This window comes from Nycticebus coucang, chromosome X (assembly GCF_027406575.1).
Source record: "Nycticebus coucang isolate mNycCou1 chromosome X, mNycCou1.pri, whole genome shotgun sequence".
NCBI classification, from domain to species: domain Eukaryota; kingdom Metazoa; phylum Chordata; class Mammalia; order Primates; family Lorisidae; genus Nycticebus; species Nycticebus coucang.
Genome location: NC_069804.1, coordinates 2,011,619 through 2,299,976, shown reverse-complemented (window position 1 = coordinate 2,299,976; position 288,358 = coordinate 2,011,619). Strand labels below are relative to the sequence as shown.

Below are 288,358 nucleotides of genomic sequence, written 5' to 3'. Positions count from 1 at the left end.
TTCCTTCCTTTCTCTCTCTCTCTCTCTCTCTCTCTCTCTCTCTCTTTCTCCCCCCCCTCCTCTATCCCTCCCTTTCCTCTCTGTCCCCCTCTCTGTCCCCTCTCTCTCTCCCTCTCCCTCCCCCTCCTTCCTTCTTTCCTTTCTTTTTCTTTCTTTATTTGGTAAATCGAGTCTTTGAGGAATTGCATCAGATCGTACAGAGCTCCTGATCTATCACAAGTTTCTGCACCTGCTTTTGAAACAAGGGTCTTACAGTCCCCTGTTGCTAATAGTTTTGTTTCTAAAGAATTGCCTGATCTTGAAATGTTCTTTCTTTGCCAGCTACCATCATGTGTTAGCACAGGTAAGGGTGTGGACACGCTCAGCTAAATTTCAAATTCTGGCCCATGCTAGCTAATCAGATGTGCTTACTTAATGCAATAACGCCCTCATACACAACTGTCTTGGATGCTGCAGAAAAAAAAAAAGAATCAGTACAAAGGGACGGAATGGAAGGGAAGAAACCTTTGGCCACACAGGACACTGTTTCTTGAGTTACGCAAGTCTTATCAGTGGCCACGATTCTGCCTTCTCTGTCCTCAAATTGGGTGGTCTGGGAGTGGCGTGCAGGTGCCTGAGGTTACCTAAACTGTTTAGACTCAGTGCCCAGCTATTATCTCTAAGAGAGGAAGAGGATTCTTACATTGGTACTGGCATGCATCTATTTTCTTTTTTTTTTTTTTTCGATAGAACAATGATTACATGCAAACTTGCCTGGTGATGTTGCCCTTGGACGAGATAAAGGTCTGTAAGTACATTGGTACCAAGTCCTCCTGTAATAAACTATTGCATTTCTTTGCTAATGTTGCATCTGTGTATGAAATAGGGTGTTTCTCCTCCTCGGAGATGAAAGATTAGATCGTAACTAAGGCTCTGCTTATCACAGATGTGTCCCTTAAACTCTCGGAATTCACTTTCCTCACGGGTGAGATCATCATGGCTGGTGTTTTATCTGTACATGATGTTGTTGTAAAGATAACCATGCCCTCTCGGAATCGGTGCTATCGTCCTTACTCTTCAGAACTCATCAAATGGGGAGGGCTTCCTTCTCTGTCTCAGTGACACGGTGTCAGCTCTGCCCACACTCCCAAGAGCTAAAAGGACCATTTATCACATCACCGATAACTGATAGCCCACGTGATAACCAGGCCCCCCTGCCTTTCAGACGTGGACCAGGGTGCTTGGCAAAACAAAGCAAACCAAATAAGCACTAACTTTTCTCTGCTTCTCCTCATATAAATGTTGCCCAACGATAAAAAACATTCATAAACTCTTTAACACTGTTCATTTTACAAAGAGAACCCTGCTATGGGAGGTTTCTTTTTTCTTTTCTTATTTTATTTATTTGTTTATTTATTTATTTATTTATTTATTTATTTATTTATTTATTTTTAAGACAGAGTCTTTAAAAAAAAAAAGCCCAGCATCACCCTGGGTGAAGTGCTGTGGTGTCACAGCTCACAGCAACCTCAAACTCCTGGGCTCAAGTGATCCTCCTGCCTCAGCCTCACAAGAAGCTGTGACTACAAGTGATCTCACATACACCCAGCTACTTTCTCTATTTTTAGTAGAGATGGGGTCTTGCTCTTGCTCAGGCTGGTCTCAAACTCCCAAAGTCAAGCAATCCACCTGCTTCAGCCTCCCAGAGTGCTGGGATTACAGGTACAAGCCACTGTGCCCAACAGGTGTTTTTCTTTTTAATAATAATACTAATAAATAAGTCCAAAACTCCACCAAATGATGGAGCTTTTTTTTTTTAACCACAAAGCAAAAGTCTACTTGTTCCCCAAGTATTTATCAAATGCCAGCTGAGTATCTCACTTTCGGAGCAGACTTTGGAATCTTAAAGCAAGAATCAGAACCACTTCTAACTCCCCAGAGTCTTAAAACTCAGAATGGGAGCGATAGATAGGGAAATAAAGTCTTGCCAATAAAAAGGCCAAGTGCATCCAGCATTGAAATAAACACAGGTTACAAAATGCAAAAATTCTACCCAGGATGGTTGAGAAGAATTGTAGAAAAGGTAATTCTGAAGGCAAGTTCTTAGTTTTAAAAAAAAGTATTTAAGGCTTCGTACTTGTGGCTCAAACGTATAAGGCACCAGCCACATACACCTCAGCTGGCGGGTTGGAATCCAATCCGGGCCTGCCAAACAACAATGATGAATCCAACCAAAAAATAGCCGGATGTTATGGCAGGCGCCTGTGGTCCCAGCTCCTTGGGAGGCTGAGACAAGAGAATCGCTTAAGACCAGGAGTTGGAGGTTGCTGTGAGCTGTGATGCCACAGCACTCTACCCAGGGAGACAGCTTGAGGCTGTGTTTCAAAAAAAAAAAAGGCATTTAATCCCATTACTGGGCATCTACCCAGAAGGAAAAAAGAAAGGACACTTGCACTAGACTGTTTATTGCAGCTCAATTTACAATTGCCCAAATGTGGAAACAGCCTAAATGCCACCAACCCAGGAATGGATTAACAAGCTGTGGTATATGTATACCATGGAATACTATTCAGCCATTAAAAAGGATGGAGACTTTACATCCTTCGTATTAACCTGGATGGAAGTGGAAGACATTGTTCTTAGTAAAGCATCACAAGACTGGAGAAGCACGAATCCTATGTATTCAACTTTGATATAAGAACAATTAATGACCTAGTACGTGGTGGGGGATAGGGGAAGAGAAGAGCAGAGAGAGGGAAGGAGGGAGGACCGTGGGGTCTCCGTGTGTGACACAACTTTGGGGGCAAGACACAGGAATAAGAGGGACCTATGCTAACAAATGCAATCTGTGTAACCTGGTTTCTTGTACCGTAAAAAGTAAATAAATAAAATAAATGCAAAAATAAATAAAGGCAGGTGGGGAAGTGTGATGGAACAGGGCTGGTGTGTCCTCAGGAGGAGAGTTCAGAAAGACATAACCTGCATTCCTACCATGAAGGCGAGCTGCCCTGTGATTGTTGCCCAAGGTTAACATGCCGTGTCTTGTATTATGACTCCAATATCATGGAGGCAAGCTCAGGTTTGTAAAGACAATGTCCCAGTGCTGCTGACACAGAAATTGTTGGGCAATGGCTGAGAAGCATTGCCCTTCAGATGAGGGAGACCGGAGGTCAGCACAGGACAGGTAAAAAACATAAATAAATAAAGTACATTCTGTCTTTCTGCTCTCTGGAAATTCTGTGTTTCTAGAACGTGGAAGGACCCTCGGAGGTGTGATTGAAGAATCCATCTGCTTCAAAGGGCAACGTTGCTGAAGACTGGGTTCTGTAGTACATAGCCTGGAATTCTGCTCATGTGGGGTGATCAGATTTAGCCAGTGAAAAAGCGCAGGTTGCCCCCTGAGCAAATTGTCACTAAACGGGGAATCATTTTGTAGTTCATCTCGGAGCCTGCGTTGTTTGCCCGAAATTCAAATCCAGCTGGGCGTTCTGGGATATGAAATATGAGTTAGATTTGTGTCATCACTTCTCGGAATTTGCTGGCAGTTAAAAATTAAGGGCTGTGTCTAGGAAATGCCAGATCTTACTGGGGGGGAGGAAACAAGGGTGGATGATTAACACTATCAAAGAGGCGTGTGACCAAACTGGGTTTTTTAAAACTTGGCAAAGTAGCAAGAGAGTGCCATTTCTTTTTTAAATAGGAGTATAAGGGTGTGTTGTGTGTGTGTGAGCCTCTGTGTCTGTGTGTGACTGTGACAATCTCCCCGTATGTACAAGTGTGTACAGATGTCTGTGTCAGTGTGTGCGTATATTTCTGTGTGTGTGTATATCTCCATGTCTCTGTGTGTACATATATCTCTGTGTATCTGCGTGTGTGCATTTATCTCTGTATATCTGTGTCTGTGAATACATCTCTTTGTGTCTGTGTGTGTGCATATATCTCTGTATGTCTGTGTGTGTACATATATCTCCCATGTGTCTGTCTCTGTGTGTGCATATATCTCTGTGTGTCTGTGTGTGTGCATATATCTCTGTGTGTCTGTGTGTGTGCATATATCTCCCGTGTGTCTGTCTCTGTGTGTGCATATATCTCTGTGTGTCTGTGTGTGCATATATCTCTGTGTGTCTGTGTGCGTGCATATATCTCTGTGTGTCTGCATGTGTGCATACATCTCTGTGTGTCTGTGTGTGCATATATCTCTGTGTGTCTGTGTGTGCATATATCTCTGTGTGTCTCTGTGTGTGCACATATCTCTGTGTGTGCATGTATCTCCATGTGTCTCTGTGTGTGTGCATATATCTCTGTGTCTGTGGGTGTGCACATATCTCTGTGTGTCTGTGTGTGTGCATACATCTCTGTATGTCTGTGTGTGCATATATCTCTGTGTGTCTGTGTGTGCATATATCTCTGTATATCTGCATGTGTGCATACATCTCTGTGTGTCTGGATGTGTGCATATATCTCTGTGTGTCTGTGTGTGCATATATCTCTGCATATCTGCATGTGTGCATACATCTCTGTGTGTCTGGGTGTGTGCATATATCTCTGTGTGTCTGTGTGTGCATATATCTCTGTGTGTCTGTGTGTGCATATATCTCTGTATATCTGCGTGTGTGCATACATCTCTGTGTCTCTGGGTGTGTGCATATATCTCTGTGTGTCTGTGTGTGTGCATATATCTCTGCATGTCTGTGTGTGTGCATATATCTCTGCGTGTCTGTGTGTGCATATATCTCTGCGTGTCTGTGTGTGTGCATATATCTCTGTATATCCGTGTGTGTGCATACATCTCTGCGTGTCTGCGTATGTGCATGTATCTCTGCGTGTTTGTGTGTGTGCATATATCTCTGCGTGTCTGTGTGTGTGCATATATCTCTGCGTGTCTGTGTGTGTGCCTATATCTCTGTATATCTGTGTGTGTGCATACATCTCTGCGTGTCTGCGTATGTGCATGTATCTCTGCGTGTTTGTGTGTGTGCATATATCTCTGTGTGTCTGTGTGTGCATATATCTCTGCGTGTTTTTGTGTGTGCATATATCTCTGCGTGTCTCTGTGTGTGCATATATCTCTGTATGTCTGTGTGTGTGCATATATCTCTGTATATCTGCATGTGTGCATACATCTCTGTGTGTCTGGGTGTGTGCATATATCTCTGTGTGTCTGTGTGTGTGCATATATCTCTGCATGTCTGTGTGTGTGCATATATCTCTGTGTGTCTGTGTGTGCATATATCTCTGCGTGTCTGTGTGTGTGCATATATCTCTGTGTGTCTGTGTGTGTGCATACATCTCTGCGTGTCTGTGTGTGTGCATATATCTCTGTGTGTCTGTGTGTGTGCATATATCTCTGCGTGTCTGTGTGTGTGCATATATCTCTGTATATCCGTGTGTGTGCATACATCTCTGCGTGTCTGCGTATGTGCATGTATCTCTGCGTGTTTGTGTGTGTGCATATATCTCTGTATATCTGCGTGTGTGCATACATCTCTGTATATCTGCGTGTGTGCATACATCTCTGCGTGTCTGTGTGTGCATATATCTCTGCATGTCTGTGTGTGTGCATATGTCTCTGCGTGTCTGAGTGTGTGCATATATCTCTGCATGTCTCTGTGTGTGCATATGTCTCTGCATGTCTGCGTGTGTGCATATATCTCTGCGTGTCTGTGTGTGCATATATCTCTGTGTGTCTGTGTGTGCATATATCTCTGTATATCTGCGTGTGTGCATACATCTCTGTGTGTCTGGGTGTGTGCATATATCTCTGTGTGTCTGTGTGTGCATATATCTCTGTATATCTGCGTGTGTGCATACATCTCTGTGTGTCTGGGTGTGTGCATATATCTCTGTGTGTCTGTGTGTGTGCATATATCTCTGCATGTCTGTGTGTGTGCATATAACTCTGCGTGTCTGTGTGTGCATATATCTCTGCGTGTCTGTGTGTGTGCATATATCTCTGTATATCCGTGTGTGTGCATACATCTCTGCGTGTCTGCGTATGTGCATGTATCTCTGCGTGTTTGTGTGTGTGCATATATCTCTGCGTGTCTGTGTGTGTGCATATATCTCTGCGTGTCTGTGTGTGTGCCTATATCTCTGTATATCTGTGTGTGTGCATACATCTCTGCGTGTCTGCGTATGTGCATGTATCTCTGCGTGTTTGTGTGTGTGCATATATCTCTGTGTGTCTGTGTGTGCATATATCTCTGCGTGTTTTTGTGTGTGCATATATCTCTGCGTGTCTCTGTGTGTGCATATATCTCTGTATGTCTGTGTGTGTGCATATATCTCTGTATATCTGCATGTGTGCATACATCTCTGTGTGTCTGGGTGTGTGCATATATCTCTGTGTGTCTGTGTGTGTGCATATATCTCTGCATGTCTGTGTGTGTGCATATATCTCTGTGTGTCTGTGTGTGCATATATCTCTGCGTGTCTGTGTGTGTGCATATATCTCTGTGTGTCTGTGTGTGTGCATACATCTCTGCGTGTCTGTGTGTGTGCATATATCTCTGTGTGTCTGTGTGTGTGCATATATCTCTGCGTGTCTGTGTGTGTGCATATATCTCTGTATATCCGTGTGTGTGCATACATCTCTGCGTGTCTGCGTATGTGCATGTATCTCTGCGTGTTTGTGTGTGTGCATATATCTCTGTATATCTGCGTGTGTGCATACATCTCTGTATATCTGCGTGTGTGCATACATCTCTGCGTGTCTGTGTGTGCATATATCTCTGCATGTCTGTGTGTGTGCATATGTCTCTGCGTGTCTGAGTGTGTGCATATATCTCTGCATGTCTCTGTGTGTGCATATGTCTCTGCGTGTCTGCGTGTGTGCATATATCTCTGCGTGTCTGTGTGTGCATATATTTCTGCGTGTTTTTGTGTGTGCATATATCTCTGCGTGTCTGTGTGTGTGCATATATCTCTGCGTGTCTGTATGTACATATATCTCTGCATGTCTGTGTGTGCATATGTCTCTGCATGTCTGTGTGTGTGCATATATGTCTGCGTGTCTATGTGTGTGCATATATCTCTGTATGTCTGCGTGTGTTCATCTATCTCCTGTATGTCTGTGTCTGTGTGTGTGCATATATCTCCGTGTGTCTGTGTGTGTGCATCTATCTCCCGTGTGTCTGTGTATGTGTGTGCATATATCTCTGCATGTGTCTGGAGACCCTCCAGTGAATACCCAGCATTCTAATAAGGAGGAAAGCACTAGGGGCATTTCTTCCAATAAATCAGCAAGCCTGTGTCACTGCAGTGTGGAGCTTCTGGTATTAAATGGGTTTGGGGAGACCTGCCCGATGACTGTCATATATAAGGAAGGAAAGGAAGTAGCCACATTATCATTTAACAAAGAAATGTCAGCAGCCTCAAAAAACAGCCAGACACGGAAGTTTATAGAGCAACTGCTAACACTAACCTAAGGACTTATTGCTCTAACCTCGGGTCTCAGATCCAGAGGGTGTGTTGAGATGTCAGAGCCAACCCGCGGACATGAAGCAGAGGCAGCAGTGAGTCCCATATGCAAGGGACAAATGGAGACAGAGCAGGGATGAAGCATCCTCTGAAGCTCTAGAATATCACAACAAAACAGAACACCAATCATTCAGACAGCAACACCTGAATGCAGTGGTCAGTCTTGGGGTGGCTCCATCCTCCCATAGCTCATGCACCACTGGGAAAAGGGGGGAACCTCTGTATTCCCAGGGATGTGAGTGAGGTCAGGGCATGGCTCCTTGGGGAAACCACAGACCCCCAGAGCACAGGAAAACCACAGCTGAGCAGAGCATTGCACAGCTCCCACGTTCAGAGGACACAATCCCTGCTTGATACCTTGTGGGAAGAAGCACCCCAATCAAGTTGAACAAATTCAAAAGAAATCTACGTCTTTCTCTTTTCCCTATGACACAAATCCATACAATCTTGTAGGAAAAAAGAATCCCACCCAAACTCTCAGTAGCTGGCAAATCATGGCTGGACATTTAGAAAGATGCAATGGTCCAAAACATACAGCTCCTTCTGAAAATTGAGATTTCTAGGTGCAGTGGCTCACACCTGTAATCCTAGCACTATGAGACGATGACATGGGAAGATCCCTTGAGTTCAGGAGTTTGAGACCAGCCTGAGAAAGAGTGAAACCCCATTTCTACTAAAAATAGAAAAACCTAGCCAGGTGTGGTGGGCAGGCACCTGTAGTCCCAGCTACTCAGGAGGCTGCGGCAAGAGGATGGCTTGAACCCAGGAGTTTGAGGTTGCTGTGAGTTATGATGCCATGGCGCTCTACCCAGGGTGACAGAGTGAGACTCCGTCTCAAAAATAATCAAATAAAAATTTAGATGATGACATGAGAGAGAATTTCTCCATGAAACAGAGGCACTTTGTCAGAAACAGTTAACATGCCCTGTCAGTAAAGCTAAATGGTATATTGCTGGTTGCAAAAGGAGATAGATGGTGGGAAAGTAGGAATGACGCTCTTTTGTGGAAAATAATAACCAAATTGAAAACTGCAGTCAAGGAGATAAATATTACCATAAATAAACTCTTTGGCCTCATAGATTTTTCTCCCTACTGGAGGGTAATTCAAGGAAACAACAGGGACAAATCTCTAGCAAGGATCAACCCAATAGTTGAGGAAGATTGGTCTAGCGCCTCCTGGTGGCAGATGGCATTGGTGGGGAAAGACTGTAGTTGACTAGTCCATTTGGATCAGAGAGTTTATAGGAATGGCTGTAAACAGGAATAATAATAAGAGAAGTGATGGGTTTGTGGCCAGTAGAGATTGGCTAGCTGCTCTCTTTCTACACAAACATGGGTAATATTTAGGACAGCATGAAAGAATGGTCTAGGACAACTCTGAACAGAACAAATAAGATTCAAACTTCAAAAATTGCAGCAAAAAGTTGCACCCGTTTTTAGGTTGTAAAAGAATCCCTCCTTGAACAAACTGAAGTCAGTACTGTCTTCTTGAGTGGGTCTTAACAACAGTTCACATTCACCTAGCTTTAGGGGTAAAAAGTCCTGCTAACTTAGTTTACCAAGAATCCCCTACCACTGATTTCACCCCTTCAACACTTGATGACACCAAGTTCTTGACCTGTCTTTATCAAAAAACCCTGTTAAGGCAGGTTAGCAAGAACGCCCTAACCATGTTGTGTTAGAAATCTCTCAATAACCCATCCCCATTCTGCTCAGGGTTGACTATATATCTGCTGATTATCTTTGTAGTACTTGGAATTGAACTCAGTTCTTTCCCAAGTTCTCTCTTTCTCCTACTTCTGAAACCTTAATAAAATCTGCCTTGCCATTTTAACAAGTATTCACTGCAACAGTTTTCTCTTAGGATAAAACATGTTTGCATTGGACGTGGGGAGGGAGGCTGGTGTGGGTGGGTGTTGATGTATCTGGCGGAAAGGTGGAGTGCGGTGTACGAAGCCAACTCAGTTCTAATCCAGAGCACTAGTGAACCTGTGCCTTTGTTGTCCAACGTGAGCGTGCCAAGAGAAATGAAACCCAAGGAACCCACGGTCTTTTGATTTCACCTCCTATCAGGAGAAATCATGAAATTGAAGCATTTGTATATGTTGGCCTGGCACAGTGGCTCACAGCTGTAATTCCAGCACTCTGGGAGGCCAAGGTGGGTGGATTGCTTGAGCTCAGTAGTTCCGGACCAGCCTGAGCAAGAGAGCAATCTCATCTCTACTAAAAATAGAAAAATTACCTGGGTGTTGTGGCAGGTGCCTGTAGTCCCAGCTGCTAGGGAGGAGGAGGCAAGATCACTTGAGCCCAGGAGTTTGAGGTTGCTGTGAGCTGTGACACCATGGCACCCTACCAAAGGTGACAGAGTAAGACTGTCTCAAAAAAAAAATTTTTTTTTAAAAAGAAAACAAAAATTAAAAACACAAAGGCTTCACACGGTACTGTTAAGCCATGTTCACCTTGTCCACAAATTCTATTCTCCAAGAACATAAGTTGAAATTCACAAAAGTATTTCAAATACAACCTATGGGTGCTGGATTCCACCCAAAACTTTCCTCTATAAACGCATGCAATTGTGTGAAATCGTGTAAGATGGTAAAAGCTTTTGGGGGAATGAAGACAGAATTCTCCGTGCAAACATCCCGTCCACCTGCAGAAAGCCCCAAGCTCTCAGACCACAAACTCCAAAGGTGATTGCGATCCGCGTGAGAGCATGTTTCTGTATCACAGGTGTGGGGAGGCACACCTTACCCCAGGGGACTACAACATCTCAAATTGTGCTTTTTTCCACCAAGCATTTCATCATTCAGATAGGATAAAGTGAAAAAAAATGAGGAAAACTTGTACCACCCCTCCTTTGGTTGTGAAATGTTGTTTTCTTTCCTGTGCAAAATAAAGTTGGGTTATTCTGTGGTATTGCTAGGCTATTACCCACATAGAAAATGAAATGCTTCACAAAACTCTTTCATTTAATGCTGGACATTGCCATCTAAAAAATCTAAATCAAGCACATGTAGTATTTTGTTATATATATGTATATATATATAAAACATATAGTACATATATGTTTTTGTTTGTTTTTTGAGACAGAGTCTCACTCAATCACCCTGGGTAGAGTAATGTGGTACCATAACTCACAGCAACCTCATGGGCTCAAGCGATCCTCCCGTCTCAGCCTCCCTAGTAGCTGGGGCTATAGGCACCTGCCATGATGCCCAGCTAGTTTTTGTATTTTTAGTAGAGACAGGATCTCAATCCTGCTCAGCCTGCTCTTGAACCCCTAATCTCAGGTGATCTACCTGCCTTTTCGTCCCGGAGTGCTGGGATTACATACAGATGTGAGCCCTCACACCCAGCCCATCATAGCATTATTTTTAACTTAAAATAACAATTTTGAGGACATTTCTCAAGATTTTGGCTAACACCAAGCATTAGTATTGTTCTTACTGCTTTAACATCTGATACATCCTCTACCCAAGGGCAATTCATTAAATGTATTTTGGGATCAGACAGAGGGAAAAGAAGCCTCCTCCACCCATCTATCCATCAACCTGGTATTGCAGTAGCTATAATAAACATAAACCAAAGTAGTAATAATAATTAAACACAGGGATTGCTGGAATCCAGACTGCCCCTGAATAGTAGGACACCATAGTGACTGCCTAGGAGTTCCCCACCTTAGTCCTTGGAACACATCAATATCGTCTGTTACATCGCAAAGGGGAACTCACAAATATTCACAAAGATTCTGAAGTCAATCACAAAGGAAAGGTTTCTCCTTTTTTTCACTCCTTTTTTTTCTTTTTATTTGTTATTTTTTTTTACCTCTTTCGTGTTTACATGGATGGAGCTGGAACATATTCTTCTTAGCAAAGTATCTCAAGAATGGAAGAAAAAGTGTCCAATGTACTCAGCCCTACTATGAAACCAAGTTGTACCTTTCATATAAGCTATAACCCAATTATAGCCCAAGAATATGGGGAGAAGAGAGAGGGAGGGGATGGGAGGGGGGAGGCTGGGTAGAGGGAGGGCAATTGGTGGGACCACACCACACTTACAAGGGTACATGTGAAACTTACTAAACATAGAATATAAATGTCTTAACACAGTAACTACGAAAATGCCATGAAGGCTATGTTAACTTGTTTGATGAAAAATATTTCAAATTGTATACAAAACCAGCACATTGTACCCCATGATCACATTAATGTACACAGCTATGATTTCATAAAAAAAAAAGAGAGAGAAAAAAATTAAAATTTCAAATTAATAAGAGGGTCCACATGTTTAGGGTTTCCCTATGTAAATGTGCAGTTCCCGCATCTCTCTGGAGTCCAACATCCCCTGAGCTGTCTCCAGCTTATGCAGAGCCTGCTGCTGTGGGAGGCTGGATTGCAAAAAGGAAGCCAGGACACCTGCTCAGCACTGGCTGAAGTGTGGGCACCCTTCGTACCCATTTCTACGGGCTCTTTTGGCCTCAAAGACTACTGTTTTATTCCTGTTGTTTTCATTGTGAAACTCTATTTCTCAATGTTTTTGACTGTTGCTAAGAAGTCGGGCGGGGGAGGTTTCCTAACTCCACCTGCCCTGACCTAGCTCATTCTTTTCAAGTGTACGGTGTTGTTCTCCACCCCACAAGAATGCATTGCGATATACCCTTATCTCGTTATAGATGTCCTTTGCCCAATTTCATATAGAAGTTTCGATGGTGCGTGATGCAATGTGCTCTAAATATCAAGGGTATTTCTTTGATCATAATGTTTAAGAAGATTCTTTGAAGGGTGGCACCTGTGGTTCAAAGGGGTAGGGAGCCGGCCCCATATGCCGGAGGTCCAAACCCAGCCCTGGCCAAAAACTGCAAAAAAAAAGAATAAGAAGATTCTTTGAAATATAAAAGTGGACATGGAAAAAAAAACAGAGGTGTGACAATTTTTTTTAATGATTTTTAATTTTTTTTTTTTGAAGGCAGAATCTCATTCCTTCACCCTGAGTAGAGTGCCGTGGCATTCTTATTACTCACAGCAACCTTAAACTCCTAGGCTCAAGTGATCCTTCTGCCTCAGCCTGCCAAGTAGCTGGGACCACGGACACCTGCCATGATGCCTCCTTAATTTTTCTATTTATAGTAGAGACGAGGGCTCCCTCTTACTCAGGCTGGTCTCCAAATCCTGAGGTCAAGCAATGCTCCCACCTCAGCCTCTCAGAGTTCTGGGATTATAGGTACGAGTCACTGTGCCCAGGCAATGGTTTTTTATTTCTAAAATGCTTTTTAAAAATCTATTAGCAAGACCAGCCTGAGCAAGAACAAGACCTCACATCTACTAAAAAATAAATAGAAAAAATCAAGTGTGGTGGGGGGTGCCACGTAGTCCTTGCTACTCAGAATGCTGAAGGAATATCACTTGAACCCAAGAGTTTGAGATTGCAGTGAGCTATGACACCACAGAACTATACCCAGGGCAACAGAGTGAGACTCTGCTTGAAAGAAAAAAAAAAAAATCTATTAGCATAACCCTATAATGTTTGTAGATACTTTAGATTCAAGACTTAATATATGTTGTTTTGACAGTTATCAGGCAAATATATATCTCCACCATGCCATAAGTTATTACTTTTATCAAGTATTTTCATTTTAATGAGAGGAAGCCTATTTTTTTAATCTATTGGAGTCCTGGGAGATGAATATTTTATATATATATATATGTTCTTTTTCTTTTGTTCTTTCAGTTTTTGGCTAGGGCTGGGTTTGAACCCACCACCTCCAGCATATGGGGCCAGAACCCTACTCCTTTGAGGCACAGGCGCCACCCTATATATATATATTTTTTATTAAAAAAACCATTGTGCTAAAATGTGCATGACATGAAATTTACCATCATAATCATTTTTAAGACTACAGTTCATTATTAAGTAAATTCACGTTGTTGTGAACCATCGCCACCAGCCATCTCCAAAGCATATTTATTTGGCAAAATTGAAACTCTGTCCCCAAGAAATGCAAATTCCCCATCCCCCTTCTCGCTGGCCCCTGGCAACTACCATTATACGTTCTGTTTCTATGAGTTTGACTGCACAAAATAACTACTATTATAATGTTCTGCATGGATTTTCACACATCTTGATTTTCCTGTTTTTATTACACTGCTATATTTCATCACCGTTTAGTATAAACATTCCATTTCTTCAGCCCTTATAATTTTATATGCAGTTATAACAAACCCTAAGACTGCTTCACATCCAGCATGTATGTCTCTGAACAATACAAGAATCCTGTAAGTGTTTAATTTTTGTATTCTCCATCTTAAGTGTTACTATTCTGTTCCATATTAGTTTAAATTCTCCTGAAATTAGTCGTTTAAAAATTAAAAAAAAAAAAGTCTCTAAGGCCAATGTTGGTTTGCACTTATTCAGCATTTAACACTTTCTCTGTACACCATTTTTGTTTAATTTTTTATTAGTTTTTAATTAAAATCACAACTGTATACATTTATGGGGTACAATATGATGATTCAACATACAACGTGAAATGTTTAAATCAAACCGATTAACATCACCATCACCTCACTTATTTTCTCTGTTAAGACATTTAAAATTTACTCTTAGTTATTTTGAAACAGACCCTTACATTGTGCCCATCAGGCGAGATCCCACAAAATGCCTTCCCTCCTCCCACCCATCTCCCTCTCCCTTGCTAGACTATGTTTGTGTTTAATCACTCATATGAGTAAGTGTTTATATATTGGTTTCATAATAGTATTGAGTACATTGAATACTTTTTCTCCCATTCTTGAGATACTTTCCTAAGAATTCATCTTACTTTTGAGAGTCCCTTCTCTTCTCTTTATAGAAATTTGTTCAGTTAATAGTTATTGTAGTAATTCCTGCTTGTAAACTCTCTGTAATACTTCCCTGGGTTTTTAAATATGACACCATCATTGTTGAATAACGTTTTTGTCTGTAACTCTGCTCTTGTCTCAACAGTTTGAAGAGAGGATTCTATTATCATCTTGTGATTTCCACTGTGGATGTTAGTGTTTTCTTTTCATTTAATGCTTATTATTTTGTGTGCAACATGGTCTCTCCTTCTGATGGATTCAAAGGTCTTTTTTTTTGTCTCTTTGTCTTTGTCTTTGCAGCAACAATGCCACAAACCATGGATTCATTTTGTTTATCCTGCTTAGAATTGCTTTCTATGTGCACATGCAATTAAGTAGTTGCTTTAGCCATTTTTATTTATTTTTCTTTAAATATGGACTCTCCTCCTTTCTTCCTATTCTATCCTTCAATAACCAGGACTAATTGCATGGTGTTAATAATAACACCATAACAACATTATTGTTAATAATATGCATTAAGTGTTTATTTTATACAAGGCAATTTCACATCAATTACTGCATGTAATTCTTACAACCACTCTAGGAAGGAGACACTAGTTTATGCAAGAAAGAAACAAATTACCAAAGTGTCTCCCTACTCATGTGATATGAAGCAGAGACCTGTACCCAGGTATTTTGTCTCAGAGTCAGCTGTTTCTTAAGGACAGAAAGAGGAAAAAAATAAAACAAGAAAATGGGAGATGAAGGTGTGAAACTGATAGTGACGTGATCTAACATTTAATGTGCACCATCTGCTTCATGCTGAGATGAAATTCTTGATTGTGATTTACTATGGAAATAACATGTTTGGGTCTAGGATATGAAGCAGAGGCTCCTAGCCTAACAATGTCCACACCACAACACTGCACCTATTACTTGTACAAATCATCTTCTAAGAACCAAAGATCCACAAAAACACGCAAAGTTCATCTCATTCTGTTGTTTCCATTGAGCAAAGACACAATTATGTTAAAAAAAGACATGACAAACTTTTTTTGTATGTTTATATATATACAGAATAGATAGTTCAGAAATTCCTTCAGTTCATTGTTATTGTAATAATGCATCGTGGCCAACCTTCCCTGATACTTTTCTGTGTTTTTAAATATTTCCCCAACATTATTGCATAAGTTAAGTGTATAGCTGTGGTTTTTCACTCACCCATTTAAAGAGAAAAAAAGAAAATTTAATTTCATGGAACCCCTGGAAGGAAGAACGGATGTCAGAGAATACAACCATGGTGGAACCATTTTTTTTTTAATGCCAATTGTGACAAATGAGTCAGGAGAGCATGGATCCTGCGACCATGACCACAGTCAGTTTCTGCTGAGTAAAGAATAGTCCCATTGCTCAGGGAGCAGTGGGTACAATGTCAAGCTCCTTGTCACACCCACAGAAGGGGAAGGTCCCACAGCACGGCTGCAACCACGGTTTCCAAATGATGCTGAAAGCAGACAGCTGTTGAGGCACAGGTGTAAGTGTCTTACGATGCTCCTTTATCGCTGCCTCAATTTTCTTGATCACCGAATCAAATAACACCTCGTTGTCAGGGCTCAGTGGCAGGACTTCTGAAGGGTCCCGGGAAATGTCAAAGAGGAGAGGTGGGTCATGGTAGGTGACATCCCCAGAACATGTGCACATCCCGTGTCTATAGCATGCACCACTTCCTTCTGGGGAGAATTTGGGAGTCACATAATGAGCCTTCCACACGGTTGCACCTGCAAAACAGAGCACCACGGGGATATCGCCTTTGTGATGGTTTTAGGACTCTTCCCATTAAAAAACAAATACAACCTCCATAGCTGACCCCTCCCTACACTGACCATCTCCGTACATTGACCTAATTTTCATAGACCAGACATGCACCACAGTACCTATCAGTACAGTAGGCCTAGGCCCTTATGTTGACCACCTCCATATGGAGACCAGTTTGCTATAGTCCCTTGGCTGGTCAACTCACAAAGATTCTCCTGTATTTCTCAACTGATTTTCCAAATTGATCAATAATATTCCTCTACACATGATTATGTAGCAAAAGCAGTATCTCCTCGGCTATAAGAACAACACACGGTTTAGTCACAAACATAAAACACAAATTTAATTTTTTTTTCTTTTTTTTTGTGGAGACAGAGTCTTATTTTGTTGCCTTTGGTAGAGTGCCATGATTTCACAGCTCACAGCAACCTCCAGCTCCTGGGCTTGGGCCATTCTCCCGCCTCAGCCTCCCGAGTAGCTGGGACTACAGGCGCCCGCCACAACGCCCGGCTATTTTTTTGTTGCAGTTTGGCCGGGGCCAGGTTTGAACCACCACCCTTGGTATATGGGGCCGGCGCCCTACTCACTGAGCCACAGGTACTGCCCAACACAAATTTTAATTTTATCATGAGAAGATGTTGAAATAATAGTGACTAGACAAGTGGAAATCGGGTCATTGTACCTCAACCTCATTGGGCACAAGGAAAGGGAGTAATTACGGAGGGCTAAATATCGCCCTCAGACTTGAATTTGCCAAAGATCATTTGGCAAGATTAATTATTGTCTATTTTTCCCTCCTTCCCTCTCCCTTTCTTTTTTTCTCTATTCCTTTCTTCTTCTATTACCTCCCTTCCTTCTTTCTTTTTATCCTTCCTTTCATCCCCCTTTCCTCCTTCCACCTTTCCTTTCTTTTTTTCTTTTCTCTTTCCTTCCCTCCTCCCTTCCTCCTTTCCTTCATACCTTTCTTACTTCCTACCTTCCTTTCTTTCCTTCTTTCTTTCCCTTCTTTCCTTTCTTTCCCTTCCTTCCTTCCTCCTTTCCTTCCTACCTTTCTTCCTCCTTTCCTTCCTACTTCCTTTCCCTCCTTATTTCCCTTCCTTCCTTTTCCTTCCTTCCTTCCTTCCTTCCTCCTTTCCTTCCTACTTCTTTTCCTTCCTTATTTCCCTTCCTTCCTTCCTTTTTTCTTCCTTCCTTCCTTCCTCCTTTCCTTCCTACCTTTCTTCCTCCTTTCCTTCCTACTTCCTTTCCCTCCTTATTTCCCTTCCTTCCTTTTCCTTCCTTCCTTCCTCCTTTCCTTCCTACTTCTTTTCCTTCCTTATTTCCCTTCCTTCCTTCCTTTTTTTCTTCCTTCCTTCCTTCCTCCTTTCTTTCCTACCTTTCTTCCTCCTTTCCTTCCTACTTCCTTTCCCTCCTTATTTCCCTTCCTTCCTTTTCCTTCCTTCCTTCCTTCCTCCTTTCCTTCCTACTTCTTTTCCTTCCTTATTTCCCTTCCTTCCTTCCTTCCTCCTTTCCTTCCTACTTCTTTTCCTTCCTTATTTCCCTTCCTTCCTTCCTTCCTCCTTTCCTTCCTACTTTCTTCCTCCTTTCCTTCCTACTTCCTTGCCCTCCTTATTTCCCTTCCTTCCTTTTCCTTCCTTCCTTCCTCCTTTCCTTCCTACTTTCTTCCTCCTTTCCTTCCTACTTCCTTGCCCTCCTTATTTCCCTTCCTTCCTTTTCCTTCCTTCCTTCCTCCTTTCCTTCCTACTTCTTTTCCTTCCTTATTTCCCTTCCTTCTTTCCTTTTTTTTCCTTCCTTCCTTCCTTCCTTCCTCCCGTTTCTCTTGCATGCACACACATGCGCAGACACATACACTAAATATGGTTTCTGTGTCTTAGATGTTTTGACATCTTGAAAGACCTTGAAGACTTTCTTGGAAGAAACTTCTTTCTTGGGGCTAATTCCTAAAGGTACTAAGCAACCCGCTTTGAGTGTGTCTGTCACACCTAATCCAATCATGTCCTTTATTAATTCTCATGCATCAAGCAGTATTTCCTCTGCTGTAAATCAGCCCAGGGGCAGGTGCCAGACAGGCAGGGACAGTCCCTACATCCCCAAACATGTAGCAATTATTCAAAATACCCAATCCTGAGATGTTCACTTCACCTGCCTCACTTTTCCCTTGGAAACCCCAAGGAAGGCTATATGTGGCCCGGGTTCTCTGCTTACTGATAAAAACCTAGAAGATGTAACTGCTGGCAAGATGCAGCCTCTTCTCTTGGGAAATCTAAGTCACAAATATATTTCAGTGATATTTACTTGTCTGTGTCGACACACAGTTACTTTCATAAATTAAAATCCTGTGGGTATAGGGCAGGGTGGTGTCTCACGCCTATAATCCCAGCACTCTAGGATCCCTTGAAGTCCGGAGTTGGAGACCAGCCTGAGACAGAGTGAGACCCCCAACTCTAAAACTAACTGGGCATAGTGGCGGGCACCTGTCGTCCCAGCTGCTGGGGAGGCTGAGGCAAGAGAATCACTTGAGCCTAAGTGTTTGAGGTTATTAACCTAAGTCTTCTTTTTAATAAAATTGTGTATTTGTAATTTTTAAAAATGTTTACAAGAGGCTCGGTGCCTGTGACTTAAGTGGCTAAGGCACCAGCCACATACACCTGAGCTGGCGGGTTCAAATCCAGCCTGGGGCTCGCCAAACAACAATGACGGCTGCAACCAAAAAACAGCCGGGTGTTGTGGTGGGTTCCTGTAGTCCCACTTGGGAGGTGGAGGCAGGAGAATTGCTTGAGCCCAGGAGTTGGAGGTTGCTGTGAGCTGTGACCACATGGCACTCTACCCAGGGTGACAGCTTGAGGCTCTGTCTCAAAAAAAAAAGAAAAAGTTTATAAGAATGTACCTGGTACTTTACTTGTGTAATTTTTGCAATTTTCAAAATGTAATCCTTGTAGGCTGAGCCCGTGACTATGTCCATTTTATGCTTTCGTGGGTCCCAGTCTTCAAACTTACAGTCTTTCTGGTGCCACCGGACGGTGTGCAGGTGGACGCCACAGTAGTGGAAGAGGAACTCATGGTCTGAGTGGGACATCCTCCCTTCCAGCAGAGGCATCAGATTCCGGCCGTCAATCACCCTACAGACAGACAGGTGGGGAGACAGGTAGATACATGTTTTAAAACAATTAGGAGGAGGGAAGGTAAGAGGACAAAAACAAAACTTAAAACTTGTTACCTATTTTCACTCTTTTTATGACCAAAAAAAAAAAAGAAGAAGAAAGAAAGAAAAAAGGAAAAGAAATGAAATGGGTTCACTTTCCAAGACCACGTAAGAAGTGATGCCCTGGACATGTTATTCTCATGCTTTGCAAGGTGGAATGAATTATGGAATGGTTTAGAAAGATTGAGCTCTTGGCTTGACGTCCATAGCACAGTGGTTACAGCACCAGCCACATACAACAAGGCTGCGGGTTCGAATCCGGCCCAAACCAGGTAAACAACTGCAACAAAACAAATAGCCAGGCATTGTGGCAGGCGCTACTTGGGAGGCTGAGGCAAGAGAATCACTTAAGCTCAAGAGTTTGAGGTTGCTGTGACACCACTGCACTCTACCAGGGTGACATAGTGAGAGTCCGTCTCGAAAGAAAGAAAGAAAGAAAGAAGAAAGAAAGAAAGAAAGAAAGAAAGAAAGAAAGAAAGAAAGAAAGAAAGAAAGAAAGAAAGAAAGAAAGAAAGAAAGAAAGAAAGAAAGAAAGAAAGATTGAGCTCCTAACATTCTTTTGCTTTAAATAAAATATCAGAGCCAGTAAATCAATATCACCCCTCCTTCCCCCCACCACACACATAAGATTAAACCAATAAAACAAAGCATGTGATTACTTTGTTTACTTGAAAGCTCATCTAAGAGTGCGAAAAGGGAATGATAGATTTATTCATCACACACAAATAAAATCATGCATACATGCTTTTATTTGCCAATTCACTTAACACATATCTAGAGCCGTGATTTGCAACCTGTGTGCCATGAGAGGATCTTAGGTTTGCCACGAAAAATTTTAAAAATCATTAGCTAAATTATTTTTTGAAGGAAGTTCAAAGCACAGCAAGTGCACATGGAAGTTTAACTATAGGTTCGAGTGTCCCGTGAAATTAAAAAAAACAAGTTGAAAACGTGCACCAAGGGGAGAAATGCATCTCACGCTCTGGGTTAAATATTGATGAGTGTTAGGAGCTGTCCCCAAAAGTCACCATACATTGTAACTAAAGGTACCTTTTTTTTTTTTTAAGAGTCTCATTATATCGCCCTGAGTAGAGTGCCGTGGTGTCACAGTTCACAGCAACCTCAAACGCTTGAGCTTAAGCGATTCTCTTGCCTTGGCCTCCCAAGTATCTGGGATGACAGGCACCCGCCACAACGCCCGACCATTTTTGGTTGTAGTTGTCATTGTCGTTTGGCAGGTCCCGGGCTGTATCTGAACCTGCCAACTCCAGTGTTATGTGGCTGGCACCCTAGCCGCTGAGCTACAGGCACCAAGCCATAAAGGTACCTTTCTTTCCAAAAGATTCACTGAAAAATTGTACAAATAGGTGAGCAACACATAGAGAATATTCTGTGAAATTTTTGTAATGAATATTTGGTAAAGAAAGGTCCTTTTAGCTATAATATCTCCTTTTCCCTTCTATGTGGCAACTTGAGGGGCAAGTTTTGGGACAGTCTGAATGTCAGACACACACACAGTGTGTCCACGTGCATCCAAATAGCTCTCTTTATTTTAGGGTTAAGCACCATATACAGACCTGTCCTGGGGCAATATCCCTCCTCCGATATAAGACAGCGTGGGGAAAATGTCCATCAGGCTTGTGGGCTCGTCAATCACCCTCCCAGCCTCCAGGACACTCGGCCAGCGGAATATTCCTGGCACCCGGATGCCTCCGTCCCAGCCTCCCATTCCTTTTCCACCTAGAACACAACATCACAGCCAACCATGAGTTAAACCCAACCATATCTGTCCAGTTGGAGGTCACCATATTCCATCACACATCAATGCACACTTTTTTGCCCAAATTTTTGAGGGAAAAATAAAGATGTGCATTATACATGCACGGTAATTATTCTGTATCTATATAAATGATTCAATTCTTTCATTTATGCTTAGGCATTAAAAGTGTCAGTTTAGGCTCAGCGCCTGTAGCACAGTGGTTATGGCGCCAGCCACATACACCAATGTTGGCAGGTTCGAATCCAGCCCAGGCCAGCAAAAGCAACAATGACAACTGCAGCAACAACAAAATAGCCGGGCGTTGTGGCGGACACCTATAGTCCCAGCTACTTGGGAGGCTGAGGCAAGAGAATCACATAAGCCCAAGAGTTGCAGATTGCTGTGAGCTGTGACACCACAGCACTCTACCCAGGGCGACAGAGTGGGATTCTGTCTCCAAAAAAAAAAAAAAAAAAAGTGAAGTTTAGAAAGAAGTCATGATATTTGTATTCAAAATGATATCCTGGAATATATTAATCAGTTCTTTTGTGTGTGTGTGTGGGGGGGGTGCGTTTACTTTTTTTTTTTTGCTAGGGCTGGGTTTGAACCTGCCACCTCCAGCATGTGGAGCTGGCACCTACTCCTTTGAGCCACAGGTGCCACCCTGCTTTTACTTTTTAATTTCAGATGAATATAAGGTTACAAATGATTAGGTGACATTGTTTGCATTGGTTAAGTAAAGTCCCTGTTGTAGTTGTGTTGAAACCCAAGAGATGTGCCGTACACCCTTACACTGTGCCCATTAGGTGGGAGCTCACCCATTCTCCTCCCTATTCCCGCCTCCTTCCCCTCCATTATCCTTCCTCCAACTTTAATTTGAAATTTTCTCTTGTATTGCACGTGTGAGAGTTTGTCTACTGGCTTCATGTTGGTTTGTATTTCACTGGATACTTGCTTTTTCATTTTTGTGATACTTTACTAAGGAGAATGTTCTCCAACTCCCTCCAGGTTAATACAAAAGATGCAAAGGCCCCATCTTTTTATGGCTGTATAGTATTCCATTGTGTACACATACCACAGCTTGTTAATCCACTTCTGGGCTGATGGGCACTTAGGTTGTTGCCCTGTCTTGTCGATGGTAAATTGAGCTGCTATAAACAATCTGGTGCAAATGTCCTTTTGATAAAATGATTTCTTTTCTCCCAGTTAGACACCTAGTAGCGGGATTGTGGCATCAAATGGGAGGTCTTTTAGTTCTTTGAGGATTCTCTGTACTTTTTTTCTGAAGACACTGTATCAGTTTGCAGTCCCACCAACAGTGTAAAAATGTTCCCTTCTCTCCACATCCACGCCAGCATCTGCCGCTTTGAGACTTTGTGATGTGGGCTGTTCTCACCAAGGCTAGATGATATCTCAAGGTGGTTTTGATTTGCATTTCTCTGATGATTAGGGATGATGAGCAGTTTTTCACATGCAATCATCTGTTCCCTTGACCTTGCAAGTAAAGCATTTTTGGCCAAAAAAGCCATGTATTTTCCTTTAAACACTCTAGGTAGGAGCTAGCAATCTAACTTTTTTTTTTTTTGCAGTTTTTGTCCAGAGCTGGGTTTGAACCAGCTACCTCTAGCATATGGGGCCGGCGCCCTACTCCTTTGAGCCATAGGTGCTGCCCTCTAACCAATATTTTTGAAAGCACATTTAGTGGGAATAAAATGGAGCCTGTCAGGCCGGGGCAGACATCACACAGCTGCTGTGGTTGGTTTAGGGCCAGTCTGACCTTCACGACCGTCTCCCATTCTCGCTGTTTTGCAAATTTAGCTCCCACCCTGAAGATGCGTATCTTGAGTAGTTTAAGTGGATTCATCGAGGAAATCAACTTTTAAATGAAAATGTTGTTAATTATTTATAAATCATGAGTTCTGCCAATTATTATCTATGATAAAGGTTAACATAGTATTCACTTAAACTTAAATATATAAAGCTGTAATGTTAGAAATAAAATATCAAAACAGGCTCGGCACCTGTAGCTCAAGCAGCTAAGGCGCCAGCCACATACACCAGAGCTGGTGGGTTCGAATCCAGCCCTGGCCCGCCAAACAACAATGACAACTACAACCAAAAAATAACTGGGTATTGTGGCAGGTGCCTATAGTCCCAGCTACTTGAGAGGCTGAGGCAAGAAAATTGCTTGAGCCCAGGAATTTAAGGTTGCTGTGAGCTGTGATACCACAGCACTCTACCCAGGGTGACAGCTTGAGGCTCTGTCTCAAAAAAAAAAAAAATCAGTCTTAGAGAGGCTACTGTCACTGTTCCCCCAAACCCCGGCCTTCTGACAAATAAAATTTGGTGAGCCTACCCCCATCTCTACACTCTGAGTGACAGTGACAGATGGTAAGACCCTCTTCATCCAGTAACATTTTAACCAAATTCCTTTATAATACAGAAATAAGTACTTGATATAAACAAGTATAAATTTGAATTAAAGAAATTAAAACAAAAGTTTTTTTTTTTCAATCATTTTACCATAAGGACATTTGCACTAGACTGTTTATCGCAGCTCAATTTACAATCGCTAAACAACCTAAATGGAAATTTAGACTGTGGAAACAACCTAAATGCCCACCAATCTAGGAATAGATTAAGAAGCTGTGCTATATGTATACCATGGAATACTATACGGCCACAAAAAGGATGGTGAGTTCCCATCTTTTATGTTAATTTGGATGGAGTTGAAATACATTCTTCTTAGTAAAGCATCACAAGAACGGAGAAGCAAGAATCCATGTACTCGATTCTGATATGAGGACAATTGATACTAGTCCATGGTGCGGATGGGGGAGTGGGGGAGGGGATAGTGCGAAGGGGGACACACCTCTTGGGGGCAGGACCCTATTTTTTTTTTGAGACAGAGTCTCACTAGTTGCCCTCAGTGGACTGCCATGGCATCACAGCTCACAGCAACCTCCAACTCTTGGGCTCAGGTGATTCTCTTACCTCAGCCTCCTGAGCAGCTGGGACTATAGGCGCCCACCACAATAGCAGGCTATTTTTAGAGACAAGATCTCACTCTGGCTCAGGCTGGTCTCAAACGCATGAGCTCAGGCAATCCACCCACCTTGGCCTCCCAAGTGCTAGGATTACAGGTGTGAGCCACCATGCCCGGCCTGGGGGCAGGACACTATTAATAAAGGGACTTTATCCGGGGCAGTGCCTGTGGCTCAAAGGGGTAGGGTGCTGGTCCCATATGCAGGAGGTGGCTGGTCCAAACCCAGTCCTGGCCAAAAGAAAAAAAAAAAAAAAGTGGGGGGCACTTTATCCAGCAAACAGAAGCAGTATAACCTGGTTAATTGTACCCTCAAAGATTACCCAACAATTACAAAAGTATTTTTTTTCCCTGTATGTTTGGACAAAATAAAAAATAGGTATGCAAATTATACACAGGAACATGCTATACACAGAAAAATAGGGTAACTCTGAATGTAATCTTTTCCTGTGCTGGCTACATCTGTGCCAAGGTGCTGTGTACGACATTATTCCTAACTCCTACAAGTTAAAACTCTAGTTTGCAACTTGTAGAAGTAGAGCTATAATGGCGTCACAGCTCCCTGTAACCTCAGACTTGGGCTGTGGGCAAACCGCTGCCTAAGCTTCCAGAAGCCACGGGGATTACAGGCGCTACGTGTGTGCCAGGGTGCAGGAAAAGGTTACATTCAGAGTTACCATATTTGTCTGTGTACAGCATGCTCCTGTGTATAATTTGCACACATATTTTTTTTCCCAAACATTCAGGAAAAAGAACTTTTTTATTGTTGGGTAATCACTGAAGGTACAATGAACCAGGTTCTATGGCTTGTGTTTGCTGGGTGAAGTCCCTTTCAGCAGAGGTGTGATATACGTAAAGTAAGTCCTGCTATAAGATTATATCTATTATGTACGAATAAATGTCACAGACTTTCGATCCTGGGACGCTGGGGAAGTGGGAATGTATTCAGTTCTTGTTTAGATTTGGCTTGAAAAGACCAGAAAAGACTTGTTTGAGGTCCAAAGCCAGAGTGAAAAGAAAGACAGATTTTGTGTGGGCTATCGTGATTTCCCATAGAAAGCCAGGAAGAAGACAGAGTGAACGGCAAAAAATGGTCTAGACGGAAAAAAAAAAAAAAATGCTGAGAATCTCATCTCAGACAAAGGTTCCCTGGGACATTGCTGGTCGCAGTGGCTTACACCTGTAATCCCAGCACTGTGGGAGGCTGAGGAGGGAGAATTGCTTGAGCACAGGAGTCCAAAACTTGCCTGAGTGAGAATGAGACCCTGACTCCTAAAAAAAAAAAAAAATGGAAAAACCCAGCAGGGCACCTGAAATCCCAATGGCTTCTGGAAGCTGAGGCAGCCGTTTGCCCACAGCCCAAGTCTGAGGTTGCAGTGAGCTGTGATGCCATTGCCCTCTGCTAGGGCATAGGGTGGGACTCTGTCTCAACAAAACCAAAAGAAAAAAATCAGGAGGGTAATTGGTGGGACCACACCTACGGTGCATCTTACAAGGGCACATGTGAGACTTACTAAATGTAGAATATAAATGTCTTAACACAATAACTAAAAAAAATGCCATGAAGGCTATGTTAACCAGTGTGATGAAAATATTTCAAATTGTATATAAAACCAGCACATGGTATCCCTTGATTGCATTAATGTACACAGCTATGATTTAAAAAAAAAAAAATATATATATATATAAAGAAAAGGATGCTGTATTTTATCAAATGCTTTTTCTGTGTCTATTGAGAGGATCATATGTTTTTTCTTTCCACTTTTGTTGATATGGTGAATAACGTTTATGGACTTGTATATGTTAAACCAGCCTTGGGATGAAACCCATGTGGTCATGTTGTATGACTTTTTTGATGATCAGTTGTAATCTATTGGCTAGGAATCTGTCGAGAATTTTTGCATCTATATTCATTAGTATAATTGGACTGAAGTTCTCAAAAAAAAAAAAAAATCCACCTGTGTTTGCATTTCCGTGCCTGAAATTGAAGCATTGGTTGCAGAAGCAAAACATGTCCCTGGGCCAGATGACATAGGCACAATCACACAGACTCTTTAAGAAAAACTGTGACCCTATCCTGCGTGGAAACATGTCTTCCTACGTGAAATGTTGGCTGGATGCTGTTTTCTATGTGCATTTCTCTGACAGGCAGCATGAATTGCAAAGAAAACACAAGACAGTGTCTCTCTTGCTAAAAAAAAAAAAAAAGGATACATATATTTTTTTCATATATATATGAAATTAGCTATGGAAATATTTACCGGTCTAAGCAATGTCCCAGTCAACCTAGGTCCTCAGCACTGTTCTTTTTTTTTTTTTTTTCTTTTTTGTAGAGACAGAGTCTCTTTTTTGTAGAGACAGAGTCTCACTTTATGGCCCTTGGTAGAGTGCCGTGGCCTCACACAGCTCACAGCAACCTCCAACTCCTGGGCTTAGGCGATTCTCTTGCCTCAGCCTCCCGAGCAGCTGGGACTACAGGCGCCCGCCACAAGGCCCGGCTATTTTTTGGTTGCAGTTTGGCCGGGGCCGGGTTTGAACCCACCACCCTCGGTATATGGGGCCGGCGCCTTACCGATTGAGCCACAGGCAAATTCCCTGAACCAAATGTATGTTGCTTTTGTTTTTAATCTTGACACGCAACGCAACTCCAGAAAGCAACCCTGAAGTTTTCTTTGTCTTACTTAATAAATTGTGTCTTTGCAAGCCATAAGGAGAACAAACAAATCTGAGGTCTAAATTCAACCTTCCAACATAGCCACGGCCTCTGGGAGGTACCTCGTGAAGCTGGGAATCTATCCTGAAAGGTGAGACTCACCCGTGACAATCTTGACAATCCCTTTGCAGGGTTGTGAGCACAGTTAAAAAAGGCGGTGCCCGTAGCTCAGCAGCTAGAGCTAAGCTAGAACCCAGCTTAGACATGCTGAACAACAATGATAACTACAACCAAAAAATAGCCGGGCATTGTGGCGGGCACCTGTAGTCCCAGCTACTCGGGAGACTGAGGCAAGAGAATCGCTTAAGCCCAAGAGTTTGAGGTTGCTGTGAGCTGTGACGCTACAGCACTCTACGGAGGGTGACATAGTGAGACTCTGTCTCAGAAAAAAAAAAAGGGGGGGGCGGTGGCCTGCACACAGACACACAAACCCACCCAAGCAATTATAATAATAATTATTACAATATGATGCAATACTCACATTCATTATAATGATCAGTTTTAATAATCACACCTCCTTTGATGGAATGACTACAGGGACTCAACTCTGTTCTCTGCTTTTTCTACTGGGCTTTTGAACAGCTCCGTCTTTGCTAATTAACCAAGGTACGTCTACATTAAGTTTGTATGACAAGACCAAGGAGGGGAAGCCCACCTTCTGTCAATTCATAATATATAATCCAGTGTGTAATTCTACTTGTATAAATATATGTGTTCACTTACATTCTTCTATATATATTCATAGGATTATAAATAACATATATCTACTATATGTTGTAAATAGTAAAATAGCATTACATAAATTATCATACATTATTATACATTATAAATATGTAGTGAACATGCGTAGAACTTTGTATATCACATTACGTATAATGAATACGAGTATATACATACCATGTAAGTTGGCTAGGAATTTGTTGAGAATTCAAATATATTCATATATATATATATCCCTCTGTGTGTCCATAGCAACACATGTATAATACACATATCCTATTTTTTTTAATAAAATATATAAAAACTGCAGACATCCTGGTTTGTATAACAATGAAATCTTTGAAACCCTTTCAAGAATTTTTTTTTTTTGACTTGGAAAATGAGGAAAAAGGACAGGAATGGTAAACGCCAAAATTATTTTTTTTGAATATTCTTTCAGTTTGCACAGAAGTGCCCAAGAGAAGTTTCCATAAAGTCGTTGCATCTTCGGCAAGGATTACATCACAGGGAGTCAGAAAAATCAGCTTATCCGAAGAAGCGTCTTACTTTCGTGTAATAGGGGTTCTCAACCTGCGGGGTCCCCGCTGTTACATTTGTAACAATGAGGCAATTAGGAAGGTTGAGAACCACTGGCAATTTACTCTTCCCCTGATCAGTGTAACTCTGTTTGAAACATTGGGATAATGAGATGGATTTTATTAAACTGGGAACCTGAATCGAGGCATTTAAGGGAGTATTATTTTACAGGAGATGTTCTCATCTGGAAATGTCCTCGCACTCCCAGGGGACATGGGCAATGTCTGGAGACTCTGTTGGTTGTTACTGCTTTGAGGGTTCTGTTGGCGCTGTGGGGGGACAGGAGCATGGGAGGAGGCACATGACGGCCCACTCAGAATCCTCCAGCCCCAAACATAACATATACTGAGGCTGGAAAACTCTGCTGCAGGCAATCACCCAGACCCTACACATTTGCTCTCTCAAGATTGTCATGGCTTCAGATGTTTTCATTTTAAGCTCTTGGATACTGCTCTGAAATTTGCAGCCTTGTTATTTTTTTTTTTTCACCTGGTCTACTAAGAGCTAACATAAAAATAACTCATATCAAAGTATCCAGGTGGCCTATGGCAAATGAACTCAGGTAAATGCAAAGCTAAGGGAGCAACTGGTTTTAAATCAACAGGTGTTAGTTCTCTGCGGGAATATCACCTTTGTAGACTCCATTCCAGCCGCCCACCTGGGCGACACCATTCTGGGACTCCAGCCAGGCCCCGTTGTCCGAGGTGAAGTACACCAAGGTGCGGTTGGCGGCGTGGTTCTGGTCCAGGGCGTCGAGGATCTTACCTGGGGATGGTCAGAGACGGAAGATTTACCTGTCCGTGTGAGTCACTGTGACATTACTGGGTACCTGCTATTATACCCTCTTTACACAAAGCACCATGTTCTGATGCTGCTTTACCACAGATTACATACTACTCTGCAATTTGCAACTATGACAAGAGATTGTCATCTACATGGGTCATTATCAAAGTTTTGAGATACACAAAAATTAAAAGAATGTAAACTCTGCAGGGACGGAAACAAATAAAGCCTTCCCAGCAGTATCGATAAATGAGCAAGTTGAAACTTGCATGGGAGACTTAGAAAGGACACTGTAAATTGTACTTCTTGAAAGTGAAAAAATGGATAGCCGGGTGTTGTGGCAGGCACCTGTAGTCCCAGCTACTTGGGAGGCTGAGGCAAGAGGATCGCTTAAGCCCAAGAGTTTGAGATTGCTGTGAGCTGTGACGCCACGGTACTCTACCCAGGGCGACAGCTTGAGGCTCTGTCTCAAAAAAAAAAAAGCAACTTTTTTTTTGCCACATGCTTAAAGGTTTTATTGTTTGCTGCCACAAAGATAGGATAATAGTATTTCTAGTATTCTAACTCCATACATGGATTAAAACTCCTTTTTGATAACTGCATTATAGTCCACAGGATGGATGCATCACAATTTATTCAATCTGTTAACTCTTGTTGCACATTTGAATTGTTTCCAATTCAACCCCACAAATAAAGCTACTATATATATTTTTTTAATTATTATTATATTTTTATTTTGTGGGGATGGAGTCTCACTCTATCACCCCGGGTAGAGTGCAGGGACATCAGCCTAGCTCACAGCAGCCTCAAACTCCTGGCCTCAAGTGATCCTCCTGCCTCAGCCTCCCGAGCAGCTGGGACTATAGGTGCCTGCCATGCAACTTTTAATAAGATTCAGTGAAACATGTACTTAACGGGAGTCTGTTGTGACATGAAAGAGGCTGGACATTTTTTGAGGCAATTGACACAGTTCTTGTTGTTGCTAATGCATCAGATTTTAAAGCTGTGTAGCTGAGTACTCACCCACCATCCAATCCATTTCTTCCACATTGTCTCCGTACAATCCATATTTACTGTGCCCGACAAACTTCTCTCTGGTAATCAGTGGAGTGTGGACATGCAGCAAAGAAAACAAGAGAAGGAAGGGCTCCCGTTTGTACCTGAGAGATAGAAAGTCCACAGCATTACATTTTCCTATGATTCTGCATTGCTTGAAAGATCTCATAATAGCTGAGGACAATTGTCCACGTATTTTAGATCACAACACCACTCCTGTGAGTCTTCAGGCTCCCAAAAAGCTTTATGTTGAAATGACGTGGGAGAAATTATTGCAGAACATTTGTGTTCCCCATAAAATATTTAGTGCAGTTTGTTTTATATGCTCTTGCAAGTGGCTCAGCACCTGACATAAGGCAGCAGGTTCATAAATCTTGTAATCTTTGCTGAAGAGATAAGCTTGCTGTTTAAACACACACACACATGCAGAGGGTGCCAAAAAAAAAAAAAAGTGTACATATTTTAAAAAAGGAAATTGACTTCTGTAATTACAAGAGATACAGGATAGAATATGCAAGGTAACAAATAGTATCAGTTTATACTGAGTATTACAGTGTTAACATAAGCTGGGTGCAGGGGCTCACATCAGCAATCCCAGCACTGGAGGCTGAGGCAGGTGGATTGCTTGAGCTCAAGAGTTTGAGACCAGCCTGAGTAAAATGAGACCCCTGTCTCCACTAAAAGGAGAAAAACTAGGTGGGCATTGTGGCAGGTGCCTGTAGTCCCAGCAGTTTGGGAGGCTGAGGCAAGAGAATTGCTTGAGTCCAGAAGTTTGAGGTTGCTGTGAGCTGTGATGCCACAGCACTCTACTCAGGTTAAAAACAAGCAATTTTAACATACTTTTTTCTTTTCTAAAAGTATATACACGTTTTAAGAACTGTTATCTGCGTATTACTTTTCAAAGTTGAATTGAAGGCACCGTTCCCGGTCACGTGTCCCTACTATGTACATCAATCATACCTGCAATTTATTCACTTTTGGGGAGGGATTGATTTTATCTCCAACAAAATTTCTTAAAATGTGTATACATACTTTGACATCCCTGATGTGTGTATGTGTATATATATGTGTGTATATATACACATTCACACACCTACATATATATATAAATGTATACAATATTCATGTGAATTGACTATTACAACCTTAACAATTTTTTCCTTTCTTAAAATATGTGTACTTTTTTCTTTTTTTATTTTTTTGGCCCACCGCCTGTAGCTCAGCGGCTAAGGCACCAGTCACATACACCGGAGCAGTAAGTTGAAATCCAGCCTGGGCCTGCCAAACAATAATGACAACTACAACCAAAAAATAGCCAAGTGTTGTGGCAGGCACCTGTGGTCCCAGCTACTTGGGAGGCTGAAGCAAGAGAATTGCTTAAGCCCAAGAGCTTGAGATTGCTCTGAGCTGTGATGCCACAGCACTCTACCCAGGGTGACATAGTGAGACTCTGTCTCAAAAAAAAAAAAAAGTATATTTTTTTTGTGGTACCCTCTGCTTGCGTGTGTGTATTTTTCAAGTGTTTTTTGGGGTACAGGTTTGGAGTAGTCATATCCTAAGGACAGACCCAGATACCCTGCCCTAAGGTTTAAATGCTCCTGTTTGTCCATCCTCCCTGTGTTCCTCAGAGCTCCAATATTTAACTGAACATATGATCACAGAATATACTTTCCAGAATCTCTTATATCTAGGTGTGTCTGTATGAATAGCTACCAACCATGGCAGCATGGGAACACTTAAGTAAAAATACAGCATGCAAAGGGTTCTTCTTCATTCCTCCCCCCCCCACGATGCTTCCTGGAATATAGGCATGATGGCTGGAGCTTTGGCATCCACATTGCGCCATGAGGCTGCTTGTGCCGTTTGGCAGAGAGCTGGCTGGAAGCAGCTGAGGTGTTAATCACCTCACAGTATCTATAGTCTGCCCACCCCAAGAGAGAAATAAAGTCCTCTCATTTACATCTTGCTTTTTGAGTTCTGTACTTGAATGTCAAGTACAGATTAGCTATTCCAAATCTAATCTCTGTTACAAGCACCATTAAAGGAGAAAGAAGAAGGCCAAGATGGGTTGTGTTTTCTTAAAGACAGTCCAAACAAACTTGAGCTGGGAGAGGAGGGGCAGGTCACTGGCTGTACCACCTTTCAATCTGGTGTGTTAGAGAAAATGGTCAATGTGGCAGGCACAGAGGCATGTCATTAAATGTCCTTACACTGCCTACTATTAGTGGATTTATAATACATCATTTTCTATCCACTCCCCCTTAACTCCACTAAGGGAGAAGAAATAGCCGTGTCACTAAGAATCACATCAACGAAAGAGGGACTTTACCTAACAAATGCCATCAGTGTAACCTGGTTTCTTGCACCCTCAATGAATCCCCAACAATAAAAAAAAAAATCACATTGACAACTTTAATGAGTCTCTAATTTGTCCTCTGGAAGTAAGCTGGTATTACACGGATGCCTCACTTGAACAAAACACATAAAATTTAAATACAGAGTCAGTTTCCAACAGCTCCCGGACAGATGTCTTCCTTAAGCTGTGTCTCAATGAAAATCCATCCCAAAAGAGTCAATCCATTTAGATACCAATCCATGCTGCCCCAGTGAAAGTATTCCAGTTTTCCTTTGGTTTGGTTTTTAAGGGGGAAGTAAGAAAGTTACGTTTCCTTGCCTTTTCAGTATTTAAATGTTGCAGGGAAGTTAACGGTTTCATTCTGTGTAAGGATAGATTAAAGTATGTCACCATTTTTTTTTTTTGAAAGGCCCCTATTTTCAAGATGTAATCACCTGCTATGGAATGAAAATAAAATGCTTATGGGAGAGATTGGGTCTCAGCGCCCATAGCACAGTGGTTATGATGCCGACCACATACACGGAGGGTGGTGGGTTCGAACCTGGCCAGGGCCAGCTAAACAAGGACAACTGCAAGAAAAAAAAAAAAAATAGCCCAGCCTTGTGGCGGGCACCTGTATGTAGTCCTAGCTACTGGGGAGACTGAGGTAAGAAAATTGCTTAAGCCCAAAAGTTTGAGGTTGCTGTGAGCTGTGATGCCATATTACTCTACTCAGGGCAATAATGGGAGACTCTGCCTCAAAATAAAAAAAAAAAGAGAGAGAGAGAGAGACATCAAGCAAGTCAGGGGACTGGATACCTTTCCATAAAAGCGAGGGCTTCCTTCAGCATGAGGGAAGACACCCTTTCCTCTCTCATCGGCTGCTGAACAATTTCATGGTTTCTCATGAGGATGCAATTCCAACGCCGAACAAACCCGTAACTGGAGTACCAGGACGTGAAAAACAGAAAGACGATTAGAGCAAAGATGAAGATGACCTTCCAGGGAACCGAGAACCAGCGGGCGTATCTGGGGACAATGAGCAGCAGAGGGACCAGGCCCAGGACCGCCGTGGATATCCACAGTTTGACCCGGAGTGAGCGGTGCAGCTCCGGCTTCCTGGCAGCCTGGCAGTCGCTCAGAAGCCCGAAAGGCATCCCGTAGAAATAGTCGAAGCCGTGGTTGAGTGGGTGGTGGCAGTGGTCATCCCGAAAGCCACAATTCAAACCCAGATGCCATTTTCCTGGAAGTAAAATGCAATAATAAAATTGTACCGTTGCACCGTCAAACACCCTTCCATCTGCTTCTAGAATGTGGATTTCCCTTTGTGACAGTCATGTAGAAACTTTTGTTTCCTATTATTGTGCTATCCCTAATTCCTTCCAAATAGGCCCTAAGAAGGTTGCTAGGCTTTCTAGCAATTACTGTTTCCCTGCGATCTGCATCTGTCAGATGAAAACCATGCAACAACAACATCTTTGTTTCTTATTTTATTTATTTATTTTTTTGAGATAAAGTCTCACTTTGTCACCCTGGGTAGAGTGCCATGGCATCACAGCTCACAGCAACCTCAAGCTCTTGGGCTCAAGCAATTATTTAGCCTGAGCCTCCCAAGGAGCTGGGACTTCAGGCACCCATCACAGCACCTGGCTATTTTTTTGATGAGGTTGTTTGGCAGGCCCGGGCCAGGTTCAAACCCACCAGTCCTGCTGTATGTGGCTGGCGCTCTAGCCGCTGAGCTATAGGAACTGAGCCAACATCTTTCTTTCTTTTATTTTATTAATATTTATTATTATTATTATTATTTTTTTTTTTTTAGAGACAGAGTCTCTTGTCACCCTGGGTAGAGTGCTGTGGCGTCACCTCAAACTCTTGGGCACAAGCCATTCTCTTGCCTCAGCCTCCCAAGTAGCTGGGACTACAGGTGCCCACAACGTGCGGCTACTTTTAGAGACAGGGTCTCCTCCTTGCTCACGCTGGTCTTAAACTCCTGAGCTGAAACAATCCACCTGCCTTGGCCTCCCAGAGGGCTGGGGTTACAGGTGTGAGCCACTTTGCCCAGCCCAACAAGAACCTCTTTGCTTCCTACAGGAAGAGCATAAAGTTGGATTCAGATGAAATGGTTTGCTTGGTACCAAAGCATCTGACCAATGATTAGAAATTTTCCAGGTATCTGGAGCTAGCTGGGAAGCCTCAATGAACACCTGGGATGTCTGTGGGCCACACCACCACTGACCACAGTTCACTTTGCACACTTGTATTCACGCCTCGTGGTGGCATCTGATTCTCTTAGTCCATCCCATGGAAAAGTAATTTTTGTAGATGAAACTTTTGTCTAACAGCCCCCAAGTTAGGGATAAGGGAACTGGGCAAAGAATTGCATCGTGAACAAAACAGATTCCCGCCAGGCAAGCGATTCCTGAACACATTCTCTGACTGGGTCAGGTCTTTTTACTCAGTAGTATGCCCTCAGGGTAGAATTAATTCCATCTGCTATCTAGATTCATTCAGGACTATGACATTTCATCACTGACTAATAGGGGAGTCAGATTTGAATCCAGTACTGTCTGTCCTCTGATGACACGAGAAGGTTGCTAGTCCAGAGCACTCTCCATCCCAGGGTGAAAACATTCCCTGGTTGCAGCATTCTTATTTATTTCTTCTTAAACTGAAGACATCTCAGAACTGTGCCCTCCGATTCCCACTAAGAACCGTCACGTCCCCAAAATGATTGGCTTGCATCCTCTTTTCTTAGGCGAATATCTCCTGGGACCAGAATTGTACAGAACAAACTTACTTGGCTGTACATTGTTGTGCAAACTCACACCCCTCCAGGTGGCACATCATGTAATTTAGGGTAGTAATGGTCTCCACATAGCAACTATGATTGCCTTACATCCTCAATTTTAAGAGTATTACATTAAGGATGTGCAAAGAATTACATGTACTTATTACATTAAGGATGTGCAAAGAATTACATGTACTTATTACATTAAGGATGTGCAAAGAATTACATGTACTTATTACATTAAGGATACATTAACGGTATCACAAAAGTAGTACTTCCCCTGTACGATATTCCATTTTCACGGCAACCTTGGATAGGCCCATTTGCTTTCCAAAAACTGTGCCCTTAACGCTGAACATCCTCAAAAATAGTGTGACAAGGTCCTTCTGCATGGGTCTTATCTCAAAGACAAGTCAACGGGCGTGTACACAGCCAACTTCCCTGGAGACATTTAGTAGCAAGGAAAGGAAACATTCATGGCCACGTTTCCACATGAGAATTCCCTGTGCTGTACCTATGAGTCCTGTGCGGTACCCCCGATGCTGAAGTACTTTAGCAAAAGTTGTTTCATTGACGGGAAGCCCCCCTGAACCACCAAGCCAGGCGAAGTCACGGTTCAAGTTGTATGGTGATGCTGTCCCTAAAAGAAAACACAGTGGATGAATGCCACATTCCCTTCTCTCAAAAAAAAAAAAAAGTGTCACTATGTCACCTTCTGTAGAGTGCTGTAGCGTCACAGCTCACAGCAATCTCCAACTCTTGGGCTTACATGGTTCTCTTGCCTCAGCCTCCCAAGTAGCTGGGACTACAGGTGCCCACCACAATGCCTAGCTATTTTCTGGTTGCAGTTGACATTGTTGTTTAGCAGGCCTGGGCCAGGCTCAAACCCACCAGCCTTGGTATACATTGCTGGTGCCTTGCTCACTGAGCTACAGTGCCACCCACAATCCCTCTTTTAATAAAGCTTCATCTGGGCTCAGTGCCTGTAGCACAGTGTTACGGTGCCAGCCACATACACGGAGGCTGGCGGGTTCGAACCTGGCCTGGGCCAGCTAAACAACAATGACAACTGCAACAACAACAAAATAGCCGGGTGTGGTGGCAGGTGCCTATAGTCCCAGCTACTTGGGAGGTTGAGGCAAGAGAATCGCTTGAGACCAAGAGTTTGAGGTTGCTGTGAGCTATGACGCCACAGGACTCTACCCACAGTGACATAGTGAGACTATCTCAAAAAAAAAAAAAAAAAGCAATGGATACATATATCCCCTGGCATACTTGCACCAAAAATGAATTTGTTGAAAATCTGACATTCAAATCCAACTGGGGATACTACTCTGGATGATATACGGTATTTGAGGACTTTGGTTCTAAATTTCTGCCCCATCTTCCTGTGTGGAGCAGCCTCGTATCTTTAGGTTTCTTCCCCTGAAGTTTGGGTCATATCTTTAACTGTCCACCAGACCTCTGTAGACCTGGGGACCTCAGTCTCAGCCTGTCAAACGCAGGCTCCAATCTCCTGCTTCAAACTGGTCTCAGCAAAAGATGACATCATTCCCAACCCAGAAGTACAAGAGTTTCTTTTTTTTTTTTTAAAGAGTTTCTTTGGAATTCTTCTCACCCATCTTCCCATGTCATGCCCTTTCCTATGCGAAGCCTGCACACTCTGCCTCTGTGCACGTTTCTGATGATGCTCTTTGCAAAGGCCTGGCTGCAGAACACGTCTTCTGCTAGAATGTCACTTCGTGAGCTCATCACCTTCAAAGAAACCTTTTAACCTGTGTGTGAAACCATTTTGGACACCCCATTCTCCTTACCTAATGTCCACGTCTGAATTATCTTTATGTGTCATTTCTACAGTTGAATGACCCTTCCTCCTGGCTCCCTAGATTTCAAGGAAAATCTCTGGCAAGATGTTTCTGGGATGGTTTAGAGCTGGGGTCCCCTATCCGGGAGCCATGAACTAGAACGAGCCCGGGGCTTGTTAGAAACTGGGCCAACTCACACTTTTTTTTTTTTTTTTTGAGATTTTTAGATTTTTTTATACAATTTTGGAGCACATATTAATAACAAAAGTATCATACAAATAGAACTCAAAGTAGGTTAAACACTATTTCTTATTAGGCAATATTTCTCATATAATTTATCATGTAAAATAAGCCTACTTTGTTTAATACCTTTCTTTTATATATGCTTTGAAAATTCTGGATTGCTCTGGGAACATCTCAAAGTCAGTTCAAGGTTAAAAAAACTTAATTTTAGGCCAGGTCCAGTGACTCATGCCTGTAATCCCAGCACTCAGAGAGGCCAAGGCAGGAGGATAGCTTAAGCTCAGGAATTTGAGACTAGCCTGAACAAGGGCAAGAACCACCCCCCTACACACATTAAAAAATCGAAAAACTAGTCAATGTTGTGGTGGGCACCTGTAGTCCCAGCTACTTGAGAGGCTGAGGCAGGAGGATTACTTGAGCCCAGGAATTTGAGATTTCTGTGAGCTAGGCTAACACCATGGCACTCTGCCCAGGGTGACAGAGTAAGACTCTGTTTTACAAAAAAAGAAAAAAAAAACAAAAAGACTTAATTTTGAAAGTTGATATTTGATTTTGGGAAGTTTGTAAAACTAAAGTTTTAAAGGTCTAAAAGAGGATCATCAATTACTGTAGAAATAATAGTCATTCATTTAACCAAGTGATAATTAAAAGACTTCAAAAGAAATTACATATTTGTGGGGAAAAAAACTTCACTCTGCCAACTCACACTTTATGGGGGCAAGACATGATTGCAAGAGGGACTTTACCTAACAAATGCAATCAGTGTAACCTGGCTTATTGTACCCTCAATGAATCCCCAACCATAAAAAAAAAAAAAGAAAGAAACTGGGCCAAGAGCAGAGGCGAGTGGTGGGTGAGGGAATAAAGGTTCATCTGTATTTACAGCTGCCCCCCCTCCCTTGTACCAATGAAACATAGCACAGAAAAGTAAACGATGCCTTTGAAACATCTGTAACCTAAAAATGTGTTCCCGCATGTTAATTTGAAATTAAAAAAAAAAGCACTTTGAAATAACTTTGTGATTTTCTCTTTACCAAATCTGAAAAGCGTATCTGAAATGTTTGTGAGAAGTGGTTACATCTTTTAAGTATAAAGTATATGTGTGCATATTTTAAAATGTGTGTATAGCATTTCACGTTTGATCCGCCCACTCTGTGCAAAACTCAAAAAGTAAAGGGCAGAAAGAATTAAAAATCTCAGCGGGGCACAGTGGCTCGCACCTACAGTCACAGCGTTCGGGGAGGCTGAAGAGGGAGCATCTCTTGAGCTCAGAAGTTTAAGAGCAGCCTAAGCAAGAGTGAGACCCCATCTCTACGAAAATAGAAAGATTAGGTGGGCACGGGACTTGCACCTGTGATTTGTGTCAAATAATTTAAAACTATATATATGGCAACAACTTGATTTGGAATCTCTCCTACAATCCTTCGACTTTGTTTTTTTTTTTTTTCAAAATCATTCTACTTCATCTGAATACACCTGATATTAAAATTGGAAAAAATGTATTATTAGGAAGGGAAATTACAAACATATTTCACTTACAATTGAGGATGCGATACCCTCAACAACATATTAACAAGTTGAATTAAAGATGAGTGTTCAAGTAATGTACTTTGGTCAAAATTAAATCTAATGTATGTGAGAATGAGTCGCTATTTTCTTTCCTTTTTTCTTTTTTTTCTCTTTTCCTTTCCCTTACCTCCTATCTCCTTCTATCTCTGTCTACTCTCCCCAGGTCATCAATCCTTCAACTTAAAAAATAAAATTGCTTAAATAAATTTTATTCTGCCCTCATCAGTACTTTTCATTTCTTGAAGTTATAAGTATAATTGGGGGGTGGGTGTGCAGAGCCATATCTTTGCCAGCCCTTCACACATGGTACTAAATATATTATTTAGAGATTGCTTATATGGCACCCAAACCATTTTGAAGAAAATTGAAAACCTTGAAGTATGATAAAAGTCCTGTGGGAAGGAAATACACAGATAATAACAAGTCAATCTCCATGGGATGAGAATTTACAATGTTTACTCCTAATTTTCATATAATTCAAATTAACCTCATCAGTCCATTCCCCAGAGTGCATCAGATGCGAAGCTGCCACTTAGATGGAAGAAAACCCACAGAGAAAAAATTTTTTTTCACTGAAAAATAAACTGTGATGGGTTTGGTGTCCATAGCACAGTGGTTATGGCAGCAGCCACATACACCAAGGGTGGCAGGTTTGAACCTCGCCCCAGCCAACTAAACAACTGCAACCAAAAAATACCCGGGCATTGTGGTGGGCACCTGCAGTCCCAGATACTTGGGAGGCTGAGGCAAGACAATCACTTAAGCCCAAGAGTTTGAAGTTGCTGTGAGCTGTGACGCCACAGCACTCTACCCAGGGCAACATAGTGAGACTTTGTCTCAAAAAGAAAATTTGACAAACTGTGATGGTTACTAAAATGGTAAGAAGCAGATACTAGAATTAAATAAGACACAGTTGGCAGGGGTGGTTTCACATGGAGACTAATAACCTAGTCGCTTTAACAGGTTCTAAGAGCACCGCTTCATTTTAGCTGGGTATAAAACTTGTCCAGAAAGTCGAGTCCAAATTGATGTTCATCATATTGATTCTAAGCTAAGCAACCAAGGACAATTTTAAAATGTGATCATTATACTTAATTCGGGGAGTCTAAATGTTGAAATTACATGTGTGGAGGGGTGGAGGATAGAGGAATGTGCCAAACTTTCACTTTCCTGGTCATGTATTCTTTCCAGCTTTGCACTCTAGTTTTCTAGTCTCATCCTCGGAAACAGATTAGATGCACTTATTTTTATTTATTTATTATTATTATTATTTTTTTTTTTTGCAGTTTTTGGCTGGGGCTGGGTTTGAACCCACCACCCTGGCATATGGGGCCGGTGCCCTACTCCTTTGAGCCACAGGCGCTGCCCTGCACTTTTTAATTTTTTTTTTTTTTTTTGAGACAAAGTCTCATTATGTCGCCTTTGGTAGAGTGGTGTAGTGTCATAGCTCACAGCTCACAGCAACCTCAAACTCTTGGGCTTAAGCAATTCTCTTGCTTCACCCTCCCAAGTAGCTGGGACTACAAGCGTCTGTCACAATGCCCGGCTATGTTTTTGGTTTTCTGGTTGTAGTTGTCATTGTTCTTTTAGCTGGCCTGGACTGGGTTCAAACCAGTGTATGTGGCCGGCGCTGTAACCACTGTGCTATGGGCGCCGAGCCTGGATGCATTTAACTTAAAAGTATTTGCTGTGTGGTCTCTGCTCCCGTTATGATTTCAGGAGCATCTTGAAGGCTCTTACCCCAAGTACCTCCATGTGGTGTGTCCATGACAGGTGGCAAATTGCTCCCAAGAGGCACAAACCTTGTCACTGTGTGTGGGTAGATGACAGGGATGACAGCGGACGCTGACAGGCGCATCTGTTTTGGACACCCAGTTGCAGTGGCATAACCCCCTTTCAATCTACTATATCCATAATCCCTCAAGGTAACTTTTCAGAATTCTTAAAAGGAGTTGCAAACACAAATCATTAGAAAGCATTCTGCTGAAACAAAACTGTTGCTGCTTTTCTTTCGAGTCACCTGATCTGATGGGATACCGGCCGGTCAGGAAGGCGGCCCGGCTCGGAGTACACATCGACGCGGCTGCCAGGTGCTGAGACAACCTCACCCCTTCATTCGCCAGACGGTCGATGTTGGGCGTGCTGTGGAGTGGAGGAGAGTTCAGCTTGTGAGGTTTTTAACTCCCAACAAAATGATAAAGATTCAAAGCCATTCTACTCTGGGGTGAGAGGAGTCTGTGTCTGCTGTATAAAACTCACCCTCCTAAAACCTCTATCTGTCCACCTGCTTAGACAGCACAATGGTTAGAAGCAAAGAAAACATTGGGTGTAAAATAATACATCTTCAGCCATGATCACCACCAAAAAATACAAGTCCCTGGGAAGAACTAAGGTATCAACGGGTCTGAGTGAATATGGAGTTTGGGGAAAAGACAACTGATGCTTACCATAGTCATTAAATTATTTTAACTGACGGGTTAGCTTACATTAGGTGAAATAGTAATGTATGGCTCCTAGTAAAGTTGCTCCTTTGTATTAAAAACTATGATATTTTGCAGTTTATTTCCCATTTTGTTTGTCTAATAGTTTAAGGTATGCAGAAACAAACTCAGAGAATTCTATAGGAAAATCAAAACACATGTCCTGCTGTCCCATAAGCTAAGCAACACCCAATCGTGATCAGAACAAGGAACAGCATTTTTCTCACGATCCCACAGAAAAATGATGATGGAGGGCCCTGGTGTGCCCTCAAACCCAGATCCATCTGAGGCTGTGGTGGGTACCCCTGTATTTTGAGTGAGTAGAAATAGTATCTCTTCGAGACTGACAATGTGTGATCACGAACGAGGCTCCTTCCTAACTTGTTACTTCCACAGGTTAGGAAAATGCCTCCCTGAAATCCGTCTTCGCTCGTGGAGACCTAAAATGCCTTCAAGAAGAACAATACCAGCTGTGGGCAGTGGCTCATACCTGTAATGCCAGCACTCTGGGAGGCTGAGGCAGGTGGATTGCTAGAGCTCAGGAGTTCAAGACCAGCGTGAGCAGGAGGAAGACCTCATCTCTACTAAAAATAGAAAAACTAGCTGGGCATCATGGCAGGTACCTGTAGTCCCAGTTAGTCGGGAGGCTGAAGCAGGAGGATAGCTGGAGCCCAAAAGTTTGAGGTTGCTGTGAGCTATAATGATGCCAGGGCTCTCTACCCAGGGTAATAGAATGAGACTCTGTCTTTAAAAAAGTGAAAAACGAGCAAATACACAGAGACAGAAAGTTAATCAGTGGTTCCCAGGACACTGGGGAAAATGGAAAATGGTAAGATAATCTGCTTTTGTGGGGATAAAAATTCTCAGAAATTAGACAGAGACGATCGTTTTGAAACATTTAGACTATACTTAATGCTACGGGATTGTTTACTTTAAAATGGTTAATCAGGCCGGGGCACAGAGGTTTGCCCTGTAATCCCAGCACTCTGGGAGGACGAGGTGGTTGGATTGTTTGAGCTCAGGAGTTTGAGACCAGCCTGAGCAAGAGTGAGACCCTGTCTCTTCCAAAAATATCAAAATTAGCCAGGCATTGTGGCAGGTGCCTGTAGTCCCAGCTACTCAGGAGGCTGAGGCAGGAGGATCGCTTGAGCCCAAGAGTCTGAGGTTGCTGTGAGCTTTGATTCCATGGCACTCTACCAGGGTAACAGAATGAGACTCTGTCTCAAAAATAAACCAATAATAAATAAATAAATAAAATGGTGAAGTGAATGAATTTCATGTGATGTGAATTTTGCCCCAACAATAAAAACATCAGATGGGAAGGCGGGGACTGCCCTGCTAGGTGATGGTCTCTCTGCATTTTACAGTTTTCCTCAATGAGCTAGGATGTTTCCTTTGATAACTAATGGGAGACAACGGGCTCCTGTCCACAAAACATTCTCTACCCCAGATGGCAAAGGAAGGCTGGCTGCGGCATCAGGGACCCCACACACAGGTGGGGCAGAGCCAGTCCCCACCTCACTGTATTGTTCCCGTAGCAGCACAAGTCCCCCACGCCCAGGTCATCTGCCATCAGCAGGACGATATTGGGTCTGGAGTTTCTCGTCATGAACATCCCATTGACACTGCCAACCAAGCAGCACAGGGACACCCATAGCCAGCGGGTCCTAAAAGTATTTTGGGAAAAGAAAACAAAACATTAGAAACTATCAATTACCATTTGCATTTTTGGCAATGTAAAAAAAAAAAAACGTAATATTCCTTATCAATTCTCAATACACAACATATCTGTCTGGGCTTGCTCAGAAACAAGAATTATTATTATTATTATTATTATTTTGAGACAGACTCTCACTACGTTGCCCTCAGTAGAAAGCCATGGTGTCACAGATCACAGAAACCTCAAACTCTTGGGCTTAAACGATTCTCTTGCCTCCGCCTCCCAAGTAGCTGGACTACAGGCGCCTGCCACAACTATTTTCTTGTTGCAGTTGTCATTGTTGTTTAGCTGGCCTGGGCTGGGTTTGAACCCATCAGCCCGGGTATATGTGGTCGGCACCTTAACCACTCAGCTATGGGCACCGAACCAGAATTCCTATTTTTTAAAGTAATGTTTGCCATGAATATGGTGTCATATTTCACCCATTAATTTTGCAAGCATGATGACATTTAATTCCTATAACATCTTTGCAAACTGTTTTTCCTGATCTCAGACGCTTAAAAATGATAACAGTGGTTTATGTTGAAAATAAGACTTAAATATTTGATTGTAAGGCATTAAAAATGTAAACAAAATTAAGGATCAAAAGCTCAGAGCTGGTCAGCCTTGATTTTTTTTTTTTAATGCTTAGTTGTACTTTTTAAGATATTTTATAATCTTATACATTTGCTTTAAGCCACACAGAAGGGAAAATAATGATGAATATCCCAGTAACTTCTTGGATCGGAGCCTACAACAAATTAGAGGGAAAAAGCATTGTGGTATAGAGAAAGTGAACACATAAAAAATGATTCCCCCTTCCCTTCATCAAGATATTCTGAAATCCTAGAAGGAAGTGTGGGAAAAACTCTTGAAGATGTCAGCCTGGGGAAAGATTTTATGAAGAAGACTTTTGTGGCAATTGCAACAACAACAAAAATTAACAAATGGGACTTAAACTGAAAAGTTTCTGTACAGCTAAGGACGCAACAATCAAAGCAAATAGACAGGTTTCGGAATGGGAAAAGATATTTGCATGTTACAAATCTGACAAAGGCTTGATAACTAGGCTCTACAGAGAACTCAAATTAATCAATGAAAAAGACCCAACCACCCCATATATCACTGGGCAAGAGAACCTCCTTAAAGAAGACAGATGAATGGTTAACAAACATATGAAAAAATGCTCCTTGTCTCTAATTATCAGAGAAATGCAAATCAAAACCACCCTGAAATGTCACCTAACCTCAGCAAGAATGGCCCACATGACAAAGTCCCAAAGCTGCAGATGCTGGCGTGGATGTGGAGAGAAGGGAACACTTTTACACTGCTGGTGGGACTGCAAACTAATACAACCTTTTTGTAAGGAAGCATGGAGAAACCTCAAAGAACTCAGATTAGACCTCCCATTGGATCCTGCAATCCCATTACTGGGCATCTACCCAGGAGAAAAAAATAATTTTATCATAAGGACATTTTCACGTGACTGTTTATTGCAGCTCAATTTACAATCGCCAAGATGTAGAAACAGCCTAAATGCCACCAACCCAGGAATGGATTACCAGGCTGTGGTATGTGTACACCATGGAATACTATTCAGCTATTAAAAAAGATGGAGACTTTACATCTTTTGTATTAGCCTAGATGGAGGTGGAACACGTTATTCTTAGTAAAGTGTCACAAGAATGGAGACCAAGAATCCAATGTACTCAATTCTAGTATGAAGGGAGGAGATGGACTACTACATACCCACATAGGAGAAAAACTCATTTCAAGTCAACTTGGGGGGAGGGGGAACAGGGGAGAGGAGAAAGGGAGAAGGGAGGGGAGATTTGGGGTGCTCCCACTGAATGGGCACAACGTAGGGGTGTCTGACATGCCTGTGGGGTGCAGGACATAACTGCAAGATAGACTCTACCTAACAGATTCAAATATTGTGATTTGGCTGTTTGTAGTCTCACATTAAACTGAAATTTAAAGAAAGGGAGGGAAGGAAGGAAGGAAGGAAGGAAGGAAGGAAGGAAGGAAGGAAGGAAGGAAGGAAGGAAGGAAGGAAGGAAGGAAGGAAGGAAGGAAGGAAGGAAGGAAAAAGGAAAGAAAGGAAGAAAGAAATTACACCCACATAAGAAATAAATCAGGTGCAGGAAATTCAACTGCTCCCCCCCCAAAAAAAAACTAGAAATATTTTAACAACTATAAAAGAAAATTGAATATTTTAAAAATTCTACTACATTTCAAAATACAAAATTTCTATATTTTATTGCCAAATTCTATAGTATGCTAAAAATCCTCAATAGGCATCAAAGATCAATATAAACCGAGGACCCCAAATTCCATTGACTCACTTCCAAGCCCTGTGGATTGCATTCCAAATACTACATCTTTGACCCATTTGCATCCAGGCTTCTTTTCTGTAGCCCAAGATACTCTTTGCATATGTCACTTGGATATCTCAAAGGCTTCTTAATTCACCCATTTTTCCCACCTGCCCCAAACAGAGGGACCCAGTTAATGCACAAAAACAGAACTCCCTGAAGAAGTCAGTGGACTCCTCTTGCTCTGGGGATTAACAGCCTAACTCCACCATGATCATCACTACCCCTGAGAAAAAGTAGAGTCAGACAGCCACCATCCAAATCTGTCGCAGAAAGAGAAAACTCTGGTGCTATCCAAGGGCAGGGGTCCAAATTCGGACCTTCCATCGCAGCACTGCAGAAGCCCCAAGCTAGGAATTTGCATAAAACAAGTTAACACCCTTGTGTCCTGTAAGAGTAGGGTGAAATCAGGAGAGAGTCTATGTCAGGGGGATATTTCCACACCATACTTGTGTCAAGAAGAAAATTAACTTGGCTGGCCTCAGAGTGTGCTCTTAAGAAAGGCCAGCTTGGCTCGGCACCTGTAGCTCAGCAGCTAGGGCTCCAGCCACATACACCTGAGCTGGCAGGTTTGAATCCAGACCGGGCCTGCCAAACAACAAGGACAGCTACAACCAAAAAATAGCCAGGCATTGTGGTGGGCACCTGTAGTCCCAGCTACTTGGGAGGCTGAGGCAAGAGAATCACTTAAGCTCAAGAGTTTGAGGTTGCTGTGAGCCATGACACTACGGCACTCTACCCAAGGGAGACATAGTGAGACTCTGTCTCAGAAAAAAAAAAAAGAAAGAAAGAAAAGAAAAGAAAGGCCAGCTTGCAAGGCTAGATGCTAGCTGGAAGTGGGGAACTGGAAATTTGGCAGGGATCTTGCTGTATTCTCTAACTGTACGGAGGGCCTCTTTGTACCTAACGTGTTTATATAGTGTGGTTGAGTGTGAACACCGGCCTTCCTCCTGGGAGTCTGGGGCTTTGGTGAGCGCCAGGAAGCAGGTGTTTATGTGACTTGCTTCTAATACACAGCCCAGGTGCCGAATGTCTATAGAGCTGGCCTGGTAGACAGCATTCCTCACATGTTGTCAGAACTTGCTGCTGGGGAAAATCTTGGTAAGTGTAGCCTGTGTGACTCCGGGGAAAGGACTCTGCTTGGTCTCCCCCTAACTACCTGCCTTTCCCCTTTGAAGATTTTTCTTTTCATTATGTGGTTGTAAAAACTCATGGCTATGAGTACAACTCTATGCATAGTCCTTGTGAATCCTCCTACAGAACCAGTGAATCTGGGGGTGGTCTCGGCGGGGAACCCAGACACAACATCCCATAAAAAAATAACACTTGCATAAAATGAGTTCACAAATAGGCTGGGTGTGCTGGCTCACACCTGTAATCCCCACACTCTGGGAGCCTGAGGCAAGTGGGTCGTTTGAACTCAGGAGTTTGAGACCAGCCTGGGCAACAGTGAAACCCCATCTCTAATGAAAATAGAAAAACTAGGCTTGGCGCCCGTAGCACAGCAGTTACAGTGCCGGACACATACACTGATGTTGGCAGGTTCAAATCCAGCCCAGGACTGCTAAACAACAACTGCAACAGAAAATGGCCAGGCATTGTGGCAGGCGCCTGCAGTCCCAGCCACTTGGGAGGCTGAGGCAAGAGAATTGCTTAAGCCCAAGAGTTTGAGGTTGCTGTGAGCTGCGATGCCTCGGCACTGTACCCAGGGTGACATCTTGAGACTCTGTCTAAAAAAAAAAAAAAAAACAGAAAAACTAGTTGGGCACTATGGCCCGTGTCTATAGTCCCAGTTACTTGGGTGGCTGAGGCAGGAGGATTGCTTGAGCCCAGGAGTTAGAGGTTGCTACGTGCTATGATGCCATGGCACAAAAATAAACAAATAAGTTCACAAAGAAAAAAATTAAGAGGAAAACATAGTTCTAGGAGGAGATAAGTAGATAATTGGGAGATGGATAAATAGATAATAGAAGTTGAAAGAGAAATGGATAGACAGATAAGGATAAATTAGATAGATAAATGAACGCCTTAGACCCGCGGCCACTGTTTTCAGAGTGCTGAGACTAAAGTCCCATAAATGTGGGATGCTGTAGCCTTCCACGGCATTACTAAACGGCGAGAAGGGATTACAGGCACCTTGGGTTAGGCACAAAACCCACAGAATCCTCAGGAAAGAAGTACCAAGGAATATTTTAAATGCAAAGCAGAGTTCCCCCGGAAAGTACGGGTAGACATAAGAAAACATGTTGGAAAAAAAAAAACAAAGATAAAACATGTTGACTAAATATATATTGAGAGAAGATAATACTGTGACAATCATTTTGGAAAATCAGTAAGCAATCATTATATCAGATAATAGAAGGGGCAGAGGAATGTTGTGTTGAAACATTCTCAGTCTTTGCTTTGTTTGAGGGAAGAGTACAGATAATAATCAACTGTCATATTTTGATAAGTTAATAATCATGTTCAGTGATTAAAGGATACTTGAAGGAGGAGGGTAAGGAAGGAAAAAGACCAAAATACGCCTTGTAAATCAGAGGAAGGAAAAAAAAAAAAGACAGAATGACGAAAGAGAATCTTAAAATTATTAAACAGCATGTAACGAACAGCAGAAATAGGACTAAGCATGATAATGTTTATAACATAGTTATATGTTTCATATATGTAGTTATAACTATTTATACCAAAAGTAACGAGACGCTCTTTACTAATTCTTTTGTATAATACATTCATCGTGTGTTTTTCCTAAAGGGTGCACCTAAAACCCAAGAACCAATAAAATTTGAGAATACAAAATATAAAAACCCACCCCAGGCAAAATCGTCATCAGAAGACACTTATAGCAATAATCACAACAGCCACAAGAAAAATTCAAGCAAAATCATGCATATGAAATACCAGAGCTATTCCGGCTTGATTGAAACACCAATACAGAAAGATGATGTGAAAAATCACAAAACTGTGTGGATTTAATTATGGTTCCAAAATATAGGAAGCAAAACTTGAATAAAACAGTTGATCATGTACGATCACGGAAGACGTTCTTAACGTGCGTTTCTCAGTAGGTAATACAAAGCCAAAATCAGCCAGGATCAAGAAAAGTTTGAAGAAGGAACCCTTCTCTGCAGAAATAGAAACTGGAAAACACTCACACATTTGCCTACTCACCAGTCATACGACAGCTGGTTCATGTCCACTTGTTTCTGTCACCTAGGGAAGGGAAGAATAAACTCAGAACACCCTCAAAGCAAACCTTTTCCTCAAGGTAGACAATGAATCCTCCCAAGGGCACTATTTTGCATTGCTCCAGTAAATTCTTTATACCTGATTGCAAACCAAGTATTTGTTGTGAACCAGTTTACACCTAATTGCAAAAAAAAAAAAAAAAAAGAAAAAGAAAAAAGCGAATTTGCTCAGAAAAGAATAAGACAAAATTGTGGGCACAGTCTACCCAGCTTGGGGTAATTCTAAGGACAGTGTTACAACAAAGTTATGCAGCTTCAGCAATGGGGACCCTTCATTCTGTAGTCTGTAAAATAAGTAAGTCATCTAGGTATGAGACCCACTTTCCTGTGACACATCTCAAAACTAAGGGGCAGAGCAAACCATTTGTATCATCTTGCCGTAAAATGCACAGCCATGGCTCAGCACCCGTAGCTCACTGGTGACACCGGTGGCCACATACACCCAGGCTGGCAGGTTTGAACACGGCCCGGGCCTAGTAAACAACAGTGACCACTGCAACAAGTAGCCAGGTGTTGTAGCAGGTGCCTATAGTCCCACCTACTTGGGAGGCTGAGGCAAGAGAATCGATTAAGCCCAAGAGTATGAGGTTACTGTGAGCTGTGACGCCACAGCACTCTACCGAGGGTGGCATAGTGAGACTCTGTCTCAAAAAAAATAATAATAATAATATAATAAAATGCACAATCATAAGTTGGGTGGATGTACTATAGTCAGGGTGGAGAAACTCATTACTCAGAGGAGGACATGTCTGGCAGCTGTAATTACGATCTTTTTATATGAGTATCCAAAGAGGGGCACAATTTCATGTTCTCTTACCTGAGAACCTCAAATTACCCCAGGTCAGTGAGGGTTCACAGCCTGGGAGCTCCCCCGTGAGACAAAGAATAAATATATTAAAGTTTAATAGCCCCCGAGTGTAGTTTATAGAGCTTTATAAATCTGCCGGCATTTCCACACACCTGTTCCTATTGCAGCCCAAATAGCTCAGCCTGCTTGTCTCAGAGAGTTAACAAGGACCCTTCCAGTTCCAAGAAGCAGGAATTGGAGATTGGTAAGTTGAAAACACTTGCACAAGCCTGGTAAGTCGAAAGGTGGGACTCAGAATGAAGTTTCTACCTCCCAGCTTTGTGTATCTGCGTGTGTGCGCGCACATAAACCGATTCCCAAGGCTGTTGTCTGACCTTCACCCGTCCAGCAAGACTCTCCAATGTGGTAACTCTATCATGCATGATACTGTGGGGCTTTTGTGAAGTCTGTATCCTAACCTTTGAGAACAGTCCCTTTTCTCTGCCCCACAACTTCCAACCAACACTTCTGTGTTAGATGTGACCACAATGTGACCTTCTTTTTTTGGGGGGGGGGACAGAGCCTCACTATGTTGCCCTGGGTAGAGTGCCATGCCATCACAGCTCACAGCAACCTCAAACTCTTGGGCTTAAGCCATTCTCTTGCCTCAGCCTCCCAAGTAGCTGGGACTACAGGCTCCCTCCACAATGCCTGGCTATTTCTGTTGTTGTTGTATTTGTCATTGTTATTTAACTGGCCTGGGTCGAGTTCAAACCCATCGCCCTCGGTGTATGTGGCTGGAGCTGTAACCACTGTGCTCCAGGCGCTGAGCTCACAATGTGATCTTGTAGAAACAAAATATCCTGTTTTGTCTCTAACTTTACTGCCTAATACATTGGCATAGAATTCTAGACTATTCACCACCAAGAACAAAGTTTCCCAAGGGGCAGGTGAGAGAGAGCAGAAACACCAGTGAGATGGCAATGTTGCTTTTTAAAAATTCACCCTGCACAGCCATTTTCACCTTCCTTGAATAAGCATCTCTCTAATAGAAAAATGGCTGGAACCACTGTGGATGGTCTTAATCCCCCGTGCCATGTTCTCCCTAACTAGCAAGGAACTAAAGCTCTTTATTTTAATAAAGGAAACAAACATCATCTTTAAGAGATAAAGGAAATTTTGTTGCCTCAAAACACAATTTTGATCTATTCCAGGTTTTAATGTTTTTATCTTTGGAGAAAAACTTCCAAGGGACACCAAAAGTCACTAGTCATGGAGGCCTCCACGAAGTTGAAGATACCGGATCCTTCCCAACAGAGAAAGACCAAGTTAGAGGGTATCAGGGAAGAAAAGATACGTGAGAAGGACATTTAGACTAACAGGCAGAGGGTGCCAAGCACTTTCGAGATGTCATCAACTTGGGTGAGACTTTTTTTTTTTTGAGACAGTCTCATTCTGTTGCCCTCTGCAGAGTGCCGTGGCATCACAGCTCACAGCAACCTCCAACTCTTGGGCTTAAGCGATTCTCTTGCCTCAGCCTCCCAAGTAGCTGGGACTACAGGCTCCCCCCACAACGTCCAGCTATTTTTTGGTAGTAGTCGTTGTTTGGCAGGCCTGGGCTGGATTAAAACCCTCCAGCTCCGGTGTATGTGGCTGACGCCCTAGCTGCTGATCTACAGGCACCAAGCCTTGGGTGAGACTCTTAAAGGGAAGAAAACTACAAGAAAACACCGTTGTAATAAGAACAGGGAAGAGAAGAAAGCAGATGGTAAAACCAAGTTCTGTAGTTCAAGTTCCAAATGGCAGACTTGGTCTCGGGCAGCACTAAGTCATAGAATTAGTGCAAAATGCAGCAAGTTTGTCACAACAACAGCTGCTTTAAGAGCTGGAATGAAAACCCTGGATGGCAATGGCAGTATCGTGATGAAATTCAGACAGGAGTTCCTAGCAGCAGGCAATGTCCACTCCAGAAGCTTCCAAGTATAAAGCCTAGTGGGCCCAGGCTAAGACAGAAAGGTGTCAGGCCTAGACTATAATGGAAAAATACCAGCTAACTCCTGGCAAGTTTCCGGACTGCAAGCTTTCATAAAAATTGAAATAAAGTCTAGTTTACTCCCAATATAGATAGGAAAGTACTAATTAATTTCTTGCTTGGCTAACTGGGAAATAAACCATAGGAGGTACCAACTGTTCCCGGACTGACTTTTAAACAATACCAGGTTGGGGAAATCACTGAAACTAACAGGTCTAGGGGGGAAATATTAAAACAAAGATGTATTAAATATTAAATTTAAATTAAATATTAAGACGAAAGTATGACTAACTAACCGTAAAATTCTGCTTCTGTACAAGGCTGGCTTGCTACCCTATCTGGATGTATCTGGACAGCCTGCGTGCCAACCAGGATGCAGACCAAGCCTGAAAAATCTGACCCCCATGGGCGGTACTTGTGGCTCAGTGAGTAGGTGGCTGGCCCCATACACCAAGTGTGGCAGGTTCAAACCCAGCCCCGGCCAAACTGCAACAAAAAAAATAGCCGGGCGTTGTGGTAGACACCTGTGGTTTCAGCTACTTGGGAGGCTCAGCCAAAAGAATGACTTAAGTCCTAGAGCTGGAGGTTGCTGTGAGCGATGACACTACAGCACTCTACAGAGGGCAACATAGTGAGACTCTGTCTCTTAAAAAAAAAAACAAAAAAAAAACCAACCAACCCCTTAAGCACTTGGAGCTGCTCTCAGAAACCTCATGCTGGGACACTGAGGCAGTCGCCAGCTGGCTCTTCAATTAAAAGACTCTTCTTTGAATTTAACTTGTTTGGCAGTGTGGTCTTTGTGGAACTCCTGGGTACAACACAAGGATGACCAGCACCTTCAAAAAGGGGACACAGACAGGCACAGAGGGAGGACCCCATGAGGACACAGAGAGAAGACGGTGTCTGCACGCCAAGGGGAGAGGCCTCAGGAGGGGCCAGCCTGAGACCCCTTGACCTTGGACTTCCAGCCTCCACACCTCCGAGAAAATATACTTCTGCCCAAAAGTTTATGCTGCCCAGTTAGCGATTCTTTGTTATGACAGCGTGAACAGACTTACACAACAAAAGAAGCAAAAAAAAGAATACACAAGGCAAGAGAAGGTGAACATTGGCTGGGCAGGGTGGCTCGCACCTGGTATCCCAGCCCTCTGAGAGGGCCCGAGGTGGGTGGATGGCTTGAGCTCAGGAGTCTGAGACCAGCCTGAACAAGAGCAAGACCCTGCCTCTCCTAAAAATAGAAAACCTACCCAGGTGTTGTGGCAGGTACCTGTAGTCCCAGCTATTTGGGATGTTAGGCAGGAGGATCCCTTGAGCCCAAGAACTTGAGGTTGTTGTGAGCTATGATGCTACGGCCTCTACCCAGGGTGACAGAATGACACCCTCTCTTCAAAATAAAAATTAAAAAACAGATAAACATAAAATAAGACAAGCACCAGCCTTAAAATAGGGAAATATAAGACATGAGGCTTAAAAAAAAACAAACAGCTGAAGATCTGGCTGAATTGAGCAACAGACATCAACCAAAAATATATTGTTGATGTGGAAAATGAAGCTGAGGAGTTGTTACAAGATGTCCCCAGTTAGAAAGTCTCAAGTAGAATCCTTTTGCGTATCTTGTAGGTAACATTAGAGAGAGGTGTCAGGCAGTACTAGGTCAAGAAATACTAGCCACAGATTTTTTTTTTTTTTATAGAAACAGAGTCTCACTTTATCACCCTTGGTAGAGTGCTGTGGCATCACAGCTCACAGCAACTTCCAACTCCTGGGCTTAGCTGATTCTCTTGCCTCAGCCTCCCGAGTAGCTGGGACTATAGGCACCTGCCACAACACCTGGCTATTTTTTTGTTGCAGTTTGGCCAGGGCCAGGTTTGAACTCACCACCCTTGGTATGTGACTCTGGCGCCCTACCCACTGGGCCACAGGCGCCACCCTAGCCATAGACTTTTAAGAACAGAATTCAGAACCAAGCCCATAGCATAAAAAAGACAATGAATCAGAACAATTTTTAAGAAGACATCTCTGCTTAGACAGTGCTGAAGTTTCAGGATGTAAAGAAAACCCAAATGATTACACAACTTAGAACACCAATTGAATGACAATTGGGTCACTGTGAATTTCTCTTACTGACATAGGACAGTGGCCGTATCCCATGTGACTTTTAACTGCTCAGTCTCTTTACTCTAAAACTATAATTTAGGGTGGCGCCCATAGTTCAATGGGTAGGGCACCAGCCACGTGCACCAAGGCTGGAGGGTTCAAATCCAGCCCGGGCCAGCTAAACAACAATGACAACGGCAACAAAAAAACAGCAGGGCGTTGTGATGGGCACCTGTAGTCCCAGCTACTCGGGAGGCTGAGGCAAGAGAATTGCTTAAGCCCAAGAGTTTGAGGTTGCTGTGAGCTGTGACGCCACAGCACACTACCGAGAGCAACATAGTGAGACTCTATCTCAAAATAAAATAAATAAATAAATAAATAAAGCTATAATTTGATCCCCTAAATATATATTTATATCCTATCACCCAGAGCATATGAACTGAACCCAATTTGGCAATAGGGTCTCTGCAGATGTAATTGGTGAGGCATCTCAAGATGAGACCATTCTGGAGTAGGGGGTCCCTAACCCCAGTGACAGGTGTTCTCCTGAGAGACAGCAGAGGAGAGACAGACACAGAGGAGAAGCCATGTGGAGACAGAGGCAGAGACTGGAGTGATGTGGCCACAAGCCCAGGGATGCCTGGAGCCCCCAGGAGCTGGGAGAGGCTGGAAGGAGCCTCCCTGGGGCCTGTGGAGGGAGCAGCCCTGAGACTCCTGCAGCTCAGACCCCTGGGCTCCAGGGCTGGGGGAGGGTGAACTCCTGTTGTTTTAAGCATCTCCCAGTATGTGACTTTTTGTTCAGGCAGCCACAATAAAGTAATACAAATAATTAAAATCCTTTCCATATGCTAAGACAGACCATCAACAAAGCAATAAAGGGAGATTTGGAGGGAACAAAAAATATCTATAACATTTTCTATAAGTAAATTAGAAAAGAGACAAAATATATATGTACACATACATACACATATATACACACACACACACAAATGACCAGGGAACACCTCAAAATGTTCTTAACTCTCTCAGCAACCAGAAAAAAATAAATTTCAAGGATAGAAAGGACAAAATTGGCTCACCATCAAAAGACCAAAAATGTTTAAGTGTGATAGAAAGTAGCTTGAAGGATTCAGAAAGAGTCACCTTCACACTGCTGCTAAACATAATTTTCCTTCTAATTGCTACTAAATATCGAAAGATCTTTTTTAAATGTTCATGCGCTTTGGGGAAACATTGGTCCTCAGCCTGGAATAAGGATGCAGAATGCAACATTGTTTTTAAACTCAGTGAAATGGAAACTATGCAGTCTCCCAAGGGGATACATTAACATATATTGATATGTATTAATGTTAACATATTAACATCTATTCTTACTATGGGAGTCCAAGCATCAGATCAGGGGAAAGATAGCTATATGTCTATTAATCTTGATAGATTTCCAAAATGCATAGTAAATTAAAATGTTGTAAACAAGGCTGGGTGCAGAGGCCCACACCTGTAAACCCGGTACTTTGGGAGGCTGAGGTGGGAGGATCACCTGAGGCCAGGAGTTCCAGACCAGACTGGGCAATAGTGTGAGACCCCATTTCTACAAAAAGTAAATATATATATATATATATATATATGTAGGTATGTGTGTATATGTGTATATATGTATTTATATACACATACACACACATGCCCAGATAAAATATACATATATATGTATTATATGTATTTATAATATATATATTTAAATATATATGTATATATGCGTGTGTGCATGTATAGTAGCAGCAGAGCTTTACATAAATTCCCAAATGTTCCTTCCAAGTGCCTGATATTTGGCTCGGCACCTGTGACTCAAGCGGCTAAGGCGCCAGCCACATACACCTGAGCTGGCAGGTTCAAGTCCAGCCTGGGGCCGGCCAAACAACAATGACGGCTGTAACCAAAAATAGCCGGGCGTTGTGGCGGGCGCCTGTCATCCCAGCTACTTGGGAGGTGGAGGCAGGAGAATTGCTTGAGCCCAGGAGTTGGAGGTTGCTGTGAGCTGTGATGTCACGGCACTCTACCTGGGGTGACAGCTTGAGGCTCTGTCTCAAAAAGTAAATAAATAAAAGTGCCTGATATTCGGGGCGGTGCCTGTGGCTCAGTGAGTAGGGTGCCAGCCCCATATGCCGAGGGTGGCGGGTTCAAGCCCAGCCCCGGCCAAACTGCAACAAAAAAATAGCCGGGCGTTGTGGCGGGCACCTGTAGTCCCAGCTGCTCGGGAGGCTGAGGCAAGAGAATCGCTTAAGCCCAGGAGTTGGAGGTTGCTGTGAGCCGTGTGATGCCATGGCACTCTACCCGAGGGCAGTAAAGTGAGACTCTGTCTCTACAAAAAAAAAAAAAAAAGTGCCTGATATTCAATAATTCTTGGAATGTTATAAATATAAGACAATGGGGAATACTCGGTAGTATAAAACATTTAAATACATCTCTTTTATACATACACATACATATGTATATATGTATAACTCAGGCATGGTAAAACATACCTGTAGTCCCAGTTACTCAGGAGGCTGAGGCAGGAAGATGGCCTAAGTCCAGGATGGAGTAAGGTCTGATGACACCTGTACTCCAGCCGGGATAACAGAGAAAAACTATACCCACAAAAACACTTTTTAAATATGTATCTTTCTGAAAATATATACAATACGATGGGTTTTATTTAATACACAGATGCACAGATATCAAGATTCATGTGTATGCTCCCCAAAATGTATACCTATGATATATTCATTTAAAAATAAAGCTTTAAAATCGATGACTGGACATGGTGAGGAAGATGCCCTTGCTAATTTCCTGGGTTGCTTTGATGGTAAATCTCTGTAATTCTGTCAAGCATTTCCCAACCACAGGTGAAACCAAAACAATAATTACTTTTACAGAACCTTTCATCCAGGGAAATAGCAATGCTACCCCGCCGTTCCCTACGAGATCTTCACACTTCTGAGAGAGGGTGTGGGATGATGGTAACATTCGCGACACGCCTGCAGGGGTGCCGAACAGGATGTCGCACAAGGTCAGCTAATAAATTTAAAGGCAGTCTATCCATTAATTAAAATATGCTGTTATGCACACACTAAAATAATCTACCCACTGAAACTGTTCACGCACCTGCTTGCAATGCTCAGATGAAAACCACCCTCTTTTCTTGGTTGACCTACACATCCCAAAATGCGGCTGTGCTCTGGAAAACCCACAGTGAATTCCCACTAAGCACACAGCTGTAAACCCTTCCTGGTCACAGCGGAGTTGAGAGAAGCTGCCTCAGACGTAACGACCACCCCCAGAAGAAGATTAGCTGAGCTTAGCATCTGCTGCCGTCAGACGACAATTTGTCACTCTCTACATTTAATCCCTTCCTTCTTTTTTTTTAATGCCTAAAAAGTCTCCGGACAAAACCCTGGAAAGGCTGTCCTTATAGACACATAAAGCGAACAAGAGTCTTAAGGGTCTGTAAAGAAGGAAAACTCCACCGTGTCAGAGGCACCTTGTGATGTTTGGTAAAATGCCTGAGGCCAGGATTTTTCCATCTCAGCCCTGTCAACATTTGGCGTGGGATCATTACCTCTGCACCCTGCCACCCCGCACCCCCTGATGCTAGTACCAATCATTTCCCCACCAATGTAGCAACAAAAATGTCCCCAGACTTTTTGCCAAGTGTCCCCAAGGGGACAAAAAATTATCCCTGTTCCATAGTGAAATCTTCTGAATAGTGGTAAACCATCTTCCTGGATAATACTAAATGTCATATATGTAAAATAAAAATTTTATTTAATTGTGTATGTTAATGATTCATGATTCTGACCTTCTCATTCAAAGAGTTATTGATTTACAGTATAAGCTGCAGGCCAGCCACGGTGGCTCACCCCTGTGATCCCAGCACCCTGAGAGGCTGAGGCAGGTGGATTGCTTGAGCTAAGGAGTTGGAAACCTGGCTGAGTAAGAGCAAGATTCCGTCTCTACTAAAAACAGAAAAATTAGCCAGGTGTCGTGGCATGTGCCTGTAGTCCCAGCTATTCGGGAGGCTGGGGCAGGAAGATTGCTTGAGCCCAAGAATTTGAGGTTGCTGTGAGCTGTGATGCCACAGCACTCTACCCCATGGTGACAAAGGGAGACTCTGTCTCAAGACAAAACAACAACAACAAACTAAAATATAAGCTGTGTGATTGTGTGATGCTATTCTCCTTTTAAAAAATTTAAATATTGGCTCGGCACCCATAGCACAGTGGTTACGGCACCAGCCACATACACTGAGGCTGGAGGGTTCCAACCCAGCTGGCACCAGCTAAACAACAATGACAACTGCAAAAAATAAAAATAGCCGGGCGTTGTGGCAGGCACCTGTAGTCCCAGCTACTTGGAAGGGTGAGGCAGGAGAATCGCTTAAGCCCAAGAGTTTGAGGTTGCTGTGAGCTGTGATAGCATAGCACTCTACCGAGGGTGACATAGTGAGACTCTATGTCAAAAAATAAATAAATAAGAATTTTAGTAAGTAAAATGTAGAAGTTCCTTACCTGCTTTATGTTACAAAACCGCTACTGGAAGACATTTAGTAAATTAAGCTGCTAATGTCTTATTTGGTTCTTTAATTTAATTTAACTAAATTAAAAAGTGAAAGCTCTCAAAAGACCTTTACATAACTTCCCGAATGTTCCTTCAAAGTGACTGATATTCAACAATTCTTGAAACGTTATTATAAATATAAGACAATGGGGAATACTCAGTAGTATAAAACATTTAAATACATCTTTTAAAAAAAGAAATACTTTTTCTCCTTTCTAACCACTGGATTTTACATTGGGTGAGATACTTACAGAGCCCTTATTTCATTTGTACTAAGAAAGACACTACCAATAAAAACAAAATGAAATAAAATAAAAATAAATTAAGATAGAATAAATTAGCATGAAGTAAATCTCACGTAAGAAAGTCTGGTCTCTAAAGTGGCAAAATTGTTACGTCACACTACATAAGTCAATTTTGGATCTTTTGTATGAAAGAGGAGGAAATATTGTTTATTCATTACAGTAGGCCCAGTTGCAAACCCCCCTTCAGAAATTACAAGGGATATCCTCTCAAGAAAAAAGAAATAGGACACTCTCAGTGAACAAACTCCTGTCTAGAGCCTTTATAATTCCACCGCCAGACAACCCACCTCTGTGGTCTTTGATACACCTGCTGAGTTCTCTTTCTGAGATTCCCATACATGGTCTTAAAACAGGAGTGACACGGATTGCTACCGTGAAATTCCCTACAGAAAACAAGGATACCCCAGTGCTCACTCACAAAGGAATTGAAAACCAACTCTGGGGAAGCCACAATCCAGCAGGCGACACGGGACCCAGAATAAACCTCAGATGCAGTGAAAACATCCCCCCAAACTAGAGATTATAGGATCCCATTTATATATAAAATCCAAAACCAAATCCCCTTCCATTTAAGCACAGCCGCCTTCAATGATCCCAACCTTTTACATGTTTTACTTACTCACACCCCGTCGATTCCCTGACTCCGACATTTGCAGAGGCTGGTCCTGAAATTCTAAGTTCCTGCCCAAGTGCTTCAAGCTGTAGTCAGTACTGTAATTAAACATTTATTAAGGACGGAGGCTGGACACCAACTTGTCTATCAATTATTTTTTTATAATTAAACCTAAACTCACATGACAGTTGTTACATTGTCATTTAGAAAAAGAAAACTAAATAACTAAGAAATTACTGGTGAGATTCAAAGGTGGGTAGAGGGAAAAGAATTATATATATATATAAAATCAGGTGCATTTCAGCATTTTAAAGGCAACAGCAGACGCATCATAGCTTCCATCTTCCGGTCTAAATTCATCTTTTTTTTTTTTTTTCCTTGTATTTGACAGGTTTTTATTTTGTTTTCCTTTTAGGAGAATATTTTTACTGTGTATAGATTCTGGATTGACAATTTATTCTTTTTTTTTAACATATGCATGTGTTTACTAGGTTTCCATTTTTTCTGCCTTCACAAAATTAAAAAGGCTTAAAATTTAATAACAATAACAATGTTTAAGATAAGGACTAGAAACAAAAACCTTGTAAAGAATGAACAAACATAAATACATTCAGAAAAGGAATCAGACAATTGCTTCATGGAAATATTAAGCAATAATAATAATGCAAAGAAAGTAACATTCACATTGTCAAATAAGAGTATGTCTATTATAGCATGCTTTGACTCTGAGATTCAGTATGGAGTCATCAGTTAACTTCTTATTTTTTTTTTTAAGTATCAAAAAATGGACAACTAATATCTGTAAGTAAAAGTAAAAGATAATTTTGAAAAACATATCATGCCAAATCTTATAGACAACAGAAAAAGAAGAAATACTTCAAAATCATTGTACTTGATCTGGGTATACCTGCTATAAAAATTGGAGAAAATATATAATTATAAAGGGGAAATTACAAACATATGTCACTTAACAAATGAGGATGCAATATCCTAAACAACATATTAACAAGTTGAATTAAAAATTAATGTTTAAGTAATATACTTTGGTCAAAATTAAATCCAATTTACGTGAGAATTAGTCACTATTTTCTTTTCTTGCTTTTTTTCTTTTTTTCTTCATAGCATGAATCCTAGGTATTCAATTTTGATATGAAGACAATTAATGACATGGTGGGACATGAGGGGAGGGGAAAGCAGACAGAGAGGGAGGGAAGGGCTGAAGGAAAGGAAAAGAAGAAAAAAATAAAAAATAAAAAAAATAAATTCATCGTTTAAGCACTGCATGGTAAAATTTTTCTGGAGAGGGTGGATGCCATGAGCTGCTTTTATGGGTAGAAACATTCGGACGTGTTTCATGCAGGATTGAGTTAGAAATTCCTCAAGAAATGTTTTTCTTACAGAACCTTTTCCTCACTCGATCTCAGCAGTTATTAGTCTTTAGCTGTGTGATACTTGAGGGGATGAGAGAAGAACGGGTTTAGGTAAGAGTATGGGGGGAATGCAGACATAAGAATTCTAGAGAAAAATAATTCCAATGAAAGTTACGCACAAGGAGCCTTTTAGAAGGACCTGGCCATACTCACATAAGCTCATATATATATTTTCTGTAAATAACTTCCAGACTGTGCTGACGGAACAATAAACAGTTGCTAGGAAATGGTGGCTTGGAAGGACATGGGGCTGGGAAGGGTGGATGAACAGAAATGAGTTAACAGGTATGATGAAAGATGGATGTCCTAGACCCCTGATTTCCCCACTATGAAATCTACCCATTAATACAATATCTGTACCCCATAAATTTGCATTAAAAAACGAATTTTAGGCCAGGCATGCTGGCTCACACCTGTATCCCCAGCACTCTGCAAGGCTGAAGCAGGTGGATTGCTTGAGCTCATGAGTTCAACGCCAGCATGAGCAAAAGTGAGACCCTGTCTCTAAAAATAGCTGGGCGTTGTGGCAGGTGCCTGTAGTCCCAGCTATGTGGGAGGCCGAGGCCAGAGAATTGCTTGAGCCCAGAAGTTTGAGGTTGCTGAGAGCTATGACACCAGGGCACTCTACCTGAGGCGACAGAGTGAGACTTTCTCTCTTAAAAAGCACTCTGGGAGGCCAAGGTGGGTGGAGTCATTGAGCTCAGGAGTTCGGGACCAGCCTGAGCAAGAGCGAGACCTGGTCTCTACTAAAAATAGAAAAACTGGCTCAGTGTCTGTAGCTCAGCGTCTAGGGCACCAGCCACATACACTAGAGCTGGTGGGTTTGAATCCAGCCCAGGCTTGCCAAACAACAATGACAACTACAACCAAAAAATAGCCGGGCATTGTGGTGGGTGCCTGCAGTCCCAGCTACTTGGGAGGCTGAGGCAAGAGAATCGCTTAAGCTCAAGAGTTGGAGGTTGCCGTGAGCTGTGATGCCATGACACTCTACCCAGGGTGACATAGTGAGACTCTGTCTCAAAAATAAATAAATAGAAAAACTAGCTAGGCATTGTGGTGGGCGCCCATTGTCCCAGCTACTGGGGAGGCTGGAGGCAAGAAGATTGCTCATGCCCAAGAGTTTGAGGTTGCTATGAGGTATGACCCAGACTGACGGAGTGAGACTCTACCTCAAAAAAAAAAAAAAGAAAAGAAAAGAATTTTAGTGAAAAGTGCATATCAGCTGGGCATGGGTGGCTCACACCTGTAATCCCAGCACTTTAGGAGGCGGAGGAAGGAGGGTTGCTGGAGCTCAAGAGTTCAGCACCAGCCTGGACAACATAGTGAAATCCAATCTCTACAAAATAATAAATTAAAAGTAAAAAAGTAAAAAAAAAAAAAAAAAAAAAGCTACATCAGTGAGTATTCTAGTATAGTTAATGGGCTGGTTTCAGCTTTAGAAAAAGCCAGAAATACTTTTCGTTCAAGACCATAGAGTCAGGATGGGTTAAAACTTGGTTAGAATAGTTTCACTGGACATAGATGTTAACATGAATTTTTCTGCAGTTAAGAATGAAAGGCGGGTGTGTGTGTGTGAGAGAGAGACTAAAGGCAGAAAATAAATGCTTTTCTATCCTGGAATGAACTCACTGCAAACAGATCTTTTTCCTTGGTGAGTGTGTTCGGAAAGAAACTGCATGGTTGTCTAGCGAAGTTTGTGCCAGAGGCATAGATGCAAATACAGATTTTAGGAGCAACAATTCCCTGAAAAAAAACAAGGGGGAAAAAAACCCACAGAGAAAAAGGACAGTTTCCCTCTTAGCCATGATTAAATCTTGAGACAGCAAGGCTGGGAGCCCAGTCCTAGAATGAGTCCTGTGGTCCACTTATGGATCCAGAAAAAAAGGCTCATTTCTTGGACCAGTGGTTCCGGTGGTAGCCTCCCCCCTGCTCCGAGGCGGGGAATAGGGTCCAAAGTACAGCTGATCCTGGCAGGAATCCAGGGAAGGTTACCCAGACCCTTGTAATCTTGGAGTCAGAATCGGTTAGAAACGAAACACACAGAATCTGCTTTAAGCACAGCAGAAAAATGTGTTTCTTGTGATTCTGTATAATTTATCAGCTACAAAGCAAAACCACCCACCCTTGGGTATTCCTAAGTGTCCAGCCCACCTTATTCTAAGTTCCTCAGGTGTGGCCCTGAGGGTAAGAGACTCTCATCCCATCTGGCCCATGAGGAAACCGAGGCATAGAGAGGCTAAGCAACTTACCCAAAACCAAAATTGGGTGCAACAGGCAGGCACTCGGTCCAGACTTTGCTGTTATTACTCGACCCCGTGGTTGCTGCAAACCAGGACCCCCACCACCCCCAAGCTGACAATAAATACCACCAGAAAGGATGTCCCAGCAATGATACAGAACGACATTACCATTGATCATTCAGAGGTTCAGACTGGATCATAAGTTCAGTGCAAAGATCCATCAGCTAAAAAGAAGAACAGACGGCTCGGCGCCCGTAGTAAAGTGGTCACGGCACCAGCCACATACACCCAGGCTGGCAGGTTCGAACACCCAACCTGGGCCTGCTAAACAACAATGACAACTGCAACAAAAAATAGCTGGGTGTTGTGGTGGGCACCTGTCATCCCAGCTACTTGGGAGGCTGAGGCAAGAGAATCGCTTAAGCCCAAGAGTTGGAGGTTGCTGTGAGCTGTGACGCCATAGCACTCTACCGAGGGTGATAAAGTGAGACTCTGTCTCAAAAAAAAAAAAAGAAGATGGGCGGTGCCTGTGGCTCAGTGAGTAGGGCACCGGCCCCATATACCAAGGGTGGCAGGTTTGAACCAGGACCCAAACTGCAACAAAAAAATAGCCGGGCGATGTGACCGGTGCCTGTAGTCCCAGCTACTTGGGAGGCTGAGGCGAGAGAATCACCTAAGCCCAGGAGTTGGAGGTTGCTGTGAGCTGTGATGCTACGGCACTCCACTGAGGGCAATAGAGTGAGACTCTGTCTCTACGAAAAAAAAGAAAAAAATGAAGAACGGAACACAGGGGGTGGGGGGGGGAAGAACAGAACACCGGGGGAGGATTACAGCCTAAGAGGAGAAAGGGGGGTTGCTGATTCATGCACTCATTTGACGGGTCCAGCAGTCACCTGCAGAAAGGGAAGCTGTTATGGGTGTCCAGGGAAACCAAGACAGGTGTATAGCATATTCTGTTTCTTGTCAAATATTCAGCTGCAGTCTTGCCATCAATGCCAGACCCTGTCACACCCTCGGATGTCATTACATGACTCCAAGCATGCGCTGTCACTCATCCCTGATGGCCCAACCTGCTTCCCAACGCTCATCTAACAGGATATGACCCAGGGAGAAGGTTTTCATAAGATGTCTTCTGTGGAGTCATCCAGGAACAATGGGAAACATGACCCCACCAGGTCTCTAAATCTTCAAACACCTGAGCTCCTAAAATACTTTATATGGTGCTGGGCATGGTGGCTCATGCCTGTCATCCCAGCACGTTGGGAGGCTGAGGCAGGAGTTTTATACCACCCTGGGCAACATACCAAGACCCCCATCACTAAAACAAATAAATAATAGGGAGGCGCCTGTGGCTCAACGGAGTAGGGTGTCAGCCCCATATGCCGGAGGTGGTGGGTTCAAACCCAGCCCCGGACAAAAACTGCAAAAAAAATAATAATAATAAATAAATTAAATAAATAATAATACTCCCCCTGAACATCATCTCTTTACACCAGTGACTCTCGCCCTGTTGACATGACAGTGCCACCTGCTGGGTTTTTAAAACATGCCGCCATTGCCACACTTGAATCTACCAAAAATCTACTCAGAACTGGTACACATGTTCAGTGAACTCACAGGACACAGAAGCCACGTACGAAAATCAGTAGCATTTCTCTGTAGCCAAAGCGAACCATCTAAATTAGCAATAAATTAGCTAAGTTAATAAAATAAGAGATAGAGAAATGCCATGAGATTTTAAAGGGCTTTACTGCCCGAAGTTTTCTGCCTGTTGAAGGAAAAATGAAATCAACAGGTATCACCTGTGATATCCAAAATTGGAAAATCCACAAAAACAGAAAGTAGAAAAGTGTTTGGCAGAGTTTGGGGAGCAAAATTGGAGAATGATTGATTTGTGCGTCCTGTATAAGGACACTTTATAAGCTCTTTAGAAGGGCCCCATCCTCAGGGCCTCCTATCTGGCTAAAGTCCTACTTCCTAAAACCAGTAGGTTGGGGTTTGCATTTTTTTTTTTTTTTTTGAGATAGAGCCTCAAGCTGTAGCCCTGGGTAGAGTGCTGTGGCATCAGAGCTCACAGAAACCTCTAATTCCTGGGCTTAAGCGATTCTCTTGCCTCAGCCTCCCAAGTAGCTGGGACTTCAGGTGTCCGCCACAACACCTGGCTATTTTGTGGTTGCCCTTGTCATTTGGCAGGCCTGGGCTGAATTTGAACCTGCCAGCTCTGATGTATGTGGCTGGCTCCTTAGCCACTTGAGCTACAGGCTCCGAACCAGGGGATTACATTTTTAACATATGAAAGGGAGAGGGGGTGCCTGTACTCAGTGGGTAGGGCGCCAGCCACATACACTGAGGCTGGAGGGTTCGAACCCAGCCCAGGCAACTACAACCAAAAAAATAAACAAACAAATAGCCAGGTGCTGTGGTGGGCACCTGTAGTCCCAGCTACTTGGGAGGCTGAGGCAAGAGAATCGCTTGAGCCCAAGCGTTGGAGGTTGCTGTGAGCTGTAGCACTCTACCCAGGGAGACAGCTTGAGACTCTGTCTCAGAAAAAAAAGGGGGGAAACATTTTCACGTCAAAGGACACTATCAAAAGAGTGATAACCCAACCCACAGCATAGAAAATGCAGGCAGTCCCCAGGTTACAAACAAGGTAAGTTCTGCAGGTTTGTTCTTAAATTGAATGGAGATGTACGTTGTAACAGGTGCATTTAGCTATTACCTATAAAAGCCTCCCTCCTCCATTGGTGAGAGTCCCACACCAACTGGATGTTGGTAACTTGAGGACTCCCTGCTACTGGCGAAGCCCTAGGTGTTAACATTTCTGAAATTGAGATGCAGCTCAGCCAGGGGGCAGCAGAACCTTTCTGTGCACAAACTTTCTGCTAACATCTCCCAATGAGATTAAAAACTTGGTCACCACAGAAGATCACTGTCGCCTGATCAAATATTCACCATCATTGTTATTTCAGCCTTTCCAATTTTTTTCTTTCTTTTTAAAATTTTTTTGCAGTTTTTGGCTGGGGCTGGGGTATGAACCTGTCACCTCCAGCATATGGGACCGGCACCCTACTCTTTTGAGCCACAGGCACTGCCCTTTCCAATTTCTTTTTTCTTCCAGAAAAGCGAGTTGAAATTCCACTGTGGAGTTATTTGACACCCCATTTCAATCTTCCTTCTTTCCTGGCTTCCCCAGCTCGGGAAGTTTGATAAGTAAAGCAAAGCTCAATTAGCTGCTTTCCTGCCTGCAAATACTCATTAATGGGTAAAGTCTTTGCAGGGGACAACTGGTGAGCTTGTAAATAGCTCTTGTCCCATAGGCACAAGGCTCTATACCTACCAAGTATCAGGACAGCCACTGTTCTTTCGGCATTCGCCATTCTTTGCAGACGCCGCTACCTTTAGAATAGTGACAAGGCATCTGTTTTTTTGTTTGTTTGTTGAGACAGGGCCTCAAGATGTTGCCCTGGAAACAAAAAACAAAGATGTCACCCTGGGTAGAGTGCTGTGCCATCACAGCTCACAGCAACCTCCAACTCCTGGGCTCAAGCAATTCTCCTGCCTCTGCCTCCCAAGTAGCTGGGACTACAGGTGCCTGCCACAACGCCCGGCTATCTTTTGGTTGCAGCTTTCATTGTTGTTTGGCGGGGCCGGGCTGGATTAGAACCCGCCAACTCAGATGTATGTGGCTGGCGCCTTAGCCGCTTGAGCCACGGGCGCCGAGCCCACAAGGCATCTGTTTTATCCATCTAACGTGGGTAAAGTCTGTCCTTCTACAAGACGCATGCACTGCTCAACTCCTGCATGCACTGCTCTGGTTTTGAATCATAAAATTTGTGGGAATTGGTTATACGATCCTAGAAAGCTCATATAATAGCTCACAAATCTCAGCTCACGAATGTCTTTGCTTTGCCAAACTGTACAGTTAGGGCTGGTCTCATCTATTGGGTTAGCCCAAAAGGAATTGAAGTCCTACCAACCCAGAAACAAGACATTGCGTGCAGATGGAATCTTTGCACATACTGAATTTAAGATGAGGTCCTTAAGAAGGTTTAATTCAACCTAACTAAATAAAAAGGAGGCATTTGGACACAAGAGACCCACCATACACAGGAGGAACACCGGGAGAACATCAAAGCAGAGATTGAGGTGATATATGTACAAGCCCAGGAAAGCAAAGGAATGTGAACAACCCCAGGAAGCTAGCAGGCAGGCCTAGAAAACAACAGAAAGATGGTGGGGCTAAAAAAAAATGTGCTTGAAGAAATAACCATGGGGAGCTCCCCAAATTTAGTGAAAGATATAAACTTTCAGGAAGCAAAGTAAATCAGAATATAAAGACTGAATGAAAAAAAAATTCCACTTAAATGTTCATCACAGATAAATGCCCCAAAACTAAGCACATAAAAAAAAGATCTTTGGAGGAGGGGAGGCGCCTGTGACTCAAAGGAGTAGGGTGCTGGCCCCATATGCCGGAGGTGGTGGGTTCAAACCCAGCTCCGGTCAAAAACTGCAAAAAAAAAAAAATCTTTGGAGCAGAGAGACAGAAATGGCCTGTAAAGGAAAAATGAATTGCAAGAATAATAGATTTCTTATCAGAAACGATAGAGGCCATAAAAGAAGTGGTACAGTATTTGCCAGGTGCTGATAGAAAAGAACTGTCAACCCAGTATCCAGTAAAAATATCTTTCAGTGATAAAGAAGAAAGAATTACACAAAAGAAACGAGAAAAATCTGTCACTAATGGCTGCAAGGCCAGAGGAAGTTCTGAAAGGACATGATAAAAGAGGGACTCAATTTACAATCGCCAAAATGTGGAAACAGCCTAAATGCCCACCAACCCAGGAATGGATTAACAAGCTGTGGTATATGTATACCATGGAATACTATTCAGCCATTAAAAAAAAATGGAGACTTTACATCCTTCATATTAACCTGGATGGACGTGGAAGACATTATTCTTAGTAAAGCATCACAAGAATGGAGAAGCATGAATCCTATGTACTCAATTTTGATATGAGGACAATTAATGACAATTAAGGTTATGGGGGAGGGAAAGCAGAAAGAGGGAAGGAGGGAGGAGAGTGGGGCCTTGGTGTGTGTCACACTTTATGGGGGCAAGACATGATTGCAAGAGGGACTTTACCTAACAATTGCAATCAGTGTAACCTGGCTTATTGTACCCTCAATGAATCCCCAACAATAAAAAAAAAAAAAGAGGGACTCTAGTAAGATTAGAAAGAAAAAAAGAGCAATGGAAAGGCTAAAAACGTGGGCAAATCTAAGAGGCTTTTCTTGTGATCTTGATTTTTCTAAGCTATGTTTGTTGCCGAAGCGAAAATTATAAACACGGATGTGTACCGAAATGTATGCAGAAAAAAATAATTGAGGCTGGGTGCGGTGAGCACACCTGTAATCCTGCACTCTGGGAGGCAGAGGCAGGAGAATCGCTTAAGCTCAGGAGTTCGAGATCAGCCTGAGCAAGAGCGAAACCCAGTCTCTACTAGAAATAGAAAAACTAGCTGGGTGTTGTGGGTCCTGTAGTCCCAGTTACTTAGGAGGCTGAGGCAGGTGGGTCACTGGAGCCCAAGGGTTTGAGGTTGCTGTCAGCAGGCTGACATAATAGCCCTCTATCCAGGGTGACAGAGTGTCACTCTGTCTCGAGAACAACTGAAAAACGAATCTGAAGGAAAAAAAGGTAATGATAGCAGGTATCATACCACCTGCAAACTCTCTCACTGGGTCATGAGTCAGTCTTGAAATATTTCTCCACTGCTAATTCATCATCACTCACCTACGTTAAGAAGAAAAGATAATTAATTGAGTGAAAAAAAGCCCAGCCAGGTGTGGGGGCCAGGCCCCTTCCTTTCTCTACCGTAGAACTTGATAGGGGGAAAAATACCTTGGTGTAAAATAATGACTATTCTCTCGGGTCTCAATGAGGAGCCTCCTGGGAAAGCAGGTGGTTTGAATCTACATTTGTCATCTTCCGGCGTCTGCTTCAAAAACAAAGAAGGCTCTTCAGAGAAAAGCTACATCAGAATTTAACACTGTTAAACATTCACAAGCATGATTGGCTATGATCAACTAGGAAGATTAAATAATAATCAGAGTAAATAGTGCCTTACGCCCAACCCTAAATCCTCTGGTTCCGATAATCTGGGAAGGAGGATTGGAACCTGTAATCTGAAAAACCGCCTTGAGTCATTCTGGTGCACAGCCCAGCTTTACAAAACTTGAACTACCATTTTATACTCACAAGGGTACAGGTCACCTTTTTTTAAATGCATAAAACACCCATTAATGAACGTCCAAGGAGCAGGAATTCTCTCACAATAAGAGGTTTACTTTCTGGTTTCTGACGAACACTCCTTGGAGAACTTATCCTTCTCCCAACTTCCCACATTGACAAAGATGTGATAAAGATGGCCAAGAATCAAGATGAGATTTATTTATTTTATATATATATATATGTTTTGAGACAGAGTCTCATGTCACCTTCGGTAGAGTGCCGTGGCGTCACAGGTCACAGCAACCTCAAACTCTTGGGCTGAAGCGATCCTCTGGCCTCAGCCTCCCAAGTAGCTGGGACTACAGGCGCCCACCCCAAAGCCTGGCTATTTTTTTGTTTAATTGCTCTGTGGTTTTATTTCTGCCTTCTTTTTTTTTTTGCAGTTTTTGGCCAGGGCTGGGTTTGAACCCACCACCTCCGATATATGGGGCTGGCACCTTAAGCCCGGCTATTTTTTATCGCAGTTGTCATTGTTGTTTAGCTGGCCCGGGCTAGGTTCAAAACCAACACCCTCAGTGTAAGTGGCTGGCACTGCAGCCAGCCACTGCACTACAGGCGCCGAGCCTCAAGATGAGATTTAAAAGCACACACAGAGAAGAAAACAATTTACCCATTTCTTTCTCCGCGGATCCGTCCTATTCTTCGTGCATTCCAGCTGGCTTAAATCCCAGGGTTTGACCTCAACGGCATTTAAGCATCCGTTTTATCCTGATAGGGGCTTTATTGCATTGATCATATCAAAGCTGAAATGACTTTAAGTTCTGTCTTCTGTGCAAATGGTAAGAACATTTTAAGTTAAGTCTGAAAATTGTCAGGTATCAGCAGTCCAAATAAGACGGAACAAGCGGCCAGCTGGAGAGAGAGAATTTGTGCCCACAAGGAGGGGGGTGTCCCTTTGCCGTCCCTACCCAGTGAGACGTTAAACCCTAATCTGGGATAAATCGAACAGAAATGGAAAATTAGAAGGAATAAGCGGGAGAAAGAAGAGGTGGGGGAAAGTAGGGAGAAATGAGAGAGGAAAGGAAGAGCAGAGAGAAGAGAAGAAAAGCCGTTCTCACCGGAAGGCCTCTGGAAGCTTAATGTTTTTAGTTTGCGGGGCAGGCAGTTAAAATAAACAAAAAAAAGACACAAAGATAGCTAAGGTGTAATATGAAAAGAAAGAAAGGTTTGGGGACAGAGCCTTGTCCCCCTTCTTTTTCTTTACTTTTCTTTTCTTTCTTTTTTTTTTTTTTGGTGCTTTCTTAGCAGGAAGGCATCACCCCAGGCACATGGAGGGGCGTGCTGCTTCTGTAACCAGCCAAAAGATGGGAGAACGTTTGGAAAACCCAAAGAAAGACCACATGTTGCAGACGGCTAGAACACCCGGGTTCTGCAGTCTCCAAGAGAACAGCCTGCGGCAACAGCATGATTCCCTCAGCCCATATTGGTGGACTATCCTTGTATCTTTTCAAAGGATGGCTTTGCTTTGGAGATAAACCCTGAAATATCCCTGTGTAGACCCAGAGCTCAAAGGCATGGTGTTGATTAGTGGCTGACTGAGTTGATATGTTAATAGAACTTGCTTTTCAAGGCCCTGCTTGGTGGCTCCTGCCTGGAATCCCAGCACTACTAGGAGGCTGAGGCAGGTGCATTGGTTGAGCTCAGGAGTTCCAGACCAGCCTGAGCAGAAGCGAGACCCCCATCTCTAATAAAAATAGAAAAACTAATGGGGCGTTGTGGCGGGCGCCTGTAGTCCCAGCTACTAGGGAGGCTGAGGCAGGTAGATTGGTTGAGCTAACAACCCGTGGGCCACATGAGGCAGTGTGATTGTATTTGTTCCCATTTTGTTTTTTTACTTCAAAATAAGATATGTGCAGTGTACATAGGAATTTGTTCATAGTTTTTTGTTTATTTTTTAAGTATAGTCCAGCCCTCCAATGGTCTGAGGGACAGTGAACTGGCCCCCCATTTAAAAAGTTTGAGGATCTCTGGAAGCCTTAGGAGTTCCAGACCAGCCTGAGCAGAAGCGAGACTCCCATCTCTACTAAAAATAGAAAAACTAACTGGGTATTGTGTCAGGCGCCTATAGTCCCAGCTACTAGGGAGGCTGAGGTAGGAGGACCACTTGAGCCCGGGAGTTTCAGCTTGCTATGAGCTATGCTGACCCCACAGCACTCTAACCCAGGTAAGAGAGCAAGCCTCTGCCTCTGAAAAAGAAAAAAAAAAATTGTACTACTGCAATTTATAAGAGGATTATTTGTCAGACAAGAGTCCCCTGTCAGAACTCTGGAGAGTGTTAAGTGCATAAGTGGTTTTAAAGATGTATTTGGTTTTTAATTATTCAAGGCCTACGAGTGGGCAGAAAAGTCCTTATTTGAGAAAAGTGTTTGAAATGCATCAGTTTCCATCTAACGTTGCTTGGAATGTGTGTCCTGCCTCAATATGGAAAAACAAAAAGGTATACTACCTGGCAAATACATAAGAAAATAAATTTTACCACCCTGTCCAAAAGGCTCTGACATACCCAGTGATACAGGCCTACGATGACCCAGCTACACACACGTATGAGTTAGTTGCAGAGGTCATCTGAGTTACGTTCTTTTTTAATGTTTAAGGCAAATCCAAAAAGGGGAGAGGTGAACCCACACAATTTAAGGGCTGAGGAGTGATTCTTCAAGAGGAATGATCAGGAAAGCAGGTTCCCGTTCCCACTTTGGAAAAAAGCCGTCCCCATCTGGATTTGATCCAAGACCAAGAGGTTACAAACTCACAGATGAAAAGATGTTTGCTGTGTCTGGGCAGGACTTGTTTGGACTCCTGCTGGGGGTGGGAGGGACATTCTACAAATAAGAACAGAAGGTCTTCTGTCCTCTACAGAGATCTGCAAGCTGACAGCCCCGGCTTTGGGAGTAGTCTGGTCCTTCCCTGGGACAACCTAACTTGGTTTCTGTGAAATTCCTGTTTCTGCTTTTGGTGTGTACACGCCACACATGTGTGGACCAGTCGGCTGGATGATACTGCTGCAGGAGCCAGCGAGCGTGTCCAACACGGCCAGGACGAGAGGCTCCCTCTGAGGACCCAGCGTGCCACCAAATCCAGCTGGGCTCTGGCAATTCAGGTAACTAACGGGCCTCCCTGAGGGCCCGCGCGAGCAGCTTGCCCCAAAAGGCACGTCTTCCCGGGCAAACTGCCTCGTCATCCTTTCAAATCGTTCGCTGGAAGTGTTTTGCACTTTAAAAACAAAACACATAATAGCGAAAATACAAAATATGTATTTTATGTGGGAGATTTCTGAACATAATGCATAAGAAAAAACAAGGAGACAAAATAGTGTAACAAGCAGGAAAGGCAGAAACATAACAGATTCTTATCTTAGGGGCCCTGAAGCTTGTGTTTTGGACATTGGAGGGTTATGGGAGATGGGAAAACTGAATTGGAATTGGGAGGAGGGAAGGCGCAGAGATCAAACAAGCAGCTAACAGTTTATGGCAGAGGTGGGGAGCCCAGCGCACTGGCTGCCCAGGGCTGAGGTCCGAGCAGGAAAGGAAGCCTGTGATTCTGTCGCACAGGAGGCCATCAAAGGCCACATCATGGGTCACACTTGGACGGTTTTCTTTTTTCTGCGTCTTTTCTTTCTTTGTTTTTTTCCTGTGTCTTTCTTACGGGATTTGTTATCAGGTAGCAAGCAGGCAGCTCGCAGCAAAGTACACGGTGTTCTAAGGATTAAAGTGCAGAATTCCTAGGAGAAGAGAAAAAAAGAGGATCGTTTTGTGCAGTTGAACAAAGCATCTTACTGAGGAGCTTGGCCACAGCATGGACACATAATTGTATATGTCCTACGCCTTTCCAACCAGGATGAATAAGCCTATATTTAGAGCTCAAATCTAAACCAGCCAGAAAAAACAAACACAGTCAAGCCCACAATACATTTTCTTCTGGGAAAATTAAAGGAGAGAGAGAGAATATGCCTATTTAATTTTTTTTTTTTTTTGAGACAGGGTCTCACTATGTTGCCCTGGGTAGAGTGTTGTCATGTCACAGCTCACAGCAACCTCAAACTCTTGAGCTCAAGCGATTCTCTTGCCTCAGTCTCCCAAGTAGCTGGACTACAGGCACTCACCACAATGCCCGGCTATTTTTTGTTGCAGTTGTCATTGTTGGTTAGCTGGCCCAGGACAGGTTCAAACCTGCCAACTTTGGTGTACGTGGCTGGCACCGTAACCACTGTGCTATAGGCACTGAGCCCCTAATTAATTTTTATAAAGGAAAGTATATATGCATAATTTTTGTACTTACCACTGTAGGAACAAGGAATATAGATGCACTTTTTTTTTTTTGAGACAGAATCTCACTTTGTTGCCCTCGGTAGAGTGCTGTGGCATCACAGCTCACGGCAACCTCCAGCTCTTGGGCTTAGGCGATTCTCTTACCTCAGCCTCCCAAGTAGCTGGGACTACAGGTGCCTGCCACAATGCCGGGCTATTTTTTGTGTAGTTTGGCCGGGGCCGGGTTTGAACTCACCATCATTAGTAAATGGGGCCAGTGCCGTACTCACAGAGCCACATGCACTGCCCTAGATGCATGTTTTTATAATGAAAACATAGACCATTTTATTAAATTGCACAGGAACTTTATGGACACGCTATCTATAGTATATATTTACAAATTGTACATAATACATTTATATTATATATTCCATATGAAATGCGTAATACAGAGGGTACTGAAAAATGTGTACGCATTTTAAGAAAGGAAAAAATGGTGTTAAATTATAATACCCAGCTCACGATTGTCTTCAGAAATTACTGGAGCTACAAGTAGAAGACATAATATCGATGATAACAAAAGTTATTGGAATATATAGAGTATTACTCTTTTTTTATATTGTTAAATCATAGCTGTGTACATTAGTGCAATCGCCTGTACCCATTCTAAGATGCACCATAGATGTGGTCCCACCCATTATCCTCCCTCCACTAAAACCACCTCCCTCCCTTCCCCTCCCTTGGCCCTTTCCCCATAGTCTTGTGCTATAGTTGGGTTATACCCTTCATGTGAAAGCTATAAATTAGCTTCATAGTAGGGCTGAGTACTTTAGATACTTTTTCTTCCATTCCTGAGATACTTTGCTAAGAAGAATATGTTCCAGCTCCATCCATGTAAACATGAAAGAGGTAAAGTCTCCACCTTTCTTTAAGGCTGCATAATATTCCATGGGATACATGTACCACAATTTGCTAGTCCATTCGTGGGTCAATGGGCACTTGGGCTTCTTCCATGACTTAGCAATTATGAATTGGGCTGCAATAAACATTCTAGTACAGATGTCTTTGGTATATTGTGACTTTTGGACTTCTGGGTATAAACCTAGTAAGGGAATTATAGGATCGAATGGCAGGTCTATTTTTAGGTCTCTAAATGTTCTCCAAACATCCTTCCAGAAGGAACTTATTAGCGGGCATTCCCACCAGCAGTGTAGAAGTGTGCCCTTTCCTCCACAACCACGCCAACATTTCTGGTTTTGGGATTTTGTTATGTGGGCTACTCTTACTGGGGTTAGATGATATCTCAGAGTAGTTTTGATTTGCATTTCTCTGATGATTAAGGATGATGAGCTTTTTTTCCATGTGTTTGTAGATCTTGCGTCGGTCTTCTTTAGAGAAGTTCCTCTTCAAGTCCCTTGCCCACCCTGAGATGGGGTCACGTGTTCTTTTCTTGTTCATACGTTTGAGTTCTCTGTGGATTCTGGTTATTAGACCTTTATCGGAGGTATAACCTGCAAATATTTTCTCCCATTCTGAGGGCTGTCTGCTTGCTTTACTCACTATGTTCTTGGCTGTGCAGAAGCTTTTTAGTTTGATCAGGTCCCAGTAGTGTATTTTTGATACTGCTTCAATTGCCTGGGGAGTCCTCCTCATAAAATATTCGCCCAGGCCGATTCCTTCAAGAGTTTTCCCTGTACTTTCTTCAAGTATTTTTATAGTTTCATGTCTTAAGTTTAAATCTTTAATCCAGTGAGAGTCTATCTTAGTTAATGGTGAAAGGTGTGGGTCCAGTTTCAATCTTCTACAGGTTGCCAGCCAGTTCACCCAGCACCATTTGTTAAATAGGGAATCTTTTCCCCACTGAAGGTTTTTAATTGGCTTGTCAAAGATCAGATAACGGTAAGTAGCTGGATCCATCTCTTGGTTCTCTATTCTGTTCCAGACATCTACTTCTCTGCTTTTGTGCCACTACCATGCTGTTTGTTTTTTTTTTTGTAGAGACAGAGTCTCACCTTATCACCCTCGGTAGAGTGCCGTGGCATCACACAGCTCACAGCAACCTCCAAATTCCTGGGCTTAGGCGATTCTCTTGACTCAGCCTCCCAAGTAGCTGGGACTACAGGCGCTCGCCACAATGCCCGACTATTTTTTTTGTTGCAGTTTGGCCGAGGCTGGGTTTGAACCCGCCACCCTCGGCATATGGGGCCGGCGCCCCACCCGCTGAGCCACAGGCACCGCCCCAGTACCATGCTGTTTTGATCACTATGGATTTATAGTACAGTCTCAGGTCTGGTAGCGTGATTCCTCCTGTTTGTTTTTATTGCTCAGTAATGCTTTGGCTATTTGAGATTTTTTTCTAATTCCATATAAAACGAAGTATTATTTTTTCAAGATCTTTAAAGTATGACAATGGAGCTTCAATAGGAATTTCATTAAAATTATATGTTGCTTTGGGCAGTATGGACATTTTAACAATGTTGATTCTTCCCAGCCATGAGCATGGCTGTTTTTCCATCTGTTAACATCTTTGGCTATTTCTTTTCTTAGAGTTTCATAGTTCTCTTTGTAGAGATCTTTCATGTCCTTTGTTAGGTATACTCCCAAATATTTCATCTTCTTTGGCACTACTGTGAAAGGAATAGAGTCCTTGACTGTTTGTTCAGCTTGGTTATTGTTGGTATATATAAAGGCTACAGATTTATGGGTGTTGATTTTGTAGCCTGAGACATTGCTGTATTCCTTGATCACTTCTAAAAGTTTTGTAGTAGAATCCCTAGTGTTTTCCAGATATACGATCATATCATCTGCGAAGAGTGAAAGTTTGATCTCTTCTGACCCTATGTGGATACCCTTGATTGCCTTTTCTTCCCTAATTGCAATGGCTAAAACTTCCATTACAATGTTAAAGAGCAATGGAGACAATGGGCAACCTTGCCTGGTTCCTGATCTAAGTGGAAATGATTTCAATTTAACTCCATTCAATACGATATTGGCTGTGGGTTTGCTGTAGATGGCCTCTATTAGTTTAAGAAATGTCCCTTCTATACCAATTCTCTTAAGTGCTCTGATCATGAAGGGATGCTGGATATTATCAAAAGCTTTTTCTGCATCAATTGAGAGAATCATATGGTCTTTATTTTTAAGTTTGTTTATGTGCTGAATTACATTTATAGATTTACGTATATTGAACCAGCCTTGAGACCCTGGGATAAATCCGACTTGGTCATGGTGTATAATTTTTTTGATGTGTTGTTGGATTCTGTTTGTTAGGATCTTATTGAGTATTTTAGCATCTATATTCATTAGTGATATTGGTCTATAATTTTCTTTTCTTGTTGGGTCTTTCCCTGGTTTGGGGATCAAGGTGATGTTTGCTTTGTACAATATGTTGGGTAATATTCCTTCTTTTTCTATATTTTGGAAGAGGTTTAGTAGTATAGGTACTAGTTCTTCTTTAAATGTTTGGTAGAATTCTGACGTAAAGCCATCTGGTCCTGGCCTTTTCTTTTTAGGGAGATTTTGTATAGTTGATGTTATTTCAGAACTTGATATAGGCCTTCAACATTTCCACTTCATTCTGGCTAAGTCTTGGTAGGTGGCGTGCTTCCAGGTATTGGTCGATTTCTTTCAGATTTTCATATTTGTGAGAGTAGAGTTTCTTGTAGTATTCGTTAAGGATTTTTTGAATTTCTGAGGGGTCTGTTGTTATTTCATCGTTACCATTTCTGATTGATGAAATTAGAGATTTTACTCTTTTTTTTCCTGGTTAGGTTGGCCAAAGGTTTATCTATTTTATTGATCTTTTCAAAAAACCAGCTTTTGGATTTATTGATCTGTTGTATAATTCTTTTGTTTTCAATTTCATTTAATTCTGCTCTGATTTTGGTTATTTCTTTTCTTCTGCTGCGTTTGGGGTTGAAGTGTTCTTCCTTCTCCAGTTGCTTGAGATGTCCCATTAAGTTATTGACTTCCTCTCTTTCCGTTTTCTTGAGGAAGGCTTGCAGTGCTATAAATTTCCCTCTTAGGACTGCCTTTGCAGTATCCCAGAGGTTCTGGTAATTCGTGTCTTGGGTGTTGTTTTGTTCCAAAAATATGGTGATTTCCTTCTTAATCTCATCTATAACCCATGTATCCTTCAACATAAGGTTGTTTAGCTTCCATGTTTTTGTATGGGTATGTGGGTTCCTGTTGTTATTGAGTTCAACTTTTATTCCATGATGGTCTGAGAAGATGCAAGGAATAGTGTCTATTTTTTTAAATTTGCTGAGGTTAGATTTGTGGCCTAGGATGTGGTTGATTTTGAACTATGTTCCATGTGCTGATGAGAAGAATGTGTATTCAGTTTTTTGGGGATGAAATGTTCTGTAGATGTCTGTTAAGTCCAGATTTTGAATGGTTGAGTTTAAATCTAAAATTTCTTTGCTTAGCTTCTTTTTGGAGGATCTATCCAGGACTGCTAAAGGGGTGTTAAAATCTCCAACTACTATGGAAGTGGAGGAAATCGAGTTGCTCATGTCTGTTAGAGTTTCTCTTATAAATTGAGGTGCATTGTGGTTGGGTGCATAAATATTAATAATTGAGATCTCATCATATTGAGTATTACCTTTAACAAATATGAAGTGTCCATCCTTATCCTCAATTATTTTGGTTGGTTTAAAGCCTATTGCATCTGCGAACAGGATTGCAACGCCTGCTTTTTTCTGCTTTCCATTTGCCTGGAGTACAGATGACCATCCCTTCACCTTGAGTCTATATCTGTCCTTTAATGTAAGATGAGATTCTTGGATGCAGCAGATATCTGGCTTGAGTTTTTGTATCCAGTTCGCCAACCTATGCCACTTTAGAGGACAATTTAAACCATTCACATTAATTGAGAGCATTGATAAGCCTTTCGAGAGACCGGTGGACATTTTTAATCCTTTTGCAACTGTGGAAGTTGGAATTTGATCAAAAATTTTGGGGGTGGGTTTACTTTTGTGGTGGAGAATTACGCTGGTCTTTATGGAGCATAGGTCTAAGAATGTCCTGGAGAGCTGGTTTAGTTGTGGCAAATTTCTTCAACATGTGAATGTCGTTGAAGTATTTAATTTCTCCGCCATAAATGAAGCTCTGTTTAGCTGGGTATAGGATCCTGGGTAGAAAGTTATTTTGTTTTAGGAGATTAAAAGTCGATGACTATCCTCTTCTAGCTTGAAAGGTTTCAGCAGAGAGATCTGCAGTTATTCTGATATTCTTCCCCTTGTAGGTAGTGGTTTTCTTTCGTGTGGCTGCTTTCAGAATTTTCTCCTTCATCTTAACTTTAGTGAAACTGATTATGATGTGTCTGGGGGATGTCTTACTTGGGTTGAGTCATGCTGGAGTTCTGAAACTGTCTGCTATCTGAATTTTGGAATGTCTTGGCATGTCTGGAAAGTTCTCCTTCATAATCTCATGGAGAAGAGACTCTGTGCCTTGTGAAGCCACTTTGTCACTTTCGGGGATCCCTATAAAACGAATATTAGTTTTCTTCAAATTATCCGAGAGCTCTCTGAGAGAGTGGTCTGTGTTTGCTCTCCATTTCTCTTCCTCTCTGAGAGTTTGGGAGTGTTTGAAAGCTTTGTCTTCAATGTCAGAAATCCTTTCTTCCGCTTGCTCCATTCTGTTACTGAGGGATTCTACTGTGTTTCTCAGATCTTTGAGGGCTGCAACTTCTTATCTCAATGTGTCAAAATCTTTGGTCATTTGGTCTTTGAATCCATTGAATTCTTGAGATAACTTTTGGAATTCTAATTCGATCTTATTTGCTATCCAGATCCTGAATTCAATTTCTGACATCTCAGCTATTTGTTTGTTCATGGGATCTTGTGCTGTTTCTGCCCCATTGATCCTTGGGGGAGTTGATCTACTCTGATTATTCATATTGCCAGAGTTTTTCTGTTGATTTCGCCTCATGATTGTTTTTCACCATTGCCTCTGGCTGTCCTCAGAGTTGGGGAGGTGTCTCTCCAAGATTAGACCCCAGCGGGATCACTCTATTGTTGCTGGATCTTTGTAGGGAGTGACCCTGTGTAGTTCCTCTTGGGCTGCTCTAGCTAGGGAGTTCTGGTTGTGGAAGCAGCTCCAGTTTGTGACACACCCGGATCCAGCAACAGGGCTGGGGGTGGTGCGCACAGTTCTGGGAGTGCCAGGCGCCCAGTGATTTTGGCACAGAGAGCCCAAGGCTCCAGCAGTCTGGCCAGGAGAAGAGCTCTGCGCAGAGGCAGGGAGGGCTCCAAAGGGCACACAGCTACCAGAGTCCCTGTTCAGATGAACGGACTAGTGTGGAAGCTGGGAGGACACAGGAGGGAGGACGTAGGGTTGCGTGGTTCCCACAGTTCCTGGTCAGGGAATGTGGCGGCCCGGTGGTTGCGGGTCACCGGTCGGGGGTCACTGCACAGCTCTTATGGAGGTCTGGGCAGTGCCAAGCCCAGGAGTTTGGGGTTGCTATGAGCTGTGACGTCACGGCACTCTACCCAGGGCAATAGCCCAAGGCTCCAGTGTGCCAGAACCGTCTCACTCTGCCCCTAAGGATTAAGGCTGTAAGGCAGCTCAGTCCCGCCTTTAGGCTGCTCAGTTAGTAGGTTACTTTGACCCACCCGATCCCTGCTCTGAGACCCTGAGGGCGGAGCTTGCCGGGGCAGTTCTTTCACAATGGCTTCCTGCGCCCAGCTCAGTGGCTCAGTCTGGGGCCCCAGACAATGCCCAGAGTTCTCCACACTCCTGCTCAAGCTCTCCCCAAGGCAGTTCAACTGAGTGCCAAGTCCAAGAACACTGAAACAGTTCATGGGTAAGGCCTTTCCGGTTTGCAGTCTCACTGCTGCTTGTACTTACGGTTGCCGGCGTGATTAGGTCGATCGAACACATGCAACCACTTGCCAGTTTTCCACTGTTTTTGTCCTCCTCTTGGGGTCCAGAAGTCCCTTGCTGGCTCCCTGTATCCTCAAAGGGATGATTATAGGCAGATCCCACCGGCCAGAGATGCCTGGAGTCTTGTCTCCCCAGACTCGCTGTTCCCAGTTGCAGGGAAGCTGTTACTCGGCCGCCATCTTGAGTATTACTCTTTTAATACGTTTTTTTCTTCTTAACATGTGTATACTATTTTTGGCTCCCTCTCTATATAGTATTATATGAATATATGCATGAAAACATTCCTAGAGGTGGCCGACGAGGTGGTGATTTAAGATTTGTTGCCAAAAAATCACACAGTGGCACCAACTGCAGGTGGATGCACGTCAGTGAACATGGAAAGAAATCATTTCTAACTCCTCCCACCCGGTGCTCTCTGGGACTCGCGCCCTGAACCCTGTCAATGTGTTAGCACAAGCCAGGGAGGGGACGTGCCTGATGTCTCACTCATGAGTGAGAGTGTGGTGTCATCCCACAGGAACAGGATGTGCGGCTAGGACAGAGTGCCTGGCAGTTGGTTTTTCACTGACCCAGGGTTGTGGCTGCTTTACCAACTTCGTGAGGAGTGATCGATCGGGCTGAGCTCAACTCAACGGCCGTCTTTTTGTAAGTCAAGAGAGGTGATGAAACCTGGGCCATTTGGCAGGGTTCTGATCCACAGGGTAGTACATTTCCAACCACATTCGTTCCTGGTGTTTATAAATTGTTGACTGCCTCCTTCATCTTTTCTGATTGAGGTTTTTTTTTCTTTCTTTCTTTCTGTTTTGGGGACAGAGTCTCATTTTGTCACCCTGGGTAGAGTGTCATGGTATCATCACAGCTCCCAGCAACTTTAAATTCCTGGCTTCAAGCAATCCTCCTGCTTCAGCCTCCTGAGTAGCTGGGACTACAGGCACCTGCCACAACACCCACCAATTTTTTTTTTGTTTTTAGTAGAGACGTCTTCTCACTCTTGCTCAGGCTGGTCTCGAAGTTCTGAGCTCAAGCAATCCACAGGTCTTGGCCTCTCAGAGTTCTGGGATTACAGATTTGGACCACCGCACCCCACCTGTTTTTTTTTTTTTAATCAACATTGCCTGGTTATAATTTTTCACAGCACACAGCCTCCAGTGGGTAACGCCGATAGCCACTTAAAAACTTAAGGAGATTTGAAAGTCACAAAGGCTCATACCTCAGCACTCTGGGAGGCTGAGGCCAGAGGATCAGTTGAGCTCAAGATTTTGAGACCAGCCTGAGCAAAAGCGAGACCTCAGCCCTACCAAAAAAAAAAAAAAAAAAAAAAAAAAAAACAGACAAATTAGCCAGGCATGGTGGTGGGCACCTGTAGTCCCAGCTACCCAGGAGGCTGAGGCAGGGGGATCACTTGAGCCCAGGAGTTTGAGGTTGCTGTGAGCTGTGATGCCAGGGCACTCTAGCCTGGGCAACCTTTAGGAAACTGTTCACTTGATTTGGTGCACACAGTTGTGGCACTGAGCTCCTGCAGGCTGGAATGTCCTGTCCGGTGAATCTGTGCTATCCCTGTAATCTCCAATCTGCTCCCGCCCAAGGAAAAGCACACCTGAAGTCAATCATTCCTAGCCCAAAGCCCTGTGCAAATGCCCCCTGCGTTCAAATTTGCTTCCTTTGGGAAGGAATTCTCTTGCCTTCGATTTGGGGGTTCAGGAGGAAATCCCAGGCAGAGGGGCGTGCTGTGAATGTTCTCCCACAGGGCAGGCTGGATTCTTACTCTGGGCCAGGCTCGGATGAGCAAACAGCTTGCAGCTTTTTCTCTATCCATGACTAATGGCCCGGTTTGTTTGCACAAAGTAGAAAAGTAACCAAGAGTTTGCATCCTAGGGATTAAGTTCTTTTCTGCACAAGGGCGGATGCCTTCTCCTCCAGGAAAGAACCCACTCTCTGCAGCCCCTCAGTCTCATGCTTTCCAAAACTGAGCTCATTCGCTGCCTTTATTTCCATCTCTTTTTTGGTAAAAGAAATTTATAACTCATTGTGGGGCCAAAGGGGAGAGAGGAATTGGAAAAAGGGCACTTTTCCCTGAATCTCCACACCCAGAAGTGAATTGCTGCTGGGCTGGTTTGCTGTAAACAGCATTCCCATATTTTGTTTTGAGGTTTCTCCCCTACATACGTTTGTACAGTATTTTTCTTTCATTCATTATTTTCTGGTCCTCAGTTGTGTCGTCAAACATCAGGGAACAAAATTAAATCAGGTATTAAAATTCTCAGTGCAATTTTCTCTCCAGTACAATTTTAAATCGGTCTCTCTCTCTCTGCCTGTGACGCTGTTAGAATGACACTGACCTCTTCCCTCTGTTCTGTAAACAGCAGACCACAGGTGACGCCTGTTTATTTCATTTTTTTTTCATCAGACAGAAAATTGCTGGTGGTAAAGCAATTTTAAGATCTTGTGATATTTCCCCATCTCTTATTTTATTTGTTCATTTATTTATTTTTTATTATTAGTTTTTTGGGGGGGCCGAGAGCAGGTTTGAACCCGCCACCTCTGGTATATGGGGCCAGCGCCCTACTCCTTAGAGCCACAGGTGCCGCCCTTTATTTATTTATTTTTATTTTATTTTATTTTGTTTTGAGACATAGAGTCTCACCATGTCGCCCTCTGTAGAGTGCGGTGACATCACAGCTCACAGCAACCTGAGATTCTTGGGCTTAAGCAATTCTTTTGCCTCAGCCTCCCAAGTAGCTGGGACTACAGGCACCCGCCACATTGCCCAACTATTTTTTTTGCTGCAGTTGTCATTATCGTTTAGCTGGCCCAGGTCAGGTTCAAACCTGCCAGCCTCGGTGTAAATGGTAGACGCTGTAACCACTGTGCTACAGATGCCAAGCCCCCACCTCTTACTTTATTAACTTAGCTGATTTGTTCCTAATTAGATCTTTCTCTGTCACCCTGGAGAAACGCTACTGATTTCTATACATGGCTTCTGTGTCCTGCGACTTTACTAAATGTCTTTATCAGTTCTAAATTGCTTTATGGTGGATTCTTTAGATTGTCCCTAAATACAAGCCCGTGTCATCTGCAAACAAAGATGATTTGACTTGTTCCTTTGCAATTTGGATGCCCTGTGTCTGGTACCCTCCAGCTGTGACTTCCAGGCCTGTGTTGAATGATGCTGGTGAAAAGTGAACGTCTTGTGTTGTTTCCAGAATTGAGGAAATAGGCTGTTTTTGTACCATTCCTTGTGTTTATATACATATTTGATTGAGTTTCGCTATGTTCTAGAGATGAGATGACAGATTAACATTGGAGTCTCAGGAAGAGATGAAAGATTAACTTGGAGACATTTCAAGGCTCTGATCCCACAAGGTGGGTCATGCATGGGACAGGCTGTCATGCGTGTTTCTCCCTTTCGGTGACCCCAGGAGGGACCTGGTCAGATGCCATTTTAAGAATGGTTGAGCTTGCAGGGAGGAGGGGATTTGCCAGGTCTGCAGGGCTGTGAGGCCCCCAGGGTATGAGCAGGAACAGAACCAAAGGGCTTCGAACTCCTCCTTGTCTTTTTGGACCCTGAGCTTGTGTTGCTGCCCACTGGCTTAATCAGAGACCATGGAGGTGAGCACTGTAGACGAAATGAATGATTTATTAAGGGATGGCTGGTGCTGGCTCGGGCACAGCAGCCATCAGACGTCTTTATTCCCTTTCTTATATACCCAAACTCATCAGATAAAAATAATCCAAGAACAAGGAAGACCAAAGGTAAAGATGCCTTATCAGCGTTAACACAGCAGAGAACGTACACACCTTTCTAAACCAAGAATATCCTGTTTGGAGATAAACAACATTGGAGATGAACCACAAAAGGCTCAGTTGTCTGTTCTGTTTGCCCACTTCCCTAGATGTGTAAATAGAGGTAGGGCCTCAAGTGCAACGGTCCACTGCCCCAGGCAAATGATCTGTCTCCAGCTACCAGTTGGGGAGGGCCTCCAGCATTTTCTTTCCTTTAAGGCATGACTGCAGCCCAAGTACTGGAAATGTTCCTTCTCAGAGCCTCATGGCCTCAAGGAGCACAAATGAAACTCATTCACCTTACAAAGGTGCAGGGCACTGTGGCCCTTCAGCTTGGGTGGGACTTTGCTGGTCTGAGCCTTCAGGGGGCAAAACCAGTTTCCAGGGAAAGACAATGGGCTTCAATTAAAAAAAAAAAAAAGCCAGTTGTATGTGCAAAGTTCTAAGGGAGGGGAGAGGAGGCACATGGGCTGTGTGATAGTGTGTTTATGTGGATGTGAAGACCAGAAGAAAATGGAGCAAACTGTGAGAAGATTCAGCCACAGGGGCAGAAATCTGGGGCCTTTTCTCTGGCTCTGGACTCCAACTGATCTTCAAGACAAATGCTTGTAGTGACCCAGAGTAAATATTATGCCCAAAGTTGCTGGAAGTTTCCAATGAGCATATATAGAGGTAATACATTTACAATTTCTTTTTTCTTTCTTTCTTTTTCTTTTTTTTTTTTTTTTTGAGACAGAGTCTCACTCTGTCACCTGGGTAGAATGACTTGGAATCATCATGGCTCACAGCAACTTCAAACTCCTGGCTTCAAACCATCTTCTTGCTTCAGCCTCCCGAGGAGCTGAGATTACAGACAGCTGCCACCACGCCCAGCCAGTCTTCCTATTTTTAGTAGAGGTGGGGTCACACTCTTGCTCAGGCTGGTCTCAAACTCCTGAGCTCAAGGGATTCACCTGCCTCAGCCTCCCAGAGTGCTGGGATTACAGGTGTCGGCCACCAAGCCCAGCTCCCTCTTCCCTCACTCAGGTGTGTTTTTACACAGGAATCTTTTTTTTTTGAGACAGTCTCACATTGCCCTCGGTAGAATGCTATGGAGTCACTGCTCACAGCAACCTCAAGGCTCACAGCAAACTCTTGGGCTTAAGTTGTCTTGCTTCAGCCTCCCTAGTAGCTGGGTCTATAGGTGCCCACCCCAATGCCCAGCTATTTTTTTTTGCAGTTGTCATTGTTGCTTAGCTGGCCCAGGCCGGGTTCAAACCTGCCAGCCTCGGTATATGTGGCTGGAGCCGTAACCACTTTGCTACAGGCACTGGGCCTATGCAGGAATCTTTAAAAACAAAACACTTTCAGTGGGCATTTGCGCAAATACCTTTGCAGGGGAGGGTTGAGATAAGCAGACACAATCTGTGCAGACAGGGAGGGAGACAGAACCTGGGGACAGAGGGACGGGACACCGGCACCATCTGTTGTCCTCACAAACTTGTCTCCAGAGACCCCACATTAGGGCATCTCTGGCCAGCAACACAAGACTTCTCTGGGTCACTCAGATGCCACTACTGGCATTATCCCTCTAAATCCTTCCCCAATTTATCCCTTGGTGCTAAAACACACCCACGCACAGTGTCCTGTAAGCTTGAGCACCTACGGTGTGTATGAACTCAGGGAACCAACTGCCTCATTAGCTCCACTGCTTCGGGGCCCACCCCCAGGTCAGGGAGGCCGTTGTCTTGTCACAACTCACTGGGGCAACATAACTTTCTGAGCACGCTGCACACACCACAGATGTGGCCCAAAGTTAGAAGCACCCAAGGCATCCTGAATTCCAGAAGTGAACAACCCACAGTGTATCCAGACTGTTTGGTGCCAAGCAGAATGAACTCTCAAACACATAAAACCACCCAGGAAACTTAAGTGCATGCTATGAAGTGAAGGAGCTTGAATCTGAAAACTGGTTTTCAGCTGCAGACTGTGATTCCAAGGCTAAGACATTCTGGAACAGGCCAAACTAAGAAAACTATGGAAAGATGAGTCGTTGGCAGGAGCTAAAAAGAGGGAGGGGCGGACGGGTGGGGCACAGATGAGTTTCAGGGCAGTGAACTTGTTCTGCAGGGTACGGACCGGGTCCTTATGCACCTGTACAAACCCTCAGAGTGCACGGCACCAAGACTGAACCCTCCCATGAGCTCTGGGCCATACAGAAAGCAAACAAGAATAAGACTGAAAAAGCCACCAAGCATTCCACTTACCCTGCCTAGAAACAGCCTTCCAGAATAAAAACCTGTGCAGAAAAACTCAGGGCTTCACTCCCCACTAAAATCCTTTCTGACATGTACAGACAGAGCTGGTGCTACATGGCACTTGGCTCTATACCCTCCCCAATTTAAACCAACTTTTGTTTTGTTTTAAGACAGAATCTCACTATGCTGCCCTGGGTTGAGTGCCGTGGCATCACAACTCACAGCAATCTCAAACTCTTGGTCTTAAGTGATTCTCTTGCCTCAGCCTCCCAAGTAGCTGGGACTACAGGTGCCTACCGCAGCTCCTGATTATTTTGTTGTTGTTGCAATTGTTATTGTTGTTTCAGGAAGCCCAGGGCCGGGTTCGAACCCGCCAGCCTTGGTGTATGTGGCCAGCACTGTACCCACTGAGCTACGGGTGCTGCCTAATTTAGACCAACTTAGAACATCCCTGCTACAAATGCTGTTGACCATTTACTGACAATCAAGTAAATTTGGCACATGGGGTCTCATTCTGCCCATGCCTGGCCTTGTCCCAAGCATCTGGTGAGCTACAAAACTACGTATTACTGAAAACAGTAAAGGCTAGGCTCGGCACCTGTGGCTCAAGCGGCTAAGGCACCAGCCACATACACCTGAGCTGGCGTATTTGAATCCAGCCCCGGTCCGCCAAACAACAATAACGGCTGCAACCAAAAAATAGCCAGGTGTTGTGGCAGGCACCTGTAGTCCCAGCTGCTTGGGAAGCTGAGGCAGGAAAATAGCTTGAGCCTAGGAGTTTGACATTGCTGTGAGTGTGATGCCACGGCACTCTACCCAGGGCGACGGCTTGAGGCTCTGTTTCAAAAAATAAAAGAAGAAAACAGTAAAGGCTAATCGTTTACAGAACACCTACGGCTGTTTCCATGTAATAAAGCAGAGTGGAGTTGTAACAGAAACCATCCAGGTACTAAAGCCTGAAATATTTCTTGCATGGCTTTTTACAGAAATGTTTCACAGTCTTGGCCTGGCGTGCAACGTTTTTAATGCCTGTTCTCTCTAGAAGAGCATTCCTTTCTGAGACTTTATTCATTGTTTGAAGGTGTTTTGAGATCCTTATCATGAGAAAGAATCCAAGTTCCCCTTTCTGCTTATGAATTTACTCTTTTGGCTATAATTACTGCAATTTCTATTGCCTATCATGGACGTCTTTTTTTTTTTTTTTTTTTGAGACAGAGTCTCACTTTATCGCCTTCGGTAGAGTGCCGTGGCCTCACACAGCTCACAGCAACCTCCAGCTCCTGGGCTTAGGCGATTCTCTTGCTTCAGCCCCCCGAGTAGCTGGGACTACAGGTGCCCACCACAGTGCCCAGATATTTTTTTGTTGCAGTTGGCTGGGGCTGGGTTTGAACCCGCCACCCTCGGTATACGGGGCCGGTGCCCTGCCCACTGAGCCACAGGTGCTGTGGCCTGTCTTTTTTTTTTTCAGATTAATAGGAGGGTACACACAATTAGGGTACAATGTTTGCATTTGTTAGGCTCTGCTATAGTTCTGTCCTTCCCCCATCCCCTCCCTTCTTCTCCACCCTTATTCCCCTTCCCCCCCATCTTGAATTGAGATGTTCTCTTGTATGGGAGTGTCTTAAGTCACCTACTGCCTTATTATTAGTATTGAGTACATGGGATACTTGCTTTTCTATTCTTGTGATACTTTACTAAGAAGAATATATTTCAACTCCACCCAGGTTAATGCAAACGATGTAAAGTCTCCATCTTTTATGGCTGAATAGTATTCCACAGTGTGCATACACCACAGTTTGTTAATCCATTCCTGGGTTGATGGGCATTTGGGTTATTTTCACATTTTGCCAATTATAAATAGAGCTGCAATAAACAATCTAGTGCAAATGTCCTTATAATAAAATGATTTTTTGTTCTTCTGGGTGGATGCCTACTAATGGGATTGCAGGATTGCAGGAAGGTCTACATTTAGCTCTTTGAGGATTCTCCCTACTTCTCTTCATAGAGGCTGTATTAGTTTGCAGTCCCCCCAGCAGTGTAAAAGTGTTCCCTTCTCTCCACATCCACGCCAGCATCTGCAGCTTTGAGACTTTGTGATGTGGGCCATTCTCACTGGGGTTAGGTGATATCTCAGGGTGGTTTTGATTTGCATTTCTCTGATGATTACGGACATTTTTTTTTTTTATTCTAAGTAATTGAAGTTTTATTATAGAACTGTGTTTTACACCCATTTCTTCCAAATGGTTGTGAAAAGGGACATATTTTTCACCAACAATTTGTGAACGTTTCTTATTTTTTAAGTCCATTTTGACATGACAAGTTTTCCTTTAGTTTTTCATTCATGCTGGTTTGGCTTAAATGGAAGTTTAACTCCTCACAGTGTGAGTGGACAAAAATTGCTGGACATGTCATAACTTTGGTGCACCCAATTTTGAGGAGAAGTTTATATTTAGTCCTGTGGGGCCTCGGCTCAGATGAACTGCAGGGAATTCTGTGGAGGCCTGGGCTCCGTTTGGGGCTGGGGCAGTGGTTCTGAACTGCAGTCACATCTTTGTTTCTTGCAGGACGTAAGAAGCAAAGAGAAAAGATGTTGCATCTGGACCATTCTTGGTAAGAGAAGGTTACATGTCCTTGTTAATATTCTGTTTCCTGCTGCTTCCTTGGTTCTCAGCTTTCTTGATAAGTGCTGGTAACAGAGCGGCCTTGCTCAGTTAGTAATTGGTCACACATGTGGAGGACAGGGAGTGGGACTTGTGATTAATAGAAGTGCACATTCCCCTACCCTGTGGTTGTTCTGGACAGCCAAGATGAAATCTATTTTACTGGCTCGGCGCCTGTGGCTCAAGCGGCTAAGGCATCAGCCACGTACGTCAGAGCTGGTGGGTTCGAATCCAGCCCAGGCCTGCCAAACAACAATGACGGCTGCAACCAAAAAATAGTCGGGCGTTGTGGCAGGTGCCTGTAATCCCAGCTAGAGGAGGCAGAGGCAGGAGAATTGCTTGAGCCCAGGAGTTGGAGGTTGCTGTGAGCTGTGATGCCACAGCAGTCTACCCAGGGCAACAGGTTGAGGCTCTGTCTCAAAAAAAAAAAAAAAAGAAAGAAATCTATTTTACTCTTCACAAACGAGATGGCCGTTAAGCACTGCCATGGGCCAGATGCCTTGTTTTCAGAGCAGCCCATCTTGCACACCTTCTCGGGAACTCACATCATATCTTTTTCTTTTTTTTCTTTTTGAGACAGTGTCTCAATATGTCGCCCTTGGTAGAGTGCCGTAGCGTCACAGCTCACAGCAACCTCAAACTCCTGGGCTAAAGCAATTCTCTTGCCTCCCCAGTAGCTGGGACTATATGTACCCACCACAATGCCCGGCTATTTTTTGGTTGTAGTTGTCATTGTTGTTTGGCAGGCCTGGGCTGGATTCAAAACCACCAGCTCTGGTGTACGTGACTGGCACCATAGCCGCTGAGCTACAGGCGCCGAGCTGACTCACCTCACCTCATATCTTTATCACTCTGGGCCTTAGAACATCCTGCCTCTTAAGTGCGCATCCTACAATGGCATCGACCAAAAAAACACAGCATAGAAACGACTAATGCCTCGTGGAAGGCAACCCACTTCTCATCAGATACCAGTGAGCTAAAAAAACTCCATCTTTGTGATTTTGTACATTCAAACCAGAATGCACAGAGACCCTTCAAGGAGACAGAATTATTATTCCAACATGTCTTAATGCTGTAATTGGGTAAATGAGGTGAAAGCTATGTTGATAGCTTTGTGTAGGATGTAAGCACTCCAATTTGTACAAATAACCAACACATCGAATCCCATAATAGCATAAATGTATTTATGGTCTATGTACAAATGACTTAATAAAAAAAAAAGGAAGAATTATTATACCAGCCTGTCATGCTCTGACTTTGCCTTGATTGTGTGTGAGGTCTGACAATTAAGTTTGCCTTCAAGAGGCTCCCCTTCGGAAGCTGTGCACCAAAGCAATTTTGGAACTTGTTTTCTGGAATGGCCACCAGGGCTGTCATCCTCGTGCAAGGTCTGAGAGTTATGTTTGTGAACTTATCCTAGAGAAAGGGCTTTGAACGGCAGAGCTTCCCACGGGGAGTTCTTTGAAGGTGACCATAGTTATATTCAGCAAGGAGGCGTGTAGCACTTTTTCTAGAATGAGTTTGCAAACTTAATTGTCTAAACTATGTCTCTCTGCTCTTTTGGGTGGCCTGATCCTGCTTAAAAAGGCACCACCAGGCTTGGCGCCCAATGTATAGTGGTTACAGTGCCAGCCACATACACTGAGGGTGGCAGGTTCAAACCCGGCCTGGGCCAACTAAACAACTGCTGTTATATCCATTGCCATCCATGTCCGAAAAACTCGGACCCCACTTCAGGGATAAATCAGATGGTGATTTATTATACCTGTGCAGGTTGCTGCTGCCCAAAAGGGCAGGCAGCCCCAAAGTGCAGTGCAGGCTGATTTTTATACCATTTTTGTGCTGTGTGGCAGGCAAGCAAGTGAGCCCAGAAGCGGAACACGGCAGTTACATCGTGGTGGTTGGTACGGGGACAGCTTGGGAAACTTAGCTTGGTAGCTTGAGAAATTCTGCTTGAGTAAGTTTTCACTATTGTTTTACCTGTGGCTAGGAGTTTTTGGGAACTCAGGGGACTTCCTTATTCTATTCTGAAACCTGTTCCCAGATTTTGCCAGCAGGTAGGGTTTGAGATGTGCAGGGACTCAGGCTGAGACAGGGGCCTCATTGGTCTTTTTGCTGGGTACTACACTGCAACAAAAAAATAGCCAGGCATTGTGGCTGAACCTCTCAGCTGAAGCTCCACAGCTGACCACCTCCCTGCCTTGATCACCTCCTGAGGTTGACCTTATGTTCACAGACCAGACATGCACCCCATGTACGTATCAGTATGGCAGGCCTGGTTCCTTATGTTGATCACCTCCATGGGTGGACCAGTTCATAACAGACCGTTGGGTGGTTACCTTACAGAGGGTCTACTGTATATCAAATGCTTACACTCAAAACTATTCCAAAACGTGCAGCTCAGCGCCTGTGGCTTAAGTGGCTAACGCATCAGCCACATACACCTGAGCTGGCGTGTTCAAATCCAGCCTGGCCCACCAAAAAACAATGACAGCTGCAACCAAAAAATAACCGGGCATTGCGGCAGGTGTCTGTAGTCCCAGCTACTTGGGAGGCAGAGGCAAGAGACTCACTTGAGCCCAGGAGTTGGAGGTTGCTGTGAGCTGTGATGCCACAGCACTCTACCCAGGGTGACAGCTTGAGGCTCTGTTTCAAAAAAAAAAAAAAACTATTCCGAAATGTGAAAATAACATCATAACCTCCTAAATTAGCAATGCCCACCTCCCACCTGCAGAAAGGGTCCGGATAGAATGAAAAGGAGCCCTGGGTGATCTCTGGATGCTTCTATTTCAGGCGCTGGCCGACTGCGACCCTGGGGCTGCTGCTGGGTTTCATGTCTTCCATCTGCAGCAACGTTTCTGGCTCCCGGCCAAACATGCTTCTACTGATGGCCGACGACCTTGGCATTGGAGATGTCGGCTGCTACGGCAACCACACCATCAGGCGAGGAATGCAGGATTCCCTATCTGGTGCCTAGACTGCAGAAACGAGAAAAAAAGAAGCCACTAACCCTTGGGGGCAGTCCAGTCTTTAAAAGTTCTGCACATGTTAATTCTTCAAACATCCCCTAAGTCTTACAGGCCGTCCCCGGGTTACAAACAAGGCGGGTTCTTTAGTTTTGTCCTTCAGAAGAATTTAGGTTTGTTTTTCTTTTTTTTTTTTGGAGACAGAGTCTCACTCTGTCATTCTGGGTAGAGTGCTGTGGCGTCATCGTAACTCACAGCAACCTCACACTCTTGGGCTCAAGGGATCCTCCTGCCTCAGCGTCCTGAGTGACTGAAACTAGATGTGCCTGCCACAACCCTTAGCTGGTTTTTCTATTTTTACTGGAGACAGGGTTTTTCTCTTTCTCAGGCCGCTATCCAACTCCTAAGTGTAAGTCAAATTTGCACATAAGTTGGAACAGGTACATTTACCTATTACCCATAATCATCTCCAATTGTAACTTCGAGTCCTACATCACTAGGATGTTTGTAACTTGGGGACAGGCTGTAATTTTTTCTCATGCCAGCGCTCACCCCAGCTCAAATGCATCCTGCATGTCATTACTCATTTGTTTTATTTTATTTTATTTTGATTTTTTGTTCTTGAGGCACAGTCTCCTCCTGTCACCCTGGGTAGAGTGAGGTGGCATCACAGCTCACAGCAACTTGAAACTCCTGGGCTCAAGTGATCCTCCTGCCTCAGCTTCCCGAGTAGCTGGGACTACAGGCGCCTACCACAACGTCTGGTGGTTTTACTATTTGTAGTAGACATGGGGTCTTGCTCTTGCTCAGGCTGGTCTTAAACTCCTGAGCTCAAGCAATCCACCTGCCTCAGCCTCCCAGAGTGCTGGGATTACAGGCATGAGCGGATGTGTCCGGCCCTCATTTCTTTTTCTTTTTTTTTTTTGAGACAGAGCTTCAAGCTGCTGCCCTGCGTAGAGTGCCATGGTGTCCCAGCTCACAGCAACCTCCAACTCTTGCAACTGGTGATTTTACCGCCAGGTGCACAGGCACCGACTCCCCTCATTTCATTTTTTTTGCAGTTTTTGGCTGGGGCTAGGCTTGAACCTGCCACAGGTGCTGCCCGCCCCTCATTTCATTTTTAAATATAATTTATATCTACGTGGAATGTGATAGACAATGTGTAAAAAAATCTCTGCCGGCTCGGTGCCTATGGCTCAAGCTGCTAAGGCACCAGCCACATACACCTGAGCTGGTGGGTTCGAATCCAGCCCTGGACCTGCCAAACAACAATGACGGCTGCAACCAAAAAATAGCTGGGCATTGTGGCGGGCACCTGTGGTCCCAGCTACTTGGGAGGTGGAGGCAGGAGAATCACTTGAGCCCAGGAGTTGGAGGTTGCTGTGAGCTGTGATGCCACAGTACCCTACCCAGGACAACAGCTTAAGGCTCTGCCTCAAAAAAAATAAATAAATAAGTCCCTGCTGTTGTCTGTAAGCCAAAGACCAATACTGAGCGAGCCTACTAGTATGCAAGATTCCATCACTCCTGTGCTGAGAATATTGCTTCCAACAGACAGGTGCACACCGTCCCACCCTTAAATATGACAAGGGCATCTGCATGGGCTGAGTCATCCTACCCATCTCAATCCCACTGTCGGGCAGAGCCTATAACGTGTTGGTGTCGAGGACGTCAAACCTTGCCACCATTCAGAGCATGAACCTCAAATGAGCAGAGACCCCAGCCTCTCCGTTTTGGGTTCCCTATGATATCTCTCTCTCTCAGAACCGCCAGTGCTTTAGAGAGACTTAGTCACCAGGTTAGATTTAATTGACCTGATGTTTCTGAGGGTTGAGAAGACATATGGGCTTTTTTTGTTTCCTTTTTTTTTTTTGCAGTTTTTGGCCCGGGCCGGGTTTGAACCCACCACCTCCAGCATATGGGGCCAGGGCCCCTTTGAGCCACAGGTGCCACCCCCTTTTTTGTTTCTTTTCGTTTTGTTTTTTGGGACAGAGTCTCACTTTGTCAACCTGGGTAGAATGAGGTGGCCTCACAGCTCACAATAACCTCAAACTCTTGGGCTCAGGCGATCCTCCTGCCTCGGTTTTTCATTTTTAGTAGAGACAGGGTAGCACTCTTACTGGTCTCAAACTCGTGAGCTCAAGAGATCCCCCGGCCTCATCCTCCCAGAGTGCTGGAATTACAGGTGTGAGCCACCGTGCCTGCTCATGGCATGTGGTTTTACCGCCATCACCTGTGAGCCATTCCACATCACATTTCAATGTCTTGATGCCTTAAACCAGCAGTGATGCCCAGCTTGGCTGGCACGAGTGATGGGTTTCATGTAAGATAATTTTTCCATGGACTGGGCTTTGGGGAGACTGTTTGGGGATGATCTAAGCTCATTGCCTTTATCATGCCTTTATTTGTATTATTCCAACATCGTATTGTATAGTGAAATAACTTATTGTAGTCTCTGTGCAGCCAAAGCTCTCTGCTAATGATCGTTTGTATTTGAAGCTGCTCCCCAGTGCTGGAATCACAACCTCAGCTCCACCACACATAGTCAGGCCTTAGATTCTCATAAGAAGCACAACCCAGACCCCTCACATCCAGCGTTTATAGTACTGTTTGAGCACCTGTGAGAATCGGATGCCCCTGCTGATCTGACAGGTGGTGATGTGAGAAGCACAGTTGAAGGCTCACTTGCCCTCCACTCACCTCCTGCTGCCCGCCTCCCTACAAACCACAGATCGGTACCCGTCCGTGGCGTGGGGTTTGGAGACCACGGCATTAAATGATGATCCTCAGGCTTTCTATTAAGTAGCCTGCAGCTCCCTAAGCTTATGTAAAACCTGCTTCCTTGTTAAGGAATCAAACTGTTGACTGTTCCCTCCTCAGGACTCCCAACATCGACCGGCTTGCAGAGGACGGAGTGATGTTAACACAGCACATTGCTGCGGCTTCCGTGTGTACCCCAAGCAGGGCTGCCTTCCTCACGGGCCGATACCCTGTTCGATCAGGTTGGTCTAGCTTGGAAAGTAACCTCAGGAGCAGGACAGGAATGTGTGGTTCCTTGAACTTGTTGTGCAGATGTGAACACTGGGTCATCTGGAACAGTGGGCGGAGAATATTCTAACCCTGCACGCCCTTACCATCAGATCGGAATCATTAAAAAGTCAGACAGGTACCCAGGTGACCTGGGTAGATATTCACCCCTTTGCCTCCCATCGTGGGGATAACTACACAAAGCAGGGATGGGCCAACTTTCTTCTTTTTTTTTTTTTGCAGTTTTTTTTTGGCCAGGGCTGGGTTTGTACCCACCACCTCCGGCATATGGGGCCAGCGCCCTACTCCTTTGAGCCACAGGCGCTGCCCTGGATGGGCCAGCTTTTTCCGTAAAGGGCAAGAGAGTACATTTTTTCAGTTTGGCAGTTCAGTAGTTTGCTTGCCACTGGTCATCTCTGTTCCAGCTTCGGTATACACAGTATGTGCAGAAATGGATGTAGCCATGTTCCAATAAAGCTTTATTTATCAGCACAAGGCTTTACATTTTATATAATTTCTCATGTTAAGAAATATAGTTCTTGAGGAGGTGTGGTGGCTCCTGCCTGTGATCCCAGCACTCTAGGAGGCCGAGGAGGAAGGATGCCTTCAGGTCAGGAGTTTGAGACCAGCTTGAGCAAGAGCGAGACTCCTTCTCTATTAAATATAGAAAAATTAGCTGTGCATGGAGGTGCATGACTGTAACCCCAGCTATTTGGGAGGCTGAGGCAGGAGGATCGCTTGAGCTCAGGAGTTTGAGGTTGCTGTGAGCTATGATGATGCCATGGCACTCAAGCCTGGGCAACCGAGTGAGACACTGGCTCAAAAAAAAAATAGAGAGAGAAAGAAGGAAAAGAAAGGAAGGAAAAAAGGAAGAAAGGAAGGAAGGGAGGGAGGGAAGGAGAGAGGAAGGAAGATGGAAGGAAGGAAGGAAGGAAGATACTTTAATATACTTTTTTTCTTAATTTTTTCCCTAACCATTTAAAAATGCACATAACCATTCCTCAGTGCTTTGGTGTGTGAAAACAGACAGAAGCTGGGACTTGGCTCAGGCCTGTAGTTTGCCAACTGCTAACATAAAAGATAGTAAGGGACATGTCAGAAAATAATTTGACTATGCTGGGTGGTGCCTTTGGTTCAAGGAGTAGGGTGCCGGCCCCATATACCAGAGGTGGCAGGTTCAAACCCAGCCCCAGGCCAAAAACTGCAAAAAAAAAAAAAATCTTGACTGTGCTTATGCAAAAGTTTAAGTGACCAATGTGTGTAGGAGTCTCTGCAAGTTGTCCAGTATCTACCCACCCTGTAGGAAGGGAATTTCTTTTGTTCTGGGTGGAAGGGCAGAGACCTCCAAGGTGGGGCTGAAGAATGACACCCTTAAGCAGAATATTTCTCTTGTTCTAACACAAGGTTTCCAAAGGCACCCTGCTTGTGCCTGAGGCATCTTGTAGGTTTATTGGCAGAAAGGGCTGCCATTTTTTGCTCAAAATTCTTTATCTCCTTGGGAGTTGGGTAGGCAGTGGAACAAACCTTGGGAATTTTTGTGACAGCCTTAGCATTTTTCTGGTCTTTGGCTCTTAGGCTGAGGGATATGAGTCAGGGGGAGATTCAGACTCTGTCTTAGTCAGATGCAGAACTAATAGGATCTGTCCATGTATCCATCCATCCATCCATCCATCTCATATATCTATCTATGTATCTATCTATCTATCCATCTATCCATCCATCCATCTCTTCTATCTATCTATCTATCTATCTGTCTGTCTGTCTGTCTGTCTGTCTATCTATCTATCCATCCATCCATCCATCCATCCATCCATCCATCCATCTCTTCTATCTATCCATCCATCCATCCACCCACCCACCCACCCATCCATCCATCTCATCTATCTATCCATCCATCCATCCATCCACCCACTCATCCATCCATCCATCTCTTCTATCTATCCATCTATCCATCCATCCACCCCCCCACCCATCCATCCATCTCTTCTATCTATCTATCCATCCATCTATCCATCTATTCACCTATCTATCCATCCACTTATCTATCTATCTTTGTTTCTTTCTTTCTATCTATCCATCCATCCATCTCATCTATCTGTCTATCTATCTATCTATCCATCCACTTATCTACCTATCTTTGTTTCTTTCTTTCTATCTATCCATCCATCCATCTCATCTGTCTATCTATCTATCTATCTATCCATCTATCTATCTATCTATCTATCATCCATCTCATCTATGTATGTATGTATCTATCTATCCATCCATCTACCTATCTATCCATCCACTTATCTATCTATCTTTGTTTCTTTCTTTCTATCTATCCATCCATCCATCTCATCTATCTATCCATCCATCCATCTCATCTATCTATCTATGTATCTATGTATCCATCCATCCATCCATTCATCCATCATTTTTCTATCTGTCCATTCATCCACCCATATACCCATCCATCTATTATTAATTGTCTATCATGTATCTATCACCTGTCTGTCAATAATCTATTCATCTGTATCTATCCATTTGTCATCTATTACCTACCATCTACCTATAATGTATCTATCACCTGTCTATCCATCCATCCATCTATCCATCAATCTATCCATCAATCAATCCATCTATCTAACCATCCACCCATCTATCAGTCCATCCATTCATCCATCCACCCATCCATCTACCTACCTATCTATCAATTATCAATTATCTGTCATCTATCTATCATGTATGTATCACCTGTCAATAATCTATTTATATGTGTTTATTAGATCTGTCATCTATTACCTACCATTACCTAGATATAATGTATGTATCATCTATCTATCATTAATCTATCCATATTTATCCATCGGTCTATCTATTCTATCATCTATCCATCCATTTTATCTATTATCTATCATCTATCATCTATCTGTCATGTAGCTATCAACTAATTTACCAATGATGCTTCTATCCATGTATCTATCACCTATCCATCTATTCTATCATTTGTCACTTATTATCCATCTCTCTGTATCCATCCGTCCATCTATCTATGCATATGTCTATCATCTAGTATTTATCATGGGTCTATCACCTATCTCCCAACAATCTATTCACATCTATCTATCCATCTATCCATTTATCATTTCATCTATTATCTACCTCTCATGTGCTATCACCTGTGTATCATGGATCTATTTATTCATATTTTTCTTGCCGTTCATCTATTCTATCTACCCATCCATCTATTTTATCTATCCATATATCATCTATTATATATTGTTTAGCTGTTGTGGAGCTACCTCCGAATGTATTGATAATACCTGTATCCGTCTCTACCTACCCATCCACTGATCTATCCATCCATTTTATCTATCCATCTATCATCTATCTGTCATGAAGCTACCACCTAATTTACTAATGATACATCTCTCCATATATATCTATTATCTATCCTTCTATCACCTATCCATCTATCTATCAATAATCCATCTATACATATCTGTATATCCATCTATCATCTATCATGTACCCATAACCTATCTATCTATCAGTAATTCATCTATCCGTATCAATCTATCCATCTATCATCTGGTATCATCCATCTGTCACAAAGCCACCACCTAATTTACTGATGCTACATCTACCCATATCCATATATCTACCTACCTACGTATCTATCTCAAGAGACTTAGTTTAAGGAATTGGATTACGCAATCCAATTTGGATTTGGGGAGTCCAAAACCACAGGGCAAGGCTTCAGGCTGGAAATTCAGGCACAAGTTGAAGCTACATCTTGAGGCAGAATCCCTTCCGTCTCTGGGAACCTCACTTTTGGCTGTTAAGGTCTTCAACTTTATCAGATGAAGTCTACCCACATGAACAAGAGTCATCTCCTTTTGTTAAGGTTATCTCAATATAGATGTGAACTCCCACATCTACAAAAGACCTTCAGAGCAACACCCAGATGTGTGTTTGAATAACCAGAGATTATACCCCAGCTGAGTGGATCCTACACATTTTATTTTTTGAGACAGAGCCTCAAGCTGTCGCCCTGGGTAGAGTGTGGTGGCATCACAGCTCACAGCAACCTCAAAGCCTTGGGCTTAAGTGATTCTCTTGCCTCAGCCTCCCAAGTAGCTGGGACTACATTCGCCTGCCGCAATGCCTGGCTATTTTTGTTGTTGTTGTTGCATTTGTCATTGTTTTTTTAGCTGGCCCAGGCCAGGGTCAAACCCACCAGCCTCAGGTTATGTGGCTAGTGCCCTACCTATTGAGCTACAGGCACCACACCCTACACACTTTCATATACCTGGGTCCCCAGCATCCCTTCCCATGCCCCAACAAAGAAAGAATCCCGGCCAATTTAAGCTGGAACATCACAACTGTCTTTGATACAGCTAAGAGCTGTTTAGTTCCCCAACAGTCTGTATTGAATTACAATGCATTCTCGACATTTTGGAAATCCTCAGACAGAATTCTCCAAGTTCCCAAATGATAGTCAGTGAGAACCACATTCACTCTGCAAACCAGACTAATGATTTCTAAGCAGCCTCAGCTCAGTGTGTCCACACAGCCTCAAAGCACACAGCTTCTTCCAAATCCATGCTACTTAACCCCGGCTGCGCAGTAGAATCTCTGCGGAACTTCACAAAAACACTAATGCCACCAATACACCCTTGGGCAGGCTGATCTAGCTGGCCTACGGTGCAACCTGGTGTATTAATCATGGTTTTTATTTTTTATATTTGATGCTTTGATATCTTGGCACCTGCCTGACCCTGGAGAGAATGCACCTTGTAAGACTGCCCAGTTCCTGGAGATGGTTAATGACTCACTCACAGGTGCACCTTTCATAGTCAAACCAGCCGATCCAGAGCCCACACCCCAACCACCTCCTGGGTGAGCTTCTCATGCTTGGGGCCACTATCCTCCTGCCCTAATCACCCCAGGGCCAGGTAGCAATGTACTAGGAAGCACCGTACAGCCCAGAGCCCCTCCCAATTTTTTTTTTTTTTTTTTTTTTTGCCCTTGGCAGAGTGCTGTGGCATCACAGCTCACAACAACCTCAAACCCTTGGGCTTAAAGCAACTCTCTTGCCTCAGCCTCCCAGATAGCTGGGACTATAGGCACTGGCCACAACAACCAGCTATTTTTTGTTGCAGTTGTCATTGTTGTTTAGCTGGCCCGGGCTGGGTTCAAACCTGTCAACTTCAGTGTATGTGGCTGGTGCCATAACCGCTGTGCTATGGGTACCGAGTCCCCTCCTCCCCCCCACCCCCCCGCCAACAAATTATTAAAAACTAACCAATCTTGACCTTGCCAACTTGGGTGTGCCTTTTTCTTCCCACAATAAAGATTAAACAAAGGACTTTCCCCATTCTTTTCCCTCATCCCCTCTACCCCATGAAAAACCCTTGTGCTTTTCTGTATGACCCCCATGCTGTGGCTTGCAGGCTTCTCCTTTGGGGAACTGGGAATAACAAACTGTGTCCTCAACAGCAACCTTGTTAGCACGATAGAATCTATCAAACCCTAAACCCAAGTTCCATCCACCCTAGAGCAACAAAAACTATAATCTCCAAGGCCATGATTTTCAATTGGTGTGCCCTGAGAGGACCTCAATCGTGCCACGAAAATTTCAAAGATCATTAATTAAATGATTTTTGAAAGAAGTTGAAAGCACACTAAAGTATATTCTATTTTTCTTTTTTTTTTTTTGGCTGGGGCCATATTTGTACCCACCACCTCCGGTATATGGGGCCGGCGCCCTACTCCTTTGAGCCACAGGTGCCGCCCATATACTCTTTTTTTTTTAAACGGAGTGTCACTATGTCACCCTCGGTGGAGTGCTGTGCTGTCACAGCTCACAGCTACCTCCAACTCTTGGGTTTAAGCGATGCTCTTGCCTCAGCCTCCCAAGTAGCTGGGACGATAGGCACCCACCAAAATGCCCAACTATTTTTTGGTTGTAGTTGTCATTGTCATTGTTATTTGGCAGGCCTGGGCTGGAATCAAACCCTCTAGCTCTGGTGTATGTGACTGGCGCCCTGGCCACTGAGCTACAAGCCCTGAGCCTCTTTTTTTTTTTTTTTTTTTTTTTTTCAGTTTCTGGCTGGGGCTGGGTTTAAACCTGCCACCTCTGACATATAGCCCCACTCCTTTGAGCCACAGGCGCTGCCCCTTCTTTTTTCTTTTTGATCAACATAATTTAAGTTTGCCGTGGAATTTAACCACAAATTCAAGTGCGACATGAGATAAAAAAATTGATTGAAAAACACTGCTCATAGGTGATGACCAAGCATTGGCATATTTTGAAGTTTCTGCTTGCTTTCAATATTCAGAGAAGTTTGAGAATCGCAGGATTCTATCAAGACCATGATAAAATCAAAAAATCATTTTTAATCCTCATCTCTTTTTCATTCAATTATTTCCTTTATAACCTGCACGTAAATGCCAGAGGTGGCGGGTTCAAACCCAGTCCCAGCCAAAAACTGCAAAAAAATAAAATAAAATAACCTGCATGTAACGTGACAATCCAACTTCTCATTAACTTTTTCACTGAATTGATCATGTCTTTTGCTGTCGAAAATGCACCCTGTGAGATAAACATATGTACATTTTTAATTTTATTTAAATAATAGAGCATTTCACCAGGCATTTTGTTGATTAATAACAAACAAAAAACAAATGTATAACAGTGATATATATTTTTTAATGTTTGCTGAAAGGTATGGTTTCGAGCGATGGTTCCCGAGTTCTTCAGTGGACAGCAGTGTCTGGAGGCCTTCCGACAAATGAGTCAACTTTTGCAAAAATATTGCAAGACAAAGGCTATGCCACAGGACTAATAGGTATGCACATTTTTCAAGTGTTAAATGCATTACTTTTATTTGAAAAGTGCATTCAGGTAAAATGTTTGGAAATGAAATCCGCGGTGTATTGTGGAATTTTCCAGAACACAGAAAGCTACCTGCAGACAGAAATGGTGTTACTTTCCAGTTGTTGGAAAGTACAAATTAGATACTCAAGAAATAGGATATTTGATATTTTGTACAATGTGCTTGATGCACCATGATTAAAAAAAAAAATAAGAAATTGGACGGTGCCCGTAGCTCCGTGGATAAGGCGCCAGCCACATACACCTAGGCTGACGGGTTGGAACCCAGCCCGGGCCTGCTAAACAACAATGACAACTGCCACAACAAAAAAATACCTGGGTGGCTCAGCGCCTTAGCCGCCAGCTATATACACCAGAGCTGGCAGGTTCGGATCCAGCCCGGGCCTGGCAAACAACAATGACAACTACCACCAAAAAATAGCTGGGCGTTGTGGCAGGTGCCTGTAGTCTCAGCTACTTGGGAGGCTGAGGCAAAAGAATCACATAAGCCCAAGAGTTTGAGGTTGCTGTGAGCTGTGATTCCAAGGCACTCTACCCAGGGCAACAGCTTGGGACTCTGTCTCAAAAAAAAAAAAATTATATATACTGTTCTATCTGACAGTTCCATAATCCATAATCGTATCAGATTTTCAATTTGGTCCATATGGAAACATTTTAACAAGGCTTACCATCTCTCTTTCTCTGTCTCCATGAACAACATGCTTTTTTTACCATACGTTGACAAACCATGTCACGAATTGAAGGAAAAATAAAATTAAGGACAACAGGCCCGATGTGCCGGCTTTTGTCTGTAATCCCAGCACTCTGAGAGGCCGAGGGAGGAGGACTCCTCAAGTTCAGGAGTTCAAGACCAGCCTCAGAATAGACGAGACCTCATCTCTACTAAAAATAGAAAAAAATAGCTGGGTGTTGCAGGGGGCACCTGTAGTCTCAGCTCCTGGGGAGGCTGAGGTGGGAGGATTGCTCTAGCCCAAGAATTTGAGGTTGCTGTAGCTGGGACACCACAGTACTCTGCCCTGGGGGACAGAGTGAGATGTTGTCTCAAAAACAAACAAATGAAAACAAAAAAGAAAAAAATTAAGGACAATAATTTCTTGAGAGGGAACCTAGTCACGTTATCATGATCATGTTATAGTAATATTTTTTATTTATGGCACTATTTATTGGTAACCAATAACATAACCGGCTGATACGCTACATAGAAAATCCAATACATTTTATTTATTTATTTTTTGAGACAGGGTCTCACTCTGTCACCCTAGCTAGAGTATGATGGCGCCAGTCTAGCTCACAGCAACCTAAAACTCCTGGGGTCAGGGTGTCCTCCTGCCTCAGGCTTCCAAGGAGCTGAAACTACAGGTGTCTGCCATGACTCCTGATTACTTTTTTGTATTTTTTAGTAGAGGCAGGGTCTCACTCTTGCTCAGACTGGTCTCCAACTCCTGAGCTCAGGTGATCTACCTGCCTTGGTCTCCCAGAGTGCCAGTGGCATGAGCCACCACACCAGGACTATTTTTTATTTTTATTTTTTTAGAGACAGAGTCTCACTTTATTGCCCTCGGTAGAGTGCTGTGGTGTCACAGCTCACAGCAACCTCCGACTCCTGAGCTTAGGCAATTCTCTTGCCTCAGCCTCTCGAGTAGCTGGGACTACAGGCCGGCCTATTTTATTTATTTTATTTACAGTTCACAGCAACCTCAAACTCTTGGGCTTAAGCGATTCTCTTGCCTCAACCTCCCAAGTAGCTGTGTGTGTGTGTGTGGTTTTTGGCCGGGGCTGGGTTTGAACCTTCCACCTCTGGCATATGGGTCCGGTGCCCTACCCCTTTGAGCCACAGGTGCTGCCCTATTTATTTTATTTTTTACTTTATTTTTTTGAGACAGAGTCTCACTTTGTAACCCTCATTAGGGGGCAATGGCTTCACAGTTCACAGCAACCTCAAACTCTTGGGCTTAAGTGATTCTCTTGCCTCAACCTCCCAAGTAGCTGGGATGACAGGAGTCTGCCACAATGCCTGGCCTATTTTATTTATTTTATTTTGTATTTTATTTTTTTTTTTTTTGAGACAGAGTCTCACTTTGTAACCCTCACTAGAGTGCTATGGCGTCACAGCTCACAGCAACCTCAAACTCTTGGGCTTAAGCGATTCTTTTGCCTCAACCTCCCAAGTAGCTGGGATGATAGGTGCCTGCCACAACACCCGGCTATTTTTAGAGATGAGGTCTCGCTCTGGTTTAGGCTGGTCTCGAACCTGTGAGCTCAGGCCATCCACCCACCTTGGCCTCCCAAGTGCTGGAATTACAGGTGTGAGCCACCACACCTGACCGATTTTATTTTTTTAACAGACTTTTCTCGTGGGATCATTTTTGGGAAATTGCATGAGGTTTTCTGGATGACAGCCAGCATCAGGGTGACAGGTGTCTCTTTGTGAACACCCTGTTAGTGATGTCATGAAAGTTAAATTGTTCCTTTGAAGTTGAGAGCTGTGTTCTGTGAGACCTGCCACCCTCCCCAGCTGTGGCTACTGTCAGGGTGGTTTAGCAAAGCAAGGACCAATTCCAAAGCCCAGAAGTGTTCTGCCCACACTGATGGAGAGATACAGCCAGTTTGTGCCTTCAATATTGTTCGGCCACAGACTGTTACCAAGTCAGGTAGAGTAGACTAAACTAGAGTCCTCAAAGATACCAGATCTGAAACTCTGAAACCAACAAATATTCCCTTGTATGGAATAAGACTCTCTGTCGTTGTGAGTAAGTTAACAAGTTTCATTTCACAGTATTCCGGTAGACTGAAGGCGTAAAAATAAGTGTGCTTTTAAGAGGGAGGTGGGGGGCGGCACCTGTGGCTCAGTGGGTAGGCACCGGCCCCATATAATGAGGGTGGCAGGTTCAAACCCTGCCCTGGCCAATCTGCAACAAAAAAATAGCCTGGCATTTGGCAGGCGCCTATAGTCCCATCTACCTGGGAGGCTGACAATCACCTAAGCCCTAGAGCTGGAGGTTGCTGTGAGCTGTGACTCCACGGCACCCTACCAAGGGTGACAATGTCTCTAAAAATAAATAAATAAATAAAGAGGGAGGTGGGAGAAGGCAGTGTGACCAAGTACACAGGCGTGATGCAGCCACAAGCCCAGGGATGCCTAGAACTCCCAGGAGCTGGGAGACGGAGGAAGGACCCACCTTGGGGCCTCCAGGAGGAACTGGACACAATAGTAATTGGTTGAATGGTGATCCCAAAATATGTGTCCATTTCCTATCACCCAGAACCTATGAATTAAAGGTAATTGGGCAATAGGGTCTCTGCAGATGCAATTAGTGAGGCATCTCAAGATGAGACCATCCTGGATTAGGGAGGGCCCTAACCCCAGTGACAGGTGTCCTCCTAAGAGACAGCAGAGGAGAAGCCACATGGAGACGGAGGCAGAGACTGGAGTGATGTGGCCACAAGCCCAGGGACGCCTGGAGCCCCCAGGAGCTGGGAGGGGCAGGAAGGAGCCTCCCCTGAGGCCTGTGGAGGGAACTGGATACTATAAGTGAATGAGTTGAATGGGGACCCCAAAATATATGTCCATAAGCTTTCATCCATTACCTATAAATAGAATGTAACTGGCAATAGGGTCTCTGCAGATGTAGTGAGGTATCTTGAGATGAGACCACCCTGGATTAGGGAGGGGTCTAAATCTGATGTGAGTGTCCTCCTAAGACACAGCAGAGGAGAAACAGACACAGAGGAGAAGCCAGGTGGAGATGGAGGCAGAGACTGGAGTGATGTGGCCACAAGCCCAGGGATGCCTGGAGCTCCCAGGAGCTGGGAGAGGCAGGAAGAGCCTCCCCTGGGGCCTGTGGAGCGAGCGGCCCTGAGACACCTGCAGCTCAGACTCCTTGGCTCCAGGCTGGGGGAGGGAATCTCTACTGCAGTAAGTGACCACATTTATAATTTGTTGCATAGGAACAAATAGGAAATTAATAGAGCAGGTAACGCTGCCCACTTAGAGTCCTCACTGCTGTGAAATAGCGAGTCCAGGTTGGTGGAAATGACAGCGCAGGCCACCCACGCGTCTCCGCGTCCCCACCTGACCCCCAGCGTCCAGCAGAGCACCCAGAACGCGTCCAGCAGTGGAAATCCACTTATGGAGAGATGGCCGGGCGGTTGTCCCCACCACGTACGTTCTTGCCCCTCAGGGAAGTGGCACCTGGGTCTCAACTGCGAATCCTCCCGCGATCACTGCCACCACCCGCTCAACCATGGGTTCGCGCACTTCCACGGGATGCCTTTCTCCATGATGGGTGACTGCGTGCTCTGGGAGGTGTCGGAGAAGCGCAGGATCCTGGAGCGCAAACTGCAGCTCTGGGCGCAAATCGCCACCTTGGCCGCGCTCACGCTTGCGGCCGGGAAGCTCACGCGCCTGGCGCCCCTGCCCTGGATGCTGGTCATCTGGTCAGCCGCGGCAGCCGCCTTGCTGTCCAGCGCCTCGCATTTCCTGGGCACGCTGATTGTGCACGCAGACTGCTTCCTCATGAAGGACCACGCCGTCACCGAGCAGCCCATGAGATTTAGCAACACCACACCTCTTCTCCTGCAGGACGCCTGGTCCTTTCTCAGAAGGTGAGCTCGGGCTGGGCAGCCTCGCCCTAGCGCTCAGCTTTGGGATTCAAAAGCATCACGACTATTTTCAAATCTAATGCACATTTGAAAACAGGAATGGCCATGACCCAGAAAACACTTATTTTGTTTTCACTTTTGGTAAAATGGGGCGTCCGGGGCGGTCAGTTGAGGCCTATGACTTCTGTCCATTAAAACATTGTTACATAGTGTGGGGCTCTGGCTCACACCTGTAACCCCAGCACTCTGGGAGGCCGAGGCAGGAGGATACCTTGAGCTCAGGATTTGAGGCCAGCCTGAGCAAGAGTGAGCCTCTGTCTCTACTAAAAATAGAAAAATCAGCCAGGTGTGGTGGCAGATGCCTGTAGTCCCAGCTCCTCTGGAGGCTGAGGCAAAAGGATGCCTGGAGCTCAGGACTTGGAGACCGGCCTGAGGAAGAGTGAGACCCCATCTGTACTAAAACAGAAAAACTAGCGGAGGGTGGTGGCAGGTGCCTGGACTCCCGGCAACTTGGGAGGCTGAGGCAGGAGGATCATTTGAGGCCAAGAGTTTGAGATTGCGGTGAGCTATGACATCACGTCACTCTACCCAGTGAAACTCTGTCTCAAAAAATAAATAAATGGCAAAATAAATGAATAAATAAATGCATACTTAAGTAAATAAATACAAATGAACCCTTGTGACAGGCTAGGCGCTCCTAGCTCAGTGAGTAGGGCACTAGCCACATACACCGAAGCTGGCCGGTTCCAGCCTGCCCTGGGCCTGCTCTACAACAATGACAACTGCAACCAAAAAATAGCCAGGCGTTGTGGCAGGCGCCTGTAGACCCAGCTACTTGGGAGGCTGAGGCAAGAGAATCACTTGAGCCCAAGAGTTTGAGTTTGCTGTGAGCTGTGATGCCATTGCACTCTACCCAGGGCAACATAGTGAGACTCTGTCCCGAAAAAAAAAATGATACTAATAAATAAGTGAATGAACCTTCTTACAGGTCAGTTGGAATTTGCCACTCCTGTTCTCAGGCCAACCCCACTCCATCAACAGCCTCTGATCACCAAGGGACGAGGTCGATTAGCCTAACAAACGAAACCATTTTAAGAGAGGGCTTGACCCATAAATTATGCTTTTAAGCTCTGTCACTGGAACTAAGATGTCCTGGCATGGACTTCAACCTACAGGTGCATTTTAGCGGGAAGGAAGGTTTCTCTGTCAGCCCAGGAGGTACCTGGTGAAAAGCTTCACTAAGGAGTGTGTGTTCCATGTCCCCTGATGGTGTCGCACTTAAGAGAGTGACAGAATCAAACTCCAGCCCGCCCTGTGGCAGTGAAGTTGAAATTATGTTCCATGACGTTCTTTGAGAATTCCTGATAGGACTGCCTGATGAAGGTAAAGGATAGCATTCACAACTAGCCTGAAAATTGAAACTAATAAGTACCATGTGTGCTAGTAAAGGCTAAGATATTCACCTTTATTTTATTTTTTACTTTTTTCTCATCTGTCACCCTGTGTAGAGTGTCATGAGATCATCACAGCTCACAGCAACCTCAAACTCCTGGGTTCAACTCATCCTCCTGCCTTAGCCTCCTGAGTAGCTGAGACTACAGGTGCCTGCCACCACTCCTGGCTAGTTTTTCTATTTTTAGTAGAGATGGGGTCTTATCTTGCTCAGCCTTGTCTTGAACTCCTGAGTTCAAGCAGTCCACCTGCCTCTGCCTCCCAGAGTGCTGGGATTACAGGAGTGAGCCACCATGACTGGCTTGATCTTCATGTTTAATTTTATACTTTAAGGTTGTAACTTAGACCATATAAATCAGGCCGACAGAAGGGAAAAACAAGGCATTGCCTAAAACTGAAAAAATCAACTAACATTAGTAACCTAACATGCCCCATTTCTTCTTTTTTTTGTTTTTTTTTTTTTGAGAGAGTCTTACTACTTTGCCCTCAGTAGAGTGCCATGGCATCACAGCTCACAGCAACCTCAAACTCTTGGGCTCAATTGATTCTCTTGCCTCAGCCTCTCATGTAGCTGAGACTACAGGCGCCCACCACAATGGCCAGCTAATATGCCCCATTCTTAGAGTACGTTTCTTCATAAAAATTGCATGTCTTAAACCTCATTCCTTGATCATAATTATAAAGAAAACTAAAAGCATGACATCACTTATTTTATAAGCTAAGGTTTCAGGTAAAAACACATACATACTTAGATAAGTGAACAAGGTAAATTCTCACATCAGACAATAGCTGGGTGTTCTTCTAATTTGCCATTGTCATAAGTGTACACAGAAAATTGCACGAAATCAATGTGGACTTTTAAATAGATTCCCAAAGGGAAAAGTCATCATGTTAGAAATAGTTAAACACAAGCTTTGCGCAATGGCAGTATCGTAGCCAATGAGGTTTATCCGAGCTGCAATTATTGCTAATAGAAATAATTAAACACACGAACAATTTCCTGTTGCGTGACGATTGTGTCCACTTTCTCTCGGTGAACATAGTAGTCGTCAGGAGACAAGTGAGACCTGTATTAGTGTCTACAAGACCCAAAGGTGTCCACGTCCTCATCCCATGTGGTAGACAGAATAATGTCCCCAAAGATGTCCACGTCCTAATCCCATGTGGTAGATGGAATAATGTACCCAGAGATGTCCACGTCCTAATCCCATGTGGTGGACAGAAAGATGTCCACATCCTAATTCCCATGTGGTAGACAGAATAATGTCCCCAACATGTCCACGTTCTAATCCCATGTGGTAGACAGAATAATGTCCCCAACATGTCCACGTCCTAATCCCATGTGGTAGACATAAAAATGTCCACATCCTAATTTCCATGTGGTAGACAGAATAATTTCCCCAACATGTCCACGTTCTAATCCCATATGGGAGACAGAATAATGTCCCCAAAGACGTCCACGTCCTAATCGCCATATAATAGACAGTCTCTGTTTTTCCAAACAAGGTAACCTTCATTACTTTGCATTTATTTTCAGAAATAAGCACAGACCTTTCCTGCTCCTTGTCTCGTTTTTACATGTGCACACTCCTCTGATCACTACTGAGGATTTCCTTGGAAAAAGTCTCCATGGGCTGTACGGGGATAACGTGGAGGAGATGGACTGGATGGTGGGTAAGTGTCTTTCCAGTGTGAAAAGGTGACAGGGCCCATCCAGCAAGAAAGGCAGGAAGGGAAGTAAAGAATGAGGAGAGGAGACCAACAGAGGCAAGACGGAGGGTGCACAGTGAGTGTTACAATCAGATCTCGATTTAACGGTTCAAAATATGGCAATGTACCTCTTCAGGCCATTCATGGAGGACGGATTCCACACACGTGCATCATAGGCAAGGTGATTTTGCCAAGAATGTCCAGATCCCTGTGTGGTTGATAGAATAACATCCCCAAAGATGTCCACGTCCTTATCCCATGTGGGAGACAGAATAATGTCCCCAAAGATGTCCACGTCCTAATCCCATGTGGGAGACAGAATAATGTCCCCAAAGATGTCCACGTCCTCATCCCATGTGGTAGACAGAATAATGTCCCCAGAGATGTCCACGTCCTCATCCCATGTGGTAGACAGAATAATGTCCCCAGAGATGTCCACATCCTAATCCCATGTGGGAGACAGAATAATGTCCCCAAAGATGTCCACGTCCTCATCCCATGTGGTAGACAGAATAATGTCCCCAAAGATGTCCACGTCCTCATCCCATGTGGTTGACAGAATAATGTCCCCAGAGATGTCCACATCCTAATCCCATGTGGTAGACAGAATAATGTCCCCAGAGATGTCCACGTCCTAATCCCATGTGGTAGACAGAATAATGTCCCCAGAGATGTCCACGTCCTAATCCCATGTGGGAGACAGAATAATGTCCCCAGAGATGTCCACGTCCTCATCCCATGTGGGAGACAGAATAATGTCCCCAGAGATGTCCACGTCCTCATCCCATGTGGGAGACAGAATAATGTCCCCAGAGATGTCCACGTCCTCATCCCATGTGGGAGACAGAATAATGTCCCCAGAGATGTCCACGTCCTCATCCCATGTGGTAGACAGAATAATGTCCCCAGAGATGTCCACATCCTAATCGGATGTGGAAGAGAGAATGATATCCTCCAAAATGTCATAATCCCATGTGGTAGACAGAATATTTTTATTTCTACCAACAGCCAAAATTGTTTCTTACACATAAAAAACTAAGACCCAGTGAAAAAATTAAACTGCAAATACAGTGATGTAGTTGGGTTATCAGTAAAAGTCATCCAAGAAAAGATATAAGGGTGGCCAGAGAACGTTCATGAGACTCAGCCCTCATTATTAGTCACACTGGGAGAAAGCTTTGTCTGGTGTTATAGATAAAAACTATATAATCCTACTTAACTATTTTTTTTAAAATCCCTTGGGCTCTGTGAGTTACATCATTGATGAGAATCCTTTTTTTCCTTTTTTTTTGAGACAGAGTCTTACTGTGTTAGCCTCGGTAGACTGCTGTGGCATCACAGCTCACAGCAACCTCCAACTCTTGGGCTCAAGTGATTCTCTTGCCTCAGCCTCCCAAGTAGCTGGGACTACAGGCGCCCCCCACAATGCCCGGCTATTTTTCAGTTATCATTCTTACTGTTGTTCATCAGGCCCAGGCTGGGCTCAAACCCACCAGCCTGGGTGTACGTGGTTAATGCCCTACTCACTGAGCTATGGTTGCCGAGCCAACAAGAGTGTAGTTCTGGTTTGCCTCATTTTTTTTTTTTTTTTTTGAGACACAGTCTCACTTTGTCACTCTCTGCAGAGTGTCCTGGAGTCACAGCTCATAGCAACCTCAAATTCCTGGGTTCAAGTGGTCCTCCTGCCTCAGCCTCCCAAGTAGCTGGGACTACAGGCACCTACCAACACGTCCACCTAGTTTTTCTATTTTTAATAGAGATGGGGTCTCCCTCTTGCTCAGGCTGGTCTCAAACTTCTGAGCTCAGGGGATCCACCTGCTTCCGCCTCCCAGAGTGCTGGGGTTACAGGTGGTTACAGGTGGTTTGCCCCATTTTTTTTTTTTTTAATTTTTAGTTTTTTTAAGACTCAGAGTTGTTCCTCGCCATGGAAATCTTTAGTAAAAGGTGAAATATGTAACGATCTGAAGAGAAACCAGAGTATTGCTTTGCCCCATTTTTAAGTTCTGTTATTTTATCCAGTGTAGCATATACACTTGTAGCTTGCCTAAAACTCTGACAGGAGAACAAGACATAGAGAAAAACATACATCAATCCCCAGTTACGGTCTCTGAGAATAACAGAATTATACCTCAACTGAGTCCCATTTTGTGTTCAAAATGAAGGACTCATGCTTGTGGGTAGGATGGAACTGCTCGAGCAGAAGCAGAACACCCGGGTTTAAGACATTATCCTGTTTTGACCACCTCCAACACACATGTTCTCTGCAGGACAGATCCTTGACATGTTGGACAAGGAAGGTTTGACCAACAATACCCTTGTTTATTTTACATCGGACAATGGGGGATCTCTGGAGTCCCAACATGGAAATAACCAGTATGGCGGATGGAACGGGGTCTACAAGGGTAAGGCTCAGACTGTCCTAGATGTGTGTCTGAGGGATTCAACTCTTCCCTGCAATTCCGGCCAGTGCCTTGGGAAGGGGGCCGTCCCGTCCAGGACAATAAATATGGCTGCCCCAAAACTTTGGTTTTTCCAGCCAAGGCAAAAATTGCCATTTGTCATGCTGAGCCTTGAAATGTTTTTTTTTTTTTCTTTTATACAACTAAGTGTTTTTTAGTAGACTCCAGCATCACTATTTAGTTTGATAACACTTCTATCAGCACGGAAAGAAGTTCTGTTATCACTGCGGTTACTCCCATTTCACTGTGCCCAACTATTTCATGCAAATAGTATCAGATGGTTCGTGGACTCTTGCTGAGTCACTTGTCCCCTCCGCTTGCACCTCCATGAGGCTTCTCGTCCGAGTCTGTCATTTGAATCCAGCCGTCCTAATCAACACCCAGGTCAATAAAAGAATATAAAATCTCACCTCTGGGAGCGGGAACTATGTGACCTAATTTGCTTAAAACAAAAAGACAGAGAGACACAGAGAAACTTAAAACCAGCAAAAGTAAGCATATTGTTCTGGTTGTTAATGTTTTTTGTTTGTTTGTTTCTGTTTAAACTCAGGTGGAAAAGGCATGGGCGGCTGGGAAGGTGGGATCCGAGTGCCGGGGATTGTTCGCTGGCCTGGGGTGCTGCAGGCCGGCCGGGTCATTGATGAGCCCACAAGCCTGATGGACATTTTCCCGACCCTGGTGCAGCTGGGAGCCGGCCAGGTGCCCCAGGACAGGTGCGGAAACAAGCAATTACACTCTGGTTCCACACAACAACATTTAAGGGAAATGATACTGTCATTTTTGCATTTTCACAAAGCATCCAAGAGATCTGAGTCTGGGAAAACACTCCCGGTTCTATTATTCCGTGCTGGGATCAAATGTTGCTTTTGTTTTATACACAAAATGCCTGATCCCCTCTTCCTAATTCTTAAGTGGAGCATATTTTATTATGAGAGCATATATCATTATTATAAATATTAATAAAAATTATTGTTATTAATAATAAAGTATTTATTATAAATAAAATAATAATTATATAATTAATTTATATTATATTAATAATATGATGATTATATTATTATCTATATTTTAAAGTAAACATTTATATTTATTGATGTATACAAATATTAAATATTATATTATTAGCATTATATTTATTTAAATATAAATATTTGATTTATATTATATTTATTAATATTTAAAAATCTAATAATGCATTGCAAGAAGTTATTTTTCAGCCAGTGTGGCAGGGACTTTTTTAGGATTCCAATTTTCCTTGTTGTAAAAGATATAAAAAATAAACCCAGACCCGGCCAAACTGCAATCAAAAAATAGCCGCGCGTTGTGGCGGGCGCCTGTAGTCCCAGCTACTCCGGAGGCTGAGGCAAGAGAATCGCTTAAGCCCAGGAGTTGGAGGTTGCTGTGAGCTGTGTGACGCCACGGCACTCTACCCGAGGGTGGTACAGTGAGACTCTGTCTCTACAAAAAAAAAAAATAATAATAATAATTTGGGAGGAAATGGAAAGAAAATGGATTTTTTTTCATAATCCTAATAGCCTAGAGAGGAGCACATATTTAAATTGTAATATACTGTATATGTATACAACATATATCTGCATAGATAAAAAATTTAAAGGCTTCAAACTTTTGTTTACTTTCTTCTACCCCTTATAGGTGGCCATTAGCCTTGCTTAGAAAAAAAACACTATTGCCATTTTAGGGCCTATTATAATTATCTCCTTAGGAAAAATTTCTAGATGTTGAATCTGGGGGTCAATCATATGACCATTTATAGGTAAATATCTTAATATATCTTAATTGAGAATGGAGAAGCAGGCTCCGCGCCTGTGGCTCAAGCGGCTAAGGCGCCAGCCACATATACCGGAGCTGGGCCCACCAACCAACAATGACAGCTGCAACCAAAAAATAGCCGGGTGTTGTGGTGGGTGCCTGTCATCCCAGCTACTTGGGAGACGGAGGCAGGAGAGTTGCTTGAGCCCAGGAGTTGGAGGTTGCTGTGAGCTGTGATGCCACGGCACTCTACCCAGGCCGACAGCTTGAGGCTCTATCTCAAAAAAAAGAATGGAGAAGCAAAAACCCAATGTATTCAATTCTAATATGAAGCCAGTAGCTGATCTAATACATACCTTCATAAGAGAAAAACTCAAATCAATTCAAGTGGGAGGCCGGAGAATGAGGGAGTGGGGAGAGGGGAGGAGAGAGGGGCATGGGGGTCACCGTGTCTGGCACACGTCTTGGGGACAGGACACAATTATAACAGGACTTTACCTAACAAATGCAATCACTGTAACCTAATTCAATGAACCTGAAACAATTAAAATATATATATTTTTTGGCTTGGCACCCGTAGCTCAGTGAGTAGGGCGCCAGCCACATACTCCAAGGCTGGTGGGTTCGAACTCAGCCCAGGCCTGCCAAACAACAATGACAACTGCAACCAAAAAAATAGCCAGGCATTCTAGCTGGTGCCTGTAGTCCCGGCTACTTTGGGAGGCTGAGACTAGCTTAAGCCCAAGAGTTTGAGGTTGCTGTGAGCTGTGACGCTGCAGCACTCTACTGAGGGCAACATAATGAGACTTTGTCTCAAAAAAAAAAAATACATACATATATATTTTTTATTAGATTGTACCATGTGAATTGCTACCAGCCATGAGTGATACTGTCCATATTAAAACAATAGACCTAAAATTATATAAAATTATTTATATATATAAGTCTAATTTATATATACTTAGATACAGACATATGTTGTATAATTTACATACATAACCACATGTATGTATATACATGTGTGTTACAATTTTTATTGCTAAAAATTTTATTGTTAAAATTGTTAAATTTTATTGTTAAAAATTTTATAACTCAGTCTACATTTCTCTGGTTTCTCTCTCTCTCTCTCTCTTTTTTTTTTTTTTTACTGTGAATTATATGTCCTTTGTTGGACTTTTTTTCCTAATAGGCTCTTCATATTTTTCTTTTTAATCTATACCATTTCCTGTGTCTTAAAGCTTTAATCAATTACATGTTGCCAGTCTATATCAGTAGAAGATAAAATAAATTTAGCTATATATTATTGGTTGCTTTTATTAATATATATATACACACACATGCACGAATATATCCAGATGTATGTGTGCACCTATGTTTATATCCACACTTTGTTTTTTATTTCATTTTTTTCTTTTTTCATGGTAACGTTGACCAAGTCAAAATCTACGTGGAGTTCTGAATTTTCCACCTGGGCTGAGAACATTAATTCAGTTAGAAAAAAATAAACCTTCAGTTTACTGCTATTCTAAGTTCATGGCATCCATAAAAAAAATCTACCATCAGTATTTAGGACTAACTTTTGGTTGCAAGATCCCACAAAGTCTTGAAAACAATTAAGAGAAATTAAATAAGGTCAAGATGATTCTCCCTTTCAAGAGAGTTCAACACCTTCAACCGTGAGGAAGATGAATGATCTAATTCCATAGTAACATACTTTTTAGCATCTGTTTGCTCTTTAATATATAGACAGCCAGGGATGGAGAAGTTAAAAAGAGATGCAAATACAGTATTTCCCATCCCGTAGCAACTGACCATGTAACTGGAACATAAAAGGCACAGTTATCCCTGCAAATCAAAACAGGTGGGTTCAACCTTTGGGCTAAGACGGGTGCAGAAAATAGAACAGGAATGTGAAGAAGATATATCCGGGCTTTGTAAAATGAGCAGTATTTAGAAAGGAGAAAGGGCGGGCCAAATATAACAGGAAATGCCAGTCCAGAGAACTCTCCAGAAAAGGGACCAGCAGACGTGCGAACCTTTGTTAGAGAATACAGCGTTTTCTGTAATGACTTAAACCTAATACTGTGTAAAAACAGAAGGGCATTTCAACACACGATTGGCTTGTGTTTACATCCCCGATAAAGCTGAGTACACACTAACTTGTGCCAGACAAGCTGGTCTGCAGTTATCTTTTAGGCAAAGGTGGTATTTGTCCGTGACTAAGGTGGACGGCGGCTGTGTGCTCCCCAGAAACTTGCTCACGTTCAGGCCATTCATCGGGACCTCGTCCGTGCCAGACTTTCCTTCCACTCCTGTGATGCACGGAGTTCAGTACCTTGCACATGGGCTGCTGAATGCTGTAGGGACAAACTGTCCCCAAGTCCTGGCAACATCTCTGAGTCCCTTATGATCTTTCCTGCAGAGTGATTGATGGCCAGGACCTGCTGCCCCTGCTCCTGGGGACAGCCCCACGCTCCAACCACGAGTTCCTTCTGCATTACTGTGAGACATTTCTGCACGCAGTCCGCTGGCACGATTGGGACCGTGAGTAGGGGGCCCCTTCTCCTAACATCCTTCAGAAAGAGCTCCTCGGTGGAGTCAAAGCAGGTGCCCCAGGAGAGCCTGGGGGGCAGGGGGGATTGTAGTCACATGCTGGCTTCTGTGTTTATGTCTGTCAGCATCCTCCCAGCTTTCCTTTTTCACATTAACTTTTTTTTTTTTTTGAGACCGAGTCTCACTATGTCGCCCTGGGTAGAGTGTCATGGCCTCATAGCTCACAGCAACCTTAAATTCTTGGGCTTCAGTGAGTCTCTTCTCTCAGCCTACCAAGTAGCTGGGACTACAGGCACCTGCCACAACACCTGGCTATTTTCTTGTTTTACTTGTCATTGTTGTTTTTAGCAGGCCCAGGCTGGGTTCGAAGCCGCCAGCCCGGGGTATGTGGCTGCGCCCTAACCACTAAGCTATGGACACCGAGCCTCACACTAGCTTTGTATTATTTTGTTTTGGAAGGTATTTCAACCAATGTAATACATTGTTTACATCTTTTTAAAAAATACTTAATGCTTTTATGGGGTATAATGTGCTAATTTTATATACAATTTGGAATGCTTACATCTGGAGGGAGGGTAAATGGTGGGACCACACCTATGGTGCATATTGCAAAGGTACATGTCAAATCTATTAAGTGTAGAGTATAAATGTCCTTACACAATAATTAAGTAGTGAGGTGAAGGCTGTGTTAACACTAACTTTTTAAAGTTGTGGTAGTGAATGTTTCCCCCATCTCAGCATTCATTCTGAGGCCACCTGTCCACCCATGGTTTAAGAGCCATTGATGGAAGTTATTCCTTTCTCTCTTTTCCCCAAGATGTAAAGTCCAACTTTTATCTTCACACACACACAAGCACGCATATGTAAGTGTCAGAGAATTTCTAAACTATTGTATTCATCTAGATGTGCTCCCAAATATTTCAACCACCTTAGTTCATGACACAATTTCACCCTCAGTGCAACAATCACAACTTTGAAACACAAGCAGCACATGGTCAGTGGATGTTTTTTGCATCTCCAAGTTTCCTAGGCTCTCTCAGCCCCCCAAGTCCTTTCAAAAGAGCTATGAAATCGTATGCAACTTTTACAAAGAAAAAAAAATAGGCTGGGCATGGCAGTGGCTCACACCTATAATCCCAGCATCCTGGGAGGCCACGGCAGGTGGATTGCTTGAGCTCAGGAATTTGAGACCAGCCTGAGCAAGAGCAAGACCCCATCTGTACTCAAAATAGAAAAACTAGCCGGGTGTGATGGCAGGTGCCTGTAGTCCCAGTTACTCGGGAGGCTGAGGCACAGAGGATTGCTCAAGGCCCATAATTTGAGATTGCTGTGAGGGATGATGCCACAGTGCTCTACCCAGGGCGACAGTGAGACTCTGTCTCAAAAAATAAAAAAAATGAAGAAAGAAATAAAGACCCCACAGAGATATTAATTAATCATGCCTGCACTGGATACAGAACTTAACTTTGATACTTAACGTGTCTTTACAACATTGTATCTTCCCAAACTGAAACATGCCACATCCCTTTGCCTGCTTGTTTATTTATTTATTTATTTTTTATTATTTTTTTTTTTTTGCAGTTTTTGGCCAGGGCCGGAGCTAGGTTTGAACCTGCCACCACCTGTATATGGGGCCGGCGCCCTACTCCTTTGAGCCACAGGCGCCGCCCTTTGCTTGTTTATTCTTCTTTAAAAGGTCTTCATTTCACCCAGCACCTATGCCCTGGCCAAGTAATTTCATTGCATTTGAAACACCTTCCTATACTAATAGGTTTGCTCACCACCCTTTGGCACAGGTTTTCTGTTAATTACCTATCATTTTAAAAATCAGGCTTTTGCATTAACTTAGCAATGAAATTAATTCTATAGAAAACAGATGCTGTCTGTGTGTTCATGTAAGAAACTCTCACCTATATTGAGTTTTGCTTACTTTTCTTCTATTATATTTCTCTTATGACTCTGCCTCATCGCCCTCTCTCCTTGCATTTGCTTTGTGGACCAATTATTCTTTATTCTTATAGTTTTTAGGAAGCGCTGTACCCTCCTTAGGGTGACTGAAGCTCATAGACTGTCCAAAGCATCATCTCACCCTGTTCCTGGGTGTCTGAATGGGCATCTTTCTGGAATCTACCTTATTTCGGGGGAATTAAACATTTCTTTCTTTTTCTTTTTGCCTTGGGTAGAGTGCTGTGGCATCACAGCTCACAGAAACCTCAAAATCTTGGGCTTAAGCCGTTCTCTTTCCTCAGCCTCTCACGTAGCTGGGACTACAGGTGCCACCCACAACACCCAGCTATGGTTTTTTTTTTTTTTTTTTTTTTTTGCAGTTTTTGGCCGGGGCTGGATTTGAACCCGCCACCTCCGGCATATGGGGCCGGCGCCCTACTCCTTTGAGCCACAGGCACCACCCCCCAGCTATGTTTTTGTTGTTGTTGCAGTTGTCATTGTTGTTTAGCTGGCCCGGGCTGGGCTCAAACCTGCCTGCCTCGGTGTATGTCGCTGGTGCCGTAATCACTGTGCAATGGGTGCTGAACCTAAACATTTCTTGGAAAAAAAAAAAAAATGCCTTTCTTTTCCTTTCTATCCTTGTGACTATTATGAAATGATTTTTTTTTTTTTTTTTTGAGACAGGTCTCACTATGTCATCCTTGGTAGAGTGCTATGGTGTTAAGTGATTCACTCTTGGGCTTAAGTGATTCTCTTGCCTCAGCCTCCCAAGTAGCTGGGATTACAGGCGCCTGCCACAACGCCTGGGTATTTTTTTGTTACACTTGTCATTGTTTTTCAGCTGGCCTGGGCTGGGTTGAACCCGCCAGCCTCAGTGCACATGGGTGGCACCATAACCCCTGTGCTGCAAGTGCCAAGTCAATCAGATCATTTTTTTTTAATTATATATATATATTTTTTTAAGAAACAGTCTCACTTTGTCGCCCTTGGTAGAGTGCTGTGGCATCACCACCTACAGTGACCTCCAACTCTTGGGCTTAGGTGATTCTCTTGCCTCAGCCTCCCAAGTAGCTGGGACTACAGGTACCCACCACAAGATCCAGCTATTTTTTTGTTGCAGTTTGGCTGGGGCTGGTTTCGAAACCGCCACCCTCGGTATATGTGGCTGGTGCCCTACTCACTGAGCCACAGGTGCTGCCCCCATCAGATGATTTTAATGGTTGCATTTTTTTTTATTTTAGATTACGCGGTATATACATGTATATATATTTTTTTCCATTTTAAAGTTCTTTATAAACCTTTCATTCAGCGGCCTGGTCTAATCTGTAACTGGGGTCTTTTACACTGTTACTGCCTCATTACTGATCTCTTTTCTCTTGGTCATCGTGTTGCAGGAAAACCTGGAATTAAAACAGACACTTACACCAACAATATAGAGGAAGGAGCCTTTAAATGGCAGTGAGAACTCAGGTGCCTCGAGGTGTGAAAAGCTGAGTTTTGGGGAACAGTTTTATTCTAAACTCTTTCATATCTTTTTCTTTTTTTCTTCAGTTCAATGTCAGCTACATAGTTTTGGCTACAGATAGTACAAACCAGGGTGTTGTTATTAGTTACGGAGTCTTTTACTTTTCAAGGTTATTTCAGTTCAGTGTAAAGTTTGTTCTTTGAAGGAAGAGTTCTCCGGCAGCTACTTTCTCACGATCACTAAGAAGTGGACGATTTGTTTCTCCTTCCCCAATCAGATGAATATTTCAGTTTTTCCTTCCAGGTAGAAAGATAGGTGGGCAGTATATACCTACTGCCTGTAGGTCAGCAATGGTGCCCCGGCCTGCCTTCCCAGGTCCACTTGGCCTCTGCTGAGAGGCTCCTGAAGATGATTTGTCTTGCAAGCGTCAAAACAACTTCGAGTGTCTCCCCAAGACATGAGTTATCTTTTCAAAATAGGGCCTTCCTTATCTCTAAAACACCCACTCTGATAACTGCCATCCTACCAGTCCCAAGCTGCAACTGCCCTGTGCTCAGATGTGGCTAACCCGGTTCCTGCCTCAGGACCTTTGCACAAGCTGTTTCTACCATCTGAAATTCTCCTGGTGGCCTGGGTCTCCCTGTACCTGGCTCACTGTTAGTGTTAACATCCTACATCTAACATCTGCTGCACACACAGGTTTCTGCACCCAAACCCGCCCCTGACCTGCACCCAGACTCCACCCACACAAACCACCATGGCTGCCTCTCTACTACCCAGATCCATCCCATTTGCTCCTGAGCACGTAGCCCCCGCTGCAACGTTCTTATTTTTACGTCTTGTTTTAGCAGACACCCCCTGGGCTGCACCCCCTCACTAAGGCATTGTCTGTCATCGTCTCACTGGGTTTCACAATGTGTTTTCTGAATGATGATAGCAATCTCTCACAAGGGGTGCCCCTCGGTGGCATCTAACATTCAGGAGATATATATTTTTTTATTTTTTTTTACAAGTTGCAAATGATTTTATAGCTCTTTTGAAAGGATTTTAGGGCCAAGAAGGCCTCCAAAATTTAGAGATGCAAAAAGTATTCATTAAGTGTGTAGCTGGTTAAGCTACAAAGTTATAATTGTTATAATGAGGAGGAAATGGTGTCGGTAAGCTAAGGTGCTTAGAACATTCTTTCCTTCTATCCTTCTCCATTCTCTTCCTTCCCTTCTTTTCTTCCTTCCTTTCACCCCCCCTCTCTTCCTCTTTCCATCCTTCCTCTCTTTTTTCCTTTTCTGCTTCCTTCCCTCCTCCCTTCCTCCTTTCCTTTTTTCCTTTTCTCCTTCCTTCCCTCCTCCCTTCCTCCTTTCCTTTTCTCCTTCCTTCCCTCCTCCCTTCCTCCTTTCCTTTTTTCCTTTTCTCCTTCCTTCCCTCCTCCCTTCCTCCTTTCCTTTTTCCCTTTTCTCCTTCCTTCCCTCCTCCCTTCCTCCTTTCCTTTTTCCCTTTTCTCCTTCCTTCCCTCCTCCCTTCCTCCTTTCCTTTTTCCCTTTTCTCCTTCCTTCCCTCCTCCCTTCCTCCTTTCCTTTTTCCCTTTTCTCCTTCCTTCCCTCCTCCCTTCCTCCTTTCCTTTTTTCCTTTTCTCCTTCCTTCCCTCCTCCCTTCCTCCTTTCCTTTTTCCCTTTTCTCCTTCCTTCCCTCCTCCCTTCCTCCTTTCCTTTTTCCCTTTTCTCCTTCCTTCCCTCCTCCCTTCCTCCTTTCCTTTTTCCCTTTTCTCCTTCCTTCCCTCCTCCCTTCCTCCTTTCCTTTTTCCCTTTTCTCCTTCCTTCCCTCCTCCCTTCCTCCTTTCCTTTTTCCCTTTTCTCCTTCCTTCCCTCCTCCCTTCCTCCTTTCCTTTTTCCCTTTTCTCCTTCCTTCCCTCCTCCCTTCCTCCTTTCCTTTTTCCCTTTTCTCCTTCCTTCCCTCCTCCCTTCCTCCTTTCCTTTTTCCCTTTTCTCCTTCCTTCCCTCCTCCCTTCCTCCTTTCCTTTTTCCCTTTTCTCCTTCCTTCCCTCCTCCCTTCCTCCTTTCCTTTTTCCCTTTTCTCCTTCCTTCCCTCCTCCCTTCCTCCTTTCCTTTTTCCCTTTTCTCCTTCCTTCCCTCCTCCCTTCCTCCTTTCCTTTTTCCCTTTTCTCCTTCCTTCCCTCCTCCCTTCCTCCTTTCCTTTTTCCCTTTTCTCCTTCCTTCCCTCCTCCCTTCCTCCTTTCCTTTTTCCCTTTTCTCCTTCCTTCCCTCCTCCCTTCCTCCTTTCCTTTTTCCCTTTTCTCCTTCCTTCCCTCCTCCCTTCCTCCTTTCCTTTTTCCCTTTTCTCCTTCCTTCCCTCCTCCCTTCCTCCTTTCCTTTTTTCCTTTTCTCCTTCCTTCCCTCCTCCCTTCCTCCTTTCCTTTTTCCCTTTTCTCCTTCCTTCCCTCCTCCCTTCCTCCTTTCCTTTTTCCCTTTTCTCCTTCCTTCCCTCCTCCCTTCCTCCTTTCCTTTTTCCCTTTTCTCCTTCCTTCCCTCCTCCCTTCCTCCTTTCCTTTTTCCCTTTTCTCCTTCCTTCCCTCCTCCCTTCCTCCTTTCCTTTTTCCCTTTTCTCCTTCCTTCCCTCCTCCCTTCCTCCTTTCCTTTTTCCCTTTTCTCCTTCCTTCCCTCCTCCCTTCCTCCTTTCCTTTTTCCCTTTTCTCCTTCCTTCCCTCCTCCCTTCCTCCTTTCCTTTTTCCCTTTTCTCCTTCCTTCCCTCCTCCCTTCCTCCTTTCCTTTTTTCCTTTTCTCCTTCCTTCCCTCCTCCCTTCCTCCTTTCCTTTTTTCCTTTTCTCCTTCCTTCCCTCCTCCCTTCCTCCTTTCCTTTTTCCCTTTTCTCCTTCCTTCCCTCCTCCCTTCCTCCTTTCCTTTTTCCCTTTTCTCCTTCCTTCCCTCCTCCCTTCCTCCTTTCCTTTTTCCCTTTTCTCCTTCCTTCCCTCCTCCCTTCCTCCTTTCCTTTTTCCCTTTTCTCCTTCCTTCCCTCCTCCCTTCCTCCTTTCCTTTTTTCCTTTTCTCCTTCCTTCCCTCCTCCCTTCCTCCTTTCCTTTTTTCCTTTTCTCCTTCCTTCCCTCCTCCCTTCCTCCTTTCCTTTTTCCCTTTTCTCCTTCCTTCCCTCCTCCCTTCCTCCTTTCCTTTTTCCCTTTTCTCCTTCCTTCCCTCCTCCCTTCCTCCTTTCCTTTTTCCCTTTTCTCCTTCCTTCCCTCCTCCCTTCCTCCTTTCCTTTTTCCCTTTTCTCCTTCCTTCCCTCCTCCCTTCCTCCTTTCCTTTTTCCCTTTTCTCCTTCCTTCCCTCCTCCCTTCCTCCTTTCCTTTTTCCCTTTTCTCCTTCCTTCCCTCCTCCCTTCCTCCTTTCCTTTTTCCCTTTTCTCCTTCCTTCCCTCCTCCCTTCCTCCTTTCCTTTTTCCCTTTTCTCCTTCCTTCCCTCCTCCCTTCCTCCTTTCCTTTTTTCCTTTTCTCCTTCCTTCCCTCCTCCCTTCCTCCTTTCCTTTTTTCCCTCCTGCCCTCCCTTCTTTCCTTTCCTTCTTGGTACCTCCCCAGCTACAGAGGAAAACGTCGGGAAAATCTCACTGAGAACATGTAACCACAGGCCATTTTAACCCCCCCGAGAATTCAGTTATGAAACTGCCCTCCACCCCGTCTCTGATCCGAGCCCTTCACTGTTCTAAAGCCACTTAGCAAGATATAATTCACAGACCAGAAAATCGACCCTTTTCAACAGCGCCATTCGGCCGCGTTTGGCACATTCACAATCTTGTGCAACCCCTCGACCTGTGTCTACTTCCAGAACATTCCCACCCGCCCCAAAAGATGAGGTCTTCCCCATCAGTAGTCACTGCCCATCCCCGTCCCCTGACAAACACTTGTCCACTTTCCATCATTATGCATTAAGGACCCCAGATAGTCCATAAATGGGATCCTAACAGGTGCGCCCCTTTGAACTATTTTTCTTCCACTATTTTTCTTTTCTTTCTTTTTTTTTTTTGACACAGAGCCTCAAGCTGTCGCCCCTGGCTAGAGTGCTGTGGCGTCACAGCTCACTGCAACCTCCAACTCCTGGGCTTAAGCGATTCTCTTGGCTCGGCCTCCCAAGGAGCTGGGACTATAGGCACTTGTAGTTGTCATTGTTGTTTGGCAGGCTCAGGCTGGATTTGAACTCACCAGCTCTGGTACATGTGGCTGGCGCCTTAGCCACTTGAGCTACAGGGGCCGAGCCTTCTTCCACTATTTTTCAATGTTTGTCCACATATTGGAGTCTCTTTCCTGAATGCTATCCTGTTGTGTGGCCGGATGGCATTCTGTTCATCCGTTCATCCCTCCACCAGTACGTGGGTTTTTCTCCCTTCTAGCTGCTGTGACAGTCCAGACTGAACCCTGTTTCTCCATGTCCACTCTGTGGGATTCCTGTCCTTCCTCCAGGGGGAAGAGTTTGGAAAGTCCACTACCTGACCCCGAAGTTCCAGCCCGAGGGAGCCGGTGCCTGTTATGGGAGAGGGGTCTGCCCCTGCTTCGGGGACAAAGTAACTCAGCACAACCCACCTTTACTCTTTGATCTCTCGAGAGACCCCTCCGAGACCCACGTCCTCACGCCGGCCACAGAGCCCTTGTTCCACCAGGTGGTGGACACTGTCCGGCAGGCTGTGGAGGTGCACCAGCGGACCCTGCGCCCTGTCTCCCTGCAGCTGGACGTGCCGCAGAACACCTGGAAACCCTGGCTCCAGCCCTGCTGTGGGCCCTTCCCATTCTGCAGATGCCCATGATGAGCAACTGTGACCAAAACTTGGGTGCCCGAGTTGCAGATTCCTTCACCCACATGGAAACAAACCTTCACTGTGAAATTAAGGCATCTATGCATTTGCATAAAGCTAAAAAAACTCATCCCATTAAAAGAGAAAGAATCAAGGAAAAGTAGCAATGGCCAATAAATAATAAAATGCACCATGGTGTGGTCGCTTGACCTATCCGACAGGGAAATTAGGAGCAAAGTCCTTCCTGTTTTCACTACATTCTGTCAAAGCCAGCCTCACCTATAGGAGACCACTCTGCAGCCCCCAGAACAGCACAAGTCCCAAAAGAAGGTTTGCAGAAAAACAGGAATCTAAGCCCCAAAGTTAAAAAACTGGTGCTGATAATTCAAGGCCGTGGTTCCAATTTATATTCTTAATACCAGCAGGGAAAGATTGTCTCCTGGCTGGAACTGTTTTCAAGCAATTATCCTGGGTCAGCAAATGCCACAGGTGATTTGAAGAAACTGAATTTGGGAGCTGTGTTAGAGAGTAGAGTTCTCTTCCTCTCGGGGCTGGGAGGTCACTGTGTGTTAATCTCCAGACCAGCTGAACTGCTATGACAAAAATGCCATAAACTGGGTGTAAAGAAAACACATTCATTGCTCACACTTCTGGAGGCTGGAAGTTCAAGATCCCGGCGTGGCATATGCTGTGAGTGGTGGAGATTCACTTCCTGTTGATAGATGGTGCCTTCCTCACACGGTGGGGGTGAGAGAGCTCTCTGGGGCTCCTTTTATAAGGGCACTGAGGCTTATAAACCAAAGACATTTATTGCTCACAGCTCTGGAGGCTGAAGATCCCGGCGTGGCAGATGCTGTGAGTGATGGAGACTCACCTCCTGGTTCATACCCTGTTTCCCCAAAAATAAGACATCCTCCGAAAATAAGACCTACTTACAGGAAAGATAAGACGTCCCCTGAAAATAAGACCTAGCGCGTCTTTGGGAGCACACCTTAAAATAAGACACTGTCTTATTTTCAGGGAAACAGGGTAGATGGAATGCCTTCTCCCTGTGTCCTCACATGGGGGGAGGGAGCTCCGTGGGGGTCCCTTTATAAGGACACTGATCCCATCCATGAGGCTCCACCCTCAGGACTACATCACCTCCCAAAGTCCCCACCTCCTAACCTCAAGGATTACGTCATCTACACACAAGTTGGGGATGGGGAATACAGATACTAAGTCTATATGTAGAAAGCAGGCAGAGCTCTCACAGCCTGGGGAACACGCAGAGAATGAACCCTCAACTGCTTCTCCTCTGTTCCTAAAACAGCCATTTTCCTTTCTTCCTGGTCCCTCTGCCTGAAGTCACATAGCCCTCTCTCCCTTCTTCCTCTTTGTCATATGCTAACAAAGTTAAATAGTAATCACTAAGTCACATAGTTCTTCCTTTGTTTTGTCAACTATGCTATTTCCCCATATTGTCTATGCTACTTCCCCCTGGACAACCCTGTACAGAGTCTATAAAATAAAGCTGATTTTGTGCTTTGGGGCTGGCTGCAGCCATCAGCTCAGTCAGTTCTCCGGGTCCCATCCTTTGTTCCTGTGTCTTCTCTTGAGCTGGATTTTCTTCATTCCCCACCAATTCCACTCTGGTTCTCCTCTTTGCTGCACTGTTTTGCGACAGCTATGCAACATTAAAAATAGCCACCCCCCGCCAGGGGCAGTGCCTGTGGCTCAAAGGAGTAGGGCGCTGGCCCCATATGCAGGAGGTGGCAGGTTCAAACCCAGCCCTGTCCAAAAACTGAAAAAAAAAAAAAAAAAAAAAAAAAATAGAGACCCCAGATCAAGAGCCCTTGAAATTCCAGAGAATATGGCCAATGCCACATTAAGGATTGAATGCCAGAGTTAGAACTGGAACTGAATCTTTTTTTGGAACAGTGATAGTTCTCAGTTCCTTTTGGACTATTATTACAGAATACCACATTCAAGGTGGGTTATAATACAGGGTAGACATAAAGTTCATGTGCAACTTACTATATTAAAGTATTTAGAAATTGCACAGAAATTTTATGTCCACTCTGTATAACAATGTATTTATTGCTCACAGTTCTGGAGGTCCAAGACCCCGGCATGGCAGAGTCTGTCTGGTGAGCACTCAGCTCCTGGTTCATAGATGGGGCTTCAATGCATGAATTTGGGGGGTCAGATACTTTCAGGCCATAGAAGCCTGCCTGGTTTACTGGCTTAGCAATAGGCCTGTGAAGAACAGGACAGGAGCAGGAGACAGAACAGAGGCTGGACAGGGTTTCTTCACCCCCTACCCAATCACTCTTGCTCCATTTTCCGCACACACGTGTCTAGTCCCCGCCTGTATGAGTCTGTTCAAGCACCATAAAAAAATACAACAGACCAAGTGGCTAAAATAACAGAAATACATATTCTTTCACCTTGTGGAGACTGGAAGTTCTAGATCAAGGTGTCTCAGGCTGGTGCCTCTTGAGCCCTCGCTCTGTGGCACGTGGATTCCGTCTTCCCCATGTCTGTGTCCTGAAATCCTTTTCTTATAAGGACACCAGTCCTATTGGAACACCAGCCCTCCCTACAGACCTCACTTTATCTTAATCGCCTTGTTAAAGACACATCTTCAAATCCAGCCACATTCTTAGGTCCTGGGGCTTAGGGCTTCCACATAGGAATTTGGAGACAGACACAGTTCATTCTGCTTTGGGACAAGGAGTAACAGGTCTTTCTGTCTCCAGATTCAAGCAACGCCTCACCCTGTCAAACACATTTCCCCCAAATTATCTGATCCACTGTAAACTCCTACAAACGGCGGCATTCATTGGGAAAGGGCACTAAGAAAGGGGCTTGGCAGTGGGGGGTAGGGGGACAGAGAGAAGAAAACCTGGTCAGTTGAGCCAGAAAGTCCAGAGGGTCCGTAGAATGTGGGTATGAAGTAATGTAGGTAAGCACTGATCAACAGAAAAAGACAATGACCAATAGAAAAAGGCGATATTGCTTGGAGATGCAGAGGCCAGTGAAGATTCTTGTCCCAGTTTCAAACAGATAATATTTACTCTGCTGGGTTTCCATCTGTCCTCCTCCATGACAGGACCCACTTCCAACTCTCTTTGTAGGTGCTCTAAATTTTCTCTTTCTTCTTCTTTTTTTTTTGCAGTTTTTTTGGCCAGGGCTGGGTTTGAACCCACCACCTCTGGCATAGGGGGCCAGAGCTCTACCCTTTTGAGCCACAGGCGCCACCCTCTCTTTCTTCTTAAAATAAAATATTACCCTGAAATTTGTGCAGGTTTCTTTTGGTTTTTATCCATCCTGCTGTTGATGCTCCAGTTTTATTTTTAGTCTCCACTTACTTTTGTCTTCCATGACCTCCAAGCCTCCGTTGAACTTTCCACCTCAGCTGAGTCATCAGCCCAGGTCAACTGGGTTCAGGGAAATGGGAGCCCCAAACTCCAGTGTTCACAGAGACCAACCAAAGGCAAATGCGTGTTCAGCCAATTGTCCTCTGGCGTAAAGAAAGAAGTGAAAGTCAGCCAACCCTTAGGGCTGCAGTGTCTCCCTAAAAGCCATGATTTCGGGGATAGGTCCTGCCAGCCGTGTGAGATGTCCCCTGCTCTCAGAGCCACCCCTGAGTTCTTCGCCATCCACTTAGGCAAGGTCGCCTCCCTCTCCGTGCCCGGCCATCACCCTTACCCCACGGAGGCTCCATGCCCTTAAAGTCTAGTGAGTCCTCAAAATTATGCCTCCCCCAATCAGTACCTCCAAGGCCAGCAGCTCCCACTGTCCCCAGCACCCCTTAAAATTCCTAAACATTCAAGACATTCCCTGATGAGGGCTGACTGTGTTTGGGTAATTCCCCCAAACATGGCTCCCCTCCAGCCTCAGGGATCTTCCTCCCTGCAACGCAGGATTGCTGCAAAGGATGGAATCCCCTCCCCACCTTCCCTGAATCTCCATGCTCACCTCATTCTAGACTCGCTCACTTGTTCCAGACCTCAGCTGGCCTGCTCCATCTGTGTGGTGCTGGCTTCACAGGGAATGGAAGGAGGAAAACCCTTCTGGATGACAGTCCCTCTGAAAGAAGCAGGGCAAAGCCCTAAACAAACCAGTCTCAGCCCCATAAATGTGCCTGTTACTACACCAGGAGGGTCCGGCCACCTGTCACTGTTGGCCAACATGCAGAAACGGGGACAGGTCCACTAAACTCTGCCAGAAGGCCGGTGATTCTGGGCAACTCAAATTAGCCTCTCCAAGACTGTTCCGGTCTTCCATTTCCAAAATCACAGTTTTAGACATAATGCTTCACAGTAAAGACCACAATAACCCTTATTTTTTTTATTGTTGGGCATTCATTGAGGGTATAAAGAACCAGTTTGCACTACTTGCATTTGCCAGGCCAAGTTCCTCTTATAAATGTGTTCCTACCCCAAAAGGTGTTCCAAACACTGTTAACTCCCCGCCAGGGCTCCCTCATTCTCCCACCTCCTGATGCAGCAAAAGAAACCCACACAAATTTCAGGGTAACAGAGAGATTTTATTTAAAAACTTTTTTTTTTTTTTGAGACACAGCCTCAAGCTGTCACCCTGGGTAGAGTGCTGTGCCATCACAGCTCACAGCAACTTCCAACTCCTGGGCTCAAGCGATTCTCCTGCCTCTGCCTCCCAAGTAGCTGGGACTACAGGCACCCGCCACAATGCCCAGCTATTTTTTGTTTGCTGCCGTCATTGTTGTTTGGCAGGCCAGGGCTGGATTCGAACCCGCCAGCTCAGGTGTATGTGGCTGGCGCCTTAGCTGGTTGAGCCCCAGGTGCCAGAGAGATTTTATTTTAAGAAGAACAACGAGAACATTCTCCCTGGGGTGGGAGAATGTGGAGCCTCGGAGAGAGGGAGGGAGATTGTCACAACTCGGTGACAATTTATTACATTTCCAATTCAAGTTAATTACTAAACTATTCAAGATAGGCATCTTTTAGGTGGAAGCTAAATTTACAAAACGGTAAGAATGGGAGACAGGGGATGAAAGTCTGCCAGGACCTAAACCAACCAGACCAGCTGTGTTATGTAGGCCCAGCCTGGCAGATTCTATCTTTTTTTCACTCTCTGTAGTCTCACGTTGAGGGAAAAGAAGCTGTACTCTGTAAAATAATTTAAGGGGGTTTATTCTGAGCCAAATGTAAGGACCACGGCCCGGAGCCACACTCGGAAGCCTTGAGCCAAGTACACTCGAGGTGCTGGGGCTATAGTTCTGTTTTATACATTTTAGGGAGACAGATTACAGGTGAGTCATAACTCAATATGGGAAAGGCATATATTGGTTCAGCCCCCAAAGGTGAGACATTTGGAAGCTGGGAGCTTACAGGTTGTAGGTGAGTTTAAAGATCAGTTGGCTAAAAGAGTGAGGCTCTGTCTAACAGACCAGAAGTCAGTGAACAGGAATGCTTAAGATGAGTCAGTGAACAGGAATGCTTAAGATAAAGGGTTTGTGAATTAGAGACAAAGTACTGGACAGACTCAAGTGGTTTGCTGTGTATATTGGGGACCTGCAGGTGCGTCTTGAAGAGCCTCAGGCCTGTTATTGGGTCACATAAGACGTCTCTAAGGAGGGAGGGGGGACGATGAGGCAAGTCCAGTCTCCTTTCCGTTGCTAGTGACTCAGTTTTAGGGGATCCCTGGGTCAAGAGGTGGGAGGGGTTCCTGGCTCTGGCTCTATAGTTTCCAAAAAGTACCCCATCCTTACCTACCTCGGCGTGCTGTTTCTGGAGCTTCTAACTCTAGTGAATTGGGGCGGGGGTGTGCTTTTGGCATTGTTTTTAATACACGCCAAAGTATCTGGGACAGCCCACCCCACCCACCAGGTCTTTGGAAAACTTTGATTCCATCCGGTGAAGATTACACAGCTGAATTGCAAAGGATAAAAGGGAATGCCTGCTGTACAGAGAATATATAATTAAGCGTCCTGGCCGCGCCATCTATCCTGGCTCATACTTACCTCCCCGTCCCCCAGACTTAATCCGCACGCAGAACCCACATTGCAAAAGCCGAGCCTCTTGAAATCGAAATTGCATCTTGAGCGCTTAATTGTTCTGGGCAAAGGCCAAGGCCATTCCCAAGAGGAAGAGAAGGCACTTGCGTCCAGTTAACTTCTTGGAGAGGGCGGGGCGGGACTGCCCCACCGCTCCCCTGCGCCCAGCCTGACTGGGATCAATCAGCAGGTCCTCAGCTCTCAGCCCTGGCGTCTCCAGGTGCCCAAAGGGAAAACTAGTTTGTAAACTCGGTTGCGCAGAGCCAGGAGAATAAGCGGATTTGGGAGGCGGGGCTCACACCTGGGATCCCGCGTCTCCGCCTCCGTACCCTGCAGCCAAGTGCGCAGTGCTCGGGGCAAGGTCCGGAGCTCCCGGCCTGCGCTCGCCATGCCATCGACCGCGCGGAGGGGAGCGCGCCGGCCCCGGGGACGCGCCGCGTCCGCCGCCAGGTGCGCGGGACCCCCGGACGCGGCCCGCACTTGGGGTTGGGGTCGGGGGCGCGCGGTGGAGGGTCGGTGGGGGACCCGAAAGCACCGGGAGGGGAGTCCGGGGCGAGAGTGCGCGTCCGGCAAGGCGCGGCTGTGCCGGGGCTTGGATTCACCAACCCTACTGGAAGGTGCGTTCCCTGCCCTCTACCCACGCCGGAGAGAGGGGCAAAAAAAAAAAAAAGAAAGGAAGCAGGGAAGTGACGTGAGGGGTCAAAGAAGCCTGAAGGCCCGAAGCGGAAACTGAGCCCTCTGGGTCCGGGTAGAGCGCAGCCAGGGCCCGCCCCACGACGCGCACTGGGGCACGCCCAGTCCCGCCCCGGGGTCCGTACTCCGGCCCAGCTGGCTGTGACACGCCCATTCCCTAAGACCTGCCCCCTTTTGTCGGAGTCACCTTGCCGGAAGCGCGGCCCCTATGTCCCTCCGCCCCGCCCTGCGCACGAGGCCCCTCCCGAGGACAGCCGTGGCTCCGCTCCCTGGGCCTCAAGGCACGCCCCTGTCCAGCCCTTCGGGCCACCTCCCTGCCCCTGCGCTTGGAACTCGCTTAAACACTTGGAGATGAGCCCTTTGGTCGCCTCCTCCCTGGAGCGCGGCGCTAACCGCCCACCCGGCCTCTCTAAGACGCGCCCTGTTGCCCCTCCCCGCCCGGAATCGGCCGTGTCCCCTAAGCCCTCGGAGAGGCCCCAGCTGCGGTTGCCAGGCTCTTCCTGGTGCCCCGGGAGCTCTGCCTGATGCCGCCGGGCTATCGAGGGCTGTGGCACTGGGGCGCAATTCCGGAATCTGCCGGCTGGTGGCGGAGACCTGCCGGGGGCCTGGATCCCTCCCGGGCTTGGGGCGGGAAGAGCCCGGGACTGCCCAGGCCGCGCGAATCCCTTTTACGCGTGGACGCCGGAGCGCTCTTGCCTCCTCCCGGGTGACAAGCTCCTTTTTCAGCCCACCTTCCAGATTCTTGCAGAAATAGTTTTGTCAGAAGGTCTGAGCAGCCGCTCACGGTATTCAATCCCGTGTTTATCCTTTTAAAATGTAAGCTGCCCCTCTGCTCCAACTCTCCGAGGGCTGCGTGGATATTTGGCTGTAGGTGGGTTTTGGCCAGCCTTGGGGGGTGGGGGAGGTGGCTGGCCACAGGGCAGAGGACCACACCGAGCTCTGACCACAAAGGCTTAGCATCTTAGCCTGCCCGATTCTGAAATTTGAAGTAACAGTAACACGAAACAGCCTGGATTAATTTAGTGCCAGAAACCAGTTTCTCCCAGACCATGCCTTGCAAAACAAACACAAGCCTTAGCGCGTTCAGGTTTGCTAGTGTGTGCTTTATCGTGCAAGAGCAGCTGGTTCCAGAGATGCCTTAAAAGAGATGCAGTCACTAATTACCTGTTTTTTTCTGTTTTTGTTTTTCTGAGACAGGGTCTAACTGTATTGGTCAGGCTGGAGGGCAGTGAGCTTTATTACAACTCACTACACAGCCTGGCACCCCGAGGCTCAAGTGAACATCCTGCGTAGCTGAGACTGCAGGCGCGGGTCAAGAGGCCCACCTAAATTATTTGTTTTTTTTTAGGAATGGGGTCTTGCTATGTTGTCCAGGCTGGTGTGGAACTCCTGGCCTCAAGAGATCTTCCCACTTCTGCTACATAAACAGTTTGAATTGGCCTATTTGTCATAGCTCAAGCCTGTAGCACTCTGGGAGGCTGAAGCAGATGGATTGCTTGAGCTCAGGAGTTCCAGACCTTAATGAGCAACAGTGAGACCCCATCTCCACTAAAGAAAAATAATAATAATAGTAGTAGAAAAACTAGGCTAGCATCATGGAGGAAAAGGCAAGAGGATTGCTTGAGCCCAGGAGTTTGAGGTTGCTGTGAGTTAGGCTGGCACCACAGCACTCTACCCCGGGTGACAGAGTGAGACTCTGTTTGTTTTTTTTTTTTATGTTTATTCATATTCACATTTTTTGCTGCTACTGCAATGGATCTTACAATTATGTGATAGGTAAAAACAAAACAAACCATGATTGGTTTTTGTATATTTCTTTTTTAACCTGCCACCTCACAGAACTCTGACTTCTCTTATTCCATTGTGTTTCCATTTCAACTTCGGCATTTTGCAATGATTTTTTTGAGACTCTGTTTTTTTGTTTGTTTGTTTTTGTTTGGAGACAGTCTCACTGTGTTGCGCTCAGTAGAGTGCTGTAGCATCACAGCTCACAGCAACCTCAGACTCTTGGGCATAAGCGGTTCTCTTGCCTCAGCCTCCCAAGTAGCTGAGACTACACGCGCCCGCCACAATGCCCAGCTATTTTGTGTTGCCGTTGTCATTGTTGTTTAGCTGGCCCGGGCCGGATCTGAACCCGCCAACCTCAGTGTATGTGGCTGGCACTGTAACCACTGAGCTACCGGCACCAAGCCCAGACTCTGTTTCAAAAAAGAAGAGGAGGAAGCAAAAGCTGGCAATTTAAGAGTAAATCCTGCACCACACCTAGCCACATTTTAAGGTAATAGCAAGCAAGCTGGTTTGGGTCAAAAGACAAAATCACAACCAATTTAAGAACTGAATTGGGCGACGGCCCCATATACCTGAGGTGGCGGGTTCAAACCCAGCCCTGGCCAAAAACTGCGGGGGAAAAAAAAAAAAGAAGAAGGAAGAACTGAATTGGCTTTAATTTGTAATTCCAGAATCCATCAATTCCTGCTGCTGTTAAGTGAGAACATTCCGGGGAGCTGAGGAGAGTTTAGGCTTTGTAGGCAGGAAAGGACTAAAGAAAGCAGAGATGAATATTTTTAGAAGCAGGTTTCTTCCAAAGTCTCTCTTCTTACAGACGTAAAGCAGAAAGGATTCTCATACACCAGTTCATGCAAACCAGGCTCATTCTGATGTGTCGCTGTCAATCTCCTAGTTTTTGGGAAACTGGCCCCTTTCAGAGTTTGGCTTCATGACACAAATTTACCCCAGTGACTCCTGCTGGCTCTGGGTCTGGTGTGCTGGGCCTTGCTGCAGGGGCTCAGGCCAAAGCAATAACCTCTCAAAAATTTCATTCCACATCTTACTTTAGTTGTGCCTTTGTATCTGTGCAAGGTAGCTGGAAATGCCTTATTTTTATTTATTTATTTATTTATTTTGAGACAGAGTCTTAACTCTGTTCCCCTGGGTAGAGTGCTGTGGCATCACAGCTCACAGCAACCTCAACCTCCTGGGCGCAAGCGATTTTCCTGCCTCAGCCTCCCTAGTAGCCGTGACTACGGGCACCTGCCACAATGCCCAGCTATTTTTAGAGGGTCGCTCTTGCTCAGGCTGGTCTTGAAGTCCTGAGCTCGGGCAATCCACCCACCTTGGCTTCTGAGAGTGCTGGGATTATACGCATGAGCCACTGCACCCAGCCCGGAAATGCCTGTTTTCCGTCCTCAATCATCCACATTCATTGCTCCCTTTTGTTCTTCTGTCCAGGGGTTCCGTACTGGTTCTGCACCTTGTGTGTTTGCTTCTTGGGACTTGTGACCTTCCGGGGGGAGAGGCTGCAGTGGAAAATGCCTTTAAACCAAATATCCTGCTGATAATGGCAGATGATCTGGGCATCGGGGACCTTGGTTGCTATGGGAACAATACTCTGAGGTACAGTGTCCTGTGGCTGTGGGTGACAGTGTGTGGTGTGCATGTATGTGACTGAAGGATGCACTTCAAGTCTGCCTGTAGAAATTAGGAAATTCATTAGTGCCTCAAGACTGGACATCAAAAATATTCTGTTCTAACAGGAAAAGAGGGAATTAGACCTTGTAGATAATGTGGAACTGTGGACAGTAGGGGGGGTTGGGGTATATAGTTTCTGACAGCTGCCCTAATAGGTTACCATAAATAATGGAAGTTAAAACAACGGGAATTTATTATTTCTTAATCCTGGAGCTCAGACATTTGAAATGCATGTGTCTCAGGGCCACTCTCTCCACAGGCCCCAGCAGAGGCCCCTTCCCGCCTCTCCCAGCTCCTGGGGGCTCCAGGCGTCCCTGGGCTTGTGGCCACATCACTCCAGTCTCTGCCTCCATCTCCACGTGGCTTCTCCTCTGTGTCTGTGTCTCCTCTGCTGTCTCTCTCAGGAGGACACCTGTCACCGGGTTGAGAGTTCACCTTCATCTAGGATGATGTCATGGCAGAATGCTTAATAACATCTGCAATGATTCTGTTTTCAAACCAGGGTCCCGCTGGCAGGTTCCAGAAGTTTGCACCTGCACAGACATGTTTGGGGAGCACCAATTAGCCCACCACATCAGGCGCATGCAGATACAGAGCAGTTAATCCTCCTTCTCAGCTCAGCAGACAAGCACTTCACCAGACAGAGGGTTCAGCATATTCACATCATCTTCTCAAATTCTGTTACTCGTCCTACTTTATTTCTGTCTATTTATTTGAGAAAAGTCTCACTCTGTCCCCTGAGTATAGAGTGCTCTGGCATCAGCCTATGTTACAGCAACCCAAAATTCCTGGACGCAAGTGATCCTCCTGCCTCAGCCTCCCAAGTTACTGGGACTATAGGCACCTGCTACCATGCCTGGCTAGTTTTTCTATTTTTAGCAGAGACTGGGTCTTGTTCTTCCTCAGCGTGGTCTCAAACTCCTGAGCTCAAGGGATCCTCCTGCCTCCGCCTCCCAGAGTGCTGGAATTACAGGCATGAGCCTCTGTGCCTGGCCTATTCTTCCTATTTTATTTTATTTTATTTTACTTTATTTTATTTTATTTTATTTAAATGCAGTCTCACTTTGTCACCCTCTGTAGAGTGATGTGACATCATAGCTTCCAGCAACCTCCAACTCTTGGGCTCCAGTGATTCTCTTGTCTCAGCCTCCCAAGTAACTGTGACAACAGGCACCCACCAGAATGCCTGGCTAGTTTTAGAGACAGGGTCTTGCTTTTGTTCAGGCTAGTCTCAAACCTGCCAGCTCAGGGCAGTCGACCCACTTCAATCTCCCAGAGTGCTAGGATTACAGGCATGAGCCACCAAGCTCAGTCCTACTTTTCCTATTTTAATTGAAAATAACTATGATTCTGCCAGCCAGCGTCACTAAACAAAAGAGTGTATCAGTGAGTGAGAGGCACTTAAGAGCAATATTTTATGAATGTTGTCACAAATCAACTTGATGAGGACAAATAAAAAGAAATGATAAAAATGGACTCAGAGGCACACAATTTAAAGTGACATATAGTTTAAAGAAGTCACATTTTTCCTGTTTTGAGAGATCCTTTCTCAAGTTGAGGAAACCCATTCTACAGGAGAAGATTCCTAAACAGAGGTGGAAACCTGTGATACTTCTTTTTGTCTTGTTCCCGAATTGTAGATTATCATGATGACGTCATTTAAAGATAAATATTTGAATAGGTAGATATAGGGATGTATTGGAGTGGAGAGGTACCAAAAATGTATATACATTTAAAGCAGTCTCGTTGGAAGTAAATCTGATCATTCCCCCAAAGTATATGAATTGCAGGCAAAAAGGCTGTTCATGGCATGTCTGGGTACACTTGACTAGTAACAGTAATTTCAATTCAACTTTGAAAAGTAATACATAGGTAACAGCTCTTAAAGTGTGTAAACCTATATTTGACACCCTCTGTACATAGATAGTTGATTGGATGGATGGATGAATACATAGATGGAGGAAAGGATAGAATGTAGATAATAGATATATGGATGGGTGGATTCCTAGAACACAGGTAATAGATATTCACAGATGCTTGAATGGATGGATGGATACCTAGAACATAGACAGTAGATAAATAGAGCGGCGCCTGTAGCTCAAGGAGCAGGGCGCCGGTCCCATATGCCGGAGGTGGCAGGTTCAAACCCAGCCATTGCAATGGGAGTCGAAAGTAACATAGGCTGCCTCAATAATCTTAATGGACATAGAACCATGTTTTGAAAAATCTTCTCTGCTCTTGCCCAGGAAAGCAGAAGTGGGACGTCACAGCTTCAGCCATGGTTTCCAGGGAAGCCAGGGTGACTAGCAAGTAGACAGTGGCTGAGAGAGTGCAGATAACAGCTTTGGAAACAAAAGTGTGAGCAGCCCTCTCTAGGTCATTAGATATGATAAAAAACAGTCTCAGGGGAAAGGGTGTTGCCCTCGTTGGTTGGGGCCGTAGTGGGCACAAACTGGAGGAAGGAATGAGAACTGTTGGGAAGTAGGTGGTTCACACAGAGTCCTGGTGTCTGAGACGCTTGTCCTCAAACCTCCAGAACGCCTTGGTAAGGGAACTATTTTAAGTCACAGAAATTTGGCGTTCACCCCAGCTTTTTCTTTTATTATTAAATCATAGCTGTGTACGCTAGCTGCATAACCTGAGGCAAATGCATAAACCTTCCCCTTTTACTTGTCTCCTTGTAAGTTTGGGGACAACGTCACTTGCTAAGAAGTCGCTGGGATGAAATAGAACTCAAGGTGTTCAGAAAGACATCCTTTAGCTTTCCACATTGATAGCAACATGAGGATAAAGCGTTTACACAAACTTAAAACAAGTGTCTTTTGAAAGTTTCATCCTGTCCCCTTCTGGGATACTGAATTTGCTTGGGGGATATCCAACAATACATTTTTTTTTTTATGTTATTGGTTTTCTCTCCAAGCAACATTTGCCATCTTTCACACATACACACGGAGAGAGACAGATTAGAATTCAAAATATATTATTTGGTGGTGCCTGTAGCTCAGTGGGTAGGGTGCCCACTGCATACACCGAGGCTGGTAGGTTCGAACCCAGCCCGACCCAGCTAAAACAATAATGACAACTGCAACAACAACAGCAACAAAAAATATCCAGGCATTGTGGCAGGCTCCTGAAGTTCTAGCTACTTGGGAGGCTGAGGCAAGAGAATTGCTTGAGCCCAAGAGTTTGAGATTGCTGTGAACTGTGACACCACAGCACTCTACCTAGAGCTTGAGGCTCTATCTCAAAATATATATATATATATATATATATATGTATATATAATACATTTGTCAACATTTGCAGAAACATTTATATATAATACATTCGTCAACATTTGCAGAAACATTTACATTACAAAGAAAGATTTGTGTTGGAATGCTTTCAAATGATGTTGTGGGGGAGGGGGTAGCATTTATACCCCTCAAGTTATCAGGGCACCTAAACCCAAACTAGGACTTAGGGACACCTGCTAGCTCAATGTAGGCAGTCAACATATCTACCTACCAAGGCTTTGTGATTTATCTTAGTTCTCTAATGACAAAACCCATGAGGAAGAACCTTCTGGGAATCCCGGCATCTTCACTCCAACAGACTTGAGTACGGGATGTTAGGAAGTGGTGTCTGCGTGAATGCCTCCACCAGCTGTATGTCTGTACATCTCCAGAAAGCCTCAGGTCATTTCTGCATCCTGGTCTTTGTAACCTTGGGGCTCCACCCTTTGGTGTTCTCCCAACGGGTCTTTTTCTATGTTCACAGACCACCCTCAGCTCTTTGCAGTACACTTCACCAACACTCATGACTCAGCAAGGAAGCTCACCCCTCACTACCCCACCAGGATACCATTGGCCACAGAGCCATTTGTCCTGGGGCCTCCTGCTCTCTACAGATGGTACTGTCTCCCCCATTTTCACTCTGCTGTTTAATCCGTCCCAGGAAGAGTTTGGTGGTGTGAGCAAGAAAGGGCGCATTCTTCAATTCCATTGGGAAAACCATCTCCCAAGTTTATGAACCAGAACACCTGACTTCACAAAAGGGCAGCAAAGTGTCAACAGATGCAATTTAAGGAAGCAATCAGGCTGTTTCACCAGAACTTCATGAGTAACAAAAGCAGACAGAATGGGGATTCAGAGCCAGATGGTGTACAACTCTCAGCTCAGCAAACAGAAGTATCTGTCTGGAGGGCTGTTCCTGGCCACCAAGACCCACAGGATGAGGCAATGAATGTAGCTTGTAGATGGGCACACAGTAGTTTTGGCAGCAGCTGAGACCCCAAAACAAGGGCAAGAGGCAAGTAGCATGCAAGGTAGTTCCTGTCCCTGGGGAGTGAGCAGTAGTACATGACCACTGTGGTCACCATGACATACTGCACAAGCAGCTCGGGGCCAGAAGGGCATTTGGTTTGGTGACACCAGCATTTCAGTATGTCATTCTCTCAAGAAGGGCAGCTCCTCCTATCTCACTCTGAAGTATGATTTCTCAGACTCAGCACTGCTGCATTCAGGCTGGACAGCTTTTTGTCATGGGGGGACTCCCCTCTGCACCATAGGGAGTTCTATCCACCAGATACACCCACCACTAACCAACTCATGACAACTAAAAATTTCTCCCAATGTCTCCTGGCGTGGAGGTGAGGGGAAGAGCCATCCACAACTGACAACCATTGTCATGGATGGATAGATGATAGGTAGGTAGACATGGTAGATGGAAGATTGGTAGGTAGATAGATGATCAATCATGGATAGATGATGGATGGATGGATGGATGGATGGATGGATGGATAGATAGATGGATGATATAGATAGATGGATAGATAATAGAGTGAATGGATAGATAGATGATGGATGTAGACAGAAGGATGGGTAGATAGATGATATAGATGGATGATAGATGGATAGATATGATGGATAAGTATGGTAAAAAGATATACAGATGATGGATGGATGGATGGATTTGACTGATAAATATGATAAGTAGTTAAATTAGATAAATATTAGAATTCAAAATAGTCTTCAACATTTGCAGGAACATTTACGTTACAAAGAAAGGTTTGTGCTGGAATTTATCTAGTTAAATTAGGTAAATATTAGAATTCAAAATACAGTCTTCAACATTTGCAGGAACATTTACGTTACAAAGAAAGGTTTGTGCTGGAATTTAATCTGGTAGATGATTCTGATAGAATCTGAATAGATTTAATCTGATAGATTATCAGATTATAGTCTGATACATGGATGGGTAGATAGATATGATAAATGATTGATAGATGAATAGATGATCAATGGTGGATAGAAAAATGATGAATGGATAGATAACTAGATAGATGATAGATGATTCATAGATCGGATAGATAGATGTATATAGATGGGTGGGTAGATAGATGATACAGATGGATGGAAGATGACAAATGTGATTGATAGATAAATGATAAGTAGAATGGATATATAGATATGTCTGAGGGGACAGATTTTGATAAATAAGATGGGTGGATAAAGATTAAATCAATAGATACAGAACTGATGCATGGATAGACACTTGGCATTGAGATCAAAGATGAATAGATAGATTTAGATAGATGAAAGACATAGTTTCGCATATACTAACCCAGGGATGCTCAGCCTCATCACATTTGGGACTGGATGACTCTGTATAATGGGGTGTCCTGTGCACTCTCCACCCACCGGATGCACTGTGGGGTACTGAATAGCATCCCTGGGCTCCACCCACCAGATGCCGGCAGCACCCACTTGCACACACAGCTATGATACCAGTAAAGTCTCCAGACCTTGCTAAGTGTCTCCTGGAGACCCAAGTTGTCCCCAGCAAAGCACCACTGTGAAAAATAACAAAATAATTTTCTAAAAGCATGTTCAAAATTAGAATGTGTTGCCACACTTCCCATTAACCGGACACCAGGCAGCCTCTTTCTGGGGGTGTACTAAGGAGGATTTCCTTGTAGCTTAGGGAATTGAGTCAACTGACTTTGGGGTTCCTTCCTGTGATGAGAATTCTGACTCTGTTTTTTTATGTCTGACTGCTGGAAGGCTTTAGGGCTCACTCATTCCTTCCTTCCCTTTTGGGTTCTATATCTAGATTAGATGATAAAAAGCCCAGGCGCACCATCCTTTGGTGCCGATGGCAGACTCAGACCACAAAAGCCCTTGACCTTGGACAGGAATGCTCAACCTGGTCTCACACCTTCAACATAGTAAAGAACAACAACAAAAACACCTCTCTCTCTTATGCCATTTCAGACCCGCTTGGGAGGACTCTCCTATTCTCTACAGACAGAAGAGATAGAGAAATAAATAGATTTATATGAGCCATAAACCCTGTCATGCACTTTTCGTATGTGTGCGTGACATCATACATCTCGACACCTAAGCCAAACTCTGGGTAGGAGCCTATCTGTCTCTTGAAGTAATTCTAAAGGGCCATAAAGTCCCTATAGTAAGACAGATGCAATTTGTTTTGATGCCTTTTAATTCAGGGATCTACTTAAACTGAATGGATACCCTTTCTGACAATGGAATTTTGTCTGGTTTGCTCAGGACCCCAAACATCGACCGCCTCGCAGAGGAAGGTGTGAGGCTCACTCAGCACTTGGCAGCTGCCCCTCTCTGCACACCCAGTCGAGCTGCCTTCCTCACAGGGAGACATGCCTTCAGATCAGGTTGGTGTCAAAGGGACATCAGAGAAAAGGACACATCTGTGTCTACTCACTCTATTGTCTCTGATAATTTGCTCCCGATGGTTGAGATATAGGGGGAAATGGTAAGAGGGAAATCTGAATTTTCATCATCTTCCTTGTGTTTATGTAAAGAACATTGCATTGTATACATACACATAAAAGTTGTGATTATTTGGATTCACATCTGTGAGACTTGGACTCTCCAGTGGTAAGTGGTTATGTTTGGCATTTTGTTTTTCTGTTTAAATATTTGAGTGGATATTTGAGGTGAAGTCCTAAGTTCAGACAGGCTCTGGGTGGGTGTGACAGGTGGAGAAATGGCCCCCAAAGATGTCCACCTCCTAATGACAGGAGTCTGTGACTATCGGATCTTTGCAACTTTGCATATATAACTATGGGATCTTTGCAACTTTGCACATATGACTAAGATGTGGATCTTGAGATGGAGAGAAAGATTGTCCTGGGTTATATGGGTAGGTCAGATGTCAGCACAGGCCCCCTTATAAGGGTGATGAGGATCAGAATCTGAGAAGGTCCCCGTGAACACAGAAATGGGACCTTTAACCATGAAAGGAACCATGAACCAAGAATATAGGGAATCTCTAAAGATAATGCACCCTACTAGCACATTGATAACTACTACAACTGTAATAGAAAATGAGTCTGTATCATTCATGGGTATCTGTTACTGCAACAACTGAAGAACTATTACAGTGGGCCATTTCAAAGCTTTGTTGTGAGGAAACACATCTTGTATTGCACAGTACAAAGTAAGTTCCCTAAAAATGACAGGGAACAGTGACAGATTGCTCAAGAGATAACCTAAAACTTGCAGAGTTATACCAGCATATGCCCCCTCTAGCGTGGCTGGATTGAGAAAGAAAGACAGGGTTAGGGTTAGAGTTTTAGGGTTAGGGTTTATGGGTAGGGGGTAGGGGGTTAGAGTTAGGGTTTAGGGGTAGGGGGTTAGGGTTGGGTTGGGGTTAGGGTTAGGCATTGGGGTTGAGGCTAGGGGTTAGGGTTTAGGGTTTAGTGTTGGGGTTTGGGTTAGGAGTTGGGGTTGGGGTTAAGGGTTGTGGTTAGGGGTTGGGGTTAGGGTTAGGGTTTAGGTGGAAATGTTGAGAAAGGAAGGGTTTAGGGGTTAGGGTTGGGTTGGGGTTAGGGTTAGGCATTGTGGTTGAGGTTAGGGGTTAGGGTTGGAGTTAGGGTTAGGATTAGGGATTAGGGGTTAGGGTTTATGGTTTAGTTTTGGGGTTGGGGTTAGGGTTATGGTTAGGGTTTAGGTGGAAGTGTTGAGAATGGAAGGGTTTAGGTGGAAAGATGAGAAAGAGAGATGATACCAAATGTTGACAAGGAGGGCGAGTGGGACACCCCAGACACTGTCAGTGGAGGGCTTAGCATTTTGGAAATGTGTCAGCTTAAAGTGAAGGCATGAATATCTCATGACCCAGCAGCTCCTGGATATGTGGACACCTACGCATTTTCTCCCAAAGACATCGATATGACATTCACAGTAGCGTTGTTTGTAAGTCTCAAAGGTGGAACCAGTTCATCAACAAGAGAATGGGTTAAGTAATAGACTGTGTATATTCACGCATTGAATTCTATTGTATATGTCTGCTGAAGTCACCGTAACAAAGTTCCACAGACCAGAGAGCTTAAACCACAGACATTTCTTCTTTCATGTCCTGGACGCTGGACGTCTGAGATGAGGGTGTCTCAGGGCTGGTCCCTCCTGAGGCCTCTCTCCTTGGCGTGTAGACGCCATCTTCTCCCTGTGTCCTGACGTGGTCGTCCCTCTGTGTGTGTCTGTGCCCTCATTTCCTCTTCTTAGAAGGACACCAGTCCTGGTGGATTAGACCCCACCCGAGTGACCTCATTTTTCCTTCATTACCTCTTTAAAGGCTCTGTCTCCCAATACAGTCACATCCTGAGGTCCAGGGATTAGTTCTTCACCCTCTAGATGGCATTAGTAACCACCCATTCTTCCTAGTTGTGACAACCCAAAACATCACCATGTATTGCCTTGTGCCCTTTGAGATGGGAAGGCAGAATCACCCTTCCTTCAGAACCACTGCCATGGTAGGAGATAGATACATGATAGATAGATAGATAGATAGATAGATAGATAGATAGATAACAGATATACACATAGATACATAGATATAGATGATAGATATATGCATAGATACATAGGTATAGATAGATGAGATAGATACATAGACATTGATAGATGATTGATAGATAGAAACACAGGTATAGACAGATGATAGGTAGGTAGGTAAAGTCTCTTGTGTGCTGGCCCAGGGTTTCTTAAGCTGAGCACATTTGGGCCTTTAGGACTTTCTGTTGTGGGGCATCCTGTGTACTGTAGGATCTTGAGCAGTGTCCCTTGGCTCCACCCACCTGATGTCCCCCCAGACAGTTGTGACACACAGACATGTCCCCACACAATGTTGGGCATCTTCTGGAGAGTAAGTTGTCTCCATTTGAGAAACATTAAGATAGATAGATAGATAGATAGATAGATAGATAGATAGATAGATAGATAGATAGATAGATAGATAGATAGATAGATAGATAGATAGGATGGATAGATAGATAGATAGATAGATAGATAGATAGATAGATAGATAGATAGATAGATAGATAGATAGATAGATAGAGATAGACAGATAGATAGATAGGATGGATAGATAGAATGAATATAGAAAAGGAAGGAGGGAAGGAAGTAAGGAAAGGAAAGGAAAAGAAAGGGAAGGGAAGGGAAGGAAGGAAGGGAAGAAAGGAAGGAAGGAAGGAAGGAAGGAAGGAAGGAACGAACGAAGGAAAGAGTAAAGATAGAATAGATGGATGGATGGATAGATAGATAAATAGATGAGATATAACGATAGATGAAAGACAGATTGGTAGGATAGATAGATGGACTAAATGGATAGATGGACAGACAGGTAGATCAATAGATGGAATAGAAGGTTTGACAGATACTAGATAGATAGAAAGATAGATTGAATAATAGATGGATAGACAGATGAATGAACTAGATGGACTAGATTAGTGATTTTCAACCAGTGCCTTGAAAGGATCTTAGGTATGCCACAAAAATTTTCAAAGATAATTAATTAAATTATTTTTGAAGGACACTTTAAGCACCATAAGTACATTCATTTTCTTAATCTTTTTTTTTTAAGCAACATAATTTAAGTGTGTTGCAAAAGTTTAACTATAGGTTCAAGTATGCTGTGAGATAAAAGTTGAAAACCACTGGGTTAGATGGATGGATAGATAGGTTAGATGGGTGGATGGATAGGAAGACAGATGATAAAAAATAGCGTTTCTCAAGGTAAGGCAAAGTGTCCCCACTTTGGCCCTGTGGACATTTGGGGCTGGATGGTGGGGTCGGTCATCTCTGTGGTGGGGCCATCCTACCAGATGCCAGAGGCATCTGTGTGTCCTAACAACCAAAAATGTTGTTATGGCCTCTACCTACCAGATGCCAGAGGCATCCGCGTGTCATAACAACCAAAAGTGTCTCCACACAGTGCCCAGTGTCTCCTGGCAGGCAGAACCATCATGGTTGGGAATCACTGTCTTGCAAAGAGAAAGTAATTCTTCCTCTTTTCTCTGTCCACAGGCATGGAGGCCACCAATGGCTACCGGGCCCTTCAGTGGAATGCAGGCTCCGGTGGGCTCCCAGAGAACGAAACCACTTTTGCCAGAGTCCTACAGCAGCATGGCTACGCAACTGGCCTCATAGGTGAGGTGACGCACGACAGATGTATCTTCGGGCAGGTGGGAAGACCAGTGATCCAAAAGGATTTGCTTTCCTGCATAGGAAAAAAATCATCTGTGTGTTCTCTGAGACTGAAGTTAATGCCTGATTACTCTTGAATTGTCCCTAGTTTTGGAGTTTTTTTCATTAATGAGTTTCTTAAAACTTCAAAATCCTTCCTTCTCGGGATATATCGACCTTCTCCTTAACCCCTTGTATCAGCAAGTTCTTCAGAGATTATCTTTCTCTAAATGGTCACTCACCATCTCAGAACCCCTACAGCTAATAAATGCCACCGTCCCTTATAAGGCAAGCCCAGTCAGGGTCAGAGCCCACCTCTTTATAAGAGAAGGCATATGAGGGTTGCCGAGACCACTCTTAGGTTCAGCAGTTTACTAGGATAATTCAGCATATAAATTGTATCATGGCTGATATGTGACAGTGAAAAGATCAAAACTCAAATCAGCAGGAGGCACCTGTGACTCTGTGAGTAGGGCACCGGCCCCATATACCGAGGGTGGCGGGTTCAAACCCGGCCCTGGTCAAACTGCAACAACAACAACAACAACAAAAAACCCCTCAAATGAGCTATGTGAAGAATTTTGTGGGGCAATATCCAAGGGAGAAACCCAAGCACAAGTTTCCAAGAATCCTCTCCCAGTGCAGTCACACAGGATGTACTGAATTTCTCCAGAAATGAGTTTGGACAATACGTGTGAGAGAAGTTTCCAGGAAACTATGTACCAGAGAAGTTTCCAGGAAACTGGGTCCCCAGGGTTCCCATCTGGGCTTGGTCATGCAGGCACCTGCTGCGTGCCACCTACCAAAATTCTAGACTTCCAGAAGCGAAGCATAAACCACCCTGTTTTTGCATATGGTTTGGGCACAGAGGGGCCCACTTACCATTGGGGAAGATGTCCTCATTCTCAAGCACCACCCAAATAACAACCCTGCACGCTGGTCTTTGCAAGGAGATGCATCTCAGGCCCATGGTGTTAGGTCTGTTCTGCATACCCCAAGCCACTGTCCCATTCCAACGGGACTATAGCACCCACAAGGCCAAGGCTGTGGTTGGCCATTGGGGAACAACCATTATTCCTCCATTTCAAATTCCTGCTACTTCAGAAAGTGGGCTGATAGCCCATCTTCAAGGGCTTTGTCAAGGTCATCCTTCATGCCTACACACTTCCATGCTCGCTACGTTTTTTGTTTTGTGTCCAGATTTTAGTCCTTTGATATTTTGCTTATGATATTAATCCATCTTCTTACTGGAATCTGTGTACAGTTATTCCTATGTCATATCTTTCTTTAAATGGACAAAACACAACGTAACTTATTCATACAAAGCTTGATGTGCATTTGGGTTACTTCCAATTTAGATTATTTCAAATGGTGAACCTGAGAAAATGTAATCTATGGAAGTTATTGCTTATATGTGTCCACACTGGATATAAAACCAGAAGTAAGGCTTGGCGCCTGTAGCTCAAGCGGCTGAGGCGCCAGCCACATAACGCCAGAGTTGGCGGGTTCGAATCCAGCCAGGGCCTGCCAAACAACAATGACAACTACAACCAAGAAATAGCTGGGCACTGGGGCGGGTGCCTGTAGTTCCAGCTACTTGGGAGGCTGAGGCAAGAGAATCACCTAAGCCCAAGAGTTGAAGAGTTTGAGGTTGCTGTGGGCTGTGATGCCATGACACTCTACTCAGGGTGACAGCTTGAGGCTCTGTCTCAAAAATAAATACATAAATAAATAATAAAAAATAAAACCAGAAGTACAACTGTGGGACCACTTTGGTCAGGCATGTGTGCAAACCTGACTGTGTCAATATGGTTTGCCTCAATGGGTAGGTTTAATCACGCTCCCAACAGACACATTAAGAATATTGGTTTACTAGTACAGTTTGTGATGAATGAATGTTAAATGTCCTGTGCTTTTCTTTTAGCTGAATCTATCGTGATCATCACATTCTCCTTTAATACGTTCAGTTACACCAGTTGATTTTCCAATGTCAAAACAATGTTGTATCCCAGGAGAAAAAACAGTTTGCTCATGGAATATCTATCTATCTATCCATCTATCCTATCTATCTATCTATCTATCTATCTATCTATCTATCTATCTATCCATCCATATCTATCTATGTATCCATCCATCCATTCATCCATCCATCCATCCTATCCATCTATCTATCTATCCATCCATCCTATCCATCTATCTATCTGTCTATCTATCTATCTATCCATCCATCCTATCTATCAATCTATCTATCTATCTATCTATCTATCTATCTATCTATCTATCTATCCATCCATCCACCCATCTCATCTATCTATCTATCTATCTATCTATCTATCTATCTATCTATCTATCCGATCCATCTATCTATCCGTCCATCCATCCATCCGTCTATCTATCCATCCATCCTATCTATCTATCCATCCATCCATCCATCCATCCATCCATCCATCCATCCTAGCTATCTGTCTGTCTGTCTATCTGTCTATCTATCCATCCATCTCATCTATCTATCTATCCATCCTATCTATTTGTCTATTTGTCTATCTAGCTATGTATCCATCCATCCTATCTATCTATCCATCCATCTATCTATGTATCTATCTATCTATCTATCTATCTATCTATCTATCTATCTATCTATCTATCTATCCATCCATCCATCCATCCATCCATCCATCTCATCTATCTATCCATCCACCATCCTATCTATCTATCTATCTATCTATCTATCCATCCCTCCATCCTATCTATCTATCCATCCATCTATCTATCTATCTATCCATCCATCCTATCCATCTATCTACCTACCTACCTACCTATCATCTTTCTCTTGCCTATCATTTACCTATCATCTATCTATATCATACATCAATTACCTATCTATCATCTATCTATGTTTTATCATCTATCATCTATCACCCATCTATGTATCTATCATCTATTATCATCTATTTATCAATCAATCATCTATCATCTATTATTTATCTATCTATCTATCCATCTATCCACCTTATTTTCTATCTCTATGTGTATCTTTAATCCTGAGGCAGAGAGTAAGCTTCCTTAGGCACTTGAATGGACTAGAACCTTCCATGAGCCCTTCACCTCCATTGTTTGGACCAACACCCCTGCCTTCTGTGTATCTTCTTCTTCTGTGGGTAGGTTTGTTGGGGTCCCTTTGTGGTGGCCACTTATCAGGGCCCGGACCGGCCAGGTCTCCGGCCCCCTGCTTATCTAGATTCTGGATGCTGACAGCTATGCTGTTATCTCACTCAGGAACCATTGCTCTGCGGTGCCTGAAGGCTGTTTACTTTAGCAGAAGGGAGAGAGAGTCTTTGAGGGTGAAGCAGTCTTAGTAAGAAGAATACATCTCAGCAGTCTCTCATAGAGATCTTAACAGTCCTTAACAGAGCTCGGTAATCTTCAGCAGAGAGACACCATGCTGGCCTTCTGCAGGCAGAAGCAACAAAGTCAGAATGAGCGGGTCTGTGATAGAACGTACCTACGCTCCCAACTGACTGCTCCTGCAGCCTAATATAGAGCTGATCGCGTGCCTCTCAACATCACAGGTGTAGAGACTGCCAATTCACCAATGCTGTCATCTCACGAGCTCTCATGCTTCATAGGAGAGCCAAATCCCTCCCCATGCCCCTTTCACCAAGGTGTTCCATTATTGAGCTATACAGGTGTTACTTATAACTCTCACTCCTCCTAGCCATGGGCTATACAGGCTGCTTTCTTGTTTTTTTAAACTGAACCTAAGTGGAGTTATTTTGTGTTTCCCAACACGGCAGGTGTCTGCGTCAATCTCTTGTGAGAGTCTTCCTCTTGAGTGGACTCACTCAACCTGGTTTGGGGAAAGATTGTTCTTCCCATGCTAGAGAGTAGAAATCTTTCTGGAGGTATGATCCTTCTCTAGGATTCTGTTCTCCGCCATCCCCACTCCTTCTATATATACTTTTCCCCCCTTTAAATGAAAAAGTGGAAAGGTAGGGAGATGTCCGGGTTTGGGAAGATGACAAATTCCTGTAGATTCTGAGGACAGTTTTTGAACGGGGAGAGGAAGCAACTTTACGGCAGTCAAGGGAAGGCCAGTAGCACATAGGAGTCTTTCCCCATTTTGTACCTGAATTTGCCTTGGCAGCAAGTTCTGGGGCATATGAAGCAGCCAGAGTCCCTCTTGACAGCCCAATTCTTGTATATTCTCCTGAATTTTGAGATGCAGGCTCCCCCATGCTGCTTCTGTAGAATAGTATTGGAAAAAGCCAGGCATTGTGGCAGGTGCCTGTAGTCCCAGCTGCTTGGGAGGCTGAGGCAAGAGAATCACTTAAGCCCAAGAGTTGGAGGTTGCTGTGAGCTGAGACGCCACAGCACTCTACCCAAGGTGACATAGGGAGACTCTGTCTCAAAAAAATAAAAAGATTATTGGAAAAGTTATTGAATTTGAAAACAAATCCATAAGGATATTTTGATTACTACTTGGTGGAGAAAGCCAGTTAACAGCTACCTAGTTGTAACCAGAGTCCCATTACCAAGGGGGTGCCTTTTCAGTAAAATAAAAAAATATATATTTACACGTATATATACATTGCACACTCCAGAAGGTGCCAAAAATATGTAAGAAAGAAAGAAACTGTACTAAACTGTACTTTCATTTTAAGAAAGAAAAAACTGTACTAAAATTGTGATATTCGATATATACCAAACATTCGTTATCTTATATATTTTATTTTGTATCTCTTGTAATTGTAGAAATCAAACATTGACTTGAGCATTACAATTTTTTTTGTTGTTGTTGAGATAGAGTCTCACTTTGTCACCCTCTGTAGAGTGCTATGGCGTCATAGCTCACAGCCACCTAAAACACTTGGGCTTAAGAGATTCACTTATCTCAGCCTCCCAGGTAGCTGAGACTACAGGCTTCTGTCACAATGCCCGGCTATTTTTAGAGATGGGATCTCACTGTGGCTCAGGCTGGTCTTGAACTCATCAGCTCCGGAAATCCACCTGCCTTGGCCTTCCAAAGTTCTAGGATTACAGGCGTGAGCCACTGCACGCACAGCCCTGGGCATTCGATTTTTTTGTTTGTTTGTTTTGAGACAGAGTATCTCTTTGTCACCCCTGGTAGAGTGCCCTGGTATCATAGTTTACAGCAACCTCAAACTCCTGGGCTTAAGCAATTCTCTTGGCTCAGCTTCCCAAGTAGCTGGGACTACCGGCTCCTGCCACAACACCCAGCTATTTTTAGAGACAAGGTCTCGCTCTGGCTCAGGCTGGTCTTGAACCTGTAAGCTCAGGCAATCCACCCATCTTGGCCTCCCAAGTGCTGGGATTACAGGTGTGAGCCATTGTGCCTGGCCTAGAATTTTAATGCAATTTTTTTCTATCTTGAAATGTGTGTACATTTTTTGGCACCCTCTGTATGTGTGTGTGTATGTCTGTGAATGTGTATGTAGGTAAGTAGCATTCTGTACGGTATTTAATAGCAGTTTAGCAGCGGAGCCATCTAGGGTGGCAAACTCATAAAACAAATGTTCCAGGAAGCCTCCAATCTTTGATCACTTGACCACAGCCATGGTGTGCCTGAAGTGGAAGGTGTGCATTGCTGGGTGTGGTGGCTTGTAAACCCAGCACTCTGGAAGGCCAAGGTGGGAGGATTTCTTGACCTCAGGAGTTCAAGACCAGCCTGAGGAAGAGCGAGACCCCCGTCTCTAGTAAAAATAGGAAATCTATCTGGACATTGTGGTAGCAGGTGGCTGTAGTCTCAGCTACTCGGGAAGCTGAGGCAGGAGGATCACTTGAGCCCAGGAGTTTGAGGTTGCTGTAAAGTAGGCTGATGAGATGTGAGACTGTCTCAAAAGGAAAAAAAAGAAAGAAAATAATACATCCCATCACCTTTTCTCTTTTGAATTATTGCTGCTTGGTGTTTGACTTTTCATTTCGACACCCAAATGATTCTGAGGTTACCTGTGTAAGACAGAGCATGTTCTGTTTTGTTTAGCCATTTTAGTTTATTTATTTATTTTAATTTTTTTTTGAGACAGAGTCTCTAGCTGTCACCCTGGGTAGAGTGCCATAACATCACAGCTCACAGCAACCTTAAACTCTTGGGCTTAGGCAATTCTCTTGCCTCAGCCCCCCGAGTAGCTGGGACTACAGGTGCCTGCCACAACGCCTGGCTATTTTTTTTTTTTTTTTTTGATTGCAGTTGTCATTGTTGTTTGGCAGGCTGGGGCTGGATTCGAACCCTCCAGCTCTGGTGTATGGGGCTGGCATCCAAGCCGCTGAGCTACAGGCACTGAGCCCATTCTACTTTTATTTTAGGCAAATGGCACCAGGGTGTGAATTGTGCATCCCGCAGCGATCACTGCCACCACCCGCTGAACCATGGCTTTGACTATTTCTACGGCATGCCCTTTACACTTACAAACGACTGTGACCCTGCCAGGCCTCCTGAAGTGGATAAAGCGTTGAGGGCGAGGCTGGAGCGTTACACCCAGATCATGGCCTTGGGGATTCTGACCTTGGCTGCGGTCAGGGCCTGCAGGCTGATCTTGGTGTCTTGGAGAGCGGTGGCAGGGATAAGTGGAGTCACGCTCGTGTTTTTCGTCTTCTGGTATGCCAGTTTTGGGTTTGTGCAGCGCTGGAATTGCATCCTCATGAGAAATCACGATGTCACAGCACAACCCATGACTCTGGAGACCACAACCAGTCTTATGCTAAAGGAAGCTGTTTCCTTCATTGAAAGGTAACACCACAAACACATTCTAAAGAGGACAGGACTCCACACAGCCTCTGAGGCTTTTTGTAATCTTTGGAACCCCAGACATTGAGTTGAGGAAAAGATGTATTTGCCAAAATCCAACCTGTTCATGGGGCTGCGTTTCCCAAACGAGAGTCTCCACAGTTTTTGTCATATCTGTGTTTAAATTGCCCTCAAGTAGACAGCGTGGTGTCCTGTACATTTCTTTATTTGAGGCCATTGTAATTACTTATTCTGTGTGTTTGCACGAATTTATGGAGTGCGGGTACAATTTTGTGACATTCATAACATGGGCAGTGATGTAGGTATTTAGGGGTGTCTGTCACCCCAGTCCAATACATTTTTGCTCAGTGCAACCGCTCTGCTACCAGGGAATGTTTCTTTTTAAGAAGTTTATTTTAAGTGCGATCTTTCTGGGTGTTGCACGACGGAAGACTTAGGTTATATTATTTCTAGACAGCCGTCTTCCTTTCCCTCCCTCCCTCTCTCCCTTCTTTTCTTCCTTCTTTTTCCCTTGTCCTTCCTTCCTTCCCTTCTTTCATTTTCTTCCTTCCTTTCTTTTCTTAATTTCCTTTCTTTCCTTCTTTCCGTCCCTCTTTCCTTTTCCCCTTCCTCTCTCCCTCCCTCCTTCTTTCCTTCCTTTCTTCTTCCTACTTTTTTTTTCTTTTTTTGAGACAGAGTCTCACTCTGTCCAGCTGAGTAAAGTTCCATCGTGTCATCATAGCTCACAGCAACCTCAAACTCCTGGGCTCAAGCAATCCTCCTGCCTCAGCCTCCCAAGTAGCTGGGAGTATAGGCACCTGCCATGATGCCCAGCTAGTTTTTCTATTTTTAGTAGAGATGAGGTCTCACTTTGCTCAGGCTGGTCTCAAACTCCTGGCCTGAAGCAGTCCAGAGCTTCTACCTCAACCTCCCAGAGTTCTGGGCTTACAGGTGCGAGCCACGGTTGTGCCTTTAAACCACTGTTTCTCATCCTTCCTTCTTTTTTTTTGCAGTTTTTGGCCAGGGCCGGGTTTGAACCCGCCACCTCCAGTATATGGGGCCAGCGCTCTGCTCCTTGAGCCACAGGTGCCGCCCCCTCATCCTTCCTTCTGTCCCCACCGGCCTTCCCAGTCAGTCTGTGTTTTTATTTTCTACTTCCTACATCGATCCCCACAAGATCAAACACACACCATGTTCTGTTCCTCCCGTCCTCGGCTGATGGAACTTAGGTTGATGCCACCCCCTTCGAGGCCGTTGTCAACAGGGCGGCAGCAAACACACAAACGCCGGTCTCCTTTGATGTGCTGTATGTCCTGTGGCTGACAAAGGAGGTTTTCTTCTTGCAGGCATAAGCACGGGCCGTTCCTCCTGTTCGTTTCCTTCCTTCACGTCCACATTCCCCTCGTCACCACCAAAGCCTTCCTTGGGAGAAGCACGCATGGCTTGTACGGGGACAACGTGGAGGAGATGGACTGGCTCGTAGGTAAGTCAGGGTGGCCTGGCTCTTACGGAACTCAGGATAGACTGGTTCTTAGATAAGTGTGGCGGGGCCTCACCTCACCTTGGACACAGATTTCAATAAAGAATAAGGGAAAAGAAACAGAATGGGGAGGAAAAAAAAAAAAAAAAAACCACTGTTGTGGTTCATTTTTCACCTTTGGTATATTTCCAAGGATATAGTCTAATGTTGCATAAAGTTCGCCTCCTACAACAAATCCTTGTTAGAAGTTCCAGAGAGCAAGAGCATAATGTTAACTTCCAGTACTTTAGAGGGCAACGCTTTGCAACCTTCCTTCTATGGTGCTCGAGAGACGCTGCAGAGGAACAATGAGGTTATATAGTTTCTTTATTTTTCATTTTGTAGAGACAGTGTCTTACTCTGTCACTGTGAGTAGACAGCCGTGGCGTCATAACTCCTAGTAACCTCAAACTCCTTGGCTCCATTGATCTTCCTGCCACAGCCTCCCGAGTAGCAGGTACTCACCACAATGCCTGGCTAATTTTTCTATTTTTAATAGAGTCTATTTATTTATTTATTTATTTATTTTTGAGACAGAGTCTCACTCTGTCGCTCTCTGTAGAGTGCTGTAGCATCACAGCTCACAGCAACCTCCAGCTCTTGGGCTTAAGCGATTCTCTTATCTCAGCCTCCCAAGTAACTGGTACCACAGGCGCCCGCCACAACGCCCAGCTACTTTTTTTTGTTGCAGTTTGGCCAGGGCCGGGTTCGAACCTGTTACCCTCCATATATGGGACTGGCACCCTACCCACTGAGCCACAGGCACCGCCCAGGAGAGTCTATTTTTAATAGAGTTCTGTTTTTAATAGACCCTGTCTCACTCTTGCTCAAGCTGGTCTTGAACTCCTGAGCTCAAGCGATGCACCTGCCTCAGCCTCCCAGAGTGCTGGGATTATAGGTAGGAGCCACCCCACCCAGCTCCCAGCTGATTTTTCTGACTTTTCATAGACATGAGGTCTTGCTATGTTGCCCAGGCTAGTCTGTAATTCCCAGTCTCAAGCCATGTATCCAGATGGGCCTCCCAAAGTACTGGAATGACAGGTGTGAGCCACACAGGTGTCTGGCACCAAGCCAGATTGTAGATTCATAAAATAGCATACAAGTGGAAATTCTTAGAGAATCCTCAGATAACTACAGGGATACAGCCAGCCAAATAAAGAAAATGACCCCCAAATAGGAACATTTGGGGTTCACACTCTCTTTTTTGTTTTGTTTTTATTCAGACTCTCACTATGTCACTCTCACAGCTCACAGCACCACCTCAAACTCTTGGGCTCAAGCAATTCTTTCCTCAGCCTCCTGAGTAGCTGGGATTAAAGGCACCTGCCACAACGCCCAGCTATTTGTTTGTTTGTTTGTTTTAGTAGGCCTGGGCTGGGTTCGAACCCACCAGCCCCAGTGCATGTGGCCGGCTGCAAGCTGGGGTTCACACTCTTAAACACCCCATATTTGCAGAGTGACAAGTACTCAAATGGTTTAAGATCTTTGTTTTTTCAGAGCTTTAAATGATCATGGGTCTCCAGGGATCACCTGTCCACAGACAGGTCTGTAGTGATGGTTCATCGACCTTCAATTTGTCAAAACCCATGGGGACTGCTCACAGTGCTGGTATAGAGAGGGATGTCTCAGCACTGTGCCTCACCACTGCCCCTTCTTGTGTTCTAGTCACGGCTTTGTCACACACACACACACACCATATTTAAAAGCATAGCCATTGGCAACCTATTGACTTTTTGTGTTTATTCTGGTTTGATTTACTTTATTTTTCTGTATTGGTGGTCTCTTGCTAACCAGCCCCGTCATCTTAATGCTTTGATGTAACACTCAGAACTGAGTGCTGGTCCCTTTTGATCCGTTTTTAACAAAAGTGACTTATACAGAAAAGGGGCCATGGGTTGGAGTCTCAGAAGCTGCCTCTTGAACACTGTCCTGAAACTTCTGATTTTCTTGTAAAGGGGAGATTCTTCATGCCGTGGACGAAAACGGTCTGAAGAACATGACTGTCGTGTATTTTACGTCTGACCACGGGGGGTATTTGGAAGCAAGAGATGAACGTGGCACCCAGCTAGGGGGATGGAACGGAGTGCACAAAGGTGAGACCAGCGGATTTCGGGGATATACACAGGTCGCTGGGACACAGACACCTGTTTGCTCCCTGTGGTCTGGGCTTCCTCTCAGAGAGGAAGAGAGAAAGAGATGAGAGAGAGAAGAAAGAATAGGGAGAGGAGAAAGAAAATAAAGAGAGAGAGAGAAGGAAAGAAGGGAGGAAGGAAGAAGGGAGGAAGGAAGGAAGGAAGGAAGGAAAGAAGGAAGGAAGGAAGGAAGGAAGGAAGGAGAAAAGAAAGAAAACAGAGAGATGGGAGAGAAGAGAGGGGGAGGGAGACACTCACAGTTGAAGCGCTCACAAAGACCCACCTATATCCAGGCCAGATTCTGCAAACATTGCAGTGGGCATGGCTGGCAAACCCCAGCTGTGCTGTGCAGATGCGTACTTCGAGTGTCTGTGTGAGAGCCTGTACCTACAAACACCTGTACAGCCACGAGCACATGTGGAGAGGATGGTTTTCTGCAGATGCCTAACAAACTCTTTCTCTTACAGGAGGCAAAGGCATGGGCGGCTGGGAAGGTGGGATCCGAGTCCCAGGGATATTCCGCTGGCCCGGGGTGCTCCCAGCCAGCCAGATCATCAATGAGCCCACGAGCCTGATGGACGTTTTCCCCACTGTGGTGCAGCTGGGCGGCGGACAGGTGCCCCGGGACAGGTGGTATCAATAAGGCTGCCTATTCTCTGCTTTCTGAAAACTCTTTTTTCATTCTTTCGTACTTCCAGGAGGATGTGACTACACCCAGTGAAATTTAAGATGAATTAAAATATTGGTCCACACCACTCCTTTTTCATTATAGGTAAAATTTTGCAAGTCACGTTGGACTTGTGTTGATTACGAGGGATGGTCAGCGGGACCTGGACTCATCCTTTGTTATTGGTATATATTGAGGGTTACAGTTTTAATGCAGTTGTTTTTTTCTTTCTTAAAATGTGTGCATTTTTTTGACACCCTCTGTCCATCTGTGTGTACATATATGTGTGTGTATATATATATAAAGGGATTGACTCACAGGGTTATGAGAGCTGATAAACGCAAAACACTTACAGCAGGCCAGCAGACTGGGACCTTAGGCATCATTTCTACTTGGCCCTCTTGAGGCAGAATTCCATGTCCTCTGGGAAACCTCACTCTTTGCACTTAATGTCATCGACTGATTAGAAGCGGCCCACCCACTTCACAGCAGGCCATCTTCTTTCTTTAAAGTCAACTGATTGTGGCTGTCCTTCCCCTCAACAAAACACCTCCTCAGAAACTTCTAGACCACTTCTAGACAAAACAAATGGGCATCGTTTTGTAGCCAAATTGGCCCAGGAGATGTCACCTTCACAATTAGGGTATAATTAAAAATAAAACAACAGGCTGACAGTACCTGACCATTTGAAGGACCGTGGCTGGATTTGTACATGGGATTCAGACTAAACCCTTTTAATGCTTTTCTTCTTTGTTCTTTATTGTTTCAGGTTAATGAAGGGTACAAGAATTAGTTTACAGTGTTTGCATTTGTTAGGTAAAGTCTGCCTTATCACTGTGTTCTTTATTTTCTAAAGAAGGTTGTTTGTGAGAAGGGGGGCTCCCCACCAATGGGCCCATCACCGGCTTCTCTTGGTCATCTCCCTTCCACAGGTGACCATGGGTCTGTGAATTCTGTTATGATTAAAAAGAAAGAACAGTCTGGCAGCGCCCGCAGCTCAGTGGGTAGAGTGCTGGCCACATACACCAAGGCTGGCGGGTTCGTATCCAGCCTGGGCCTGCTAAACAACAATGACAACTGCAACAACAACAAAAAAAAATAGCCGGGCATTGTGCTGGGCACCTGTAGTCCCAGCTACTTGGGAGGCTGAGGCAAGAGAATGGCTTAAGCCCAAGAGTTTGAAGTTGTTGTGAGCCGTGATGCCACGGTGCTCTAACCACAGCGACAGCTTGAGACTCTGTCTCAAAAAAAAATTAAAAAAGAACAGTCGACCAAGGAGGGTGGAATTGGAGAAAATATTATGTAGACATACAAGGTCACAACACACCATTTGGGGTGTGCATGTGCAGGAGCCCAAAACTTAGCACCCTAATGTTTAAAATTAACCACTTGTGTCTGAACAGTGACTGGGGAGCAGCTGGTCTCTGCTCCATTTGCTGTCAGCTGGGGACCCTCCCAGCCTCAGAGGTCCATTCCCAGATGCATGGTGTTGTCTGAGAAACCATGTTCTTTGGTCTCTTTATTGAATCAGGGTGATGGATGGCCACAGCCTGCTTCCCTTGCTGCAAGGGACTGCCCCACACTCGGCACATGAGTTCCTGTTCCATTACTGTGGGAAGCATCTCCATGCGGCTCGCTGGCACCAGAAGGACAGTGAGTACTGATGCATGAGCTGCAGATGGGGCTCATATCGGCCAGGGTTCTTCCAAGAAATAAAGATGATAGATTTGTGGATGGATGGATGGATGGATGGATGGATGGATGGATGGATGGATGGATAGGTTGATGGATGGATGGATGGATAGGTTGATGGATGGATGGATGGATGGATGGATGATGGATAGATGGATGAATGGATGGATGGATGGATGGATGGATGGATGGATGGATGGATGGATGGATAGGTGGATGGATGGATGGATGGATGGATGGATGGATGGATGGATGGATGGATGGATGGATAGGTGGATGGATGGATGGATGGATAGGTTGATGGATGGATGGATGGTTGAATGGATGGATGGATAGGTGGATGGATGGATGGATGGATGGATGGACAGGTTGATGGATGGATGGATGGATGAATGGATGGATGGATAGGTTGATGGATGGATGGATGGATGGATAGATGGATGGATGGATAGGTGGATGGATGAATGGATGGATGGATGGATGGATGGATAGGTGGATGGATGGATAGATGGATGGATGGATAGGTGGATGGATGGATGGATGGATGGATGATAGGTTGATGGATGGATGGATAGATAAGATGGATGGATGGATGGATGGATAGATGGATAGATAGATGGATAGATAGATAGATAGATAGATAGATAGATAGATAGATAGATAAGATAGATAAATTAGGTAGATAAAGACAGACAGATATATACATAGATAGACAGATGATAGATAAATAAATTACATAGATAAGATAGATGATAAATAAATTAGATAAATTGAAAGGTAGATAATAGATGATGGATGGATGGATAGATAGATGATAGATAAGTTAGATAGAATGGGTAGATAACCAATTGGTTGACAGATGATAGATAAATAAGTTACATTAGTAGGTAAAAGGTAAGTAGGTAGATGCGTGATAGACAGATGATAGACTCACATAATAGCTGCTATCATCTCATCTGTCTATATTGATCTGCCAGACACTGTGGTGGGCACCTGTAGTCCCAGCTCCTTGAGAGGCAGATAGCATGAGCCCAGGAGTTCTAAGTCCCCATGAGCTCTGAAGACAGCACAGCACTCCAGCCTGGGCAACAGAACAGGACCCTGTCTCCCCAAATATAAATACACATGTACATATATACATTAAAAATTAGGGAAAAAGGGTAAAGCATTAACTAACAATGTGTATGATTCTGATTTACAAAGGCTGCCACCTTGAGCACATAGGAATGGGTCCCTATGTGTATGTGTCTCTTGGTCCCCCAGGAATGGGGTCCCTATGTCTGTGTGTCCCTGGGTCCACCACACAGACACACACACACACACACACACAGGCTGCAATTGTGTGAATGACCCCGCACTCCTTTCTCCTTTTTCGTTTAACCTCAGACGTTCATACCCATCTTTCAGGGATGACACTCCTGGGTTGGGTGTTGAGGCCCATGCAGATTTTTCTTTTCATTATTATTATTATTATTTATTAATTAAATCATAACTTTGTACATTGATGCGTTTATGGGGTTCAGGGTGCTGCTTCGATATACAATGTGAAATGCTTGCATTGAACTAAGTAACACATCCATCACAATTATACTCATTTCTTAGTAGTTTTGAAACGTACCATTGCATCATGCACATTAGGTGAGGTCCCCCCAAATACCCTTCCTCCTCCCATCCCCCCTCCTCTTCCCTTCTACTTTCTGGACTATAGTTACGTTTTGCCATCCCATGCAGATTTTTCAATCTTGTTTGTTTGTTTGCGTCCAGGTGGAAGAGTCTGGAAGGTCCATTACATGACTCCTCGGTTCCGCCCTGAGGGAGCGGGGGCCTGCTATGGCCAAGGAATCTGCCCATGCTCTGGGGAGGGTGTGAGCCATCACAACCCCCCTTTGCTCTTTGAGCTCTCCGTCGACCCTTCCGAGGCTCAGCCCCTGTCCCCTGACTCAGAGCCCCTGTACCATGCCGTGATGGCGAGGGTGGCCCAGGCTGTGGCACAGCACCAGAAGACCATCAGTCCAGTGCCCGAGCAGTTTTCCACCAGCAACATCATGTGGAAACCATGGCTGCAGCCGTGCTGTGGACAGTTTCCTTTCTGCTCATGCCAGGAGCCCGGGGATGGCACCCCCCAACGGCCAGGCCTGTGACAGAGGAAAAAAGAGGCTGACCGGGTTGGGAAATAAAAATCTCCAACCTTGGTCCTAGCTTCAGTTCCCTTTAGAGAGGACCTTGTCTTGTCCTGTCCTGGGGGTGGTGGTTAGTTTTCCCACGTGTGAAATCAGGTCTCCGAAGCTCAGGGTTTATCGCACTGACAATCCCCCAGATCCCAACACGAGGGTGGGGGGGTGGGGGATGTTGAATTATTCCTCTGAGTCATCCATTGGGGTCCTTCCAGGAAGCAAATGGAACACCCAAAAGGGGAGATTAAACAGGCGTCTAACAAAGCGAGTGTTCCCTACCGAGTAGCAATGGTTCTTGGGCCGCAATGGAAAGCAGGGAATCCCCATCGCACTGAGGCACAGAAGCTCCCAGGATCCAGAGTGGGACCCAACAGGTGCCACCCACAGAGGTGAGGGTCTCAGGTAGAATGACGGATGTGGCCCTGCTAACCAGGCAGACTGTCTCTGTCTCACCAGCTCTGTGCACCTACATGCTTTAGAGGCGTATTTTGGCTGAGCTCACCCCAAATCCAGAGGGTATATGGGTCAAGGGAGGCAGCATTGATGGGGGTAGATTCCCAGGGCAAGGGGCCAGCAAATCAGAGTCCCAGAAACAGCAACAGGGAATCATACACAACACACAATTTGGATATATAATATAGACTAAATTACTTACTCCTTACAAAAAGAAAACTTTTTTGTAAGGAAGACGGGTAGATTATGCCCCCTCTGTGCTGAGACTCCCCAGTCCTGTATAGCTTTATTAGGACAAATATCACCTGCGTGGTATTTTTTTCCCTAAATAATCACACTCCATAAGTTAACTGTGGAGCACAGGAAGACAGGAATGATGTTTTTCTCCTTAATTCCCATAAAGCAGACAGTATGCTCAAAAAAAAAAAAAAAGAATGAAGAAGGAAAAGGGAAAGAAAAGGAAAATTAGAAAAGAAAAGAAATTACAGAAGTGATGTTTTTTCCCTGTTTGAAAACCTACACTTTTTCTTGCCCCTGGAGGACCAACTCTGGTAACAGAGGTGCTTCAAATATGCAGGTTCTAGGAAGCTTTTAAGAGGCTGGGATTTCTGCAGAAATCCCACTTTAAAAAATATCTCTGGGGGGTGGTGCCTGTGGCTCAGTGAGTAGGACGCCGGCCCCATATACCGAGGGTAGTGGGTTCGAACTTGGCCCCAGCCAAATTGCAACAAAAAATAGCTGGGCGTTGTGACCAGCGCCTGTGGTCCCAGCTACTTGGGAGGCTGAGGCAAGAGAATTGCCTAAGCCCAAGAACTGCAGGTTGCTTTGAGCTGTGTGACTCCACAGCATTCTACCGAGGGCAACAAAGTGAAACTCTGTCTCTTAAAAAAAAAAAAAAAATCCTTGGAAACCTTCTGGTATGGCTATCTTATGAGTTAGGTGGTGCAACAGTCCAAAGACTGTTAAAGAAAAAGAAATTCATTGACCCTTGTTGTTTTGTTTTTGCAGTTTTTGGCCGGGGCTGGGTTTGAACCCACCACCTCTGGCATATGGGGCCTGCGCCCTACTCCTTTGAGCCACAGGCTTGTTAAAGTTTAGACAAGAAGACTTTATTTGAGGCTACTGTGTGGCCTCCCGGCCGTGGATCAGAGAGACCAGCCTCCACGTCAAACACAGTGAGGCTGGGTGGAAATGTATAAGCAGGAGCCAGGAAAGGGCATTGGCAGGTGGAAATTCACTAAGAGGGGACATCAGGGGACTCTGGCTGAAGATAGGCCGGGGTGAGCAGATAGCAGTTATGTTGGGGGGCAGCTCCCAGTCCGCTGAGCTCAGCTGAGCTAGAAAGTTCAACCTCGGCACGGTGGGAAAAAAAGCAAAAATGAGGGGGCGCTCATAGAACAGTGGTTAGGGCGCCGGCCACATGCGCTGGGGCTGGTGGGTTCAAACACAGCCGGGGCCTGCTAAACAAACAAACAAACAAAAACATATCTGGGCGTTGTGGCAAGCACCCGTAGTTCCAGCTACTAGAGAGGCTGAGGCAAAAGAATCACTTGAGCCCATGAATTTGATTCTTTCTTTTTTTTTTTTGCAGTTTTTGGCCGGGGCTGAGTTTGAACCCACCACCTCCAGCATGTGGGGCCTGCACCCTACTCCTTTGAGCCACAGGCGGTGCCCATTTTTTGCAGTTTTTGGCTGGGGCTAGATTTCAACCTGCCACCTCTGGCACATGGGACCGGCGCCCTACCCCTTTGAGCCACAGGCACCGCCCTGAATTTGATTCTTTTTTTTTTTTTTGAGACAGAGCCTCAAACTGTCACCCTGGGCAGAGTGCTGTGGCATCACAGCTCACAGCAACCTCCAACTTCTGGGCTCAAGCGATTCTCCTGCCTCCACCTCCCAAGTAGCTGGGATTACAGACACCCGCCACAATGCTGGGTATTTTTTGGTTGCAGCTGTCATTGTTGGGCAGGCCCAGGCTGAATTTGAACCCACCAGCTCAGGTGTATGTGGCTGGTGCCTTAGCCACTTGAGCCACAGGCACCAAGCCAAGGCCAAGAATTTGAGGTTACTGTGAGCTATGACGCCCTGGCACTCTACCCAGGGTGACATAGTGAAACTCTGTTTCAATTAAAAAAAAAAAAAAAGGCAAAAATGAATGGACGCTGAAAAGAAAAATTGGAATGGCACAGGTGGTGTGAAGGGACCTGTGCACATCTAAGCGTGACACAGAGATTTTATTCAGGGAGAAAGAACAGAGCTATGAGCACTTCCAGAGACAGTTGGAAGCTGATCCCTCTCATAACAGAGAGAGGGAGACACAGAGGCCACGCTGAAGTGGAAACACCCTCTTTCCTTCTGTTTGAAATTGGCTGTCACTCTTTCATTGGCCTGTCCTCTGTCCAGGCAGTATTACCTTTTAGTGATGGCCATGGTCTCCTTCTATTAGTCATTGGTTACCTAGGTCACCTCACACCCACCTTGTTATCCGTCCACATCTCCCAGAGCCCTGCAGGGCCTCTCTCAGTGTCCCTCCTCAGCTGGGGCAAGGCGAGGGAGGACGAGGGATCAAACAGACTTAGCAGGTTCTTACGGGAAGTGAATGTTATGTGGACGTGCACATCTGGGCCTAGCAGGAGGTTTGGGAGGCTGGCTACCTTTCGCCTATGCAGGTTCTTTGCAACCTCCCCCGTCCTCTCACACAGCAGGCAGTGTTTAACTCTCACCTGAGAACGTCATTTCTTTTTATGCATTTCCCCAGACACATGTTGCAAAACCAGCCCCCAGGAAAAGCAAGCATGCAGCAGGTCTCTGAGTGCAGGGAAAATAGAAAAATAATCTCCCGAGAAGCAGCGGTTGTCTGCAGAGCACAGAGGGAAGGAAGCAGCTCTCAGAGCCCCAGTGAGAGCACTGGCTCAGCACCTGTAGCACGGTGGTTACAGCGCCAGCCGCATGCAGCGAGGCTGGCAGGTTCAGACCCAGCCCGGGCCAGGCAAACAACAATGACAACTGCAACAACAACAATAAAATAGCCCGGTGTTGTAGCAGGCGTCTGTAGTTTCAACTACTTCGGAGGCTGAGGCAAGCGAATTGCTTGAGCCCAAGAGTTTGAGTTTGCCATGATGCCACAGCACTCTACCCAGGGTGACATAGTGGGACTCCGTCTCAAAAAAAAAAAAGAAAAAGAAAAAAGAAAAAAAGATGGACTGTGTCACAGCTGATCTGATCAGTTAGGTTTAAAGGAGCTTCATTCCTGCCTCCCATTCTTACAGTGTTGTAAATGTAGCTCCCCCCAGAAAGATGCCCACCTTGAATAGTTTAGGTGATTGATTTAGGAGATTAACTTTTGAACTGCAATGTTGTAATAAATCACTGAGTTATGCTGATTATTATATGGAATGGGGTTGGTGTGGTGTTTGCTTTGAACTCTTATGTATAAAACTGTCATTTTGGAAATGAAAGAACAGAACCGTCTTGGAGCGGCTACTCTCACTGTTCTCCAGAATCCTGGCCTTCTAACAAAGTTTGGTGGACCCATCCCCATCTCTGTATTGGCTGACAGTGACAGATGGCCAGACCCTCTTTATGTAGTAACACCAAGCCTCAGATAAGGAAGGGGGCCAGCCAGAGGGGTGCACAAAGAGGGCTGGAAGGGGGCTTCTTTTATATTAGGGTACACCTGTGAGGCTGGCCTTTGACACTTGGCTAAGACAAGGACTCCCCAGTGGGAGTGGGGAATTATGAAGTGCCAATTAAAGTTTAAACCCCACCCCTCCCACCTCCACCCCTGGCTTGGTCCTATAGCTCAGCAGCTAGGGTTCCACCCACATACACCAGAGCTGACGGGTTCAAATCCAGCCCGAGCCTGCCAAACAACAATGACAACTACAAGCAAAAAACAACCGGGCATTGTGACAGGCGCCTTTAGTCCCAGCTACTTGGGAGGCTGAGGCAATAGAATCACTTAAGCCCAAGATTTTGAGGTTGCTGTCAGTTGTGACTCCAGGGCAGTCTACTCAGGGCGCCACCCACGCACGCCAGAGCTGACAGGTTTGAACCTAGCTACTTGGGAGGCAAGAGAAATGGCTTAAGCCCAAGAGTCTGAGGTTGCTGTGAGCTATGACACCACGATGCTCTACCCAGTGCAACATTTTGAGACTCTATCAGAAAAAAAACCAAAACTTTAAACCTCCCCTGGAGACCCCAGGATGTGTTTCTTTACTTGAGCTTTGCAAACAGGTTTGAATTTGCAACCTGCATGACCGGTTAGACAGCTGGCTTTCATTAGCTAATTAGAGAAGTGATTTTAGCAACAAGCACTGCCCCCACCTCACACCCTCTCGGTCTCTGCTTTTGAGTCTCCCTGAAACCAAGATTTCTCAGATAGTCTTTGGTGCTTCAGTCCTGGATAGAAGCAGATGGGACACTGCAAAGCCTATGCATAGGGTGGTTCTGGACCTCCCAGATTTGCCTTCATGACCTGAACTAAAAATCTTAAGCCCCTTCCAGCAACTGACTAGAACCCCTCTTGGCCAAAGGATCCCTAAAACTGAATCCCTGGCCATGAGAAAGGAGCTCAGGCCTGCCTCATCATGCCCCTGCCCACCTTAGAGACGTCCTCTGTGACTTACTCACAGGCCTGAGGCTCTGCAAGACACACCTGTGGGTTCCCCATATACACAGCAAACCACTTGAGTCTGTGCGGTACTTTGTCCCTCATTAACAGACCCTTTAATTGTAAGCATTCCTTTCCTCTGACTCCTGGTCTGTTAGACAGAGCCTCACCCTTTCAGCCAATAGTCAGCTAAAGAGTCTTTAAACTCACCTAGAACCTGTAAGCTCTCTGCTTCCAAATGTCCCACCTTGATTTACAATCTCGCCTGTAATCCCCATCTCCCTAAAATGTATAAAACCAAACTGTCACCCCACCACCGTGAGCCCACCTGCTCAAGGCTCCTTCAGTGTGGCTCCAGGTCATGGTCCTAGAATTTGGCTCAGAATAAACCGCCTTAAATTATTTCACAGGCTTCGGCTTCTTTTCCCTTCAGAAGGATACCTCTTGTCCCACTTGCATCCTTATGGCACGACTTTTAAATGACAGCTGTAACTGAGAGTGTGTGTGTCCTGTGGGCTCGGACCCATCTGCTCAAATAGGCAAAGCAGGAGAATTTTGCAGAGGGAAATTCTGCAGAAAGCAGCCCACCTAACTCCCACCTGTATGTTGAACAAGCAGGTCTGAGACAACCGGTTGTTTATAGGTAAAAAGATGGACAGAGACCTTTACTCCTCACAATCCCTCACCTAAATGAACTCAAAAGAGTTTTAGAGGCTCGGTGCCCAAAGCGCAGTGGTTACGGCACCAGCCACATGCATTGAGGGTGGTGGGTTCGAACCCAGCCTGGACCAGCTAAACAACAATGACAACTGCAACAACAACAACAAAAATATCCAGGTGTTGTGGTAGTAGTACCTGTAGTTCCCAGCTACTTGGGAGACTCCTGTAGTTCCCAGCTAGTGGGGAGGCTGAGGCAAGAGAATCGCTTAAGCCCAAGAGTTTGAGGTTGCTGTGAGCTGAGATGCCACAGCACTCTACCGAGGGTGACAAAGTGAGACTCTGTTTCAAAGAAAAAGGGGGGGGGTGTGTTTAGAGACCCAGCGGTAAGAATGAACAAAAACAAAAATAGCCAGGTGTTGTGGTGGGCACCTGTAGCCCCAGCTACTTGGGAGGCTGAGGCAAGAGAATCGCTTAAGCCCAAGAATTTGAGGTTGCTGTGAGCTGTGATGCCATCGCACTCTACAGAGGGTGACAAAGTGAGACTCTGTTTCAAAAAACAAACAAACAACAAACAGGGGTTTAGAGACTCAAAGATAAGAGTGAACCCTACAAAACATCTGCTGCTGGAATTTCTGTCTGCAATAGATCCTTGGTCTTGGAGATTTGGAGAAGAATGAAGGCTCAGACCACAGAGATCAGTGATAGGCAGAATGTATCAGTTAGAGAAAGGAATACGGAAGAAGTCTCTGGCAGCAGAGAGGGGAGACCCAACTGGGAAACCCAGTGGGTCTTTTGTCTAAGGGGTTCATATGCTCCCTGCAAACAGGCAGGTCTTGGAAGTAAAAATCACACTTGGTCAGCAGCTGGCAAACAAACAAAAAAAAAAAAATCCTCTCTATGTTGATTTTCCAATTGTTTTGTTTTGTTTTTGTAGAGACAGAGTCTCACTTTATCACCCCTGGTAAAGTTTCATGGTGTCACACAGCTCACAGCAACCTCCAGCTCTTGGGTTTAGGCGATGCTCCTGCCTCAGCCTCCTGAGTAGCTGGGGCTACAGGCGCCCGCCACAACACCCAGCTATTTTTGTTGCAGTTTGGCCGGGGCCGGGTTTGAACCCGCCACTCTCAGTATATGGGGCTGGAGCCCTACCCACTGAGCACAGGTGCCGCCCTGATTATCCAATTGTTAAGGTGAAAGACAAGCAAGCCTAACTCTATTTTTATTTTCCTGAGAATCAGTGGGAAGGCAGAACAGAACTGAGTCCATTCTGTTGTTTTGTTACGTTTTATTGCATTTGAAAAAATGGGTTCTTCTTACCTCCCCACCCATGGCATGGTATTTTAAGTGTGTCTGGTTAGAAAGCGTGCAGGTGTCTAACTGCCCTCATGACAACAGCCCTCGTGACTATGTTAAGGTGGTCTTCATGCCATCTGTATATGACATAAAAATGTTAAAAGAGCAAGTTTGACTCCACTTTACTGTTTACTCCTTTTCTGTTATTATTACCTTCCAAACTGGTTCCTCTTATTTGCCCTCCCATTGTATAACTGTGAATGCATTCAACTAAAATTGTGAGTGATGTAAGTTACTGACTGCATTCGTGATTATATCCCTACTGATTATCACTTTTTATGATCAAGCTGTTTATGACCCTCACCTGCACATCCCCCTCCCTAAACAATACGGAACTTACCAGCTTGCTTTTCTGAGCCTTGCTGAGGAATCTATGAATAGATTTGTCACATGCGTAGCTTAAGAACAAATCTAGCTGGTGTGTAAAGTTCACTCTACAACTATGCAGAGAACACAAATGAACCTGCATCTTATATGCCTCTGAGGTGGATAGAGTTTTACAACCAAGGTCTCCTGAACATAAAAAAGAAGGGGAAAAAATAGTTCTTAAAGGCTCTGTGAGAGTCATTCCCTGCAACATCCAGCCACCTTCCCAACTGGCTAGACGTTACCATGAGTAAGTTACACCTTTACGCCTTCCAAAGATAATATTTGCCTTTCAGGTCTGTGAGCAAGGAACAGCAGAACAGTCTGTGAAACTTCAACAGGTTAATTTTAAGATTCTCTTATTTCCACTGTTGCAATGCTTTTTCTGTGCATGGAATTTATTGACATGCAAGTGAAGAATCTCAGGAAATTTCAGCCCCAGATACAACTCTTTGGTTCATGGATCCTTATAAAAGTTTTGAGATAAAAAAAAAAAAAAATCAAGAAACATATATGAAGGGCTCGCTGCAGCTCCCACAAGCCCCAGCAAGTTCAAACGTTGCATGGGGAAATCAGAAAGAAGGCCGTTGACTGCTTTTCTTGGAACTGAAATAAAGGACCATAACACAGTCTGTCTCTGAATTTTCACAGTGGCCAATACATGAACAGTATTTTGAATTAAAGGCCTCCAGAGATAAAAATTGTCTGAACCACGTCTGGTTGCATTCTTGTTTTTTCCTGCAATGTTGAGGTGACGATTGCCATATTCCTGCAGTATTGAGGTAACAGGCAGAGGAGGGAAGTCAGCTGCTGTTGTTGATTTGATGGGTTTGTTTAGTTGATGCAGATACAGGCCCCCTTCCGAGAGCCTGTTGATTTCTAAGGACCTTTCATTAAAAACACTCTTTATAGCAAGGAGTCGTATTTGGGGGTGAAATGTCCTGAGTTCCTCCACCATCTCCAGACAACTCTGAGAGTTGGCTCCATTCTCTTATTATTTATTTTCAGCTTCTGGTACCCACACTTTTCTCCTGAGACCATCCAGCTGTCCAAAAGATCACTAGATAACTTTTTGAATGAGTTGCAGGGATGATTCAGCCAACAGTTCGCCCGTAAGATTATCTGGAACTGAAAAACTTATCTTCCGTGTTTAGATGTTTACATGCACAAACGTTTGCTGTTATGTGACAACGGCCCCTTGTAAGAACAGATTTATCTTCTTTCTGCTCCAATCCACTTCTTCATCCCATCCCTCCAGCAAATATTTTTTACAAAAATCATCAAGATTTCACAAAACAGGCGGGGCACACACCGGTGGCTCACGTCCCAATCCCAGCACCCTGGGAGGCTGAGGAGGGTGGATTGCTTGAGCTCAGGAGTTCAAAATAACCAGTAGGTATTTAACATTCAGCCTTTGACCGCTCTCTTCAATGGAGAGCAATAAGAGTTAAAATGACAACAACAACAACAACAAAAAAAACCCGAAAAAATCCCGAAGGCATTTTTAACGACACCCCTGGGAACACAAGCAAATAGGAGTGAGCAATACTCCCAATTCTCTGTCCGCTTGGAAAGTCACTCGCTGTTCCTAAATATTGTTTTCCTGTTCTATAAACACTCCACACCCAGGAGGAATTACATTATTGCACTTTTCTGAGGCAGATTGTGTTAAAATGTCTGTGCTCATTTTCCCACTGAGAATAAAGAAAATTGGCTCTGGGTAGGAAAAAATCTGCAGCTTTATTTATGCAAAATCTGAAGGTTTGATGGAGTTTGTGGAGCATGAGAATGATGGCAAAAAATACTCACTATGAAAGTTTTGAGGCAGCTCTGTGACGATACATTTTTCACTTCCAAAAACTCCATCAGCAGCGTCCTTTCTGATTCACCTGTGCAAGTTTCAGCTGGCTCAGCTTATCTGTGTCACTGGGAGGGCTTTAAAGGTTTCTGTCCATGCAGATTTTGTTTTTGTTTTAAGACAGAGTTTCAAGCTGTCGCCCTGGGTAGAATACCATGGCCATCACAACTCACAACAACCTCAAACTATTGGGCTTAAGTGATTCTCTTACTTCAGCCTCCCAGGCAGCTGGGACTACAGGCACCGGCCACAATGCCTATTTTTTTGTTGTTGTTGCTGTTGTCATTGTTGTTTTAGCTGGCCCAGGCCAGGTTTGAACACACAGGCCTTGGTGTATGTGGCCGGCAGCCTACCCTCTGAGCTACAGATGCTGCCTGTCCACACAGATTTTACATTTCTTGATTTTTTTTTGTATCTCAAAACTTGGGTAATGACCCACGCAGCAGGTGGCAGGCACCCTAGTTTTACCGAAAGTGGAACAAATAGTCTAGAGACACAAGGCCAAGAGTTGGACCAGCAAAAGGAGTTTAGGGTAGACAAATACTCCCAGAAAAAAAAAAACAGAAAACAGGGGTAAGATATTTATTTTTCCAAAAATATCTGCTTGAGAACACAAAAGAGCCATCAGAGGAATTGTGACTGAGGACCAACACTGGGGAGCAAAGAGAACAGCAGGTGTGGGGAGAATCACTGCGAGGGTCTTTCCCTGTTAGGCTATTTGTCAATTCCAGGGACAGAGACCAGAGTGAAATACCAGTGTAGAGGCCCTTTGCTAAGAGCTGAAGATTGGGCAGACGTTCCTGCCAACTCCTAGAGGCTTAGGACTTCCAAATCAGCTGTAGATTGACGAGGAGGGAAACTCCAGAGAACAAAGAGGCAGAGACGGGAGCCCACAGTGGCGAGTTTCCCCTGAAGGCATATTATGAATTCATAAGTGGCTCAAGGCTGCAGGCAAAGCTGTGAGGCTGAAAGCTCTGGTGCTCAGGAAAAATAAACCAGAATGTATGTCCCCACAAGGGAGAAGGGCCCTCAGAAACACCCATGTCTTCAAGGCTGCAGGCAAAGCTGTGAGGCTGAAAGCTCTGGTGCTCAGGAAAAATAAACCAGAATGTATGTCCCCACAAGGGAGAAGGGCCCTCAGAAACACCCATGTCTGTTGCCAAAAGTTGCGATTCTAGAGGTTAACCTTTGGACTAGAGGCAGAATAAACCTTAGAAAGACTCTAATTGGAAATGCAATACAACCTTTTGGAGAGAAGCTCCTCAAAGAGCTAAAAGTAGACCTTCTATTTCATCCTGCAATCCCATGACTAGGCATCTACCCAGAAGAAAAAAAAAAAAATCATTTTATCCTACGGACATTTACACTAGAATGTTTACCTCTGCTCAATTCACAATTGCCAAGATGTGGAAGCAGCCCAAGTGGCCATCCACCCAGGAATGGATTAACCAACTGTGGTCTATGTACACCCTGGGTACTATTCAGCCATGAAAAAGATGGAGCCATTGTATCTTTTGTACTTAAACTGGATGGAATTGGAAGACATTCTCCTAAGTATCTCGAGCCAGGAAAGCAAACATCCCATGTATTCAGTACTAATCTGAAAATTGTACAGTATTGACTACAGGCCCGCATGAAAGAAAAGCACAGTTAAATTAAAAAAGAGGGGACAGCCTTGATCAGTTCACAAGGTAGAGGTGCGTGCACACTCGATGGTGAAGGACTCAATTACAGCTCAGACTTAAAGGAGTTTACCTGAGAAATGCAAACGATGTACCTGCTCATATTTACCCTCCTAGTCACCCAAAATGAAAAAAAAAAAAACAAGAACCTTAACTTAGCTAGCAGTCAGCTTTTCCTAAGTGCAGGCAGGCAGTCTTTTCCACGGCCGAGTGTCCAGCAGAGGAGACGGCAGACCCTCTCTGGAGAAAGATAACGTCGACAATTTTCCATACCGAAAGCCCAGCATAGAATAAGAAAAACAAAAATCAATAGGCGTATCTAGAAATAGGACAAACAAGCAAACCAAAAAAAGAGGGAGGGAAGGAAAAAGTGACAAAGAAACCGGCGTGAAGATGGCCAAGGGAAATGCTTCAAAGGTAACGGTAGTGATATCCAGGAAGGAGGCGGACAGCTCTTTTTTTCTAGGATGGGTTCGTGACCTTAATTGTCTGCCCTGGTATGCTCTATTTTAGACAGTTGGAAAGCAAGTGAGGACATCTTCCTGTATGTCCAGTTCTCGATTTATTTTAGTTCAAAGCAAATCAATATTTTGTGTTTGGGGGTACATTCTGGTTTCCTGCCAAGATAATTCGGGGTGCTGTATGCTGAGCCCCAACACATCATCAGGCCTCCCGGCTGTCTTTGAGTCTCTGCAAAATGCAATGCATGGCCGGGTGTGGGGGCGCATGCCTGGAAGCCCAGTAACCTGCCCCACCCCTCCCCCCACCAAAAAAAGAGTCAGCTATTAGGAGCTGAAGAAGCCTCCAGAAAGGGGGCAGATTGAATGGGGACTGTAATTGGCATGTTCACCTGGTGTTACAGGTGAGCCCCTGGGCTGGATGGAAAGGATGGATGGACATCTGGCCCATGTCAGGTGGACATGTGGCCAGTGCACCACACACAGCAGCCTGTCCTCAGAGCTGACCTGCCTTATCACTCCACGTCTGCCTGAGTTCATTTTTGCTTCTATAATAGAACACCACAGACTTGGAAACAATAGACATTTACCACTCACAGCTCTGGAGGCTGAAGATCCCGGCATGGCAGATGCTGTGAGTGGTGGAGACTCAGCTCCTGGTTCATAGATGGCACCTTCTCACTGTGTCCTCACATGGTGGACAGGGCAAGGGAGCTCTCTGGGGTCCCTTTCATAAGGACACTGAGGGTTATAAACCATAGACATTTATTGCTCCCAGGTCTGGAGGCTGAAGACCGTGGTGTGGCCGATGCTGTGTCTGATGGGGACTCACTTTCTGCTCCAGAGATGGTGCTGTGAACTAAGATTAAATCTCAAGTCCACCCAGCTGACTTAATGGACCCCCTCTTGGGAAGGGATCCCACAAATACCCTAAGGCTGAGTTTGTGGCCCTGAGAAGGGAGGTCAGATGTGCCTCGTCATGCCCTGGTCCCTTCTTGAAGATATGCTTTGTAATTCATTAACAGGTCAAAGGCTGTCAAAGACAGAACTTAAACCACACTGTAAAGGTCCTCAGTTTACTTATCTGTCCAAGGGATTGTCTCTGATTGGCAGACTCTGTCCATGGGCTTGTCTCTGATTGGCAGACTCTGTCCAAGAGCTCGTCTCTGATTGGCCAACTTCTTCATCTTAACTCAAGGGATCTGCTGGCCTCAGTGTTCAGTCCCATGGCTGAACTCAAGCTTCCCTTTCCACTTACTTTGGTCTGGGTCTTTTAGACAAAGCTTAACTCTTTCAGCCAATTGTCAGCTAAATAATCTCTACACCCACCTGTGGCCTGTAGCTCCCAATTCAAGATGTCATACCTTTTCAGGCCAAACCAACATATGCTTTCCATGTGTTATGACTTAACCAGTAATTCCTGTCTATCTACCAGAAATGTATAAAATGTGTAAAAGCAAACTTAGTTTACTTGCTCAAGGCTTCTTGGTCCCAGCTCCATGCCATGGTCCCCAAACTTGGTGCAGAATAAATCCCTTTAAATTATTTCACAGACGATCTGTGAAAATATTTCAGACTTGATCTGAAATAATTTAAATTATTAATTAAGATTTAAATCTGTGATTCACAGATTAAGTCTGTGAAATACTTTAAATTATTTTAAATAATTTTAATACATTATTTGACAGATTAAGTCTGTGAAATGATTTACATTTCTATACTTTTTTTTGAGACAGAATCTCATTATGTTGCTCTCATCCTGTTGCTGTAGCCTCCAGCAACCTCCAACTCTTGAGCTTAAGCGATTCTCTTGCCTCAGCCTCCCAAGTAGCTAGGACTAAAGGTGCCTGCCACAACACCGGGGTATTTTTTGACTGTAGCTGTCATTGTCGTTTGGCAGGCCTGGGCTGGGTTCGAACCTGCCAGCTCCCGGGTATGCGGCTGGTGCCCTAGCCACTTGAGCTACAGGTGCCGAGCCTCCTTCTGTATTCCTGACACTGGAGCCCAGAGTGTGGGGTCGGCATCATGAGGGTGAGAATATGGTTTACTACCCCTCATGTGGGTATTTCAAAGGTCATCAAAACCATCTTGGCCATATCAGATTTTGATTTACCACGTATCACAGTGCTGATACAGAGAGAGAACTCAACAGACGTGTCATAAACGAGTGAAGGAGGACAAGGCTTGGAAGAATGGGTCACTTTCCTAAAGACGTCTGTTGAGATTTCAAAGATCTAGACATGAACAGTTCTAGGCATTTTAAGTGTGACCAGCAATTCCGGAAAAATCCATCTAATAATCGAAATGACTGACAGTTATTCTTTCTATTCCTATAATGTTGTGCCCTTCCACAAACCTCTTTGTACATTTCCTATAGGCCTCCTAGCCTCCAGAATCTTCTGTTCTACTTTTTAAGAGATCAACCTTTCTTAAGCCAGTTCCAGTTAGCTGTAGCGCTCCCTGCAACCCGACAATAGTTAACGACAATATGTACTTTCCAACAGCGAGAAGGAGGATGTTGAATATTCTCAATACAAAGAAATGATAAAGGCTTTAGAGGATGGATATGCTAATTATTACCGTGACCTGACGGTTACATGTCGTACACATCGAAACATCCCTGGGTACCCTATAAACATACACGATAATTATGTATCAGTTCAAAAATGTTCAAGTTAAAACTAAATTTATTTATTTATTTTTTCTCTTTGTTTTTTTTTTTTTTTCTTGTCGAGACAGAGTCCCACCCTATGCCTAGAGCAGAGTGCCCCTATGCCCTGAGCAGAGTGCGATGGCATCATAGCTCAGTGTAACCTCAGACTCAGGCGGTGGGCATCCCACTGCTTTAGCCTCCAAAGCCGCTGGGATTACAGGCGCTCACGGCGGCGCCCAACTAAGTTTTTCAGTTTTTTTTCATAAGTTGGGGTCTCACTCTTGAGCTCAGACAAGCCTCGAACTCCTGAGCTCGAGCAATCCTCCTGCCTCAGCCGCCCGCAGTGCTGGGATGACAGGCGTGAGCCACCGCGCCGGGCTAAAACTAAATGTATTGTTGGGAAAGGCAGCCACCTTCCTTCCCTTCTGGCCATGTAAATAAAATACGATTCTGATGTCTCTACACAGATGCAAAACACACACTAGAAAAAGATCACAAGGCTGTTTTGTTTTTAAATTTTAATTTAAATGCATTAGTATTTGTCCAAGTGCGATAACACACACAGCAGAATGCATAGCAGAATTCCATGGTGAACTCACAGCATAATGCAGCTAACCACCACCCACAAACACGAGTTCTCATCTTCAGAGAAGTAAGCTATACATAGATCCAAAGACACCTTTTCCAGAATACGTCCTCTTAACAGTTTGTTCAACAATCACGGCACACAACACTCAACACTGTTTCCCTAGAACACAGTAGGGAATCACTCTGATGGCTGACTTCCAATTCACCTGAGAGTCTATCTGCATAGCTATTTTATTTTTCCTTTTTTTTATTTTTTTTTTCTGACAGTCTCACTCCATCACCCTGGGTAGAGTGCTCACAGCAACCTCAAACTCTTGAACTCCAGCAATCCTTCTGCCTCAGCCGCCTAAGTAGTTGGGACTACAGGCACCTGCCACCACACCGGGCTAGTGTTTTCTATTTTTCGTAGAGACGGGGTCTTGCTCTTGCTCAGAGGGATGGTCTCCAATTCCTGAGCTCAGGTGATCCACCTGCCTTGGCCTCCCAGAGTGCTGGGATTACAGATGTGAGCACCCATGCCCGGTCATGCATGGCTATTTTATTTATTTTTTATTTGTATTAATTTATTGAGAAAGAGTCTCACTATGTTGCCCTTAGTATAGTGCTGTGGTGACACAGCTCACAGCAACCGCAAACTCTTGGGCTTAAGTGATTCTCTTGCCTCAGCCTCCCAAGTAGCCTCCCACAGATGCCCACCACAACGCCTGGCTGTTTTTTGTTGTTGTTGTTGTTGTTGCAGTTGTCACCCAGGAGCACTGGGACCTCTTGTTAGGATTTAAAGCAGAGATACAGCAAGTGTGGCATTTCTGAGGTATGCCTTTTGCAAAGTCTAAATGAGAGTCAAACTCTAAACATTTACTTAGCCCTAAGGAAAACAAGCGTTTCAGTCACGAAATAATGTAGCCTGGTGTTATTAGCTCAGTGACAGAAAGAAATTTGCAGAGACGTGGAACTCTGCACAGTACAGAGTTTATTTACCAGGCCTGGGCTGGGTTCAAACTCATCAGCCTCAGTGCATGTGGCTGGCGTCGTAACCACTGTGCTACGGGTGGTGAGCCAGGCATGCACAGCTATTTTAAATGAACCTCTGAACTTGCCCTGAACTTGATGTGCACACTGCCAGCCAAGAGCGTATAGCTTTTAACCAGCCAGATGTCCAGAGCAATGACCCCTGCACAGCCCACACCCTGCTCCAGCAAAATGTCACAAATAGCACCCTAAATGCACCCAGATGCCTCCACCCAAAGAGCTGCACTGAGGACAGGAAAGTCACACATACCCAGGAAATCCAAACACAACTACCCAGGACCGAGTCCTCCCAGCATCCTCTGATCCCATCTCTCATTTATTCTTCGCTTTTTCTCCAGTCTGTGCAAGGTAAATGGACCACTCAAATGTTCCCCAAACCACTCTGTTTTCCCCCCATCTTTATAACAAGGATGTTCATTTTTAAGGAGAATCACGGAGGCCATGACAGCCACCTACTGAGATATACAGTATATTTTTTTAATCCATCCAACGAGGATATTTCTGAAGATGAGGTTTTTCTCGTGGAATAGAGTCCTGTCTCATAAAACTGAGATTTCTCCTCAAAGATCTGAGCTGAAATGCTTTGGAGGAACAGTGAGGAATTAAATTGAGGTAGCAACTGAGACAGCGAACCCAGGACAGCCGAGTGTAATTAGCCGCAAACTGACTCTGTGCCAGCACACTGTTGTTATAAATCGTTTGGCATGAACCCGTGACTCTTCCAAAAGAGGAAGTAAATCAGTTTAGAAGACATTACATTCCCCTAAGCCATCTAAAATCTTTCTTACAAATGTCCCCAGCATGCTCCAAATAGGATTTGTTACAACAGCACTGAGACCTCCTGTTAGGATTTAAAGCTGAATACAACAAGTGTGGGATTTCTGAGATATGCTTTTTGCAAAGTCTACATGAGAGTCAAACTCTAAATATTTACTTAGCCCTAAGGAAAACAAGCGTTCCAGTCTTGAAATAACGTAGCCTGGTGTTCATTAGCTCGGTGACAGAAGGAAATTTGCAGAGGTGGAACTCTGCACAGGATATGCCTGATAGCAAGGGTCTACTGATACTTTATTCCTGCTCACTTTTGCTGACAAGCTTAAAGCACGAGCTGACCTCTCCTGAGAGCCCAGGAGGAACTGGTGGCTTCCACCTGGCAGGAGCTTCAAGGTAGGAGTTCTGTTGTCTGTGTTATTTCTGTGAGGCACTCAGGTTGGTTACCCATAAATATAGGCACATGGTTTAACAGCATTTCGCTTTGAAAGGCTCAGAGGGCACTCCCACCGGACAGGACCACAGCACAACAGAACACGGCATGGCCACACACCACGCACAGTAAGGGCAGCCGCCCGGGTCACTGCAGGAACCGGTCCAGCTTCTCCTGAATGCGGGCAAACGCATCCTTCCCCAGGTAGTCAATGTGCCCTTCTTCCCACTTCCTCCTCTCTTCCTCGGGACTCAGCTCTCTCACCTTCTCTTGGATGGAAATCTCGGAAACAGAGATGGCCAGGTCAACCTGGGGAACACAAGCCAGTGGAACATGGTTTTAAAGCTGCCCGTTATCCTGGGACTGACTATAAAATCCCTCCACATCTCGGCTCCCCAACAGACAGCACTAATCATTACCACTTTTCTTTTGAACTATACACAACTAGATTTAATATCGTATGCACAGATTTTTTTTTTGCCTTTTTTCTTTAATTTTACAAAATGTAATTTTAGCACTTTTCTTTTGAACTAAGTACATGCTAGATTTAATATCATATGCATAGATTTTTTTTTTTTGCCTAAATCTTTTTAATTTTATAGAATGTAATTTAGCACTTTTCTTTTGAACTAAATACACATGGGATTTAATATCGTATGCATAGATTTTTTTTTTTGGTAGAGACAGAGTCTCACTTTATCACCCTTGGTAGAGTGCCGTAGCGTCACACAGCTCACAGCAACCTCCTACCCTTCGGCTTAGGCGAGTCTCTTGCCTCAGCCTCCCGAATAGCTGGGACTACAGGTACCCGCCACAGCACCTGGCTATTTTTTTTTTTTTTTTTGGTTGTTGCAGTTTGGCAGGGGCCGGGTTCAAGCCCCCAACCCTTGATATATGGGGCCAGTGCCCTACTCACTGAGCCACAGGCGCCGCCCTATGTATAGATTTTTTTGCCTAAGTTTTACTCTTTCATTTTATAAATTGTAATTTTATGTATGCACTTTTTCCTAACAATTGTTTTAATTTCTAGCCATGAAACCATTTTGCGCACACACAAGTGCACACACACACATTACTGATTTAATACTTGCACCTGTTAACACCTCTGTAGTTTGTTACAGTATATAACCAAACTATATTAACTGAAAAACAGTGTTTCACTGCATGTAAATAAGACCTATAATAATTGGGAGTGCTTGGAAAAATCATTTAAGTAATCATTCAGTGATTTTCTCCTTTTAATAGTTCCATGTCTGTGTTAAAGGATAAGTATGGTAAAATGTATAAAACAAGTGTGTAAACATAAGCACATTTTACTTTTGTTTGATCCTCAGGTCAACAAAAATAATAGATACTTCTGTTTTAAACACTACTTACCAAGAACTGGAGAAAGACTTTTTTTTTTTTTTTTTTTTTTTTGAGACAGAGCCTCAAGCTGTCACTCTGGGTAGAGTGCTGTGGCATCACAGCTCACAGCAACCTCCAACTCCTGGGCTCAAGTGATTCTCCTGCCTCAGCCTCCCAAGTAGCTGGAACTACAGGCGCCCGCCACAACGCCCGGCTATTTTTTGGTTGCAGCCGTCATTGTTGTTTGGCTGGCCCGGGCTGGATTCGAACCCACCAGCTCAGGTGTATGTGGCTGGCGCCTTAGCCGCTTGAGCCACAGGCGCTGAGCCAAGAGAAAGACTTTTTTTTAATTGGTACATGGTAACAGTAACAGGCATGAACGTGTATATGTACCATCTACCTATCTAGCCCAGTTTCTTTCAACCGTTTTTATCTCACGGCACACTTGAACTTTTTGTAAAACTTCTACAGCACACTTAAATTATGTTAATATAAAGAAAATGAGTAAAAAACAAAAGAATATACTTTTTCACTTTGAACTTCCTTTGAAAATAATTTAATTAATGATCTTTAAAATTTTTCATGGCATACCTAAGATCCTTTTATAGTACACTAGTTGAAAATCACTTCTTTGGATGGATGGATATATATATATAGAGAGAGAGAGAGACAGAGAGAGGATGATTAGATAGATAGATAAATAGATAAGATAAGATAGATGGATGGATGGATGGATATATATACACAGAGAGAGAGACAGAGAGAGGATGATTAGATAGATAAATAGATAAGATAAGATGGATGGATGGATATATATACACAGAGAGAGAGAGACAGAGAGGGATGATTAGATAGACAAATAGATAAGATAAGATAGATGGATGGATGGATGCATATATATATACACAGAGAGAGAGACAGAGAGAGGGATGATTAGATAGATAAATAGATAAGATAAGATAGATGGATGGATGGATATATATACACAGAGAGAGAGACAGAGAGAGGGATGATTAGATAGATAGACAAATAGATAAGATAAGATAGATGGATGGATGGATATATATATACACAGAGAGAGACAGAGAGAGGGATGATTAGATAGATAGATAAGATAAGATAGATGGATGGATGGATGGATGGATATATATACACAGAGACAGAGACAGAGAGAGGATGATTAGATAAATAGATAAATAGATAAGATAAGATAAGATAGATGGTTGGATGGATATATATATACAGAGAGAGAGACAGAGAGAGGAATGAATCGATAGATAGATAAATAGATAAGATAAGATGGATGAATGGGTGGATGGAATATATATACACAGAGAGAGAGACAGAGAGAGGGATGATTAGATAGATAAATAAGATAAGATAAGATAAGATAGATGGATGGATGGATGGATGGATATATATACACAGAGAGAGGGACGATTAGATAGATAGATAAATAGATAAGATAGATGGATGGATGAGTGGATGGATATATATACACACAGAGAGAAACAGAGAGAGGGATGATTAGATAGATAAGATAGATGCATGTATGTATATATATATAGAGAGAGAGAGAGACAGAGAGGGTTGATTAGCTAGCTAGCTAGATAAGATAAGATGGATGGATGAGTGGATGGATGGATGGATAGATAGATAGAGAGAGACAGAGAGAGGGAGGTTTAGATAGATAAGATAAGATAGATGAATGGATGGGTGGATGGATGGATGGATTGACAGATGATAGATAGAAGATATGGATGAGTAGATAAGAAAACATAAGCTGAATAACGGAGGTAGATAATAGATGGATGAATAGATAGATAAGATGGATGGGTCAATAGATGAGATAGATGGATGGATAGATAGATAAAATGGATGGATGGATGGATGGATAGATAGGATGGATGGATGGATAGATAGATAGATAGATAGATAGATAGATAGATAGATAGATAGATAGATAGACAGACAGATGGATAGATAGATAAGTGGATGAATGGATAGATAGGTAGATGGATGGATGGATAGATAGATAGATAGATAAGATAGATGGATAGATAAGTGGATGGATGGATAGATGGATAGATAGATAGGTGGATAGATGGATGGATAGATAGACAGACAGGATGGATGGATAGATAGACAGGATGGATAGATAGATAGATAGACAGATAGATGGATAGATAGATAGATAGACAGATAGATAGACGGATGGATAGAAAGATAGATAAGTGGATGGATGGATAGATAGGTAGATGGATGGATGGATAGATAGATATATGGATAGATAAGATAGATGGATGGATAGATAAGTGGATGGATGGATAGATAGATAGATAGATAGACAGACAGATGGATAGATAGATAGATAAGTGGATGAATGGATAGATAGGTAGATGGATGGATAGATAGATAGATAAGATAGATGGATAGATAAGTGGATGGATGGATAGATGGATAGATAGATAGGTGGATAGACGGATAGATGGATGGATAGATAGACAGGATGGATAGATAGATAGATAGATAGATAGATAGATAGATAGATAGATAGATAGATAGATAGACAGATAGATGGATAGATAGATAGATAGATAGATAGATAGATAGATAGATAGATAGATAGACAGATAGATAGACGGATGGATAGAAAGATAGATAAGTGGATGGATGGATAGATAGGTAGATGGACGGATGGATAGATAGATATATGGATAGATAAGATAGATGGATGGATAGATAAGTGGATGGATGGATAGATAGATAGGTGGATGGATGGATAGGTAGATAGATGGATGGATGGATAGATAGATAGATAGATAGATAGATAGATAGATAGATAGATAGATGGATGGATAGAAAGATAGATAAGTGGATGGATGGATAGATAGGTAGATGGACGGATGGATAGATAGATATATGGATAGATAAGACAGGTGGATGGATGGATAGATAGATAGGTGGATGGATGGATAGGTAGATGGATGGATGGATAGATAGATAGATAGATAAATAGATAGATGGATGGATGGATAGATAGATAGATAGACGGATGGATTGATAGATAAGTGGATGAATGCATAGGTAGATGGATGGATGGATAGATTAGATAGATAGATAGATAGATAGATAGATAGATAGATAGATAGATAGATAGATAGATAGATAGATAGATAGATAGATAAGATAGATGGATAGATAAGTGGATGGATAGATAGATAGGTGGATGGATGGATAGGTAGATAGATGGATGGATGGATGGATGGATAGATAGATAGATGGATGGACAGATAGATAGATAGACAGGACGGATGGATAGATAGGTAGATAGACAGATGGATGGATAGACAGATAGATGGATAGATAAGATAGATGGATGGATAGATAAGTGGATGGATGGATAGATAGATAGGTGGATGGATGGATAGGTAGGTAGATGGATGGATAGATAGATAAATGTTGGGTAGAGATGGTAGATGATTGATTGATAGATAGATAGATAGATAGATAGATGGATAGATAGATGAGATGGATGGATGGATAGATAGCTAGCTAGACAGACAGCTGAGACAGATAGATAGACAAATAAGATGGATGGATAGATAGATTAGATAGATGGATAAGAGAAGATACATATATAGAGAGGGATGATTAGATAGATAAGATCTATGGATGAATGGATAGATAAGATATATGGATGGATGGATGGACAGACAGATGATAGAAGATATGGATGAGTAGATAAGAAAAGATAAGATAAGATGAATAATGGAGGTAGATAATAGATGGATGAATAGATAGATAAGATGGATGGGTAGATAGATGAGATAGATGGATAAATAAAATGGATGGATGGATGATAGGTAGATGGACAAATTGATAAAGATGGATGGATGATAGATGGAGGGATGGATGGATACATAGATAGATAGTTGAGACAGATGGATAGATAAATAAGATGGATGGATGGATGGATACATGGATGGATGGATGGATGGATAGATAGATGGATGGATGGATAGATAGACAGATAGATGGATGGATAGATAGATGGATGGAGGGATGGATAGATGGATGGATGGAAGGATGGAAGGATAGATGGATGGATGAACGTATGGAGGGATGGATGGATAGATAGATAGATAGATGGATGGATGGATGGATGGATGGATGGATAGACAGACAGGATAGATAGATACAAGTAGATAGATGATATATAAAGGGATAAATATACGTGAAAGTAAATTACAGTTTTTATGCCACTGGTCATACGGTACTTTCCCTTCTTGTTACTTGTCACAGTATTTTTCTAGGGTTTTGCATGAAAGATACTGTTTTCTATACTCATTCTAAAGCATTTTATTCAAAATCAGCCACACTGTGGATCAAAGAGACAGCTAGAATTAAAAATCAAAAAAGGTTCCACTCCAGGGTCCCTCAGCATTTCTCTCCTCCATGAGCCCTCCAATTTCTAGGAAATTAACTTCATTAAGCTCCTGAGAATTCAACCCTTCTGGAATTAACAGGACCGAGTGCTCAGCCCCATACTAGTTTTTGGGACAAATCTGCACAGTGATTGCCACATCTCGTGATAACAGGCCAGGATTACCCAAGCAAGCGAGAAGCCCCTTTGATTTGATAAGGGAGGGGTGTCGTACAAGATGCTGCATAAGGGGGCTCCGCAGGACAGCACAGACTCACAGGAGAAGAAGATCAAAACACGCCCGTTGAGCAAATGAATAGCAGAAATGTTCAGGAGCCCAGCACTGGGGTTTCCTCTGGACCACTCTCTTTTCTGATCTGCCCACCTCCCTCCCTCCATCTCACGGATGTTCCAAGAAGATAAAGCACTCGCCTGACGTCCCAAACCCATCCTCTGGCTGAGCTGTCCAAGGTAGGTCTGCCCCACCCCACACACCTGCTACCCCGCCAGGTCAGAGCCCCAGATTCCATCCCTAAAGGCTGGATATGATTATGTGACAGCAGATTCTGCTGACAGGGTGCGCTCACCTGTCCTAACAGGCGGAGTTGCAGGACAAATACACACACTACCAGCTCTAGAACTAAGTTCAAAATACCCTGCTTCACACTTCTGCGATCAACCAAGTAAGACTGAAAAGAATCAGTCACATTTTATCCCTGGGTGAATACTAATGAAGGTATTTAGCAAATTAAAATTCATTTTTTTTACTTTGCATAATTTACACCAAAAAAAAAAAAATGAGAATACTTACAATACACTAGGTCACATTCTATTTTTTTTTTTTTTTTTTTTTTTTTTGAGACAGAGTCTTACTTTGTAGCCCTGGGTAGAGTGCCGTAGCATCACAGCTCACAGCAAGCTCCAACTCTCAGGCTTAAGTGATTCTCTTGCCTCAGCCTCCTGAGTCGCTGGGACTACAGGCGCCCGCCACAACACCCAGCTATCGGTTACAGTCTAAAGACAAGTTTAATGCTAACTTTCACTGTCATCCCAATACCAAGATCTAGACCTGTGTTTACCATTACTTAAAGACCAAAAGGCGTCATCTGGTCAGGCTAAGAAAAAAAACAAGTTATCAATTACATTCACTCAATGTATCAGCAAACAGAGAGAAACTGACAATCAGCGCATCTGAAGGGGAAGAAACATCTTTCATTTCATCCTGAAGAAAGAAGCCATTTGCATGCACAATTTCGATTGGAACATGCATTCCCAAAATTTCCAGCTTTGATTCTCCTCGGTTCAGAAAATGGATTGCCATGTGTTAATTTCCATAGCCCCTAAACGTCCCTTCAATGGACTTCTGCAGAATAGCTTTTAAAGAGAGACAGGGCCTGGTGAGCAGACTGGAAGAAGGGAAAGGGGGTGTACCCACCACGCCCGGAAAACCCCAGAGACAGGCAGATGGATCAGAGACACCGGGGGAGGCAGGCAGACCCTTATTTCAACAAAATGTAGAGATGACAGCCCATGCATGCAGGTGGCCAGCTGCAGGGATGGCCACTAGCCCCCATCTGGAATGCTAGACAAGCAAACAATTGGGATACCACCTGCAGAGCTTCCTGAGGCCCCGGGTCTCTGATGAGTTCAGCAGGCGGCTCTGGGCTTGGTTCCAAGGTTTCCTCAGATGGGCCAGTTTCCACTGGCTGCTAGAAACACAACCATTGGCATGGTTAGTGTGTAGTGGGCTGCGGGAACGGAGTCTCAACCTAAATGACCGGGAACACACTTTATCCTGGGGGAAATGAGACCCAGTTAAAACAAGGCCCAAGATACTCTTTTTCTGGGAAGGCTAAAACAGCTGAAATTTGCTTCTCCTCAATTTTCCTGGGCACCCCAGCACAGACGACCTTCTACACATTTATACCAAATGCCTACAAAAGTGTTTGTTAACCTAGTCTCTCACCAAGAGCAAAAAAAAAAAAAAAAAAAAAAGTGGGGGAGAATATCATTCTGATCATATCTGCTAATTAAAAAGCCCAGATTCATAAGGGTCATTTTGTGGGGGAGGAGGAATTAAAACAATATTCATACTCCTAAATACTGATTTTTAGGCATGGGTGCAAGTGTCTATAAAAAAAAGGTTGTTTTCTTTTTTTAATTTAGGAGATATAGATGTCATCTTTATGGTATCTTTTTCTAATTCTTTTTTTTTTTTTTTTAAGACAGAGTTTCACCATGTCACCCTCAGTAAAGTGCTGTAGCATCACAGCTCACAGCAACCTCAAACTCATGGGCTTAAGCGATTCTCTTGCCTCAGCCTCCTGAGTAGCTGGGACTACAGGCACCTGCCACAGTACCCGGCTATTTTTTTGTGGCAGTTGTCATTGTTGGTCAGCAGGGTTATAAGCCCAGGCCAGGTTTATACTGCCAGCCTTGGTGTATGTGACCCGCACCCTAACCGCTGAGCTATGGGCACCGAGCCTCTTTTTCTAATTCTTCTAAAAATAAGGTTGAAGAGAAAGACCCAAATGACCAGCAGGAAATATGATAACAAAGAAGGGACAATGGGGGAAAAAACTCATCACAACACAACTTATTCTAGGTTAAAAGAAAAACCCCAAAACACATTTGTAAAGGGGATGGGAGGAATAAAGCGCACCCTCTTTGGTATTTAACGGACATAGAAAGCTCTGAAAAAGACAACAAGCAATAAGAGAACTGGACCCGTGGAAATAAATACTATAAATGAGGTATACCAAAGCGGTTTGAGTCTCTGTGAAGTCTGCAAATGGAGGGGAGGGCGGCGACAGGGGCTCACATGCTATTCCGGGAGAAGTCTCAATCTCTGGGCAAACTATCGTCTGTTATAAAGAAAAAGACCAAAGGTGAGTTAGGTTAAACCTGCAGGCAAATAAACGCAGCTTCATCTAAAATACCCAGCCTATTTTTTTTTTTTTCTGCCTCTATGCTATGAATGCAGCTGATCTTATAGGCCTGGGGCAGCACAATATGCTGACTAATATCTGTTCTCGCTTCTCTTTTTTTTGTTGTTTGTTTTTTTTGAGATAGAGTCTCATTATGTTGCCCTGGGTAGAGTGCTATGGCATCACAGCTCACAGCAACTTCAAACTCTTGGGCTCAAGCGATCCTCTTGCCTCAGCCTCCCCAGTACCTGGGACTACAAGCACCCACCACAATACCTGGCTAGTTTTTCTATTTTTAGTAGAGATGGGTTCTCACTTTTGCTCAGGCTGGTCTCCAACTCCTGAGCTCAACAAATTCACCTGTCTCAGCCTGCCAGAGAGCTGGGACTACAGGCGTGAGCCACCAGGACCAGCCTGGTCCTGCATTTCTGATTCCTGAATTTCAGTTCATCCCCACATTACTTTAATCTTCACTTTTTAGCTCCCCATAAATATCTACAAAATGCATAAATGCGTGCCTTAAACCTGCACACTACCTAGCAAATGCAAACAAGTAACTGAATCATCTGTACTTTTACATTAGCCAGAAACTTATTTATTTATTTATCTGGGACAGAGTCTCAGTATGTCGCCATCGATAGAGTACTGTAGTGTCACAGCTCACAGCAACCTCAAACTCTTGGGGTCAAGCGATTCTCTTGCCTCAGCCTCCCAAGTGGCTGTGACTACAGGCACTCACCACAATGCCTGGCTATTTTTCTGTTGCAGTTGTCATTGTTGCTTAGCTGGCCTGGGCCAAGTTCAAACCCACCAGCCCGGCTGTATGTGGCCATTGCTGTAACCACTGTGCTATAGGCACCAAGCTAATCTGAAACTTTTTTTTTATTATTACTATTTTTTTTTTGTAGAGACAGAGTCTCACTTTACTGCCCTTGGTAGAGTGCCGTGGCGTCACACAGCTCACAGCAACCTCCAGTTCTTGGGCTTACATGATTCTCTTGCCTCAGCCTCCCGAGCAGCTGGGTCTACAGGCGCCCGCCATAACGCCCGGCTATTTTTTTTGTTGTTGTTGTTGCAGTTTGGCTGGGGCTGGGTTTGAACCCGCCACCCTCAGCATATGGGGCCGGCACCCTACTCACTGAGCCACAGGCGCCGCCCTAATCTGAAACTTTTAAAAAAAGATTAAAAAGGCTCGGCGCCTGTACCACAGTGGTTACAGCTCCAGACCCATACACCCAGGCTGGCGGGTTCAAACCTGGCCTGGGCCAGCTAAACAACAATGACCAAAAAAAAAGCCCGGCATTGTGGTGGGTGCCTGTAGTCCCAGCTAGTAGGAGGCTAAGGCAAGAGAATCACTTAAGCCCAAGAGTTGGAGGTTGCTGTGAGCTGTGATGCCACGGCCCTCTACCCTCTACCCAGAGCAACAGCTTGAGACTTTGTCTCAAGAAAAAAAAAATGTATTAAATAGTGAGCTATACGGGGTAAGGTACGTGTTCATGAAGTTTGACTATCACAAGACATAGACAGACATTCCACAAATAACAGATACCAAAGGGCAAGTGATGAGACGTTCTAGGAAAGAAAATGAGAGCCTGATTAAGAGACCTCGCCTAGCCTGGGGCAGGAGGTGCTTCTGGGGGTGTAACACCGGAAATGAAGCCTGAAGGGTAAGAAGGAGTCATTGACATTGAATGAATGGGAATGGGGTAATAAGGAAGGGAGTATGCTGGGAAATGCATGTGACGGCAGATGGGCACGGGACAATGTCCTGGGGCAGCAAAGATGTGAGAGCAGAGAACATGTACCAATGTCCTGGGGCAGCGACCACAGGTGCATAACCTGTCATGAGCTCTGTCCAAGCACTGCACACCCCAAAAAGTACCATAGGTGGTGAAATAAATGTAGAAAACAAAGGAAATTATGTGGGCATTTTAATTAGCTTGAAGTGGAAATGGTTTCACAATGTATTCATATAACAAAGCTCCAAGCCCTGTGCCTTAAATACATACCAATTGCTATTCATCAATAGCACCTCAAAAAGCTAGGAAAGAAATTTTGTAAAAATTAAAATTAAATATGAGCTCCTTCTTTGGGATTTCAACTATATAAAATCCAAAAATAAAACTAAGTGGTAATAATGACAGTGTCAAGCAAATGTATAAAGTTGTCAGAAACACCAAAAACCATGACGTTTATCAGGATCTGTCCACTGAGCTGCTCTGGGCTGGCTCCCAGATGACACTTGTAAGCTTCATAACCATTATTTCTTTTAATCCTGACAGGCTTGGGAGCGGGGCAGTCTGAGCCTTCCTCTTGCTGCTGCCAAGTTTAATTTGTAGACCGATATCCTTGTCCAATGTATAGGAGCTAGAGTGAGAGAGGTGGTTTGAGCCCACACCTTCCTGAGTGCCGAGCCTGTTCTTACTGTCTGTGTAATACACGCTAATAACACAGCCTAAGTCCCTGGGGTCTGAAAAATGCTTTAGAAAAACCCTGCAAGGCTTGGTGCCTGTAGCTCAAGCAGCTAAGGCACCAGCCACATACACCAGAGCTGGCGGGTTCAAATCCAGCCTGGGCGTGCTAAACAACAAAAACAACCACAACCAAAAAATAGCCAGTTGTGCTGGGCACCTGTCGTCCCAACTACATGGGGGGCTGAGGCAAGAGAATCACTTAAGCCCAGGAGTGGAGGTTGCTGTGAGCTATGATGCGATGGCACCCTAGGCTCTGTCTCAAAAAAAAGGAAGGATTGAAGGAGGGAAAGAAAGAAATACCCTATAAAACAAAACCCAGTGAGACAGCACCTGTGGCTCAAAGGAGTAGGGCGCCAGCCCCATATGCTGAAGGTGGTGGGTTCAAACCCAGCCCCGGCCATAAACTGCAAAAAAAAAAACCAGGGAAGGGAAGCGGAGTGGACGGGTGGAGGGAGGGTAATCGGTGGGACCTCGCCTACTATGCATATTGCGAGGGTACATATCAAATATATTAATAGTAGAGTAAAAAATGTCTAAACACAACATTTAAATAGGTAAGGTGAACACTATGTTAACCAGTTTGATGTAAATATTCCAGATTGTATGTAGAATTAGCACTTTGAATCCCATAGATGCAGTAATATACACAGTTATGATCTAATTAAAACAAACAAACAAACAACAACAATAAAAAAAAAACTTGGGGAAAAAAATGACTAAATGAAACAGCCTTCAGAATGGGAGAAGACATTCTCTCATGCTATGAATCTGACATAGGGCTGATAACTAGAATCTACAGGGAACTCAAATTGACCAGCAAGATTAGAGCAAACAACCCCATTTATAAGTAAGCAACAGAGTTGAACAGAAACTTCTCTGAAGATGACAGACAAATGGCCAGCAAACACATGAAAAGATGCTCATTGTCTATAATCATCAGAGAAACACAAATCAAAACCACCCTGAGATATCACCTCATCAGAGCGAGATTAGCCCACAACACAGTCTCAAAGCTGCAGATGCTGGCGTGGATGTGGAGAGACGGGAACACTTGTTCACCATTGGTAGGACTGCAAACTAATATAGCCTTGTTGGAAAGAAGTATGGGGAATCCTCAAAGTAAACTTGCAACCTACTATAATCGCATTATTTGATCCTGCAATCCCATTCCTGGGCATTTACCCAGAAGAAAATAAAATCAGTTTATCCTAAGGACATTTGAACTAGAATGTCAACTGCAGCTCAATTCACAATCATGAAGATTTGGAAGCAGCCCAAGTGTCCATCGACCCATGAGTGGATTAAAAATGTGGCATATATATACCACGGGGTGCTATTCAGCCATCGGAAAAAGTGGAGACTTTACATCTTTTGCATTTACCTAGATGGAGTTGAAACACATTCTTCTTAGTAAAGTCAAGAATAAAAAAGCAAGGCTCAGTGCGTGTAGCTCAGGGAGTAGGGCGCTGGCCACAGACATTGAGGCTGGCATGTCTGAGCCTGCTAAACAATGACAACTGAACAAAAAAAATAGCTGGGCACCTGTAGTCCCAGCTACATGGGAGGCTGAGGCAAGAGAATCGCTTAAGCCCTAGAGTTTGAGGTTGCTGTGAGCTGTGACCTAACAGCACTCTACCAAGGGCAACATAGTGAGACTCTGTCTCAAAAAAAGTAAAAAAAGAATAAAAAAGCAAGAATCCAATGTACCTAATACTAATATGAAACCAATATATAAACAACTACATGCCCACATGAAAGAAAAACAAGTATACGGCGGTGCCTGTGGCTCAAAGGAGTGGGGTGCCAGCCCCATGTACCGGAGGTGGTGGGTTCAAACCCAGCCCTGGCCAAAACTACAAAAAGAAAAAAAAAAGAAAGAAAAAGAAGTATAGTCTAGGAAAGGGGAGGGGAGATGAAGGAAAGAGGAAAACGGAAGGAGGTAGGGTGATTGGTAGAGATTGTACGTGATACGCACAAGGTGAGTGTGTTCAGCCACGTCCCCGGGGTGAAGAAGGGCTCAGCTACAATTTGAACTTAATCTTAGAATTGAAAACAGTGGAACCTAAACGTGTGTACCGCCATATTAACCTGAAATTTCAAAAAACTGATGAATGACACAATTGTATTGGTATCATAAACCTATGACTGTTATAAAAATGAATGAATACTTTATTTCTCCGATCAAGGCTGGCGGAGGAATATCCTGGATTAAATGCTGACACATGTAAGGTAAACAATCAGGAAACATCAGGGATCCCCTCTGGGTCTCTGTCTCATTAGTAACATCTGGCACACAAATTTAGGATGACGCATACACTGAACAAAACACCTGACAAAAACGAAGCAGTGAAAAAAGGGTTAGTTGCAGGGCGGCGCCTGCGGCTCAAAGGAGTGGGGTGCGGGCCCCATATAAAAGAGGTGGCAGGTTCAAACCCAGCCCCGGCCAAAAACTGCAACAACAACAAAAAGGATTAGTTGCATCAGATCAGGGAAAATGTCCATCTCCTCCGTCACCTAATTTCTCTCAACAAGGAACACAGCAATAAATTCCACGAGGCCAATCAGGGAATGTAATCCTTCCTTGGAAGGAATGTCACTCAGGGTTATATGTTTAATTACAAAGGATAAAATAACAACACAAGTTTCCACCATTGTATTCTGCATATATTATCATGTTCTACTTAAACTGGAAGAGCAGTTCAGTTCCAACCCTGCTAATATTTCTACTCAAGACTCACAGGCTTACTTACAATTAATGTTACCAACTGAAACAAAAATTATAAATAAGCATCCTTAAAATTCTTACTAGCTATAAGTAAAAACTTCCTTCTTTTTATGTTTCATGCAGAGAGAAATTGTACGAAGAGCATGTCACCAGAGCAGGGTGCCAAGTTAGCTTTTAAGATCATTTTTGGCTGGGCTGTGAATTCATGAATAGAAAATGTGACTTTTACAAACAAATTGCATTTATGTCTTAGGTAATAAGTATTCCCTGGATTCATCTCCTAAAAGCCCCACTGAAGACAGAAGATTCTGAAATTGGATGTGATTGTAGGAGACGGAGCACAAGGCTTGTGGGAGCCACTGGTTCTTGAGAGAGGCGCTGGGAACAGTCATCATGGAGATGTTTTTCCGCCCAGAGACAAGCCCTCAAGTAGCTGCAGGCGTTAATGTGTTAAGGTCAATTGCTCATTAGCAAGCAGGTGTTAGACATTAGACATTGGTGGTGCAGCAGGGTGTGAGTCGAGTCAGTAGGGAAAGAGCAGGTAGTGAGCACTAAGCACATGATCCTACATGGGCCCCCACACCTGTTGTATAATGCTTCAATAAAAGGCCACACCACGGCAGAGGTTGCTCTGGGCTACCCTGCACTTAAGGTTCACCTGCCTCTTGCAGACTTGAACTTTTATCCCTGTCACGCCTGTTTCCTTCCTGCGACAATGAGGACAGGGAGTTAGGAGTCCTGACACATGATCCAGGGATGAATTCTCACATCAGTGGGAAGAGAGAGAGAGAGAGAGGCTGAAGTGTGCAGAGAGACCTGAAAGCTGGCCAGGTCGGGAAGGGTGAAAGCTGAGAGCCAGTTTATCAGAACAGATTTGCAGCACAGGACACAGAATGGTCTAATCTACAAGCCAGGGACATAAATTAGGAGCAAATCAGAAAGAAAACATTACAAGGGGACATGTTAAATTTACTAAGTGTAGAATATAAATGTCTTAACACAATAACTAAGAAAATGCCGTGAAGGCTATGTTAACCAGTGTGATGAAAATATTCCAAATTATACATAAAATCAGCACCTTGTACCCATAATTGCATTAATGTACACAGCTATGATTTAATGAAAGAAGGGAAGGGAACAGAAGGGAAGGGAAAATACCCTTTGCATGGTGGACCACAGAGTCATCAAAGTTACTACTGCCTAAAGGTGGGAAACACTAAAAATATAAATATACAAATCAGTTCAGGAACTGACGTGAGATGTTTTTTCGACGTTTAGCAATTGGTGAAACTGCTTATTTCCTGCCAAAAATCTGTAAAGGTGAGTGGAAGTCCCACCCACGATTTGAGGCTGAGGAACCCACAGATAGGAATGTTTCAAAGAACTTGGGATTTCAATGAAAGGAGCATTACAAGTAGACTAGTGTTCATAAGATTGCAGCTCAATCTTAGGCTATGGGCAAACCACCTCAATAAAACCTTCCTTTCAGGAAAGAGAAAAATCCTAGCTGGGTGACGGTACCATCATTCAGGGCTTCAAATCGTCTTGGCAATTTCTTTTACTCCCATATACAATGTCTGGCTTTCCATTAGAAACGCAATTTTCACACAAGAAGACAAAAGAAGTGAATATTAAAGGTAAACAAACTAAAATACAGAAATCTAAACAGATAACTTATCGGACATAAATTAGATGCCAGAAATCCTTGAAAATGCGATGGAAGGGAAAGAGGGGCCAATTCCGTGTAGGACGGAAACTACACCCCCCCCCCAAATCTGATGTGTAGATCAAGTAAAAATGCAATAACAAAACTAACTGCTCTGGGTGTGGGTTTAAAAACTGACTGACGGGGCACAGACACAGAGGAGCTCATGTAAGTGGAAAACAGGGCAGTAAAATGAAACGTAGACAAATGGAAACAAAATGCAGGTAATCAGGGCACAGATATACAGGACACGGTGAAAAGTTGTACTATACTGTAAATAGAATTACAAAAGTGTGCAGGAAGGGAGGGAGGGAAGGAGGAAAACAGAGGGAGGGAGAAAAAAAGAAAGAGAGAGAGAAAGGAAAACAAAGAGAAGAAAAGAAAGAAAGAGAGAGAATGGGTAATAAAGTTTCAAGAAATGCTATAAAGGGCGGTGCCTGTGGCTCAAAGGAGTAGGGCGCCGGCTCCATATCCTGGAGGTTGTGGATTCAAACCCGGCCCCGGCCAAAAAAATAAAAAAATAAAAAACCCTGCCAAAAAAAAAAATTAAAAGAAATGGTATAAATCCCAACCAAGAGAAATAGGAAGAATAATAAACCCAGAGCCATTATTACAGCAAATAAAACATCCAATAGGCAACAGAAAAAATGTAAAAGCAGCCAGAGTTAAAAAGACCTGTAACACTCACATGTACAAACTCAAATGTACAAAGTGGACCCAGAGCCATTATTACAGCAAATAAAACATCCAATAGGCAACAGAAAAAATTGAAAAGCAGCCAGAGTTAAAAAGACCTATAACACTCAAATGTGCAAACTGGCTCCTGAATTCCTGGAGAAATAAAGGAAGTCAGAAGATTCTGAAACAACACCCTCACAGTTGCACTGGACATAAATGCCAAAAAAATAATTCTGTAGTCAGGAAAAGATGGCCCAAAATGAAGCTCGAAGAATAAACAAATAAATAAATAAATAAATAAAGGCGGCCCCTGTGGCTCAGTGAATAGGGCGCTGGCCCCATATACCGAGGGCGGTGGGTTTGAACCCAGGCCTGGACAAACTGCAACAAAAAATACCTGAGCGTTGTGGCGGGCGCCTGCGGTCCCAGCTACTCGGGAGGCTGAGGCAAGAGAATCGCCTAAGCCCAAGAGTTGGAGGTTGCTGTGAGCTGTGACGCTACAGCACTCTACTGAGGGTGAAAGTGAGACTCTGTCTCAAAAAAAAAAAAAAAATATCCTGAGAGGCCCAAACCAGAGTACATTAATAAGAGGGGTTCTTCGAGGAGAAAAAAATTATTACTAATGAAAAGAAAAAGAGAAAATATGGGGAAAAAGAATTAAAATACATACTAATAGCACAAAATGTGTGAGAGAGAAAAAAAGTTAAAGCCTTCTGGAATTCTACAGTGAAGAAGTAGGAAATTTATTGCATAGTGAGACATATAGACAGAATATTGGTATCTTCAACTAAATATATTTTAAAAATCAAAGAAATACAAAACTAATGTGTTCATAAAGTATACAACAGGCTCAGAACCCCTAGCTCACTCCACCGAGGCTGGCAGGTTTGAGTCAAGCCTGGGCCTGCTAAAACAACTATGACAACTGCAACAAAAAAGTAGCCGGGCATTGTGGCAGGTGCCTGTAGTCCCAGCTACTGGGGAGGCTAAGGCAAGAAAATCGCTTAAGGCCAAGAGTTTAAGGTCGCTGTGAGCTGTGACGCCACAGCACTCTACAGAGGGCAACTGAATGAGACTCTGTCTCAAAGAAAAAGAAAAGTTTTTTTTTCCAGCAGCCCCACTTCTACATGGGGAAATCTCTCCTTGGTTTGGCTTGACTGGCTCAGATTTAAATTTTTTTTTTTTTTTTTGAGACAGAGTCTCACCTTGTCTCCCTCTGTAGGGTGCTGTAACCTCACAGCTCACAGCAACCTCCAGCTCTTGGGCTTAGGCAATTCTCTTGCCTCAGCCCCCTGAGTAGCTGGGACTATAGGCACCTGCCACAACGCCCGGCTATTTTTTGGTTGCAGTTTGGCTGGGGCTGGGTTTGAACCCACCACCCTCGGTATATGGGGCTGGTGCCCTACTCACTGAGCCACAGGCGCTGCCCAGATTTAAATGTTGCTTGTTCTTTAGCTGGCTGTCTCATCGACAACCATGAATCCAAAACGAAGCCACAAAATTAACATGAATCAAACATGAAGCATATTATTAATATATATTTTTTTTTTGTAGAGACAAGAGTCTCACTTTATCGCCCTGGGTAGAGTGCCATGACATCACACAACTCACAGCAACCTCCAACTCCTGGGCTGAAGCGATTCTCTTGCCTCAGCCTCCCGAGTAGCTGGGACTACAGGTGCCCGCCACAACGCCCAGCTATTTTTTGGTTTGCAGTTCAGCCGGGGCCGGGTTTGAACCCGCCACCCTCGGTATATGGGGCCGGCGCCTTACCGACTGAGCCACAGGCACCGCCCTGAAGCTTATTATTTTAACAAAACGAAGGCTCTCTGCCCTGTGAATATACATCTTTTGTTATTTTTTTTTTTCCAAGATGGGCATGGTTGCAATTTAGGCCCCCACCTCATCTTTCTTTCTCTGAAGCTGTGGGTCCCAACCGTACACTCTACACCCATGAAATGTCTATTCTTAATTTTTTCTTTCTTAGAACAACTTCTCAAAGTTACAGCAAACTGCCCCATGCATGAGACTGGCATTTCCCAACTGTGTTCTCTTCCTGAGCTTCTGCCACACCTTTATTTGACCTGGGAAGCTTCGTTTTCTGGGGCTCTGACAATCCACACCATCCCATGAGAAGCCAGCATACTGAGTCTGGACACACGGTCCTTAGGAACGAGACAGTGCCCACCCTCATCAAGAACACACTTGTGGGCAGCGCCTGTGGCTCAGTAAGTAGGGCACCGGCTCCATATACCGAGGGTGGTGGGTTCGAACTTGGCCCTGGCCAAACTGCAACAAAAAAATAGCCAGGTGTTGTGGCGGGCGCCTGTAGTCCAAGCTACTTGGGAGGCTGAGGCAAGAGAATCGTTTAAGCCCAAGAGCTGGAGGTTGCTGTGAGCTGTGACGCCACAACACTCTACCGAAGGCAACAAAGTGAGACTCTGTCTCTCTCTAAAAAAAGAAAAAGAACACACTTTTAACATCATCTGCAAAAATGAAATCTCTTAGAGATATTCTAATTTAGGCAAAGCTTGGGCCACAGTTTGAAAACAACTAATATACCAGTCCACGATGAATTCAGACGAGAATTATTCCATAACCAGGATTTAAAACAATGGCTTGGGGAAAAAAAAAATCTTCCAATTTGCTAATTGATAGAGTGTAATCGTCTGCTAAACATTTAATGTGAATATTGATTTTCCTAAAATATTGTGGTCATAGGCAGAAGTCTGCAGGATTTCGGGAAGTTTTACTCCCAGGAGGCATGCCCAGGGGCCAGACCAAGGATGGTCCTGTTCTGTAAATATCGGGAGGAATAAAAAACTAGGAAAAATTTGCTTTATTCTGCTTCCATCTTCTCTGTTTGAACCCGAGCATCTTTTTTTTGTTGTTGAGACAGAGTCCCACTATGTCATCTTTGGTAGAGTGCTGTGGTGTCACAGCTCACAGCAACCTCAAGCTCTTGGGCTTAAGCCATTCTCTTGCCTCAGCCTCCCAAGTAGCTGGGACTACAGGCACTGGCCACAATGCCCGGCTATTTTTCTTTTTTTTTTTTTTTTGCAGTTTTTGACCGAGGCTGGGATTGAACCCGCCACCTCCAGCATATGGGGCCAGCCCCGTACTCCTTTGAGCCACAGGTGCTGTTGCGCATTGTTGCTTTTTTTAGCTGGCCCCAGCTGGATTCAAACCTTCCACCCTTGGTGTATGTGGCTGGCGCCATAACCACTGTGGTATAGGCACCGAGCCGTGAATCTGAGCATCTTTTTTTTTTTTTTTTTTTCTTTTTTTTTTATTTTTGGGGATTCATTGAGGGTACAATAAGCCAGTTACACTGATTGCAATTGTTAGGTAAAGTCCCTCTTGCAATCATGTCTTGCCCCCATAAAATGTGACACACACTAAGGCCCCACCCTCCTCCCTCCATCCCTCTTTCTGCTTCCCCCCCCATAACCTTAATTGTCATTAATTGTCCTCATATCAAGATTGAGTACATAGGATTCATGCTTCTCCATTTTTGTGATGCTTTACTAAGAATAATGTCTGAGCATCTTAAGATAGAATTTGATGCATTTGAATCAACACAAATTCACTCAAAAATTATCACTGTACAATGTTCTGGGTATAATTTATCCCATATCACAGTAAAGCATAAGGTGCCTTCCATAGAAATGTGTGTCAAAATGGAAGTATCAGCTGTTTACACTTGACAAAAACAGGTCTCCCAGAAATCCATGAAATATACAAAAAAAATGGATGTCTTCTCTTCCAGCCCAGCCCCACTTCCACCCCAAGGTGCAATCTCAAAATCATTCCAGCGAGAAACCAGCTCTTACTACGATGAGTGAAGATTTAAAATGAGAAATCTTTAAGCACGGGGCATTATTTCAACACTTCTGCCCAGAAAAATCAGGTCTAGAGAAACGACAGCCTCAAAGATTCTTTGTTTTTCATACAAGGTGCACTTGAATCTTTTTTTTTTTTTTTACTTCCCTCAGGACAAATTTCTGCAGATTCAGTCTTAAGAGACACGGCTATGTGGGTCAACATTCACCTGTTCCAGTCAGGGGGCTCAGCTGAAATAGCTCAAGATTCACAGTCTGACCAAAGCCCAGTCTGGTGAAATTAAGTTGTCACAGAGCTGACTCCCTCCTGGGTGCTTTTTGGAGGAAACCCATCTCCTTGCTTTTCTAGACGTTTCCTGCCTCTGTTCACGATCATTCTCTCATCTTCAGAGCCGGCAGGCAGCAAGCACCCACCTTCTAATCGTCTCTCCGCCTGACCTCTGCTTTCACCCTCGTGAACCCTTCTGATTAAAAACCCTCGTGATGACTTAAGACTCACCCAGGTCATCTGAGATCATCTCCCCGTCTTAAGACCTGTATCGAACTTAGTCACTTGTGCAAAGGCCTCTGCCATGGAATGGAACCCTCACTAGTTCCGGGGGATGAGCACATACACACCTTTTGAGGGTGAGCTTTATTTGATCTGCAGGTGCCCCCATGGCCAGAGCAAACTGAACGTGATGACACCTCCCTCCCCAGGGAACCCAGGAAGCTGGCACTCCCCGCTCTGTCCCTGGGGACCAGGAGTCTGGGTGGAACGTGGGTACTTACATCCTCCAAATGGCATCCTTCAGGGAAGGGCAGGCTCTCATCCACGTTGGGGGTCAACTCCAGAGAGCCCTGACCAGGACCTTGCTGGTCAGACCCCAGCACTGTATTTGCTGTATTTGCACACGGCCCCTCGGCACTGGCTGATGAATTTGCACACGACCCTCCAGCACTGAGTGATGAATTTGCACATTGCACTTCAACACCACTTTGGCAAACCTGCCTCCCCAAAAATAAATAGCATAAAAACAGTCTCTTCAACATCTGCTCAGCTCACCTGCTACCCTCAGGAACCCCCAACCAATCTTTATCTCTCTGTAGCTGGGGGATCTCAGTCCTATGCTCTGCACCCACGAAATGCCTGTTCTTAATTTTCTCTTTCTTAGAACAACTTTTCAAAGTTCCCCTGTAGTGAACTGAGCCTCAACATCCGTAAGCTTGATACCAATAAACCCCTGTGCACGGGAGACACTTTTGTCATGAAAAGTGGCACCTACCTCTATCCCCCCAAAATTTGTAAAAAATAAAATATGTATTTTTTTCCAATTCTTTTCAATTACCCAAGCAATATATTTGCTGAGGCCTGATTCCATCATACCAGTGAATCCTCTAGTTCAAAAAAATTTTATTTTGGTTAAGATTAAAACATTTCCCGGGATCTAATTGCAAATGTCTTTTGCAAGGCAGACGTGTTCCACATCAATGCCGCTACTTAGCATGCTGAGGAGCTATCATTACAATTTTTAAAAATCAAATTGGCCTCACTAAAAGAATTTTAAGACCCTCTTCTAACACATCCTGTGATCGCTCTTTCAAATGAATGACGGTTTCAAGTAGGATGCAACGTTTTAATCAGTTATCATTGTCCACTTATTTTCTAAGTGGCTCTTCTTGGGATGAGGATGGCTGATTTAAATAAACTGTTTGTACAGTTCTATAAATCACAACACCATCTCCGCTCATTAAACACTGTCTATTCAGAGCCAAAAAATTAAAGTAAAAAACAAAGTTGCTTTCCTCTTTAGCGTCCTTCTGCATGAGATACATATTGATGAATTGGAAGGGGAAAGGGAAGGAATCATAGCAGATGTTGGTTAATGGAAAGGCTATCCTCATTTTCAACTGGAGGGTTGTTTTTTTGTTTTTTTGAGACAGAATCTGACTATGTCGCCCTCGGTAGACTGCCGTGGTGTCACAGCTCACACAGCAACCTCAAACTCTTGGGCTTAAGATTCTTTTGCCTCAGCCTTCCACGTAGCTGGGACTACAGGTGCCCGCCACAACGCCCGGCTATTTTTTGTTGTTGTTGCAGTTGTCATTGTTGTTTAGCAGGCCTGGGCTGGGCTCGAACCCACGGTAATCACTGTGCTATGGGCACGGAGCCTCAACTGTGGGTTTTAAGAGGAATCGCCCACTTACCGTGTGTTCCGGAGACAAGTGTGTTTCTGTGACTCTTACACCCTCATAAAGGGGCAGAACTCTGTCCTGATAGATTGTCCACCAGAGATTAAGGAAAGAGGCCTGGTGCGGGCAGCCTGATGCTGGGCCCTGCTCCAGAACCGAGCCGGTCTGCGGATTATACTTGTAGTTCCAAGGTTTGGTGGCCCCTAGAAAGTGGACGACCTTTGCACTAGACCCAAACCTGAGAAGGAAACAAAGGGGATTAGAATTTCTACTTGGAAATTAAAAAGCGCAGAAAGCAACCAGCCACCCAGGACTTCTCAAAGACAGCCTCAGGAAAGGAACAGCCACAGCTGGTTCAGTTAGGGTTAGGGTTTTTGTCTTTTATTTTCTTTCTTTTTTTCTTTTTTCTGCTCTGTTGTCCTACGTAGAGTGCGGTGGCATCATAGCTTGCAGCAACCTCAAACTCCTGGGCTCAAGCGATCCTCCTGCCTCAGCCTCTCGAGTAGCTGGGACCACAGGCACGTGCCACAACACCCGACTAGTTTTCCTATTTTTAGTAAAGATAGGGTCTCACTCTGGCTCAGGCTGGTCTCAAATTCCTAAGCTGAAGGGATCCACCATTCAGCATCCCAGAATGCTGGGATCACAGGCTGAGCCACCATGCCCAGCCACAGAGATAGGGTTATTGATAATAACTGTCACCACTATTTTGATCTGCAGTTTGAAATAAATCCTTTTAATTCTATATCTGCTGATGCGGAAGAAATAACAAGTTTCCACTGAGTGAGTTCACGAATTACAGCAGTTAGCATGATCTTAATAAAATTTTAGAGCAATGAAACCAGATACGATTGTTGCTGAGATCTGGATTTCTTTTTTTTTTTATTATGATTATGATTATTATTTTTTATTGTTGGGGATTCATTGAGGGTACAATAAGCCAGGTTACACTGATTGCAATTGTTAGGTAAAGGCCCTCTTGCAATCATGTCTTGCCCCCATAAAGTGTGACACACACCAAGGCCCCACCCCCCTCCCTCCATCCTTCTTTCTGATCTGGATTTCAAAGCAAATCACTGCATGTCTTCTGGTAACAATGGCAACACTCTCGAGTTGGTTCAGTTGTCAAATCTTTTATTAATCATTCCTTTAGCAAAATTACTAATTGGTGGTTAAGTGAAAATAAATGTTTGTCATAAATGCAAAACATAGGTAAGTTATTCATTTCAGGAAAGTCACGGCAAGCACCATCCCATTTTCTATATGCCAAGAAACATTATCATAACCCAGTAAGATCAGTGTCTCACAGCTGTGTTCACATCAATGTGTGGAGGTGTTGCTTTGTTTGTTTGTTTTTTTTTTTTAATTTGTTTGTTTTTTTTTGAGACATTCTCACTCTGTCTCAAAAAAAGAGAGAGTGCTGTAGTATCACAGCTGTAGAGTGCTGTAGTATCACAGCTCACAGCAACCTCAAACTCCTGGGCTCAAGTGATCCTCCTGCCTCAGCCTCCCGAGTAGCTGGGACTACAGGCACCTGCCACAACACCTGAATATATATATACATATATATGTGTGTATATAAAATATAACTATGGTGATACATAGATATATAGATCTATATATTTTTTTTTGCAGTTTTTGGCCAGGGCTGGGTTTGAACCCGCCACCTCCAGTATATGGGGCCAGTGCCTTACTCCTTTAAACCACAGGTGCTGCCTTTAGGTTTTTATATATACATGTATATATTTAAGAGGTGGGGGTCTCGCTCTTCCTCAGGCTGGTCTTGAACTCGTGAGCTCAGGCAATCCACCTGCCTCGGTCTCTCAGAGTGCTGGGATTACAGGCACAAGCCACCACACCCGGTCCTGTTGTTACATTTTCGTGTTTTACATAATGACAGTTCTGGTGGCTTTTCTGAAAAAAGAGTTCCAAAACGGCTCTGAAGCATGAACTGGGTATTGCCGTTGGTGCACAGCTTCCCAGGGGGAGCGCCTCAAACGTGAACAGAGTGATGTTCAGCAGTGAGGCGTGTAGCACTTTTTCTAGAATGAGTTTGCAAACGTAATTGTCTGACCTTGTGTCTGTGTGTATACACTTACAGAGGGTGCCAAAGAAACGTATAGACATTTTAAGAAAGGAAAAAAAACTGTATTAAAATTGTAATACTCCAATATGCACCAATGTGGGGCTATCTTGTATATCATGTCTGGTATCATTTGTAATTGCAGAAGTCCAATGTGATTGGTGTATTACAATTTTTTTAAATTTATTTAATTTAATTAATTTATTTTTTTGAGACAGAGTCTCACTTTGTTGCCCTGGGTAGAGTGCTGTGGCGTCACAGCTCACAGCAACCTCAAACTCTTGGGCTTAAGTGATTCTCTTGCCTCAGCCTCCCAAGTAGCTGGGACTACAGGCGCCCGCCACAACGCCCGGCTATTTTTTGGCTGTAGTTGTCATTTTTGTTTAGCAGGCTTGGGCTGGGTTCAAACCCACCAGCTCCGGTGTATGTGGCTGGCGCCCTGGCCGCTGAGCTACAGGCACCAAGCCTGAGTATTATAATTTTAATACAGCTTTTTCCTTGATTAAAATGTGTATACCATTTTTTTATACTCTCTGCATGCATATACATAAATATTTATATATATTATCAAACATATATAAAAAGTTATATATATTTATATATTAACTTTACATATATATGTTTTATAATATAAGGCCTCATCGAGCCCTTATTTCTACTCAAAGTGAGACTCTGTCTCAAAAAAATAAATAAAAGGAAATAAATTTTTAAAAATTGCAATATGCAGATCATATTTGACTTCTGCAATTACAAATGATACCAAATATGATATACAAGATAGCAAACCACATTTTTATGTAAAAAAATTTTTATATAAAAAGTTATATAGATGGGCGGCACCTGTGGCTCAGTGAGTAGGGCGCCAGCCCCATATGCTGAGGGTGGCAGGTTCAAACCCAGCCCCGGCCAAACTGCAACAAAAAAATGGCCGGGCGTTGTGGCGGGCGCCTGTAGTCCCAGCTGCTCGGGAGGCTGAGGCAAGAGAATCGCTTAAGACCAAGAGACAGAGGTTGCTGTGAGCCGTGTGACGCCACGGCACTCTACCCAAGGGCGTGACAGTGAGACTCTGTCTCTACAAAAAAAAAAAAAAAAAAAAAAGTTATATAGACATATATATAAACTTTTTTCCAATATGCTAATGTATGTTCAGGGAGGGAAGGTGTAAACAGTGGTAGACAGAGCTGCAGACATCAGCATGAATTTGGGGCACTCACTGTTTGAAGGCAGGGCCGTAAGTGTACACGGTGTTACTGCTCAAGTTATAGATGAACGGTAAGTGCTTGTGGATGTCTGCCGTCGACCAGTTACTGAAGAAACTATTCAATAAACCTTGATCTGCCCCTGCGGGATTAATAAACACAATAAAAGAGGTTAGCGAAGTGTGAGGCAGTCTGCTGGAAGCTTGCCTTCAGGATGGCTAATTCTGTGTCTCCCCTCTGTCAGCTAACACATCCTGTCTGTTCTCAAAACCGACAGCCTAAGCTACTGCTAAGAAGGAGTGGACATTGTCTCCAAAACTCTCCATCGATAACCACAAAAATTAAGAATAAAATTACATATTGTCTGCAAATGTCATTACTCATTCCCCACTGAATTCCACTTGGTAGTGGCTATTTGCACCATTTATTAGAAGCCTAGGCCAACTAGGTTTGTGTAAGTGATCCCACAGCGACAAAATTACCTAACAATCCAATACACACTTACTGCAGAATTCTTCATTTCTTCCTATCAGCTATCACTCTTGTAAAGTTCTCTTCTTTCTCCTCAAGGGGCTCTTTCACAGGTGCAGGGGCCAGGCTGGGGCGGGGGTTTGGGCCTCGGCAGTTCTCTGCCCCAGATTCCCGGGAGCCCCTCACTTACCATCGAAGCTGCCGTGGTCAGCGGCATGTTGCAGCAGACGCCTATGCGTCCCCCGAGAGGGTCTGAACACAAACACACCACTGTTGAAGCAATCCGGCCAGCGGGGATCCGAGGCTGCAGAAAACTCACCCCGGTCAAACAGTTCATCGACATTGGACAGCACCTGGTAACACAAAAGATGAAGGACACACCTCCAGCAGGCAACTGAGAAACCTAACCAGAGGGGCCACACAACACAAAGGTTCGTTACCCTCAATGAATCTCCCCACCCCCCACTGCCAAAAAATTAGAACCGACTCTTTGAACTGGGGGGAAAAATTTTTTTTTCCCCTTGGAGCCATGGTGTTTTACTAACTTAAGAAATATGTAAGTTATATCTGCTTCCCAAGGTCTCAGGCTCAAAACGAGCATGAGTTAAATATAACTCACAGGGCAGTTAATGTGTTGCTAGTTTTAGGTTTATACTCAAAGGAGAAATGTTTGTGAGACAAGCTGTTCTCTGTTTTGTTCCAAGGGTTTAAAGTAAGCCTTTCTATAATTAAATTATTTTCTCTAGGTTTGTAAGAATGTCTAAAGAATTCTCTTAATTTTATCTCCTCATTTCTGCATCCAATGTGACCAAGGAAGTCGATAAACGGAAAGGTGTGCAAATCAACATAATGGGATCATTTTGCTGGGAGAGTTTGGCTAATAATTGCAGTTCCTTCCAGCACACATCGACTTTCTAAAAGGTCCTTCTTTGCTGGTGGTGGAGAAACATTGTTCTGATTACTCAATATATCTTTGTTTTTCCCTTCCTACACCAAACCGGTGGTGGTGGTTTAACCGAATGGTTTAACCAAACCAATCCCAAACAGAATTCCAACAGCCCAAGGGCATTTTACTTTTTGATTCCCACCCCCACCCCCACCCCACTGCCTCTGAAAGGCACCATCGTGGTTTCGCCACTAGACGTTACTACCCCAAGTGACAGCCATGGGGATGCCGTGGTGTAAGATGCCGGGTAAATGCCAGTCCAGCCAGCACCTTAAAATTCCATATCCTTGGGCAGAGTCAGGTGCTCAAATCTACTACTGCCCTCAGCAGAGTCTAGCGCAGCCATCGTGGGTCTAGATATTGATGTACAGGAATCGACCAGCTGATGGAGGGGCATAGCCTCTGAGGGCTTCCCATCCAGTGGACACAGCTTCTCCGTACTCACCAGCGTGTCTGCGTCCAGAAAGACACACTTGCTGTAATGGGTGAGGGTCCAACAGTGCAGCTTGGTGAGGGTGACTCCAAGCTCAGGTCGCTTCAGAAAGGCCAGGTGGACGTAGTCCTCACTATCCAGCAGATTCACTTCAATCACTTCATCAAACACCTTCGAGAGGATGACCCTAGAAAAGGCGTGTGCAGGTGTGCAGTGAGGACTCGGCAGCCCAGTCCCTCACCAGGACATACCTTCCCTATTCACAAGCATGGAACACAAATCTACCTTCTTTTGATCTGTGTGACGTGCACATTTTACCCAAATTTTTGAGGGAAAAAGAAGGATGTACATTATACTTGGGTAGTGCTATTTGTTACTGGCACATAAAATATCCTGTGTTTTGTAATTATTATCATTTTTTGAGAGTGAGTCTTGCTCTATTGCCCAAACCGGAGTGCAGAGGCATCATCATAGCTCACAGCAGCCTCAAACTCCTGGACTCAAGTGATCCTCCTGCCTCAGCCTCCCAAACAGCTGGGACGACAGGTGCCTGATGCCTGGTTAGTTTTTCTATTTTTTTTTAAGTGCTTTTTTATTTTGCCTTCAATTTTTTTTTTTTTTTTTTTTCCAGTTTTTGGCCAGGGCTGGGTTTGAACCCGCCACCTCCGGCATATAGGGCCAGCACCCTACCCCTTTGAGCCACAGGTGCCACCCTTAGTTTTTCTATTTTTAGTAGAGACTGGGTCTTGTTCTTGCTCATGCTAGTCTCAAACTCCTGAGCTCAGGCTGTCCACCTGCCTCGCCTGCCAGAGTGCTGGGATTACAGGGGTGAGCCATTGTGCCCAATCATTTTATAACTATTTGCTACATAAAATGCCTCATACCATAACATGTTAAAAAATGCTAAAGTTCCAGGGTGGCGCCTGTGGCTCAGTGAATAGGGTGCCGGCCCCATATACCGAGGGTGGCAGGTTCAAACCTCGCCCCGGCCAAACTGCACCAAAAAAATAGCCGGGCGTTGTGGCGGGCACCTGTGGTCCCAGCTACTTGGGAGGCCGAGGCAGGAAAATCACCTAAGCCCAGGAGTTGGAGGCTGCTGTGAGCTGTGACAGCACCCCACTCTACTGAGGGCGATAAAGTGAGACTGTCTCTATAAAAAAAAAAAGCTAAAGTTCCTTTATAATATAAGAAACAAGTATTTAAATATAAATAAAATCTTGAATTAAAAATGAACACAAAAGACTTCCTGTAAGTTTGGGCCAAAAATGTGGGGGCCCGTTATATACAGGAGCACGTTGTACGGGGCAGAATATGGTACCTTCATACGATGTTCACGTTCAAGGATTATTTTCCACAGTAGTCTTAGAGCTGTAGACACTTTCCACTCATGTTCAAAAATGCATGTGTGCTTGAAAAAACAGGACCAAGTAAAGAAAACTGCGTCTTTCTTACATTACTTTCCTTCAGTGCCCTCCCTCTGTCCTTCTCACCATTCCTTTCTTTTTTTTTTTTCGACTGTGCCCCTGGGTAGATTGCCATGGCGCCATCACAGCTCACAGCAGCCTCCAACTCCTGGGCTCAAGAAATCCTCCTGCCTCAGCCTCCCGAGTACCTGGGACTACAGGCACCTGCCACAATACCCAGCTACATTTTTCTATTTTTAGTAGAGATGGGTTCTTGCTGTTGCCCAGGCTAGTCTTGAATTTCTGAGCTCAGGTGTTCTACCTACCTTGGCCTCCTAGAGTGTTGGGATTACAGTAATGAGCCACCATGCCTGGACAGAACTATTCTTCTTTTGCTGATTTTTTGAGACAGAGTCTTACTATGTTGCCCTCGGTAGAGCTATCCCAGGCTGTCACAACGGAGGAGAGGGTAAATCTTACTGGCTTCTCATAGGTGGGGCCCCGACACGTTGCTCATCTCCCCACAGGTGCACAGGACAGCCACAAGTTGGTAGCGTTGGCATTAGAAACATCTACGCATTTTCTTCGAAGATTTTTCTAAACCTAAAGCGTTTACCTTTAGATTCACAATATAATCTATCTGGAATTCTATTTTGTTATATGTTTAATTGTTACAGGAAAAGGTCATATCCTTGCCTTCCTCTGACGTATTAATGTGATAAATTATATCAATAGATTATTTTTTTTTAGTGCTTTTTTAGACTAAGCATTATTTACTATTTGAACGACTACAGCTATTTTATTAGTACTTTATATTTGGGGGCTTTTTAAATTCCCATGAAAACACAATCCAACTTATAAATCAACTTTTCAAGATGATGACTGTTTCTCAAATAAGTAAACACGTTCGTCTTTTTCTAGGCTCCAAGATAGTTTATACAGCATGGGAATTAACTCATCATCGCCAATTTAACAAAACTTCCCTTAAAATTGCCCAGACAAGGCTCCTTCTTCAAGAAGAGGCCTTGGAAACTTTCTGAAGTTCCCCCATGATTATGAGTCAGCAAATGTATTCTATTTCTGCAGATGTGGGACCAAGCCAGCATCTTCTCAACACTTCCCATACTGTTTGCAAAAGGTTCTTCTGAAATATTTACTTTTAAAATTGTGACCATGGCTCGGCGCCTGTAGCTCAGCGGCTAGGGCGCCAGCAGCATACACCGAAGATAGCGGGTTCGAACCCGGCCCAGGCCTATCAAACAACAATGACAACTACAACCGAAAAAATAGCCAGGCGTTGTGGTGGGTGCCTATAGTCCCAGCTACTTGGGAGGCTAAGGCAAAAGGAACGCTTAAGCTCAAGAGTTTGAGGTTGCTGTGAGCTGTGACGCCAGGGCACTATACCAAAGGTGACACAGTGAGATTCTGTCTCAAAAATAAGTAAATAAATAAATAAATAAAATAAAATTGTGTCCAAATGTCTACTTTTTAAATTTTCATTTTTGTACAATTTTGTACAACCTCTCTCATCAAAGGTTTATTTAAAAAAAAAAAAAAAAAAAACCAGGGCGGCGCCTGTGGCTCAGTGAGTAGGGCGCCAGCCCCATATGCCGAGGGTGGCGGGTTCAAACCCGGCCCAGGCCAAACTGCAACAAAAAAATAGCCGGGCGTTGTGGCGGGCTCCTGTAGTCCCAGCTGCTCGGGAGGCTGAGGCAAGAGAATCGCGTAAGCCCAGGAGTTAGAGGTTGTTGTGAGCCGTGTGACGCCACGGCACTCTACCCGAGGGCGGTACAGTGAGACTCTGTCTCTACAAAAAAACAAACAAACAAACAAAAAAACCAACACTTCCATTTATTTCTTATTCCCAATTAGTAGTTCTGTTTTTTGTTCAACATTTGTGAATTTCTTCCTACTCTTTTCTTTTTTCACTTTTTTCTTTGGGGGGTGTTAATTTAATTAATTAATTTATGTATTAATTTTATTTTATTTGTTGATTTTTTTTTTTTTATTGTTGGGAATTCAATGAGGGTAGAGAACCAGGTTACACTGATTGCGTTTGTTAGGTGAAGTCCCTCTTAGAGTTGCACCCCGTGGTTGTTTTAATTTTAAGAATATTTGAACTAGGGGCGGCCCCTGTGGCTCAAAGGAGTAGGACGCCAGCCCCATATACCAGAGGTGGTGGGTTCAAAACCGGACCCGGTGAAAAACTGCCAAAAAAAAATATATTTGAACTAGACAATTTCCTCCCTGATTTAAGTTTTTCTTTCTGATAGTACGTTAGCTGCCTGCCTTGGTTTTATAGGTGGCAATCACACTGTAATGATTTTCCCAGATCATATATAAATGCTGTTAAATTGACCATGATGAATCAATTCCCCATGCTACATAATTTAAGCTTACATTTATTCCCTGAACAAGTTATGTAGGAGAGTGTTTCCTGTTAAAAATATCAGATGTGACACTTGTTGTTATTTTTTTTTCTTAATTTGCTGGTTCCTTTTTAAGTTTCGCTATCAAGGTCTAGATTTATTGTATCATGGTTAAAGAATATGACATTCAATTCTTGCTTCAAGTAGCATATTAAATGCCTCCCTGTCTGCTTTGAATAAAATCAACTTTTTTCTAAGTGGTTCATGGCTGATAAGAGAAAAGATTATTGTTTACATAATGTGTAACGTTTAAGGGAAGCCTCATACATTATCCATTAGACACATTTCTGTGGTTTTTTTTTTGAGACAGTCTCATTAAGTCACCCTTGGTAGAGGGCTGCAGCGTCACAGCTCACAGCAACCTCCAACTCTTGGGCTTATGCGATTCTCTTGCCTCAGCCTCCCAAGTAGTCGGGACTACAGGTACCCGCCACAATGCCTGGCTATTTTGTTGTTATTGTTGTTGCAGTTGTCATTGTTGTTTAGCTGGCCCAGGCTGGGTTTGAACCCACCAGCCTCAGTGTATGTGGCTGGCGCCATAACCACTGAGCTATGGGCGCCACCACAATATTATTTTTTTATTTGTTTCAAAGCTGATTATACACCGTGACAGCTGTGTGTGTGGTCGTGATGATGTAAAGAGACTTTACAAGCATCAGATGCCTCCGTGGGGGCCAGCCACCCAAGCCAGTGAAGGAAGAATGGTCCATCATTAGGACAATTCCTCCAACCTCCTACAATACAGGTGACCTTCCTTCTACCAGGGGGAGGTGGCAGTGGGGCACAGGTGTCACCCCCAAGTCTTACCTGAGGACGGTGGACACCTGAGGTGTGATGAGCACTACCAGCTTCCTGGTCAGCCTGTGGCTCCTTAGAGACTGGCCCAACACCAGGGCCCCTTGGCAGTAGATATCATTGGTGGCTAATGTGACAAAGGCCTGGTCGGCCACTGCGAAAATCAACAAAAAACACGCCAGAGTTACATTCCCGGGGTGACCCTCTGTTCTCTCACAAGAGTCACAGTTTTGGGGGCATTGGTGCTCTCTGCGGAGATTAAAACTGACCGCAAGCCTGATGCCTTCCCCCAGAAAATGCTGCGCTGCAAAGACCACCCACTACACATAACAGGACAGGGTTCCCAGGCTTATTACCCTCGGGCACGTCCTAGGCTTTTACATTCCCCTGGGGCGGATTCCAAAATGCACCTGTTACAAGGGGTCCTGTAGAGGCATCTGCCCCACCATTGGATTAAGAAGGAAAGAGAATTCCTGGCACCTCCATTGAAAGTGACTATTACAGACTCAAATTGCAGGACTCAAATTTACGGAATGAAATGTAGCTACCTGTCCCATCTCTGTATGTATGTATGTATCTATCTATCTATCTATCCATTTCTTCCATCTATCTATCACCTATCTTTTTATCTATCTAATCTGTCCATCCATCTTATCTATCTATATCCATCTATCCATCCATCTCATCTATCTATCTATCTATCTATCTATCTATCTAATTACCTAGCTCTATTACCTATCCACCATCTGTCTTCTATTTCTTAACTCCCTCGATACCTATTTATCAATCCATCTACTTACTATCTACATCTGTATTTATCCATTATCTAACTGCCATCTACTAACTACCTGTATATCTAACCCTCTATCATCCTACCTTCTGTATCTATCACCTATCAATTAGTTAGCAATCTATCATCTGTCTATCCATCCATCCACTGACCTGTTTCTACTTCCCATCCATGCATTATCTATATGTCTATCATCTATGTATTAGAAAAGGTATTTATCATCTCCCTACTTATAATCTATACGTCATCTGTTAATCATCAATGTATCACCCATCTAATATCTGTCCTTGATCCGTCTCCGTCCTCCTATCTACCTGTCACCTGTCCGTCATCATTCACACCTCATACATCTTCCCAGAGGGTACCAAAAAATGTACACGCATTTTAAGAAAGGGAAAAACTGTATTAAAATTGTAACGCTCAGTATATACTGGTAACATTTGTTAGATTGTATGTTGTATCTCTTGTAATCGCAGAAGTCAAAAGTGACTTGGGTATTACAATTTTAATACAGTTTCTTTTTCCTTTATTAAAATGGGTATACATTTTTTGGCACCCCCTGGATATCATCTATCGATTTCCACAAATATCATCTATTCAGCTATTTATTTGTGTCAGTCCTCTAACCTGTCTACAGCACACAGATCATATATTTATCTGTATTGTTATCATCTGTTTTTGTTGTTAAATTATTGGGATTAAGAAGATAATAATGGTGATTAGTGTTTTTTCAGATATTTTCAAAGTGCTCAGCTCTCATTGAAGTTGCTTCTCCAAAACAGGCATGACTCTCGCAGGCATGTTTATTCATCTGATGGGATGCTCTTTTTTTGTTCCTCAGCACAGGACAGAGACCCGGAGGGTTAGCAAACATTCAGTATCGGTATCAGCAAACCCAGAACCAGTCGAGACAATGGTGCTGGCTGAGTTTTGTCCACAGACTCCCCGAATCAGACAATGCCCCACACAGAGCTCGACCTCCCACCCTCCTGGGGCTTCTCTGATACACATCTTGAAGAAGGGTGTAAAGCACAAAGAATTACCAAGCAGACACCCTGCCTCAGAGCTCTGAGTGTGAATATATCTCTGAAAACCACAACCAGGATCCCTACACCAAAGGCCACGACTCACTTAGAGATTTACTTTTCCATGCAAACGTTTAAAAAAGTTACTATGACCTAAAATACACCATTTAAAAGTAAACAATTCCGGGCGGCGCCTGTGGCTCAGTGGGTGGGGCACCGGCCCCATGTACCGAGGGTGGAGGGTTCAAACCTGGCCCCTGCCAAATTGCAACAAAGAAAAATAGCCAGGTATTGAAGTGGGTGCCTGTAGTCCCAGCTACTCGGGAGGCTGAGGCAAGAGAATCACCTAAAGCCCAGGAGTTGGAGGTTGCTGTGAGCCGTGTAAGGCCACAGCACTCTACCGAGGGCCATGCAGTAAGACTCTGTCTCAAAAAAAAAAAAAAAAAAAGTAAACAATTCCACAGCATCATTTCATTTGCCACATGGTTGGAACGTCTACTTATATCTTATTTCAGAACACTCCCATCACTCCCACAGAAGCCTCCAAACCCATTACCAGTAATCCCCCAAGTCCCCTGCCCCCAGATCCTGCCAATCACCAGCCCACTTTCTGTCTCTATGAATTTCCCAGAATCATATAATGTGCTGCATTTTGATATGGGATACTTTTTATCCCTTCTCCCCCTTTTTTTTTGACATAGTGAGAGGGTCTCATTACGACACCCTTGGTACAGTGCTGTGATGTTATAGCTCACAGCAACCTCAAACCTTTGGGCTTAAGCAATTCTCTCACCTCAGCCTCCCAAGTAGCTGGAACGACAGGAGACCGCCACAATGCCTGGCTATTTTTTCTGTTGCAGTTGTCATTGTTGTTTAGCAGGCCTAGGTTGGGTTCATGTGCATGTGGCCGGCGCCGTAACCACTGTGCTACAGGCACTGAGCCTCCTTTTTCCTTCCTTTGAATTGGGGTCAAATTCACATAACACAAAATTCACCATTTTAAAGTGTCCAGGCCACCAGAATTTAGCACGTTTGCCATACTGTGCAAACCCCACCTCTGTGAGTCCCAGGGCATTTCCGGTGGCCCCCAAAACACACCCCATCGAACTCATACCCATTAGTAGTCATTCCGTATTTCCCCCTCTCCCCAGACCATCTTAGTGGGTTTGCCAATTCTGTCAGCTTTGAGCACATGTAGAAGGACCCCTCCCCATGCCCAGGACCAAAAAGACGACCACCCCAGACAGCCTGTGTCCACCCCACTTGGACCCACGTCCCAGTAAGGGCAGTGGGGCCTGGGAGGTTGAAAACTGGGGAATTCTCTGAAATGCTGCATAATTCTCCAAAGTCAAATATGCACATTTCCAGGAAGAAAAAATATGCGAAAGGAAATGAGAGGCTTCAGAAAAATTCACCACCATATAGACGCTGAATTCCTAACCTGTCGCATAACCTTGGCAGATTCAGACAAGATAGCAACCCTTGCATGTAGGCAGAGCTGAAGCGACATTACTTATTTTCAAATGTGTCCATGTAAAGGATTAGGATATATTTGAAAATTTTTCCACAGGGAAGAGGGAACAGAAACATTATGAGATGAGGCTGGAAGAACTCCAGAAGCATCAGAAATTCTAAGGGACAGAAATTCCTGCAATAAGCAAACAACAGACATTTAAACCCCCCAACTATAATAGTCAGCATCCTTCCAAGTGACTGGGGGAGGGGAACAAAAATCTATGAACCAAGGATCAAATGCTATAAAGAAATTGCCCTTAGAAATTAAAAATAGGATTTACCAAAGTGAAAACAGTATAACAGAAAGTATGAAAAATGTCACTCAGTAAATTTCTCACACAGCAGGATAATAAAAAACAATGGAAGCTTCAATAGAGTTAAAAACCTACGGGATTAATGCAGGAGATTCATCACCATGAGTGTGGAAGGAGAGAGTAAACGAAGGGGGGAACAGAAGAAAGACATGTTCTCAAAGAAATTAAACAGGAAATTTTCTTAACAGCAGAAAACCGAAGTCTTCAGACTTTTAAGAACCCACCGACTATGTAAAATAACGCACAAACAGTCCCAATCCTAAGAAAATTTTGATAGAATTTCAAAACACCAAAATAGAACACAGAGAAAGCACCAAAAAAAAAAATACAGGTGACTCCTATAAAGAATAAAGGTCAGATTTCTGATCATGAATAATGATTAGAAAAGGCAAAGCCCTACATCAGGATTCCAGTCAAAAATGATCTTCATTCTAAATTTTTATACCCAGACCAAATAGCACATCCCCTGCACATTTATCTTCTGCAGAGTATTTCTCAGGTGGGTACTTGAGTGTATGTTCTGTATGGAATACGGACTTGTATTCATTTATATATACACGTGTGTGTGTGTGTACATATAGAGAGAGCAATTTAAATAGCAAACTAATGTACATTGCACACGAACTTTATGTCCACTCTGTATATATATTTTAAATGCTAAGACAGATGACAAAGCAAAGCAAACACTAAGATAAATCTATACATTTTATACACACACATTGTAACGTGTGTATATGTGTATATACACATCTATATATGTATACACACATATCTCTATATATGTTATACACACATTACGGTACAATGTATAATACATATCTATACATACACTCACGTTATGAAGAGAATCATTCTCACCACAATGACAAGCTAAAAACTCAGTCCCATTTACAATTTTTAGCCCTCATCAGCTGTGTTCTAACTTTTGTAAAATCTCCAATGTATAGACTGTTTAAATCTGAGTCACTTTGTTTAAAGATGATTTGAATTAAACAGTGGGAAGGAAAAGAAGCTTGTCATTCAGAAAATTTAACATTGAAGGGAAAACAACCCCAGTGGGATGGGCTTTGGTTACTAGATTCTTCTCCCAGGCCGACTGTTCCGTCTCTACCTGCAGAGATGCTCAGAGGCATCAATGTCCCCTGTGCAGTGTGACTGTGGCAGCGTCCTCTGTCACTCTTTAAAGGGTAGCCTCCCAGATATTCTTCTTAAAATAGGAGTCGGAGGTCACACCATGCTGTAGAGATGGCCAGTCCGACCAGAATGAGCTCTGCAGAATATGTGCCCTGCTGACCCCACAAGGAGGGATGCACCTGCCTCCAATCAACCCAACCTGAGATTTCAAGAGGTGGGTGTGATAGAACGCACGTAAAATGGGTGTTTCTAACAACCATCTTGAGCTGCCACCTCCTTAGAACTCTCTCTTCCACCCTGCAGATTCTGATCCCTGCAATCTGTCTCCTCTGTCCTTACAACCCCATCCTCTGTCCTGGACACACACACACCATCTTCAGCTGCCCTGACAACCACTTCAGTCATCAATGGTTTTCCCATTGGCTGCAAATTTCAGTCCAGTCCAAACTGCTGGTCATTTTGTCCGGCACGCTCTGGCTACACAACCAGCCAGGCCCTCCTGGGCCCTCAAAGACATTTTTTAAGGGATACATCACCCCTTTAACTCATCTGGAATTTCTGCTTCTCCCAGGCGTGTGGTGGCTCCTGGAAAGACCACCTATCTCTGGAGACCCTTCCCGCAAACTCTCCTCCCCAAGACAGCCCTTGTATTCATGGCCTCTTGCCTCCCCCCTGTGGCAACTTTTGTCTGCCTGTTTTCCTTACCGGTGGACTCGGCCCTGACTCTTTTCCTCCGGTAAACCCCGGTTGGAGTTTCCCAGCACTGAGATGACAAAGTGCCACCCACGGGGAAGCTTAAACAATAGACATGACTCTTTTCAGAGTTCTGGAGACCAGAATTCCTTCCCTCTCCCCATTACTGGGACCTTGGGGAGCAGCCACAGCCCCCCCAGTTCCTGCCCACATTTTCTCCTGGCCTGGCCTCTATGTCTGGGTCCACCCTAATTCCAGGACCATCTCACCTTGAGATTTTTTTTTTTTTTAGGTAGAGTCTCACTATGTTGCCCTTGGTAGAGTGCCGTGGTGTCACAGCTCACAGCAACCTCAAACTCTTGGGCTCAAGCGATCCTCTTGCCTCAGCCTCCCAAGTAGCTGGGACTACAGGTACCCACCACAACACCCGAATATTTTTTTGTTGCAGTTGTCATTGTTGTTTAGCTGGCCCAGAGCCAGGCTTGAACCCACCAACCTCAGTGTATGCGGCTGGCACTGAAACCACTATGCTATGGGCGCTGAGCCACACCTTGAAATTCTTAACTAAATACATCCGCAAAGACCCTATTTCCAAGTAAGGTCCTACTCCCAGGTTCTTGAAATTCTTAACTAAATACATCCGCAAAGACCCTATTTCCAAGTAAGGTCCTACTCCCAGGTTCTGTGAAGACATAATTTTTAGGGGAACACTACTTAAACTCAGTCTGCAACGGCGTTCAGCTGCCTGTTTGTGGTATATTCACATACCAGGCGGCGTTTCCTCACACAGCGGCGTGTGAGGTGTTCTGTCCAAGGGCTGACCAGGTACAATCTCTACCCTCAGATGCCTGCAACTGGGTGAGAACCAGCCGCTGTAAGAAATGAATGTTTTCAATACCATAATTGCTCTAGGAAAGGGAGTACTCGGGCCAGCAGAAGTTCTAGAAAGAGAGCTGAAGCAAGGGGCTAACAGGCTAAAAAGAACTTCTCAATTAACCCACCCATGGATCAATAAACAAAAATCAACACAGCTCCCATCCTTCCAGGAACAACTAGATGTGCAGCACCTATGGCCCATCCCGAATGCTCATCCCAACTTAGAAATTCGCTTCAGACAAAAATAAACTAAACTGAAAACCAAACAGTGTTTTCATGATTAATTAATGAAGTGTCTGAGGTCACCTAAAGCTCACAAAAGCCCTCCGAAGAAGGCCTGTCTCCCACCTCAAACAACAAAATGAAGAATAACCAAACAAGAACAGAGGAGGTAACTTGGCAAAGAAAACGTTCGTGAGCCAAGGCAAGAGGTGGCGATCGGAGGTCAGATGCAGCATCAGCGGAGGACAAACTTCCTCAGCTCAGCTGCACCCAAGAACTGGGATCCATGCACAGAGGCTGGTTGGGGAGGAGGCTGCACAGGTGACATTCAGAATTTTTCTTTGATCCTCAGAGTTAGCAGGAGCTATTTGAGGATTCCAAGTCCTGCAAGAAGGTCCCATTTGACTTGTAAAGAAGGGAAGAATAAGATGATCAGAGTGGATGTCAAAGTAATCAATAACAGATAACCGTGGGCACCAATGTTCTCATCTGTTCATGGGGACAAAAATGGGACTGTTACGACTGACAGGTGTTACCACCTGACTACGGCTTCCCAAAATTCCTATGCTAAACTGCTATGCCCTGGTGTCTCAGAACGTCACTGAATTTGGACATTTGGACCTTTGGACCTTTTAAGAGGTGATTAAGGACGGATGTCCTTCTAAGAAGGGAGATGAGGGTTCAGACACCCACAGAAGGACAACCCCGTGAGGACACAGAGAGAAGACGGTGTCTGCACACCAAGGAGAGAGGCCTCAGGAGGGGCCAGCCCCAGACACCTGGATGTCAGATTTCCAGCCTTCCGAATATGAGAGAAAACGTGTCTGTGGTTTAAGCTGCCTGGTCTGTGGAACTCTGTTGCTTCTGCCTGAAACTCAGGAAGCTGAACTGGACTTGAGCTGGGGGATCACCCAGTGGTCCCCAAAGGAGTCACCCTCCCCCCCTTTTTTTGAGACAGAGCCTTACTTAGTTACCCCTGGTAGAGTACCGTGCAGTCTTAGCTCATGGCAACCTTAAACTCTTGGGCTCAAGTGATTCTCTTGCCTCAGCCTCCAGAGTACCTGGGACTACAGGTGCCTGCCACAGTGCCCAGCTATTTTTAGAGATGGGGGTCTCACCCTGGCTCAGGCTGGTCTCGAACCTGTGAGCTCTGGCAATTCACCTGCCTCAAAGGAGTCACTTCATGTTCAACACTCCCATCTAAGATGAGGAAGCTTGTTTGCCTACTGAGCTACAATTCCACCTGTGTAACTGTCTACTTATTTTATATTTAGGCAATTTGGAATAGATCCTCCTCAAAGGAAAAGAAAAAAAATCCCAGCAGACCTGTGGAAAAAACTGACTTTGGGGGTGTTGTATATTCCTAAGAAGAACATTAAAATATTTCTAACTGGACAGGCAGACAAAGGCATGAAAAATACTTCACTAGATCATTTTTTTCCTTACTCATTTAGCCTCTCAATGGTCAGAGTTGGATTTTATCTGCAGACATTGACAACTAATTAGCACTGCAAGGTTTCACTTGCTGTCAGTAAAATGGGGCGCTGTGGAGAATAATAAAACCAGAGACTGGAAAAATTAGACATTTAACTATTTCAAGTTTCCAACCCATGCGGTTTGGGCACATCAGCAGATTCTTCAGAATTGCCAACTCTTAAACTAGGCAGAGGCCAGGAGTCCATGAGACCAGGCAGAATTGCATGGTCCCCCAGTAACACACTTCACCTAGCAGGTCTTGGGGACCCTGGATGGTTGGAGAGGGAGGAGGGTCACCCACGGATGCATAAAGCATCAAAGGTCATCAGGACAGGTGGTGCCCATAGCTCAGCCAGCCACATACACTGAGGCTGGTGGGTTCAAATCCTCAGTGGGCAGGGCACCAGCCACATACACTGAGGCTGGTGGGTTCAAGGCTGGTGGGTTCGAGCCCGGCCTGGGCCAGCTAAAATCAACAATGACAACAACAACAACAACAACAAAAAATAGCCAGGCGTTGTGGCAGGCACCTGTAGTCCCAGCTCTTTGGGAGGCCGAGGCAAGAGAATCGCTTAAGCCTAAGAGTTTGAGGTTGCTGTGAGCTATGACACCATAGCACTCTACCGAGATCGACATACTGAAACTCTGTCTTAAAAAAAAAAAAAAGACTCAGTATCTATAGCTCAGTGAGTACAGCACCGGCCACATACACTGAGGCTGGCAGATTCAAGCCTGCTAAACGATGACACATCACTCTACCCAGGGTGACATAGTTGAGAACCACTGATCTAAGGACCAGCGGGTTCGAATGTAACAAATGATGGATGACTGGCTGGCAGTTGCTCACCTTTGCCTGGGAGAAACTTGAAGTTTTGGGGTGGCACCAAAGAACATCCCCAGGACTGAACACCACCACCTTGAATGAGGGACTCCCCATCAACAGGGCAGTAAGCTGCTGACCTTCCCCGTCAGACCCCAGCGGGAAAAGGGAAAGAAAATCTTTCGCTATACTCCAGCTCCAAGTCAAGAAAACAGATATTCTCACAAAATCAAGTCCAGCCTGTAGATGGCAGAGAGTTCTATAATGTCTGCCAGAAATGTTTATTTCTACGAGTTGCTAAACCTGCGTTCCATCTGTTCCCTGAAATAACGTGGGAGCTACCTCCTCTGTCCTCTCTCTACTGAAAGGTGGGTGTTGTTTTCTGTAAGGAGATGAAGGCCATTCCAAGGTGGATCAAGATGTGTCCAAAACACGCCTCTTGAATGCTGCCCTTATGCCAATCCTGGCTGCCCAGGGAGGGGGGGGGATGCGGTTTTCCCTCTGCAGTTTGCTAGAACAGAGAATCTTTTCTGCAAGTTCCTCGGAGCAGAATCTTTACAGAGAATCTTTTCTGCAGTTCCTGGGAACAGAATCTTTACAGCACACCTAATGCAAACAGTCCTTCATGCCCCTGCCCAGACAATCTTCCTTTCTAAGACCAGAATAGGAGAACACAGGCTAGAAATAGGCTCAGCGATATACCAAACCCCTCCTCTGTACTAAAAAAAAAAAAGCAATCTGTGTTTTGTTTGTTTGCTTTCAAGCATGCTGATGAATGATCAGTCTGGTTTTTTGGTACAAAATGATTTGGAAAATGAGACAGAACAGGACCAGAATCTTTCTTAAGGGTTGGAGTTAAAATCAGTCCCCAAATGCTAAGTCTCTGAAGTCAACTGTGGGAGGAATCTGCAGTCCCAAGGCAGGGAAATGGGTGCACCTGTCCCTGGGGGCTGGGCCTTCTGCTTGCTGGGGAGTTAACCTAGGATTTTTGGAAAGAAGGAACCCCTTGGTCTGAATTCCGGCAACCCAAAAACACTGTGTCCCCAGAGTTTTAGGGGCGTCTTAGGGGTTATAGACTTTTTCCCATCCTTCTCCCAGGCAACAAGAATCTCGGAGACTTGGAGTCTATTCCCATTCAAACTTCCAGCGCTACATTCCACGGAAGGAAAACTGTGAAACCCGAGCGTCCCCTTCCCATGCTATAAATAACCCCTTTCCAACTGCAGGGACCCTTCCAGATCGCCAGCAGCCTCACAGGCGCCCCCCGCCTCCCTCGCCCAGACCCTAAAGAAAGACCCTGCCCGGACAGTTGTGTGGGAGAGTCGGGGTTCGGGACAATCTTGCAGTCTCCCCAGCGCAAACCGATCTCGCTCGAGACACTGGGCACAGGCAGGCTGAACCCCAGGGGCCTAGGAGTACTCACCCGACATGGTCCGAGGCGCTCGGCGCAGAGGGGCTGGCGTGCGCCTGGGCGCAGCGGGTCGGGTCTCCCGGCCACGCACCTGCAGAGCAGAGGCGCTGTCTCCCGCGGACGCGTGAGGATTTCCAGGCCTGTGGGCGGCAGCACGATGTTCCTCATACCCTCAGCAGAAGCCCCCACCCATATTCCTCCGGCCCCCTACCGTTGCCCAGTCACCTGCGCCCCAGGCACCCGCACACGCCCTTCACTTCTCCCCAGCCGCTCTGCTTGCGGCACCTTCAGCACGCCCCACCCCCCAACCAAGACCCAGCTTGCTGCGCCCCAACCTCATTCGAGACCCTGGCATCCTCTTTCCCCACCCTGGGCCGGGGGGCCCCAGGTGAACCCCATGACCCAATTTGGGCACCCCGCAAATCTTCCCCTGTGGCTTGGCTTGTGCCCACGCTCCCAGACTTCGTCGGCCGGGCGACCACACCCCATCGCCCCAGCCCTTCCTACCATCTACCCAGCGCCCCTCACGCCCGCCGCCCTTAAGGCTCGGTAGCCTGTGCCCTCCGAGCCCCCGTGCCCCCAGTATCTCCTCAGCGCGGTCCTGCCGGCTCTGTCCTGGGCCCGCGCCCCGCACCTCCTCCGCGCTCCCGCAGCCTCGGACCCGGGCCCGCGCCCAGGCCCCAGCGCTCCGGCCCACTGCACCCCACACACCTCGCCTGAACCACACTGCACCCCACACACCTCCCCCGGCGCCCGTGATCCACCCCCTTCCGGAAACGCTGCCCAGCCTGCGCCCAGTAGCCGCGGGCCCGGGTCCCCACCGCCGCGCCACAGCCCCCGCGCGCAGGCCCGGGGCCTCCGGGAGAGAGGCCGACCCAGGCACCCAGGCTGCCCGCGGGCCCGCGCCCCGCCCAGCGCCCGCCACCGCCCCCTCCCCGCGGAATCCAGTCAGGCGTTCGCGGTTTCCAGGTTTGGACATTTAACCTTTAATCGGCCAGCCCCAAAGTAAATGTTTGCGGTGGCTTCAGGGTCCGGCCAGCGGCGCAGCCCGGAAATCTCCGGGGGTTGGGGGTAGGGCAGGGCTGGGCGCGCGGCTGCCGGGATCTCCTGGAATGCAGGGGGTGGGTGGAGGAAGGAGGGACGCCTGTGTGCGTGAGGGAAGCAATGCCCGGGTGAATCAGAGACGGTAAATGAGGGTAAGTGAGAAAATGAGGCCTCCGGTGTGGAATGCACGCGTGAGTGACCGACTGTGGCTGTGCGCGCGCGTGGGTGAGCTGGTGGCTGAACGACAGCCGTGCTCAGGAGCGAACGTGAGCCCGAATGGACCCACAAGAGCGTGAATGAGGGACTAAGCGAACCAATGGCTGAATGTTCGTTTGCAGCAATAAGGCCTTTGCCTGTGATCTTGGAAGCTGAGCGCAGGCAGGAGACGCTGCGAGTATGCGTCCACTTGTAAATATATGCATGGGTGGACGCCCCCCCTGCGTCAAAATAAAAATAAATCACTGGATGCACGGTGAACGGCGGCCCAACTCTGAGCAAGCAAATGAGTTGAATGTGTGCACGGGTGGCCACCCCCAGCCTTCTTTGCCTGTGAGCCCGCGGGCCTGGTTAGAGGCCCTCAAACCTCCTGATCCGGGACAGAAATCGCCAAGGAGAGGCATGAGGGGCCCGAGAGCCTTCTGGAATCTTGAACAGACATTTGAAGGGACAGAAGGATGCAATTTGGATAGAGTTGCTAGACAGGGAACTCGTGAGCCATGGAGAGTCACAGAGGGAGAGTGGACTCAGCTGCAGCTGCTGGTCAAGTGGAGCGGTGGTTGCCAGTTATTTCAGAACACTCAGCTCTTTTTTGCACTTTGCTGTGGACTCAAGTGTCCAATCCAGGGGCTATGTGTTAGCAGAGAGGGCGTGACATTTCTGTGGTCCGGGAGCCATACACAAATGTCATTTGGAGGAGAGAAATACACCAGAGAGGGTCATGCCGGGCTAAAGTGTGGTACCCCTCCCTCCCAGCAGGTTCACCTCAGCGCCCCCCCCACCACACATGAACACCTTGAGTGAAAACTGCATCAGAGTTAAAAAGGCCAACAATACCTTACTATTACTTGAAAAGTGGTTTGGAGCCCTAAAAAGCCTTTTCTGGGTCTCATGAACACACACTCCCCGCTTCCCCGCTCCCCGGGCACACTCATTCACGCACAGGACCATATTCCACTCTTTGAAAACCAATATAATTTAGGCTCAAGCTACGAGAGAAGAGATTTTTTTATTAAATCATAGCTGTGTACATTAATGCAATCACAGGGTACAATGTGCTGGTTTTTATATACAATTTGAAATATTTTCATTAAACTGGTTAACATAGCCTTCACGGCATTTTCTTAGTTATTGTGTTAAGACATTTATTTTTTACACCTAGTGAATTTCACACGTACCCTTGTAAGATGCACCGTAGGTGTGGTCCCACCAATCACCCTCCCTCCACCATCCTCCCCCCTCCCCTCCCCTCCCCTCCCCTCCCTTTCCCCTTTCCCCTTCTTCTTGGGCTATAATTGGGTTATAGCTTTCATAAGAAAACTATAAATTGGTTTCATAGTAAGGCTGAGTACATGGGATACTTTTTCTTCCATTCTGAGCCCCATGTATCTTTTTAACATACTGATTGCTTTTCCTCTAGGGAGATTCCCCAGTGGTGGAGTTGTTGGGTCAACTGCTGGGTCCACTTTTAGTTCTGCTGTTTTCCATAAAGGTTTTTTGGAAAAAAAACTTTGCTTTGCTTCCTTCTGGTCCATGAATTGTCAACAAAATTGTCAGGAACTCGGGGCGGCGCCTGTGGCTCAAGGAGTAGGGCGCCGGTCCCATATGCCAGAGGTGGTGGGTTCAAACCCAGCCCCAGCCAAAAAAAAAAAAATTGTCAGGAACTCATGGTGTCCACAGGGATCCCTCACACTCTGCAAGTGGGCACTCCAGGGTTCTATTCCAGACACAGCGACCTCAAAGAGGAAAAGCGTGGGGCTTGAGGTGACCATGTGCGGGAAGGGTTGGTTCTGACCCAAGGAAGGGGAGACATCTCCCAGCTTCTGTGCCATGCCCCTGTGCTCAGTCAGAGAGGGCCCCTCCATGAGGAAAGGGTCTGACTGTAACATCCATTTAGAAATGGCCTAGACAGATCCTGCTGCCTGGGCCATGCAGGAGGGTGAGGTTCCTACACTGTCCCCTTTTGTGGGGTTAGATAAATGTACCTACTAGGAGGTATCCCACTGGGACATGAGGGACATTTCAGGGTGGATTTTCTGTGGTGGGGCTGTGCTCTGGATTGCAGGGGTGGGGTGGGGGATGGGAGAATGTCAGCAACATCTATGGTCTCTGCTGACCAGTGCCAGGAGCATTCACTCTGCGTAACAACAAAACTGTTTGCAGGGTGCCCTGCAAAGAAGAACCTTCTCTACTGTTGTAGATGGGTGATAGGCAGGTAGATGATAGATAGATAGATAATAAATAGATAGTATGTATAGATAGATAGATAAGAGGGATGGATGGATAGATAGATGAACAGGATGGATGGATGGATAGATACATAGATAGATAAACAGGATGGGTGGATGGATGGATGGATAGATGGATAGATAGATAAACAGGAGAGATGGATGGATGGATAGATAGATAGATAAACAGGATGGATGCATGGATGGATAGATAAATAGATAAACAGGATGGATGGATGGATGGATAGATAGACAGACAGATAGGGTGGATGGATGGATGGATAGATGGATAGATAGATAAACAGGAGAGATGGATGTATGGATAGATAGATAGATAAACAGGATGGATGCATGGATGGATAGATAAATAGATAAACAGGATGGATGGATGGATAGATAGATAGACAGGATGGATGGATGGATGGATAGATAGATAGATAGATAGATAGATAGATAGATAGATAGATAGATAGATAGATAAACAGGATGGATGGATAGATAGATAAACAGGATGGATGGATAGATAGATAGATAGATAAACAGGATGGATGGATGGATGGATAGATAGATAAACAGGAGAGATGGATGGATGGATGGATAGATAGATAAACAGGATGGATGCATGGATGGATAGATAGATAGATAAACAGGATGGATGGATGGATGGATGGATAGATAGATAGATAGATAGATAGATAGATAGATAGATAGATAGACAGACACACAGATATGATGGATGGATGGATGGATAGATAGATAGATGGATGGATAGATAGATAGATGGATAGATAGATAAACAGGATAGATGGATAGATAGATAAACAGGATGGATGGATGGATGGATGAATAGATAAATGGGATGGATGGATGGATGGATGGATGGATGGATGGATAGATAGATAGATGGATAGATAGATAAACAGGATAGATGGATAGATAGATAAACAGGATGGATGGATGGATGGATGAATAGATAAACAGGATGGATGGATGGATGGATGGATGGATGGATGGATGGATGGATAGATAGATAAACAGGATGGATGGATGGATAAATAGATAGATAAACAGGATGGATGGATAGATAGATAGATAGATAGATAGATAAGATGGATGCATAGATAGACACATAAACAGGATGGATGGATGGATAGATGGATAGATAGATAGGATGGATGGATGGATAGATAGATAAACAGGATGGATGGATAGATAGATGGATAGATAGATAGATAAACAAACAGGGTGGATGGATGGATGGATAGATAAACAGGATGGATGGATAGATAGATAGATAGATAGATAGATAGATAGATAGATAGATAGATGAAATGGATGATAGGTAATAGATGATATATACAGATACCTGATAAATAGATAACAGATAGATGGTAGATGGATTATACGCAGATGACAGATAAATCAATAGATGATGGAGAGATCATAGATAGATAAATAGAAAGATAGTAGATGATGGATAAGTAGATGGTACATTCATAGGTGGTGTATAGACAGAAATGATAAATAGATGATGCATAATAAATCATAGAAATAGTAGGTGATAGGTAGATAAAAGATAGATGATACATATATAAATAGATAAGAAAAGATGGTACATAGAGGATGGATAGACAGATAGATGAGATGAATAGATGGATGTAGATAGATAGATCAGATGGATGGATAGACGGATGGATGGATGGATGGATGGATGGATAGATAGATAGGTGACAATCTCTCATGCTAACACTGAGTGTCTCAGCCTCAGCCCTGCTGAGATTTGCTGGGAACTGTGTGTGGGGGCCTATCCTGTGCACTGTGGGATGTTTGTTCATCAGTGTCCCTGCCCCCCACCCCCCACCCCCGCCCCCTACACACACACCAGATGCCGGGATCATCCTCTTACCCAGTTGGGTACAATCAGAAATGTCTCCAGACCTTGCTCAATGGCCCCTGAGGGCAAACTCCTCCCCTGTTGAGAAACCCAGTTCTGTAGTAAGAGGAGCCTTCTGGGTGGAAGGCAACTTGAGGGCTGCCAAGTAGAGCCCTCTGACCTAAGAAAAGAAATGGGAGCCTTTCCCCACCTACAGCTGTCCCTTGGAGTATTCAACATTGATGTCAGGGGCCTTTGCAAACAACGATGAAAGATGAGACCCAGGGAACACAGGCCAGGGCCAGCTTCCTCAGAGTGGAGTCTGTCTGTCAAGGAGTTTGTTATGGGGGCTAGACAGGCAGGTGCTGCTGCCTACCCTGTGCAAAGCAGACTAGTCCCTCTGCCTGGATGACACCTGTTTCTTCTTGGGCAGAGCAGAATTCTCTGAGCTCCTTTACGCACGTCCTCCCCCCACCCTGCCGCCCCCCAGACATCTCACCACAGGTAAAAGACCACACCACCTCTACCAGGGAGTCTTGGTCCTTGACAGCTTAGGCCTTTGATGTGAGGGCCTTCATGTGTACTGTGGGGTGTAAAGCAGTGTCCCTGGGTTACACCCACCAGATGCCAGTGGCACCCACTTAGAGGCTAGTGAGATTGTGAGGACACTTACAGAGTGTTCAGGGTAGGCGGGGGGCTGCCTCCACCTGCGTCTCCCATAACCAACTTCTGAGGGTGCCGCCCCATCCTGTGGGTCTACGCCATCACCCGTCCCCTCCCTATGCCTCATTTTTCCATTTTCTATTCTGAATTTGTGCTCAGAAATCAGGGTAAAGGGCACTAAACTGCAAGGGGAGTGGGGTGGGTCCATTTTTAAACCAAGGGGAGGTATTTTGCCCTCAACATGTGGAGGGGGTGCTGGGCCCCCATTTCTGTTTGTCTTGGACTCCAGGATGCCACTGAAAGATGGTGCATTCGGAGAAAGGCTTTCTCCTCTGAGTCTCCTCTGAGGTGTATGTATGAGAGAGGAGACAATTGGTGAATGGTAGGTCTTATTTGTGTGTGTGTGTGAGACAAGGTCTCTGTTGCCCAGCCTAGAGCTCAGTGGCATTTGCGTAGCTCACAGCAACCTCAAACTCCTGGGTTTCTCCTGCATCTGCCTCGTGAGTAGCTGGAATTTCAGGCACTTAATGCCGCACCTGGCTGAGTTTTCTATTTCTTGTTTTTTTAGAGGTGGAGATTGCTGTTGCTCAGGCTGGTCCCAAACTCCTGGCCCTAAGGAATCCTCCCCACTTGGCCTCCCAACCCCTGCCAGAGTTTGACCGTCCACTTGTTGGTTTCTGGAATCTAGCTGCTCTGAGCAATATTTTATCGGCTGTGGGCGGGCCTTCCAGGCTATCAGGAAAGCACCTGCTGGTTATTCAGCACTAACATACTGTCAGGAACCATCGCCCCACGGATTCAGGTTCTGTTTCTGTCCAGAAGCCCTTCCGATTGCTTCAGCCACTACCTTTATACTCGTCCCTTTGAATTCACTGATGTTTAAATGGCTACGGTTTCGTCCCTGGATCAATGAGCTTGGTGCACGTAGGACCTTATGTTATATTTAGAGTTTGCTGGGGAAAGCCCGCAGACCAGTATCATCTTTCCGCATGCCACGTACGCTCCCCAGCTGTTCAAAGACAGGGAGTGACATTTGTCAGATACCAGCTTGGCAGACAGAGGAAAAGGAATGCAAAGAAGGGAGCACGTCAGGGAAGCAAAAATAGGACAGTGGCTGGCTGGAACCCAGGGGATGCATCATCACACTTATCCTTAGATCTGCAGGGGGCTAATGCCTGAGGGGGGAAGGGAGGCTCAGGGCGAAGGTGAGGCTCAGGAGACCAGGAGGCTCAAGGGGATAGGGGGGCTTAAGGGGAAAAGGAAGGCTTGGTGGTGAAAGCGAGGCTGGGGGAAAAAAGAGACTCGGGGGCAAAGGAAGTTCAGGGTAAAGGGAGGCTCAGGAGAAAAGGAGGCTTGGGGGAAAGGGAGGCTCAGGGAGAAAAGGGGACTTGGGGGAAAGACGATTCAGTGGGAGAAAGTAGGTTCAGGGGCAAGGTTAAGTACATGGGGAAAGCAGGCCCCCAGGGAACGTGAGGCTCAGGGGAAAGGGAGGTTCAGAGAAAGGAAGGCTCAGGGAGAAGCGGAGACTCAGGGGGAAGGGGAGACTCAGGGACAAGGTGACAGTCGGGGGAAGGAGAGGCTCAGGGGAAAGGTGAGGCGGCGGGTGGTGTGACTTAGGTGCAGGTCATCCGAAGCCACCCCAAAGCTTTAAGGTAACAAAGAAAAAGTGCATGTGGGTGAAACTGTCCCTCTGGGGAGATGGGACAAACCAGTTCCCCCATTCTCTTAGTCATCTTGGCTTCAGGTTCAAGGAGGACGGCTGGCCCTGACCCTCTGCCTGTCTCCGTCTTCCACCGTCTCCACTCTCCTTTCCATAGCAGCTCATAATGTTTCTTCAACAACCAGAACCTCCTTCCTACTGCTCGTGTGCTGAGTGTGTAAGTGGGCTGAGACCGATGTTGTGCTGGGCGCCTTTATAGTTCTAAAGAGAGTATGGAGGGCATTGAATATCACCACCAAGATAAATTTGTATGTTTAAAGAAAAATGTTGCAGCTAGTGGTGACACTTTTCTGAGTGCACAGTTCAGAGATCCCCAGTGGAATACAGCGAGGGCTATCAGATAACGGGTGGTTACACAATTTTTGCTGTGTTTAAAAAATGCAAAACTGGGCTCGGCACCCGTAGCACATTGCTCACGGCGTCGACCACATACACGGAGGCTGGCAGGTTTGAACCCGGCCTGGGCCAGCTCAACAACAATGGCAACTGCAGTAAGAAAATAGCCGGGCGTTGTGGCGGGCACCTGTAGTCTCAGCTACTCCGGAGGCTAAGGCAGGAGAATCGCTTAAGCCCAGAGTTGGAGGTTACTGTGAGCTGTGACATTGCGGCACTCTACCAAGAGCAACATAGTAAGACTCTGTCTCAAAAAAAAATGCAAAACTGGTTTTACAGGCAGCCACAAATTAAGAATGTCTGAACGAGGTACTAAGGACTCTGGAGACACACCATTGGTATATTTCTTCTTAATTCTGAGGTTACTGTTTTGACTTTTAAATACCAGCCTCTGGAGGGTATTTATAACCTCAGCATGAACATGAGAGGGGCTCTACGTCATGACACCTGCAACTCTGATTAGACCTTATTATTAATTGTCAGAGACTTCCATTGTTATGTGCATGTGTGTAAAATATTTAAAGTATTTTAAAAGTTCATTTTTTATATTGTCCTACTAAAATAAGGAAGTAAACACTATTATTTCTGTAACTCTTATTGGCCTTAGGTAGCCTTCTAAAGTAGAACCTCATTTATTTCATTTGTTCTCTAAATTGCTACTCTTTAATCCTTTACTTATCTCTGGCTGGCCAAAATAATAAATTGTTCTCCATTTTCCCAATATAAAAGATTTATTTCTAAAATCAACTGACATGAAGAATGACTTAACCAAAATAACCAATCTTCAAAAAGATTACAGGCCAGTGCAGTGTTTAAAAAAACCGAATTTTAAGAGATTCTTGGGGACATAGACATTTTAGTATTATCTCTGTTTTCTGGATTTTTTTCTTAGTATTTTAATGATTTAATTTGGTGAAAATTAACATCCAGTATTCTCTCTTCTCAATTCTGAACGTGTGACATTGTGAAATTGTGAGATTTATTTTAAAAGATTTTTAAGAGTACAGACTTAAGAGTCATATAGTGAAAAAATGAAATTTTTGAAGCTCTAAGGCCTAACTGCTCTAAAGTACTCTCTCAATATACAGAGGGTGCCAAAAAATGTATACACATTTTGAAAAAGGAAAAAACTGTATAAGATTGTAATACTCTGGCTCGGCACCCGTAACTCAGTGGTTACTGCTTCCACCATATACACCGAAGCAGGCAGGTTCAAACCTGGCCTTGGCCTGCTAAACAACAATGACAACTGCAACAAAAATATAGCTGTGTGTTGTGGCAGGTGCCCGTAGTTCCAGCTACTGGGAGGCTGAGGCAAGAGAATCACTTAAATCCAAGAGTTTGAGGTTGCTGTGAGCTGTGACGCCACGGCACTCTACCCAGGGTGACATAGTGAGACTCTGTCCAGAAAAAAAAAAAAGAGGTTGTAATACTCAGCTTATACCAATAACAAAAGTTCAGTACAAGCCAGATTGAGCACCTCTTATAATTGCAGAAGCCAAACATGATTTGAGTATTACAATTTTAACACAGCTTTTTTCCTTTCATAAAATGTGTATATACTCTATGGTACTGTGTGTGTATGTGTCTGTGCATGTTTTTTTTTGTTTGTTTGTTTGTTTGTTTTTTTGAGACAGAAACTCACTCTGTCACTCTGGGTAGACTGCCATGGTTTCATAGCTCACAGCAACCTCAAACTCTTGAAGTCAAGTGATCCTCCTGCTTCAGCCTCCCAAGTACTTGGAACTACAGGTGCCCACCATAATACTTGGCTATTTTAGTAGAGATGGGGTCTTGAACTCCTGAGCTCAGGCAATCTACCTGCCTCAGCCTCCCAGAGTGCTGGGATTATAGGTATGAGCCATCACACCCAGTCTACTGTGGGTACATATATATTTTTTGTAGAGACAGAGTCTCACTTTGTCACCCTCGGTAGAGTGCCATGGCCTCAGTGCTCACAGCAACCTCCAGCTGTTGGGCTTAGGCGATTCTCCTGCCTCAGCCTCCCTAGTAGCTGGGACCACAGGTGCCCAGCTACATTTTTGTTGAAGTTTGACGGGGGCTGGGTTTGAACCCGCCACCCTCAGTATATGGGGCTGGCACCCTATTCACTGTTTTAAAATGAGCTACATGTGCACACATACACACGCATATACACGTGATCTTCGTGATCACAGCTTGGAAATCATTAGAATCTCAAGATAACGTAAGAGGCCTCATTAGCTAACCTAAGGAACTATCACCATTTGGACTTGTGCCCCCTAATAATTCTTTTCTTTACAACCTGAAGGTCTCATTTGCATGGGAAAGGTAGCAAACGAAATAAAGTCCATGGCCATTACCGCTACACATGCTTTCTGAACAGAAGGAAAAAAATACAGTAATGATAATCTGAGCTCTTTAATGAGTCCTCAAAGGTAAAACGCAAGACATGAGTCTAGGAACATTTGTGGAATCAGTCAGCAATTGTCATCTGGACCCAAGTGTCACTTATCCCTACAACCGTTCACTTGAGTCATCTGTAGGAAACTGGTCAATTCTATGATTTGAACCAATAAGGCCAAAGAGACAGAAAAGTTGCCTCTTTTGCAAAGTAAAAGATGTCCTTTAAATCTGTCAGATGGCATTAAAAATCTGCCCTTGGTCAGAACAGTAAATTTCCAAAAAGCCAAGCTGTCCACATGTGCTGTGTTTAGCGTCATAGCAGAAAATAAAGTGACAATCTAGCCTTCTGTAGTCCTCCCCAAGCAGGGCAGCTTTCCAAAACTAGTGTCTTAGCGCAAGTTGATGAGCAAAAAGAAGAATTGATTTTCTTGAAAATGACATGCAAGCCAATTTCCCAAGGTTGGTCATTAACTTCCACTGACTTACATAAGTGACATTTCCGACCGTCTGAATGAGCTTAATTGGAAAGAAAAAGAGAAATCCAGGGACTGTGTGAAAGTAGATTAAGGTTGATGGGTTCAGAGCAGGAGTTTGCTTTTCATGAAAGGAATTACCTGGTTTGCTGCTGATGACTTTAGAATTTGAATCCTGGGGAAATGTTCAGATGAGTGGAACCCATCTATGTAAGCATGACAGAAGGTTTTGAAATACATGATGTGTGAAATCTGTTAGCCATCTCAGGAGACTTTTCAACATGCCACCTGTCAAGGGCTTGAGCAGAAAGGCCTTTAAGATTGAAGAATGGGCTCGGCACCTGTAGCACAGTGGTTTTGGCACCAGCCACATACACCAAGGTGGCAGGTTTGAATCCAGCCTGGGCCAGCTAAACAGCAATGACAACTGCAACAACAACGACAACAAAAAAAACAACAACTACAACAAAAATAGCCAGGTGTTGTGATGGGCACCTATAGTCCCAGCTACTTGGGAGGCTGAGGCAAGAGCATCACTTAAGCCCAAGAGTTTGAGGTTGCTGTGAGCTGTGACACCACAGCACTCTACCAAGGGCGACACATTGAGACTCTTTCTCAAAAAAAAAAAAAAAAAAGATTGACGAATAATTGACTCACTTCAGGCAACAGTAAAAGATATTAGGAGGAAAAGTCCCATTTTCAGGGATGCATAAAACTGCTTTCACAGAAGCCAAGCAATGCAAAGAAACACTGAGTGCTTTTAACAAACAAACAAAAAAATGATAAAAAACACTTGCCAAAGACACAGATTGGGTTTCTGTTCTTGGAGAAGATGATCTAGATGGTGAAACCTTGGGGTTCAAGACAAAGGCGTCCCAAGTCGGAGACCTCTGAGGAAATAAATCACAAGTTTTGAAGAAACCAATTCATGTGTTAAGGTAAATGGGTTCTTCAAGTCTTTCTGGAAAGCAAAGCAAGCAAATACACACTCAAGAGGATAAAATAACAGATGCACACAGAGATTACATGAAAACTCTCAAAATGAACAAGTTTTATTGCAGTCAGAAAAAAAGCAAACAAGCCACGCAGCTTACAAGTTGAATTCCAAACTATTGGCAAAAACATAAAGATGTCAGTAAATCAAATCCCCCTCCAATATAATAAGTGTCCAGCAAATATTAACTTTAAAGTGAATTTGCCATAGGGGTGTGGGAGGAATGAGAGACCCTTTCCAAAGCAGATGAAAAGGAAAGATTTTCCATGTACGTGCAGAAGCTGATGCCTACTGAAATTCAAGCCAAAATTCTTCCACGAAAATTAGAGAAAACTCTTGAGTTTTTGCAATGATCTTGAGACGACAAAGCTCATGATTTCTGGGGGTGTTGATGAGATAGCTTAAGAGGACTTAGATAACTTATGAAAACGTCTGTGTCAGAAGAAAAAAATTGAGGAGGAATTTGAATTAAAAATTTGAAGAAGCATCTTTATGTGCCTGATAATCAAATAAAGGGGCAGGTGGGTGCAGAAGCTTTCTGAGGGCTCCCTGGAATTCTGTGCATAACCCAATCCCTCCTCCCTCAAAATTTTAAATTTAAATGTTTCTTCATTGTTGTGTTTTTTTTTTCCTTCTCATGCATGCAAAGATCATAGGACAAGGATCCGTACATCATACTAACTGGATCTGGATAGAGCATTTGCTCCTTGAAAGCAAGACAGAATCACCCTGGTTCTTCTCGTACTAGAAGGTGATTTTTCTGCTCAGTAATTAAAGGGTCATGCAGCTTCAGAAATGGAGCTGGCTCCCCATTGGCCAGAGCTCAGTCACGTGACTTCACCTGCTGCAAGGGAGGCTGGGAATTGTAGTTCAGCTGGGAACTACATGGACCAGATATAGCACTATTGAAGTTACTAAGACAGAATGAAGGGCTTTGGACAGACAACCTGCATTCTCCATGCTTTTCATTAGCTTCTGCTGTTTTGATTTCATGGTCTTGACTTCTGAGCCTATTCTGAGAAATGCCAAGTGTTTTTCCATGAGCTTGATTTTATGCACTTTAAGAGAAATGCTTATTTTATTTTATGTTTTCCCAGCCCTGATGGAGCCTATAAGTACTTACCAGGCACTAGTTGGAATGCTTCTTTCATGTTAACTCATGTATCCTTGACAGAGTTCAGAGGATCAGAGAGGCAGATTCTCTTATGATATCCATCTTTTATTTTTTCCCTAAATGACATAATCATGGCCTGGAGAGCATGTGTAAAATATCTGAGGTTCTACAGCTTAAAATAGAGAAGCAGGAATTGGGCATTAGAGTCCAGAGTGTAATTATGACTGATCTTGCCTACTACCTCTAAGAGAAAGCTAAACAAAGTCCCCCACTACTTCTTTCAAATTAGGAAAAAACATGTACCCAGCATGTATTAATGTGTATATTAATATTAGTTTCCTGGGGTTTCTGTGGCAAAGTACCACAAACTCGTTGGCTAAACAACAGAAATCTATTTATTGTTTCACAGTTCTGGGGAGTGCAGGTCCAAAACCCAGGTGGGGGCAGTGACCTGCTCCCTCTGAAGGCTTAGGGAAGGGTCTGTCTAAACGTTCTCTTTTTCTTTGGCTAGTCAGTCCCTTGGCTTGTGGAAGTAGCATTCCAATAATCCCATGACATTCTCCTCGTGACCCCATCTGTATTCAAATACCCGCTTCTTATAAGGACCCCAGGCATATTAGATTAGGGGCCCACTTGACTCCAGTGTGACCTGAGTGTAATTACAACTGCAATGACCCATTTCCATATAAGGTCACATTCTGAAGTACTGGATGTTAAGACTTCAACGTAATGGATTTGAAGGGATGTAATTCAACTCACAGCAGTATACAACATATTAATAGTGTGTGTGTGTGTGTGTGTGTGTGTAATTCAATCTTCCAGTTTCAGGTGTCAAAGGTGAAGCAGGCTAACCATCTCCAACAACCGAGATATCTTGAACACAGTGGCTTATGCTTGGGCAATAAATAAAGTTGTTCTTTTTATGCCCATGCAGGAAAGCAGAAATGAAAATATAGCCCCCACAGTTGGCATCTCCTCCCTCACAGTTCTGAAATTACAGTCATGGATTTTCCCCATTCCAACATGAAGATGTCCATCCATTGACCACAAGGTGTATTCAAGTTCCCACAAAGAGGAGCTGAGTGTGAACTTTGTGTAGTTAGTTGATCCACCATGATCAACGTGGGGTTTAGGAACACTCATCTCCCCCAACCCTGGTCAAAATCCACAGGTTTTGACTCCTCCCCCTACCCCAATCTTAACTATTCATAGCTTACTGTTGAGTGGAAGCCTTACTGATAACATAAACTAATGATTAACACATGTTTTGTATGTGTTATCTATGTAAGAATAGGTACTAAATTCTCACAATATAGTAAGCTAGAGAGAAGAAAATGTTATTAAAAACCTCATAAGGAAGAGAAAATATATGTACTATTCATTAAGTGGAAGTGGATGTTCATAAAGGTCATCATCTTCATGCTGATTAGGCTAAGGGAGAGAAAGAAGTAGATGGGTGGGTCTTGCTGCCTCAGGTGTGGCAACGTAGAAGAAAATCCTTGTATAAGTGGACCTACTTAATTCACATCCACGTTGTTCAAAGGTAACTACACATTCAAAGCTACCCCGTTTTCCCGAAAATAAAACCTACTTACAGGAAAGATAAGATGTCCCCTGAAAATAAGATCTAGTGCATCTTTGGGAGCACACCTTTTTTTTTTTTTTTTTTTTTGTAGAGACAGAGTCTCACTGTACCGCCCTCGGGTAGAGTGCCGTGGCGTCACATGGCTCACAGCAACCTCTAACTCTTGGGCTTACGCGATTCTCTTGCCTCAGCCTCCCGAGCAGCTGGGACTACAGGCGCCCGCCACAACGCCCGGCTATTTTTTGTTGCAGTTTGGCCGGGGCCGGAGCACACCTTAAAATAAGACACTGTCTTATTTTTGGGGAAATAGGGTAGCATTTCCTTCATTCAAATGCATGAAGATTTTGCATTTTATCACTATTTTTCTCATCAGCATCAGAATGCCTTGGAGGTGACCGCCTAAAGAGAGGTTCCCCAAGAGATGATTATTTCAAATATATATTTTTTGTTGTTGTTGCAGTTCCATTGAGGCCAGGTTTGAACCCGCCGCCCTCGGTATATGGGGCCGGCACCCTGCCCACTGAGCCACAGGTGCTGCCCTATTTCAAATATTTTTATTTTAAGCAGGTTGAATATTAAATTTCCTTGCCTCCTGTCATCCGGGTGAGTTTATCTCATAATCTTGTAACTATATCTGTTTTCCACGTTCGTTAGCCATCTTGAGTGTAGAAAGGGATTTATTGGATAATACACAAACCTACATAGCTTCATGATTTGGGGGCCACTTACTACCACCATTTCATAAAATTCTATTTTATTTATTTATTTATTTTTGAGACAGAGCCTCAAGCTGTCGCCCTGGGTAGAGTGCCGTGGCTTCATAGCTCGCAATAACCTCCAACTCCTGGGCTCAAGCGATTCTCCTGCCTCCACTACCAAAGTAGCTGGGACTACAGGCACCCGCTATAATGCCCAGCTATTTTTTGGTTGCAGCTGTCGTTGTTTGGCAAGCCCAGGCTGGATTTGAATCTGCCAGCTCAGGTGTATGTGGCTGGTGCCTTCGCCGCTTGAGCCACAGGCGCGGAGCCATTCATAAAATTTTATATTTAGTACCTGAAATATTGGATGGATGCTACAACAATCAAAACCACTTTTCTGTTTTATATTTATTTTAAATGATGGAAAGTTTCAGAAATTGGGCTGGGTTAAACAATTAAAAAAATGATTAGAGTCTATGTAGGTATGCATGAATATGTATATGTGTATGAGTGTGTGTCTGTATATACAAATACACATGCTTTTTAACAAGAACTTAATTAAGCTCAGACTGAACTGCCTATATAAAAAATGGTAGCTGGGCATTAGGAATCACCACTCCTAGCAAACCTCTTACAAGAATTGGAAAGTGTGATAGGACAAACATTCAACTAGAAAATGCAGTCTCCAAATTAACCTACATAGTATAGGAAAATCCATGAGATGAGACATGCAATTCTCACATATCTAAATCTGGAATATTAGTTTTAAGTTATTTTTTTAAAAATGTGTTACTCTTTCAAATGTTTTCTAATTTCATTTTCCCTCTTTAGAGACCCCAGTTTATAAAGGTGAGCACAAAGTGTGCATATTTAGGATTTTTATGGGTTCTTTATATCGGATCCAGATTGTGATGAATGTCATCTTTGGTTCAGATATTTAAGCCAAAGTCTAAAAGTTATATAAACATTAACCTTAGTTTAATCAACTTATACCAATATGCCCAAAGCATCCTTTTTCCTCTCCCCAGAAGTATTTCTAAAACACAAGCAAATAGCTAGTATACTTTTTTAGATGTCTAAGGATTTAAGATTTTCTTTGGTGAGTAGAAAAAGCATACATTCAGTAAAGAAAAGCCGTTGCCGTAAGAACCGGTGCCTAAAGAGTATCAAAGACTAAAATTACTGTGACAGGTCTCAACATCTGAAAAATCACCATTTCTGTCTCCTATTCTCCAAAACATATCAAAAATACAAGATTTCCTAGGAGAAAGTAGCCCGAGACTGATTTCCCCTGGATGGTTTTAACATTCATAATTTTGCACTAAAAGTTTTAAAATCCGGGCTTATTTTTTGTGGGTAATAATAATTTTTTGTGCAGACACACCAAAGTTGAATAGACAATGAGACCCTACTGTGAGCATTGGGAATAATTCATTCCCACTTCATTTGCAGTGGTCATCACGCAGTAGCTTTTGACTTCTACGCTTCATAATTTTTGACATCTCTGAGAAATGTAGCACAGGGCAAGCTTCTGACCACACCTTCTGCAAAATCTCAAAAATCGTCATCTCCCAGAATTTGATAACACCCCTTCTCCCACCTGTTGCAATCGTGCTTTGCAACACACATGAGTGTGTTCTTTGCACCGTGAGGTAGTTGAAGCTCTCAGAACAGAAAGCTGGACCTTCTTGGTGCGCAGGTGTGACAGAAATGATAGATGAAGCAATCTATTCACCACACCACATGCAACAAACTGGGGGTTCCTTCGGAGGCCGCAGCCATGGTAAACACAGAACAGAACATGCAGATGATGCCAAGTCATCAGATGATACCAAGAATACACAGGGTACTTGTCTTGATTCAGTTTTTCTCAAAGTGATCAAAGCATCCGGATGTCTTCAGACATTCACTGGCTCTGGAAGAGAAGGTTAGAAACACAATGTCAAAGCCAGGACCCATAAAAGTAAAAACAAGGATTAAAAACTCTTGAAAATATCATCATATTTGGAAGCTAAAAAATGTCAGTCTCGTGGAAGTAAAAAGTATAATAGAGGACAAATGAGGCTGAGCAGCATAAGGGTAACAGAGAAGTGAGACATTTGTTAACATTTGATTAAAGGATACAAAATAACAGCTAGACAAAAAGAATCAGCTCTAATGTCCTTTGCAGAATGACTACAGTCAACAGTCATATTTTACATAGTTTCAAAAAGCTAGAAGGTGGGTAGCACCTGTGGCTCAAAGGAGCGGGTGGAGGTGGCAGGTTCAAACCCTGCACAGCCCCAGCCAAAAACTGCAAAAAACAAAACAAAACTAGAAGGAGGTATCAAATGTCCCCAACACAAAAGAAAAGATCAATGTGTGAAATGACCGATCTAATTACCATGATCTGATGACTCTACATTTGTGTATAGGAATATTACAATGTGCTCCATGAATATGTATAATGATTATTCATCAATTAAAATAAATTAAGTTTAAAGAATCATATTTGCCTGCTTCACTTGACTAGAAAAAAAGGTCATATTTGGGGGAAAATAATAGTTTTTAAAACTTTTTTTTTTTTTTTTTTTTTTACAATTTGCCATTCATTGAGCATTTTAAACCAGTGGTTCTCAACCTGCCTAATGCCGTGACCCTTTAATACAGTTCCTCATGTTGCGGTGATCCCCAACCATAAAATTATTTTTGTTGCTACTTCATAACTGTAATTTTGCTACTGTTATGAATTGTAATGTAAATATCTGATATGCAGAAGACCCCCAAAGGGGTCACGACCCACAGGTTGAGAACTGCTGGTTTACACCATCATAAATGAACTGACTAGTTCTCTTCTTAGTTAACATTAGTATTTGTATGAATCCCTTTTTTTATTTTTATTTTTATCTATTTATTTGTTTTTGAGAGAGGGTCCTTCTCTGTCACCCAGGCTAAAGTGCGGTGGCCTCATCATAGTTCACAGCAACCTCAATGAAACTCCTGGGCTCAAGCAATCCTCCTGCTTCAGCCTCCCAAGTAGGTGGGACTACAGGTGCCCACCACAATGCCTGGCAAATACATATATATATATGTGTGTGTGTGTGTGTGTGTATTTATTTATTTATTTTTTTGCAGTTTTTTTGGCCGGGACTGGGTTTGAACCCACCCCCTCCAGCACATGGGGCCAGCGCCCTACTCCTCTGAGCCACAGGTGCTATATATATGTGTGTGTGTGTTTGTTTGTTTATTTATTTATTTATTTATTATAGGAATGGGGTCTTATTCTTGTTCAGGCTGCAGTGGAACTCCTGGCCTCCCACCTCAGCACCGCACCTGCCCTGAGCATCTTTTTAAGATATGGTCTCATTGGTCTTTATAACCTCTAAAGAGAGTGATGTTATTTGCTCCATTCTATAAAATAAAAGCAAATCATGATGCTCAAATGTCCAGTGTAAGTGACAGACGTTTGATGCTATTTACTTAGCTCCTCTGTTTCCATATCTCTTTCCCAAAAAGGTGGAGAGGCTTCAGCACCAGGGATATGGTTCCCCAGGTTGTGCACTGCACATCTGCAGAGATGTGGCCAGGGCAGCACACACATGCCTTAGGAGAAATATAACATTTCTGACTGGAGGACAGACAGCTGGAGTCCATCAGCACAATCCTAGGATCCTGACCGCTCTAGGTGCCAAGTCCTGCCTGCAGTTACCATGCACATATTTCCTAGATGTTGTATAAGTTTTGCAGTCGGCAACGTGATGTGGAGCCAGGGTGCACACCCAGGTTGTGTTCCAGTGTCCCTCCAAGGGTATATCACCCTATTGGCATCTTCCTTTCCTCTGAGCCTAGAAACTTACAGGGAAGTGACAATACACTCAGAGGGACACTTGGTGACGCTAGCACTGAGTTATAATGGAGGAGGTATACAGAATAGTTTTTCGGGTATCCACAGGGCAGCTTCAAGACACTACACAACTTTAATAGCCGGGCGTTGTGGCGGGCGCCTGTAGTCCCAGCTGCTCGGGAGGCTGAGGCAAGAGAATCGCGTAAGCCCAAGAGTTAAGAGGTTGCTGTGAGCCGTGTGACGCCACGGCACTCTACCTGAGGGCGGTACAGTGAGACTCTGTCTCTACAAAAAAAAAAAAAAAAAAAAAAAAAAAAGACACTACACAACTTTAACTAAAAAGTACTTCCGTATCAGATACACAAGGAGGGCATGGTCCATATGTTAGAAACCCCACCTGTTTTGGAAGCTCAACTGGCCCCCATACCAATAAAACTTTATTTACACCAACACGCAGCTGGCCTGCAGGCTGTAGTTTGCCGATCTGATTTTCTTTTTAAAATACTATGCTAATATATTACTAGTCTTGATTACTCAGTTTGTTGATGTGCTATTCCCTGCTACCCCACTAGTCTCACATTTTGTCCCAGGGGACATCTGTGTGTGTGTGTGTGTGAGAGAGAGAGAGAGAGTATCCCTCAATTTCAGCCCTTGTTTAACACATGTTTACACATCGCTGCCAAAAATGCCAAGGAGGTTAAAACACGGTGTGTCTTTACAAGGCAATAAAGCTGTGTGTCAACCATTCAATTCCTCCCCCCTCCCCAAAACTTTCAGGGTGGGGTGTTGTGTAAACTCACCCCAAAAGGACACTAAGTAGTACCACCCATTGGCCAGCAGAGGGTGTCACAGGCAGGTTTTAGGATTTTGACTTCAAACACAAATCCTCAAGAAGTGTGGGGCAGAGGCCTCTCCACCCCCTGCAAACCCCAGACAGATTCTAACATGGGTGGTCCGAGGACCAAGCTTCTAGGAACCCTGAGATAAAAATATGCATCACTAGGAAGCACCTGTGGGTCAAAGGAGTAGGGCGCCAGCCCCACATGCCGGAGGTGGCGGGTTCAAACCCAGCCCCTGCCAAATACTGCAAAAAAAAAAAAAAAAAGAAAGAAAGAAAAAGAAAAATATTTGCATCGCTGTTTCTCAGTGAAGCATCCTTCTCCCTCCTCTGATAATTGTGTCTTTAAGGGGCTCTTTGCCCCAACCCAGGAGTCAGTACTCAACCTTGAACCCAGAAGCCCTTTCTCTCCAGGGTCTGGACCTGAATTCTCTGAATTCAGAGAAAAGCTTATAATTTAAGTGGTTTTCTAGCTTTATTTGGGAGTGAGGACTGGGCAAAATTTTCATGTTCAACCCAGTTATTTTTCCTGGCTCACCTGTGGGTAACATTTCCCCTAAAACAAAGTGAAAGGAAACCGTATTGGGATAGCTGAATGCTTAGCAATATTTCACTCTATGTTAGTAGTTTAAGAACCTTGCCAGTCAATCCAAATCTTGCAGATCAGAAAAAATGGTTTAAAAAAATAAGTCAAAAGGAGAAGTGTTCTTCCTTAAAACTCTCACACTTGTTTCTCCCAATCTTCTTTAAGTCCACATTAAAATCCTAACTTAAAATCACTGCATTAGCTGAAACATCTGTATTGGACTTGACCAGAAATAACAAAGCTAGAGAAAGACACAGAAAGTATTTATTTTTTAAAAAATCGCATTTTATAACTAGAAAAAAAAAAATGACTTGAATGAAACTTACCACTATTCCGGAAGCAATTTCTCCTCTTGTTTAAATAGGTGGCCGCTGCCCCCACCAAGGTCACCACCACCACAGACACGATAGGGGATACAATTTTTGCTACCGTGTTACCTGAAAGAGTTGAAAGAAAGCAAGGTCGTTTGAGAAAAACACACCCCACAGTAAAGCATTTGTTTTAAATAACTTCTCTAGTGGGTGGCGCCTATGGCTCAAAGGCATAGGGCGCCGGCCCCATATGCCAGAGGTGGCAGGTTCAAACCCAGCCCCCGCAAAAAAATAAATAATAAATAAATAAGTAAATAACTTCTCTAGCATATCCCACCCACTCTCATATCCAGTGGGAAATAAAATCCCAAATCATGAAGAGGAATCCTTAGAAAATGATTGGTTTCACAAAACGTGAGGCTTATTAACCACATCTTACCCATTCTCACATTTCACAAAATGTGAGGCTTTGCATAGAGGAGAAACTTGGTACTTTGTTTGTTTGTTGAATTGGATTGGTTTGTACCTTTTATATATAAAACATTTTCTTTTTTTTTTTTTTTTTTTGTAGAGACAGAGTCTCACTTTATGGCCCTCGGTAGAGTACCGTGGCCTCACACGGCTCACAGCAACCTCCAACTAACTCCTGGACTTAAGTGATTCTCTTGCCTCAGCCTCCCAAGTAGCTGGGACTACAGGCACCCGCCACAATGCCCGGCTATTTTTTGGTTGCAGTTTGGCCGGGGCTGGGTTTGAACCCGTCACCCTCGGTATATGGGGCCGGCGCCCTACCGACTGAGCCACACGCGCCACCATAAAACATTTTCTTATGCAAAAAAAAATATATTTTTTTCAACAAATAAAAGTGCACGATACCCTGTTTCCCAGAAAATAAGACATCCTCCAAAAGTAAGACCTACTTACAGGAAAGATAAGACATCCCCTGAAAATAAGACCTAGCGCATCTTTGGGAGCACACCTTAAAATAAGACACTGTCTTATTTCTGGGGAAACAGGGTAGATCTGCTTTCAATGTCCTGCTCATTGAAGTTTCAAAGGCAAACTTACTATAAAGATTTGTTTCCCTGTGAAAAGAACCAAGGAAGGGGACTGACATGACAAAACTGAAAAAAAAAAAAAGTGAAATGATTGTTTCCACTTGAAAGAACCACCCATGGCTGCCTTATATCAGACGGGGCTGATATGCCTGGCATGGTGTAGGTGGTGGATACGTGGCCTCACCATGAATGAGGCTGCCATGTTGGCTGGAAGAGCCATGTCAGGGAGCAAGAATCTGTTTTATGTCGGACAATGCCGCCTCCTCCCGTCTCCCGAGGGAAGTTGCCATCCGTTCTTCCCTCCTGTGCCCACACCCTCTGCAATGAGACTTGGTGGCATTTTCTATGAAGAGGTGGGATCCATGTCATCATCCTCAGAATCTCAGAAGCTTTGGCCAAAACAATGTGGCAAAAGTGAAGCTTCACCTGTTCTAAGCCTGGTGGGCATCCTTATTTTCTTTCTCTTGGTATCCAGCCTGGCTATCCTGTGACCAAACCCGGCCTGGCCTCCTAGAGCAACATGGGAGCCTACGTGTACCTCAAACGAGCTGCTCCATCTGAGGCCCCAGATACATGAGGAGACACAGCCAACATGGGCAATACGGCTGGCCAGACCTGCAGCTGACCACAGATGAGGAAGGGGACTCAGAGACAAGGAGAATGGATTATTCAAGCCCAAAGTTGATGGCACATAATGGTGATTGCAATAAATTGTTGTTGCTCCCAGCAGCTACATTTTGATATCTTTTGTTACGCAGCATAGCTGACTGATACACACCTCTTTCCTTTCTGCCATTCTGTATTAATCTATACAAGTGCAATCAATTCTTACTACCAAATGGATGTCCACACTGACCTCTTCTCTCTGCCTCCCCTGCCTGGACTTTAATTGAGCTGGTCTGTCCCTATGTTCATCTCCCTCCCAGATGATCGGCTCTTCAAGCTGGTTTCGCTGAGTCTTGGTGGGCCCCCTCAGAACCCTTCTTCCCCTACAGGCAGAGCATACACCAGCAGCTCTGAGTTAATGATGGGGTGGCCGAGTCAATCAGTTACCTTGTGGGTTGCCGTAAGTTGAATGGTCGTCTCCACCTGTAAGAGGGACACATTCATGAGTTTATTCAGCAGAACTTGTCGAGTACCTTCTAATGCTAGGCAATATGGAGGACGCAACAAGGAACAGTGCACACAAAAACACTTGTTTGCACGGGATTTGTATTCTCATTGGGGAAGAAGGGACAGGCAGCCAGCCCAAGGAAGGAGGAGCGTGCGTCACGCACATGCTATGTCTGGCAGGGATTGGGGAACAGGAGGCAGCTTAAATCTCAGGGTTAGGCAATATATACATGTGCACACACACACAACACACAAAGGCAGAGAACCACATGAAGGAGATACAGGCATGGAACACAGGCACACACCTAAACATGCCTGTGCACACACACAATTATGCAAAGCCCACCTGCACCTGCACACACCTCACACATACACCATACAGGCACACCTGTGTGCAGACACATGTTCATACATGCATGCACACATGTGTGTATGCACACACAGTAACATCTGTATATGGGTCATAGTTCCTTTCCAGAAATGAAGGCTGCACGGTCTGCAAAACATTTCCCCCCAGCATTGGTGATGGATGAAGGAGCAAATTAGGGAGCCAGGTAGCAAGTGAGTTCCCATGAGCCATGAAAGCATCAGCCTCCCTCCCCACAGCCCTCAGACCGCCCGCTAGTGCTCTGAGGAAGGGGTGTTATTCCTCACACAGCCTGGGAGACATAATTTCTTTACCATAAGTTTTTCTGTAAGGAGGGTTGGGTCGAGAGACGCCCCCTCTTCCTGCAGAACAGAAAAGAGGCCAGAAACAAACTTGTGAGACTTCGCTTGGGAAGTCTGTGTAATCTCACAGAGGAGGGCAGCTCGGCACAGCTGAAGCAGGACGCTCTCACAGGCTGCAGAGGTTCCAAATGGGCTTCCTCATGCCGGGGAGGGGGCACAGGTGTCATCTGCCCCAGACTGTTCTCCTGCCTCTTGGGGACCGTGCTGCTGGACATCACTGCCTGCAGGGAGGCTGGCTTAGATGTGCAAACGCATTTTCTTTGAAACCAGAAAGAAAACCCCAGCCAGTGCTGGTAGAGAAACAGAATCACACACACACACACACACACACACACACGAGCAATAAAGGGGTGTTTCCAGCCTGTAAGAACCAAGGGGGGCATCTCTATGCTTCCTTTCTGTGTCTCTCTTTTTTTTTTTCTTGAGACAGTGTCTGACTCTGTAGCCCTCAGTGGAGTGCTGTGGCATCACAGCTCACAGCAACCTCCAACTCTTGGGCTTAAGTGATTCTCTTGCCTCAGCCTCCCAAGTAGCTGGGACTGCAGATGCCCGCCACAACGCCTGGCTATTTTTTGGTTGCAGTTGTCATGGTTGTTTTACCTGGCCGGGTTCGAACTCTCCAGCCTTGGCGTATGGGGCTGATGTCTTACCGACTGACCTATATGTGTCACCCGTTTCTGGTGTCTTAAGAGCAATTTTTACAGGCTGATTTGTAACCGGAAAAAACAAACAAACAAACAAACAAAAAATGCTTGGTGCTGATTTTGAAGGGCAATGATTTATGTGGGTTTTATTTAAAACTTAAGGAATCATTTCATCAAATAATTCTTAAGGGCATGGTGGGTGTTATGGGCTGAACTGTGCCCTGCCCCAAATTGCTAAGTTGAAGGCCTGACCCCCAGCACCTCAGACTGTAGCTGGAGGTGATTAAAGGAACGGTGGGCCTTGACCCTTCAGGTCAGTTGTCCTTCTAAGAAGGGGCGATCAGGACACAGACTGGCAGAGAGGGACGACCTCGTGAGGACACAGGGAGAAGGCGGTGTCTGCACACCAAGGAGAGAGGAGACACCACTTTTAGGAGAGAGGGCAGATTTGCAGCGCAGCGTGCCCTGCCCAGCTGGATCTGCCCTCCCCACTGGATGCCCCACATGGAACAAAAACATGCGAAACATGTTTGGCCACGTTCAGGGAGGAGCTGGGTGACTCACAGCACCTCGCCTTGCTCTGGCCTGCCCAGCACCCCAGAGCTGGTGACTCACAGCACCTCGCCTTGCTCTGCCTTATCCAAAGGCTCACTCGGCCTCGCCCAGCCCAGGGCAGCAGGCAGGGGTCCCACTAGGAGCAGAATGGAAGGCCAGCTACAGCAAACAAGTGCCGTGCCCCCCCAAACTGGGCTGCAGCTTCTGAGACCCCGATGAACTCTGCACACACACCATTAAACTTGTTTCTGAGCTCACCAACAAGCACAGCTATTTTATGACAGAGAGAGTGCGGCATCCTCACGGGTGATGTTTGGTCCACCCAAGGGAGCCTGACAAAGCCCCTGACCCCACTTCTGAAAACAGAAGGGCAAATATAATTTTCTGAAAAAACAGGAGACTTATCTGGGATTCCAAGAACACCACCGTGTGAGTCATTTCCTTGTAACTTATGAATATGGCAAAGGGGAAAATAAACAAACAAACAAAAAAAAAAAATGCTCTTGGAAGGCTCCTCATCAAGGAAGAATTTTCAGAGAATCCAGAATGGGGCAAAAATCTCCTCATGGCCAGGCTGTGGGGATGGAGGACCTCTGACAATAAGACACTCACTATGGATTTCTGTAAAACAAAATTCCAATTTGCTCTCTGACTCAAATTTTCAGCCAGAAGATGGTGAAAACAAAGCAGAAACAGTGCAGAGCACGTTGAGTTTAAGCAGAGGGACGGTTCTTGACTGCAGGTCCCTCCTTGAAGCTTGTCTGTTGTGCAGGGAAGGAGTTCTGGACCAGTGGGCATCGCACTTGTCCCCACATCACTGTGTGCTGTTGTTTTGTAAAACCAAGCTCATGATGACACCCGCAGCAGAGGTGGCCAAAACTAATGAGACCACAGGCAAGGAAACAAATTCTTGTTCTGGGCAAATGCAGAAGACCCTTCATAGCTGCCCACCTCCCTGCACTGACCACCTCCTTCTGTTGACCTTATTTTCATAGCTGGGACAGGCGCCACGTGAACTTATCAGCACAGCAGGCCGAGTTCCTCATGGTGACCGCCTCTGTGTATTATCAGCTTGTTACAGTCCCTTGGGTGGTCAACTTACAGAGGTCCTACTGATTTCATTTTAAATAAAAAGGCAGTTACTCAACTTACTGAAGGTGGTCCAAACTCTTCACAAAAGGCAGACATTACAATAAAGATAACGGTTTAAAATCACACCATAGAGTGTTCAGCTGTTTTGTTTTGTTTTTTTTTTCTCTTTTCTCTCACCAATGACAACTGTGATATCAAGGAAAGGGCATTTCAGAATGGGAGGATATCTGAGGGTTTCAAGGTCCCCTGGTTCTCTTTACAAAAAATCTCAACCAAGTGAAGCACGTGTTCTTGGCTCCCGTGGAACGGTGCTTTATTTCTGGGCATCCTTGACACGATAAGCTGTTTTCCATTTGAAGTAAAGGAACTTCTCTCCCTAAGAAATTTCCAAAGTGTCGTGGGGTCTCCCACTAATTCGTCTTGTAGGTTCTTTGCTCTGATTGTTTCTACCTAAACAGAGAGGGGTGTGTATGGGTGTGTGTGTTTGTGTGCAGGTAGCTAGACCTGCCCTTCCAGGGAACAGAAATACGGCAACCTAGCTCAGAGAAGTTCTCAGCAGAACAGACACGAGCAGAGAAAACCACGGTCAGGGGACACCACAGGTACCAGGCGCAAGCCAGAATGTAAGGCAGCCCCAGAAATGCCACCCGCCCGCCTTGCCACCCACCCCTGCATGCCCCAATTTGGGCATACCATACGTGCTGCCGGAGCTGTCGTAACTGGGGTAACCTCCGCCACCTCCGCCACCACCTCCTCCTGTAAGACAGTGAAGCAGAGTGCAGGGGTGTCCAGCAGGTGTTAGTCTGTCTGCCTCACTGCTACAAGCCACACCTAGGAGGGCCACAGAGAGCAGCCCCAGGACTTCACCAAGCTAACCCACCCAATCTCCATCTCCTCTGTGGGGGAAACTCACTCCAAGACTGAGCTGCAGCTAACAAAGGCACTTTGCCCCTGTGGGACAGACATTTTCCCCAACAGCTGCAAATTAATGTAGATTCACTCTGCAGCTGCCATCGGCCACCCCTGTGCAGAATTCCTTGTGTCCGAAGCACGCTGCACACAGGATCCCGACTGTGAATGTTGTCATTCACTTTCTTTTTATGAAGAACTAGCGATTTTCTTGATGATCATTATTGCAATTAGCTCTAGTTCAAAGCCTTCTGGAGTAACTACTGCAGAAAACATGAGCGGACCCAATCCCCTTGTTCAGATTATCCAGGGTGAGCCCTGGACCTCTTCTGAAACAGAAACGCGGACAGGCCAGAAACCCACATGCTTGAACAGAAGGCCCAGAACGTTACGCTCTCCAGCCCAACATTGCGAGCACCCCTCTCTCCTATTTCCTGTATGTTCATTTGTTTAGGAAAGATGCGTTTTAGGCGATCACTTCCCCAATATAGAGAAAATGTCATATTAAAAGTTTCTCATTTAATATAAAAAAAAGAGTTTTTCAACCCCCTGATGGCATTAATGTATATAGCTATGATTTAAATTTAAAAAAAAAAAAGTTTCTCATATAGATGACAAGGCACCCTACCGAGGGTGACATACTGAGACCTTGTTTCAAAACAAAAAAAAGTTTCTCATGTGTCACTCTGTGTATATAAAGATACAAAGGTGTACACATATATACATACACCTAAAGGTAAGTGTGCATTCATATATAAAGGGATATATATATACACACACACACACACATATGCACTCACAAACATAAAGAAATATGTGAATGTTTATCAACAAATATGCATATGTTTATATATGCACTATATGTACATTTAATGATAAATAAACATATACATATGTACAGATATGTACATATAATGATATATAAACATATTTAAAGATATAGATGCCTGTATCTAAACAGAAACGTATGTGTGGATATACTGTGTGCATAGATGCAGAGAGAATGAGGACCCAAGACTCCATGCTAGACAAAGGAAAACACACCCAGAGAAAGGAAAAACAGAGAAATAAACAGCGCAAGGCAGAATAAAAACAGTTTCGCTAGCTTGCTTTTAAACCGGCAGCTAGGGGCGGCACCTGTGGTTCAAAGGGGTAGGGCACCGGCCCCATATGTGGGAGGTGGCAGGTTCAAACCCTGCCCCGGCCAAAAAAAAAAAAAAAAAAAAAACTGCAAAAAATTAAAATACTGCAAAAAATTAAAATAAAATAAAAAATAAACTTCCAATTAGAATTTAAAAATGCTTCCAATTAGAATTTAAAAACAAAAAATAAATAAAATAAACCAGCAGCTAAATTACTTATGTGAGCAGTTACTGCTTTTTTGAGAAGCCTGGCCTGTAAGGGATACAGCTTGCAAACACCCCTGCTGGGTCTATAAACAGTCTGAAGAAGAGAATGGCCATGGAAGGAAGCTAGCGCAAGACCTGAGTCTGGGGGACAGTATCCAGGCTGGGCCCTGCCCACTCAACAGTCAAAGCAAATACCCATGGTGGGCATTTGTACTATGGCCAGGACAGAGATCAGGGGAACAGCTCAAGGCCTGAAATATGGGCAAGAGGGCTTATACTCCCTTATCATAGAGGAACATGCCTCTTGGCGAAGATCTGAGGAAAATTCTTGTGTCTCACAGATACTTCAGAGGAGCCTGACACTGTCAGGGTGTCTGCTTCACAGAGAAGTAGTGGGGATTAATCTCCCCAAGGTGTCTGTGTTGTGACTACAGACAGGAGGCTGCCCTCACACAGGGCTCAGGTTTCGGATTTCTCAGGGCTACTCAGACCCTTGAAGTGAATGATCATAGACAGAGTAAGAACTAACGTGCTTACTCAGAGAAACTGCTGACGTTTTTATTCCCTTCCTCAACTTACCCTCTGCACTAAATGAGACAATAGCCTTCAATAAAAGCTGAGTGGGGCAAAACTCAGGACCGTTCGCTAAAACCCCACAAGCGACTGCCAGTCACCTCTGTTCCCACCTTCAAAAATTCTATTCTATGTTTCTTGCCTTTTTATGTCTTGACACTTTTTTTTTTTTTGAGACAGAGTCTCACTCTGTTGTCCTCAGTAGAGTGCTGTGGCATCACAGCTCACAGCAACCTCCAACTCTTGGACTTAAGCGATTCTCTTGCCTCAGCCTCCCAAGTAGCTGGGACTACAGGAGCCCACCACAACGCCCAGCTATTTTTTTTTTGTTGCAGTTGTCATTGTTGTTTAGCAGACCTGGCTGGGTTTGAACCAGGCACCCTTGGTGTATGTGGCTGGCACCATAACCACTGGGCTACGGGAGCCGAGCTGTATCTTGACACTTTTAACTTTACTTTTCTTCAGTCAGTCACCACCAGCTCCACACATCTTAAAGGACCCTGCCTGGCACACAGACACATATAATGTCTATACATAAATGAAGGCGTATTACTTATATAAAGGTTTGTATATACATAGATACACATATAAAGACATTTATGTACATATAAACATACATACAAATGTATATTTAAAGGTATATACGTGTATAAATATATACATACGTATTTAAAGTTATACATATATATAAAGCTATAGAGGTAGAGACATAAAGAAATATATAAAAATAAAGATAAATATATACATATAGAAAAGCGTATGTATTTACATACGCACATAAAATATATATAAATCCATTCATTTATGTATATATAAACCTATACTCACATAACGATGTATACATACAAGTAAAGGTTTATATAAACCTTTATATAAACCTTTACTTGTGCAAAACGTTCACAGACAAAGATAGATATGTGAAGGAATGTACCTGTGTGTATATAAAAGGGTGTATGTGCATATGTACACACAAGCATCTATCCAAGTGTATAAAAGTGTATGGACATATATATATATATTACAAAGTATATACACACACAGATACACAGCTATGTATAAAAGTTCATATACACACAGATACACAGCTATGTATAAAAGTTTATATACACACAGATACACAGCTATGTATAAAAGTTTATATACACACAGATACACAGCTATGTATAAAAGTTTATATACACACAGATACACAGCTATGTATAAAAGTTGATATACACACATCTGCAGAATTATAAGGATGTGTGTATTAAAAGAAGGGCGAGTCTACACACAGAAACCCACTTGCCCACACATAGAAATGACCACACATTATACATGCAATCCCAACGTCGTGGCCCTCACGCTGTGACCTCAGGCCTTACTGCCCACCCTCTCCGGGCACATCCAGGGGTCCCGCCTACCTGCAGGTGGCCTGGGCCGGGGCCTGGGTGGGTAGCGTCCGTCATCACGGTCCACATCATTCAGGTAACCTGCAGGGAAGAGATATATCATCCCCCAGGGGTCCCTTCAAACGCCCATCCGTGTCTGGAGACTTGGAGTTTTGTGGACAAGAGCACTCTGACCGTCATGGGCAGCATCACCGGTGCTCCTGGGCAGAGTATGCAGAGCAGAGCCCAGTCCCCCTGCAGAAGGGCCCCACCTGCTCAGAGGGAGGGCTGACCCTGAGCTGGGATGACACTTGTGACCTGGTGTGGTTGCACCACCCACATAGCTCTCTCTTGAAGTTCCAATGCCCCCACCCTTACTGGGTGCCTCCTGCCCCAGAGCCTTTGCACACACCATCTTTGACAAATTTTTGCATGTCCCCATCCCTTTGTCTCTGCTCGGGGCTGCCTGACCCGTCAGTCCCACCTGCTTCTTTCCCAGTCAGCAAAGATGCCCTTGCAAAAACAGGTGGTCCTGACGCCCTCAGAATTGAAGGTGCCAGAGCTTCCCCAACAACCCACCAATACCGCTCCAAAGCCCTGTTTCCTAAAGTTCCTTTCACTTTCCTGACAAGGTTCTAACAGCCAAGTTCATGCGCTGCCCCACCCCCCTTCTGAGGCTGTGCGTCGTCCAGCAAGCAGCTTGGAACCAGAACAAGATCTAGATCTAAATAGACCTATTTCTTGTGGTTCCCGCCACGCATAATTAAGTCTGGACTCTTGTATTTCCTCTTTGAGGAAATTGGTCCACATAGAAATAATCCCGTCTGTGTATGTCCCTAAGAAATCACAGGAACGAGTGTCAATGTCACCCTGGGGGCAAGAAACACACTGTGGGCTTTATTAAATGTGTATCATACTCCCTTGCTTTGGAAGAGTTTGGGGGACTTGGATAACTGAGTGTCCCTCAATCTGGTCCTGCCTTCAAATAAATCTGTGAAGTTGGAGACGCATTGGAATCCACAAGATTAAACCAAAGGCTGCAGGGAATAGGAGAGGGTCCATTGTAGGAGGTTGAAATGGGCTATTTCCTAACACAACTTTGATCAGGGGGCACCCTAGATTAAAAACCCCCTTATTAACGTCTTGCTGGACGATGCCGTGAATCTCAAGCCCCAAGCCTTTGGGGAATGGAGGCCCATTTCAAGACCTTTCTGGCAAATCTTCCCCTCCCCTCCAATGCCCCTTCGCTTCCCTCCTTTGTCTTGAGCTATAGTTGTGATTTTTCTTTCTTATGCAAAGGTGAGTAATTATAAATTGGTTTCATAATAGGACTGAGTACATTGGATACTTTTTCTTGCATTCTTGAGATACTTTACTAAGAAGAATATGTTCCAGCTCCATCCATGTAAACATAAAAGAGGTAAAGTCTCCATCTTTTTTAAGGCTGCATAATATTCCATGATGTACATATACCACAATTTATTAATCCATTCGTGGGTCGATGGGCACTTGGGCTTCTTCCATGACTTGGCAATTAGGAACTGAGCTGCAATGAACATTCTGGTGCAAATATCTTTGTTGTGAAGTGATTTTTCATCTTTTGGATATACAACCCAGTAGAGGAAGTACAGGGTCGAACGGCAGGTCCACTTTTAGATCTCTGAGTTGGACCATTCCTATGGTGCATATTGCAAGGGTACATGTCAAATCTATTAAGTATAGAGTATGAACATCTTAACATAATAATTGAGTAAATGAAGTGGTATATTAACTTTGATGTAAGCATTCCTAATTGTATATAAAATCAGCACATTGGACCCCATAAAGGCATTAATGTGTACGTGATCTATGTTTTAATGACTTAATAAAAAAATAAAAAATAAATTTAAAAAAAAAGAGCTTTCCAGCAAGTGGAGCTGAAGCTATTTACCCCAGCGAAGAGATTTAGGGGTGAGTCTTCCTTCTCTGGCCTGAGTTGTAGGCTGGTTTGACCTCAGGGATTGATCACTCGACTGACCTTAACCCACAACTTACTGGTGCTGGACACAGCTTTAGACACAGAGATAAATGTCATGAGGCATTGAAAGTCAGAGGGTGGTTAGTACAGCATAGCCAAGTAACACAGAAGTCGGGATGGCCAGGCAGAGTGTGGCGCTCAAGGAACGCCATTTAGGATAAGGAGGTGAGTCTTGCAGACTTTGCATGAGCTTGGCGGGTAGGTGATGCACCATGAGGTTTTCTGGGGAAGGCATATGAATATTTACATGCAAGACCAAGGGAAATGGTGTTTGGACAAGCCCAAAGTTTATCTCCCTGGCTATCACAGAGCATGCTTTGGACTCCAGGAATATACATAAGACAAAGTCCAAGCAATGTCACAAGAGTCAGAAGCAAGGGACCTTCTGATGGCCAGGCAGGTAAACAGTAGTACAATGAGATTATATTGGTTTCCACCACCATCCACCTGTCTGCACATGTTCTCCCCAGCGCTGAGATCGGGGGTTGGGAGGTGCTTCCACCTTGAATGTTCCCTCAAGCGTCCCTTTTTCGACTCTGCGCTCATGTTCATGACGAGACACAATCACGAATGTCGATGTGCAAAATGATGTAGGAACTTGGGCAAAGAGGCAAAGCAAAACTCAGTAAACAGGGGGAAAAAAACAACCAAGGAGAGAAAAAGAGTTGCTTTCCTGTGTCGTAACACCAGATATCTTAGGGTGCGTGTTGTTTTGTCTGCCAGTGATGCAAAAATAAAATGAAACAAAACAAAATAAAGTAAAATAAAATAAAATGAAATGTATTATTTCCAATGAATTTAGTCAAATTCCTCCCAGGGGCTGGCCAGTAGCAGAACTGGACTCCTTGCAAAGCAATCTCTGTGCATTTCAAAATTGGTTCTTTTTTCACCACAGAGATTAGAATTTGAAGCTAACAAATGATAAATGGTATCCAAACCCTTTGGTAACAGATTGTAACTCTCCTTACCTCCACCGTGGTGGCCGGAATCCCCAGGCTGCGGGTAAAGGGGTGGCTTTGGCTTGGGGTAGATATCTGTTGGAAAACAATAGGGTGATTTCAGGAAAATAATGTCATCTTTCAGGTAAGAACCATCTGTAAATAAGAATGTTGAAATATATTTAAAAAGGAAAAATTTATATGTGCTCCCCAAAGCTTTTTTTTTTTTTTTTGAGACAGAGTCTCACTGTGTCGCCCTCAGTAGAGTACCATGGTGTCACAGCTCACAGCAACCTCAAACTCTTGGGCTTAAGCAATTCTCTTCCCTCAGCACCCTCCCAAGTAGCTGAGACTACAGGTGCCCACCACAACGCCCGGGTATTTTTTGGTTGCATTTGTCATTATTGTTTTTAGCAGGCCCGGGCTGGGCTTGAACCTGCCACCCTCAGTGTATGTGGCAGCACCCTACTCACTGAGCTATGGGCACCAAGCCCTCCCCAAAGCTTTTGTGGAGCCTTTAAATCACATAGCCAGGGCAGCACCTATGGCTCAGTGAGTAGGGTGCTGAACCCATATACCAAGGGTGGTGGGTTCAAACCCGGCCCCAGTCAAATTGCAACAGCAAAATAGCTGGGCATGTGGTGAGCGCCTGTAGTCCCAGCTACTCGGGAGGCTGAGGCAAGAGAATTGCTTAAGCCCAAGAATTGGAGATTGCTGTGAGCTGTGATGCTACGACACTCTACCGAGGGTGACTAAGTGAGACTCTGTCTCTAAAAAAATAAAATAAATAAGGGTGGTGCCTGTGGCTCAAAGGAGTAGGGCACGGGTCCCATATACTGGAGGTGGTGGGTTCAAACCCGGCCCTGGCCAAAACCTGCAGATAAATCAATCAATCAATGAATCACATAGCCAACACTTACAAAATTAATTAAATTAATTCAAAACACATAAATTTAAATTTATTTCAATGAAATTAATTTAAAAACACTTTCATTTCTGTGCCCAGAATCTCTTCACCGAGTTCTTATGGCAACAAGTCTCCCAATTTCTAACATTAACAAGGCAGTAGGCATTGCAATGTTAACGCATAAGACAAACGCCACAGCTGTTTATAGAAGTCGGTCACTGATGTTCAGATGACAGCGTCTGACCTTTCTGCAGTGTGTTTCATGCCCACCTTGCTTGGATATATCCCCTCATGTGAACTGTTTAAAACTTGTGTTGCAATTGCCCTCTACCTGCCCTTGATGCTGACCCCACACTCACGAGCTTCTGGCCCCAGGACCCTTGTATATGCCGCCCTCCTTGGCAGGGCTCCCTCTCTGGCTGCCACCCCGTGCACTTTATAAATATTTAAAGGACGCACATGTCATCTGGCAAAGCCTCACTCACCCCTCCTGTCTTAGTTTCAATGTCCTTTGCTGCTGTTTACACTTCCGCAATTAAATAATCTATGTAAGCTCTTTGTGTGTCTGTGTGTACCTCCAGCACCTTTCTGCCACGGGGCTGGAGACTCAGTATTTTCTGAACCGACTTCATTTTCCCTCTACCCCGGTGCCCAGCATGCCTGGAAGGTACCTATTTGCCTTAGATTAAGGCATTGGCGGCACCTGTAGTTCAGTGGGAAGAGGGTGCCTGCCACATACACCGAGGCTTGTGGGTTCGAATCCATACTGAGTCAGCTAAAGCAACAATGACAACTGCAACAGAAAAATAACTGGGTGTTGTGGTGGGCACCTGTAGCCCCACCTACTTGGGAGGCTGAGGCAAGAGAATCTCTTAAGCCTAAGAGTTGGAGGTTGCTATGAGCTGTGACACCACGGCACTCTACCGAGGGGGACATAGTGACACTCTGTCTCAAAAAATAAATAAATAAATAAATAAAGCATGGCATTTCCTTAATTAAGCCCTAATGCAATGACTTTGGTTTTCATAGTCAGGGCTCTAGAAATCCAGGCAGACTGTGGCCCTCTTTTCAGGTGTCAGAGTAGATTCTTTTTGGAGGTGTTTCAAACCCTACAAGAGTGGGAGATTGCAGATCCTGTGGGTTTAGATGGAGACACCCGGGCTGGTCATGCGTGAGTTGTGGCTTCCATCTGGGGGGACTTTGCATGCTGCTTCCCACGATTCTTCTATTTTTCTTTTTCAAGCTGCAGGGTACAGCTCAGAGTTTACAGGCTGCAGGAGACATCCTCCGGTGCACATATGGCCATGACCTCCATGGAGGAGATGGCTGGGCTTTCTCCATAAAACTCTCTCCTTGGTGTGTAGACACCATCTTCTCTGCAGTCCCCCCCCCGTGGTCGTCCCTCTGTGTGCGTCCCTGTCCTCACGTGTCTCCTTATCAAGACACCACTCCTGGTGGGTTAGTTAAAATGCGTGAGCTCATTTTACATTCATCCCTTCTTGAAAGGCCCATCCCCATGAGGTCACCCTGTGAGGTGCCCGGGGTCAGCGCTTTATGCATTTGCAGCAAGGCACGATTCAGCCCCAAACAGCTTCTGCCAAATAGAATTGGTGCTGCTGTCCTTATGACCGTCCTACGAACACAGCTGGTGTGAGACATGAGAATCAAAGAACAACACCGGGGTCCCGCACACGGGCAAGCCCAGACCTGAGGCAGGGAGTCGACAGACAGGAGGGTGGAAAATTCAATCCCAAGGTCTGTGGAAGAAAAAAAAAGAAAGGAACAGATTCCGAGAAGGCTCGGACAGAAGGGAATCTCGGGTTCCCCTTGGGGTAATTCTAAGAGAAGGACATCTTCAGAGATGGCTTCAGTCACCTTAACGTGGCTGCCTATAAAGTCAGGAAGGGCAAGAAGGAACTGAGAAAATATTAAAAGCCCAGAACATTCTATGTGGAAGAACTTCCCCCAGGTCACCCACCTGTGACAGCCTTTGTTGGCCAAGACACAGTTTCAGAAGACCCCATCTGAGGGGCTTTGCATGCTGCTTCCCAGGATTCTTCTATTTTTCCTCTTCAAGCTCCATATACAGGAGTGTGGGCTAGCCTGGGCTAGCTTGGGCTAGCCTGGGGCACACACATGCTTTAGGGGAATTTCAGAAGACCCCATCTGGAGCGACTTTGCATGCTTCTTCCCAGGATTCTTCTATTTTTCTTCTTCAAGCTCCCTATACAGGAGTGTGGGCTAGCCTGGGGCAAGCACATAGTTTAGAGTTTCTTGCAGTGCCAATAATTGCACCCTAACCAGCTTCATTTTTCTGTCTTCCGTGTCTTGCTTTCCTCCTGTGCTATGGAAAATACTTCTCACATTCGACATTCATGATGAATCCAGGACTTCTGTGTTAAAGGCATCACACAGCATCACAAAGCAAATCTAGGAAGCAACGTTCTTCTTTCCTGAGGTGCAAATCAGAAATCAGGCCCAGAGTCGCAGATGCACCCTACAAAGGCTGAGCCTTTCTTTCCCCATCCAGCTTTTCTTTCTTTCTTTTTTTGTTTTTGAGACAGAGTCTTACTCTGTCACCCTGGGTGGAGCACTGTGGTGTCATAGCTCACAGCAACCTCGGACTCCTGAGGCTGAAGTGATCCTCTAGCCTCATCTTCCCAAGGAGCTGGAATGACAGGTGCCCTCCGCCATGCCCAGCTAGTTTTTGCATTTGTAATAGAAACAGGGTCTCACTCTTGCTGAGGCTGGCCTCAAACTCCTGAGCTCAAGCAATCCTCCCTCCTCAGCCTCCCAGAGTGCTGGCATTACAGGTGTGAGCCACTGCACCTGGCCCACCCACATGGCTTTTCTTAGGGCTCCAGATTCATCCAATCTTCAGTACGACTCAGCTAACATGTTACTGGATGAAGATGGTCCGGCCATGTGTCGCTGTCAATCAATATACAAAGATGGGGACGGGTGCACCCAACTTTATTCGTCAGAAAGCTGAGATTCTGGAGAACAGTGAGAGTAGCCTCTCCAAGACGGTTCTTTTCCTCCATTCCCCAAATCACGGTTTTATACATAAAAGTTAAAAGCAAGAACCACACCAACTCCTATTTTAAACAACAGTAATTAACACTTAAACTTCAGTAATCACCACAACCCACGACCCATAATAAACAATAATCAACGTAACTCATGGCCCCTATAACAATATGCCAATTCAAAAATTGATCTCTTAAAGCAATCTCCCTAAACTACTCAGACATAAACTGTTAGATTAAAGCAGAATTTGCAAAACACCAAGGATGGAAAACATGAAGCAAAGGTGATGTGGGACCTGCACGGGCCAGACCACCGGTGCTTCTCAGCCCTCGCCTCACCGACCCCATCTCATTCTCCCTATAGGTGTTTTCCAGCCTTTTTTTTTTTTTGTAGAGACAGAATCTCACTGTACCGCCCTCAGGTAGAGTGCTGTGGCGTCACAAGGCTCACAGCAACCTCCAGCTCTTGGGCTTCTGCGATTCTCCTGCCTCAGCCTCCCGAGCAGCTGGGACTACAGGCACCCACCACAACGCCCGGCTATTTTTTTGTTGCAGTTTGGCCAGGGCTGGGTTTGAACCGGCCACCCTCAGCATATGGGGCCGGCACCCTACTCACTGAGCCACAGGCGCCACCGAATGCACTGGGGGAAAAACCCACCGCAAGTTGCTCAACCCCGCGTGGCCCAGGTTTATTTGAGCAAAAACGGCTTTCGACGTGGAATGAATATCTGTGAGCACTTTGCCAAATAGCCACAGTCTATGGGACAATCATTTATCATTTTTAAAACACTGGGAGGAAATACTGGGAGGAAATGTTGGCGGCATTGGGACGGTAATATGGTAGGGGACACAGAAAGGGAAGATTGGTGGCTTACCTGTCGGCTTCTATTTTTATTTTATTTTATTTTCATTTTTTCCTTTTTCAAGTATTATGTGTTTATTTATTTTCAGTTTTTGGCCAGGGCTGGGTTTGAACCTGCCACCTCCGGCAAAAGGGCTGGCGCCCTACTCCTTTGAGCCACCCTGTGTTTATTATTATTATTATTATTTTATCATGTATACGTTAATGCATTTATGGGGTACAATGTGCTGATTTTAAATACAATTTGGAAGGCTTACATCAAACTAGTTAACACAGCCTTCACCTCGTTTACTACACCTATGGTGCATGTTACAAGGGACCATGTCAAATCTTTTAAGCATGGAGTATAAATGCTTCTATTTTTAATGACTCCTTGGAGAAAGACAAGAGTTTGTATCCACCTGGAGGGGGTGGGGCTGGACAGAATTAAAACCTCGTTGGGCAGTACAGAGTTCAATGCCAGAACAAATTCCAGGCAGCTTCCGGAAGCCCTCACAACTCAGCTAACTTCATACTTGCTCACGTTTGATCGTGTCTGATCAAATTTTAAGTTTTTAGGGTTGTGGAATTGCTGACGGTTTTATTCTTTTTTCTTTTTCTTTTTTAGAACAGTGATGTATACTAAATCCATGCAGAAGTGTATGGGAAAAATTGAAAAAATGGAGACATTAAGACAAAATGGCTTAAAATGCACAGCGCGGGAGGGCTTTAAAAAAAAAAAAATGAGTGAACTAGTTATCTGGAGCACGGTAAAAAAGTTAGAAAAAGAACTTTTCTCTCAGCCTCATTGGTTTTCTGTGACAGGGCGGTGCCTGTGGCTCAGTGAGTAGGGCGCCGATCCCGTATACTGAGGGTGGCGGGTTCAACCCTGGCCCCGGCCAAACTGCAACAAAAAATAGCAGGGCATTGTGGCGGGCGCCTGTGGTCCCAGCTACTGGGGAGGCTGAGGCAAGAGAATCGCCTAAGCCCAGGAGCTGGAGGTTGCTGTGAGCTGTGTGACACCACAGCACTCTAGCGAGGGCAATAAAATGAGACTCTGTCTCTACAAAAAATAAATAAATAAAAATAAAATAAAATAAAAAAAGGGTTTTCCGTGACAATAATGGGAAAATGTCTTCCAAGATGTAGTTATAAGAGGGACTTTACCTAACAAATGCAAATCAGTGTAACCTGGTTTCTTGTACCCTCAATGAATCTCCAACAAGAAAAAATAAATAATTAAATAAATAAATAAATGTCTTCCAAGCTCTTGGTGGTCCCTTTCAGGTGTCAGAGCAAAGGAAAACTAAAACTGTGTCCATTCCAGTTTTATATTTTATTTTATTTTATTTTATTTTGCTACCTGCTGGTTAAGAAAGAAACTCAATTCTGTTCAGGGGAGCTATTCACAGACGTATTTCAAAAGCAAACAGAGGGCAGCGCCTGTGGCTCAGTGGGTAGGGTGCTGGCCCTGTATGCCGAGGGTGGTGGGTTCTAACCCAGCCCCGGGCCAAACTGCAACAAAAAATAGCTGGGTGTTGTGGCAGGTGCCTGTGGTCCCAGCTACTCAGGAGGCTGAGGCAAGAGAATCGCTTAAGCCCAAGATCTGGAGGTTGCTGTGAGCTGTGATGTCAAGGCACTCTACCAAGGGTGACAAAGTGAGACTCAAGATCTGGAGGTTGCTGTGAGCTGTGATAGCACAGCACTCTACCAAGGGTGACAAAGTGAGACTCTGTCTCTTAAAAAAAAAAAAAAAATCAAACAGACTTCAACTACTGGTTAATACAAAGCAAAGGTGACCAAATTGTATTTGGGGCAAGTTTGAACGCTCAAGAGTTCTCACTTCCACCGCTGTCTGGATGTCCCGGCTGTGGGTGGTAAGGTGGTTTTGGCTTTGGGTAGATATCTATGGGGATAAAATGACATTGCAGTGTTAGGGAAAAATAGAAAGGGTAGGGAAGGGAGGGGAGGGGAGGGGAGGGGAGGGAAGGGAAGGGAAGGGAGCAAAACTCAAGAGTTCTCACTTCCACCGCTGTCCGGATGTCCTGGCTGTGGATGGTAAGGTGGTTTGGGGTAGATATCTGTGGAGAAAAAATGACATTGCAATGTTAGAGAAAAATAGAAAGGGAAGGGAAGAGGAAGGGAAGAGGAAGGGAAGGGAAGGGAAGGGAAGGGGAAGAGGAAGAGGAAGAGGAGGGGAAGGGAAGGGAAGAAGAAGGGAAGGGAAGGGAAGGGAAGAGGAAGGGAAGAGGAAGGGAAGGGAAGGGGAAGAGGAAGAGGAAGAGGAGGGGAAGGGAAGGGAAGAGGAAGGGAAGGGAAGGGAAGGGAAGGGGAAGAGGAGGGGAAGGGAAGAGGAAGGGAAGGGAAGGGAAGGGAAGAAGAAGGGAAGAGGAAGGGAAGGGGAAGAGGAAGAGGAAGAGGAGGGGAAGGGAAGGGAAGAGGAAGGGAAGAGGAAGGGAAGGGAAGGGAAGAGGAAGGGAAGAGGAAGGGAAGGGAAGGGAAGGGAAGAGGAAGAGAAGAGGAAGGGAAGAGGAAGAGAAGGGAAGGGAAGGGAAGGGAAGAGGAAGGGAAGGGGAAGGGAAGGGAAGGGGAAGAGGAAGAGGAAGAGGAAGAGGAGGGGAAGGGAAGGGAAGAGGAAGAGGAGGGGAAGGGAAGGGAAGAGGAAGGGAAGGGAAGGGAAGGGAAGAGGAAGGGAAGGGAAGGGAAGGGGAAGAGGAAGAGGAAGAGGAGGGGAAGGGAAGAGGAAGGGAAGGGAAGGGAAGAGGAAGGGAAGAGGAAGGGAAGGGAAGGGAAGGGAAGAGGAAGGGAAGAGGAAGGGAAGGGGAAGAGGAAGAGGAAGAGGAGGGGAAGGGAAGGGAAGAGGAAGGGAAGAGGAAGGGAAGGGAAGGGAAGAGGAAGGGAAGAGGAAGGGAAGGGAAGAGGAAGGGAAGGGAAGGGAAGGGAAGAGGAAGAGAAGAGGAAGGGAAGAGGAAGAGAAGGGAAGGGAAGGGAAGGGAAGAGGAAGGGAAGGGGAAGGGAAGGGAAGGGGAAGAGGAAGAGGAAGAGGAGGGGAAGGGAAGGGAAGAGGAAGGGAAGGGAAGGGGAAGAGGAAGAGGAGGGGAAGGGAAGGGGAAGAGGAAGAGGAGGGGAAGGGAAGGGAAGAGGAAGGGAAGAGGAAGGGAAGAGGAAGGGAAGAGGAAGGGAAGAGGAAGAGGAAGGGGAAGAGGAAGAGGAGGGGAAGGGAAGGGAAGAGGAAGGGAAGAGGAAGGGAAGAGGAAGGGAAGGGAAGGAAAGAGGAAGAGGAAGAGGAGGGGAAGAGAAGGGAAGGGGAAGGGAAGGGAAGGGAAGGGAAGGGAAGGGAAGGGAAGGGAAGGGAAGGGAAGGGAAGGGAAGTTCGTGGTCACTTTGCAGCCTGCAAAACTCAAGAGTTCTCACTTCCACCGCTGTCTGGATGTCCGGGCTGTGGATGGTAAGGTGGTTTGGGGTAGATATCTGTGGGGAAGAAAATGACATTGCGATGTTAGGGAAAAATAGAGAGGAAAGGAAAGAGAATTGGAGCTTTCACTTAGGAGCAGCCTGCAAAACAAACCCATCCATGACATTACTCATTCATTTCCTTCTTCACAGTTTCTGTTCCCGGTGTGTTTACAGGTTACCATTGTCTGGCTAAAAATCACTCAGTCACTAGAGAGAAGTAAAACCTCAAGCCTGCAACTTAAGAAAAAAAAAAAAAAAAACTTTCAGGTTTATTCCCAGAAGCTTGTTTTCGTGTCCAGATGAAAATGTTGCCACCTTGCCATTATGGTGACAGGTAAAATCCCAAAATAAATCCGTAAAGAACGGTTGCAGGATAAATTTACCAACAGTCCTGCTGGCAGGGATGATTCCAAACCTCCCGTGGTCTGTTTCAAAGTGCTCTCACCTATAAACTCTGTTCCCTCCTGACCCTGTTAGGCACTACCAGCATAAATTAATAAGGATTAATTTTAATTTTTAAAAAGCAGGGGGAAAAACACCCAAACAAGAAGAAATTATATTTTTATTTATGTGCAACTCTTTTCTCTCTCTCTCTCTTTTTTTTGTAGACACAAAGTGTCACTTTGTTGGGTTGAGCACTGTGGCGTCACTGCTCACAGCAACCTCCAACTCTTGGGCTTAGGTGATTCTCTTGCCTCAGCTACCTGAGTAGCTGGGACTACAGGCGCCCGCCACAACGCCCCAGCAATTTTTTTTTGTTATTGCAGCTTGGCTGGGGTAGGTTTGAACCCGCCACCCTCAGTATATGGGGCAGGCGCCCTATTCACTGAGCCATAGGCACTGCCCAACTCTTTTCTCTTTTTAAAATAGTAGCTGCTGGCAGGCACGGTGCCTTACAGCTGTGATCCAGCACTCTGGGAGGCCCAAATGGGTAGATTGGTTAAGCTCAGGAGTTCAAGACCAGCCCGAACAAGAACAAGACTCTGTCTCTACTAAAAATAAAAAAATTAACGGGGTGGTGGGGAGGTGCCTGTGACTCAAAGGAGTGGGGCACCGGCTCCATATACTAGAGGTGGCAGGTTCAAACTCAGCCCCAGGCCAAAAACTGCAAAAAAAAAAAGCATTAACTGGGTATGGTGGCAAGTGCCTGTAGTCCCAGCAACTTGGGAGGCTGAGGCAAGAGGATGGGTCGAGCCCAGGAGTTTGAGGTTGCTGTGAGCTATGACACCATAGCACTCTAGCCTGGGTGACAGAGTAAGACTCTGTCTCAAAAAAGAAAAAAAATAGTAACTGCTGTCTTACCAAACCCTTTACCACAGAAGGAAATCAAATAGCCCATTTGTAACGGTTACCTGCCTCTCTAGACCATTAAAAAAAAAAAAATAGTGCACAAGTATGTCTCCATAATACAGGTTTCTTGAATGCAGGTTTCAACTGCCATCAATGTTGTTCTTCACTGGGGGTATCCATCACCTGCCTTGTGTTTTTAAACTGCCTCTTGTGGTTTAGGGGTGTATTCTTAGTGATGTTGCAGACGTAATTCATCAATGTTGAAGGTACATTGACTAAGTTATCCAAGATGATGTAATTAAGGAAAATTTCCTGTCCTTTTGTCTTTTGCAAACCATTCTGCCATCCTCCCTCCCTCTCTCCCTCCCTCCCTCCCTTCTTCCCTTCCTTAGTTCCTTCTTTCTTTCATCCCTTCCCTCTTTCACTCTCTCCCTCTTTTCTTCCCTTCTCTGTCTCAAAAGAAAAGCACACAAACAAAAAATGAAAAACTGAAGGTGGAAATTGCCTGCCATTCATCACTTTAAAACGAGCAGTTTAGGGCCAGTCCGTGTATAATATTCACAGTGTCTGCAGCCTCCACGTCCACGAATGCCGGGAAATTTTCATCGCCCACTCCTTCCCCACCCCTGACCCCTTATATTCCCACCCGCCTTAACCCATGTGCTGGCTTCTTTTTCAAATTCAGCCCTCTGGTGCCTGAGTGGCCACATTGCCCACACAGAACGAGGACTCTGCTGCCTTTAATTCATGTCTTAGAATAACCTCTCATTTTAGGTCCCAAACCTCTCCCCTAGCAGGAAACCTGGTTCCCTCCCAGCTGCTGGCAGACAACACACTTTGGAATTCACTTCACCCGGAAGGGGCAGGTGGACACCTCTGGCTCCCAAGATGTGATGCTCTCAGTGGAACCTCTTGCCATCCTGTGGGGCTCTGGGGGAGAGGGGACCTCCATCTGAGCATTTGGGAAGAAGCAAATTAACTTTTTGGAAGGTAAATAAAAAGAAATAACTCCTGGGCTGGAAGCTGGCTGTCTCACAGGTGTCACAACGGCAATAGATTTGCCTATCCTTGAAATGTCCCCCAGGCATAAAACACATATGATGCATTCCCCTGGGTCTAGTTTACTCCTGTGTTTCTGAGATTCAGCTTCTTTGTAGCAATGAGCAGATTTCCCTCCTCTGTGAGGCTGAGTAACACCTCAGTGTCTGAGTATGTTTATCCATTTATCGGTTGATGAACATTTGGGCTATTTCTACCTTCTACCTATAATCAATAGTGCTGCCGTGAAAACTTGTGTGCAAACTTTTCTTTGGAGACCCATTTTCCATCCTTTTTTAAATTTTTTGAAGGGAGAAAAAAAGACTTTTTAATGAGGATTGGGAATTGCAATATTATCTTGTTTCTGCTAAAGATAAAATGATTTGCTTGCTTTGTGAGACTGGAATATTGACATTAAAGAAATTTGATGCTTCTCAGCATTGTAACATTTTTTTTTGTTTGTTTTTAGACAGAGTCTCACTATGTCGCCCTGGGTAGAGTGCCGTGCTGTCACAGCTCACAGCAACCTCCAACTCTTGGGCTTAAGCAATTCTCTTGCCTCAATTCTCTGGCCTCCCAAGTGGCTGGGACTACAGGAGCCTGCCACAACACCTGACTATTTTTTGTTATTGTTGTTGCTTAGCAGGTCTGGGCCAGGTTCGAACCCACTAGCTCCGGGGTATATGGGTGGCACCCTAACCACAGAGCAAGGAGCGCCACGCCAGCATCGTAACACTCTTAAGGACCACAAACATACTTATTTAGAGGGAGAGACATCAAGGCCTGTATTCTAGAAATTAAAGGAAGAAAATCAAAAGCAAACACAGTTTTTTCCAAGCGGCAATAACATCTGGAAATAATGGCAGTGAAACAACTTAGCAAGTAGCTTATATACTCAGGAAAAAAGGGGAAATCATTCAGTGATGGAGAAATTGTGAAAGAATGCCTTCGAAGACCCATTTTTCAAGGCATTTGTGCATACACATGGGAGCAGAATTATTGCTCACACTGTCATTTACATTTAACTTTTTCAAAAACTGCCAAGCCATTATCCTGGGGGCGGGGGTAGGGGGTAGGGCAATTTTATATTGCCAGCAGCCATGTAGAAGCATCCTAATTTATTTATATCCTGGCCAACGCTTTTTTTATTTTTCATATTTTGATTTTAGCTGCCCTAGTGGGTGTGAAGTGATATCTCCTTGGTTTTGGTTTCCATTTTTCTGTTCAAAAACATCTGCTGACGGGCATTTCCCAGCCAAAGAGTCACTCACCTGAGGTTGGCTTCTTGGTGGGTTCTGTGAGCAAAGAAAGAAAATTAATCCAGTAAGCATCAAGGACCCATAAAACAGCTCACAGAAAAGGCATTAATGCCCAAATAAAACATGAAAAGGAAGGTGGGGTGCTGTGGCTCACGCCTGTAATCTCAGCACTCTGGGAGGCTGAGGTGGGTGGATTGCCTGAGCTCACGAGTTCAAGACCAGCCTGAGCCAGAGAGAGACCTGGTGTCTAAAATAGCCGGGTGTTGTGGCGGGCGCCTGTTGTGACAGCTGCATGGGAGGCTGAGACAAGAGAATCGCTTAAGCCCAAGAGTTTGAGGTTGCTGTGAGCTGTGATGACACAGCACTCTACCCGGGCCAACAAAGTGAGACTCTGTCTCAAAATATAAAGAAAGAAAGAAATAACAATGTAATATTTTTATTTATTTTTTTAAAGATGGATTTTTAATGTACTCTGAGAAATCTGATTCTCAGTAATGTGTTTGATAGCTTTAAAATTAAAAACAGCTGGGCGCTGCCTGTGGCTCAAAGGAGTAGAGCGCTGGCCCGGCCAAAAACTGCAACAACAACAACAAAAAAGTAAAAACAGCAATACTTGTTATAGGCTCATTGTATTCCCGGCAAAGCATTATATGTACGTTATCTTATTTTAAAATTATAGCAATGTGTAATAGAAATTTAAAGGATAGGAATATCATGACTTTCATTTTGTATTAAGAAAACAACAACAGGCTTGGCACCCGTGGAACAGTGGTTACGGCACCAGCCACATGCACTGAGGTTGGCAGGTTCGAACGCGGTCCAGGCCAGCTAAACAACAATGACAACTGCAACAAAAACTAGCCGGGTGTGGTGGTGGGCGCCTGTAGTCCCAGCTCCTTGGGAGGCTGAGGCAGGAGAGTGGCTTGAGCCCAAGAGTTTGAGGTTGCTGTGAGCTGTGATGCCTGAGCACTCTACTGAGGGCAACATAGTGAGACTCTGTCTCAAAAAAAGAAAAAGAAAGAAAACAACAAAAACAGCATGCTTAAAATCCATATCCTGGAGCCATGTGGATACACCCAAGACAGGGAGGGTAGCAAAGAGCATTTCCCACGGGTGGGAGAGGGAGACTTTTAGCTTTCTGGTTAGCTAGGGAGGTCCCAGTTGAACTTGGATGGGTGACAAATACAGATTGAGCCTCAATAGCCCCGTTCATGGAGGTGACGAGAGAAAGGAGGTCGAGATCTGCTGAATGACTGTGGTCCAGGCATGAGACAGTGATAGATTAGAACCGACCTTTAAGAAAAGCAAATACCTTCCGACCATCCCCACAATGTGGGCAAGGATAGTCCAGACCTACCAAGAAGTGAGTCTGGACTCTCCCCAGTGTTGGCGACTTTGCTAAGACACGTCTTACGGAGAATGTTTTTCACTTTCTTTTACCTCAGGGCACACTCGAACCTACCATTAAACTTCCATGGCACACTTAAATTATTTAGTGTCTTGATTTAAAAAAAGAATGAAAAACAGAATATTCTTACTAGGCTTTGAACTTCTTTTGAAAATAATTTAATTGGCTGGGCACGGTGGCTCACACCTGTAATCCCAGCACTCTGGGAGCCCGAGGCGGATGGACAGCTTGAGCTCACCAGCTCGAGATCAGCCTGAGCAAAAATTGACACCCCCATCTCTACTAAAAAAAATAGAAAAATAGAGGCAAGAGGATCGCTTGAGCCCCAGAGCTGGAGGTTGCTGTGAGCTATGATGCCACGGTACTCTACCCTGGGTGACAGCTTGAGACTCTGTCTCAAACAAAAAAAAAAGAAAGAAAGAATAATAATAATTTAATTAGTGATCTTTAGAAATTTTCACAGCATGCCGAAGATCCTTTCACAACACACCAGTGTGCTGCGACAGAGCGGTTGAAAAGCACCGTTTGGGAGGCTGTGCAAAGGTTTGCCTCAAAGCATCTGTGATCTCTGCAGAATAAAGACAACGCCAAGGAATTTCAAATACCAGCTCAAGCCAACCCCCAAAGCAACCATAAGCTGATGTCTATGAAAGAGGCAATATTTCTGCACTTACCAGGGTCATCAAGGGCGTCGGCCAGGTCAAATTCTCGCTGACCTATTGGGAGCAAAACAGGTGTTACTCACGGCACAATGAAAATTCAGCTATCTCTTACCAAGGAGAAAGCCGGCTCTTTCTTGAACTTCTAACTAAAAAGCGAAACACACCTACGTTTCAGGAAACAAAAGAACCCACGTATTCTGCAAAGATGTGTGGACAGCAAAGGAAACAAGTATGTTTTACCCCAGGATGTATTTATTTCTTTGACATGTTTTGGGATGGCTGGCAGAGAAGCCAGCAAACACAAGTGGCCTTACAAAGGGGAAAACTTATACCTATTAAAAAAAAATCTATATTAATGCGGCCAGCCCTTCCCTGCTCTGGACCTAGGAAATACAAAGTGACAGTCTGACGCCTTTAAAGGTTTGAAAAGAGGCATTTACTGTCTAATCTCTCCGACAGCAGCTACCTGGAGGGTTTTATGTAATAAGAAGACGTCTTCTGTTCTTTCCTTCCTATAAACTGTCTTGCCACTAAAACCTGATTGACCACCTTAACCTGTCCAGGCTCATGCTTGGAGCCTGAATATTTTCTGCAAACTCAAGATGGTATTTAAGCTTCTGCACTCCACTGAGGGCTTGGGTCGTCATTGTGAATGCTGCTGTGTATACATATTAAATACATTTAATTCTTTTTTTTCTTTTTTGCAGTTTTTGGCTGGGGCTGGGTTTGAAACGACCAGATCCAGCATATGGGGCCGGCACCCTGCTCCTCTGAGCCACAGGTGCCGCGCCCCATTAAATAAATTTATATGAGTTTTCTCTTCTTTTCTTTTCTTTTCTGTTTTTTTTTTGGGGGGTGGGGGGAGACAGAGCCTCACTCTGTTGCCCAGGCTAGAGTGCCATGGCATCATCGTTGCTCACAGTAACCTCAAACTCTTTGGCTCAAAGCGATGCTCCTGCCTCAGCCTCCCAGGTAGCTCGGACTACAGGTGCCCACCATGGCACTGCGCTAATTTTTTCTGTTTTTTAGTGGAGACGAGGTCTCACTATTGCTAAATGGTGTCAGCCTCTTGAGCTCAAGGCATCCTCCTGCCTTGGCGTCCCAGAATGCCGGGATTACAGGCTTGAGCCATGGCACCCTGCCTAATTTTTAATTTTATTTTAGATTATTATTTTTTTTTTAGCCACTGTGTCACCCTGGCTAGAGCACCGTGGCCTTAGCCTAGCTCACTGCAACCTCAAACTCCTGGGCTCAAGTAATCCTCCTGCCTCAGCCTCCTGAGTAGGTGGGACTATAGGCACCTGCCACAACGCCCGGCTATTTTTGGAGACAGAGTCTCGCTCTTTCTCACGCTGGTCTTGATCTCTTGAGCTCAAGCAATCCACCTGCCTCAGCCTACCAGAGTACTGGGATTACAGGCATGAGCCACAATTCCCTGTCTTTATGCTTTTTAGAAGTAAAATTTATATATATCGAAATGCACAAATAAGCATTTAACCCAAACATGGATGTAGGATATTCTTCTTACTCTAGAAACTTCCATCACATTCCTTCCTGTTTCATCTCTGTCCCCAAATGCCATAGAGTACCTTTCCCAATGAATTAAAAACAATTCAATACAACTTACTATATTTATTTATTCTTACTAATAAAGCATGTAGACCATTTGGCAAGTAATAAGATGTGGCATTCTTGGAATCTGTTGGAGTACGATTAAATTTCCCTTTCTGCTTGGTGCTGCTGAATGTCAACCAGAAGAAGATTAGTTGAGTGGTTAATAACATATTTCTTTTTCAAGATTACAAAATAAAACATGCCACCTCTGTATTGAGCTTTGCTGTGGCATCACAGCTCACAGCAACCTCAAACTTTTGGGCTCAGAGCGATCCTCCTGACTCAGCCTCCCAAGGAGCTGGGATTATAGGCACCTGCCACAATGTCCCGCTATTTTTTTGAATCTCCCTCTTGTTCAAGCTGGTCTTGAACCTGTGAGCTCAGGCAACCCACCTGTCTCAGCCTCCCAAGTGCTGGGATTATAGGCCTGAGCCACTGTGCCCGGCAACCCTGGTTCCTATTTTATGAAAACAAATGTTACTATGTATATTATTTAAGGGATATAATGCTCCCTCTTGCAAAGGATGGTCTCGAACCTGTGAGCTCAAGCAATGCACCTGCTTGGGCCTCCCAGAGTGCTGGGATCAGAGGCGTGACCCATCATACCCGGCTACTTTGTGTCTTTTAACTTTCATTCCCCTGCCCGCCCCCTTTCCCCTTGTAACGCTGTTTGCAGAAGAATCACTTGAGGCCACGTGTATCTCTATTTGAGAATCACTTGGATGTCTATTTGACCTTGTGGTGTGGGTCCTTTGCAAGGCCTTATATCGCTATGGACTTTCCTTCCCCACGGCCTGCCCACCAGGAGGGGAGAGTAAGGCTACTCAGGGAGATTTCAGGGAAGCATCTTTTTAAGTACATGAATTGCTCTTCTGTGCTATCCCAGTCATGGCTTAGGGTCAGACATGTCGGTCACCCATATGTGAACACACGTTCTATCTCTAGGAGAAGGTGGGGCAGGATACTGGGTGGGACCTGGATCCCCGGAGGCTACATGGAGCAGACCTTGGCTAACCCACCTGTCTATAACACAGACAAGAAATAAGCTTTTCCTTATGTAGGGGCTGCTTGTTACAGCAGCTAACCTACCCTGACAAAGACAGGCTCAAAAAAACACGCCCTTTGTCTGGGCACCGTGGCCTACACCTGTAATCCCAGCACTCTGGGAGGCCAAGGTGGGAAGATCCCTTGAGTTCAGGAGTCTGACACCAGCCTGAGCAAAAGCAAAAACCCATCTCTGTGAAAAGCAGAAAAACCATCCAGGTGTTGTGGCAGGCACCTGTAGTCCCAGCTACTTGGGAAGCTGAGGCAGGACAATCACTTGAGACCAGGGGTTTGAGACAAGCCTGAACAGCATAGCGAGACCTTGTCTTTACAAAAAAAATACTTGAAAGTTAACTCAGCATGGTGGCACCTGCAGCCCCAGCTACTTGGGAGGCTGAGGCAGCAGGATCACTTGAGCCTAGGAGTTTGAGCTTGCTGTGGCCTCTGATGATGCACTCTAGCCAGGGTGACAGAGCAAGACCCAGTCTCAAAGAAAGAGAAAAAAAAAACATAAACAAAATAAAAAAGCAAGCTTGTGTTTGTAAGCTGGGATCCCTAACAGGTTCAAAAGCAGTCAACCCGATTGTTTCGGCCACAGACAACAGAGCACAATGACACCCTTGCAAGATCAGGCACTCAAGCATGCACATTTCCTCCCACCAGGTCTTCCCAATACACATATTTCCCAGAGGAAGAGCCTGGGTTTCTGGGAGGTTTAGGGCAAAGCAGGGCAGAGTCAGAATTTCCTCTGAGACCCTCGGGCAGCCTCCACCTTAGAGCTCCTTTCTCTCCTGACGGATGTCTGTCTGGGTGAAGGATGTCTGGATGTCTGTCATTCTGGGGAAGGTCGTAGGATTCCTGTGTGTGTTTGCAAAGTGCTGGCATGACCCCAGGTGGAGTCTCCCCCCCCCCCACCCCGAGCAGGCTCTGGGCTCCTGTCTGAGGGTGAAGGTTTATCCCTAGGCAGATGCCAATGTCAAAGGAAGAAGGATGGAGCCAGGGTTGTGCAGAGATGCTGGCTGCAAGCTGGTGGTGCCATTTCAGGTCAAATCCTGGGGAGCCATTTCTCACTTCTGCCCAACTCTTAGAGGCCCCCACCCCTTGTATTTGGTCCTCTCGACAGCCAGGGTTCCCCGTGGATGCATCACTAGGTAGGTCCACTTTGCTGCCTCCAGCCACCATGGTCCAGGCTGCCCAGGAAGGGACAGGAGGCAGCGTCAGTCCCCTGCATTAGGAAGTGACCTCTGTCTCCCCCAGGGAGATCACAGCTCTCCTGTGCAGTTCAGCAATTCAGATTCCAAGACCCCTTCACCATTCACAGATCACCCTGCATACAGCACACCTCGGCTCATCCCGGCAAGTCCAGGCATCCCATGATCCTCCCACCACTTCACAGTCTCCTCCAACCTGTGTGTCCGCCTGGCCACTCCTGCACACTGCCCCAGATAACCTCTGTCTTTTCCCTTCCCTCTCCCTTCCCACCTCTCTGACACACAGTTGCACAAGGAGGGTGGGCAGCCCTGATAATTCACGTCAGCCTGCAGAGACACAGTGGGTGACCGAGCAGGTCCCTTCAGCTCTGAGCCACTCTGGGTGACCCTGAGGTCGTCGAGCCTGCTGCTTCTAGGCTTTGCCTTGCTTCAGGAGTTGCAAAGCTCACAGTGGTGGCTGTAGGCATGGTTCACGCGTGTGGGGAGGGTGTCCATCTCACCCAGACCTCGTTACATAAACCGGGCAAACTCCCGCCAGCCAGCATCACGTGGACAGGTTGCACGGCCTCCAGTGCTACAAGCAAGATAGAGAAATTACCCTGGGGCAGGCTCCCCTCTGCTTTCCAGGGGAGGCACGGCAAAGTTGTAGCAGACACCCCGCGTGCTCAGGTCACAGTCCTAATCCTGGGACCCCAGACTCAGCCCTGAAGAGCTGCCCGTGAGCTAATTGCTTTCACTGGGCTTATTTCCACCAAACACATAAGCCAGGGCATCAGGATACGAGATCCATGCCTAGTTTGTTTTGCTTTTCCTTGGTGAGCTCAGCAGCTTTTAATCAAAACCTCGTGTTCTGGGAGCTGAAAACTCCCAAGAAGGGAGCAACTTTATATTTCATTCTGGGAGGGTTATGGGGTCCTCCAATCCTGGCTTCCCAGGGAAAAGTTTGAAATGGCTCATACTGGTGAGGGGGAGGGTCAAGTCTTATACACCAGCCCCCCTCTACCCCCCCAAAAAGCTGTGCTCAGGGATCTTAAGAGAAAAACCTCCTTAAGTAGCAGTTAGAGGGACTTTTCTGTGGTCCGCAGTCAGCAACCCCCTTTAGGATTTGAACTCCATCCCTGCAAGATTTAAACCTGCAACCCGCAACTGGTTATTTTTCCTTTCTCTTCCTTTCTTTTCTTTCTTTTCTGAGACAGAGTTTCACTATGTTGCCCTCAGTAGAATGCCATGGCGTCGTAGCTCACAGCAACCTCAAAGTCTTGGGTTTAAGTGATTCTTTTGCCCCAGCCTCCCAAATAGCTGGGACTACAGGTGCCCTCCACAACACCCAGCCATTTTTTTTGTTGTTGTTGCAATTGCTACTGTTGTTTAGCTGCCCGGGCCAGGTTCAAATCAGCCACCGTCGGTGTATGTGGCTGGCGTCGTAACCACTGTGATATGGGCGCCGAGCTGTTTTTTTTTTTAATTTTCTTTTTTCCCCCGTTTTTCTGAAATTCCATATGTCTATTCAGGCCCCATAGGTCAGTGTGACAAAGGGAAGCTTTGCAAAGACTGACATCATGATCAGATGAAGCATCACCCAACTCCCATAGTCAGTGCTGGTTGCTAAAGTCGCCTTAATCCTGGTCCAGGCTGTCTCGCAGAACGGACAACCCACACCCAAACCTCCCTGCTGAATTATTTACTTCCTTTTTTTTTTTTTTTTTTTGTGTGTGTGTGTGTTTTTTTGGCCGGGGCTGGGTTTGAACCCGCCACCTCCGGCATATGGGACCGGCGCCCTACTCCTTGAGCCACAGGCACCGCCTGAAAGAGAATGGCAGCCCTGGGTGGGCTTTGAAAAGAAAGAAAAAGAGGAAAAAGCACAGAGCTGCCTAAATATCCAACAGCAGTGGCAACCGTTATTGGCAGAATTTATACACCGCTGAATTGAATGTGCATTTCCTGAACCCATCGTGGGACATACGGTCTTATGAATAAACCCACACGGCTCTTCTCTGTTAGTATCCAAACCCTTTCATCTAGATCCCCTGTGAGACAATTGTCCTACGTTGCTTTGTAGAGGATTTTATTGGCTTCCTCTGACAGGTGGGTTAATTTAAACCAGTCCTTCTGGGGTCAGTAGCTGCTGCAGGAGCCACTTTACAAGGCATAAGTCTGCAGGACGCTTTCCTTACTGAGGACACAGCTCTAGGATTTTACATAACACAGGGCCCCCAAAGGGCAGGAAGATCCTAACATTCCACTTAGACTGTGGTTAAAACATTTAAAAAAGTATGCCCAGAAAGCATAGGATGGTGCCGGCTGGGGCAGCAGCTCCTGAGTGGAATCCCAGCACTTTGGGAGGCTGAGGATGGAGGATGGCTGGAAGCCAAGGGGTTTGGGAACAGCCTGGGCAATATAGCAAGACCCCATCTCTCTCTCTCTCTCTTTTTTGTAGAGACAGAGTCTCACTTTATCACCCTCGGTAGAGTGCCATGGTGTCACACAGCTCACAGCAACCTCCAGCTCTCCAACTCCTGGGCTTAGGCGATTCTCTTGCCTCAGCCTCCTGAGTAGCTGGGACTACAGGTACCCACCACAATGCCGGCTATTTTTTGTTGTTGTTGTTGCAATTTGGCCGGGGCTGGGTTTGAACCTGCCACCCTCGGTATATGGGGCTGGCACCCTACCCACTCAGCCACAGACACTGCCCAAGACCCCATCTCTTTAAAAGAAATTAGCTGGACATGGTGGCTTGTAATCCCAGCTACTCAGGAGGGTTAGGTGGGAGAATCACTTGACTCCAGAAATTTGAGCTATGGTCCCACCACTGCACTCCAGCCTGGGCAACATACCAGACCCAAAAATCAGCTGGGCAGGGTGGTGGTATGTGCTTATAATCCCAGCTACTCAGGAGGCTGAAGTCAGAGAATCGTTTGAGCCCTGTAATTTGAGCTATGATCACAACACTGCACTCCAGCCTAGGCAACATGCAAGACCCTATCTCTAAAAAGTGTTTTCAAAAATTAGCTGGGCAGGGTGGTGGTATGTGCTTATAATCCCAGGTACTTAGGAGACTGCAGTGGGAGAATCACTGGAGCCCAGAAATTTGAATTATGATTACACTACTGCACTCCAGCCTGGGCAATATAGCAAGACACCATCTCTAAAAAAAAAAAAAATTTTTTTTAATTGGCTAGGCATGGTGGGGTGTGCTTGTAATTTCAGTTACTCAGGGGGCAGAAGTTGAAGAATCACTTGAGCCCAGGAATTTCAGCTGTGGGTGCACCTCTGCACTCCAGCCTGGGCAACTTAGCAAGACCTCATCTCTAAAAGAAAAATTAGCTGGGCATGGTGGTGTGAGCTTATAATCTCTGCTACTCAGGAAGCTGAGGTGAGCCCAGAAATTTGAGCTATGAGTGCACCACTGCACTCCAGCCTGGGCAGTACAGCAAGACCCCATTTTGCAAAAAGAAATTAGTTGGGGGTGGTGCCTGTGGCTCAAAGGAGTAGGGTGTCTGCCCCATATACTGGAGGTGGCAGGTTCAAACCCAGCACTGGCCAAAAAAAAAAGAAATGAGTTGGGCAGGGTGGTGGTGCATGCCTGAAGTCCCAGCTACACAGGAGGCTGAGGCAGGAGGATGACTTGCTGAGAATTTGAGGCTGTAGTGAGCTGTGATCACACCCCCACACTCCAGCCTGGGGGACAGAGCAAGACTCCTGTCTCTAAAAACACAAAATAAAAATAAAAGAACGGAAAAAGAGGGACTATGCTGAAATGGGGGGCGGGGGGGTCCTTATTCTGAGTGGGTTTTGCTTTATCACCAGTGGGGTTCCATTTCCTCCCATGTAAACACCTGTAAGATTGAATCCATCCCACCCGAGTGACCTCATTTTAACTTAATCACCTCTATAAAGACCCATTTCCAAACACAGTCACATTCTGAGGTTGTAGGGTGTAAGACCTCAACATATGCATTGGAGGGGACACAATTCAGGATATAACACATAACAGGTGGCCCTCTGAGTGTCATATTTCCGAGGTTCATCCAAGTCGTAGCAGGTGTTAGGACCTCATCTGTTTCAACTTATCAATTCAAAGAAGGACATAATTCAGCCCAGAACAGATTTCAACCATGAGACAGAGGCAACTATGATGCAGGTGGCACTGGACAGCCTGGTGGGGTTGGAAGAGCCCACCAGGGTTGGGAATCTAGAGAGACAATTCCACAGTAGCTCTCTCACCTGCTGCACCCTCCACGATGTTTTTCTCAATCTGTGCCTCCCGTTTGGCATCAGCAAAGGAGGAATAAACATAGTTCTGGTGAATGTGCAAGGCTGTGGGGAGAGGTGGGCACAACAGCTTGGAGAATGAGCTTTTGGAAACCAGAGCTCTTTCAGCAAGGAGAAATGATCATTCCTGGAAACTCACCCAGAGGCTGAGTGGAAGACCTGTTTGAAGACAAGCCACTTTGGGGCAGCTGGGCCATACAAGAGCTGTTTTGTCAGCCTGAAGTCTTCTGCCTCCACACCTTGAAAACCCTAAAGAATCCGCCCACAGGGGCCCCGAGTCTGCTTTGCTGCCCAGTGCCTGGGAGGTGCCAAGGATTTGGGTCTAGAAACCCTGCTTTGAGGAGTTCATGTTGGTGCCTTCACCAAGGAAGCAGGCTGGACAATGGGTTGTAAGCTGAAAGCTTGCAGGACGTGGGCCTCCCCATGTGTGTCAGGGAAAAGGCACCAGGCAACCTCCGCAGCTGCTATTTATTGAGAACAAGCTCCCCTCTGCCAAGCCCAAACCCCACACTGGAATTTTGCAGCTGATCAATTTTCAACTTCTGCCTTAACCTGTAGTGATTGCTCGTATGTTTCATATAATTGCCACTGTCCTCTCTGCTGTCCTGGTTCTTACATAACTTGCTACGTAGATTGTTACATAGATCGCTACATACATTTTTACATAAACTGTCGTATATGTTATTACATAGGTTGTTGCATATCTTATTACATAGGTCACTATATATTCTGTTACATAGGTTGCTACATATTCCGTTACCAAGGTTGCTACAAGTTCATGATGAGAACAAGAATAACGTCCTTAATCCTTGGGGACAATAACCCTTATTTCTTGCTCCCGCTATTAACAGCAGACCCAAACATCTACCCCCACCCCAGCCCAGGATTCTCGAGGTTTTCACCCCCAGGAGAAAGAGCCCCAGTGATTGGGGACAGAGGACTTTCTGCAAGAGAAGACCTCCACCAGACCTTCTCTTCTGAAAGATAGAGACTTGACCACAGCACAGGGTGCTCCGAGAATGGAGCCCACACATTTTCAAAATCAATGCCAGTTGGTCCAGCCTCAGAGGGGTCCCGGGAGGGTCTCCAGGAAACAATAAAAAGTGGCAAATCCAATTTTTCCTTGAAATACCTTAGCACAATCTCCTACCCCCCTCCCCCAAAGTGTCTCATGTGGCAAAAGGGCTTTTGCTCTTTTGCAAAAGAAAACCACCTTCAGGGAGGTTTACACAGACCCAGGACTCCCAACAGAGTTGTTCCAGATCCAGCAGAAATGACAGGGTTAGTCTCATGTCTCCCTAGATTCAGGTCAGGCAGCCTCTGTGGTGGTACCAGGCTAGGAGCCTTACAAAACAGCAGGAGTGCTGCTAGCTCCTGAGTAGGAGATTCAGAAAGTCAGAATACTGGGGTAAGACACAGCCCCGAACTAGTGGCTCAGGAAAATCACTGGAGAGCTGCTGGAGGTTCAGGGAGGTGACAGGTCAAAGAGCCTTCATTTCCACCTCCCCACCCCGTTCTGCACCCACCCTGCAGCCCACCAGTTTCCCACCTGCCTACCTGGGGTGTCAGTATTTTTACCTAAATGATGTCTCGATTCGATTCCAGATATAACACACACACACAAAGTGGGGGTATCTCATCTAGTTTCAAGAAAATACTCTTTGGGTGAAATACACTATCTTACTTAAAAAAGAAATAATCTTGAAGATGAGATGCTTATGGGGGAGCCAGCTGGAAAAGTTTTTTTGGACTCTCAGTAGCCATTATTTTGCAGGAAGGACAAAGTGCTTCGCATGCACCGACCTCCCCTCTCAAGTACTCCAACAGCTGCAAACACAGAGGTATCTCCAAGGGTACAGGTGCATGGCCTGGGTGTGGCTGAAAGGCAGAGAGACCTCGGAACCCTCCGGCTTCCTTTGTGTGAAGGGATAAAGACAAACCTTACCGTGAATTTGCTGTGTTCCCTTGACCAGGCCAGAGTGCACAGTTTTTCACTCATATGCCTGCCTGGATCACACTAAGAAGATGTTTTCGGGATGTGATGAACATTGACCATCAGTTGACTTTATGCAAAAGGGACTGACCCTCAGCCACATGGGTGGGTCTCATATAGTCAGTTGAAGGCATAAGAGAAAAGACCGAGATTTCCCAAAGAAGAAGGAATTCTGCTTTAAGACCTAAGCATACAGGCCAGAGCTGAACCCCATCTGTACTAAAAATTTTAAAAAACATTAGCCAGGAGTTGTGATGCCCACTGGTAGTCATAGCTACTTGGGAGGCTGAGGAAGGAGAATCACATGTGTCCAGGAGTTTGAGGTTGCTGTGAGCTAGGCTGAGGCTATGGAACTCCTGAGATACAGAGTGAGACTCTATCTCAAAAATAAAAAGAAAAGAAAAGAAGAGAAATCCTACATGATTTTCCAGGTTCTTGGCCTGTTCTACAAATGTCAGACTTGCCAGGTCCCCAAACCATGTGAGACAAATTATTAAAATAAATACCCCTTTCTTGATTAATTAGATGGATAGAGAGATGGTTGACAGAAGGATGATAGATGACAGATAATAGATAGATAAAAAGATGAATAGACAGATGAATGAGAGATGACAGACGAAATATATGGGCAGATACAGATAGATGGATAGATATATAATGATAGATAAACAGTACATGATAAATGAATACATAGGCACACACTGCTAGGGACAGAAAAATGACAGGTGATGATGGTGGATAGATAGGTGACGGGAAGTTAGATAAACAGGTGGACGGGTAGATGATGGGTGGTGGATAGATAGGTGATGGGAAGTTAGATAAACAGGTGGACGGGTAGATGATGGGTGGTGGATAGATAGGCGATGGGTAGTTAGATCAACATGCGGATGGGTAGATGATGGATGGTGGATAGATAGGTGATGGGTAGTTAGATAAACAGGTGGACGGGTAGATGATGGATGGTGGATAGATAGGTGACGGGAAGTTAGATAAACATGTGGATGGGTAGATGATGGATGGTGGATAGATAGGTGATGGGAAGTTAGATAAACAGGTGGATGGGTAGGTGATGGGTGGTGGATAGATAGGTGATGGGTAGTTAGATCAACATGCGGATGGGCAGATGATGGATGGTGGATAGATAGGTGATGGGTAGTTAGATAAACATGTGGATGGGTAGATGATGGATGGTGGATAGATAGGTGATGTGTAGTTAGATCAACAGGTGGATGGGTAGATGATGGATGGTGGGTAGATAGGTAATATGTAGTTAGATCAACATGCGGATGGGTAGATGATGGATGGTGGATAGATAGGTGATGGGTAGTTAGATCAACATGCGGATAGGTAGATGATGGGTGGTGGATAGATAGGCGATGGGTAGTTAGATAAACATGCGGATGGGTAGATGATGGATGGTGGATAGATAGGTAATATGTAGTTAGATAAACATGCGGATGGGTAGATGATGGATGGTGGATAGATAGGTAATATGTAGTTAGATAGACATGCGGATGGGTAGATGATGGATGGTGGATAGATAGGTGATGGGAAGTTAGATAAACAGGTGGATGGGTAGATGATGGATGGTGGATAGATAGGTAATATGTAGTTAGATAAACATGCGGATGGGTAGATGATGGATGGTGGATAGATAGGTGACGGGAACTTAGATAAACAGGTGGACGGGTAGATGATGGGTGGTGGATAGATAGGTGATGGGAAGTTAGATAAACAGGTGGACGGGTAGATGATGGGTGGTGGATAGATAGGTGATGGGTAGTTAGATCAACATGCGGATGGGTAGATGATGGATGGTGGATAGATAGGTGATGGGTAGTTAGATCAACATGCGGATGGGTAGATGATGGGTGGTGGATAGATAGGCGATGGGTAGTTAGATAAACATGCGGATGGGTAGATGATGGATGGTGGATAGATAGGTAATATGTAGTTAGATAAACATGCGGATGGGTAGATGATGGATGGTGGATAGATAGGTGATGGGAAGTTAGATAAACAGGTGGATGGGTAGATGATGGATGGTGGATAGATAGGTAATATGTAGTTAGATAAACATGCGGATGGGTAGATGATGGATGGTGGATAGATAGGTGACGGGAAGTTAGATAAACAGGTGGACGGGTAGATGATGGGTGGTGGATAGATAGGTGATGGGTAGTTAGATCAACATGCGGATGGGTAGATGATGGATGGTGGATAGATAGGTGATGGGTAGTTAGATAAACATGTGGATGGGTAGATGATGGATGGTGGATAGATAGGTGATGGGTAGTTAGATAAACATGCGGATGGGTAGATGATGGATGGTGGATAGATAGGTGATGGGTAGTTAGATAAACATGCGGATGGGTAGACGATAGATGGTGGATAGATAGGTAATATGTAGTTAGATAAACATGCGGATGGGTAGATGATAGATGGTGGATAGATAGGTAATATGTAGTTAGATAAACAGGTGGATGGGTAGGTGATGGATGGTGGATAGTTAGGTGATGGGAAGTTAGATAAACAGGTGGATGGGTAGGTGATGGGTGGTGGATAGATAGGTGATGGATAGTTAGATAAACATGCGGATGGGTAGATGATGGATGGTGGATAGATAGGTAATATGTAGTTAGATAAACATGCGGATGGGTAGATGATGGATGGTGGATAGATAGGTGATGGGTAGTTAGATCAACATGCGGACGGGTAGATGATGGATGGTGGATAGATAGGTGATGGGTAGTTAGATCAACATGCGGATGGGTAGATAATGGATGGTGGATAGATAGGTGATGGGTAGTTAGATCAACATGCGAATGGGTAGATGATGGATGGTGGATAGATAGGTGATGTGTGGTTAGATCAACAGGTGAATGGGTAGATGATGGATGGTGGATAGATAGGTGATGGGTAGTTAGATCAACATGCGGATGCGTAGATGATGGATGGTGGATAGATAGGTGATGGGTAGTTAGATAAACAGGTGAATGGGTAGATGATGGATGGTGGATAGATAGGCGATGGGTAGTTAGATAAACATGCGGATGGGTAGATGATGGATGGTGGATAGATAGGTGATGGGTAGTTAGATAAACAGGTGAATGGGTAGATGATGGATGGTGGATGGATAGGTGATGGGTAGTTAGATAAACATGCGGATGGGTAGATGATGGATGGTGGATAGATAGGTGACAGGAAGTTAGATAAACAGGTGGACGGGTAGATGATGGATGGTGGATAGATAGGTGATGGGTAGTTAGATCAACATGCGGATGGGTAGATGATGGATGGTGGATAGATAGGTGATGGGTAGTTAGATAAACAGGTGAATGGGTAGATGATGGATGGTGGATAGATAGGCGATGGGTAGTTAGATAAACATGCGGATGGGTAGATGATGGATGGTGGATAGATAGGTGATGGGTAGTTAGATAAACAGGTGAATGGGTAGATGATGGATGGTGGATAGATAGGTGATGGGTAGTTAGATAAACATGCGGATGGGTAGATGATGGATGGTGGATAGATAGGTGACGGGAAGTTAGATAAACAGGTGGACGGGTAGATGATGGATGGTGGATAGATAGGTGATGGGTAGTTAGATCAACATGCGGATGGGTAGATGATGGATGGTGGATAGATAGGTGACGGGAAGTTAGATAAACAGGTGGACGGGTAGATGATGGATGGTGGATAGATAGGTGATGGGAAGTTAGATAAACAGGTGGATGGGTAGGTGATGGGTGGTGGATAGATAGGTGATGGGTAGTTAGATCAACATGCGGATGGGTAGATGATTGATGGTGGATAGATAGGTGATGGGTAGTTAGATCAACATGCGGATGGGTAGATGATGGATGGTGGATAGATAGGCGATGGGTAGTTAGATAAACATACGGATGGGTAGATGATGGATGGTGGATAGATAGGTGATGGGTAGTTAGATCAACATGCGGATGGGTAGATGATGGATGGTGGATAGATAGGTGATGGGTAGTTAGATCAACATGCGGATGGGTAGATGATGGATGGTGGATAGATAGGTGATGGGTAGTTAGATAAACAGGTGAATGGGTAGATGATGGATGGTGGATAGATATGCGATGGGTAGTTAGATAAACATGCGGATGGGTAGATGATCGATGGTGGATAGATAGGCGATGGGTAGTTAGATAAACATGCGGATGGGTAGATGATGGATGGTGGATAGATAGGTGATGGGTAGTTAGATCAACATGCGGATGGGTAGATGATGGATGGTGGATAGACAGATAAACAGATGGACAGGTACGGACAGTCTCTCACGCTAAAGCAGGCTCTGTGAAGCTGAGCCCTATTAACGTCTAACATTTGGGGCTGAACCCCTCTGCAATGCTGTCATCCTGTGAGCTACAAAACGTTGACCAGCTTCCCTGGATTGACTGACCGAGGCCTGAAGTAGCAACCCAAAGCTTCCTGTTGTGACAAGGAAAAGCCAACAGCTATTGCCAAGCGTCCTGCGAGACCATTGCTAGTTGACAACATCTGAAATGGAGCAGCTCTTCCTCTCGCCATGACTCTGCACTGACACAGGTTGAATCAGGAACCACAGAGTCGCCCATCCCCTGTGGCACAAATCTAAGAGGCTCAGTCCAGCTGTAAACCAGCTGCCTGGATGCAAACTCATCACATCTCAAAGGGATGCCTGATTCCAACTGGGCATCATCCGAGGTGCTCCTTAAAGTACAGGTTTCCTGGCTCCCAAATGCCCCACCTACACCTGCTGAATGAAAGGGTGGAGGTTGGGGTGGTGTCGTTAGTGCCAGCTCCCTCCGAGGTGACTACCTGCACATCAAAGATTAGGGATCACGGCACTAAATTGCTGAGCAGGTAAATGACCAGCATGTGGCTTTGTTTTTACACCCACAAATTTGTTAGATCAAAGGACGGTTGGCAGCAGGATGAAAAGTAGCTGATGCGGAAAGTGGTAAGAACAGAAGCCCCACGGCGGCCCACACGGTGAGGTTGGCGTAGGTCGCAGTCCCTTGCCCTGCCGTGGTCGGTTTGTTGCCTTAGAGGAGCTTCACCATCTGTCCACATCCCAACTCTCAGAGGTAGACCAGACAGCTGAAGGCAGCAAGTCAGAAAACATAACTTGGCACAGCCCCTGACCTATGTTCACTCAGCAAGGAAGCGCTCAGAAACGTATTGTATTCCATTTCCTTTTAAATTTACTCATAGAAACGCAGTTCTATACAAAAGCACACACATTTCAAGTCACGTCATATATGGGAATAATGCATGTGCAAAAGACGGTCAGGACTAGTGAATATATAGATAGTGAATAGGTATCATTTTCTTTTTAATTGTTTAAATTCATGTACAACAAACATACATAGTTTCAGCACACACATGATAGTTTATTTTATTTCAGGATGTTATAGGTGGGGGTACAAATGTTTTGGCTACATGAATTGTTTTTGTACAGTTGGAGACAAAGTTTTAAGTGTGCCCTGTACCTGTTGGGTGTGAATGTCCCCACTGCCCCGGGCCTCTCCCACCTGCTTGCTTTTAGTTTTATCACCAAATGTGCACGTGAAGATTGACAGGTTAGTGCTAATTTAATAATGTGCTCAGGTGCTGTTCATTTTCCGATTCTTGCAATATTTCACCTAGAAGAAGGGTCTCCAGTTCCATCCAGGTTGTTAGAAAAGGTATTAGTTCATCTGTTTTTTTTTTTTTTTTTTTTTTGCAGTTTTTGGCCAGGGCTGGATTTGAACCCGCCACCTCTAGCATATGGGGCTGGCGCCCTACCCCTCTGAGCCACAGGCACCGCCCAGTTCATCAGTTTTTTAAATAGCTGAGTAGCGCTCCGTGGTGCACACGTGTACTCCACTCATGTTTTTATGGGCACTTGGTTTGATTCCACATGTCTGCAGTTGTGAATTGTGCTGCAATAAACATTTGCGCACAGGTATCTTTTTTTATAAAATAACTTTTCTTCCCCCTTTGGTAAATACTGACTAGTGGGAATCCTAGATCAAATGGTAGGTGTATTTTTAGTTCTGGGAGGTCTCCAGACCAGTTTTTAGACAGCTTGTGATAATTTAATACATTTGTGTAATTTCTAAAGATAAAATTAGTGTACTTGGGATTCTCATTACCTTAGATATTCATCTTTTTTTATTTTTTAATTTTTTTGGTGTTTCATGCTGATTAGTCTTTTTAATCAGGTCATAACCCAAGAACACAGTAAGTAAAGCAAGCAGACAGCCCTCAGAATGGGAGAAGATATTTGCAGGTTATGTTTCCAACAAAGGTTTCATAACCAGAATCCACAGAGTACTCAAATTTATTAACAAGAAAAGAACAAGTGGGGCGGTGCCTGTGGCTCAGTGGGCAGGGTGCTGGCTTCATATACCAAGGGTGGGCAAGTTCAAACCCGGCCCCAGCCAAACTGCAATGAAAAAATAGCCAGGTGTTGTGGTGGGCACCTGTAGTCCCAGCTACTTGGGAGGCTGAGGCAAGAGAATCCTCTGAGCCCAAGAGTTTGAGGTTGCTGTGAGCTGTGACGCCACAGCACTCTACCGAGGGTGACATAATGAGACTTTGTCTCAAATAAATAAATAAAAATTCAAAAAATAATTGTAGCAATGATTTACACTCATGTTAACCACAACAATGTCATTTCTTTCTTTCTCTTTTTCTTTTTTTCTCTCTCCCTCTTTCTTTTCTCTCTCTCTCTTTCTTGAGACAGTGTCTGCCTCTGTCACCCAGGCTAGAGTACAGTGGTGTCATGATAGCTCACAGCAGCCTCAAACTCCGGGGCTCAAGTGATCCTCCTGTCTCAGCCTCCTGAGTAGCTGGGATTACAGGTGCCCACCATGCCTGAGGCATTTTGTATATTTTGTGGAGTTGGTGGTCTTGCTCTTGCTCGGGCTGGTCTTGAACTCCTGGCCTAAAGTGATCCTCTTGCCTCAGCCTCCCAAAGAACTGAGATTACAAATGTGAGCCATGGCACCCAGCCTGTTTTCCTTAAGATGTCTGTAGCAACCATCCCACCAGCCTTGCAGAATGCCTTTGGAGTCTCGTGAACTTGTCCCCTCTCCAGGTGGTGATGTGATGATGGTGGGGGTCGGGCACACCTGGGACTAATTACCCGGGACTCAGGACGTACTCAGCCACCGCCTGTACACCTCACTTTCACGGACACATCCTGGTCCAGACTTACCTTCTTCTCCCTCCTCAAACCTTGCCCAGGATGTGTGTGCAGGGAGGGGGCATATTGGAGAAGGGATCGTTCTGATTTTTGGAAGGCAAGAGTCGGTATAAAGCAGGGCACTCATATACATTTTTCCCAGAGACAGGTGAAAGAGGGCATCTGGTCAGCCATGAGAGCCACCTGACCCCCTGCAATACTGTAAATTCTGCAAAATGTAAATCCCTCTTCTGCCCAACAGGATGGTGTCACCCACCCTGCACTGCCAAAGCCCCCTGCTCAGGTCTAAATCCTGCCTCTGCATTTGGCCAGTAGTGTGGCTTTGGACAAATGATGGATGTGGCCTGTACCCATCTGTACCCTGGCATCCAGCACAGCACCCCCACCACGGGGCTGGGTGAGAATCTACTAAGTTAAAACATACACAGTGAGGGGCAGCGCCTGTGGCTCAAGGAGTAGGGCGCCAGCCCCATATACCCGGGATGGTGGGTTCAATCCTGGCCCTGGCCAAAAACTGCAAAAATAAAATAAAATAAAAATAAATACACAGTGAGTAAAAAGTGCCCCTGTCCTTAAAATACCATTGCAGGGAGGATGCATGGTGGAGGATTTCCTTTTTTTTTTTTTTCTTGTGGAGAATGTTTGCGTGGATGTGGAGAGAAGGGAACACTTCTACACTGCTGGTGGGAATGCAAGCTAATATGGCCTTTGGGGAAAGGAACTAAAAGTGCACCTACTGTGTAATCCTGCAATCCCCCATTAGGTTTTTGCCCCGATGATCAAAAATCATTTTACAACAAAGACAGTTGCACCAGAATGTTAATTGCAGACCAATTCATAACTGCCAAGTCATGGAAGCAGCCCAAGTGCCCATCCACCCATGAATGGATTAACAAACTGTGGTATGTGTACACCATGGAATACTATGCAGCCATGAACAAGATGGAGACTTCACATCTTTTATGTTTACCTGGATGGAGCTGGAACATACTCTTCTTAGTAAAGTATCTCAAGAATGGGGAAAAAAGTATCCAATGTACTCAGCCCTACTATGAAATCAGTATATAGTCTCTTACACGTTCATAGAAATGGTAAAACATAACTATAGTCCAGAACGAAGGGGGGAAGAGGAAAGAGGGGAGGGGTGTAGGATAATATTTAGAAATAAACATAACCTACATCATACAGGAGCGAGTTTACACCCACGGCCAAGCTGCTGTTTGTTCGCGTCTCTGGTCACACAATAAGGGGTGGGGGGAAGTCGGGAGGAGGGAGGGTTTGGGGGGGATACAACCTAATATGTATAATGCAATGATACATTTCTATACTATTAAGAACAGAATATGAGTGTTTTTACCATAACCAATAAGTAAGCAAGGAGACAGTTATGTTACCAGTTAGATGCAAACATTCCACATTGTATATCAAATCAGCACATTGTACCCCATAAATGCATTAATGTACACGGTTATGATTTAATAAAGAAATATAACATATACAACAAAACAAAACAAAAAGAATGTAAATGAGCATCTAAAGTCTCCATAAATTTGCAGTGAACTGAACGGGTAGCTGAAAGAAGCCGACGTGCCATTGTCCATACCAGACTGAGCAGCAGAGAAGCTCCTCGCCTTACCAAGAGGCTCTGCGCCCGTCCTCAGACAGCTGAAAATATCTGAGGTTGAAAATGCACTCAATGGGGCGGCGCCTGTGGCTCAAAGGAGAAGGGCGCCAGCCCCATACGCCAGAGGTGGTAGGTTCAAACCCAGCCCTGGCCAAAAACTGCAAAAAAAAAAAAAAGAAAAGAAAATGCACTCAATGTGCTGTGCCTAAGCCACAGCAGGTCCCAGGCATCTAACCAAACCTATTTTATTTACTTATTTATTTATTTTTATTTTTTGTAGAGACAGAGTCTCACTTTATTGCCCTTGGTAGAGTGCCGTGGCCTCACACAGCTCACAGCAACCTCCAACTCCTGGGCTTAGGCGATTCTCTTGCCTCAGCCTCCCAACCAAACCTATTTTATAATAAACTGTTGCACATCTCATGGAGATGTTATGGACTGCCATATTGAAAGTGAAAAATAGAATCGTCGTTGAGTTTCTACTAAAGGAGTGTGTCTCTTTCACACCAACACAAAGTATAAACATCATAAATCAAGGGTCAGGTGCAGTGGCTCATGTCTACAACCCCAGCAGTCTGGGAGGCTGAGGCAGGTGGCTTCCTGAGCTCAGGAGTTGGAGACCAGCCTGAGCATAAGCAAGACCCCGTCTCTACAGAAAATAGAAAAACTAGCCGGGCGTGGTGGCAGGTGCCTGTAGTCCCAGCTACCTGGGAGGCTGAGGCAGGAGGATTTCTTGAGCTCAGGAGTTTGAGGCCAGCCTGAGCAAGAGCGAGACCTCATCTCTAAAAAAAAAAAAAAAAAATAGTTTCATGATATGGTGGGTGACGGTAATCCCAGCTACTTGAGAGACTGACGCAAGAGGATCGCTTGAACTCAAGAGTGTGAGGTTTCTATGAGCTATAAGCACTCTATCCAGGGTGACAGAGTGTGACTTTGTCTCAAAAAATAAAAAAATTAAAAAAAAGAAAGAGGGGCGGTGCCTGTGGCTCACTGGGTAGGGTGCCGGCCCCATATACCGAGCCAAACTGCAACAACAACAACAACGAAATAGCCCGGCGTTCTAGCAGGTGCCTGTAGTCCCAGCTACTCAGGAGGCTGAGGCAAGAGAATCCCTTAAGCCCAGGAGATGGAGGTTGCTGTTAGCTGTGATGGCACTCTACTGAGGGTGATAAAGTGAGACTCTGTCTAGAAAAAGAAAGAAAGAAAAGACATATCGCAAATCAAACCATCAAAGTCGAAACTAAGTGTGCATTACACATTCTAGGGGTTGGATTGCCCAAGGCAATAGGGTTAACTCCAGCTGTTAACCACCACACACAGCAAGGAGGAGAAACTCTTAGACGTACTTTTCTGGGGGCTGAATTTACTCACTACAGAACATTTCTGCAAACACTACTTAAGCCCTGAACCAACTTGGGGACCCACATCTTCCTACAAACAGAAGCAGCTGAATGCATTTGCCAAGTGGTCCAGACACAGAGTTAACAACAGCACAGAGTTTTAGGAAATTATCACGGCAGATTCAGGGCTCTGCAGGCCCATGACCCAGCTACTCCCACGTTAATAACATCCATGTCCTCCATCTGGATAAACAGGAAATACCACTCCAGAAACATGCGAAAGAAATCTTCCAGTTCCTAACAGACAGCCCTTCTCACTCCTGCGGCTCCCCAATTATTGCATCCTCAAGAATCACAGTGTTAAAATGAATAAAGGAACTTAATCGCCCGCCAGATGCTATACACTTCATGACCTCATTAGAGTCCCTTATCTGGGTCCTTAGTCCTGGACCGCAGGAGGGGAAGCTCTCAAGTTCATTTTCAGGTTTAGGGCACACACAACTCACATGATTCTCATTGGTAAGAAGCACAAATGCCATTTGTGAAAAGTTCTAAAAATCCAAGCCAATGCTGCCCTTTAGAGAGACACCATGTCCAAAAAGCCATCCCAGGGGAGGTGACGTTGTTTCGACTCTATTTTGACCATATGGAAACGGGCAGAACTGATTTTTAAAATCAGAAAGAAATGGTGCCAATTGCCCACATGCCCAGACGTTCTTAAGTCACGGCAGGAGAGAGGATACTTGTGAACGGCCTGAGACAGACACAGGGAGCATCAAAGTTCTGTTAGCTGATGCCCTGCCTTTCTGGATCTAATTAAATCCCAGACTCCAAATTGGGTCACCTGCGTGGTTTCCCTTCTCTTTCAATGTCTTTGCTAATAGCTGTTTATTTCCTAGAAACTCCTTCAGAGGGAGATAGGGTTTTTTTTTTTCTTTTTGCTTTCTCTTTAAAGCTACACAAGTACAGCTCAGGCCCTCACATCTCTCCCTCAAAGCCCTTGGCCTCTTACCTTGCACATGCAGCAGAAAACACAGGAAGACGAGACAGGACAGTCCCCACCATGTCTCCATTCTTTTCTCCAGGAGGACAGCGCCTCAGTGGACGCCGCAACCCGGCGGTGGTGGGTTGTGAGTTCCGGCTGCCCCACCCTCCCACTGTGGGCTTGCGTGCTCCCAGCTTGGAAGGACGAGAGGCGATGTCTTCAAGTGGAAACTATTAACAGGACCGTCGTCTCTTTGCCAAAAACAAATGGGGCCCAAACTTGGATTCCAAACTTCACAGCCAGGAGCCCGTGGGACAAGTGTGTGCAAGCCCTGTGACGTCCCAAACAGCCTCCATGGGCGGCCCCTGCCTCTCCACACCAGCAAGCAGGATGGGGAAGTGGAAGAGACTGCCAAGTTCTAATGAGCACCTTGGCTGCTGGAAGCCGGCACACCCGCCTGGCAACCGTGCTCACTGTGGGCGTGGGAGCCTCAGCAAATTCAAAGGCACCAGCCCTGAATCCAGGGAAGAAGATGCCACCTCCCTCTGATCCATCCTCAAAACCTTCCTGCCGTGATGCTGGGCACTAATGCCCACATCCATGCATAGACCTAAGTCTAAATCTTTGCTTTGGGGGGCAGCACCTGTGGCTCAAAGGAGTAAGGCACCAGCCCCATATACTGGAGGTGGTGGGTTCAAATCCGACCTCAGCCAAAAACTGCAAAAAAAAATCTTCGCTTTGGCAACCAGACAATTGTGATTTCCCAGTGCCT

General features: G+C 44.6%; 5 protein-coding genes, 1 long non-coding RNA gene, 1 other non-coding gene and 1 pseudogene across 23 annotated transcripts; 4 read left to right on the top strand and 4 right to left on the bottom strand.

The window, feature by feature from the left end:
- Positions 1-15,683: 15,683 nt before the first annotated feature.
- Positions 15,684-42,769, bottom strand: ARSH (arylsulfatase family member H). Its single transcript, XM_053581159.1, has 9 exons — positions 42,678-42,769; positions 40,701-40,822; positions 35,578-35,703; positions 33,095-33,518; positions 29,908-30,044; positions 28,732-28,866; positions 20,868-21,030; positions 19,086-19,207; positions 15,684-16,051 (listed from the first exon to the last, which is right to left on the bottom strand). The coding sequence occupies exons 1-9, from the start codon at positions 42,767-42,769 to the stop codon at positions 15,684-15,686; spliced, it is 1,689 nt and encodes a 562-aa protein (XP_053437134.1).
- A 28,945-nt stretch (positions 42,770-71,714) lies between these two features.
- On the top strand, positions 71,715-125,940 carry LOC128577212 (arylsulfatase L-like). 6 transcript variants are annotated; one of them, XM_053579338.1, is made up of 12 exons: positions 71,715-71,962; positions 88,579-88,624; positions 91,468-91,617; positions 94,521-94,642; positions 101,381-101,503; positions 105,732-106,155; positions 109,142-109,278; positions 111,582-111,716; positions 112,324-112,486; positions 115,966-116,087; positions 119,438-119,523; positions 123,947-123,983. In XM_053579338.1, the coding sequence occupies exons 2-11, from the start codon at positions 88,602-88,604 to the stop codon at positions 119,503-119,505; spliced, it is 1,467 nt and encodes a 488-aa protein (XP_053435313.1). In that variant the 5' UTR covers positions 71,715-71,962; positions 88,579-88,601; the 3' UTR covers positions 119,506-119,523; positions 123,947-123,983. The 6 variants fall into 6 exon arrangements, with proteins under 6 accessions (XP_053435313.1, XP_053435312.1, XP_053435308.1 ...); XM_053579337.1 differs by lacking the exons at positions 119,438-119,523; positions 123,947-123,983 and adding an exon at positions 124,091-125,940; XM_053579333.1 differs by lacking the exon at positions 119,438-119,523 and having other exon boundaries at positions 123,947-125,940.
- On the top strand, positions 108,515-108,661 carry LOC128578605 (U4 spliceosomal RNA). Its single transcript, XR_008377749.1, has one exon. It is a non-coding gene; the product is annotated as a U4 spliceosomal RNA (small nuclear RNA).
- LOC128578614 (uncharacterized) lies at positions 111,206-111,295 on the bottom strand (annotated as a pseudogene).
- A 4,610-nt stretch (positions 125,941-130,550) lies between the features above and the next one.
- On the top strand, positions 130,551-159,889 carry ARSD (arylsulfatase D). 4 transcript variants are annotated; one of them, XM_053579328.1, is made up of 10 exons: positions 130,551-130,747; positions 134,219-134,383; positions 141,010-141,131; positions 144,784-144,906; positions 151,267-151,690; positions 153,034-153,170; positions 155,162-155,299; positions 155,806-155,968; positions 157,537-157,658; positions 159,462-159,889. In XM_053579328.1, exons 1-10 carry the CDS (start codon positions 130,686-130,688, stop codon positions 159,836-159,838), a joined length of 1,833 nt encoding a protein of 610 aa, XP_053435303.1. In that variant the 5' UTR covers positions 130,551-130,685; the 3' UTR covers positions 159,839-159,889. The 4 variants fall into 4 exon arrangements, with proteins under 4 accessions (XP_053435303.1, XP_053435305.1, XP_053435304.1 ...); XM_053579329.1 differs by lacking the exon at positions 130,551-130,747 and adding an exon at positions 131,077-131,806; XM_053579332.1 differs by lacking the exon at positions 130,551-130,747 and adding an exon at positions 131,081-131,861.
- Positions 157,916-159,021, top strand: LOC128577215 (uncharacterized). The gene is made up of 3 exons (XR_008377526.1): positions 157,916-157,969; positions 158,222-158,252; positions 158,592-159,021. It is a non-coding gene; the product is annotated as an uncharacterized LOC128577215 (long non-coding RNA).
- On the bottom strand, positions 159,699-220,179 carry GYG2 (glycogenin 2). 6 transcript variants are annotated; one of them, XM_053579345.1, is made up of 12 exons: positions 219,860-220,073; positions 219,131-219,258; positions 208,855-208,996; positions 204,228-204,402; positions 203,027-203,189; positions 202,381-202,507; positions 199,099-199,321; positions 197,683-197,898; positions 185,320-185,424; positions 184,171-184,269; positions 177,052-177,096; positions 159,699-159,832 (listed from the first exon to the last, which is right to left on the bottom strand). In XM_053579345.1, exons 2-12 carry the CDS (start codon positions 219,135-219,137, stop codon positions 159,791-159,793), a joined length of 1,344 nt encoding a protein of 447 aa, XP_053435320.1. In that variant the 5' UTR covers positions 219,138-219,258; positions 219,860-220,073; the 3' UTR covers positions 159,699-159,790. The 6 variants fall into 6 exon arrangements, with proteins under 6 accessions (XP_053435320.1, XP_053435315.1, XP_053435314.1 ...); XM_053579340.1 differs by lacking the exons at positions 159,699-159,832; positions 219,860-220,073 and adding an exon at positions 220,103-220,179 and having other exon boundaries at positions 174,760-177,096; XM_053579339.1 differs by lacking the exon at positions 159,699-159,832 and having other exon boundaries at positions 174,760-177,096.
- A 10,920-nt stretch (positions 220,180-231,099) lies between these two features.
- On the bottom strand, positions 231,100-287,969 carry XG (Xg glycoprotein (Xg blood group)). 4 transcript variants are annotated; one of them, XR_008377523.1, is made up of 13 exons: positions 287,614-287,969; positions 266,309-266,350; positions 264,239-264,262; positions 260,598-260,654; positions 259,027-259,089; positions 252,437-252,502; positions 249,485-249,553; positions 245,947-246,009; positions 242,915-242,962; positions 242,174-242,209; positions 240,078-240,188; positions 234,080-236,419; positions 231,101-233,871 (listed from the first exon to the last, which is right to left on the bottom strand). XR_008377523.1 is itself a non-coding variant. In XM_053579347.1 (12 exons), exons 1-12 carry the CDS (start codon positions 287,672-287,674, stop codon positions 236,403-236,405), a joined length of 657 nt encoding a protein of 218 aa, XP_053435322.1. In that variant the 5' UTR covers positions 287,675-287,969; the 3' UTR covers positions 233,991-236,402. The 4 variants fall into 4 exon arrangements, 1 of the variants encoding a protein (XP_053435322.1); XR_008377525.1 differs by lacking the exon at positions 259,027-259,089 and having other exon boundaries at positions 231,100-233,871; XR_008377524.1 differs by lacking the exon at positions 242,915-242,962.
- Positions 287,970-288,358: the final 389 nt, after the last annotated feature.

Excerpts from the sequence above, each read along its gene's own strand:
- XG (XM_053579347.1), bottom strand. The coding sequence starts at position 287,674 with ATGGAGACATGGTGGGGACTGTCCTGTCTCGTCTTCCTGTGTTTTCTG. Across the intron at positions 264,263-266,308 it reads CGACGCCCTTGATGACCCTG|AACCCACCAAGAAGCCAACC; the intron begins GTAAGTGCAGAA and ends CTTTGCTCACAG. Across the intron at positions 252,503-259,026 it reads ACATCCAGACAGCGGTGGAA|ATATCTACCCCAAGCCAAAG; the intron begins GTGAGAACTCTT and ends GTTTTCCAACAG.
- LOC128577212 (XM_053579333.1), top strand. The coding sequence starts at position 88,602 with ATGTTGCATCTGGACCATTCTTG. Across the intron at positions 109,279-111,581 it reads GGAGATGGACTGGATGGTGG|GACAGATCCTTGACATGTTG; the intron begins GTAAGTGTCTTT and ends TGTTCTCTGCAG. Across the intron at positions 116,088-123,946 it reads CCGCTGGCACGATTGGGACC|GGGGAAGAGTTTGGAAAGTC; the intron begins GTGAGTAGGGGG and ends TCCTTCCTCCAG.
- ARSH (XM_053581159.1), bottom strand. The coding sequence starts at position 42,769 with ATGACGAGAAACTCCAGACCCAATATCGTCCTGCTGATGGCAGATGAC. Across the intron at positions 40,823-42,677 it reads TACGGGAACAATACAGTGAG|CACGCCCAACATCGACCGTC; the intron begins GTGGGGACTGGC and ends TCCACTCCACAG. Across the intron at positions 35,704-40,700 it reads CCGGTATCCCATCAGATCAG|GGACAGCATCACCATACAAC; the intron begins GTGACTCGAAAG and ends GTTTTCTTTTAG.
- ARSD (XM_053579328.1), top strand. The coding sequence starts at position 130,686 with ATGCCATCGACCGCGCGGAGGGGAGCGCGCCGGCCCCGGGGACGCGCC. Across the intron at positions 155,969-157,536 it reads GGACAGGTGCCCCGGGACAG|GGTGATGGATGGCCACAGCC; the intron begins GTGGTATCAATA and ends TTATTGAATCAG. Across the intron at positions 157,659-159,461 it reads TCGCTGGCACCAGAAGGACA|GTGGAAGAGTCTGGAAGGTC; the intron begins GTGAGTACTGAT and ends GTTTGCGTCCAG.
- GYG2 (XM_053579340.1), bottom strand. Across the intron at positions 202,508-203,026 it reads TGACCACGGCAGCTTCGATG|GGGCAGATCAAGGTTTATTG; the intron begins GTAAGTGAGGGG and ends TTAATCCCGCAG. Across the intron at positions 199,322-202,380 it reads TACGGCCCTGCCTTCAAACA|GTTTGGGTCTAGTGCAAAGG; the intron begins GTGAGTGCCCCA and ends TTTCCTTCTCAG.